This window comes from Salvelinus namaycush, chromosome 28, assembly GCF_016432855.1.
Source record: "Salvelinus namaycush isolate Seneca chromosome 28, SaNama_1.0, whole genome shotgun sequence".
In the NCBI taxonomy this organism is placed as follows: Eukaryota; Metazoa; Chordata; class Actinopteri; order Salmoniformes; family Salmonidae; genus Salvelinus; species Salvelinus namaycush.
This window is the reverse complement of record NC_052334.1, coordinates 28855113-29143470: the sequence shown is the minus strand read 5'-3', so window position 1 is coordinate 29143470 and position 288358 is coordinate 28855113. Positions and strand designations below refer to the sequence as shown.

General features: G+C 42.7%; 10 protein-coding genes, 1 long non-coding RNA gene and 1 pseudogene across 19 annotated transcripts in view; 7 read left to right on the top strand and 5 right to left on the bottom strand.

Annotated features, from left to right (window-relative positions):
- Window positions 1–9018: 9018 nt before the first annotated feature.
- On the bottom strand, window positions 9019–13057 carry LOC120023524 (protein L-Myc-1b-like). Its single transcript, XM_038967550.1, has 3 exons — window positions 12799–13057; window positions 10891–11532; window positions 9019–10436 (listed from the first exon to the last, which is right to left on the bottom strand). Exons 2-3 carry the CDS (start codon window positions 11489–11491, stop codon window positions 9880–9882), a joined length of 1158 nt encoding a protein of 385 aa, XP_038823478.1. The 5' UTR covers window positions 11492–11532; window positions 12799–13057; the 3' UTR covers window positions 9019–9879.
- Window positions 13058–66742: 53685 nt separating this feature from the next.
- LOC120023314 (sodium-dependent lysophosphatidylcholine symporter 1-B-like) lies at window positions 66743–89281 on the top strand. The gene is made up of 14 exons (XM_038967335.1): window positions 66743–66832; window positions 72868–72996; window positions 74331–74455; window positions 82967–83090; window positions 83398–83476; window positions 83579–83748; window positions 83850–83940; window positions 84224–84342; window positions 86069–86152; window positions 87897–87980; window positions 88076–88188; window positions 88336–88479; window positions 88757–88933; window positions 89236–89281. Exons 1-14 carry the CDS (start codon window positions 66743–66745, stop codon window positions 89279–89281), a joined length of 1575 nt encoding a protein of 524 aa, XP_038823263.1.
- Window positions 89282–109444: 20163 nt separating this feature from the next.
- On the bottom strand, window positions 109445–111194 carry LOC120023445 (CD276 antigen-like). Its single transcript, XM_038967466.1, has 4 exons — window positions 111028–111194; window positions 110530–110877; window positions 110066–110350; window positions 109445–109907 (listed from the first exon to the last, which is right to left on the bottom strand). The coding sequence occupies exons 1-4, from the start codon at window positions 111095–111097 to the stop codon at window positions 109654–109656; spliced, it is 957 nt and encodes a 318-aa protein (XP_038823394.1). The 5' UTR covers window positions 111098–111194; the 3' UTR covers window positions 109445–109653.
- A 13546-nt stretch (window positions 111195–124740) lies between these two features.
- LOC120023732 (uncharacterized protein KIAA1522 homolog) lies at window positions 124741–160254 on the bottom strand. 4 transcript variants are annotated; one of them, XM_038967806.1, is made up of 8 exons: window positions 159970–160254; window positions 143276–143534; window positions 130572–130712; window positions 130405–130448; window positions 130116–130266; window positions 129868–129969; window positions 126043–129701; window positions 124741–125944 (listed from the first exon to the last, which is right to left on the bottom strand). In XM_038967806.1, the coding sequence occupies exons 2-7, from the start codon at window positions 143508–143510 to the stop codon at window positions 126067–126069; spliced, it is 4308 nt and encodes a 1435-aa protein (XP_038823734.1). In that variant the 5' UTR covers window positions 143511–143534; window positions 159970–160254; the 3' UTR covers window positions 124741–125944; window positions 126043–126066. The 4 variants fall into 4 exon arrangements, with proteins under 4 accessions (XP_038823734.1, XP_038823731.1, XP_038823733.1 ...); XM_038967803.1 differs by having other exon boundaries at window positions 126081–129701; XM_038967805.1 differs by having other exon boundaries at window positions 126081–129701; window positions 130572–130709.
- On the top strand, window positions 158930–168427 carry LOC120023736. Of its 2 annotated transcripts, XR_005472733.1 has the most exons (4): window positions 158930–159040; window positions 163646–164169; window positions 164453–164701; window positions 166632–168427. It is a non-coding gene; the product is annotated as an uncharacterized LOC120023736 (long non-coding RNA). The 2 variants fall into 2 exon arrangements; XR_005472732.1 differs by lacking the exon at window positions 166632–168427 and having other exon boundaries at window positions 164453–164965.
- Window positions 164906–168710, bottom strand: LOC120023734 (histone-binding protein RBBP4). The gene is made up of 10 exons (XM_038967807.1): window positions 168577–168710; window positions 168018–168165; window positions 167447–167592; window positions 167130–167303; window positions 166917–167032; window positions 166656–166816; window positions 166409–166535; window positions 166233–166310; window positions 165869–166114; window positions 164906–165660 (listed from the first exon to the last, which is right to left on the bottom strand). Exons 1-10 carry the CDS (start codon window positions 168590–168592, stop codon window positions 165598–165600), a joined length of 1275 nt encoding a protein of 424 aa, XP_038823735.1. The 5' UTR covers window positions 168593–168710; the 3' UTR covers window positions 164906–165597.
- A 228-nt stretch (window positions 168711–168938) lies between these two features.
- Window positions 168939–173727, top strand: LOC120023735 (protein archease). Of its 3 annotated transcripts, XM_038967808.1 has the most exons (7): window positions 168952–169321; window positions 169694–169718; window positions 170249–170370; window positions 170606–170688; window positions 171074–171126; window positions 171412–171448; window positions 173304–173727. In XM_038967808.1, exons 1-7 carry the CDS (start codon window positions 169240–169242, stop codon window positions 173388–173390), a joined length of 489 nt encoding a protein of 162 aa, XP_038823736.1. In that variant the 5' UTR covers window positions 168952–169239; the 3' UTR covers window positions 173391–173727. The 3 variants fall into 3 exon arrangements, with proteins under 3 accessions (XP_038823737.1, XP_038823736.1, XP_038823738.1); XM_038967809.1 differs by lacking the exon at window positions 171074–171126 and having other exon boundaries at window positions 168939–169321; XM_038967810.1 differs by lacking the exons at window positions 168952–169321; window positions 169694–169718; window positions 171074–171126 and having other exon boundaries at window positions 170125–170370.
- A 10793-nt stretch (window positions 173728–184520) lies between these two features.
- LOC120023135 (KH domain-containing, RNA-binding, signal transduction-associated protein 1-like) lies at window positions 184521–194960 on the top strand. Of its 3 annotated transcripts, XM_038967119.1 has the most exons (11): window positions 184521–184873; window positions 189010–189137; window positions 189973–190089; window positions 190210–190356; window positions 190532–190674; window positions 190768–191041; window positions 191282–191358; window positions 191717–191775; window positions 191978–192148; window positions 193994–194056; window positions 194465–194960. In XM_038967119.1, exons 1-9 carry the CDS (start codon window positions 184741–184743, stop codon window positions 192082–192084), a joined length of 1185 nt encoding a protein of 394 aa, XP_038823047.1. In that variant the 5' UTR covers window positions 184521–184740; the 3' UTR covers window positions 192085–192148; window positions 193994–194056; window positions 194465–194960. The 3 variants fall into 3 exon arrangements, with proteins under 3 accessions (XP_038823047.1, XP_038823048.1, XP_038823046.1); XM_038967120.1 differs by having other exon boundaries at window positions 190535–190674; window positions 191978–194056; XM_038967118.1 differs by having other exon boundaries at window positions 191978–194056.
- A 4670-nt stretch (window positions 194961–199630) lies between these two features.
- Window positions 199631–219691, top strand: LOC120023313 (annotated as a pseudogene).
- Window positions 219692–220424: 733 nt separating this feature from the next.
- On the top strand, window positions 220425–226736 carry ccdc28b (coiled-coil domain containing 28B). The gene is made up of 6 exons (XM_038967574.1): window positions 220425–220597; window positions 222391–222691; window positions 222822–222991; window positions 223154–223308; window positions 224396–224418; window positions 224556–226736. Exons 2-6 carry the CDS (start codon window positions 222453–222455, stop codon window positions 224608–224610), a joined length of 642 nt encoding a protein of 213 aa, XP_038823502.1. The 5' UTR covers window positions 220425–220597; window positions 222391–222452; the 3' UTR covers window positions 224611–226736.
- Window positions 226737–228026: 1290 nt separating this feature from the next.
- LOC120023711 (TOG array regulator of axonemal microtubules protein 1-like) lies at window positions 228027–269179 on the bottom strand. Its single transcript, XM_038967776.1, has 22 exons — window positions 267497–269179; window positions 254702–254768; window positions 240830–240958; window positions 240499–240741; window positions 240106–240401; window positions 239328–239557; window positions 239051–239151; window positions 238790–238960; window positions 238592–238657; window positions 237433–237602; window positions 237100–237271; window positions 236726–236956; window positions 233666–233789; window positions 233341–233446; window positions 232824–233059; window positions 232483–232641; window positions 232250–232376; window positions 231542–231657; window positions 230950–231130; window positions 228873–229092; window positions 228674–228760; window positions 228027–228339 (listed from the first exon to the last, which is right to left on the bottom strand). Exons 1-22 carry the CDS (start codon window positions 268598–268600, stop codon window positions 228080–228082), a joined length of 4596 nt encoding a protein of 1531 aa, XP_038823704.1. The 5' UTR covers window positions 268601–269179; the 3' UTR covers window positions 228027–228079.
- Window positions 269180–282365: 13186 nt separating this feature from the next.
- The window catches only part of LOC120023470 (kelch-like protein 28), a 9179-nt gene continuing 3186 nt past the window's right edge, over window positions 282366–288358 (top strand). The window contains exons 1-6 of the mRNA XM_038967494.1: window positions 282366–282437; window positions 283974–284234; window positions 284351–284988; window positions 285159–285602; window positions 287317–287525; window positions 287625–288358. The exon at window positions 287625–288358 is cut by the window's right edge and continues 3186 nt beyond it. Of these exons, the coding sequence (XP_038823422.1) occupies window positions 283974–284234; window positions 284351–284988; window positions 285159–285602; window positions 287317–287525; window positions 287625–287788 (1716 nt within the window). The 5' untranslated portion in view covers window positions 282366–282437 and the 3' untranslated portion in view covers window positions 287789–288358. The remainder of the gene's footprint in view (window positions 282438–283973; window positions 284235–284350; window positions 284989–285158; window positions 285603–287316; window positions 287526–287624) is intronic.

The following is a 288358-nucleotide window of genomic DNA, read 5'->3' as shown; positions in this document are numbered from 1 at the left end:
AAATCCAAATAACTTCACAGATCTTCATTGTAAAGGGTTTAAACACTGTTTCCCATGCTTGTTCAATGAACCATAAACAATTAATGAACATGCACCTGTGGAACGATCGTTAAGACACTAACAGCTTATAGACGGTAGGCAATTAAGGTACAGTTATGAAAACTTAGGACACTAAAGAGGCCTTTCTACTGACTCTGAAAAACACCAAAAGAAAGATGCCCAGGGTCCTTGCTCATCTGCGTGAACGTGCCTTAGGCATACTGCAAGGAGGCATGAGGAATGCAGATGTGGCAAGGGCAATAAATTGCAATATGTGTACGTACTGTGAGACGCCTAAAACAGTGCTACAGGGAGACAGGACGGACAGCTGATCGTCCTCGCAGTGGCAGACCACGTGTAACAACACCTGCACAGGATCGGTACATCCGAACATCACACCTGCGGGACAGGTACAGGATGGCAACAACAACAACTGCCCGAGTTACACCAGGAACGCACAATCCCTCCATCAGTGCTCAGACTGAGAGATAGGCTGAGAGAGGCTGGACTGAGGGCTTATAGGCCTGTTTTAAGGCAGGTCCTCACCAGACATCACCAGCATCAACATCGCCTATGGGCACAAACCCACCGTCGCTGGACCAGACAGGACTGGCAAAAGGTGCTCTTCACTGACGAGTCGCAGTTTTGTCTCACCAGGGGTGATGGTCGGATTCCCGTTTATCGTCGAAGGAATGAGCATTACACTGAGGCCTGTACTCTGGAGCGGGATCGAGGTGGAGGGTCCGTCATGGTCTGGGGCGGTGTGTCACAGCATCATCAGACTGAGCTTGTTGTCATTGCAGGCAATCTCAACACTATGCGTTACAGGGAAGACATCCTCCTCCCTCATGTGGTACTCTTCTTGCAGGCTCATCCTGACATGACCCTCCAGCATGATAATGCCACCAGCCGTACTGCTCGTTCTGTGAGTGATTTTCTGCAAGACAGGAATGTCAGTGTTCTGCCATGGCCAGCGAAGAGCCCGGATCTCAATCCCATTGAGCACGTCTGGGACCTGTTGGATCAGAGGGTGAGGGCTAGGGCCATTCCCCCCGGAAAGGTCCAGGAACTTGCAGGTGCCTTGGTGGAAGAGTGGGGTAACATCTCACAGCAAGAACTGGCAAATCTGGTGCAGTCCATGAGGAGGAGATGCACTGCAGTACTTAATGCAGCTGGTGGCCACACCAGATACTGACAGTTACTTTTGATTTTGACCCCCCCTTTGTTCAGGGACACATTTAATTTCTGTTAGTTACATGTCTGTGGAACTTGTTCAGTTTATGTCTCAGTTGTTGAATCTTGTTATGTTCATACAAATTTTACACATGTTAAGTTTGCTGAAAATAAACGCAGTTGACAGTGAGTTGACAGTAAGAGCATCATGTACAAAGGTGCTTGTTTAAAAATCAAAACAGGTTTAAACTCTATTTTGCAAGTTTTGTTCCAATAAATGGTATGGGAGTACAAGGTTTCTTTCGGTTTCAAAATAAAAACCACAGCCCTAGAGATCAATCTTAGTATTCATAGTTCCCTCACACATGCACAAGAACACACTACACACCCTCTCACACATTCTGTATGCAACGTTGCCAGGGTGAGGGTAATAGACCAGCTGTCCAAGCTGAGGCCCCGTTCCCCCTCTTGTAGCCCTGATCAACCATTCAGCTCCATGGCTAGCCTACATCACAAGTTCTAAACCTACTCTCACGTCACTGCTAGGACAACCTACAGTAGACCTACTCCTCTGACACCTGCATGCTTCCAACAACACTACTGACTATCATATTGTGTTTACATTCATCTACATTTTTCCCAATACCACACCTTGCCCTTTGAATATGGAACTGGGATGAAATTTGATCCCTGTGGCCCTGTCTTGACTACAACTTTCTGGTAGCCCTCAGATTGGTTCAGAGTGGATCTGTGTTCTACCAGTCCCTGGCTAGGTAGTGGTACACTCGCTGTCCAGGTCTGGGGACCTTTTGACAGGATCTTTATTCTCAGCACTGTCTGGGCACAGATGGCTATGTTGTTAGGATTATCTCCAGATTAAACAAACAAGCTGAGAGGACAGGACTTCCACTTCATAGTATCAACTCCTTCCTAATATTGAGTTACACCCTCTTTTGTCCTTAGAACAGCCTTAATTTGTCAGGGCATGGAATCTACAAGGTGTAGAAAGTGTTCCACAGGTATGCTGGCCCATGTTGACTCCAATGCTTCCCACAGTTATATCAAGTTGGCTGGATGTCCTTTGGGTGGTGGACCAAGCATCAGCTGTCAGAGCAGCTTACCGATCACTGTACCTGTACACAGCCCATCTGTAAATAGCACACCCAACTACCTCATTCCCAAATTGTAATTATTTCACCTATATGGCCTATTTATTGCCTTACCTCCCTAATCTTACTACATTTGCACACACTGTACATAGATCTTTCTATTGTATTATTGACTGTACGTTTGTTTATCCCATGTGTAACTCTGTGTTGTTGTTTTTGTCGCACTGCTTTGCTTTATCTTGGCCAGGTCGCAGTATATACAGTATATACATCTGGGATGAGTAGTGCAAGATATGTAAACATCATTATTAAAGTGGCATTTTTGATACACACGGGAAACTGTTGAGCGTGAAAAAACATCAGTGTTGCAGTTCTTGACACACTTTAAACAAATCAAATATGACGACCAGGTCAATCCAGCTATGATCCCTTATTGATGTCACCTGTTAAATCCACAGCAGCATTGCAGTTCTTGACACACTCAAACTGGTGCACCTGGTACCTACTACATACCCCGTTCAAAGGCACTTCAATTTTTTGTCTATTCATCCTCTGAATGGCACACATACACAATCTCATGCCTCAAAGCTTAAAAATCATTATTTAACCTTTCTCCTCCCCTTCATCTAAACTGATTGAAGTGGATTAAACAGGTGACATCAATAAGGGATCATAGCTTTCACCTGGATTCACCTGGTCAGTCTATGTCATGGAAAGAGCAGGTGTCCTTAATGTTTTGTACACTCAATGTATATCAGAGAGGACTTGAGTAACAGAAATGTGGACCTGAGGGAAGGGCTGGAGATTAGGAAGAACCTGTTTGTGAGAGAAAGATAAAGGCACTGGAGACAGGGAGATGGTGTGTTTGTGTGTGTGTGTACCACTGCAGCCCCATGGCCTCATTAGGATCAGATGGACAGTGACTGCCAGGGGCCAGACAGAGTTCCAGTGACACAACCAGGATGGAATGTTGTTCAGTGGGCAGAGAGAGAGAGAAATGGAGGACTGCAATCAGGAAGTTTGTGTGTGTGTGTGTGTGTGTGTGCATGCGCATGTAAGTGCAGCCATGTAAAACAGGCACAATCTCCTCTCCTCTCTCCCTTGACTGCTATCTCAGTCACTTTAAAATAGAATAAGGGAAGGTTGTGTGCTGAAAATGTTTGATGTTGAGTAATACAGAAATGAAAGTAGGTTCACCCAGCGATATTCTCTGCATCCTGCAGCTGAAATTCTGCTATTGTTTAAGCTATTTTACTGGAAAGGAACTGCAAAAACACAAAGTCCCAGAAGACCTCCAGTCTTACACTCAAAGTTGTCAGGCCCTGACCGTAGAGAGCTTTTTATGTCTCTATTTTGGTTTGGTCAGGGTGTGATTTGGGTGGGCATTCTATGTTCCTTTTTCTATGTTTTGTATTTATTTGTTTTGGCCGGGTATGGTTCTCAATCAGGGACAGCTGACTATCGTTGTCTCTGATTGGGAACCATACTTAGGTGGCGTTTTTCCACATGGTTTTTGTGGGTAGTTGTTTTCTGTTTAGTGTTTTCTGCACCTGACAGGACTGTTTCGGTTTCGTTATTCACTTTGTTATTTTTGTTTCAGTGTTCAGTTCAATAAAAGTCATGAACACTTACGACGCTGCGCTTTGGTCCGATTCTTCCTCATCAGACGACGACACCCGTTACAAAAGTAGACATAACGGGTGTTAGTGACATAAAACACTTCACTGTGACGCTAAATATAAGGACTGGACATGCGGATAAATGAATGTCAGATAATTGAAAAGCCGATTTTTGCTGTGGTCTTGGGACTGATAGGGTTAAAGCCTAATACGTTACTGAAGTGTGTTGCAATTGTCACACCGGCTTTTCTGGCGCCAGAAGTGCTTTATATTATTTGCATTACACACAGAGGGTAGCGTGTAGAACTATATTGTATATCATATAGGATTGTCTACTTCCCCAGAAAGCTATCCTGCAGTGTAGCGTACACACACTAATCTGGCTCTTCTGAGGATGTCGGTGCTACTCTCTCTGAGCTGGGATACTTTTGACCCATTGACAAAATAGCAGACACTCAGAAAAGCTTCATACAGGTGACTCTGTTCTCCAACTGTCTCCTAACTGATCCCAGCCCACTGCCACAGCCCTGATCCTCCTATTGAGCACAATTATCAAATTAACCACAATTATCCACTTAACCACACATAGCCAATTAACCACAGCCATTCAATCAGCCATTTAGCATCGCCAAGTCAGCCCTCCACTCATAGATTCCCTATTGTATTGTATGTGTGCCGCTTTGCTGAACTCTATTCTTGATCTATAAAGGCAACGTCAGCACAAGGTCCATGCGTTTGTGTACACTGGAATGAATGAGTAGATGGTGCTGACTAACAGTGTAGTGTCAGGAGAGGTGAAGGAGAACCAATCTGTAATAGTGACATATGAGGGTCACGTATTTGAGACATAGAGAATAGAAGTCCAGGAGTGGAGTAATATGGTGTAATGAGGATACTTGCTTTTCACAAGATGTTGGTGGCACCTTAAATGGGGGGGGGGGTGGGGCTTGTGGTAATGACTGGAGCCGAATGAGTGAAATGGTATCAAATACATCCCATTCTTTCCATTCCGGCCATTATTATGAGCCGTCCTCACTTCCGCAGCTTCCTGGGGTGGAAATAGACAATAGAGAGTGTACTGAGGGGAGGACCTATAAATCAGGAGATAGTTCCCTGTCAGCTAGCCGACCAAATCGTAAATTCTCCTTCTGCCCCACCCTGATCAGACATACACACTGGGGTCTGACCACCACTAGAGCTCACATACACACTGGGGTCTGAACACCACTAGAGCTCACATACACACTGGGGTCTGACCACCACTAGAGCTCACATACACACTGGGGTCTGACCACCACTAGAGCTCACATACACACTGGGGTCTGACCACCACTAGAGCTCACATACACACTGGGGTCTGATCACCACTAGAGCTCACATACACACTGGGGTCTGACCACCACTAGAGCTCACATACACACTGGGGTCTGAACACCACTAGAGCTCACATACACACTGGGGTCTGAACACCACTAGAGCTCACATACACACTGGGGTCTGACCACCACTAGAGCTCACATACACACTGGGGTCTGACCACCACTAGAGCTCACATACACACTGGGGTCTGAACACCACTAGAGCTCACATACACACTGGGGTCTGACCACCACTAGAGCTCACATACACACTGGGGTCTGACCACCACTAGAGCTCACATACACACTGGGGTCTGACCACCACTAGAGCTCACATACACACTGGGGTCTGACCACCACTAGAGCTCACATACACACTGGGGTCTGACCACCACTAGAGCTCACATACACACTGGGGTCTGACCACCACTAGAGCTCACATACACACTGGGGTCTGACCACCACTAGAGCTCACATATACACTGGGGTCTGACCACCACTAGATCTCACATACACACTGGGGTCTGACCACCACTAGAGCTCACATACACACTGGGGTCTGACCACCACTAGAACTCACATACACACTGGGGTCTGACCACCACTAGAGCTCACATACACACTGGTCTGAACACCACTAGAGCTCACATACACACTGATTCAGGATACACGGGCCTCCATGACACACACATGATATGCCCAAACAGACATACAGTATCAATGCCTTCACACCAGACACACGCGAGTGAACTGACACACATGCAGTTGGTAATGATAAAAAGAGATGGGTTGTAATGGGGATGACCGTAAAACACAGATGTGTGAGAATGAAACACATATGAGTGTTAAAAACCCACACCTCCAGAACATCTGTGTGGAAGATCCACACATCCAGACATTTCTTAACAGACAGTGTTTCACATGCATTTTCCCTCGTTATCGTTACTACTGTCACTGGGAAGTGCAGTACCATTTGGAAACCGATTCCAGTGACTGTTAATAAAGACAAACACACTGTGGGCTGTGTAGTTTGCATATTAGTTGCTTGATACATAACCGAAATTGCATAACCACTAAAGCAACGCACAACTGTGTTGTCAGAAACAACAGTGTGGTTTCTGTAGTAAAATATATTGCTTTCCCATAAAGTTTTGTAAGGATGATATAAGGATGAATGAGAGTATCCAACGTGTATAGACGGCACTGTTTTCACACGCTTGCAGTGCATTTCTCTGGATATACAGCCGACTGAACAGAAAACACACAGAGCAGGTTGCTCCTATCTGATCCAAGACCATGCTATCTGATCTCAGGATGCTTTGACTTGAGAACTATACACCCACATTACCACACACAACCTGCTGCTGATCACTATCACCGCAGTATCTCATAGTTTACTGTTAAATGATTACCCTTTCTTATGGTAAAGCACTATAACCTGTACAATCCAAACATGTAAGCCAGTTATTCACACACCACAGGAAGAGACACAATCTACTACTGGCATGGTCACAGATCTGTGTGTGCTTTATTCTGTGGCATGACAATTATAGTCAGGAGAGTTGGCTAAAGACTCACAACCATATGAAATAGAGAATTGCAGCAGCTCTATGCAATGCATTTCTAACTGAAGTGCTCTCAAACATTCTAACTTGTTGAGCAAGCCTTTAGAGAAAACATCCACAGCTGAATGGGGACAGAGACAGGATGCCCCTAGGGCTCGGATAGGGCTCAGTGAATGCAGGTTAACTACCAACCGTCAACAGTGGGACAAAGGGATGTGAGGTGCGACGGTTAAGGCTGACTGGTCTATCAACTGATAATCAAATCATCTTAATTCTCTAAATTCAGACATTCACTGAGCTCCTGTTCAGACAGGTTACTGACCTCACCAATGGCAGCCTGGGGTACTTCTTTCTCAACACTATAGGGTCAATTATTGCTTCAGAATTCTTTATGTGGGCCATAGTTATAGGCTAAATCAAGAATCAAAGCAACCTGCACCAGTGCAGAAGACTGTTCCACCTCTTACGCTAACTAGATCTAGGTGATAATTGGCCTTGGATGCATAGTTAAGTGCTTCTCAAGCACACAAGAACAGTACCAGCTGTGTAGGATGGCACGCGACTGCTAGCTACACTTTATGGGTGGAAGAACAAAAGACCAGGTGCCAACTGGGTCTTCACAAAACATACAAAAGCTGATTGGCCTTAAAGGTCCAATGCAGCCATTTTCATCTCAATATCAAATATATTCTGGGTAACCATTAAGTACCTTACTGTGATTGTTATCAATTGAAATTGCCAAAAATAAAAACAAAAATAGCTTCATAGCAAAGAGCAATTTCTCAAGCAAGAATTATGCTAGGACGGTCTGGGAGTGGAAAACTAGATGTTATTGGCAGGGAGGTTTGGAACACTCTTTCTTATTGGTCAATTAACACATTTTCCACCTGGTGATGTCATCAGGCAGGTCAAAGCTCCATCCCACCAAAACAGGCTGAAATGTCAGGCAGTCTTTTCAAACAGCTCTTACACTAAAAGGGCATTCTCATCATTTTAACAGTATTATTCCAAACTCATAGTGTAGAAATATACACTGAGTGTACAAAACATTAGGAACACCTTCCTAACATTGAGTTGCACCCCCTTTTGTCCTCAGAAACCTCAATTCTACAGGGCATGGATCCCACAAAGTGGCGAAAGCCCATGTTGATGCCAATGCTTCGCACAGTTGTGTCAAGTTGGCTGGATGTTCTTAGGGTAGCGGCCCATTAATACACACGGGAAACTATTGCGCGTGAAAACTCCAGCCGCATTGCAGTTCTTGACATTCAAACCAGGTGCACCTGGTTGGTACTTACTACCATACCCTGTTCAAAGGCACTTTGTCTTGCCCAGTCACCCTCTGAGTGGCACACACACAATCCATGTCTCAAGACTTAAAAATCCTTCTTTAGCGTATCTCCTCCCCTTCATCTACACGGATTGACATTAATTTAACAAGTGACATCAATAAGGGACCATAGATGTCACCTGGATTGTCTATGTCATGGAAAGAGGTATTCCTAATGATTTGTACACTGTGTATAGACACATAGGAAAATCTAGTTTTTGACTGCACTGGGCCTTTAAACCTACAGATCAACTGCAAACTCCCCCTCAGACTACCTGCCTAAGAGAAGTGTAGAAATTAAGACAAAAAGGAAACTAAGAAATCAGGGAGAGCTCCTTTCTTGCACCAGCTTCTCTACTTGACCGTTCACAGCACCTCTCCCCTTTGCAGTCAATGTTCAAACCACTCTCCACCATGCATGCAGGGGAAGCGAGAGCAAGGGCTCTCAGTCACTACATGACTGCTTATAATAGGACGACTGAACCCAGCCCAGCGAAGCAGCTCACACACAGACCCTCTCTCCATACCCCAGGGAATGTTCTAAAGATACCGTGTGTGTGTGTGTAACCTAGTTGAAAGCACATCAGTTGCCCTGCATGCAGCAGCAACTGCAGAGGGGAGGATCCTCCGAGGTATCACACATTTCAAGGACACATCAATGACACACTCCCTCTAAATCTAGACCAAGCTTCTGCATGCTTCAATCTGGCAAGATCATGACAGTTAAGCATGGGACAAAGTAAAACAAATACTACCTTCAGAGTCCATACAACAAGCCTTTTGTAAAATCTTTATGCATTCATGATTTAGTACGTGTGTCATGCTGGTTCTCTTTTAATCAGTCTTGTTTAAAAAGTCATTTTAGCTAGGAAATAACATGCTAGTGAATTTAAGCAGTGTAACAATGCTGTTGCAATATAATCTGAAAGAACCATCAAAGAAACAAAATCACAATTCTTGGAATCTGGTATCAACATTTTATGCATCTGGTCATGTGTACACAAATTAAATTCAACCCAAGAGGAATAAGCAGTAAAAATAGCATCGCAAAGTGACATGTGTAATTATAAAGTATAGCAGTTCTACTTTTGTCATTTTAACAAAATAGAAGCTCTAAAGCCAGTTTTAGAGAATAGCAATATTCATGTCTCCTTAACAGAGCAATATGCTATTATTTACAGAACAATTTGTACATCAAAATAAATCAGTCATGAAAACAAAAAGATTAGTCCCTCCCAGTGTACACATTACAGTGTTTCATCAATAAACTTCAATCCAAGTGTGCATGGACTATTCATCACAGAAATAAACAGACAAGGCTATCAAGGAACTTAACTGACAAACAAGAAGAGACATGACATTTGGAAGTAAGTTTCATTCTGGTTTAATCACAGCATCACCTACCAATATCAACCAGGAACCAACACAACATGTTTCTGTCTCATCTAGTCCACTACCACCATGTCATCACTCAATGTGCAAACAGAGAAAACATAAATAAAAACAACGCCAGCCTCTCCCACCATGGGTTCACAGACTCTGAGATCCACATAGTTTTAAAAGAAGTCCATCGCATAAAGTTCAGTTTATTCATTTTTTTAACTTTGCTAATAGAGAATAGTCATTGGCTTCTGAGAATGAGGCAGTTTATTTGTTAAGAGTCTGTTGCATAGTTAGTTTCTATCCTCAGGAGCGTTTAAGGTCGGCTAGCCTCCGGAGGAGTTTCTGCTGGCGGGCTTTGAGGCGTTTCCTCTCCTGAGCCTGGTGCTTCTCTCTGCTGTGCAGCTGGAGCAGGTACTCTGTGGCCTGGGTCAGGATGGCCACCTTAGGGGCCTTGGCCGACTCCACCAGGCCCGGGATCACATCCCTCAGTGCCAAGAAGCGAGAGCGAAGGTCGTTCCGCCTCTTCCGCTCCAGGAAGTTGTGGTTCTTCCGGCGGTCAGTGTCCTCAGCGTCAGAGCTCTGGGGGCTGTCTGCAGAGGAAGCTGTGGGGGAGTCTGGCTGCTGGTGGTGGCTGGAGTCTGGACAGGACCATTTACTCTGTGGTTCCTCATCATCCTCAGGGTCGCTATCAGGGGAAGGGGCTGCGTAGTTGTGCTGCTGCTGGTGCACAGACATGTGGAAACGCTTTGGGCAGGGGTCAGCTCGGACAGTGATGGTCACAGGCTTACGGCTGCCCACCAGTCGGGCTCGGCTCTGCTTGCTCTCCACAGTCACCACGTCAATCACCGCATCGTCGTCGTCTGTTACATCAAAAGAAACAACCACACATCATTGCACATGCACAGAGGAATTAGCAATAGGCAATAGGAAATAGTTTCATATACGGTCTGACGCCATGTACCCTATCTCCGACCCCCACCACACTTCAATTGTCATGCTTTGCACACAGATTTTGGGGTATTTCTGTCCTGGAATTGCATGTGGTGGGTTTTAAAATTAGGCACCTGGGACCAAAGCATTTGCAGCACCTGTTTACAAATATTGACTGTGAAAAAAAGTGACATTCCTTTGAGAGTGAGAAACAGAGGTAATGGTTTGTGCTCGAGATACGGGCTTAAGTAAAGCTGAATACTTTGACTCAGCAAAATTCTACATCCAGCCTAGTGTGAGTTTCCCTAGCTGCCTCCACTTGACACATTGAGTGGGCAACATCTAGCAGAGGTGAATTGGTTTACTGCATGGTCAGTTTCTTACCAGAGGAATCGGAGCGAGACTCAGAGCCCGATGATGCCGGTTTCCTACAGCTGATGGTTGGGAAGGTGAGCACAGCCGCTGGGTCAACGCATTCTGTTGCCACAGTGCTGGGCAGTGGAGAGTCAGGTGGGGTCAGCGGGGTGCACTGTGCTTTGCTGGCACTCATAGTCACATTGTTCTGGGGTGCTGGTGGGGAGAGACGAGCCTGGGCTGCAGCTGACAGGCGCTCACTGACTTTCTCCAAGTGCTGACTGGCCGAGAAACTACTCCACATGCAGTCCTGGATAATAATGGAACTCATGTTCCCAAAAAGCTCTTCGGTGTCAGGTCCCTCGTACTCCTCGTCCTGGCCCAAGACCTTGGACAGCCAGCCGAACTTGTCTCCAGGGGTAAAGTACAAGGTACCACCGCTGATTGTCCTGTTAGGAGACATGGGAGGGGTGGGCAATAGTGCAAACTTTTTCCATATGTCCTCACTTGGTGCGGTTGACTTGTAGAAATCCTCCTCTTTGTCAAGGTCATCTAAGAAATAGTGCTGATAGCAGTCATACTCCATCTCCCAGCTGTCACAATGCGATGCTCTTGAGTTTATTCCAAGCATTGATAGTCACCGACTGATCTTTGAGAAAATCTTTACACGACCTGAAGAAACAATTCAGAAGTAGTGCATTAGTCCTATTCCTTAGAAAAGTAGTTTAACCCACATCTTTAATCTAGATAATCTTTGGATTCACAAGAGATAATCTTTACACAAGGATCATCAATTTCCCTTCCAAGACTGCCTTTATACATGGCTCTGCAATCATCAATAGGTGCTTAAACATTGCAACAGTGCATTCTAATCCATAGGCAAAATTACTACGGGGAAAGGGGGCATGCAATATTCAGAACCGGTCGTTGTCCCCGTCCAATAAATTATTTAAAAATGGTTTTTAATTATTAAAATGACCTGGTATGACGGATAGGTGAAAAATCTGCCGATGTGCTCTTAAGCAAGGAACTTATCCAGAGCGACTTACAGTAGCATTTAGGGTTAAGAGCATCTGCTAAATGACTCTAATGTAAAAGTAACTGTCTAGTGTTTCCAGATTCCTATGAAATATGACATAACTATGTTAAAAGCAGCTGTTTTGTGTTGTAATGGTGTGGGCGTATACAGGTCCTAACATATTCATACTAGTCCTCCTCAATGAGGAAATAGCAAGCATGTTTGAAATGGTCTGTTTGAGATACAAGTTTGTGTGGGGGTTTTTCTTCCAATTTATGCTTTGGCCACGAGTATAGAATGGACAACATTATTTGGATGTGTGTTAACAGAATACGAACTGAGATTCACTGAACAGTTACTTTAAAACGGAAACATGGGGGTTGTTGTTGAGGGGCCTTCCACTTAAGATAGGCGCAATAAATAATGTCAAACGCTGGGACCCCATCTACTGTTCACGATCTCCATCACAATTTCACCCATGTTCTAATCTTAGCCTGGTGCCGTCTACAAATGGGACTAAATTAATAATTGATTTCATCTTGTGGGTGCTTTGCAATGATAGACTGTCCAGGCATGGCAAGGTTATTAGCTACGTAGTTTTATGCACCGGTTTAACCTTCGACAATGCAAGCAATTGAGAAAAATGATATATATTTTTGTTAACTTCCTTACAGGTAATTGCATAATTGGCCATTGCGCATAGACGTCAAATGTTCTGTAGATGCGCTGCCGGGTGACACATTAATTGCTGAAAGCGCCGTCTCCGGCAGCCGTGCATTAAGACAAGACAAAACAAAGTAGCCTAGGCTACTTCACTAAAGTCGGCTATATTCGCCTTGTGTGGATGTTTCTTAGAGAAATAAAGTTCCATATTCTCTTCATTAGGCTAGGTAACTAGATTAGTTATCTAAAACACTCACCGGTTTATTTAGGATCCCAATCCGCAATTTCCGGCATGGGAGTCTACTTCGTATCAGTTGGTATGCTAGCTAGTAGTTGGAACTCCTCATCAGAGAAAATAAGTAAAACCGTAAAAGAGGTTACTCCCAACGAAATGTATGAAAACAAAGTTGAAGTTCGGTATTTCTTTCAGCAGGGTAGTGTAGAAAAAGTAGTGCAATTGATTCCGCCTACAGTCTGGTAAATATAAGCCACACAGACCGTTTTTTGCGCCAGTGTGAAGATGATAAAGTAGGGAGTAAATATCTGCAGCGCCTTATCCGAGTAAACCCCGAGGTTCATTAGCATACACGGGCACGCCCAGTTAAAGCTACACGCAAAGCCACTACAATTGATAGGTCTTTTAGAGATGCAAATCCATATGAATTGCATTTTCTGTGGTTTTGAGTATATGTAACCTCTATTGACGTATCCATAGAACAATTACAGAGTGGATGAGAAGATGCCTGCTTGTCGATCATGTAAATTATATTTAGGCTATACTGTACTGCAATGGTCATTAACTTGCTTTTGAAAAACATAAACATTTTCTTTGCATCCATAATTTAACCCTTTGAGTCATTGATGTGTTCTAAATCATATTGCAGAACAGCTTGGTTCAGTCCCAGATGGAGAGTTCTGAGTGAAGGGTGGTGTGTGTCTTTGCAGGGCAGATGTCCCCGTATGCCTCTTGCTTTAGTGATGCATATAATCTCTATGATCAATAACCAATATTGGTTATCCAGCAGTGAGGATGGGCATGTGCTAACCCTGATGCAAAACGTTGGTTACTTGGTCCTGCCCTCCACATCCCATCTGCCAGTGTGACACCAACCATCTACACCCTGCAGAGGCACAGAGAAGTTTTTGGTATAGTATAGAAGTGAAAAACCCACACTCACTGGAAGTCTTTACTTTAATTATTGATTTAATCTGATGAACAAAATGGTTGAATTAAAAAAAAAAAAAAAATCAATATCAATATACAATATGCCAGATAAAGGGGGCGTTCCGCTGATTGCCCAAAAATGGGTAGAAAAGTGATAAGCAAGCTTTTAATGTTGTGTTGATCACTCATTTTGCATTCTAAAAGACAAGTACCAGAGAACATTGGGCAGATCCATCACTTACACTGAATAGTTATGCACTATATGCAAGGACAATCCCTCTATTTGCAACACATTCACACCGTGGAGAATGTAAATGAGGGGGAATTGCAAATTAGTTCAGCTGACATGTCATCTCTTTGTGACTTGAGACTGTTAAAAAGTGGGTCCTTGAGACTAGAGAATGCACAGGAGTTTAGGAATACAAAAGAACCAAACAGAACACAACTAAAAACAACAGAAAGATACAACGAATGTTTAGAGTGGGGAGCTGAATTGTCTTTGAGTGTAATTAAAGTCAGTTTTCCTCTTTTCACCTTGAATTACTTTTTTTCTGTGTCGAAAGACTCAGTTCGTTTTATTGACACTGGTGCTGGCTCCACCAAGTCCTCACGCATTGGGCAAGTGAGACATATTGTTATGCTTTTATTGTTGATCTCTGGTAATGTGCGACCAACCCCTGGGCCGGTAGATACCAAGCAATCTCTACAGACTTCCTATGATTTTAAAAACAGAGCAGGTTTTGGCCTCTTGCATGTTAATGTCAGAAGTCTATTTCCAAAAATAGACATGATTAGAATATGGGCCAAAACGACAAATGGAGACGCAATAGTTTTATCGGAAACTTGGCTAAAGAAATCTGTGTCAAATAACTCGATTTCTATTGATGGGTACACGGTTTTTAGAACGGATCGGATGAGTAAAGGAGGGGTTGCAATTTATGTGAAATCCGAGTTTAACACCTCTGAAATTCTCTCGATTACCAAAGCCAAACATTTTGAATTGCTTGCGGTTAAAGTGAACGTATATAAGGACTCCCACATCACTGTAGTCGGCTGCTACAGACCGCCCTCGGCTTCGGGAGACGCGCTTAACTCTCTTTAGGATGTCCTGCACAAGCTACATAACTCCGAATTCATTATTTTAGGAGATTTGAACTGGGACATGCTTACATCTGCATCGGACTCTTTTAAAGAATTGTGTGACTCTGAATCTCGCTCGATTAATTAATGCGCCTACAAAACCGAATCGCAGAGCACCTAACAAATCAACGCTATTGGACATTATTCTTACGAATACCCCTCACATATACACATCGACTGGGATATTCTGTAATGATGTCAGTGTGTGCTGTGCTGTGTTTGAAATACAAAAATGACCAAAGCCAAACCCCCATAATATTGACAGAGTAAGTCTGATTCCCGATGTTGACACTGCCTGGGACTATTTTTATATGACATTTGTGCCGATTTGTGTTAAGCCTGCCCCTGTGAAGAAATATAGAATCAGTGGAAGAGACAATCCCTGGTTTCCAGATAACTTGGCAGAATTAATTAGAAAGAGAAATGTCTCTTGGGCTCAAGCTAGACATGCAAATGCTCCTGTTGACTGGGCCTCCTTCAGAGCGCTAAGAAACAAATGCACAGGATTGATCAGGAAGTCCAAATCAGATTACTATTTAAATGCAGTCACAGAGAACCTTAACAACCCTCCAAGTTCTGGAAGCTAATCCAATCAGTGTCAGGTTCTATTGTATCCTCTGGCCTTCCTGACCATTTAATGATGGATTCTAATGAAGTGAAGGATAAAGCCGATAGTGTAGGGTTTTTTAACACGCACTTAATATCTGCTGGTTCAGTTTTTGATAATGGTGGGGCCCAGGCCTCTAATGTAAGCTCTGTTACAGTCAACTATGATATAGGCCCTTATGTGAACCATTTTAACTTTGAGCCTGTTTCTTATGCTGAGGTCTATAATGGCACTAAAGGCCATAGACACTAAAAAGTCTGCAGGTCCAGACAACCTGGATCTCTACCTCTTAAAGATAGCAGCCGGTATTATCACTGAACCTGTGGCTCACATTTTCAACTTGAGTCTCTTGACCAATTCCATACCCAGCTATTGGAAATCAGCTTATGTCCTCCCACTGCTAAAGGGTGGATATCCCTCAGATGCTAATAACTATCGTCCTATCTCTAAACTCCCTATCCTGGCCAAAGTCTATGAATCCCTAGTGAACTCAGTTAAAAAACTTGTTAATTGAAAAGAACATACTGAGCGTGGTTCAGTCTGGCTTTAGATTGGGGCACAGCACCACAACTGCAGCCATGGCAGTGGCAAACAACATCATTAATGCACTTGATAAAAAGCCACATTGTGCTGCTCTGTTTGTGGATTTATCAAAGGCCTTTGATTCAGCTAACCATGAAATGTTGCTAGCTAGACTCAGAAACATTGGTCTCAGTGAAGGGGCAGTAAATTGGTTTAAGAACTATCTTTCTGACAGAACACAATATGTATATACTGACAATCACAAGTCTAGCTTTCTTGAGATGAATAGAGGTGTGCTCCAGGGTTCCATTTGAGCTCCTGTGTTGTTCTCAATTTTTATTAATGATTTGGGAAATGGGATGCAACCAGCAAAGTTACATCTATATGCAGATGATACAGTCATATATTCATGTGCTCCTCTGGTTCAGGCTGTTGAAGAGCTCAAGACTGCTTTTCAGTCACTGCAGGCCTCCCTTTATGGTCTCAAACTGGTCTTGAATGTACAAAAAACTAAATTCATGACCTTTACCAGCGCTAGAACTCTGTCAGAGAACGTTAGCATTGTCACATCTGGTGGCTTATCCATTGAAAAAGTGTCATCCTACAAATACCTAGGTATTTGGTTGGATGACAAGTTGTCCTTTAAAGTTCATGTGGATAATCTTGTGACAAAGCTTGAAATTGGGTTTTTATTTTCATAATAAGGCTTGCTTAATGCTTATGGCTAGAAAGAAGCTTGTTCAGGCCACTTTTCTCTCTGTAATTGATTATGGTGACTTGTTGTATATGCATGCAACCTCCTCTGTCTTACAGGGACTGGACTCTGTTTATCATGCATCTTTGCACATTCTTACAAATGCCAAGTTCCTCACCCACCATTGCACATTGTACCAAATGTTAGGTTGGACATCACTTTATATGCACAGAAAGATACATGTGTATGTGTTCATCTACCAAGCCCTTTTGGGTAAACTCCCTCTTTACCTCTGTAGTCTGGTCTCCTTCACCACAAGCAGTTACCATACCCGGTCTGCTAGTTGGTTGCTACTTAAAGTCCCCAGGGCATTCACAGTATTAGGCAAGACTGCCTTCTCTTCTTGTGCACCAGACGCATGGAATAATCTACAATCCATGCTTCATCTAGATATGTTAGTGCCACTGAATTAATTTAAAATATTGATGGGAGACTCTGTTACAGAGGAGTGTAAATGCTTTTTTAAGTCTGGATCATGTTGTTGTATTCTATTGTTGTATGTTTTAATTATGTAATGTATTTATTGTTGCTGCCTTCTTGGCCAGGTCTCCCTTGAAAAAGAGACTCTGGGTCTCAATGGGCTTTTCCTGGTTAAATAAAGGTTAAATAACAAATAAAATCTGTTTGGATTTCAGATTGAGATGCTCCTTACCACAGCAAAGAGATGATGGAAAGACGCAATACGTTTCCTCAAGATAACACTTCCGCCATGAATAATTAGGGGTTTTCTCATTTAGAAGTGAATGTTTAACACCTTCTGAAACATAATCATTTTTTGAAGGGATTATAAAGCCTTTTAAATCTTCTGGTAAAATAAGATGCAATGGCAGATGACTACTCTGAGCTTCTGTGACTTTGGTAGTAACAGACTGACCTGGTTCATCTAGCTACATTGGCACAATTAAAACACAACATTGATGAAGTAGAAAGACAAACAAATTGAATTTCAAACTGTGAGGTCGCCAGTCTGGTCTGGAGTGCAGTCAGTGAAGGGGAAATAAATGGTGAGTCGGACTCTAGCCTGTCACAGAGTTTGAGGTAAAGGTCGCCAACGTCTGCTGAGGAGACAAGACAAGGTCACCATCATAGAATACTGTCCCCTTCACTCCTCTACTCCTCCACCCCTACTCATCATATTGATCAGAGCGGACCTTGGCGTACTCCATCTTCTCCCTAATTTGATTTGATTTGAATAATTATATATCATTGTATTAGAGGGAGACCCCCACGGGCCCTGTCCGTATAGGACAAAGTAATGACATTGATTAGTGATGGACATCTGTTGTAACAGACAAGCCTTAGGTCAAACACACTTCTACCATGTGGTGTCACCACCAAGCCAGAGGGAACGACGTCCCAGGCGGGATCCTCAGGTCACAACACAGTGTGACTTCTGTCCACTCCTGCTGTCCAAATTAAAACCATGGGACCCTGAGTTTTTTCTATCAGGTCACGTGGTCCAGAAAAGTCCTGGCCCTACCTATGATATAGTCAGTCTTAGTCAGCTTGTGTCCCTGAATGTAACATAAGAGTTGGGTTGATGAATACGGGCTTGTGAATAAAGATGGGAGTTGTTATTTTTGTGTGTGGGAATTTCAACTTGAGTGATATAAAATGCATTAAAATCAGGCATGTAGTGAGGTGGCGACGGTAATCAAACAGCTCAGAAGGGACAGTTATGAAATCTACATGTAGAACTGATTGTGTGGACTAGCTCATCTCTTCTGCACTGCAGCCAGGACCTCAGTCTCACAGACCCCACTCAGACTCATCACACTGTGAATAGAGGACCACCCTCCAATCTGCTACTTCTGGAGAAATTCATTCCAACCACTAAGAACAAAAGCCTTTCGGATCAATACAGTTCCAATAGGAGGCTTTACTCCTCCTCTTTCTCCTCTTCTTTCATAAGGAATGAAAACTTTTAGTCTTTCCTCAGCAAGATTATTGTTTCCGTAACAACGCTTAACACTAACAATAGCCTCACGGGGGGAGCTCCCCAAGTCAGCTTCACTTCAAGTGGCTCCCATTGGCCCGTATTGTCAGAGTAGCATATGTGTGTGAAGAGGAGGCAGACATGGGGAGGGGGTGGGGGAAGGGACTCACTTTTGGAGAGAAGTCAAGCAGGGCACACTTGACACCTACACTCAGCCACCCATAAAAAGATGGAGGGCACAGTGACAGAGACATTAGAAGGCACTTCTGGAATTCAGGGCTTCTCAAAACATCCCTGCAAGTGTCCCTTTGTCCAGTACCCTTCCATTCCCCACAACCCCTTTAACCCCCTAGACCCTGACCCCTGAAGTTCTCCTCCCAATCTAATATATACCATCTAAAAAAGTGAAAGGTGTCTCTGCTTAGAGAAAGCGTTAAGCAGAGTAAAAATAATAAAACCTCACAGAAAACTGCTATTGCTCCCAAGGGAAGTATTGCACCATATTCTGCCAAACCTTCTCAGTACAGTATGATCATGACTAGCATGGTGCAACCATCTCTAGCATGGTATAATAAGGGTATGAATATAATGAATACTAAAATCTTGAGAATTTGATTGGAATCATCTGTTTGGATTGATTGATATACAACAATCTTTTATCTTTCTTTCTAAACTGATAACTCTTATCTGATCCTTGAGTTGTGTAAGTAGAGCACTACACTGATTACTCATAGAGTACTGCACAAAAACACAAACATCAGTTTACATTTCCACTAGCATTAAAAAAGAGCTGAATGCAGTGGTCATTCCAAAGTGTCTATAAAACAATTAGAAAAGTACCTTTGGAAAATATTGAACATTAGAGAGAGATTTTTAATTGAAGTCTCAGTCAGTCAGAAGTCATTGTTTCCAACCGACACCAAGTGATATGGTGCATGTTTTTACGGTAACACACATCATAGAAAAAAGTGTCACAAAGAAAAAGGTAGATGTATAAAGGAGACTGACTGAGAGTACATCAGTATAGATGTCTTCAACTTGGTGTCTGCATTGACTGAGTTTGACTGACATCTGGTGTTGATTATTGGTAAACACTTACTCAAGTAGGAAGAGAAAAAGACAGGCATAGCATCGATTCACATAGATTCGTGTACGTTTTTATTTCTCCATTATTTTCTCAGACATCGGTATATTGGATTGTGTGAAGTAAAACTGAAATGACTGCATAACTAACTGTCCAAGAGATGGCGACATTAAGCAATTTTCTTCACTGAGACTGGGAGGGTACAATCAGTGGGTACAATTGCCCCAAGCAATGTTTTTGTCTTAGGCCTATACTATATGTTAATTTGCATTAAAACCGACATACAGGTTAATCAGTAGCTTTGAACTCAGGATGCTACATTCATACAGTGTGTGACATTGACCTCATTTTCACAAACTAAGTCACAATACAACTTCATACTGTATTTTTTGCCTTATGTTGACAAACATAATGTTGCTTGTCAACACAAAGCCTATGATTTTGGAGCTCAACTAACACTTGCATACATGCTACTTCCTCCTCTTGTGATCATGTTATACTAGGAAACTCAAGCCATATGGAAAATGTGTGAGTGAGTGAGTGAGAATTTTACATTTACTGTACTTTTTGCCTCATTTGTTGATAATGAAATCTGAAAATATTCAGTAACATGATAAAACTATTCCTGCTAGATTTTATTTTTATTTTATTTATCCGTTATTTTACCAGGTAAGTTGACTGAGAACACATTCTCATTTGCAGCAACGACCTGGGGAATAGTTACAGGGGAGAGGAGGGGGATGAATGAGCCAATTGTAAACTGGGGATTATTAGGTGACCGTGATGGTTGAGGGCCAGATTGGGAATTTAGCCAGGACACCGGGGTTAACACCCCTACTCTTACGATAAGTGTCATGGGATCTTTAATGACCTCAGAGAGTCAGGACACCCATTTAACGTCCCATCCGAAAGACGGCACCCTACACAGAGCAGTGTCCCCAATCACTGCCCTGGGGCATTGGGATCTTTGTTTAGACCAGAGGAAAGAGTGCCTCCTACTGGCCCTCCAACACCACTTCCAGCAGCATCTGGTCTCCCATCCAGGGCCTGACCAGGACCAACCCTGCTTAGCTTCAGAAGCAAGCCAGCAGTGGTATGCAGGGTGGTATGCTGCTGGGTGGGGTATGTGCAACATAAGTCAAAACAATTACAAGGGTTTGAGTGAGAGGACAAACTGGTGTCTCCAAGTGTCCACACACCTCTCTAAAGTGTGCACACTGCACAGTTCCTAAGCAATTTCAATGTACTTTTATGACTCAAGAAGAGTCTTCAACTATAAGTTTTTTTTTTTTTTTTAAATCTCTTCTAGATGTGCTGTTGAGGAACTAGAGCAAGCACACTTGCATCCCCAACCCTGCAGCCCCGACATCACAAAATTACTGTTGTTGTTTACGCAATCCAAAAACGTTCCATCGCAATCTGGGTCATGATTTGTAAGCTTGTTCTATTGCCAACATGACTAACTAAGTAATAAAATACGATCTTACAGTGTTAGGCTTTCACAAGGCAATTCAGAGAAAAATATAGTAATTTTGGTGGGCATAAAAAAAGAGTCATGAGCGCATTCAAGATAGGCAGACACTATTTCTCCAATAGAAATCCCCGATCACACATGTAGGTGATGTCAGGGTGATGTTGGCTAGCTACAGATGTAGGATCTTAATCTTAGCCAGTTTGCTGAAAAATAATCCTGCAGCAACAGGAAATGTGAAATATTATGTGGTTTATAATTCATTTACTTTTTTGTAGGGGTTGATACATTTTTCGTTAGGGCAAATCAAGTCAGACATTTCACAGTGGAAATGACAAACTTTTGAAGCCTTTTTAAAACTCAAATACATTACAAGTTTGCGTTTCAAAATTCTGAGCAACAAAATATGTATCAAATTAAGATCCTACATCTGTAAACTCATGCGTAGAAACATCATAAGGTCTAAGGTAATCTGAACAATGTAGTGGAGCGGGTCGAGAGTTTCAAGTTCCTTGGTGTCCACATCAACAACAAACTATCATGGTCCAAACACACAAAGACAGTCGTGAAGAGGGCACGACAACACCTTTTCCTCTTCAGGAGAATGAAAAGATTTGGAATTGATCCCCATATCCACAAAAAGTTCTACTTTTGCACCATCAAGAGCATCCTGACCGGCTGCATCACCACCTGGTATGGCAACTGCTCGGCCTCCGACCGTAAGGCGCTATAGAGGGTAGTGCGTACGGCCCAGTACATCACTGGGGCCAAGCTTCCTGCCATCCAGGACCTATATACTAGGCAGTGTCAGAGGAAGGCCCAAAAAATTGTCAAAGCCTCCAGTCACCCAAGTCATAGACTGTTCTCTCTGCTACCGCACGGAAAGCGGTACCAGAGTGCCAAATCTAGGTCCAAAAGGCTCCTTAACAGCTTCTACCCCCAAGCCATAAGACTGTTGAACAATTAATCAAATGGCCACCCGGACTACATTGATCCCTCCCCTTGTTTTTACACTGCTGCCACTCACTATTTATTATCTATGCATAGTCACTTCACCCCTACCTACATGTACAAATTACCTCAACTAACCTGTACCCCCGCACACTGACATGGTACCGGTACCCCCTGTATATAGCCTTATTATTGTTATTTTATTGTATTACTTTTTATATTTCATTTTTTATATTTATTTAGTAAATATTTTCTTAACTCTATTTCTTGAACTGCATTGTTGGTTTTAATTGCACTATAACGGTGACAAACCGTCCCCACAAACTGTTAGGGCCTACATAAAGCTGTCCCAATAGCAGTCCCAACATCTTACCACCGCTACACCTGGCTATCAGCGGAGCTTTGTCTGGCAGCGAAACAGTTCATTCAGCTTCATTCAGCCTCATTTACTGCCTTTTAAAAAAACATAGCTGATATGGCTGACTTGCTTAAACAAATGTGGTTTCTAATTGAGATGGACAAACTATGGCATAAGAGGACGACAAGCAGATAAGAGGCAATCCGTAATTTCGATGAAGACATTAATGAGCGGGCTAGGACGGACGTAGTCTATAAACTATTTGTTTAGCACTTTTGAAATGTACAGTAACATAATTCAGAATATGTGCCGTTCTTACAGTGTTCTCCCTGTACACCAAGTCAGAACTGTAGGGGAAATTAAGAGGGGTAAATACACCAAATTATTAGGGTGAGGCACATAGGCTACTAACATCTTACTACACAGTATACACTTAGTATTACTTTCTTAGCTACTGTATACATATCTCCCTGGCATATTACATCATTAATGCAGCAGCATACAATATATTTATGGACTCACCTTGTTGTGCTGTGCTCACTTGAACAGGAAGATGGCGCGGCAGTCCATCGTGGGCAAATTTTGTCATCAAAGTCTGGCATTCACTGGATTTATGGTGCTTTCAAAACAACTGGAACTCGTAAAAAAACAGGGTCGAATCATGATGACCTCATTGATCTTCAGGTCGTAGCTCTAGAAAAAGGCCAGATTTACAATTCCGAGTTGGATGACCATTCAAAACGTATTTTCCCAGTCGCTGTTCATTTATTTCCGACTTCCCAGTTGTCAGTGAACTCACTGAAGTCAAGTTCCGGGTTAACAGTTGTTTTGAGCAAGGCACAAATCATGCTTCATTGACAGCATGGCCAATGTTGAATGTTTATTATTGTAAACTTGAAAAAGGGCCCCTTAATCCCAGATTTGGGACCTCACAGCCACTCCACTGATTAGCAGGCTAGTGATTGCTTTGCAATGCTTGTATTTAGCCACTGTCACTGATTCCTTCCAAACCACTCATTGTTGAATTTGCGATTTCCAACTTGTTGTGTAATATTTATGTCCAATGGCCGATGAGCTCAGTGTACCCACTGAGCTATCTAAAATTTCTCTTCATTATTTCTCTTCATATGACAAGGATTAAAAAGGATTTGCCAGTAGATTGTCGACTTGATTCGTGATGATGACTGCTAGCTAAGATTTTGAAAGTATGATGTTGACATGATCAGTCCAATCAAAGCTACTGTACATATAACGTGATTTGACGTCATTTTATCTGTGGTCAATGACCTTGAGCCTTCTTGGATGGGCACTTCTAATGTAACACTATGGCAGCACCCAAGGAGCTATAATTTTCTGTCCATACCCTTAGACTTGGCGGTGACGTAGTGTCCTCATGAGTGACAGAACACTGAGCCAATCACGGCGCAACGCTCCGTATTTTCTGCTGGCTTGCCCCACCACCACAGAAAGCACTGAGCTAGGCTGAAACACCTGCATTTTGGAGCGGCCTTACTCAAGAAAACTAAAACAAGACCATGTTTGTATACAGTCGTGGCCAAAAGTTTTGAGAATGACACAAATATTAATATCCACAAAGTTTGCTGCTTCAGTGTCTTTAGATATTTTTGTCAGATGTTACTATGGAATACTGAAGTATAATTACAAGCATTTCATAAGTGTCAAAGGCTTTATTGACAATTACATGAAGTTGATGCAAGGAGTCAATATTTGCAGTGTTGACCCTTCTTTTTCAAGACCTCTGCAATCCGCCCTGGCATGCTGTCAGTTAACTTCTGGGCCACATCCTGAATGATGGCAGCCCATTCTTGCATAATCAATGCTTGGAGTTTGTCAGAATTTGTGGGTTTTTGTTTGTCCACCCGCCTTTTGAGGATTGACCACAAGTTCTCAATGGGATTAAGGTCTGGGGAGTTTCCTGGCCATGGACCCAAAATATCAATGTTATTTTCTTCCCCGAGCCACTTAGTTATCACTTTTGCCTTATGGCAAGGTGCTCCATAATGCTGGAAAAGGCATTGTTCATCACCAAACTGTTCCTGGATGGTTGGGATAAGTTTCTCTCGGAGGATGTGTTGGTACCATTCTTTATTCATGGCTGTGTTCTGAGGCAAAATTGTGAGTGAGCCCACTTCCTTGACTGAGAAGCAACCCCACACATGAATGGTCTCAGGATGCTTTACTGTTGGCATGACACAGGACTAATGGTAGCGCTCACCTTGTCTTCTCCGGACAAGCTTTTTTCCCGGATGCCCCAAATAATCGGAAAGGGGATTCATCAGAGAAAATGACTTTACCCCAGTCCTCAGCAGTCCAAACCCTGTACCTTTTGCAGAATATCAGTCTGTCCCTGATGTTTTTCCTGGAGAGAAGTGGCTTCTTTGCTGCACTTCTTGACACCAGGCCATCCTCCAAAAGTCTTTGCCTCACTGTGCGTGCAAATGCACTCACACCTGCCTGCTGCCATTCCTGAGCAAGCTCTGTACTGGTGGTGCCCCGATCCCGCAGCTGAATCAACTTTAGGAGACGGTCCTGGCGGTTGCTGGACTTTCTTGGGCGCCCTGAAGCCTTCTTCACAACAATTGAACCGCTTTCCTTGAAGTTCTTGATGATCCGATAAATGGTTGATTTAGGTGCAATCTTACTGGCAGCAATATCCTTGCCTGTGCAAAGCAATGATGACGGCACGTGTTTCCTTGCAGGTAACCATGTTGACAGAGAAAGAACAATGATTCCAAGCACCACCCTCCTTTTGAAGCTTCCAGTCTGTTATTCGAACTCAATCAGCATGACAGAGTGATCTCCAGCATTGTCCTTGTCAACACTCACACCTGTGTTAACGAGAGAATCACTGACATGATGTCAGCTGGTCTTTTGTGACAGGGCTGAAATGCAGTGGAAATGTTTTTGGGGGATTCAGTTCAGTTGCATGGCAAAGAGGGACTTTGCAATTAATTGCAATTCATCTGATCACTCTTCATAACATTCTGGAGTATATGCAAATTGCCATCATACAAACTGAGGCAGCAGACTTTGTGACACAAATATTAATTTTCATTCTCAACTTTTGGCCACGACTGTACAGCTCAATGATAACTCAATGATATATATTTTTTTTTGACATTGTTTGCAAACTGATATGTATCACATATTAATGCCAAAATAACATGGAAGCCCCCCAAAAAACTTTAGTGTATATATATATATTTTTGTTTGTTGTTGCTCTAAATGTGGGGCTCTGCCCCACCTGCCCTGAATGACGGGTCGCCACTGAGTGTATCTTAAGGTTAAGGTTATAAATGAATGAACTGTCAAAATGTTGTTTAATTGTGGCCTGGGGTGGTTGAGCGGTTGGGGCCGCTGTCTTTAGCGCGCACATATAGACTGCACGAGTCCGGCCCACTAATAATTAGATCTACCAACTTGACTTGATTTAGTTACACATTTAAAATATGGACAGTCCTGCGATATTTTACCCCTGATCTTCATTAGAAATGACCATACCAGACTCTGTTGGATAAAATAAATAGGAAACAAATTAAATATTAACAATAGGCTAAACCAACATTAGTTTCCATTCATACAAAGTGTCGGGTAAATTCCCACGGTTGATTTAAACAAGGAAATACTTTATTTATATTGTACGGAATACTTGTCAAATAGATAACTTGTGCTTTTTAAAAATTATATTTAACTAGGCAAGTCAGTTAAGAACAAATCCTTATTTACAATGACGGCTTACCGGGGGGAACAGTGGGTCAACTGCCTTGTTCAGGGGGAGAACAACAGATCTTTTTCCTTGTCAGCGCAGGGATTTGATCCAGCAACCTTTCGGTTACTGGCCCATTGCTCTAGCCACTAGGCTACCTGCAGATGTCATACATATGTCATACACACCCTTAGTCTGTTAAAATAGGACTTAGTTGTTCCGATGAAAATACCAACCAGGAGTTGAATATATGTTGCAAGACTGGTTGCAAGCAGGACTAAGTCAGAGAGAAAGAGGTGAAGCGAGAGGGTACATGCTCACCAAAATCTGTCCAGAATAAGCCCAATGCAATTCTATAGGCTTAATATGCAGACCTAAGCTTGTCACCTGCCTTCCTGCCCTTGGGACAATAACTCCCATTGTTAGGGAGGAAACATGAGCATCTCGTCAATATATACAGATCTCTGACTAAAGTAACACTGACGTCATCTTTTAGGGAGTGGTAATGAGGTGACCAATAATAGTTGCAATTGAGATCAGCTGTGCGGGTGATGGTGTTGATGGTTGATGGTTTAGCGAAACATCAACTAGCGATAATCTAGTGAGCAATTATGTTTTTTTGGATGACCTGTTTGCGGTCTCGAAGATGGTGAAGGACAAATTGGGTAAAGTGGAATAGGTGACCAGGAGCGGTATGATGCTGATTTCGTATGTGCCAAAAGCGAAAAAGGAGAAAGCTCTATGGCTCAACAAATTGTCGACATATGATGTGGAAAGCGATGACTTACTTACAGAGTAGGGCACCGGTTAAAGGCAGACCCGGTGCCACGAATATTGTGCCCGTTCAGTTTTGTATCCCTATTTTGTCCCACAATATGCCCCCTCTGTCCTTTCCAACCGATTTATGCTTCATTCGTGCAACTCCCTTGCACGCATCATACGTACGTCATACACGTCAATTTGACCGTTAAGGTTTACTTTCAAAGTTACGTACTACGGAAAAAAAGTTTCAGCGCACAGCTGGATGGAATTTAGCTAATATTAACAGTTAAATAGGTAGCTGATAGCATGATGGATATTAGAAAGGGGCTTCGCCAGGGCACAATGGCAGCACCGGATCAAAGCGGTGGGGAGGGGGGAAAGCCTGCCACAGACGCCAAGGCCGCTGAGCCAACGCTAATCACCAAGGTCAAGGCCATCGAGCCCATCAGCAAAGGCACCTGAGCAAAGATCTTGCAGCCTGGTGACATAGGAGGCAACCAACCCAAGGAGGGGCTTACAGCCGCCAAGACCGAATATATACAGCAGTGATGAGTACCCAGCACAGGTTTGTCTGGGGAAATACCCATCCCCCCTTTACTGTGGGAGAAAACTGGCATTTTGTAGCGCGTGGTTCAAAGGCAGAGAGTGGCTGGAATATTCCTCCAAGGCAGTTACAGCTTTCTGCTATCCTTGTCGAAAATTTTAAATCGGCTCCAATGCTAACGCCGATAAGGCATTCACCCAAACTGGATTTAATAACTGGCGACATGCCATTGATAGGAACAAGGGCCTGGGGAGGCACGCATCAAGCAAAGAACATTTGAAATGCATGGTACTTTGGACAGAAAGACAAGCAAGGAATGCACAGGGAGCAGAGATTTCAACACTTGTGAATTCTGATTGCCAGAAATTGTATGTATTTGTCATCGATTGTGGACGTCGTGGAATTTCTTGCTGTCAACAAGCTTCCTCTCAGGGGAACTTTGGATGCAACGGATGCTGAGGTGGGCGGTGGACTATTCCTGGCGATGTTAGTGTCACGCCCTGGCCACAGAGGTTTTTATTCTCTATTTTGGTTAGGCCAGGGTGTGATTAGGGTGGGCATTCTATGTTTCTATTTCTTTGTTTTTGGCCGAGTGCGGTTCCCAATCAGAGGCAGCTGTCTATCGTTGTCTCTGATTGGGAATCATACTTAGGCAGCCTTTTCCCACCTGTGTTTTGTGGGTAGTTGTTTTCTGTTTTGTGTCTGCACCTGACAGATCTGTTTTACTTTGTTATTTTGTTTCAGTGTTCAGTTTGATTAAATATCATGAACACTTACCACGCTGCACCTTGGTTTCCTTCTACTTCATACGACGAGCGTTACAGTTAGATTATACGTTCAGGAAAGACAAGGAACTTGCTAGTGTCTTAAGCACAATTCCCCGCAATGCCACATGCACATCTCATGACATCCAGAACAAAATAATTGGGCTCATGAGTGAGGTAGTCACAGAGGAAATTGTGAAGAAAGTAGGTGATTCATGGTACACACTTAAAGTGGATGGGACTAAAGACCCAACCGGGTGAGAGAACATTTCAATTGTACTCCGTTGCATGGGCGAAAACAACCATATTTGTGAGCAGCTACTGTCAATGGCAACGAGTAAAGAATGTGATGCTTTATCGCTGACTAACTTGGTCCTGGCAGAGCTAACAAATGTTGGCTTTAGCACCGAGAAGGTTCTTAGTCAATGTTATGATGGGGCCAGTGTGATGTCTGGTAAACATGGGGGCATGCAAAAGGTAGTGCAGGACAAGCTGAATCGGGAAGTGCCGTATGTGCATTGCTTTAACCACCAGCTGCATTTAGTCATAGTGCACGCTACGTCCTCTGAGGGTGCATTGGACAATTTTTTTTAACGTGTGTAATTCCCTTTCCAAGTTTCTCAGGAAACAAACTGGCTGCGCAATATACGGGAGAGAAACTGAAACGGCTGCTTAAGCAGCGATGGACTGGTCATCTGGCCACAGTGAGTGTCGTTAAAAAATCTCTGGACAGCATCATCCACATGCTCAGAGAAATCGAGAGTACCCGCACCTACGGTACAGAGGTGTGACTCGAGGCAGTGGGCCTATTGAAAGCTGTTTCATTTCAGCGCAGCTGATTCAACTGGCATTTGAGAGGGATCTTACCAGCAAATTCCGTGGGGGACTGGAACGAGAGACTGCTGAGGAGGTTCAACACAGCATCAAGGTGGCTGCAACTCTTTTGAATCTGGGTAAGAACAGGCAGCCTGGCTGAGCTTGTTTTGTTAAGTTAGCTTTTGGAAATGCGTGGCAAATGCCAGAAATAGGCATAGACTAGTCTATAAGAGGTGCTTTGCATTACATTGATGAGGGTGGACAGACCTTGACCAATGGTTGAGTAACGTTGTAGCTGTACTGTTGCCATAAACAACTAATTGCTATGGAATACTAATTTCTCTGCTATCATACGCTGCGTAGTACGGCACTCTTGCGGGAAGACAGCTTGGTAGCTGCGTCCAGCTGCATTGTACTGATAATTCGTGATAGTGCATTGTACATTATTGTTTGCTTTCCGCGATTGGAAATGCATTGTATTGGCATGGGGAAGTATTATGGTAATTAATTAAATAGTTTTTTGAAGGAATAAATATGTAGTAGTTGAAGAGTCAGATAAAGCATGTTGTTGTAATTGTGATAGGAATTACGTTCCCGAGTTCCCAGAGTGCCCTGTGCAGATGGAGGTTGCACTAGCTAGGATCAGGGCCATCCAGCAGATCTCCTATGTGGAGGCAGTGAAAATAGCTGGAGGGAGTAGAGAGGAGATGGTAATGGATGCCCCACAGTCTGCAGTGAATTCCATGCAGGAGAAGGATCCCAACAAACTAATAGTGAAGAAGGTAGACTTTGTTGACTTTGTTGCATTTATAGCGCAAGTGATGAGTTGCACTCGTCAAACTAATAAAACATCTAAGAAGCTAGACATTGTCAAAGCAGCAAATAGATTTCTGGATCTCCAGGACTTTACAGTCAAAATGTTACGGTCACACCCTGATCTGTTGCACCTGTCTTTGTGCTTGTCTCCACCCCCCTCCAGGTGTCGCACATCTTCCCCATTTTCCCCTGTGTATTTATACCTGTGTTCTGTTTGTCTGTTGCCAGTTCGTTTTGTTTTGTGAAATCTACTAGCGTTTGTTCCCCTGCTCCTGTCTGTTCTTGCTTCTGTTTTCTAGTCCTTCCCGGTTTTGACCGTTCTGCCTGCCCTGACCCTGAGACTGCCTGCCGTTCTGGACCCTTTGCACCCTCTCTGGTTTGCTTAATATAATACTTTTATAAATTATTTATACTTTTACTTTTGATACTTAAGTATATTTGAAAGCAAATACTTTTACTCAAGTAGTATTTTACTGAGGGACTTTTGCTTGTGTCATTTTATTTTCCACCACTGTATATGACCCAGATTGTCACGACTCCCGCCGAAGTCGGTCCCTCTCCTTGTTCGGGCAGTGTTCGGCGGTCGACGTCACCGGTCTTCTAGCCATCGCCGCTCCACCTTTAATTTTCTATTTGTTTTGTATTCCCGCACACCTGGTTTACATCCCCTCATTACTCTACGTGTATATTATCCTCTGTTCCCCCAATGTCTGTGTGTGGTATTGTTTGTTTCGTTACGTGTGTGACGCTTCAGGCTGGTTTTGCGCCGGGGTTTGTTATAACCCGTGGTTTGGTTATTTGTAACATTTTGTGTAATTTGTGCGCTATCGCTTTTTCCTTTGGGCCGGAGTGTTGTGACGCTGTTGCGTCCGGCTGTTTTCCTCTGCCTGAATAAAGTGTGCCTGTTCACTCATCTCTGCTCTCCTGCACCTGACTTCCTTCGTCCAGTTGCGCACACTTTGACACAGATCTGTTGAGCAGGAGATCACCGATAAACATCATGGAGTAGTGACCAGATAAAGAGGAACTGCTACCAGACTGCTCAACCACGAAGACAACAGCTAAGCAATATTGGGTAACATAAGAAGTTGCACCCCTACCCTCGTCCTGACTTAAAGTACAATTGGTTGTTTGATCATGTGCAAAATGTGCTTGCAGTTGAGGCACCCAGTGGGTTGAATAAACTTGGCTTGAGCTTTTTCTAGTCATCCGTCTGAGTTTTACTCTGTTCAAAACCTAACAGTAGGTGTCGGCAGGATTCACCACTATTTACAGTCGAACTGGAGAGTCCGAATCAGTGGCCAGGAGCCAAAAACAAGGTACGCACAGTTCCTACACCTGTTACCACTCATTCTGACATCTTGTGGAGATGAGTCGTAGGCTGAATACAAATTGTAGGATAGAAAGCCTGAGTTTATTCAGTATTCCCATTGTGTTATGACCGGTTGTAGATCTATGGTGTAGGGCAGGTTCAGTTAGGACATGTCCTGAGTGGGGGTGTTCCCCTGCCAGATCCGTGGGTGATCCCACGGTGTTGGGTAGGTTCTGTGTGGGGGAGGTCCCCTGCAAGATCCTAATGTGGGGTGAAAGTCCCAGTGGGGTGAAAGCCACGGTGGCCGTGAGGCTGTAGAGTGTGGGAGTATATGGAGAAATGGACATATTTGTGTACTAGTACAGTAGGTTGCAGAGAGGTAGTTCATGTTGAAAGACTAAGGCAGGAAGTGAGCCTGGTGGAGAATAGGAGGTATATATCTGTGTTTAAAGATGAGACATTGTCAGTAAGTGGAAACGTGCATGGCGATAGGTTCTGGAGGAGGGCCCTCTCCATGGATGGAAAAGCAAAAGGATATTAGAATGTTGTTTGAAAGTGATTTGTGTGTATTAGCAGTAGCAACAAGGAAAGATATATTTTTTGTGCCCTATTGGGGCGAGTGTTAGAGGCCGATTGCAATAAAATAATGTGTTGTCAACAACAGTGATACTTGAGGCATGACACTGGTATAAGACATTAGATCTCCCATATTCTCCAGTAGTAAATTAGCAGACGCTTCAGCATCGTTCCCAGCACAAGGTATCAGGTTCCGTGACCAAATTTTTCGGCACCTATGCCGTAACTACTCTCCGGTGAATTAGGTAATAGTTAATAGAGTGTGTGTATTAGAGCCGTGGGTGAGAATCTTAACACCCTTAACACCATCAGGAGGCACAGAAATAACAACTATTTAAATGGCATCCCGGGTTCCCGACACTCCCATGAAAGTGGGACTAGAGAAAGAGAAATGTAACAAAGCCATAGAGGCACTAAAAGAGGGACATGCGCAATCTACCAATTTGTCTCGAATATGGGAAAAATGTAGCAAATTTTATAAAATTGGTCAGCACTTCCTTGCTGACGGAACATATCGATCTAATAAAGAACTCAGATGCTATTGTGAGATGGCACAGTGACAGAAGAACAATCACAAGCTCAATACACCAACGTTTTGATGTCAGCGTTCTATCAACAGAAAAGCAAGACCTGATAGAACTGAAATTAGAAGATGTACTCATCCTATACATCGATAGGATGGAAGACGTGTTGCGCACTAATCTGGCACTAGCAGATCATTTTGAGGAAAATGCGTGAGTTTGTACTTCCACTTTGATGGCAGGGTTGAACCCCACTGTCAAAACTGCTATTGCAGAGGTGGTGAACCAACACTCCACAATCTAATTCCGCTTACTGTGCAGCAGTGCGTGTTGTCGCTGCTCTCCATACCCCAAGCTGAGAGGTAAATCTGGCAGCAAAAGCATTTGGCGGCGAAAAGCCACCAAACCCTGTCACTAATGCGGTGCATTTGGCCATTGGGTGAGAGACTTTACGGTGGTGCCTGAACCCTCTGTGCCGACTCATTCCGACGACTGAAAAAGTACCACCCTTCCGGCTCCTGAGCCTGTGTAGGGATCAGATTGGACTTTGTGATTTTAAAAGAAGAAGTAGCGTGAATTGTGTTAGTGTTTTTTGTTTTTGGTAGTTAGTATGAATTTGTTCAACCAAAACATGTTTTGTTTTTGGGAATATTTTACTACCTCGTACAGTAGGTGGCAGAAATACACTTTGATTGTAGCCTGCCATTTTAAACCTCAAAGATGACTCTGAGGTAAATGCAGCATTTTCTTAGCTGACTAGTGAGCAACAGCAAACATGACTAGAGCAGCCGGAGTTGGGGGTAACGCATAGGGGTGTATGGCCTCTGTGCAGTGGCTCATATTGCCTAAATTGACCATAAGAAAAATAATTATGTTCATTGGAGTACAGGGACAGAATCAAAAGTTATGCAACTACTAACCATGCCATTTACAATGGGTCCAGTAACAGCACAGGGCTCATTATTTATGGTAGCTGGGGTAGAACCAATTTTGGGTTTGGATAATCTGTGCAAAATGCCAGGGGAATGGATTCTAAAAGGTAACTGTCACGCCCTGACCATAGTTTGCTTTGTATGTTTCTATGTTTTGTTTGGTCAGGGTGTGATCTGAGTGGGCATTCTATGTTGTATGTCTAGTTTGTCTATTTCTATGTGTTCGGCCTGATATGGTTCTCAATCAGGGGCAGGTGTTAGTCGTTGTCTCTGATTGGGAACCATATTTAGGTAGCCTGTTTTGTATTGTGGGTGATTGTCCCTGTTTCTGTGTCTTTGTGTATGTCACCATACGGGACTGTTGCGTTTTCGTTCGTTTGTCCGTTTATTGTTTTGTAAGTTTATTCAGTGTTCTTCGTTATTAAAAGTAACGATGTATTCATATCACGCTGCGCATTGGTCCTCCGATCCTTCTTACTACTCCTCAAATGAGGAGGACGACGAACGTGACAGTAACAAGTTGAAGTTGGCACGACCAAACACTCCTTGCACGCTCAAAGTCCCTGGGGGTTTGTAATTTCGTGAAACACTTTATTCCGTCTTATTCTGAAATAGCGTTACAGAATTGAAGAAAGGGAGGGATCCCCACAACAAAATAGAATGGTTAGAGAAACAATTGTGTTAAGCACCTACATTGGGGTAGAATTACCCTTTTCAATTTGTGTGCATGAATAGGATGGGCCTGTAGCACGGTAGTTACACAGAATCATAGAGGTAAAGCAAACCAGTCATGTACTGGAGTGAATCTTTAGTCTCAGGGCCTATTAGTACAAACAACTGAAATGGTTCTTCTGCATAACACCGCTTCGATTATTATGGGTCAAAGTAGTTCCACATGGAGTAGCGACTATCGGCAACTGTACAAAGCTCGTACGTTAGTAGTGCCTGCTGGACAAAAATGGGAGACGACATAGAAAGCGGTAGGGGGTAGTTCAACCGATACAGTACATTTTAATTAGGTGAACATTGGTATCTGGCTAATGTGTTTCATAATGTGGGCACATTACATATTAATAAAAAAAATAATAGGCATTAATGAGTGTGAAGCAAATAGTGACTATCCAAAGGGGATTGGTAATAAATATAAATATATATATAGTAAAACATTACAGATGAAACCTTCCAATAAGAAAGGAGTAAAGGGGAGACAGCGACCTCACTGTGAACAGAAGTGTCACGATCGTCATGGGAAGAAGTGGACCAAAGCGCAGCGTGGTACTTGTTCATTCTATTTATTTATTTAACGAACACCGACAACAACAAAACAAAATACGAACGTGACGTTCTGCAGGGCAAAATACCAACCAATGCAAAAATAAGAACCCACAAATGAAAGAGGGAAAAAGGACTGCTTAAGTATGATTCCCAATCAGAGACAACGATAGACAGCTGCCTCTGATTGGGAACCACACTCGGCCAAAAACAAAGAAATAGAAAACATAGAAATAAAGAAACTAGAATGCCCACCCTAGTCTAACCAAAATAGAGAATAAAAACCTCTCTATGGCCAGGGCGTGACAAGAAGTGATCATGTTTTTGTTTTTTCTGTCATTAAAACCTTTTTGGTTCACCTGGTAAGGTATTAGAGAGCTTTTTCATGTTGGGAAGAGTGGAAGTGAGTAAGAAAGTAAGATTTGTAGGACTGATTAAGATTTGGCATAGTGAGAACTAACAATGTTTATATTCTCTTCCATGAGAGGATGTGGTGTCTCTATCGCTCCTTTTGAAATGCTTCGTAAGGTTACTGCCTTAGGAGAGCAGTTAGTGAAATTTTGCCATTCCAAGTTGGTGCTCTGAATCCTGCGTCATTAATGCCCTTACTCAATGAGAGAGATCCTCATGTGTGACTCAGACCAAATCACTCCAAAACCGCGCTCCGATCTGCAAGAAACAAATCTACAAAGGAGTAAAGCAGCGATTCCCAAACTAGGGGTCGCGAACCCCATGTGTGAAAATGGGGTATATAATAATAGGTATATTTTAATATCGTCTTTGTATCTCAATCTTTGTAATGTGGTTAACCTTAAATCTAAATGAAAATTATTAAAATCTAAAAGATAAAAGTCAACCAGAGAGCGCCCTTAGATCATGGGAAAAGTCCGCACTTGAACATTCCACTTGAATCATTCCCACGGTGAATGGCTAGGCCTGCTATGCTATGGAACCACACACTATTGCAGAGACTTTGATATTACCAGCTACAATTGATATGGGGAAAGCAATGTGTGGGGAGGCAGAGGCACAGAAACTCACAGCAATACCTTTGTTAGATAACACTGTTCAACAAAGCATTTACGCTATTGCTAGCAATCAAGAGGAAACTCTGACTGAACTCAAACTCCCCAGCTTATGCTCTCCAAATGGACGTTAGCTGTGAGGGCTGAGATACCCATGCATTGACTTTTGTTCACTATACATGTAGGGGGATGCTATTCATGAGGACATATTGTTCTGTCTCACAATTCGCGAGCATAAAACACCACATGGGATGTTCACTGTGCTGTGTGGCTATACTGACAAAAGACAGATTCCATATGGGATCGAACGTTGGGCTTTTGCACAGATGGGGCTCCATCTATCACAGGATGGCAGGCAGACCAAAGGGAATAAATACCCTGCCGTCTCCCCCTGAGCATTAATGGCGCTTTTAAAACAACAGGGAGCTCGGAACTGGGACCTCTGAAAGCTCAGACTTCAGTGCATTCAAGACAACTGGGAACTGGGAAAGAAACAAGCTCCGACTGGGGAAAAATTGTTTTGAACGGTCATCCAACTTGGAATTCCAACTCGGAAACTCGGGCATCTTTCTAGAGCTCTAACTTGACCTCGTATTTCTCAGTTGAACGCAACATAAAACTCATGGTAGGCTACCATTCGCCAGCTCATATGTGTGAAGCTGGATTTACTACTCTCCTCTGCATTAAAATCAAATATTGATCCAGGTTGGATGTGATAGCTGAGATGAGGTGCACACTGTCGACCACACCCCCTGACTTCGAGAAGTTCAGGTGTGCTTGATGCATGTTGCGTCTATCTCATTGGTGGTTAGATAAGAGACGACATGTCACGCCCTGACCATAGAGAACCGAGGGCTTAGGTCAGAGCGTGACTGGGGGGGTTATCTAGTTGACAGATTTTTAGGTTAGTGGTTTGTGTGGTTCCCAATTAGAGGCAGCTGGTAATCATTGCCTCTAATTGGGGATCATATTTAGGTAGGCTTTTTCCCCACCTGCATTTGTGGGATATTGTTTGTGTTAATGTATTTGGGCACTACGTCCTCATGGTCTTTGTAAGTTTTGTTAGTTTCACTTAAATAAATGATGTGCAACTACACTCACCCTTGGTCCGCTCATTTCCAAGATCGTGACAGAATATCCCACCAACAAAGGACCAAGCAGGTTGAAAATGAGGTAAGGTAATTTTGGACTTGGGAGGACATGAGAGGACACGAGACCCTTCCTTGGCGGGAGTCGCCAAGGAGCATGGAAGGACAGCGACGACACCGGGGACCACGGCCACAGAAACGCCAAGATTTTCTTTGGGGGTGAGGGGGACATGTAGCTGGCGGTCAGGCAGCGGAGAGTGCCAGAGCCTGTTTGGGAGTCGGAGGAGGAATTTGATGAAAGATTCCGGAGAGAGGTGGTAGCGATGAGAATGCTGCCGTACAGGCGTGCTGAAGAGCGTGACACCAGTCTGGTGCCATCTGCACCAGTTTCACGCATCTGGCCTCCAGTGCGCCTTCCCAGTCCGGTACGTCCTGTGTTACCTTCCCGCACTCGCCCTGAAGTGTGTGTTACCAGTCTGGTGCCACCTGTGCCGGATCCACACATCAGGCCTCCAGTGCGTCTCCCCAGTCCGGTACGTCCTGTGCCTGCTCCCCGCACTCTCCCTGAAGTGCGTGTTACCAGTCCGGTACCACCTGTTCCGGCTCCACGCACTAGGCCGCCAGTGCGCCTCCCCAGTCCGGTACGTCCTGTGCCTGCTCCTCGCACTTGCCCTGAAGTGCGTGTAACCAGTCCGGTGCCACCTGTACCGGCTCCACGTACTAGGCATCCAGTGCGCATTCACAGTCCGGAACCTCCCGCGACGGTCCACGGTCCGGAACCTTCCGCGACGGTCCACGGTCCGGAACCTCCCGCGACGGTCCACGGTCCGGAACCTCCCGCGACGGTCCACGGTCCGGAACCTCCCGCGACGGTCCACGGTCCGGAACCTCCAGCGACGGACAACGGTCCGGAACCTCCAGCGACGGACAACGGTCCGGAACCTCCAGCGACGGTCAACGGTCCGGAACCTCCAGCGACGGTCCGGAGCTTCCAGGCAAGGCGTCCAGTCCTGTTCTAGGGCGGGAGTCTTCCTCTGCGCCGATGTCCAGTCCAGGCACGGCGTCCAGTCCCGCTCCATGGCAGGAGCCTTCCTCTGCGTCGATGTCCAGGCACGGCGTCCAGTCCCGCTCCATGGCAGGAGCCTTCCTCTGCGCCGGTGCACAGTCCAGGCACGGCGTCCAGTCCCGCTCCAAGGCAGGAGCCTTCCTCTGCGCCGGCGTCCAGTCCCGCTCCAAGGCCGGAGCCTTCCTCTGCGTCGGGGCCCAGTCCGGGCACGGCGTCCAGTCCAGCTCCAAGGCCGGAGCCTTCCTCTGCGCCGGTGCCCAGTCCGGGTGCGGCGTCCAACCCAGCTCCATGGCCGGGGTCCTCCTCTGCGCCGATGCCCAGTCACGACGTTCTACCCGGCTCCATGGCCGGACCCATGGTCTGGGCGGGGGCAAAGACCCGCACCGGAGCCGCCACTAGTCACCCTCCCTACCCTCCCCATTTGGTTTCAGGTTTTGCGTCTGCACTTTTGGGGCGGGAGGGGTGGTACTGTCCCGCCCTGACCATAGAGAGCCCTCGGTTCTCTATGGTGTTTAGGTCAGAGCGTGACTGGGTGGTTTGTGTGGTTCCCAATTAGAGGCAGCTGGCAATCATTGCCTCTAATTGGGCATCATATTTAGGTAGACTTTTTCCCCACCTGCATTTGTGGGATATTGTTTGTTTGTGTGTTTGGGCACTACGTCCTCGCGGTCTTTGTAAGTTTTGTTATTTTGTTTTGTTAGTTTCACTTATATAAATATGTGGAACTATACTCACGCTGCGCCTTGGTCCGCTCATTTCCAAGATCTTGACACGGCATGTCAGACTAATTTGCAATTGACTGTCCCACATTAAAAGTACGTGAGTTGAAGACAATCAGAAATACTGTTAGAATGTTTTTCAATTGACTGCTACAGCCCCAAATAAAAAATATACTTTGTAACACCAATTGAAAATGGGCATGAATTAATGTTGTCATACTGTCAAAAACTGACCCATGCATTGCAGTGTGTGTATTCAAAGGTGAACGCAGCACATGAGGAGCAGACCCCAGGAGATAACCGAGAACAAGTGCTGAGTTCGGCGAACCGAGTGTATATCAATATATACACTCGCACTGCTCTCCTCACAACGCCCGCAGCAGTGAGAAACACAGCCTCTCAGGTGGGTCCATACTTCTCATGTGAAAAGACATCCGGCAGACTAATGGGTGTGCTGGAGGAGACGAGACTGGAGAGAAGGAGTTATGTTCAGAAAGTGATGTCATAACAGCATCCACCTGTGTACTGATAACCGTATTCCTGGCACTAGCAGTTGTGACCTATGGGAACAATGATCATGACTTTAAATCAAGGCCAATACAATGGATAGGAGAGTGGACAACTGAAGAATCTGTAGGGGTGGTGAAGAATGCTATAGTAACATCCTGGAATTAAACCACTGAGCAAGTTAGGAATGTCTTGAAGTATGTAGCACAGGCAGTGTTAGTGGTAGCAGGAGTAACGTTGGCATTGCTAGTATATCACCTTCTGAAAGCTATGATACTGAAATGTGTATACAGTGCAGATTTGCCCCAAGATGAGGTAAAGCTGATTTTAAGGCTACAACATGTGTATCGTGTGGCCATGGAGGGAGATTGAGGGCGAGGTGATGTTTACACCTCCTGTAAACCTGCAGCCTGAGAGGGACGTCTGGGTACAAGGATGAGGTGTATAGAGCCTTTATTTTTGTGGACCCCAGTAGAAAGTATCCCGACGCTATAGAGTCAGGATAAGGGAGAGTGGGAATCGTCATGTTGTCAAACTTAGATTTTTTTTGTGGAGCTTAACGTCTTTAATAACAATTGCAATATTTTGTGTTCTCTCCTTCTTTCCAAGTCTGTTGCAATCACTCTCTCTTATCGACCTGGAGGAGGAAGAGAAAGTCAAAAGCTCCAGCTGAAATGTCATTATCAGTTGTGCAATAGGAGGGGTAGTGACAGACGGGGGAATTATTAAGAGTGTGATTATAATGTTGGGACCAGGGCCATATGCCTTGGGTAAGGATTGTATAGACAGAGACCCTAAGTTTTGAAGGTGTGAGTATTAGCCATGTTTTATTTTCTATATGCTTGTAATCGTTAAGGACTGGGACATTTATCAGGATAAAAAAAAGCGAAATGGAGCTAAGCAAAGGCAAAATCATAGAGAAAAATCTGGTTCAGTCTGCTTTCCAACACACTGGGATATGAATTCACATTTCAGCAGGACAATAACCTAAAACACAAGGCCAAATCTACACTGGAGTTGTTTACCAAGAATACAGTGAATGTTCCTGAGAGGTCGAGTTACAGTTTTGATTTAAATATTGTTGAAAATCTATGGCAAGACCTGAAAATGGTTGTCTATCAATGATCAACAACCAATGTGACAGAGCTTGACAAATTTTTTAAGTATAATGGGCAAATGTTGCACAATCCAGGTGTGAAAAATTTAGAGACTCACCCAGAAATACTTACAGCTGTAATTTAATCAATTTTTAATTCAGGTTGTAACAACTTGTGGAATAAGTCAATGATTAGCGATTATTGTTTTATTTCACTGTAGAGCCTCCAGCCCTGCTCAATATGCCTTAGACACCATTTAAATGGTGTCTCTAGAGACAATACCTCTCTCATCGTCACTCAATGCCTAGGTTTACCTCCACTGTATTCACATCCTACCATACCTTTGTCTGTACATTATGCCTTGAATCTTTTCTACCGCGCCCAGAAACCTGCTCCTTTTACTCTCTGTTCCGAATGTACTAGACGACCAGTTCTCATAGCCTTTAGCCATACCCTTATCCTACTCCTCCTCTGTTCTTCTGGTGATGTAGAGGTTAATCCAGGCCCTGGAGTGCCTAGCTCCACTCCCATTCACCAGGCGCTCTCATTTGTTGACTTCTCTAACTGTAAAAGCCTTGGTTTCATGCATGTTAACATCAGAATCCTCCTCCCTAAGTTTGTTTAATTCACTGCTTTAGCACACTCTGCCAACCCGGATGTCCTAGCTTTGTCTGGCTGTGTCTAGCTTTTTGCTGGCTTAGGAAGGCCAGCAAAAACCCTGAAATTTCCATTCCTAACTATATAACATTTTCCGACAAGATAGAACTGCCAAAGGGGGCGGAGTTGCAATCTACTGCAGAGATAGCCTGCAGAGTTCTGTCATACTAACCAGGTCTGTGCCCAAACAATTCGAGCTTCTACTTTTAAAAATCCACCTTTCCAGAAACAAGTCTCTCACCGTTGTCGCTTGCTATAGACCACCTTCTGCCCCCAGCTGTGCCCTGGACACCATATGTGAATTGACTGCCCCCCATCTATCTTCAGAGCTCGTGCTGTTAGGTGACCTAAACTGGGACATGCTTAACACCCCAGCCATCCTACAATCTAAGCTTGATGTATCCTGGAAGGATATTGACCTCATCCCATCAGTAGAGGATGCCTGGTTATTCTTTAAAAGTGCTTACCTTACCATCTTAAATAAGCATGCCCGATTCAAAAAATGTTGAACCAGGAACAGATATAGCCCTTGGTTCACTCTAGACCTGACTGCCCTTGACCAGCACAAAAATATCCTGTGGCGTACTGCATTAGCATCGAATAGCCCCGGCGATATGCAACTTTTCAGGGAAGTTAGGAACCAATATACACAGGCAGTTAGGAAAGCAAAGGCTAGCTTTTTCAAACAGAAATTTGCATCCTGTAGCACAAACTTCAAAAAGTTCTGGGACACTGTAAAGTTCATGGAGAATAAGAGCACCTCCTCCCAGCTGCCCACTGCACTGAGGCTAGGTGTTACGAATCCCTTTGGCACGGCAGTCTAGGGGGGATGGCAACGAGACCCGTAACATAACTCATGCAAATTATAACAGTGAAAACGTAACAGTGAGAACAAATAACCACAGACAACTTAAATCTACCGTCAAACACTCATGGTATATTTGGTAAACACACGGTAAAGGGGGGCAGGAAAAGGGGCTGAGCTGGACCCAAGGAAAGAAACAAATATCCAAAAACACCCCTAAGCTAGACTAGCCTACTTCAATACAGCTAACTAACTAACCAAAAATACAGTGGGCGGTCCGCCCAGTTCTAACTAGTGATCTTAGACAAAGTATTCCTACGGGTAGTGTATGCCCATGGGCTACTTGTCTTGGTACCCCCTTTTCCCACCATCAAACAAACAGTCAAACACCATTTAAAAAAAACAATACTCACAGGGTAACGGACAAAGTGACATGTAGTTGCTAAACCAAACAAGAGATCTACAGAGAGATGGCATGACAGAGATTGAGCTCCAGAGAAAACAACTGACAGGGTTTTTAAACCAAGGGAAGGGGAATGTGATAGGGTAAGAGAAAAGGAGTAGGTGTCTTCTGATTAGCGACTGATTGGTGACTGATTGGGGAATGATGATTGCCAACTGTGAGGGGAGAAGGAGAGAAAAGAAATACAAAATCTGGACCCCTACAAATCAGCCGGGCTAGACAATCTAGACCCTCTCATTCTAAAATTATCCGCCGAAATTTTTGCAACCCCTATTACTGGCCTGTTCAACCTCTCTTTCGTATTGTCTGAGATCCCTAAAGATTGGAAAGCTGCTGCGGTCATCCCCCTCTTCAAAGTGGGAGACACTCTAGACCCAAACTGCCACAAACCTATATCTATCCTACCCTGCCTTTCTAAGGTCTTTGAAAGCCAAGTTAAACAGATCACCGATCATTTCGAATCCCACCATACCTTCTCCGCTATGCAATCTGGTTTCCGAGCTGGTCATGGGTGCACCTCAGCCACGCTCAAGGTCCTAAATGATATCATAACCGCCATCGATAAGAGACAATACTGTGCAGCTGCATTCATCGACCTGGCCAAGGCTTTCGACTCTGTCAATCACCACATTCTTATCGGCAGACTCAACAGCCTTGCTTTCTCAAATGACTGCCTTGCCTGGTTCACCAACTACTTCTCAGACAGAGTTCAGTGTGTAAAATCGGAGGGCCTGTTGTCCGGACCTCTGGCAGTCTCTATGGGGGTGCCACAGGGTTCAATTCTCAGGCCGACTCTTTTCTCTGTATACATCAATGATGTCGCTCTTACTGCTGGTGATTCTCTGATCCACCTCCACGCAGACGACACCATTCTTTATTCTTCTGGCCCTTCTTTGGACACTGTGTTAACTAACCTCCAGACAAGCTTCAATGCCATATAACTCTTCTTCCGTGGCCTCCAGCTACTCTTAAATACAAGTAAAACTAAAGGCATGCTCTTCAACCGATTGCTGCCCGCACCTGTCCGCCCGTCCAGCATCACTACTCTGGACGGTTCTGACTTAGAATACGTGGACAACTACAAATACCTAGGTGTCTGGTTAGACTGTAAACTCTCCTTCCAGAATCACATTAAGCATCTCCAATCCATAATAAATCTAGAATCGGCTTCCTATTTCGCAACAAAGCATCCTTCACTCATGCTGCCAAACATACCCTCGTAAAACTGACTATCCTACCGATCCTCGACTTCGGCAATGTCATTTACAAAAATGCCTCCAACACTACTCAGACTGCATCCAATTTGCTATCACAGTGCCGTCCGTTTTGTCACCAAAGCCCCATATACCACCCACCACTGCGACCTGTATGCTCTCGTTGCCTGGCCCTCACTTCATATTCGGCGCCAAACCCACTGGCTCCAGGTCATCTATAAGTCTCTGCTAGGTAAAGCCCCACCTTATCTCAGCTCACTGGTCACAATAGCAGCACCCACCCGTAGCACGCGCTCCAGCAGGTATATTTCACTGGTCACCTCCTAAGCCAATTCCTCCTTTGGCCGCCTTTCCTTCCAGTTCTCTGCTGCCAATGACTGGAACAAATTGCTAAAATCACTGAAGCTGGAGACTCATATTTTCCTCACTAGCTTTAAGCACCAGCTGTCAGAGCAGCTCACAGATCACTGCACCTGTACATATACCATCTGTAAATAGCCCACCCATACTGTTATTTTTTATGATTTTTTTTTTCTTCTCCTTTGCAACCAAGTACAGTATCTCTAGTTGCACAATCATCTTTTGCAAATCTATCACTCCAGTGTTTAATTGCTAAATTGTAATTATTTCGCCACTATGGCCTATTTATTGCCTTACCTCGCTTATCTCACCTCATTTGCACACACTGTACATAGACTTTTTTTATTGTGTTATTGACTGTATGTTTGTTTATTCCGTGTGTAACTCTGTGTTGTTGTATGTGTTGCACTGCTTTGCTTTATCTTGGCCAGGTCGTAGTTGTAAATGAGAACTTGTTCTCAACTAGCCTACCTGGTTAAATAAAGGTGAAATGAAAGTAAATAAATGAGTATGAATACTTTCTGAAGGCAGTGTATTCTGCCTCATGGCACGCTGTGTTGAGTTTTGGTGCATGATATCTTTGGGGGGACTATTCTGTTTCAGCTAACCATCTCATTAGAAATTAGGTGTTTTTGGTGTAACGTTATAGGCCTACTATGCTATGGTATTATATTCAGTTCTGTAATATAAAATCTTAATTAATCATTATGTGATCTTGCAAGACATTGATTCAGCTTTCATCTAACTATACTAAACTAGAACCATTGTGAGAAGTGATAATCTTCTATTTGAAATAAGTAATGAGTATGACTATTAGGCGTAGGCAACAGATCTTGATGAGATGTAATTTTTAAGCGATTGGAGCATCCTTTGTGGTGCTGAAAAGACAGTGCCAGGATCGTGCAATGATGTTAAAGAAGTTGAACCAACTTGTGGTGCTGAAGGATAGCTCTGCCATTTGGCCAGTTCAGAAACAAACAACAATCATTTGCAGTAGGCCTATAGCCTAATAGGCCTACGACTACGTGATATAGCTATTTGTAGGCTATAGCCTAATGTAAATACAAATACATATAGCTTAATATCATTGTATTGTTTACGAGGAGATATTTATTGTGAGTAGGCATTTCATTATTTGGTGTATCTTACATGCTGTTTTAATAAACGTTTATTTGATTAGCTTGAACACATGGCTACAGTATACCCTATAACAGAATAAAAGCAAACAGAGGTGAGCTTATTTGCATAGATTAAACATGCTATCAATTCAATTGACCAAGTAGTCAACATAAATAATTTCTAAGTAGAATTGCAGGAAATTTGTTTTAAAACAGCCATAAAATCAAGCTTTTTGTGTGTTGTATTCATGCATCTTAATAAACTATAACCTAAATGCATTATTACCTCCAACTTGGCCCAATTCACATTTAAGTGCCCACCCTAACATACCAAGCATCTCAACCAGTAGACAATGTAGGCTAAAAATCCCAAGCAAGGCTACAGCATCTTCCAGAGCGGGTCAGGCTCTTTGGGCTTTGCGGTGGCCGCTGGTTTTGGTGTTCTCGGCAGAATGGTATTGCAGTTATCAAGTGGTCACATACCGTTCTGGATTCTACTGCACAAGTGGGGTTCCATGGAGTTTTATGAACATCGATGGCAGACACACAGTGAATTTAGATTTTGTTCCCAACGTTCTGATTGACCAAAGTGGTAAAGCCATCGACGGGCCTCTGCAGTACACACACACCTATAGTTCTTCATCTTGCCACCGCCAGAGAGAAGACAGGGAAGAAACTGCCATTTACCTACATCTAGGCTGCTATACATATTTATTTGCCATATCATTTTTCATGGAATTTTAGTGGTAATTAAATATAATTTATTTAGAAGTTATCAAAATACATTTTCCAGAAAAAGTGTAAAAAGTGAGGGAGCACCGCTACTCTGTGCTCCGGCAGCACTACACCCCTGCTCAAAACACCATTTCAACAGCAGAATTATATCTAAGAAATACTCATCTTTCATCAAGCTGTCCTCTCAAGAAAAAGCTTCAAACTGTAACCAGTGCCTGCAACCTGTTTCAGGTTATCAGTCAACCTACCAGGGTATTTACAAACAGCACAGGAATGAAATCAACATGTATTGATCACATCTTTACTAATGCTGCAGAAATGTGCTTGAAAGCATTATCCAAATCCACAGGATGTAGTGATCATAATATAGTAGCCATATCTAGGAAAGTTCCTAAGGCTGGACCTAATATAGTGTTTAAGAGATCATGCAAGAGGTTTCGGTAGTGATTCCTATGCACCCATTAAGACTAATGAAGAATTTAACAATTTTATGGCTGAGAAGGACGAGGCAAAGGGAATGACAAATAAGTCTGGCTGCACAGCTGATAGGCAAACATACTGTAAATTGAGAAATCCTGTGTCACGATCGTCAATGGGAGAGAGTGAGGACCAAAATGCAGCGTGTGGAAAGTACATCTTCTTTATTTAAGAAAGAAGACGAAAACGAAACAAACACTATGCAAACTAAACAAAAACAAAACAGACGACCGTGAAGCTATTCAAACATAAGTGCTGACACTAAACACTTAGACATAGACAATTACCCACAAATGCATGATGCCCATGGCTGCCTTAAATATGGCTCCCAATCAGAGACAAATGAAAGACATCTGTCTCTGATTGAGAACCACTCAGGCAACCATAGACATACCTAGAAACATTCACTCAACCATAGACATACCTAGAAACATTCACTCAACACAAACTCATACACTACACCCAACACCCCCTTTACCATATAACCACCCAAAACGACAAAACACAAACATTCCCCATGTCACACCCTGACCTAACTAAAATAATAAAGAAAACAAAGAATACTAAGGCCAGGGCGTGACAGTACCCCCCCCAAAAGGTGCGGACTCCGGCCGCAAAACCTGACACATAAAGGGAGGGTCCGGGGTGGGCCTTAATATGGCGGCGGCTCGGGTGCGGGACGTGGCCCCCACTCCACCATTGTCAATATCCGCTTCGGTGTCTCTGGTAGATCCTGGCTGACTGGCGGCTCTGGAAGATCCTGGCTGGCTGGCGACTCTGGCTGCTCATGGCTGGCTGGCGACTCTGGCTGCTCATGGCTGGCTGGCGACTCTGGCTGCTCATGGCTGGCTGGCGACTCTGGCTGCTCATGGCTGGCTGGCGACTCTGGCTGCTCATGGCTGGCTGGGGAGACGGATGGCTCAGATGGCGCTGGGGAGACGGATGGCTCAGATGGCGCTGGGGAGACGGATGGCTCAGATGGCGCTGGGCAGACGGATGGCTCTGGCCGGATGAGGCGCACTGTAGGCCTGGTGCGTGGTGCCGGAACTGGAGGCACCGGGCTAAGGACACGCACCTTCAGGCTAGTGCGGGGAGAAGGAACAGGGCATACTGGACCCTGGGGACGCACATTAGGCCTAGTGCGTGGTGCCGGAACTGGTGGTACCGGGCTGGGGACACGCATCTCAGGGCTAGTGCGGGGAGCAGCAACGGGATGCACAGGACTCTGGAGACGCACAGGAGGCTTGGTGCGTGGTGCCGGAATTGGTGGTACCGGGCTGGAGACACGCACCATAGGGCGAGTGCGTGGAGGAGGAACAGGGCTCTGGAGACACACTGGAAGCCTGTTGCGTGGTGTAGGCACTGGTGGAACTGGACTGGGGCGGGGAGGTGGCGCCGGAAATACCGGACCGTGCAGGCGTACTGGCTCCCTTGAGCACCGAGCCTGCCCAACCTTACCTGGTTGAATGCTCCCCGTCGCCCGACCAGTGCTGGGAGGTGGAATAACCCGCACCGGGCTATGTAGGCGAACCGGGGACACCATGCGTAAGGCTGGTGCCATGTATGCCGGCCCGAGGAGACGCACTGGAGACCAGACGCGTTGAGCCGGCTTCATGGCACCTGGCTCAATGCCCAATCTAGCCCTACCAGTGCGGGGAGGTGGAATAACCCGCACCGGGCTATGAACACGTACAGGAGACACCGTGCGCTCTACTGCGTAACACGGTGTTCGCCCGTACTCCCGCTCTCCACGGTTAGCCTGGGAAGTGGGCGCAGGTCTCCTACCTGCCCTCGGCCCACTACCTCTAAGCCCCCCCCCAAGAAATTTTTGGGGCTGACTCACAGGCTTCCTACCGCGTTGTCGTGCTGCCTCCATTCGCCGGTATCCCTCCTCGCACTGCGTCAGAGAATCCCAGGCGGTCTCCGGCACTCGCCCTGGGTCAATCGCCCACCTGTCGATCTCCTCCCACGTAGTGTAGTCCAGATTACGCTCCCATTGCCATTCCTCCTTGCGCTGCTCCTGTTGCCGCTTATCACGCTGCTTGATCCCGCATTGGTGGGTAATTCTGTCACGATCGTCAATGGGAGAGAGTGAGGACCAAAATGCAGCGTGTGGAAAGTACATCTTCTTTATTTAAGAAAGAAGACGAAAACGAAAGGAACACTATGCAAACTAAACAAAACAACAAAACAGACGACCGTGAAGCTATTCAAACATAAGTGCTGACACTAAACACTTAGACATAGACAATTACCCACAAATGCATGATGCCCATGGCTGCCTTAAATATGGCTCCCAATCAGAGACAAATGAAAGACATCTGTCTCTGATTGAGAACCACTCAGGCAACCATAGACATACCTAGACACATTCACTCAACCATAGACATACCTAGAAACATTAACTCAACCATAGACATACCTAGAAACATTCACTCAACACAAACTCATACACTACACCCAACACCCCCTTTACCATATAACCACCCAAAACGACAAAACACAAACATTCCCCACGTCACACCCTGACCTAACTAAAATAATAAAGAAAACAAAGAATACTAAGGCCAGGGCGTGACATCCTGTGACTAAACTAAACAAAAGGAAGAAACTGTATTATGAAACAAAGATAAATTATAGAAAGAATGATAGTAAAAAGTTTTGGAGCACCCTATATGACATTTTAGGCAAAAAGGCGAACTTAACTCCATCCTTCATTGAATCAGATGGCTCATTCATCACAAAACTCACTGATATTGCCAACTACCTCAATTATGTTTTAATTGGCAAGATTGGCAAACTTAGGCATGACATGCCAACAACAAATGTTGAACCTACACATCCATCCTTAACTGACCAAATGATGAAAGACAAGCAATGTAATTTTTACTTTCATAAAGTAAGTGTGGAAGAGGTGAAAAAATGATTGTTGTCTATGTAACGGATGTGAAATGGCTAGCTAAAGTTATACTGTTACATCTACCTGGTTCTGACAACTTGGATGGAACATTTCTGAGGATGATAGCGGATGGCCACTCCAATTTGCCATCTCCTCAATCTAAGCCTACAGGAAAGTGTGTTCCCTCAATCCTGGAGGGTGGCAAAAGTCAATCCACTACCCAAAACTAGTAAAGCACCATTTACTGGCTCAAACACCCAACCAATCAGCCTGTTTGACCAGATACAAGGATATTTCAAAGAAAACAAATGAACAACAGACTTTCAGCACACTTATAGGGAAAGGCACTCAACATGTACAGCACTTACACAAATGACTGATGATTGGCTGAAAGAAATTGATAATAAGAAGACTGTTCGAGCTGTTTTGTTAGACTTCAGTGCAGCTTTTGACATTATCGATCATAATCTGCTGCTGGAAAAAACGTATGTGTTATGGCTTTACAACCTCTGCTATATCATGGACCGAGAGCTATCTGTCTAACAGAACACAGAGGGAGTTTTTTATTGGAAGCCTCTCCAACATAATCCAGGTAAAGTCGGGCATTTCCAAGGGCAGCTGTCTAGGGCCCTTACTTTTTCAATCTTTACTAATGATCTGCCTCTGGCACTGAGTAAAGCCTGTGTGTCTATGTATGCTGATGACAACATTATACATGTCACAGTCAGTTTTAGAATGGGTAGCAAGTAATAAGCTAGTCCTAAATGTTTATAAAACGAAAAGCATTGTCTTTGGGACAAATCATTCACTAAACCCTAAACGTCAACTAAATCTTGTAAGGAATAACGTAGAAATTGAGCAGGTTGGGGATTGTAAACTGTCATGGTCAAAACATATTGATTCAACGGTAGCTAAGATGGGGAGAGGTATGTCTGTATTAAAGCACTGCTCTGCTTTCTTGACATCGCCATCAACTAAACAAGTCCTACAGGCCCTGTACTACTGCCCAGTCATATGGTCAAGTGCCACAAAGAAGGACATAGGCAAATTACAGTTGTCCCAGAACAAAGCAGCACGACTGGCCCCTTAAATGTACACAAAGAGCTAACATCAATGACATGCATGTCAATATCTCCTGGCTCAAAGTAGAGGAGAGATTGACTGCATTATTACTTGTCTTTGTGAGAGGTATTGACATGTTGAAAGCACAGATCTGTCTCTTCAAATGACTAGCACACAGCTCAGACACCCACGCATACCCCACAAGACATGCCACCAGGCTTCTCTTCACAGTCCCCAAGTCCAGGGCGACTCTGGAAAACGCACAGTACTACACAGAGCCATGACTGCATGGAACTCTAGTCCACATCAAGTAACTCATGCAAGCAGTAAAATCAGATTTAAAAAATGGATAAAACTACACCTTATGGAACAAGCGAACTGTGAAGAGACACAGACACACAGATGCATACGCACACACATCTGCCTTGGCTGCAGCTAATCGGGATTATTAATAAATAAAAAATACAATCCGACAGCGATGATATAATAATATACAGTGCATTCAGAAGAATAAAAAAATATATACTATATATAATGGAAAATAAAACACAAATATATCTTGATTAGATAAGTATTCAACCCCCTGAGTCAATAAATGTTTGAATCACCTTTGGCAGCGTTTACAGCTGTGAATCTTTTTGGGTAAGTCTCTAAGAGCTTTGCACACCTGGATTGTACAACATTTGCCCATTATTCTTTAAATAATTCTTGAAGCTCTGTAAGTTGGTTGTTGATCATTGCTAGACAGCCATTTTCAAGTCTTGCCAAAGATTTTCAAGCCGATTTAAGTCAAAACTGTACCTAGGTGTCAGGGTTGTGTGCAGAGAAGTAGCGGAGTCAAGCGCAGGACACAGGTGTTGAGCGAAACCACAGCGTTTACTCAAAAATAAGCAAAAATTCCACAACGGGAATATAACAAACACACACGTACTAACAACAACCACTAATGAAACAAACAATCACGGACAGAACAGAAATGAATGCCAGAGGGTTAAATAGGGAACATGATAGGGGAATTGAAACCAGGTATGTGTAATGCAGACAAAACAAAACGAAACTGAAAAATGGATCGGTGGTGACTAGAAAGCCGGTGACGTCGACCGCCGAACACCACCCGAACAAGGAGAAGGGCCGACTTCGGCGGAAGTCGTGACACTAGGCCACTCATTAACTTTCAATGTCATCTTACACTCCAGTGTATATTTGGCCTTGTTTTTTTTGGTCATTGTCCTGCTGAAAGGTTCATTTGTCTCCCAGTGTCTGTTGGAAAACAGACTGAATCAAGTTTTCCTCTAGAATTTTCCTTCTATTATGTTTCTTATTATCCCCCCAAAATTCCTAGTCCTTGCCGATAGCAAGCATACCCATAACATGATGCTGCCACCGCCATGCTTGAAAAAATATGAAGAGTGGTACTCAGGTATGTGTTGTGTTAGATTGGCCCCAAACATATCGCTTTGTATTCAGGACAAAAAGTTCATTTCTTTGCCACATTTTTTGCAGTATTACTTTAGTGCCTTATTGCAAACAAGATGCAGGTTTTGGAATATCTTTATTGTGTACAGGCTTCCTTCTTTTCACTCTGTAATTTATGTTAGTATTGTGGAGTAACTACAATGTTGTTGATCCATCCTCAGTTTTCTCCTATCACAGCCATTAAAAAGCCATTGGCCTCATGGTGAAATCCCTGAGCGGTTTCCTTCCTCTCTGGCAACTGAAATAGGAGGGTGCCTGTATCTTTGTAATGACAGGGTGTACTGATACACCATCCAAAGGGTAAATAATAACTTCACCATGCTCAAAGCGATATTCAATGTCTGCTTGTTTTACCCATCTACCAATAGGTGGCCTTCTTTGGGTACTATTGGAAAACCTCCCTGGTCTTTGTGGTTGAATCTGTGCTTGAAATTCACTGCTCGACTGCGGGACCTTACAGATAATTGTATGTGTGGGGTACAGAGATGGGGTAGTCATTTAAAAATCATGTTAAACACTATTATTGCACACAAAATTAGTCCATGCAACTTATTATGTGGCTTGATAAGCACATTTTTACTCCTGAACTTATGTAGACTTGCCATAACAACAGGGTTGAGTAATTACTCACTCAAGACATTGCAGCTTTTCATGTTTTTGTAAACATTTCTAAAAACATAATTCCACTTTGACATTATGTGGTATGTAGATCAGTGACACCAAATCTAAAATGTTATCAATTTTAAATTCAGACTGTAACACAGCAAACTGTGAAAAAGTCAAGTGGTGTGCATACTTTCTGAAGGCACTGTAAATCTATGTAACTGAAGGGATTTGGTCAAATGTAACGGAGCAAAAAGTAAGTCACTAACTCCAGAAATTACTTGAGTAAGAGTACAAGTACAGCCCACAGAGTTTTACTAGAAAAGTACTAGTTCCTCCAAAAATTCTAAGGGAAGTAGGCAAGATTCGAACAAGACGACAATGGCATATGTGTTTAATTTTTAACTGCTAGATCATATAGGCACTGAGCCAACCAATAATGTATTTGGTCTATTGCTTGCCTTGAATATATAATAAAACCATTGATCTAAAAAAAAACTAAACGAAAAATACATCTACCCCCTACAAATATGCAAATGTGTTATAATCCACCTAATAATTCACATGAGTAGCCTATATAAGCTACTTGAACTGATGCCCAATGGACCTGCAGTCTAAATTATTTTATAGCCTAAAAACATTGCTTTCAGCTGACCCCTGGTGGTGATTCTAAATATTCAATATTCATTAAAATCCTCCTGCTGCATGATTATTTTCCCCCATGAGACGAAATGGGTCAAATTCTGTAAATCTGCAACATCTGTAAATTCCAGACTCAGGAATAGAAAGCAAACTGAGTTCTACTGACCAGGCCCCTTCACTGAGTTCCTCTGGAGGCTGGGTTTGGTATTGACCAATGAGGACTGCCACAGTTCTACCAACACCTTTGAGGACCCTTTTCCAGCTGTCCCAGCTGGGCCCATTAATATTTTGTCTGTGCAACAGGCAATGGTCAAGGGACCAATAATAAAAAGTGTCACTCCACTTGTAGATAAGCAATGACCACATGTGGTGGTCTTCTTGACCTCATATAATGGTGTTTAAGACCTTTCAGTGCACTAGTTCTGCACAATCTACCAGGTCCATTTTTGCCACAGGCCTGAACAGCTAGTGTAAATCCTTCCTCAGTGGTCCTGAGAACACTGAAGTGGAACTACCTGAAGGTGGCACCTGCCACTCAGTCATATTGTTGTAGGTTCATATTTGATAAATATATTATATTATAAATACCTTACATGCGGACCGTAATAAGACTATGCAATTAGCCCATCAAATGAAATATCTTACTCCTTAAGATAGATAGAAATATACAAGCATTAGGCAATGAGTTGACATTGACTAGCAGGAATTGGTCTGAGAATTGTCTATATCAAAGGTAGATAATTAATTTACATTGTACAATGAATTGATTCACATACAAGGCATAAAGCTCAAGTTACAAGGCAATACTGACATCAACAAAGCATACTTATAGGCATTTAGATCCTAAAGTTAACTTACAAGACAAAGCATGAACAAAGAGATGCCTATTAGGCCAGAGGCCTAGAAGCCTAGGAAATGAGAATTGATCATACAACCTTCCTCCATGGACTGGATACAGGGTAAGAGAGAGAACAAAGCCATTTAATTCAATTTATAGCATCTGAAGGTGTAACCTTCTCAACCCAAAACCAACAACCATTGACCAATCAAACAATACCAAGTTTACAGTAACCTGACCAACAAGGCCTAATCTCCACAGGGTGTCACAGCATCTAAAGGCTTGTGTGGGGGATGAGACCAATGTAAATAATATAGAATTCCTAAGAGGACAATAAAACACTTTGCATAGAGTAATTCAGAGTTCACCCTGTACAAATACAATTTACCACAGAGATCATACATACATATAGTTAGCATCAGAGTTATTCTTAGTGAACAAGTTTCAGATATATACCAAACATGGATACTATAGCATTATTCTATAACACATGCAATAGTCAGTCCTCTGGATACTGTAACAGAGAGATACATTTTGGCCCCTCAGAGGGGGACGGGCTGACTAGTAGTCCATGGGTAGTCCATCCTTTGTGCTTTCCTTGTGTTCCTGAACCATTTGCCCTGCAACTCCAGGTGACAGAGAGCACATGAATTAAGGCCGAGCCTACAATACGAGACAAACGTATTGTATCCTTCCTATGACACATTCACTACTGAAGACTTGTAATGTATGTGTGAAGAGGGACATGCATATACGTGAAATCCTCTCAGCGTGTCAGTATCTCTCGTGTATTAACATAGGCTACAAAATTTATCCCATTAGCCAAGCTTAAACCCTTACTCAGTTAGGCCTTTGTTGTGTAAATAGAGAGGCTAAGCCTATGGGTGACTCATGATTCCTAATACCCATTTCAGACAGAAGATGTGGTATATTACCTGTAAAAAAACTACAGCAATGTTTATATGACCCCCTTTCAAACAGCCCCTTATTTACCACTTTCTTGCAGGTACTGTATAACCCTTTTATACATATGAGTGAGTAACAGGCAAATTGGGAGGGGTCGGGGGGGTGTTGGTAAACCATGGGGGCTGTTTGCATTTTCAAATGAGGGATGTTAAACAATGGAAGTCTTAATGAATTTACCTGCAAAAAAGCAGAGAACCACTTACACAGATCGATACCTGTGTTCTGGTTATAGGGTCTGTGAAAATGTAGGAATCCTGACTAGGTCTTTAGGTGGATTTTAATTTGCCATGTTTTTTTTTTTACCGTCTACCCCTTTCAGATATACCAGAAAGCAGACACACAGAAGCAGGCATGGTAAATCAGTGGGATTTCAGTCTGTGTGAATTTTTTACATTTTTAATTTAACTAGGCAAGTCAGTTAAGAACAAATTATTATTTACAATGACGGCCTACCCCGGCCAAACTTGGACGACGCTGGGCCAATTGTGCGCCCCCCTATGACACTCCCAATCACGGCCGGATGTGATGCAGCCTGGATTTGAACCAGGGACTGCAGTGACACCTCTTGCACTGAGATGAAGTGCCTTAGACTGCTGCGCCAATCAGGAGCCGATTGGAATATAAAATTAATTAAATAAATAAATGGGATTTTGGTCTGTGTGAAAGGGATATAAGAAAGACAAGGTGGCAGGTGAGATAATGTAGGTTGCTACACATCATGCTATCACATGATGTACCTTGGTTACACACCATATCACTGGCACAACTTTCACTGAGGATGGGGGTTTTATCATTGCAGTCTGATACAAAAAGCGGCTAAGGTGTGCTTTAGGACCATGCAGATGCCTCCAGAGTGGTCGGGTAGGCTATTTGGAGTGTTCCGCTGTATGGATTTAGGACTACGCTGACACCACAGAGCGGGCTGACAGACTGTGTGAAGTCAAAGCTTCTGGAAGACTGGCTGGACCAGTAAGGGAGAGTTGAGCATAGTTCAGTGTGTATGTGTTATGCTCTTTCACCGAGTTGTAAAAGCAAGCATAGCAGAATCTGGCTACTATTTAGGTGACTGATGTAGCTGGTAAGGTAACTGCTGTTTAACTTAACAGAAAATAACTAAACTAGTGTTTATTCAAAGTGCTGTGCTGGTATTGTAACTGACATGTAACGTTAGCTAATGTTTCATCCACTCTCGACTGAGGTGAATGAATAAGCTACGCTAGCTAGTAGCTACCACAGCCAGGTCAGCGCTAGCCTCTAGTTATCTGTCAGATAGCGCTATTAGGTGGCTATAATTACTATAATAATAATTACTAGCCTATAGTTAGGCTACTATGGTGAGCGAGCGTTGCGCATTTTCAATAAGCATTGATTATCCATTTATTTGTCTCTGCCTGCAAATCATCTACCTAAAAGGTAGTCAATATCCTATAGGCCAATGCAAAACATAGCAAGTGTCTCTGTCATCATTCTCTCTGCTTCCAGTTCAGTAGCCATACCTCCAAGATCAGTTGCGTGTGTGGTCTCAATTAACCCTTGTGTGGTTTTCATGTTTTTGTTATTCACCCAATGTTCGGGGGTCTGATGCTCCCACAACATTATTGGGTTTTTAAAACAATACAGCCAAAACCATTTACGTAAAAATACCAAATACTCACTTACAGTTGAAGTCGGAAGTTCACATACACCTTAGCCAAATACATTTAAACTCAGTAAACATCAGAGTAAAAATTCCCTTTCTTAGGTCAGTTAGGATCACCACTTTATTTTAAGAATGTGAAATGTCAGAATAATAGTAGAGAGAATGATTTATTTCCGCTTTTATTTCTTTCAACACATTCCCAGTGGGTCAGAAGTTTACATACACTCAATTAGTATTTGGTAGCATTGCCTTTAAATTGTTTAACTTGGGTCAAACATTTCGGGTAGCCTTCCACAAGCTTCCCACAATAAGTTGGGTGGGTGAATTTTGACCCATTCCTCCTGAGAGAGCTGGTGTAACTGACTCAGGTTTGTAGGCCTCCTTGTTCGCACACGCTTTTTCAGTTCTGCCCACAAATTTTCTATGGGATTGAGGTCAGGGCTTTGTGATGGCCACTCCAATACCTTGACTTTGTTGTCCTTAAGCCATTTTGCCACAACTTTGGAAGTATGCTTGGGGTCATTGTCCATTTGGAAGACCCATTTGCGAACAAGCTTTAACTTCCTGACTGATGTCTTGAGATGTTGCTTCAATATATCTACATACACTGCTCAAAAAAATAAAGGGAACACTTAAACAACACAATGTAACTCCAAGTCAATCACACTTCTGTGAAATCAAACTGTCCACTTAGGAAGCAACACTGATTGACAATAAATTTCACATGCTGTTGTGCAAATGGAATAGACAAAAGGTGGAAATTATAGGCAATTAGCAAGACACCCCCAAAAAAGGAGTGATTCTGCAGGTGGTGACCACAGACCACTTCTCAGTTCCTATGCTTCCTGGCTGATGTTTTGGTCACTTTTGAATGCTGGCGGTGCTCTCACTCTAGTGGTAGCATGAGACGGAGTCTACAACCCACACAAGTGGCTCAGGTAGTGCAGTTCATCCAGGATGGCACATCAATGCGAGCTGTGGCAAAAAGGTTTGCTGTGTCTGTCAGCGTAGTGTCCAGAGCATGGAGGCGCTACCAGGAGACAGGCCAGTACATCAGGAGACGTGGAGGAGGCCGTAGGAGGGCAACAACCCAGCAGCAGGACCGCTACCTCCGCCTTTGTGCAAGGAGGTGCACTGCCAGAGCCCTGCAAAATGACCTCCAGCAGGCCAAAAATGTGCATGTGTCAGCATATGGTCTCACAAGGGGTCTGAGGATCTCATCTCGGTACCTATTGGCAGTCAGGCTACCTCTGGCGAGCACATGGAGGGCTGTGCGGCCCCACAAAGAAATGCCACCCCACACCATGACTGACCCATCGCCAAACCGGTCATGCTGGAGGATGTTGCAGGCAGCAGAACGTTCTCCACGGCGTCTCCAGACTCTGTCACGCCTGTCACATGTGCTCATGTGCTCAGTGTGAACCTGCTTTCATCTGTGAAGAGCACAGGGCGCCAGTGGTGAATTTGCCAATCTTGGTGTTCTCTGGCAAATGCCAAACGTCCTGCACGGTGTTGGGCTGTAAGCACAACCCCCACCTGTGGACGTCGGGCCCTCATACCACCCTCATGGAGTCTGTTTCTGACCGTTTGAGCAGACACATGCACATTTGTGGCCTGCTGGAGGTCATTTTGCAGGGCGCTGGCAGTGCACCTCCTTGCACAAAGGCGGAGGTAGCGGTCCTGCTGCTGGGTTGTTGCCCTCCTACGGCCTCCTCCACGTCTCCTGATGTACTGGCCTGTCTCCTGGTAGCGCCTCCATGCTCTGGACACTACGCTGACAGACACAGCAAACCTTTTTGCCACAGCTCGCATTGATGTGCCATCCTGGATGAACTGCACTACCTGAGCCACTTGTGTGGGTTGTAGACTCCGTCTCATGCTACCACTAGAGTGAGAGCACCGCCAGCATTCAAAAGTGACCAAAACATCAGCCAGGAAGCATAGGAACTGAGAAGTGGTCTGTGGTCACCACCTGCAGAATCACTCCTTTTTTGGGGGTGTCTTGCTAATTGCCTATAATTTCCACCTTTTGTCTATTCCATTTGCACAACAGCATGTGAAATTTATTGTCAATCAGTGTTGCTTCCTAAGTGGACAGTTTGATTTCACAGAAGTGTGATTGACTTGGAGTTACATTGTGTTGTTTAAGTGTTCCCTTTATTTTTTTGAGCAGTGTATTTCTTTTCTGAGGTCTTGGCTGATTTCTTTTGATTTTCCCATGATGTCAAGCAAAGAGGCACTGAGTTTGAAGGTAGGCCTTGAAATACATCCACAGGTACACCTCCAATTTACTCAAATTATGTAAATTAGCCTAACAGAAGCTTCTAAAGCCATGACATAATTTTCTGGAATTTTCCAAGCTGTTTAAAGGCACAGTCAACTTAGTGTATGTAAACTTCTGACCCACTGGAATTGTGATACAGTGAATTATAAGTGAAATATTCTGTCTGTAAACAATTGTTAGAAAAATTACTTGTGTCAAAGTAGATGTCCTAACCGACTTGCCAAAACTATGGTTTGTTAACAAGAAATTTGTGGAGTGGTTGAAAAACTAGTTTTAATGACTCCAACCTAAGTGTATGTAAACTTCCGACTTCAACTGTAGATGTTGACTTATATCAATTACAAGCAATATAGACAGCATACATGGTTAATATTTGCCATTTACCTCTGCTAGATCACATTTATCAATAAAAGAGCTATTTGTTTTTTGAATAAAATGTGATTTCTGTAAACAAAAATCAATTATAATCAATACATGGGTGGAATAAATCATGTTTATCTTGAACAAATATAAATGAAACAAGGTTTATCACTGTTGATGTTTATTTAGGACAAATTTTATGGAATAATAAATGAGCCCAATTGAACACAAATTAAGGCTGGTCTACACACCACATGAGGAATAGAGTTTACTGTGTGTTGAAAATGTATTTCTTGCACTTGATGCATGTGTACTGTGTCTTCCTGTCCTTTTTAGGTCCACACACATCCTAGTGCTTCTTCTTGTTGCTACCAGCTGCAATCTAGAAATATGAAAACATTTAGTTCAGGAATTTTACTAACATCTCACTCACTCACATATATAATTACAGTAGGTCAAGGTAGGAGAGTCAGACACACACACATGCAACAACATCACTCACACTTACTTCCGGTATTGGAGTTGTTGGTTCTGTGGGTCGGGCGGATGGGGCACCAGCCTTCTCCTCCTGAATCCTCCTCACGATGGCTGCAGAAGCTTAGTTTGGTCCATCTCCTTCCATCGCTCTCCAAAAACACACTTTCCCTCCAAATTAGTGCAGTCCAGAATGATTTTCTGGATGGTGTCTGGGTTGAACAGTTCAAAAGAAGACTTTATGTCCTGCACATGAGTAACCGCCATCCTCGTTGGCCCTAGTTGCATCCTTATCACATTGGCAGCCATGCAGGGTGGCTCATTCCTTGGGCAAGAAGACCATTCAATTTCACAATTTTTTGACATCCATATTTCTCCTCCTGCAGGCTGCTGATGAGCTGGTTGCTGACGGGCTGGTCATGGGGCTGGCTGCTGGCGAGCTGGTCGAGGGTCAATCTCATCCTCTTCTTCCAACTCACTGTCAGACTCCGGATTGACAGAGACATGATCCTCATATTCCAAAAATGTTTCATCTCCCAAAGTGGAAGACGTTCCTTCCACACTAGCTTCTCTCTCTGCAAAAAGTATTTCTAAGGCCCTCTGAGCAGAGATTATTTTTGCCATACTGATTGATTGTGGTAAGGAGCCACACATTCAAAGCTATTTATTTGTTGTGTCCCTCCCCCAATTTACACCTGGCTGGAGTAGAGTGTGGGAAAATGAGAATCCACCGGTCTTATTTCAAAGTTTTGATGTATTCACTACTATTCTACAATGTAGAAAATAGTAACAATAAAGAAAAGCCATGAATGAGTAGGTGTGTCCAAACTTTTGACTGGTACTGTATATACTAGGCGTTGTCAGAGGAAGGCCCAAAAAATTTGTCAGACTCCGGTCACCCAAGTCATAGACTGTTCTCTCTGCTACCGCACGGCAAGCGGTACCAGAGCACCAAGTCTAGGTACAAAAGTCTCCTTAACAGCTTCTAACCCTAAGCCATAAGGTTTGTCACACCGATAAATCCACGATAATTGAGAATTTCAATAGGCATTTTTCTACGGCTGGCCATGCTTTCCACCTGGCTACCCCGGTCAACAGCCCTGCACTCCCCACAGCAACTCGCCCAAGCCTCCCCATTTCTCCTTCACCCAAATCCAGATTGCTGATGTTCTGACAGAACTGCTAAATCTGGACCCCTACAAATTAGCCGGGCTAGACAATCTGGACCCTCTCATTCTAAAATGATCTGCCTAAATTGTTGCAACCCCTATCACTAGCCTGTTCAACCTCTTTCGTATCGAGATTCCCAAAGATTGGAAAGCTGCCGCAGTCATCCCCCTCTTCAAAGGGGGAGACACTCTAGACCCAAACTGCTACAGACCTATATCTATCCTACCCTGCCTTTCTAAGGTCTTCGAAAGCCAAGTTAACAAACAGATTACCGACCATTTAGAATCCCACCGTACCTTCTCCGCTATGCAATTGTCACGGGTGTTGAATGAAGTGGACCAAGGTTCAGCGTGGTGAGCGTACATTTTCTTTTTATTAGAAACGACGCCGACAAAACAATAAACAATACAAAACAAACCGTGAAGCTTAAGGCTATGTGCCACAAACAAAGTCAACTTCCCACAAAGACAGGTGGGAAAAAGGGCTACCTAAGTATGGTTCTCAATCAAAGACAACAATAGACAGCTGTCCCTGATTGAGAACCCTACCTGGCCAAAACATAGAAATACAAATAATAGAACATAGAATACCCACCCCAAATCACTCTCTGACCAAACCAAATAGAGACATAAAAAGGATCTTTAAGGTCAGGGCGTTTCAGCAATCTGGTTTCCGAGCTGGTCATGGGTGCACCTCAAGGTCCTAGACAATATCATAACCGCCATCAATAAGAGACATTACTGTGCAACCGTATTCATCGACCTGGCCAAGGCTTTCGACTCTGTCAATCACCACATTCTTATTGGCAGACTCAACAGCCTTAGTTTCTCAAATGATTGCCTCGCCTGGTTCCCCAACTACTTCTCTGATCGAGTTCAGTGTGTCAAATCGGAGGGCCTGTTGTCCGGACCTCTGCCAGTCTCTATGGGGGTGCCACAGGGTTCAATTCTCGGGCCGACTCTCTTCTCCGTATACATCAATGATGTCGCTCTTACTGCTTGTGATTCTCTGATCCACCTCTACGCAGACGACACCATTCTGTATACTTCTGGCCCTTCTTTGGACACTGTGTTAACTAACCTCCAAATGAGTTACAATGCCATACAACTCTCCTTCCGTGGCCTCCAACTGCTCTTAAATGCAAGTAAAACTAAATGCATGCTCTTCAACCGATCACTACCCGCACCTGCCCGCCCGTCCAGCATCACTACTCTGGACGGTTCTGACTTAGAATACGTGGACAACTACAAATACCTAGGTGTCTGGTTAAACTGTAAACTCTCCTTCAAGACTCACATTAAGCATCTCCAATCCAAAATTAAATCTAGAATCGGCTTCCTATTTCGCAACAAAGCATCCTTCATTCATGCTGCCAAACATACCCTCGTAAAATTGACTATCCTACCGATCCTCGACTTCAGCGATGTCATTTATAAAATGGCTTCCAACACTCTACTCAACAAATTGGATGCAGTCTATCACAGTGCCATCCGTTTTGTCACCAAAGCCCCATATACTACCCACCACTGTGACCTGTACACTCTTGTTGGCTGGCCCTCGCATCATACTCGACGCCAAACCCACTGGCTCCAGGTCATCTACAAGTCTCTGCTAGGTAAAGCCCCACCTTATCTCAGCTCACTGGTCACCATAGCAGCACCCACCCGTAGCACGATCTCCAGCAGGTATATCTCACTGGTCACCCCCTAAGCCAATTCCTCCTTTGGCCGCCTTTCCTTCCAGTTCTCTTCTGCCAATGACTGTAACGAACTGCAAAAATCACTGAAGCTGGAGACTCATACCTCCCTCACTAGCTTTAAGCACCAGCTGTCAGAGCAGCTCACAGATCACTGCACCTGTACATAGCCCATCTGTAAACAGCCCATCCAACTACCTCATCCCCATACTGTATTCATTTATTTATCTTGCTCCTTTGCACCCCAGTATCTCTACTGGCACTTTCATCTTCTGCACATCTACCATTCCAGTGTTTAATTGCTATATTGCAATTTACTTTGCCACCATGGCCTATTTATTGCCTTACCTCCCTAATTTTACCTCATTTGCACTCACTGTACATAGACTTTTTTTCTTATTTTTTTTCTACTGTGTTATTGACTGTATGTTTTGTTTATTCCATGTGTAACTCTGTGTTGTTGTATGTGTCGAACTGCTATGCTTTATCTTGGCCAGGTCGCAGTTGTAAATGAGAACTTGTTCTCAACTAGCCTACAAATTATGTCGACTAGCCTGTACCCCTGCACATTGAATATTTTCACCCCAAAGTCGTCTGTCTGACTGCCCGCTCCCACCATCAGCATGAAAAATGCAGACTGGAGCATGGCCACGAGGGCCCACAATGATCTCTGTCGGGACCTGCAGGTCTCGCAGGCATCCCACAGGAATGCAGCCGTCTAGTGCAGTCTGTACATAACATTATGTTCATCATGGCTTAGCTGGATCAGATGGTGACAGGGGTCCCAGCAGGGTCAGACAGCCAGGGAAGACCAGTCTACGGAGCTCAGGTGAATTTTGCAGTATATTTACAATATCAGCGAATTATACAAGTCCCATCTTGAATTGTAGAACCATCAGTAGCAACAGGACAGCAGCTTAAGTTCAAAGTTACAGTCTGTGATCTGGGAAAAATGGTAATTTCAATTATTGAACCATTGATTATATTCTTGGATAATATAATTTGTAAATTTACACCAAGGTAATTCTTTGTCATGCCTCATTTTAGGAGAATCAGATGTTGACAGTGGTCTCAGCAGGGTCAGGCAGCCAGAGAGGGCCAGTCTGTGACAGATCTTTGGTGAATTTTTGCAGATACAACACTTTATTCTCTCTGTGCAGCAAACACTGGATAAGCCAGATGCTATTTTAAGGCAGTCTGACAAACCTCCAAAGTTGATTTCCAAACTGTATCACGGGTTGATAGAGGCTTTTCCCGATGAAACAAAATATATAAAACAAAAATGTGAGGAAGACCTGATATAAGCTATAGATGATGATGAATGGATACAGATATGTTTGAATGCCCAGTCATGAACGAGACAAAACCATTACTGCCTGAAGACTGAGGCTACCGAGAGCTAAATAAAGGGGGAGTAATCAAGTTGATAATGAGGTCCAGGTGCGCGTAAGGGAGGGACCTAACGGCATAGGCGGGGGTCCCCTCAATGTCCAGTGGAGGCGGAGGGCTTTCACGGGAGACGGCATCAGCCACGGGACCAGAAACCACCGGACTGAGGAGGGAAACATGAAAAGAGGGTGAGATCCGGTAGTTTGAGGGGAGTTGTAAATGGTATGTTACCGCGTTGACCCTCCATAGGACCTTGAAGGTCCCCACAAACCAGGGGCTCAGCTTCCGGCAGGGCAGTCAGAGCGGGAGGTTCCTGGTGGAGAGTCAGACGCAATTACCAGGATGGGACACGAGAGCCTCACTGTGGTGGTGGTCTGCCTGATCCTTCTGGCTTCGGTCTGGCTCAGGGTCCACAGGGCTAGAGTCGGCTGATATCCCAGGACACACTGGAAGGGAGTCAGCCCAGTGGAGGAGTGACGAAGTGAGTTCTGGGCATACTCTGCCCAGGGAAGGAACCGGGCCCACTACCCCTGCTGGTCCTGGCAGTGACTCCTAAGGAACCTCCCCAGCTCCTGGTTGTTCCTCACCACCTGCCCATTGGACTGAGGCCGGTACCCAGATGCGAGGCTGGCCGTGGCCTCTAGCTTCTCCATGAAGGCTCTGCAACGTGAATTGGGGGCCACGGTTGGAGACAATGTCATTCAGAAGGCCATAGTGCCGGAAGACCTGCTGGAACAGTGCCTCAGTGACCTGGAGAGCGGTAGGGAGACCAGAGAGAGGGATAAAACGGCAAGATTTAGAGAACCTGTCCACAACAACCATAATAGTGGTGAAACCATCAGACGGAGGCAGATCAGTAACGAAATCTATGCACAGATGGGACCAAGGCCGCTGAGGCACGGAAAGGGGAAGGAGTTTCCCTGCTGGAGCGTGCCGGGAAATTTGATTTGGGCACATACGGAGCAGGAGTTGACATAGTGGGCGACGTCCTGTGCCAAGAGGTGCCACCAGTACTTAGCGATGATGGTGATACCTGGTGCGGGTGCGGGTGATACCTGGGTGTCCAGCCGCGAAGGATGTGTGCGCCCAGGTCAACAGCCGGAAAAGGAGAGGAGAGCGTGTACAAGGTGATGTTCAGGGAGGAGGCGAGGGCCTGGTCGATTCAATTCCCCGTGGCACCAGAGTCCACTCGAGCAGTAAATACAAAACCTGAGGGACAGCCTGCCAGTGAAATGGAAACCAGGAAGGGTTTGGCAGGGTTTGGTGGAGAACGATGATGATGATGATGAAGTACTCATGCCTACCCTGGGAGACGGATGCTCACGGGGCCGGAGCAAAGTACAGAGAGATCCTTGATGAAAACCTGCTCCAGAGCGCACAGGGCCTCAGACTATGGGGAAGGTTCGTCTTCTAACAGGACAATGACCATTAGCACACAGCCAAGACAACACAGGAGTGGCTTCGGGACAAGTCTCTGAATGTCCTTGAGTGGCCCAGCCAGAGTCTGGACTTGAACCCGATCGAACATCTCTGGAGAGACCTGAAAATAGCTGTGCAGCGATGTTCCCCATCCAACCTGACAGAGCTTGAGAGGATCCGCAGAGAAGAATGGGAGAAACTCCCCAAATACAGGTGTGCCAAACTTGTAGCGTCATACCCAAGAAGACTCGAGGCTGTAATCGCTGCCAAAGGTGCTTCAACAAAGTACTGAGTAAAGGGTCTGAATACTTATGTAAATGTGATATTTAAGTTTTTTATTTTTAATATATTTGCAAAATTTCTAAAAAACTTTTTTGCTTTGTCATTATGGGGTATTGTGTGTAGATTGAGGGGGGGAAACAATTGAATCAATTTTAGAATAAGGCTGTAACCTGACAAAATGTGGAAAAAGTCAAGGGGTCTGAATACTTATTGAATGCATTGTACCTATTTAGGCAATCACTAGCTGCTGGGCTGCACAGTCCTGGGCCCAGGGCTCTGCCATCCTGTGGGTTGTCACTCTCGCCTTGGCCTAACACACCTAAAACCAATAAGGAGTGTTTCATTAAGATCCTAACGCTGAGTGGGGTGTGTTTGGTTGGGGCCCTGCAGAGTGGTGGACCCCTAGGGACAGGACTGGACGACCAAGCTATTTGTGTGCAAGTAAAAAGAGCTCTACAGTACTATTAGTCCTATGATATTAGTTATATGGAGGATTTGCTGTTTCTGTGTGTTAATGCATATTTGAGGTGTATGTGGGTTTTTTGTTTTTTGTTTTCCAATCCTTTTCCTTGGGAATTAAAAAAATGTAAGGTGTGAACTGGGAAGGAAATTGTGTTGGAAGAAAGTTGAGTTATTGACTAGGCTGGTGGGGGTCGGGGTTGCAGGTGGCTCGGGCTGGCTGGTCGGTCTGGCTGAAAGTTGATATAGAGGATGTCTTAATAAAGACAATCAAAAGTATTTGTATTTTTTCAAGCGTTGTTCATATGTTAGGCTATTGGTTAAAGGTGTAACACAATATTTATTATTGAATTACCTTTGATCTAGTTCAGTCTTATTAATCACTTAAACATGTTTAGTAATGATCTCTTACCTAGCTTGATGACTATGGCCATTTTTGCTGACTTTTTATTCTAAATAGAGATGGCATATTTGATTGTGTAAAAATACAGGAAGTTAGCTTTAGATGACCCCCAAAATTTGATTGAATCATAACATCAGTGAACTTCAGGTTGGAAAGTCATAGCTCTAGAAAGAGGCCTGAGTTCCCAACTTGGAATCCGGAGTTGGATGACCGTTCAAAATAAATTTTCCCATTCAGAGCACGTTCTTTTTACCTAGCTTGATGACTGTGGGAATTTTTGCTGACTTTTAGTTGCAAATAGAGACGACATATTTGATTGTGTAAAAATGTCAGAAATTTGCTTTAGATGGCACAAAAATTCTGGGGGAGGACCCTCCCACCCGCCAGGTCATGTCCCCCCCACACTTTTAAAACCCAAAGTGCACTATGTCATAATATAAAATTGATGCAGGCAAATATTTCTGCCTATATTGTTGGTATGTTATGTTTCCTTTACTGTAGGCTACCTTGCATCGAATTGCATTAGTCGCGTCAGCATATTAGTCAATTAAAGGGTTAACATGACGTCGGAGGCGTAGTATTTAAAAGCGTGGATGAATGAGTGGGGGAGGGCAGAGACGCGCTCTTCCCATCCATATCAAACCAAGGAGACCAGCCCCCCAAATTGAGTGTGTAATACACAGAGCTTTGAACCGTGGCTTACTCGTGCAGTTTCAATACTGAGTGAGGAGCAAAAAAAAATTAAAGGCTTTTGAAAGAAATTATCGATTTAAAACGATATGGTAAAAGGAGAGGGCGCGGAGCAATATTCCGCGTCAAATCTATTACCAAAAAAAACAAGAAGTCAAGATGGAATCAAAATTGCCAAGGTAAGTGCGAGGAATTCTATTAATTTATGGCCTAAAATTATCTTCACAATACTGTTATGTAGGCTATACGGATATCTGCAGGGTATTATTTTACTACCATATCCACATGGATAAATATGGGCTGTATTGTAGCTTAAATAGGCATTTTTATCATGGGTTTTTCAACGCACACAATCACAGAAATATTTTGACCGTGATATCAAGATAAAATTGAGGCCGGTTTGATTAGGCTATTAAGAAAGCCGCTGTAATTGGCAGTGAGGGCATGTGATGCTATTGTAATTGGGCTAGTTACTTACTGCAGTCACGTTTCAAACGTCAAATAGCCTTCACATGATAGGCATTTACAATGAGTGGCTTAGGTTACTGGTGCAATTGTGACTAAACCATAGCTGACATGGCACACTAATGCCTTCCAGTTTCGTTGATGGGGCTTGAATATCACCACGTTAGAGCAATCTGAGTGTAGGTCTTCAGAGAAAAAAAAACTTCACCGGTTTTAAAGGGACATGCATTCATTAAACCTGTATTTTAGCTATGATTAATTTTGTCTGAAGGATAATGTTGACCAGCTGACGTACTCAAACTCTCAAAAGAACACCTATTGGTGCTTTCACGACAATTGGGAACTCTGGGGAAAAAATTTGGTTGACTCATAACATCAGTGATCTTCAGTTTGGAAAGTCGGAGCTCTAGAACTAGGCCAGAGTTTCCGACTTGGAATTCGGACTTGGATGACCATTCAAAACACATTTTCACAATCAGAGCTAGATTTTTTTTCCCCCCGAGTTCCCAGTTGTCCTAAATGTGTCTATAATAAGAACCGAAGACAAATGTTTTACTGACGTTCACTGATATGACGTCAGTAATTGTCTCGATGGGCCGCGTTGAAAATAACTGGGAAATCGGAACTGGGAAATTTCTGACTTCAGTGCGTTCAAGACAACTGGGAACTCCGACGAAAACTAGCTGCGACCGGGAAAATTTGTTTTAACGGTCATCCAACTTCGAATTCCAAGTCGGGTCTCTGGCCTATTTCTAGAGCTCCGACCTCACACATCACTGATGTTATGATTCAACCTCTGAGTTCCCTGTTGTCTTGAAAGCACCATAATGCTGCGTTCAGGTGCTAGTAGCAACTAGGAAACGCAGACATTTCCAACTTGCTACTTGCATGTGCTGCGTTTAACCAGTTAGCAAGTTGGACATTTCTGAGTTTCCTAGTCCCAACTAGTGTTTGAACGCAGCATCTGTGATGTGCCGTCGCACTGGATTTCCTTGTAACAGGTTGATTAACCTCTAAAATGGTGTTGTGACACATTGCACCTCCCTGCCAGTCAGAATGGAAGGTAAATAGCCTTTGAGCTCATCGAGCAGCTGAGACTGGCATGGGACCGGAGATGAGGCTAAACTTTGACGTAGCAGCCAAAACATTACACACCGTTAATCAACCTGTTACAAGGAAAAGAGGTGTCTCTGATTGTCTGTGTCAATTTCAATTTAAGGGCGTTATTGGCATGGGAAACATGTTAACATTGCCAAAGCAAGTTAAGTAGGTAATAAACAATAAAAATGAAGAGTAAACATTACTCATAGAAGTTCAAAAGAATAAAGACATTTCGAATGTCATGTCTAAATACAGTGTTGTAACAATGTACAATGGTGTTTGTTCTTCACTGGTTGCCCTTGTGGCAACAGGTCACAAATCTTGCTGCTATGATGGCACACTGGTATTTCAACAAGTAGATATGGGAGTGTATCAAAATTGGGTTTGTTTTTGAATTTTATATTCTCTCAGAATTTATAAGCGCAACAATTTCAAATATTTTACTGAGTTACAGTTAATATAAGGAAATCAATGTAAATAAATTGGCTGATTTTAAGTAGGGGAATGGATCAGAAAACCAGTCACTATCTGGTGTGACCACCATTTGCCTCATGCAGTGTGACAAATTTCCTTCACAGAGTTGATCAGGCTGTTGATTGTGGAATGTTGTCTCACTCCTCTGCAATGGCTGTGCAAAGTTGCTGGATATTGGCGGGAACTGGTACTCAGTTGTACACATTGATCCAGAGCATCCTAAATATACGCAATGGGTGACATGTCTGGTGAGCGTGCAGGCCGTGGAAGAACTGGGACATTTTCAGCTACCAGGAATTGTATACAGATCTTTGTGATATGGGGCTGTTCATTATCATGCTGAAACATGAAGTGATGGCAGCGGATGAATGGCATGACAATGGGCCTCCAGCATATTTTTTCTTCCTTTATTTAACTAGACAAGTCAGTTAAGAAGAAGTTCTTATTTTCAATGATGGCCTAGGAACAGTGGGTTAACTGCCTTGTTCAGGGGTAGAACGACAGATTTTTACCTTGTCAGCTCTGGGATTCGATCTTGCAACCTTTTGGTTACTTGTCCAACGCTCTAACCACTAGGCTACCTGCCGCCCAGATGGCAGCCTATCGTCACTGTATCTCTATGCATTGAAATTGCCATAGATAAAATGTAATTCTGTTTGTTGTAGCTAATGCCTGTCCATACCATAACCCCACCGCCACCATGGGGCACTCTGTTCACAACATTGACATCAGCAAACTGCTCACCCACACAACGCCATACACGCTGTCTGCCATCTGCCAGGTACAGTTGAAATTGGGATTCAGCCGTGAAGGGCACACTTTTCCAGTGTGCCAGTGGCCATCAAAGGTGAGCATTTGCCCACTGAAGTCGGTTACAACACCGAACTACAGTCAGGTCAAGACCCTGGTGAGGACGACAAGCACGCAGATGAGCTTCTTTGAGACGTTTTCTGACACTTTGTGCAGAAATTCTTTGGTTGTGCAAACCCAGAGTTTCATCAGCTGTCCGGGTGGCTGGGCTCAGACGATCCCGCAGGTGAAGATGACTGATCTGGACGTCCTGGGCTGGCATGGTTACACGTGGTCTGCTGTTGTGAGGCCTGTTGGACCTACTGACATTCTCTAAAATGATGTTGGTAGAGAAACGAACATTCAATTCTCTGGGAAAAGCTCTGGTGTACATTCCTGTAGTCAGCATGCCAATTGCACACTCCCTCATAATGTGAGACATCTGTGGTGTTGTGTGACAACTGCACATTTTTAAAGTGGCCTTTTATTGTACCCAGCTTAATCAGCTTCTTGATATACCACACCTGTCAGGTGGATGGATTTACAGTATCTTGGCAAAGAAGTGCTTACTAACAGGAATGTAAACAAATTTGTGTACAAAAATGTGAGAAATTAGTTTGTTGCATTTGGAAGTACCTCTGCCAAATGCAGAGGTACTGCATTTATATTTTTGGAGTGTGTGTGCATAGATATCTATCTCATGACCAAGAGTGTGTGGACACTTGCTTATTGAACATCTCTTTCAAAAATAATGGGCATTAATATGGAGTTGGTCCCCAACTGCTATAACAGCCTCAACTCTTCTGGGAAGGCTTTCCACTACATGTTGGAACATTGCTGCAGGGACTTGCTTCCATTCAGCCTCGAACATTAGTGAGGTCGGGCCCTGATGTTGGGCGATTAGGCCTGGCTCGCAGTCAGCGTTCCAATTAATTCCAAAGGTGTTCGATGGGATTGAGGTTAGGGCTCTGTGCAGGCCAGTCAAGTACTTCCACACCGATCTCGACAAACCATTTCTGTATGGACCTTGCTTTGTGCATGGGGGCTGTGTCATACTGAAACAGGAAAGGGCCTTCCCAAAACTGTTGCCACAGTTGGAAGCAGAGAATTGTCTAGAATGTCATTGTATGCTGTAGCATTAAGTTTCCCCTTCACTGGAACTGAGGGGCTTAGCCCGAACTATGAAACACATCCCCAGGCCAGTATTCCTCCTCCACCAAACTTTACAGTTGGCACTATGCATTGGTGCAGGTAGCATTCTCCTGGCATCTGCCAAACCCAGACTGCCAGATGGGGAAGCGTGATTCATCACTCTAGAGAGCGCGTTTCTTCTGCTTCAATGGCGGCGAGCTTCACACCACTCCAGCTGATGCATGGTGATCTTAGGCTTGTAGAGCTGCTCGGCCATGGAAATCCATTTCACGAAGGTCCATACGAACAGTTATTGTGCTGATGTTCCTTCCAGAGGCAGTTTGGAACTCGGTAGTAAGTGTTTCAACTGAGGACAGACAATGTTTGTGCTACACGCTTCTGCGGTCCCATACTGTGAGATTGTGTGACCTACCACTTCGCCGTTGTTGCTCCTAGACGTTTCCGCTTCACAATAACAGCACTTACAGTTGACCGAGGCAGCTCTAGCAGGGCAGAAATTGCATGGCTGTGTTCTCGATATTATACACCTGTCAGCAAGGCATGTGGCTGAAATAGCCTTATCCACTATTTTGAAGGGGTGTCCACATAAACAAAAGTATGTTCCATACAAGTTGTCCTACACAGGATATCTTCAGGCTGCATTCCTGAAAGCAATGTGGGATGTAATTCCTGTTCTATGCGGGCATATTTCACCTGAGAAAGTACTATGAATAGGTCAGAGGTGCTTATAACAACACTGACAGGACAGTGTCAGAATAGATACTATTTACTATTGATTGGCTATTGGACTGGGTTCATTTACTCATTGACTCATTGGTAGGATGTTTTTGTGATTGGAAGGAGGAGCGTGTGTGCGCACCTGACTGTCTGCAGACTGCTGGGGCACTCAGGCCGCTAATGGAACGTCAGAATGCCTCATCACATAGCCAGAGCCAATCGCTGCCTCCGGCACCAAGCAGAGTTGTGCAGTGACCTCCCAGTCTCACACCACTTTCTAAACTCCTTGTGGCCCAGACTGCATAGTCAGAGGGATTTGGTGCTAATCTGATGTTAAAAATGGGGTGAGGAGGGTTGGCCAATGTTGGCCTCACAATGTTGTTTTAGGGAATTTCTATCTAAAAGGACCCATGAGGACCAACATGTGAAGCTCATAGGAGCATGTCAAATGGACATTGTGTTACTATTTTTATTATTATTATTATTGTAAAGCGGAAACGTCTAGGAGCATGTCAAATGAAAGTGAAGTCTATTTTTGAGAAATGAAGGCATTTACATTTTTCAACCATTTTCCATCCAAAACATTAGGACTAAGCAAAGGCTATGATTTCTGGTCAAACAGATGGAAAATGGGTCTTAGATGACATCTAGCAGGAAGTCTTAAGGTATTAGAAATACATCCAAACATAATGTTGACGTAAATACCCCTACCAACTAATATCAACACTTATATTTAGTTTTGGATGAATTGTTTGCATACTGTATGTTTAAGAAACGTTGCCTTGTGCCGTTACCAAAAACCCACATCCTTAAGGGAGGATGATGACAGTTCACAAAAGTAAAGGTAGACCTACCAGTTTTTACTGATCAAGTTTGTTCATTATTAAGTGATAAACCACAGTGTGGCTTCCCACCATGCATCAGTGCAATAAGACTAGTCTTAACCAGCTACAACGTATCATCAATAGGGCTGCTTCTATCATGACTGGGTATTCACGGAGGGAACACAGACTTCTTTTTTTTGTGCAAAAAGCTGGAATCAAACCACTGACGAACATGATCCATTACAACACACTAGTGACTGTTTCCAAGGTGAAACAGCACAAACTGCATGAATACATGTCAGACCTGTTCAGGTGGGAGTCTCCAACCAAGTATGAAGTGTGTGCTACTGTGTATGCTGTGATTTTAGCTGTGCTGTTGTATGTATGCTTCTGTGTATGGTGTGTTATGTGTTTTTATTGATCAAATGGGATCCAGGACTCCCTAGAAAGCTGTAGCAATTGTTAGTGGACTATCATGGCTAAATAAATGAAATGCCTCCCACATTTTGTCAGCTTTTAATACAAAGTCCGAGATGGATGTGGACATACAAAGAGCCCCGCATCACAACACAGCCAAATTGTGTATCAATAGCAACCTATTAAAATCCAGTGTTCTTCATTTCTGTATTTAGTGTATAACAAAACATTGTCCTATCGTCCTGCTATGTGAGTCTTCTCTCCCTATTCTCCAGCGGCGGGACGAAAGCGGCCGTCTGTCAGTGTGCAGTAAGCTGTGCTATGCCATTGGAGGGGCTCCCTATCAGATCACTGGCAGTGCTCTGGGCTTCTTCCTCCAGATCTACCTGCTGGATGTGGCCCAGGTGAGTGAGACGGGGGTTGAGCCAGAGGGCAACACCAGGGTGGGAGACATATTAGGCTTGGGTTAGAAGTCCCAAGCTAGGCATCTCTATCAGTGGTGTGAAGTACTTAAGTAAACATACTTTAAAGTACTACTTAAGTCATTTTTGGGGGGTATCTGTACTTTACTTTATTTATATTTTTGACTACTTTTACTTCACTACATTCCTTAAGAAAATATTCTACTTTTTACTCCATACATTTTCCTTGACACCCAAAACTACTCGTTACATTTTGAATGCTTAGCAGGATGGGAAAATAGTCAAATTCGCATTTGTCAAGAGAACATCCCTGGTCGTCCCTACTGCTTCTGATCTGGCTGACTCACTAAACGCACATGCTTTGTTTGTAAATGATGTCTGAATGTTGGAGTGTGCCCCTGGCTTTCCATAAATCAAATGGATGTCATCTGGTTTGCTTAATGTAAGTCATTTGAAATGATTTTTTACTTTTGATACTGAAGTATATTTTAAACCAAATACTTTTACTCAAGTAGTATTTTACTGGGTGACTTTTACTTGAGTCATTTTCTATTAAGGTATTTTTACTTTTACTCAAGTATGATAGTTGGGTACTTTTTCCACCACTGATCTCTATATAGGCACTGTAATAAATCCCCAAGACAAAGAGCACAGTACATCAGTGTTCCAGTCAGCTCCTAGGGCAGAACTGAAAATTATAGTTCACGTTCAGCATTTCGGTATCCATCTAATGAGCTTTGTACTGTATCAGTCCTTGTCTTGAAATTGTCATTTAAAGCATAACATAGAAAGTCAGTGTATATATTTTGTCATTTATTTTCTGAATACTGTCAAATTTCTGAGCTCACTGTCACTAAAAGGTAAAAGGGGAACTGATGGTTTTAAGGGGAAGGCCAAAGAGCTGGTTTCATTTTGCCAGCCTCTGGCATGACTCATCTAGTGAAGCAGTATAACTCTGACTCCCACTGCTTTGCTTTGTGTCTCAATTAGCAAGTGATAAACTGTGCACACTGAATACAACGCATTCAACCAGAGAGATAATGAGCTCCTTGGAATTGTCTTAAGCACCACAATGTTCCGATGGTAATGTTGTCAATGTGGCCACGCCATGTATCCCTGGCTGTTCTTACACAATCCTGGCAAATCTCCAAATATCCTCTTAGTCATTTTGTTGCTAAGATGCAAAAGATGGCTTATTTTTATTTCTGTGTCAATGGCCACTCTTCTGTGAGGAGAGGGGATGGCTGATGTCTGTGGTTGTAGTGGTCTGACAGACAATTAATTATTTCTCTCCCTTTAACTCCGTCTCTCCATAGCTGGACCCCTTCTATGCCTCTATCATTTTGTTTGTGGGCCGGGCCTGGGATGCAGTGACAGACCCAACTGTGGGCTTCCTGGTGAGCCGGAGCAGATGGACCCGGTGTGGCCGGATGATGCCCTGGTAGGTGTCTCCGCCTCGGTCACCCAGTGGACATCCTTACAGCAGGCAGGAATGAAAGAGGAAATGAAAACAAAAAGGGGACATAAACAAGAATAGGATATTGAATGGAGGAAGGGGGAGAGGAGATTCATTCAGAAATTAAAAGCATAACCTCTCATCACGCCTCGAGGGAGAACAGTAATTGAAATATAGGTGGTAATCGTGACAACGAAGCTGAAATTAAACAGATTGAATAGAGAGAACAAGCTGTCACTGATATGCATAACTTGTTCTCTATTCGACCTCAGTATCCACTGACACTTACTCTATCTGCAGTTGGGTACTGTCTGTCTTGGATTGTAGTAGCTTTTAACTTCTCCTCTGGGTGCAAACCAGGACAGACTGGAATGAGGCTAAATCTTATTTTAGTTAGTTTTAGAATACCCAGGTGCTTTCTTTTTTTTGTTCTGAGCTACCACTGTGAGGTTCCACGGAAAGCTCTGGGTGGTAAAAATGCTATGATTTTTGCCCCAGGTGCCCTAATCGAGACTGTTAAGCCAAGTGGTGGGTGGTATGTGTCAGGAATGGAAGAAAGCGATGAGTTCCCTCTCTAAAGTAATAGGAGTGCATTTTGGAGTGAGTAGAACCGCCCAGAATGGCTGTCACTAGTTGATGAAACCAGAGCTCCAGTGTCACACACTGATCATCTAAACACATGAGCATTGCATATAAGATTCGGCAATGCTACTGCTAAAGTAATCCTCGCGTCAAAAAACGCCATTGTTAACCGTTACTGTTTTGTTGCTATTGCTCTATCAAGGCAATAGTCTTTTTATTTGACATTTGGTTGTAGGAATTCCATAATGGGAGGTATTTAACATTGTGAGACTGTTTGTAAAGAGATGATCTCGATGGTGTTAGATCCTCTAACAGCATCCTACCCCTGCTACCTAGCACTTTGCAGCCTACTTTATATGTACCTGTGAAACTATATGACCCCATGTGGTCAAGAGAAACACTGATCCCTGACACCTCTCTGGCCTTTGGGTGCTGCGACTGTGACCCTGCACAGACCAAAGTTATTTAAACCAGAGGGAACATGGTGACCACTGCTATATAACACACTAATGTATATTTCCACATACTCCTCTACAAGAGGACGGAGTGAAATTGTGGTTAAAATGTATATTTGGCATTATACTGTGACTGTCCAGGAATTCTTGTTGACAGATGATTCATGATAAGGTAGCTGGATTCGCTTGATATCTTAGGACCCTGGGCGTGTAATGTAGGATTCCAGGTGGAGACAACTGGCTTCTCCCGCTCTGATTGGTCCAACCCTCAACACACCACTGGATTTAGGCCAATGGGGGGCCTGAAGTGTATGTGACTCCAGAATGGCAGTTGGGGAGGGAGCTTACCTAATTCAGAGAAGTTACCACAGGTCAAGTAGAGGGGAGATTCTTGGCTGCTTGTCAATGAGGTGGGTCATTGTTAGGTGGCAGTTTTCTGGCCTGTACAAACCACCACAAATCCCCAAGCATGTTATCTGCACCTTAGCACAGACTAGGCGATTTAGAGGTCTTCCCCACTATCAATAATGCATTTCTTAACTAAACCTTGACTAAAGCTCTTTAACCATCTGAATGCTCCAGCCTTTTTAATTGGCACTATATGTGGAAGAGGTTTTTCCCAGAATTGTATTCATTAGTCCTAAACTCTGTGGAATTCTAGAACCTCTTCCATGTATCCGCCTGCAAAAGGGTCATTGTTATAAAAGAGAGGGAACACAATGTTATCTTAATGGGCTCTGCTGATCAGTACTTTAATAGTTTCGCTTTTTAAGTATTATGATATTGATAAGACAATGTTGACAACTTGAACAAGCACATGAATGGTTCTCACAGGCAGATGATCCAGTCTGCAAAATAAAACCTTGAGCCTTTTCCTCTCTCGTCTTGCCCTACCCCCTGAGGTGGGTTGTGTATGTCTTTGCTTCAAGGTCATTGGTGTTGGGCTGCCGTCGTGCTCATGCTGGGAGCTTTGTGTATTAAACCGGAGTGACGGTTTAAAAAATGCAGACAATCAAGGAGAAATCTGACCTCCTATTTCGAGTCAGATCAGCCTATTGAGACTCATTAACCCCATTGTCAGCCCACATAGTCTAAGGAAGAAGATGGAGGGGGATTATCCAGTTCAGTTGGTGTGGGCTGCAGAGGATGGGCCATTCCCATTGACTCACCATTTTGTGAGTGGGGTCATCATGTCAGACAAACATGCATTTTCAGTTAATTTAGCTGATAGGCCCCCTGAGGACTGTAGGCACCATAATTGCATGTCAAGCATAGATTATGGATAGAAAGAAACATTACTTATTAGCAAGAGATTGTTATAAAGTATTAATGCAGTTGTAGTGATTAAAACACTTGGCAGATGAGCATGCAATGTTACAGCAACCACTGTTCTCAACTGTGGCTTTTGCGGAGACTAGTGAGAGGATGAGACAAATAGAACGCCCACTGCCCTGCAGGCATAGAAATGTCTTTGTTGATAAATATTTGTCTCCAGAATACCCTGCCAGCAATGCCCCTGACTTCTATTATTTTGAGTGGACTGGTCTGCTGGAAACCCAGTAGTGCTGGGGTCTCCAACCTTTTCTAGCATGGTAGCTACTTTCAGGTACGCACATTCTTCTCTTCTCTACCCTGCAACTCTTCCCTGGGTCTTTGGTATATAATGTGTTTTCTATCAATATACCTGGTAATCTAATGGTTAATAAAGAATTTTATGGGGCCTGTCATGCCAAATTATCTTTAGTATTTTTCGAATTTTGAGTTCTCTTCCTGTTTATTTTTTAATTATTTTTTTACTCTCAATATAACAATTATTCATAGAAAAACAGCGGAAAGGAATGTTCTGAGTCATGTCAATGCTGAAATCGCATCAGAAGACAATTGTTTGCGGTTTGGAAAAAAAATCACATTTAGATTTTTGGGTGTAATTCCCCTTTTTTATAATTGTAAATCTATCAAATAAAATTTTACTGGTCACAGACACGTGTTTAGCAGATGTTATTGTGGGTGTAGCTTCTAGCTCCAACAGTGCAGTAATATCTAACAGTTTCACAACATATACACGTAAATCTAAGTAAGGAATAGATTAAGAATATACACTGTAAGTCGAAAGTTTACATACACCTTAACCTGAGTTTAAAATGTATTTGGCTTTCATAATTCCTGACATTTAATCCTAGTAAAAATTCCCTGTCTTAGGTCAGTTAGGAACACCACTTTATTTTAAGAATGTGAAATGTCAGAATAATAGGAGAGAATGATTTATTTAAGCTTTTATTTATTTTGTCATTCCCAGTGGGTCAGAAGTTTACATGCACTCAATTTGTATTTGGTAGCATTGCCTTTAAATTGTTTAACTTGGGTCAAATGTTTCGGGTAGCCTTCCACAAGCTTCCCACAAGTTGGGTGAATTTTGGCCCATTCCAGCTGACAGAGCTGGTGTAACTGAGCCAGGTTTGTAGGCCTCCTTGCTCGCAAGCGCTTTTTCAGTTCTGCCCACAAATTTTCTATAGGATTGAGGTCAGGGCTTTGCGATGGCCACTTCAATTCCTTGACTTTGTTGTCCTTAAGCCACTTTGCCACAACTTTGGAAGTATGCTTGGGGTCATTGTCCATTTGGAAGACCCATTTGCGACCAAGCTTTAACTTCCTGACTGATGTCTTGAGATGTTGCTTCAATATATCTACATAATTTTCCTCCATGATTCCATCTATTTTGAAGTGCACCAGTCCCTCCTACAGCAAAGCACCTCCACAACATGATGCTGCCACCTCCGTGCTTCACAGTTGGGAAGCCTTGCAAGCCTCCCCCTTTATCCTCCAAACATAACGATGGTCATTATGGCCAAACCGTTCTATTTTTGTTTAATCAGACCAGAGGACATTTCTCTAAAGTAGGATATTTGTCCCCATGTGCAGTTGCAAACCGTAGTCTGGCTTTTTTATGGCGGTTTTGGAGCAGTGGCTTCTTCCTTGCTGAGTGGCCTTTCAGCTTATGTCGATATAGGACGTGCTTTTACACCTGTTTGGGGTTTTAGGCTGGGTTTCTGTACAGCACTTTGATATATCAGCTGATATAAGAAGGGCTATATAAATACATTTGATTTGTTTTACTGTGGATATAGATACTTTTGTACCTGTTTCCTCCAGTATCTTCACGGTCCTTTGCTGTTCTGGGATTGATTTGCACCAAAGTACGTTCATCTCTAGGAGACAGAGCGGTATGATGGCTGCGTGGTCCCATGGTGTTTATACTTGCATACTATTGTTTGTACAGATGAACGTGGTACCTTCAGGCATTTGGAAATTGCTCCCAAGGATGAACCAGACTTGTGGAGGTCTACATTTTTTTTGTCTGATTTTGCTTTTGATTTTCCCATGATGTCAAGCAAAGATGCACTGAGTTTGAAGGTAGGCCTTGAAATACATCCACAGGTACACCTCTAATTGACTCAAATAATGTCAATTAGCCTATCAGAAGCTTCTAAAGCCATGACATCCTTTTCAGGAATTTTCCAAGCTGTTTAAAGGCACAGTCAACTTAGTGTATGTAAACTTCTGACCCACTGGAATTGTGATACAGTGAAATAATCTGTCTGTAAACTATTGTTGGAAAATTACTTGTCATGCACAAAGTAGATGTCCTAACCGACTTGCCAAAACTATAGTTTGTTAACAAGAAATTTGTGGAGTGGTTGAAACACTTAGGTTGGAGTCATTAAAACTAGTTTATGTAAACTTCCGACTTCAACTGTGCATGTATGTAAGAGCTGCATTGGACTAAGAAACAGTGGCATATATTATAGAGTACAGTATATACATATGAGATGGGTGATGCAATATTTACACACAATTAAAGTGACTAAGATATTATAGAGTACAGTTTACACATGAGATGAGTAATGCAAGATACGGAGACATTATTAAAGTGGATAGTGTTCAATTCTTTAAAGTGGCCAGTGAGTCCTAATCTGTCTATAGGCAGCAGCCTCTGATGTGATGGAGATGGCTGTTTAACAGTCAGTGGTGTAGTATAAGAGTACAATACAGTATAGACATATGAAATGGGTGACGCAACATGTAAACACAATTTAGAAGTGACTAAGATGGGGTGGAGTGCAGTTTATACATATGAAATGAGTAATGCTAGATACAGAAACATTATTACAGTGGCCAGTGATTCCTAATCGGTCTATAGGCAATTGCCTCTGTGCTAGTGATGGTTGTTTAGCAGTCTGATGACCTTGAAATAGAAGCTGTTTTTCAGTCTCTCGGTCCCAGCTTTGATGTACTGACCTCGCCTTCTGGATGGTAGCGGGGTGAACAGGCAGTGGCTCGGGTGGTTGATGTCCTTGATCTTTTTTGGCCTTCCTGTGCTATAGGTGTTAAGGAGGCATTCTTCACCACACTGTCTGTGGGTGGACCATTTCAGTTTGTCAGTGACATGTACGCCGAGGAACTTGAAGCTTTCCACCTTCTCCACTGCGGTCCCATCGATGTGGATAAGGGGGTGCTCCCTCTGCTGTTTCCTGTAGTCCATGATCATCTGCTTAGTTTTGTTGACGTTGAGTGAGAGGTTATTTTCCTGGCACCACACCCCCAGAGCCCTCACCACCTCCCTGAAGTCTCATCGTTGTTGGTAATCAAGCCTACTACTGTTGTCTGCAAACTTGATGATTGAGTTGGAGGCGTGCTTGGCCACACAGTCATGGGTGAACAGGGAGGACAGGAGGGGGCTGAGCACGCACCCTTGTGGGGGCCCAGTGTTGAGGATCAGCGAAGAGGTGTTTCCTACCTTCACCACCTTAAGGTGACCCGTCAGGAAGACAAGGACCCAGTTGCACAGGGTGGGGTTCAGACCCAGGGCCTCGCGTTTGAAGATGAGCTTGTACTATGGTGTTGAATGCTGAGCTATAGTTAATGAACAGCATTCTTACATAGAATGGGACAGGGCAGTGTGGTGGTGATTGCATTCTCTGTGGCTCTATTGGGGTGGTAAGCAAATTGAAGTGGGTGGCAGGTAAGGTGGAGGTGATATGATCCTTGACTAGTCTCTCAAAGCACTTCATGAGGACAGAGCTGAGTGCTACGGGGCGATCGTAATTTAGTTCAATTACCTTTGCTTTCTTAGGTACAGGGACAATAGTGGCCATCTTGAAGTATGTCGGGACAACAGACTGGGATAGGGAGAGATTGAATATAGCTGTAAACGCCATCCAGCTGGTCTGCGCATGCTGTGAGGACACGGCTAGAGATATCATCTGGGCCGGCAGCCTTGCGAGGGTTAACACGCTTAAATGTCTTACTCACGGCCGCCACGGCGAAGTAGAGCCCACAGTCCTTGATAGCGGGCTGCCTCGGTGGCACTGTGTTATCCTCAAAGCGAGTGAAGGTGTTCAGTTTGTCCGGAAGCAAGATGTCGGTGTCTGCGACGTGGCTGGTTTTCCTTTTGTAATCCGTGATTGTCTGTAGACCCTGCCACATACGTCTCGTGTCTGAGCCGTTGAACCGGGACTCAACTTTGTCCTTATACCGACGTTTAGCCTGATTGCTTGCGGCGGGAATAACTACACTGTTTGTATTATTCCATATTCCCAGTCTTCTTGCCCTGGTTAAATGCGGTGGTTCGCGCCTTCAGTTTTGTGCAAATGCTCCCATCTATACACGGTTTCTGTTTGGGGTAGGTTTAAATAGTCATGGTGGGTGCAACATCTCCTATGCACTGCCTGATCAACTCATTCACTGTGTCAATATTATTTTCTGAAGCTACTCTGAACATATCCCAGTCCGCGTGATCAAAACGAGTGAGTAATGTGTCGGTTTAGCAATGAGGCCTACTGCTGCAGTACACGTCATGGCAGAGTTTGCAAAACAATTACCTAATTAATCATGATATAGTTCTGTCAGGGAAGCCAACTTTGCAGTTTACATTTAATTGAGAAGGTTTTTGGGGAAAGACCGTCTACCCACAAGATGCTGGGTATCATTAACATCGCTAATTGGCTACATACTGACTGATGGACAACTGTACGCACCAAACAGACAGAAGGGCAATATTGCTGGAAATTAATTGGCAGATATTGTTACATTTGGCTTTTTAAGCCAATAGTGGCTAACCAGGGGTGGGATAATGTCAATGTTGCTTTGATTGGATGGTAGCTGTGAGCTTTTATGTTTGAGATAGAATGCATGTACTTTCAGAATTGATTGTTGAGCTACTGGTCTACGTGTTGGAAGACCACTGCAGTAGTGGATCCTTTGTTCTCTATGGATGTTCTGCTTTTCTAGCTGGAGTGGATTGGTTTGCTGGTCAGGTGTATTGTGCCTGTGGGGTGAGGCGAGTAAGTATGGCGCCACCATAAGGACAGCCCACCACAGTCTCCCCGTCGGCAGGCATAGTGCAGAGAGAAGGGCCACATTGAGCCCATTCTGAGCCCCTTCTCCATACACAGCCCCAAACAGGGGATTAAGGGTTATAGATCTCAATGCAGAGAAAGAAAGAATAAAAAGGGGAATGTAAGAAAATTAGAAAACGACAGGGTTCAAGGGCTCCTGAGTGGCGCAGCAGTCTAACTCACTGCATCTCAGTGCTTGAGGCATCACTACAGACACCATGATTCGAATCCAGGTTGTATCACAACTGGCCGTTATTGGGAGTCCCATAGGGCGGCGCACAATTGGCCCAACGTTGTCCGGGTTTGGCCGGTGTAGGCCATCATTGTAAATAAGTATTTGTTCTTAACTGACTTGCCTAGTTTAAATAAAAAAAGTTAGATACTTTATATACTGAAAAAATATATCAATGTAACATGTAAATTGTTTGTTTCATGAGCTGAAATAAAAATAGAAAATTGCACAAAAAGCTTTTCTCTACAAATGTGTGCAGAAATGTGTTTACATCCCTGTTAATGAGCATTTCTCCTTTGCCAAGATAATCCATCCACCTGACAGGTGTTGCATATCAAGTGGTCTGAGGCACTGCATCTCAGTGCTAGAGGTGTCACTACAGACCCTGGTTCAATCCCGGGCTCTATCACAACTTGCATTGTTAAATAAAAATGCCTCCCAAGGACCACTCATGACTGCACCCCTGCCCACTCATGTGAAAGCCCTAGATTAGGGCCTAATGAATTTATTTCAATTGACTGATTTCCTTATGAGCTGTAACTCAGTGAAATTGTTGTTTCTAATATTTTTGTTCAGTGTTTATATCTCAACCCTATGCAGATGACAAGTTAGTGCCCAAAATCTGGTAGCACTACTGCCATCACTACTAGGTGCCACACTTAGCCTGGCAGGGACTCATGGAAATCATAATTGAGAGAACAAATATTTACTGCTTCAATACTGTAAACTCTTTTCTTTTTTAAATAGTATATCATATTTTCTCCAGTCACAGAGATGAAATAGACCTACTTAGACACCAAAACATTAAAATGCTCCTCTGTTTTCCTCACAGGATCCTCATCTCCACTCCCTTTGCAGTACTCGCGTACTTCCTGATCTGGTATGTCCCTCAAGTGGAGCAGTGGAAGGTCCTGTGGTATCTGATCTTCTACTGCCTATTCCAGTCTCTGCAGACGGTCAGTCTCCCCTGTACACACACTGTTAGTGAACAAATGTGTTATTAATAAGAAGGGGCACATGTTACAATACATTGCTCCTCAATCCCCATTGAACTGTGATATGGTTGTAATTAAACAATATATTTGTGTGTGTGGGGGGGGTAGATCTGCTTTAATTATGTGGGTTCTAGCAATATAATTGTTTGTCATTTCTAATCCCTTTTTTGTAATAGTTTACTCCAATCAGGGTAGGGAAAAAGTAATAGGCAACAATACTTCTACATACAGTTATTTTGTGCCAGGAATTGATTGTTTTTGTGTGCAGTGCTTCCATGTGCCATACTCAGCGCTCACCATGTTCATCAGCACGGACCAGAAAGAGAGAGACTCTGCCACGGCCTACCGTAAGTCATCCTGTACATCTTTGCAGTTATGTAGCATCTCATGTGATTGTAATATGATGTCTTCATTCTACTCGCTCTCTTCATCCCTTCTCTCTTGTTCAGGTATGACGGTGGAGGTGCTGGGCACGGTGGTTGGCACAGCGATCCAGGGGCAGATTGTGGGTGGGGCGATCGCACCCTGTCTCCCGGGTGACCTGGATGTCCTTGACAACAGTAACACCACACTGCTGGGGTCAGACGTCAACATCTCCCACATATCCCTGGATGACACGGTGAGAGGGGGACCCCAGGGATGACATGTTGTGTAACATTGTAATGGCAATGTTAGAAGTGTAATTTGACCCTAACCCTGCTCCTCCTGTCCCTCTAACAGAAACGAGCCTACCTCATCGCCTCAGCAGTCATCTGTGTCATGTACGTTCTCTGTGCAGCAGTCCTGTTCCTGGGCGTCAGAGAGCAGGAAGGTGTGAATTGATTAATGGAAATTGTTTACATAATTTTATTTACATTAATTACATCAAATATACTTTTCTCATATTTAGAGTACAACAGCTTTGTATGTTATCCTCAGAAAATCCTTTCCTTTTCCTCTCAACCCTAAAATGTTACAAGTAACTAGGAGAGGGCCACATTTTGGCAGTCAGTAAATGTCATAGACGAGGGATAAGCACATCGGATAAGTCTTCAGCTGATGTTTGGCACAGTGCATCTAATCAGTTTTAATCACCATCTTTGTTTTGGTCATAGAGTGTGGGCGTCTGAAGACAGAGCCCATGTCGTTCTTTGAGGGCATGAGGATGGTGATGGGATATGGGCCGTATGTCAAACTGGTCATGGGATTTCTCTTCACGTCGCTGGCCTTCATGGTGACTCATACTACTAGAATGGGATACAGTTGCACCAAAAATGATTTATGACAAGCTATAGGCTGTACCCCTGGTGTTTGGTTTGCTGTATGTACAGTTGAAGTCAGAAGTTTACATGCACCTTAGCCAAATACATTTAAACTCAGTTTTTCACAATTCCTGACATTAAATCTGAGTAAAAATTCCCTGTCTTAGGTCAGTTAGGATCTCCACTTTATTTAAAAAATGTGAAATGTCAGAATAATAGAGTGATTTATTGAAGCTTTTATTTCTTTCATCACATTCCCAATGGATCAGAAGTTTACATACACTCAATTAGTATTTGGTAGCATTGCTTTAAATTGTTTAACTTGGGTCAAATGTTTCAGGTAGCCTTCCACAAGCTTCCCACAATAAGTTGGGTGAATTTTGGCCAATTACTCCTGACAGAGCTGGTGTAACTGAGCCAGGTTTGTAGGTTTCCTTGCTCGCACACGCTTTTTCAGTTCTGCCCACAAATTTTATATGGAAGTAAGGTCAGGGTTTTGTGATGGCCACTCTAATTCCTTGACTTTGTTGTCCTTAAGCCATTTTGCCACAACTTTGGAAGTATGCTTGGGGTCATTGTCCATTTGGAAGACCCATTTGCGACCAAGCTTTAACTTCCTGACTGATGTCTTGAGATGTTGCTTTAATATATCCACCTAATTTTCCTGCCTCATGATGCCATCTATTTTGAAGTGCACCAGTCCCTCCTGCAGCAAAGCACCCCCACAACATGATGCTGCCACCCCCGTGCTTCACGGTTGGGATGGTGTTCTTCGGGCTTGCAAGCCTCCCCCTTTTTCCTCCAAACATAACAATGGTCTTTATGGCCATTTGTTTCATCAGACCAGAGGACATTTCTCTAAAAAGTAGGATCTTTGTCCCCATGTGCAGTTGCAAACCGTAGTCTGGCTTTTTTATGCCGATTTTGGAGCAGTGGCTTCTTCCTTGCTGAGCGGCCTTTCAGCTTATGTCGATATAGGACTCGTTTTACTGTGGATATAGATACTTTTGTACCTGTTTCCTCCAGCATCTTCACAAGGTCCTTTGCTGTTGTTCTGGGATTGATTTGCACTTTTCGCACCAAATTACATTCATCTCTCCTTCCTGAGCGGTATGACGGCTGCGTGGTCCCATGGTGTTTGTACTTGCGTACTATTGTTTGTACATATGAACGGCGTACCTTCAGGCTTTTGGAAATTGCTCCCAAGGATGAACCAGACTTCTGGAGGTCTACCATTTTCTTTCTGAGGTCTTGGCTGATTTGATTTTCCTATGATGTCAAGCAAAGAGGCACTGAGTTTGAAGGTAGGCCTTGAAATACATCCACAGGTACACCTCTAATTGACTCAAATAATGTAAATTAGCCTAACAGAAGCTTCTAAAGTCATGACATCATTTTCAGGAATTTTCCAAGCTGTTTAAAGGCACAGTCAACTTAGTGTATGTAAACTTCTGACCCACTGGAATTGTGATACAGTGAAATATTCTGTCTGTAAACAATTGTTGGAAAAATTACTTGTCAAAGTAGATGTCCTAACCGACTTGCCAAAACTATGGTTTGTTAACAAGAAATTTGTGGAGTGGTTGAAAAACGAGTGTTAATGACTCCAACCTAAGTGTATGTAAACTTCCGACATCAACAGTATATGACTTCCTGTATGTTCAGTGGTTGATGTGCATGTCATTGCTCTCCTTGTAGCTCCTGGAGGGGAACTTTGCCCTGTTCATCAGCTACACCATGGGCTTCAGAAATGACTTCCAGAACATTCTCCTGGTCATTATGGTGAGTCTAGGGATCCCTCCCACTAGAGGCGTAACACAAAGGCATCAGTGAATGTACATTAATTATATTAATGTATATTCTGTACATTAATTAAGACCTGTACATTCTGTGCTGACTGAAAGGTTGCCTTGTGGGGTGGCGTAACGTCTGTGGTTCCATGGTGTTTCCGTGACTGTTTGGGGGGGGGGGGGGGGGGGGGGGGGTCTCTGTCATAGCTGAATTAGTTAGGTAACATAGATAAATAAGATGTTTTATTTTATACTTGTCATTAGAATGTCTTCTTTTGGACTATACTGTTGGCAGTTGCATTTTCCTTTCTCCTCTAGGGAAAAGTCACTTGGGGCCCAGAGAGGGGAGGGGTCAGGCTTGTCTTTTACATGTCTGGTAATATGCAGAATATCAGAAAGGGAGAAGTCAGGTTTGAACATTGTCTTGCATATGTTAATATATCTGTGAAACCATGTGAAGGGCTCCACTATGTCTGTACTCCAGTCACTCCCTCATTTTCCCATTGGGGGGAGTAGTATGGCAGTGTCTGGAAACATTGTATTACCCCTCTAATGTTGAACTTATCTTTCATAGTATATGACCTAGAGGTTCACTCCCCTTAGTGAGCTTCTCCAGGAGTGGGGAGAAGAGGGGGTGTATTTGAGATGGAAGTATCTAGAATTGACAATTGATATATGCCATTGGATGAGGTAATGTTTTGGTACTAGGAAGTACCAAGAACGAGAAGTAGAAACTTGTCTAAGAGACCAAACTGAACGATAATTTATAGCTTATGCTATCTGGCTATGGGATACTCCTCTTTCAAGTAAAAGGCCCTTTGTGAAGTTCCTAAGATCTGTGGTTCGTTATGTAAGTTGAGAGGGGTGTATCTTGGCTATAAAAGATGCTAAGAATTGTTTTGTAAGCACTCTCAGAATTCATTTATAGACACTGAATTGATCTGAGAGTCAAAGGGCTATGGTGAAGCTCATATAATTAAAGATGGACTTTAAAATATAACTCTGACTTGTGTGTGGTTTGTAAACTCTCCTCATTTAGTAATACAGGAAATTACCACGACAGGTCCGAATGGAAAGGGCACATTTTTTGGGGGTGAGAGGTGGTTGTGGTCCCTGGGAACCTGTCACCCTCTCACACTCTATTAGAGAGAGCAGGGGTGAGAAAGGAGCACAGAGGGGATTTTGCTGCTCAGGCAATCTGTCAGCACTGCCATGGGAACGAACATGCTTTGGCATTTCCTTCCAATTTACCTTTCCCTCTTTTCTGCACCGTCGCTTCTCCCTCTGCCTGAGTAGGATGTAGACCTGCCCTGCACCGCCCTGGCCACTGGAGCAGGAAATGTGGGAGTTTAGAAAGGTCCTTAGTAGCCCGGTCACCAGATCTGTTTGTGATTTAGCCAACTCCTCCAACTGCCATACATGTAAGGCTGGTTTTGGTCAGCATAGTGTTAGATATTTCTAATACTGCTGAGTGCTCAGCCGCTAGCTAAACCTTGTGTGGTCATTTGACACATGGGTTGACCATACCTCTATAAGAGGTCAAGGGTCATAGACCCCCTGCAGGTTTAAATAAAGAGCCCTTTCACATTGTGTCCTTCTCACTTTATGTTTTAGCCTATTGGTCAGTCTGACCTTTTCTGTTCCCACATTGCCCTCAGTGCTTAGATGAGTATTTTTATGGAAATGGTTCAAAACGTTAAATATCTTAATGCTCTTCTTTGGTGTTTCATTTTTAGCTCTCTGGGACTTTGTCCATTCCATTCTGGCAATGGTTCCTGACCAGATTTGGGAAAAAGACTGCAGTCTACATTGGCATCATGGTAAGCAGTGTGTGTTGTGGCGCTTCATCTCAAAGCTGGTTTGTGTGTATGGGGTGCTCTCTTATGGCTTGTTTTATTCATGTCTCTCTCCGCAGTGGGCAGTGCCCTTCATGATCCTGATCGTCTGCATAGAGAGCAGTCTGATTGTGGCCTATGTGGTCTCTGTGGCAGCAGGAGTCAGTGTGGCTGCAGCTTTCCTCCTACCCTGGTAAGTAGCCTACTGTCTGAATGTACCTCTGTATACCCACAGCAACCTATAGATCTCTGTCATATCTCCAGTGTCTCTTTACGCATGTCCAGTCTATGGTGGGTCTTGCCTTTTTTGTATACATTCACGTCTTTCTCTGTTTCTCAGGTCAATGCTTCCAGATGTGGTGGATGATTTCAAAGTGAAGAATCCAGACTCTAGTGGCCACGAGGCCATTTTCTACTCCTTCTATGTCTTCTTCACCAAGTTTGCCTCAGGAATCTCCCTTGGCATCTCCACTCTCAGTCTCGAGTAAGTGGGTTTCGCTCTCTTGCTTGTATTGTACATGATAAACTGAGCATGCTGAGCTTAGTTTGAAATTAACTCTATTTTGCAGGACTCCTAACAGCTTAGTGAATCATTTTTTTTTTTTTTTACTTCCTAAATTCTACTGTAGAATAGCTGCATTTTCCTTGGGCCACCGGGCCACTCGTGTGGTGAACCATAACATAATCCTCACATTCATAATCAAGCCTAACTACCTTATGTCCGCTTTCTTTTCTTCTCTCTCCCTGTAAATTTTGTTCAGCTTTGCCGGCTATGTGACAAGAAGCTGCTCGCAACCTGATGCAGTGAATTTAACCCTGAAGGTGCTGGTCTCAGCTGCTCCTGTTGTTCTGATATTCCTAGGGCTGTTGATATTCAAGACCTACCCCATCGACGAGGAGAGGAGGCAAGGCAACAGGAAACTACTGCAGGAGATGCGGTGAGTTGGGCCAAACACCCACGATTAGGGCTGATTGGGGGTATCTAAGCCAGACATTCATTGTCATAGAACAGTGTTCATGCATGACCCAAGCAATTTTTTTCCTAAATTAAATGCTCTGGCGAACTAAATGATCTTGCAGGGGGACACTGAACTTAGTTCCTTTCTGGCATCTTTCTCTATACCTCAGCTAAATGCAAAGGACACGCTTTATGCATTAGCCTCTCTGCCATGAATAAGAACCATCTTGAACAAGCCAAGTCCTTTGTTTAACTCTTGGCTGTGTTCCTATTCTGAAACAGGGACAGCAATCAGGATTCCGATACAGAGCTTGGGAGCGTTGTGTAGGAGCCCTGGGAGAGGAGGGGGTCCAGCCGAAAGGCCACAACTGTCCCGCGTGTTTGCACTGGCAGGCTGGAGTGTTTTGGGTGTAATTGGAACTAACAGTAGAAAAACCAGACCACATTGTGGTTGCTTCCTACCTGATTCTACATGAATGGCCCTAGTCTCCAAAGGATTCAACAGGCTTAGAGACCCCTATTGGACATTCTGAGTCATCGCTCTCTCTGTGCCCTGTCTATTGCCTACTGTACTATGTATTTGTGGTATTGGTTTTTGTGTCTGTTTGTTTGCATAACAAACATTGGTTTGGGGGGCGGCATTTACCCTTCAAATCTATAATTTGAATGATGTTTGTCTACCTGAACCAAGTACTAGGTCAAAGGGTGGGAAGCCTTTCTCAGTAGAGGAAAAAAAGAAGACTTTCCATCCAGATAGGATGGTCCTCATAGAGGGAAGATTTCAGTCCTAATTTTTAGGGCATACCAGTAACTTGTTCTATCTAGACTGTGTTTATATGGTTACGTTTTAATGTAAATAATTGTCACTTATCTCGAGAGTAATACCTTTCTTTAGGGACGTGGAGAGCACAAAAACTGTTCCATTTCAGACAATCTCATCCATTCACTGGAATTATATTGGTGTCTTGTGGGGAAAAGGAACCTTGAAAAAGAAACTCTAACCTTAATGAACTCATTAACATTGCCAATGATGTCTGGATTTCAGACTTACTGTATCTAGGCTAGCTGAATTCCACATTATTACTGCCTTAACACATCTTGTACTTTGGAAACCTTGTAATTGCAATGAGATTTTCTGTATAACAGTTTTACTAAATTCTATTTGGTCAAAGTTGTTTCTCTCACACGGTGCCAAGAATTCCCTTTAAAAAAGGTTGACTTTGAGCAGAACAGTCCAACTTTGCCATTGGCATATTGACTGCAGGAATGTCCAACAGAGCTGTTGCCAGAATATTTACTGTTATTTTCTCTACTATATGCCACCTCCAATGTTATTAGAGAATTTGGCAATACATCCAACCGGCCTCACACCCGCAGACCACATCCCAGGATCTCAACATCCGGCTTCTTCACCTGCGGGATCGTCTGAGACCAGCCACCCAGACAGCTGATGAAACTGAGGTGTATTTCTGTCTGTAATAAAGCCCTTTAGTGGGGATTTTTTCTTCTTCTGATTGGCTGGGTCTGGCTCCCAAGTGGGTGGGCATAGGCCCACCCATGGCTGCACTCCTGCCCAGTCATGTGAAATCCATAGATTAGGGCCAAATTAATTTATAACAGTTGACTTATTTCCTTATATGAACTGTAACTCAGTAACAATTTTGCATGTTGCATTCATATTTTTGTTCAGTATAGTTTGTCAGCTAAGCTAGCCACTTGAGCTAGACTGGGAACTCTTAACACAAGGTCAAATCATGAAGTCAGTGATCTTCAGGTTGGAGCTCTAGAAAGAGGCCCGAGTTCCCGAGATGGAATTCTGAGTTGGATGACCACTCAAATCGATATTTTTTTTCCCAGTCAGCGCTTCTTTATTTTTCTTCCCCGTTTTGAATGCACTGAAGTTTGAGAATTGAGTTCATAGTTGTTTTGAACGCAATCTCCAGTATGTGATGACATTTCACAGGATTTGTTTTTGGACAGATGGGTAAGAAATGGCATCTCTAGCCAAATATCTTATAAAACATTTTTGTTTTTAAGCATTAATTGACCTGGTATCATGGTGCATTAATATACAGTTTTCTCCCAAAGTCAACCTTTAAAAAGTAGAACCTTTCTTGGAGAGTGGGAACGCTTTCTAACGAGTTTGAGTTAACGATCTCACTTCTAACTTGAAATGTTTGATGCCTTCAACTGTATGGAGAGATTTAGAGCCTAATAGCACAGCATTTTCACTAACTATTTATTGAAACTAGTTAAAGAAAGCACACGCATTACTAATTTAGCACATTTCATAATCTGTACACTCTTCTGTGAATATGGATGTGTGCATTTTTGTATAGACAAGTTTATTTGGGTGTGTGTGTATACAACATGCATGTGTGTTGTATGATAATCAGAATTATGTGACTTTTATTAGAAGGTAATGGGCTGATTTTGTATTTAAAAAGTCCTAACTTGTTTACCTATTTAGAAGTATTGTCAGTTGAGGCTGTGTCCTGATCTTGTGAATGTTGTGTGTAATGTGACAAACAATCCTTTTGATTGTATTTATTCTTGTATGAATCTTTGAGCAGACCCAAGCCAAGTTTTCTATTTATCAGCAGTGTTGGGAAATTAATCTGAAATATAGATCACTCTGCAGTCAGATGTTAACAATGTCATAACATAATCATTTTGCCTATTAAATATACAAACTATGCTTCAAGTGAGAATCCGGTAGGTCTGATTCAGAAAAAGAATGGAAATGATTGCCTACTTCACAAATACTTTTTTTTTTTTTAAGTCGTTTGTAGTTCCGGTAGTTGGATACATGGCAAAAAGTAATGAACTACTGAAAACACTACCAAGATCAAAGTTAGTTCAACTACTACCAAGCTACTGCAAAATGTAGTTACATTTCTAGTTGAATTGCATGTAGCGTACTACTCCCCAACACTGTTTATATGACATATCAAAACTCAGAACTCTAAAAACGATTTTTACTCTTGAATGTCTCAAGTACTGTAATATTTAACTTTGACAAATCCTAAACCGTGTCTATTTTATTTTTTCCTGACGAAATTATTCCGCTGCTCTATGTTCGCTGCATAGCTTACTTCATGATGAAGGCGCATTCAGTTCGCCTTACGCTTCGAACACACCGACTTCGTTATTGCGTTTCGATACACCAGAAGTACATTCATTTCCAATGGAACGCTGCATTTGCCTTGCAGCATTGCGTTGCAGAGGCAGTTGTAGTGCGTTCTGTGTGGTGCATACGTTCGATAAATCGAACGTATGCATCAAATTGTATGAGTGGATTTGACAGAAAGTAGCAAAATATGAATGTAGATTTTTTTTTTGCACACATTCAGTAAAAATTTGGGATTACATAAAAACAGTTTGATTGCATAATTTCTTTACATTTTTTATTTATTTATTTGCCAAGTATATTATTTATTCGATGACATCCTCAAATTAATTGTGAGAGCCTATAATATAATTTCCCTCAAATGCAGTTTTGGAGCGAAATGCAATAATAAATAGTCAAGATAGGCAGAGTAGGCTCTTTCAACAATGAGACCAACGTTGAGGAAGGTGGTCTTGATCGCGCTGTTGGGCCGGGACCAGCCCCGCCGAAAGCTAGCTAACGCTAACTAGCCACATCTAGCACAAGCTCACTACTAAACTGACCTGGCAATCCTACTATCGTGGACACTTGTCTCCAAGCAGCATTTTTTGTGTTTATGTCCCTGTAGCTGTCAGCAGTTGTGTCAAAAAGACACGGTTTTGAGGATACTGCGAAAATGATTCTCTCCTCCCTGTGTCCAACCGCATGCGACCATTTGCAAAAGGTACCTGCATCAGTATAGTTGCCTAGCTGCGCAAAATGTTATGCAGCAGTGATGCAATGACGCAGTCGGTGTGTTCGAAGCGTTAACGTTTGTTACGTTGCGGAACGGTTTGTACAGAACGACACGTTTCCCCAAAATATTCTTGTACGTTCTTGAACAGACTTTGAGGTAGTTATGCCACATTCAAAATAAAAATACAAGGTCAAATAATGACGTCGGTGATCTCCAGGTCGGAAAGTCAGAGCTCTAGAAAGAGCCCTGGAATTCCGAGTTGGATTATCGTTGAAGTCTCTTTTTTCCAGTCGGAGCTCGTTTTTTTTCAGAGTTCCCAGTAGTTTTGAACTCTCGGAAGTCGGAGATTCCCGAGTTCCCAGTTGTTTTGAACTCGGCATTTGCTCCGGTTTGGTGGGTGTGGCGAGGTGTGTCTTGAAATACGTCACTAATTGCTTCAAGGGCAGTGGCCACGCTGTCAGCGTTACCCCTCCCCATGTTTCAACTGGTCTTGTAAAAACGTTTGTGGTTATGTAAAAATGAAAGGTGTTGTTCAAAACAGTCATTAGCGAATGGATCATTTCAAACCAATCGGAGTATCAAAGCCAATGACACATTTTCAAAACGCCGCTTTGCCCAAGTGTGTTCTGATCCAACCCATCAGTTTCTGAGTTCAATCAGAACGGTTAGACTGAGTTTCAGAAATCGTCTGGGAGGTAGCCTACTCGGATCAAGTCTCATTGCGGAGAAGAAGCTAACGTCCGTGGGCGTGGCTTGTTGTTTGGTCGCAGCAAGGAGTTTGGGTAGCCAGGCGAATTTTCTTTGGCTAGTAAGTAGTCTACAATGTGGTAACATTAAGTACACTTTATTAAGGGCCTACTAGACCATTAGACCAGCCAGAATTCAGCGCGAACTGATTATGGCAAAATGGTATGAACTTTGAACCCTTACTTTAAGGGACTTATCCAATGTGCTCCTCTCTCAAGTAAAAATGGTGCTGTTTTGGTGTAGGCCTACATATTTGCGCATGCACATTTTTTTATGGCCCTAATAAATACTTAATTTAAACTGTAAAAATGTATTACCATTTAATGTGGCATGAACACAATCAATCATGATATTTTCTTTAGATTGTCAAACAAATCACTTCAAAAAGTTAATCCACTCTTTAATAAATCCAGCGTCCAAACTGGCACCATTTGATTATTGGAAATAGACATCTGTTAAAAAACAAAAAGTGTGCCATTGATTAGGCCTACATTAACTGATGCGTCTTGCTGACAAATGTTTTTAAAAATTGTAGCCTGAAAAATCGGGACACCTAAAATGGGTCTGAAACTGCAGGGAAAAACGGGATAGGCACACAAACATACACGTCAACTTAATAAACTATGCTACAATGTGTATTAACATGAACTTCAAATAGGCCTACCGGTAGCCAGTGATGTGTAAAAAAAAAAAAAAATAAGTGGGTAAACTCTGCCGGTGGCGGTGAAAAAAATGAATGCTCCATATACTTTCAATGCATTTACTTAAGCGTTTACTACTTGCGTAGTAGGCCTACACCACTGCGGGTAGCCTACCGTCTCAGCCAAAGCAATTTTAAACACATGAACACAGGCAAAATAGGTATCCTACATTGATTACATGATGAGTTGAATCAAAACATGTTTTACAACTTCATGAGTTGTCCATAATTCATGAGTTAATGCTTGGAGTCTTCACAGATCGTTTGACATGAAACACTACCTTTCCTTACATTAAGAATGACATTTATGACAATGTTATTTGTCATTATTAAGCCTTTAACAGTTGAGTTAGAACATTGACGTTCAGCCCTGTACGAATTATGGATCTCGGAAAATTCACTATGTGTTATTTATTCTTATTTTTAACCTTTATTTAACTAGGCAAATCAGTTAAGAATAAATTCTTATTTACAATGACGGCCTACCAAAAGGCAAAAGGCCTCCTGCGGGGCTGTGATTAAAACTGGGAAAAAAATATAGGACAAAACACACATCAGACAAGAGAGACACCACAACACTACATAAAGAGAGACCTAAGACAACAACATAGCATGGTAGCAACACATGACAACAACATGGTAGTGTCATGACGTTGACCTGTTGTATGAGGTTTATGTCCCCCATCAATACCTTTCCCATTTTTCTCTCCACCCTACAGAATGGACTCTTGGAAAGCCCTTTGTTAACATAGAGAGAGTATGCTAACATCAAAAGGTTGGGGAAAGGTACAATATTTCTGTAATCCAACCAGTTGAAGGTGTCCGTTGGTACTTAAAGAATATGATGTCAGATCAGTTGGTGTATGGGTCATTATATCTGAAGATAGGACGACATAAATTGTATTTTGGAAAGTCTACATATTCTAGTTATCAGATTCACATGGAATTGTTGTGCAATTTAAATGTTTAAATAAACTATTTGTAAAAAGATTAAATGTAATTTTAGCTTCTAAATGAGAGAATTGTTTTCATAAGTGAACTATGCTCACTCAGTGGCCACGCCCAAGTGAACTGACATTGGTTGAGAACTATGAAAAACGCCCTTCTCTCCCCCAATACAAAAGCCCGTTGACGGAAGGCAACCTTAGTTCACGACGACGTGAGGACTGGTGTCCATATACGTTTAAAAGGGCTCATTTCAACGTGGAGGTGACGATCAAGGATGAAGGATGAATTTCTACTAGACCAGCCAGAATTCAGCGCTAACTGATTATGGCAAAATGGTATGAACTTTGAACTCTTATTCACTAAAGAAGAAGTGATACATCCTAGAAGTCTAGTTATCAGCTGCAGCTGTAAATGTATGTAGCCTAGGAAAGGACAGACAATCTCCTATGAGAACGACAGGGTACTTCAACGTATCCTCTCTACAACACTACGACCAGAAATATTCTACAAAGGACAAGGGCAATCTCTGCTGGGCAAACCAATCTTCCATCTTCGACCCATCTATCGAAGCGCAGCTCAGTGTAAATATATATCTTGCATTTTCCTTTTCGGAATGGGCGGTTACTAGAATGCATAACATTCTGTATTTACGTTAGCATAGCTTCTCAAGGTCCGATAGAGACCTAATTCCATTTGTCCCTCAGTCTTCCCGCTCTTTCTTTCAAACCCAACCCCCTTTCTTTGTGTAACCAGCTGTCATATCGGTTTCGTCCGCTAGGGACTTTTACTTTTATGACATGATTAGTAATGGATGTATTATCCATCCTGTGTATATGTAATTATGTGTGATTATTTAGTAAATAAATAATTAAGCCAATTTTTGTATTGCTGATTCAACTTGTTAGCCAGGGTTCATGAAGATAACCAAGACTTTTACGACAGTCTAAAACTTTGCACATGCACTGCTACCATTTAGTGGGCAAAATCTAAATTGCGCCTAAGCTGGAATAATACATTTTGGCCTTTCTATTGCATTTCAAAGTTGATTGAACAAAAATAAATTTAAAAACTAGTTTTTTTCTTTGTCTTATCTTTTACCAGATCTAATGTGTTATTCTCCTACATTAACTTCACATTTCCACAAACTTCAAAGTGTTTCCTTTCAAATGGTATCACGAAGATGCATATCTTTGCTTCAGGTCCTGAGCTACAGGCAGTTAGATTTATGTATGTCATTTTAGGCGAAAATGGAAAAAAAGGTCCAATCCTTTTAAGGTTGCAGTGACACATCCATAACCTGAACGGAAACCAGATTGCATAACAGGGAGAATACTATGGACATCAAGAAAGCCAGTCAGTTGATTATTGACAAGTTTTTCCAACACTTTTGATAAACAGGGCAAAATAGAAATTGGCCTATAACAGTTAGGATCTCCCCTTTTAAATATACAACGCGTGTGGCTGCCTTCCAAGCAATAGGAACCTACCAAGAGAGGACAAACAGGTTAAAAAGGTCAGAGAAAGGCTTGGCGATGATAGAGGCAGCAACCTTAAAGAAGAAAGGGTCTAAACCATCTGACCCGTATGTTTTTTCGTGTGTTTTTTCCTTTAGCACCTCAGACTCAGTGACCGCCTGCAGGGAGAAACTTTGTAGCGGGGTAGGGGAAAAAGAGGGAGGAGTATCGCGGCTAGTCGCATTAGAAGGGGGGTGGGCGATGAGAAAATGTTGAACGTAACTATGCCTGTGTAAAATTTTATTATGTTTCACTGTGTAAACAGTTCTCATGGGCACATAAATCATGTATTATCGAATACTTCTAACCGAAAGTCAACTATAAGCCTGCTGTCATTAAGGTATTGTTGTTGGATGGATTGGAAGCGCGTTGCTGTCTAGCTGTAGGCTAGTTGTCTAGTTATGTTGTCGACCATCATCAGGCGATCTAGGAAGGAAAACAAATATATATAGAAAATATTAAAGCTAAATAAATGGTCTACTTCTTCTGACCATGGATGGCATGGAGAACACATGCCACCTGCAAGCACCTGAAAAAAAAGCATTTAGGGGAGCTAACGTATCATTCAGGGGAGCTGAGCCCCTCCCCTGGCTCCCGTAATTCGCACCATGTTCCCTAACTCCTAGCCTAGCGTTAGACACCTAGCTTGGAATTCGTAACATATTGTACATTTTGCAAATTTGTAACTTCATACGAATTGTAATTCGAAACATATCATATGAATTGGATCATGGACATCCACAAATTAACCTCTAATTCCTCCCAAACCCGGATCCGGGAGCACCCCCATCAGTAAAAAAGCTGACTAGCATAGCCTAGCATAGCGTCACAAGTAAATACTAGCATCTAAATATCATTAAATCACAAGTCCAAGACACCAGATGAAAGATACACATCTTGTGAATCCAGCCATCATTTCTGATTTTTAAAATGTTTTACAGGGAAGACACAATATGTAAATCTATTAGCTAACCACGTTAGCAAAAGACACCACTTTTCTTACTCCACCATTTTTTTACTGCATCAGTAGCTATCACAAATTCGACCAAATAAAGATATAAATAGCCACTAACCAAGAAACAACTTCATCAGATGACAGTCTGATAACATATTTATTGTATAGCATATGTTTTGTTAGAAAAATGTGCATATTTCAGGTATAAATCATAGTTTACCATTGCAGCCACCATCACAACTCTCACCAAAGCGACTAGAATAACTACAGAGACCATCGTGTATTACCTAATTACTCATCATAAAACATTTCTTAAAAATACACGGCGTACAGCAAATGAAAGACACAGATCTTGTGAATCCAGCCAATATTTCAGATTTTCTAAGTGTTTTACAGCGAAAACACAATATAGCGTTATATTAGCTTACCACAATAGCAAACATCACACCAGCATTGATTCAAGCCAAAAATAGCGATAACGTATAAACCACCAAAATATATTAATTTTTTCACTAACCTTCTCAGAATTCTTCAGGTGACAGTCCTATAACATCATATTACACAATGCATATAGAGTTTGTTCGAAAATGTGCATATTTAGCGGCACAAATCGTGGTTATACAATGTGATTAGTGGCCAAAACTTCAAGCAATCTGTCCGGCGCCATCTTGGAGAGGCACCTAATCTAATCGAAAACTATTCATAAACTTGACTAAAAAATACAGATTGGACAGCAAATGAAAGATAAATTAGTTCTTAATGCAATCGCTGTGTTATATTTTTAAAATTAACGTTACTGCGCAATACAGCGTGCGCTAAAGCGAGACCGCACCGAAATTCATGGCGGAATTATTATTTGACATTTGTCAACATAAATACGAATTAACAGCATAAAGACTGCTTACTATTTGCTGAGCTTCCATCAGAATCTTGGGCAAGGTGTCCTTTCTCCAGAACAATCGTCTTTTGGTTGAAAGATGTCCTCTTCTCCTGTCGAAATAGCCGCTAACGTTAGCTATGTGCCGGAAAGGTGTCCAACTCCTGATAGCGCGTCACAAAGAAATCCCAGAAAATCGCAATAAACTGATATAAACTGCTATAAGTCGGTTTAAATTAACTACCTTATGATGTCTTTAACAACTATAACGAATAAAAACATGACCGGAGATATAGAACTGCTAAAACGAAAGCTTTGCAGGAGGCCATTGTGATGTCCCTGCTGCGCCAGGCGCCCCGTTGAAAAGAACGGTACTTCCGTTCCACGGTCTTATATAGGGCCCCAGATTGCGCAATCCACTCCATTCAAATTCTCCCCGCTTACTGACATCTAGAGGAAGGCGTATGCAGTGCATGTAGCCCGATGGCTTACATGGGGACTTATAAACTGACCTCAGAACAGGGACCTCGATTTCTGAAATCTCACTCCCTGACAGGAAATGTGCTGCAGAATGAGTTCTGTTTCACTCAGAGAAATAATTCAAACGGTTTTAGAAACTAGAGAGTGTTTTCTATCCAATAGTAATAATAATATGCATATTGTACGAGCAAGAATTGAGTACGAGGCAGTTTAATTTGGGAACGAATTTTTACAAAGTCGAAATGGCGCCCCCCTAGTGTCAAGAGGTTTTAATACATACCATACGAAACATAACATATCATACTAAATGGAGAACCTCTGATATACGTATAGAATAATATGAAATGCTCTGAGACCAGGTTGGTATAAGACAAGTCAACATTTCAGACACGCCTATCTTCTCAGCTTAAATTTTCACTCCAGTCTCCTTTTCCCCTCATGTATCACCTGATTTACTTAACAAAAGATACATCTCAATGGGTGGTCCAGGTACCCTCATGACTTGGGGGGTGGGCCTTTCCTCTTTTGTTCTCTATTCCTCCTCTATTGTTCCCGCAAGCAAGGGGGTTCAACTGCTTGAATTGCCTTCTCCATGAACTTTGCACTTGTTTACATACAGTGCATTCGGAAAGTATTCAGACCCCTTGACTTTTTCCACATTTTGTTACGTTACAGCCTTATTCTAAAATTGATTAAATTGTCCACCCCCCATCAATCAACAAACAATACCCCATAATCACAAAGTTAAAAAAAGTTTTTCAAAATGTTTGCTTCTTTAGAATTAAAAAATATATATATTTTTAAAAAATATCACATTTACATGAGCATTCAGACCCTTTACTCAGTACTTTGTTGAAGCACCTTTGGCCGCGACTACAGCCTCAAGTCTTGACACACCTGTATTTGGGAGTTTCTCCCATTCTTCTCTGCAGATCCTCTCACGCTCTGTCAGGTTGGATGAGGAGCATCGCTGCACAGCTATTTTCAGGTCTCTCCAGAGATGTTCGATCGGGTTCAAGTCCGGGCTCTGACTGGTCCACTCAAGGACATTCAGAGACTTGTCCTGAAGCCACTCCTGTGTTTTTTGGGCTGTGTGCTAAGGGTCATTGTCCTGTTAGAAGGTGAACCTTCGCCCAGTCTGAGGTCCTGAGCGCTCTGGAGCAGGTTTTCATCAAGGATCTCTCTGTACTTTTCTCCGTTCATCTTTCCCTCAATCCTGACTAGTCTCCCACTCCCTGCCACTGAAAAACATCTCCACAGCATGATGCTGCCACCGCCATGCTTCACCGTAGGGATGGTGACAGGTTTCCTCCAGATGTGACGCATGGCATTCAGGCCAAATAGTTCAATCTTGGTTTCATCAGACCAGATAATCTTGTTTCTCATGGTCTGAGAGTCCTTTGGGTGCCTTTTGGCAAACTCCAAGCAGGCTGTCATGTGCCTTTTACTGAGGAGTGGCTTCCATCTGGCCACTCTACCATAAAGGCCTGATTGGTGGAAAGCTGTAGAGATGGTTGTCCTTCTGGAAGGTTCTCCCATCTCCACAGAGGAACTCTGTAACTCTGCCAGAGTAACCATTGGGTTCTTGGTCATCTCCCTGACCAAGGCCCTTCTCCCCCAATTGCTCAGTTTGGCCAGCTCTAGGAAGAGTCTTGGTGGTTCCAAACTTCTTCCATTTAAGAATGATGGAGGCCACTGTGTTCTTGGGGACCTTCAATGCTGCACACATTTTTTGGTACCCTTCCCTAGATCTGTGCCTTGACACAATCCTGTCTTGGAGCTCTACGGATAATGCCTTCGACCTCATGGCTTGGTTTTTGCTCTGACATGCACTGTCAACTGTGGGAACTCATAAAGACAGGTGTGTGCCTTTCCAAATCATGTCCAATCAATTGAATTTACCACAGGTGGACTCCAATCAAGTTGTAGACATATCTCATGGATGATCAATGGAAACAGGATGCACCTGAGCTCAATTTCGAGTCTCTTATCAAAGGGTCTGAATACTTACGTAAATAAGCTATTTCTTTTTTTCTTTTTACTAAATTTGCAAAAATCATTGTAACCTGTTTTGGGTTTTTCATGATGGGGTATTATGTGTAGATTTTTTTTTTTTTTTAATAAGGCTGTAACGTAACAAAAATGTGGAAAAATTGAAGGGGTCTGAATACTTTCTGAATGCACTGTATGTCTGATATAGCTAGCTAGTTTTTATTCTAGTGCAATGTCCATTAAATGTTACAACCACAACATCATGATCATGCATCTGCAGACCAGCAGAATCGGGGGCAAAATGTACTGTTCATTTATTGAGGACCAACAGCTTGTGTTGAATAGTTTATGAAAGGGGTTGAACTGACTGAATAAAGTCAATATCCTACACCCCTTTGCTATTCATAAACCAATCAAACAACGTAGTTATATGTCCATGGTATTGCATCAGGACACGTAAACTAAAGGTTTTCTTTGTATTTTCCTAGGATTCAAAGCCCATGTCGAGACTTGCAAGTGACCGCTAAAGTGACTCATCAGTGCAGCCTAGTGATGGGTTGTTCGCAAACGAACAGCTCTTTTTGAACGGATCGCATCGGTGAGAGAGGCTCTCTAATTTGCATACTGGTAGGCTACCACTGCTTTTTGGCTATTATCTGCATTCGATGAAGATGTTGAATCCTCACTGCAGGAACAATAGGTAGTGAAGAGTTGCCTCATTCTGGTCCAAAATATGATAAACAGATTAAAGGTTATAAAAGCTAATGTCATAATACCTATAAGATATTATTAAAGATGCAATTCCCTGCAATTCTATATTGTTTCTCAACAGGGAATAGATGTTTTCTTGACAAAACAGTAATATATCACTTTCCCTCAAAGTCCCACCCACAGTGACCGGTCTTAAACCCTACCAACTCTGACTCACAAATATCCTGCCCCCTTCCCTGACAATCCCACCTACAGTGATTGATTGAGAGGCCAAACTGTTAGAGATAATTCACTCAAATTACAAAATGACACATTGGTTTCCTTAGCTTAAGTGTCCACAGCAGCGGAACCAAATACCCTAATTTGAAGGACAATCATCATTGTGGCAATTCATATCTTTCAGAAAAACTGTAAATATGAATTGAATCTCAAGAGAAGACCGGTTTAATGTTAAAGGTTCTCTTACTTAGAAAATAGTCCTGATCATCTAGGCCTAGGTGATATCCAAAATTCACAGGCCGGAACTTCCTGGCTGACTACTTTTTCTATTTGGCTGGCTACTCATTGTACTGTGCTGTGCACTACTGTACTGTGCTGTCCAAACTTGTGAAACATAGACATCTATGATTGGTTCAGATTTGGTCCAGTCCGGAACGAATCTGAACCAATCATAGATCTCTATGTTTGGGCGAAATCAAGGCCGGTCTAGACCAGAACGTTGGTGGACGTTGAAATCAAGGCTGGACCGGACCAAATCTGATCCAATTATAGACGTCTGTGTTTGTCCTGTGGACGTTGAAATCAATGCCAGAGCCAACATGGACATCGGTGTCGGACGGTGCTCACTGGGAATACACCTTTCCCAAAAAGGACACAATAAGTAAATTATTATTATTCATGACCTGAGTGCAAACCTGTTAAAGGAATTTTATTCCTATATGTTCATCAACCAATTCAATTAAAACATTCTGTCCATTCCTAAGAATTTGTAAGATACTTATTTGCATAAAATGGACAGAAACCAGTCTCAAAATCAATCTATCAATAGCGTTTATTCTCGAGAGTACTGATCATAGTACAATTTACATCAGGTTATATAATAAAACTGACGTCATAGGTTTTAAAATGTCCTTCCTCCTCTCAGATACAATGGCAATATAGTTCACAAGCCTTCCCACATTGTCTGCCACCTGTTAAACAATCTACTACTAGCCCAAGGTCTCTCCCCTCCCTGGGTAGAGACAGAATGTCCTGTAAGGAACACAGCATTCCAGCCGGTCTGACGATAGCTCCATTCGTTTCTAACAAGGAACAGAAAGTCCTTGTTCTAATTCTTGACTAAAACTACACACATTATATTCAGTATTATGATTATAATAAGATTCATACATCCATACAGTAACATAGTAGTATTCTGTTTAGTTATAGTTCTAAGTTAAATGTATACATCATTTAGTAATTATTCATAAAAATCCCATAACAAAACTCCTTCTGTTCTGATCCACAGCTGCATGCTGGAGAGCCAAAATAACCCTGGTGGCTCTGTTTCTCACCCCCAGAACTGATTGCGCCCTCCGGTTCTCCCTCAGCGCCTTCCAGTTTACCTCTAACCCAGACACACCGGTGAGCATGGGAGACTTATAATCTATCATTGAATTTCAATCACTCTCTGGACTTTTCTGTTGCATCTATGCAATACACAGTGTTCTTTATTGTAAAGAATAAAGCAAATTGCAGCCTTTGACCAATAAAATAATTGACACGAATTGGTCAATTTCTTGTATCAAAGGTAATCTTTTCATCTCCTCTTGGTCTTCCTTCACTGTATGTGACATCAGGGGACCCCAGCCCCATGCACAACTCATGCACCTACCGAGCGAACAGGTATGCTGACGCAAGGTAAATGTTGCACTCTAGGAAATGTACAGTCTGCCCTTTACATCCGTACACACCTTTCATGCACTAACACTTGCATTTTCTTACTATCACTGACTTTGGTGATGGCTGCTTTATTGGCGGGACGTTTTACTTACTATGACTGTGAGATGTGGTTGTCATACCTATAAACCTTAAGATGAATGCACTAACTGTAAGTCGCTCTGGGTGAGTGTCTGCTAAATTACGAAAATGTAAATGTAAGTCTCTGACTCCCCTTCTGTATGTGGAGATCTCTCATGGAAGAGGATTCCATATGTGACTGCTGTGACTCTGTCACGTGTGCTCCCTCTCCGGCCTCTAGGTCACCAGGCTGCTCTTTAGGGCGCACACCTGTCACCAGCATTACGCTCATAATGACACTCACCTGGACTCCAACACCTCCTTGATTACCTGCCCTTTATATGTCACTCCCTTTGGTTTCTTCCTCAGTCGTCATTGTTGCTGTTTCATGTCGGTGCGCTGTTTGTTTTTGTTGTTGTGTTCGTTTATTTATTAAATGTATTCACTCCCTGAACTTGCTTCCCGACTCTCAGCGTACATCATTACAGACTCCAAATGTGTGACGTCCAAACCCAAAAGAGCTATGATGGATGGTGAGTGACTGTCAACCTAACAACCCATAATCACACTACCTCTGTTTGGTTTGGGTAAACAGCACTGACATCTCCCTTGTGCTCAAATAGGCCATGGGACTAAGTGATTTGTCGTGAGTAGTGATGATAAGTCCTCCAGTGGTGATAACACTTCTAACCCTGTTTATTTCCATATTGTCACGATCGTCGTATAGAGGAGAAGAGGAGGACCAAGGTGCAGCCTGGTAAGTGTTCATTATTTTAATTAAAATATGAAACACTTGACAAAACAACAAAAACGATAAACGAACAGTCCTGTAAGGTGAACACACAAAACAGAAAACAACCACCCACAAACACAGGTGGGAACAGGCTACCTAAGTATGATTCTCAATCAGAGACAACGATAGACAGCTGCCTCTGATTGAGAACCATACCAGGCCAAACACACAGAAATACAAAACAAGGACAACATAGAACACCAGACACTAGAATGCCCACCCAAATTCACACCCTGACCAACCAAAATAGAGACATAAAAAGGACCTCTACGGTCAGGGCGTGACAGTACCCCCCCCCCCCCCCCCCCCAAAGGTGCGGACTCCAACCGCAAAAAACCTGAGCCTATAGGGGAGGGTCTGGGTGGGCATTTCACCGCGGTGGCGGCTCTGGTGCGGGACGTGGACCCCGCTCCACCTTAGTCTTGGCCCACTTAGGTGGCACCTCTGGAGTGGGGACCCTTACCGCCGACCCCGGACCGGGGACCCTCGCAGCGGGAGACTCTGGCTGCTCCGGACAGGAGGGAGACTCTGGCTGCTCCGGACAGGAGGGAGACTCTGGCTGCTCCGGACAGGAGGGAGACTCTGGCTGCTCCGGACAGGAGGGAGACTCTGGCTGCTCCGGACAGGAGGGAGACTCTGGCTGCTCCGGACAGGAGGGCGTCGCTGGAGGCCCCGGACTAGAGGGCGTCGCTGGAGGCCCCGGACTAGAGGGCGTCGCTGGAGGCCCCGGACTAGAGGGCGTCGCTGGAGGCTCAGGACTAGAGGGCGACGCTGGAGGCTCCGGACTAGAAGGCGTTGCTAGAGGCTCCGGACTGACCTCCTTCGTTGGAGGCCTCATGCCATGGATCCTCACTGGAGGCTTTGTGCCATGGATCATCACAGGAGGCTTCGTGCCATGGATCATCACTGGAGGCTTCGTGCCATGGATCATCACTGGAGGCTTCTTGCCATGGATCATCACTGGAGGCTTCTTGCCATGGATCATCACTGGAGGCTTCGTGCCATGGATCATCACTGGAGGCTTCATGCCATGGATCACCACTGGAGGCTTCGGGCCATGGATCATCACTGGAGGCTTCGTGCCATGGATCATCACTGGAGGCTTCGTGCCATGGATCATCACTGGAGGCTTCGTGCCATGGATCATCACTGAAGGCTTCTTGCCATGGATCATCACTGGAATGGAGAGACACACAGGAGGCCTGGCTCTGGGAGAAGGCACAGGACTCACCAGGCTGGGGAGACATGCAGGAGGGTTAGATTTTAGCACAGGCACAGGACTCACCAGGCTGGGGAGACATGCAGGAGGCCTTGTCCTTGGCCGAGGCACCGGATGCACTGGACCGTGGAGGCGCACTGGTGGTCTCGAGCGCAGAGCCTGCACAACCCGTCCTGGCTGTATGGTGAATTTGGCCCTGCACGTGCGGGACGCAGGCACAGGACGCACTGGGCTATGCAGACGCACTGGAGACACAGTGTGCAGAGCTGGCGCAGGATAACCCGGGCCGAGGAGATGCACTAGAGACCTGGAGAGCAGGGCTGGCACACTCCTTCCTGGCTTGATGCCCACTCTCGCCCGGCAGATGCGAGGAGCTGCGATGTAACATACTGGGCTATGAACACGTACTGGAGACACCGTGCGCTGAACCGCATAACACGGTGCCTGACCAGTACGACGCTCACCACGGTAAGCACGGGGAGTTAGCTCAGGTCTCCTACCTGACTCCGCCAATCTCCCCGTGCGCCCCCCCCCCAAAAAACATTTCTGGCTGCCTCTCGGGTTTCTTTGCCAACCTTGTTCCCTCATACCGCCGGTTCCTTTCTCCTGCTGCCTCCGCTCTCCTGGCTGCCTCCACCTGTTCCCATGGAAGGCGATCCCTTCCAGCTAGGATCTCCTCCCATGTCCATTCCTCCTTTTTACCACGCTGCTTGGTCCGTTGTTGGTGGGTGGTTCTGTCACGATCGTCGTATAGAGGAGAAGAGGAGGACCAAGGTGCAGCGTGGTAAGTGTTCATTATTTTAATTAAAATATGAAACACTTGACAAAACAACAAAAACGATAAACGAACAGTCCTGTAAGGTGAACACACAAAACAGAAAACAACCACCCACAAACACAGGTGGGAACAGGCTACCTAAGTATGATTCTCAATCAGAGACAACGATAGACAGCTGCCTCTGATTGAGAACCATACCAGGCCAAACACACAGAAATACAAAACAAGGACAACATAGAACACCAGACATAGAATGCTCACCCAAACTCACGCCCTGACCAACCAAAATAGAGACATAAAAAGGATCTCTACGGTCAGGGCGTGACACATATCCTTTAGGGTTTGACAGCATATGGCTTCTGCTGCTCTCAGATCAGCTATCCACACCAAAGGGTGGTTTCCTACCAGTCAGTCCCTCACTGGTCAATGATGATGATGAAGATGTTGTCTGGTTTGACATCAAAATGGATGAGTTTGACAACCCAAAGGATATAATGGAACCTTTGATGTGGAGAAGTATTGTGATAAGGAAGAGCTGCGCTACACTCGTTCCACGGAAAATGAACAACATTTAGAGGAGGATGAAGCCGTGCCCTTAGAGGGTGAGGAGTCAGACGTGGTTCAGATGGTATTTAGAAAGGGGAAGATATGAGGGATTTAGAGTTGATAAGGGGAGAAGGTCAGGGTTTAGAGCTGAGGAGGGGGCAGAGTTTAAAGAGAGAGGGAGGGATCAGTGTTGATAGAGGAGGAGGGCTCTAGTGCGAGGGAATGAAGAGTCCTGATCCCTGGGATCAGGGATGGGGAAGAAGTCTGTATCACAGGAAGAGGTGCTTTCACAGTCCATGAAGGAATAGGGATTTTGGGTGGGCGAGGAGCAGCTACTGGATAAGGGGAAGGAACGAAGAGCGGAGTCTGTGGGGAGATCGTGGCTTATGCGTGGCCAAACACGACTCCAACACCATCATTAAGTTTGCTGACGACACAACAGTGGTAGGCCTGATCACCGGCAACGATGAGACCCCTATAGGGAGGTGGTCAGAGAACTGGCAGTGTGGTGCCAGGACAACAACCTCTCCCTCAATGTGAGCAAGACAAAGGAGCTTATCATGGACTACAGGAAAAGGCGGGCCGAACAGGCCCCCATTAACATCGATTGGGCTGTAGTGGTCGGGTCCAAACAAAATATCATGGTCCAAACACACCAAGACAGTCGTGAAGAGGGCACAACAAAACATTTTCCCCCTCAGGAGACTGAAAAGATTTGGCATTGGTTCCCATATCCTCAAAAAGTTCTACAGCTGCACCATCAAGAGCATCCTGCCCAATTGCATCACTGCCTGGTATTGCAACTGCTCGGTATCTGACCGTAAGGCGCTACAGAGGGTAGTGCGTACGGCCCAGTACATCACTGGGGCCAAGCTTCCTGACATCCAGGACCTATATAATAGGCGGTGTCAGAGGAAAGCTCATAAAATTGTCGGAGACTCCAGTCACCCAAGTCATAAACTGGTTTCTCTGCTACCGCACGGCTCCTTAACAGCTTCTACCCCCAAGCCATAAGACTGCTGAACAGTTAATCAAATGGCCACTGGACTATTTACATTGACCCCACCCCATTTGTTTTGTACACTGCTGCTATTCGCTGTTTATTATCTATGCATAGTCACTTCACCCCTACCTACATGTACAAATTAACAAAATAACCTGTACCCCCGCACACTGACTCGGTACCCCCTGTATATAGCCTCATTATTGTTATTTTATTGTTACTTTCCATTATTTTTTACTTTAGTTTATTTGGTAAATATTTTCTTAACTCTTCTTGAACTGCACTGTCAGTTAAGGGCTTGTAAGAAAGCATTTCACGGTAAGGTCTACACTTGTTGCATTCGGTGCATGCGACAAATAACGTTTGATTTGATTATGATGAACTGGTAGAGACCGGGATTGTCGGTGGAATAGACTTGCCTGGGTTTGGCGTTTCAAGTGGCGGTAGAGTCAGTGAGAGACCATACAGTGGTTCATTCAACACCATAGACTTCTATACCACTGTACACCTGACTCATTTGAAGTAAAAACAAAATTTAAATAAAGTCAATACAACTCCTCTTAAATTTTTAAGATAAATGGATTTGGTTAGGACATTTCCCTGATAAATAATACTTTCTGAACTAACATCTATGAAAGAAGCAAAGTATGTTTAGCTAAACTTACAACAGTAATTTCCTTGTCCTTGGAATGTTGATAAGGTAACTAACTGCCTCTACAGTCATCAATAGATACCATTATTTTCCCAGTCAGACAATTGGCCTCAATATTTGCTTGTACATCCTGACTAGCTTAATGTGTGTTAAAGTGCAACATTGTTTCAACCACAACACTTATGATGGGATAACAAACCACGTGTAGATTAAGTGGTCTCCACAATATCCCCACTAAGTGCTTCATAAGTGCCATAATAAAATGACTATGTGTGTACTATACAGGTACAGTAGGCTATGCATAACCGTTGTCACATTCCATTAACATGACATGAAGAGACGGTTGGTCTGAAATGTGAGTGAGTCATACAGGGGCTTCCGAGTGGCGAAGCGGTGTAAGGCACTGCATCTCAGTGCTAGAGGCGTCACTACAGACCCTGGTTCAATTCCAGGCTGTATCACAACTGGCTGTGATTGGGAGTCCCATAGGGCACAATTGGCCCAGCGTCGTCTGGGTTAGGGTTTGGCCAAGGTAGGCCGTCATTGTAAAGAAGAATTTGTTCTTAACTGACTTGCTTAGTTAAATAAAGGTTAAGTAAAATACAAACACTGTACCTTTTAACTGGATATATTGTACATCTATTCACTATAAGAATTCAGTTTTAACAACCTTGACTGCGTCTTTAACAACCTTTACTGAGACGCAGTAAAGGTTGTGATGCACTTAATCCATACATTTAAATAAATATGTATTATTCAGCTTTTTGTCTCTTTCTCTGAATAAATAAATTGGCAAACATGTCTGTGTTTGAAAAGAAACTATGTAGCACCCACATTTACATGGTAAACTATAAAGTACTATGGCAGTAACTCCTTGGAAAGATACTACGGGCTGTATTGCAAACACTGGCAAGAATCATATTGACGCCATAGATCCATTCATTATATATTCCTACATGTCTTGTCTTTTTCTCCGTTATAAAGTACATTAAAAGGCATTTGTAATGACTGATGAGCCTGATGGTGTTTGGTAGACAGGTGATGGTTTCTGTGATGGCCATGGCATGTTTTTCTCAGTGCTGGCATTAATAGTACAAACAACAGCAGTACAAATATCACTATAGGAACAAGAATTGTCCATCTCTTCTTGTTGTCTCCAGAAATTCTGCCTTTTTCCACTGACGACCTCTCATTTGCTGTGAAGAGAAATTTAGGACATTGTGATTATACTGTATGTCTAAACAACTGAACTCTATTTTTCTCTCTTGCTCGCTCGCGCTCTCTCTCCTCTCTCTCTCGTTCAGTAAAGAGGCAATGTCAAGTGTTTTTCAAATCCAGGATATTGTCTATGTACCTGAGTGAAGTGTGATCTCTCTCCTGATCTCCTGTCCCAGGTCCTTGTTCTTTAAGACGAAGGTGATGGTCTCGTTGACTTGTCCCTGTAGATTTAGTGTACTGGACACAGTGTATAGTCCCTGTGTGTCCTCTGAGATGTTTGTGACTGTGTTATTGGTGACATCATCACCGCTGTCATCCAGCCAATGCACTGAGGGTCGCGGGTACCCTCCCTGTGAGGTCAAGAGTAGCTCCACATCTCTTGGAGATGCTGTGAACTTCAGGTGTGGCTCAGGGTAGTATGCTGAAATAAGAGGCAATGGACACAGTTTAATGGCATGAAAGAATATACAAGTATCTCAGTAAGCATTATACAGTACATCACAAGGAACCCTAATTAGTGTGTCAAATTACTCATTTTCGAGTACATCAGTAAATTCTCAGTCCACAAAGCAGAAACCCATGTTTAATATGATATCACACCTGCTAATTTCAGGGCAAAGGTTTTTGTCTCACTGCCCAGCTGTGTGCTCACAGAACAGGTATAGTCTCCTTTGTCCCCTAGGTTGGTACGGTCCAGCCTGAGAGAGGCATTACCCCTCTCCATCTCAGAGTGGTACAGGCTGGTTCTGTTGGTATAGTGACTGCTCTGTCTGTCCAGTTGGTCCTGTCCGTGGTAGAAACTGTGTATCACCTCCAGTTCTCTCTGCCATGTAATCACACTGTTGTCCAGGTCCCAGGCCTTTCCCACAGGGAAGCTGCAGTCTAGGACCACATACTGCCCCACGATGGCAAGTTGAGGCTCACGAGGAACACTGATCTCAAATTCAACTATAGACAGAGGGACACAGACAATCTTACTACCCCATCTAAGAGATGGCATGATTACAGTGACCCTTTCTATTAGATACATTACTCATTACATTAAAGTAGTTAGTCACCATTGACCGTAAAAGAAGGTGTACCATGGAAGTGTCTTACCAGAATAGGATGCCTTGATGATGAGGAGAGAAACAAAACATCTTTGAGCGATCCAGGATTTCCAGCTCATGACAGGGTTCACTGTATTTAACCAGTATAAAATTCAAGTCCTTCAATGAATCGGCAGCAGTCCAGGCACTGGTGTCTTACAAAGTGTCTTGAAGAATGAATGAACACAGATCTACGCCATCTACTGTACTTTTCTTATTTTTCTCACACCTTGACTGCACCCTCTAACAGGTTCCATGACGCTCCATTACATTCCTTAAAAGGTAGTGTTTCCTGTATGACTTCTCTTCTCAGTTTTTGCTGTAAATCAAGATCCAACCCCATTATATTTTGATCATAAAAAATAATTTAGTTTATAGCCCCCAACAGAGACGCATCCATTATTGTAAAAACATTTAAGAATTCTCTGTTGTGCATACTTCAACATACAGTTGATGTCGGAAGTTTACATTCACTTAGGTTGGCGTCATTAAAACAAATTTTTCAACCACTATTCATGTCGGAACAGGTTTCTTTCCTTTGAACTAGACACACACACCCTCCCAGTTTTGTTGGCAGCTTAGTAACCATGACAAATAAACATTTGGCCTTGCAACTCAACATAGATGAGCTTTGTACCACTAAATACCCAGGAGACAAATGCAATATGAACAGCATATAGGCTACAGTTGAAGTCGGAAGTTTACATACATTTAGGTTGGCGTCATTAAAACTCATTTTTCAACCACTCCACAAATTTCTACTTAACAAACTGTAGTTTTGGCAAGTCGGTTAGGACATCTACTTTGTGCATGACACAAGTAATTTTTCCAGCAATTGATTACAGACAGATTATTTTACTTATAATTCACTGTATCACAAATCCAGTGGGTCAGAAGTTTACATACACTAAGTTGACTGTGCCTTTAAACAGCTTGGAAAATTACAGAAAATTATGTCATGGCTTTTGAAGCTTCTGATAGGCTAATTGACATTATTTGAGTCAATTGGAGGTGTACCTGTGGATGTATTTCAGGGCTTACCTTCAAACTCAGTGCCTCTTTGCTTGACATCATGGGAAAATCAAAAGAAATCAGCCAAGACCTCAGAAAAATAATTGTAGACCTCCACAAGTCTGTTTCATCCTTGGGAGCAATTTCCAAACGCCTGAAGGTACCATGTCCCATGGTATAAACACCATGGGACCACGCAGCCATCATACCGCTCAGGAAGGAGACGCGTTCTGTCTCCTAGAGATGAACGTACTTTGGTGCAAAAGGTGCAAATCAATCCCAGAACAACAGCAAAGGACCTTGTGAAGATGCTGGAGGAAACAGGTACAAAAGTATCTATATCCACAGTAAAACAAGTCCTATATCGACATAGCCTGAAAGGCCGCTCAGCAAGGAAGAAGCCACTGCTCCAAAACCGCCATAAAAAATCCAGATTACGGTTTGAAACTGCACATGTGGACAAAGATCCTACTTTTTGGAGAAACGTCCTCTGGTCTGATGAAACAAAAAAAGAACTGTTTGGCCATAATGACCATCGTTATGTTTGGAGGAAAAAGGGGGAGGCTTGCAAGCCGAAGAACACCATCCCAACCGTGAAGCACGGGGGTGGCAGCATCATGTTGTGGGGGTGCTTTGCTACAGGAGGGTGTATGGTGCACTTCACAAAATAGATGGCATCATGAGGGAGGAAAATTATGTGGATATATTGAAGCAACATCTCAAGACATCAGTCAGGAAGTTAAAGCTTGGTCGCAAATAGGTCTTCCAAATGGACAATGACCCCAAGCATACTTCCAAAGTTGTGGCAAAATGGCTTAAGGACAACAAAGTCAAGGAATTGGAGTGACCATCACAAAGCCCTGACATCAATCCTATAGAAAATTTGTGGGCAGAACTGAAAAAGCGTGTGCGAGCAAGGAGGCCTACAAACCTGACTCAGTTACACCAGCTCTGTCAGGAGGAATGGGCCAAAATTCACCCAACTTATTATGGGAAGCTTGTGGAAGGCTACCCGAAACATTTGATCCAAGTTAAAACAATTTAAAAGCAATGCTACCAAATACTAATTGAGTGTATGTAAACTTCTGACCCACTGGGAATGTCATGGAATAAATAAAAGCTGAAATAAATCATTCTCTCTACAATTATTATGACATTTCACATTCTTAAAATATAGTGGTGATCCTAACTGACCTAAGACAGGGAATTTTTACTAGGATTAAATGTCAGGAATTGTGAAAAACTGAGTTTAAATGTATTTGGCTAAGTTGTATGTAAACTTCTGACTTCAACTGTATATGAATTTACATCCAACTAAGAGCAAGTGGACAAATGACAGCTTGGACTGACAAAACATGTTTGACATTAAGCATACTGACATATACAGTGGGGCAAAAAAGTATTTAGTCAGCCACCAATTGTGCAAGTTCTCCCACTTAAAAAGATGAGAGAGGCCTGTAATTTTCATCATAGGTACACTTCAACTATGACAGACAAAATGAGAAAAAAATCCAGAAAATCACATTGTAGGATTTTTTATGAATTTATTTGCAAATTATGGTGGAAAATAAGTATTTGGTCAATAACAAACGTTTATCTCAATACTTTGTTATATACCCTTTGTTGGCAATGACAGAGGTCAAACGTTTTCTGTAAGTCTTCACAAGGTTTTCACACACTGTTGCTGGTATTTTGGCCCATTCCTCCATGCAGATCTCCTCTAGAGCAGTGATGTTTTGGGACTGTTGCTGGGCAACACGGACTTTCAACTCCCTCCAAAGATTTTCTATGGGTTGAGATCTGGAGACTGGCTAGGCCACTCCAGGACCTTGAAATGCTTCTTACAAAGCCACTCCTTCGTTGCCCGGGCGGTGTGTTTGGGATCATTGTCATGCTGAAAGACCCAGCCACGTTTCATATTCAATGCCCTTGCTGATGGAAGGAGGTTTTCACTCAAAATCTCACGATACATGGCCCCATTCATTCTTTCCTTTACACGGATCAGTCGTCCTGGTCCCTTTGCAGAAAAACAGCCCCAAAGCATGATGTTTCCACCCCCATGCTTCACAGTAGGTATGGTGTTCTTTGGATGCAACTCAGCATTCTTTGTCCTCCAAACACGACGAGTTGAGTTTTTACCAAAAAGTTCTATTTTGGTTTCATCTGACCATATGACATTCTCCCAATCTTCTTCTGGATCATCCAAATGCTCTCTAGCAAACTTCAGACGGGCCTGGACATGTACTGGCTTAAGCAGGGGGACACGTCTGGCACTGCAGGATTTGAGTACCTGGCGGCGTAGTGTGTTACTGATGGTAGGCTTTGTTACTTTGGTCCCAGCTCTCTGCAGGTCATTCACTAGGTCCCCCCGTGTGGTTCTGGGATTTTTGCTCACCGTTCTTGTGATCATTTTGACCCCACGGGGTGAGATCTTGCGTGGAGCCCCAGATCGAGGGAGATTATCAGTGATCTTGTATGTCTTCCATTTCCTAATAATTGCTCCCACAGTTGATTTCTTCAAACCAAGCTGCTTACCTATTGCAGATTCAGTCTTCCCAGCCTGGTGCAGGTCTACAATTTTGTTTCTGGTGTCCTTTGACAGCTCTTTGGTCTTGGCCATAGTGGAGTTTGGAGTGTGACTGTTTGAGGTTGTGGACAGGTGTCTTTTATACTGATAACAAGTTCAAACAGGTGCCATTAATACAGGTAACGAGTGGAGGACAGAGGAGCCTCTTAAAGAAGAAGTTACAGGTCTGTGAGAGCCAGAAATCTTGCTTGTTTGCAGGTGACCAAATACTTATTTTCCACCATAATTTGCAAATAAATTCATTAAAAATCCTACAATGGGATTTTCTGGATTTTTTTTCTCATTTTGTCTGTCATAGTTGAAGTGTACCTATGATGAAAATTACAGGCCTCTCTCCTCTTTTTAAGTGGGAGAACTTGCACAATTGGTGGCTGACTAAATACTATTTTGCCCCACTGTACCATTGTCAAACTCAATTTCATATTCTGCTTTAGTTATGTTGAGTCAACACATAGATGTGTCAAAGATGGACTCAGAACACATACAACTTTGTTTAAAAAAAAACATGACTGTATTATCACCTGTGACACCAGCACATGACAAAATCATGTGAACCAAGACATGCTGAAAATATATTACAATTCTGGGTAAAACCTTGAAGCAGGAGTTTTTGGTTGATACTGTAGGACCCTTTCAGCTTTCAAAAAGACCCCTTGCTCAGTAAAATAACATTTACCGTCGATTCCATGGGATTTTTTCGCTCTTTTTTTATCTAAAAATTACAGTTAACAGTGAATGAGTTGAGTCCACTCCTTAGCAAACAACTTCCCACCATCAGTAATCAGATACAACTGGATAAAATGTGCACCCATGGCAACACATTTAGATAAGAATGTGAACAGACTAGCTAGCCTGGTTCCAGATCTGTTTGTTCTCTTCCCAATGCCATTGGTTTCGTTGTCAAGCCAATCACCATCCTCTATTCTTCATTGTTTTGTTTGAAACAAACAATAAAAGAATACAGCAGTTACTCATACTGTAGGAAAAATATTGCAGACAGTGTAAAATTATATAAAGCCAATAAATCCATGAATTAATCAATTCATAAATGTGTTCCCTTTTTCTGCTTTATGAAGTGCAGTAAATGTTTTTTGTTTGAAAGGCGATATTTTTTTGTGATGGTCCAAAATATGTTTCCTCCGTGGTAAGAGGACATCAGCAGGTCCAGCAGCCATCACAGCAATCCTTATGGTCAGTGCAACTACAATATTATAGCAGTTTCAACAAACTTCTAGGCCTACTTACAAGAGACAGAGCTAATCTGAGATGCAACTAATCCACAAAATTAGGGATTTGTTATACGAATAAATTACTATTTATTTTACATTTACAGTGCATACGGAAAGTGATGCAAAGATGGTTGTCCTTCTGGAAGGTTCTGCCATATCCACAGAGGAACTCTGGAGCTCTGTCAGAGTGACCATTGGGTTCTTGGTCACCTCCCTGACCAAGGCCCTTCTCCCCCGATTGCTCAGTTTGGCTGGTCGGACAGCTCTAGGAAGAGTCTTGGTGGTTCTAAACTTCTTCCTTTTAAGTATGATGGAGGCCACTGTGTTCTTGGGGACCTTCAATGCTGCACACATTTTTTTGGTACCCTTTCCCAAATCTGTGCATCGAACACAATCCTGTCTCGGAGCTCTACGGACAATTCCTTCGACCCCGTGGCTTGGTTTTTGCCCAAACATGCACTGTCAACTGTGGGACCTTATATTTAAAAAGAATAATTTATACTTTTATTTAACTAGGCAAGACAGTTAAAAACACATTCTTATTTACAATGACGGCCTTCCAGGTGGGTTAACTGCCTTGTTCATGGGCATAACGACAGATTTTTACCTTGTCAGCTCAGGGATTCAATCCATCAACCTTTTGGTTACTGGCCCAATGCTCTAACCACTAGGCTATCTGCCACCCCACATATAGACAGGTGTGTGACCGGATTGTCAAGGCACAGATCTGGGAAAGGGTACCAAACAATTTCTGCAGCATTAAAGTTCCCCAAGAACACAGTGGCCTCCATCATTCTTAAATGGAAGAAGTTTGGAACCACCAAACCTCCTTGAGTGGCCCAGCCAGAGCCCGGAATTGAACCCGTTCGAACATCTCTAGAGAGACCTGAAACTAGCTGTGCAGCTACGCTCGCCATCCAACCTGACAGAGCTTGAGAGGATCTGCAGAGAAGAATGGGAGAAACTCCCCAAATATAGGCGTTCCAAACTTGTAGCGTCATACCCATGAAGACTAGAGGCTCTAATCGCTGCCAAAGGTGCTTTAACATAGTCCTGAGTAAAGGGTCTGAATACTTATGTAAATGTGATATTTCAGTCTTTTATTTTTAATACATTTGCAAAAATGTCTACTAAAAACCTGCTTTTGCTTTGTCATTGTGGGGTATTGTGTGTAGATTGATGAGGGGAGGAAAACTATTAAATCAATTTTAGAATAAGGCCATAACGTAACAAAATGAGAAAAAAGTCAAGGGGTCTGAATACTTTCCGAATGCACTGTATATATACAGTACCAGTCAAAAGTTTGGACACACCTACTCATTCAAGGGTTTTTCTTTATTTTCACTATTTTCTACATTGTCGAATAATAGTGAAGACATCAAAACTATGAAATGACACATATGGAGTCATGTAGTAACCAAAAAAGTGTTAAACAAATCAAAATATATATTTTATATTTGAGATTCTTCCGACTAGCCACCCTTTGCCTTGATGACAGCTTTGCACACACTTGCCATTCTCTAAACCAGCTTCATGAGGTAGTCACCTGGAATGCAATTAAATTAACAGGTGTGCCTTGTTAAAAGTTAATTTGCGGAATTTCTTTCCTTCTTAATGCATTTGAGCCAATCAGTTGTGTTGTGACAAGGTAGGGGTGGTATACAGAAGATAGCCCTATTTGGTAAAAGACCAAGTTCATATTATGGAAAGAACAGCTCAAATAAGCAAAGAGAAATGACAGTCCATCATTACTTTAAGACATGAAGGTCAGTCAATCAGGAACATTTCAAGAACTTTGAAAGTTTCTTCAAGTGCCGTCGCAAAAAACATAAAGAGCTATGATGAAACTGGCTCTCATGAGGACCGCCACACGAAAGGAAGACCCAGAGTTACCTCTGCTGCAGAGAATAAGTTCATTAGAGTTACCAGCCTCAGAATAAGCAGCCCAAATAAATGCTTCACAGAGTTCAAGTAACAGACACATATCAACATCAACTGTTCAGAGGAGACTGTGTGAATCAGGCCTTCATGGTCGAATTGCTGCAAACAATCCACTACTAAAGTACACCAATAATAAGAAGAGACTGGCTTGGGCCAAGAAACACAAGCAATGGACATTAGGCCGCTGGAAATCTGTGCAAATGTGAGATTTTTGGTTCCAACCGCTGTGTCTTCGTGAGACGCAGAGTAGGTGAACGAATGCTCTCTGCATGTGTGGTTCCCACCGTGAAGCATGGAGGAGGAGGTGTGATGGTGCTTTGCTGGTGACAGTGTCTGTGATTTATTTAGAATTCAAGGCACACTTAACCAGCATGGCTACCACAGCATTCTGCAGCGATACGCCATCCCATCTGCTTTGCGCTTAGTGGGACTATCATTTGTTTTTCAACAGGACAATGACCCAAAACACACCTCCTGTGTAGGGGCTATTTGACCAAGAAGGAGAGTGATGGAATGGTGCATCAGATGACCTGGCCTTCATAATCACCCGACCTCAACCCAATTGAGATGGTTTGGGATGAGTTGGACCGGAAAACAAAATTGTATTTAAAAAGTGAATGCAACTCTCTTAATTTCTTTAACACCAGTAATGTATTGTGTTGAATTTGCCTCAATGTGTGTCAGTTTTGATTTTCATATGTGGAACAGTTCCATTTCAATAATAACGTTTTAGTTTTATTTGTATCATTTGTAGTAAAATGTTTATGATTAACCATGTGACAATGGTTTCACGTGGTTAATCATAAACATTTTACTACAAATGACACAAATATCGAAGTTAAAATTTAACTAATGTGAAAGCACTAGCCTCTGCCATACGGACACATTGATACACTGTGATCATTGGCTAAACGGCCTAAATGAGCGCATGGAACTCAGAGATGGTCAATGCAGCTGTTGGCCTAAAACATGTATTGTCAAATAAGTAAAAATAGCCTACATGAAGCCGACAAATAAAAACACAGTAGGAAATATACTGATTAAAATTCTGGTTATTTCAATCACATTCATCTCTCTACTCAGCCTGTCTTCCTCCCTTTTGATCTGTCTTGACTTGAGTTATCGCTAGCAAAATTGCAACATTGTATCAACTAGCCTATTCCGGGCCAAAAGTTTCCTGCGCCAGTGAGCTCCGGACAGACCGCTGTTTTTGCGCAAGGGAAAGAAATGTATTTTATGACCTTTCACTGTATATATGGGATAATCAGATGATTATATTTTGCTCTTTCACACCGAGGCTTGGTGATTATCAAGGTGAGATTGTTGGAAATATTTTTTAAAGAGGCCTACTGTGAGCAACTATTAGGCTATCATTACCAATGGATGTAATTTTAAAAAACGGACTTCGTTGACAATGTGTGAGGTGAAGAAAAAATTACTGAGAAGTTCAGCGTATTAGTTGTGGACGTGGTGACTAAGACCATAATAAATAAAATGTTCCTAGATTTGCGCGTAGCAGGCCAAGTCGGCTACTTCTTTCTATGTGTGCGCGCTCCATCAACATTAACAAGACAGAGAAACCAAACCCATGCTCATTGCACACACTCCAAACAAAATAAATGAAACATTTACAACTTGTAAATTATGGTTATGAAAGAAACCAAAACTAATTAATGGTTAAAATACATTTACTACTGGTGACTTAATGGGGAATTGATACAAATGAAACAATCAAAGAGCAAACAATTCACATGAAACAATTAATTCAGGGGGCCGAGTGGCGCAGCGGTCTAAGGCACTGTTTCGCAGTGCTACAGGTGTCAATATAGACCCAGTTTTGGTCCCGGGCTGTATCACAACCAGCCGCGATCAGGAGTCCCATAGGGCGTCGCACAATTTTCCCAGCGTCGTTAGGGGAGCGTTTGGCCGGGGTAGACCGTCATTGTAAATAAGAATTTGTTCTTAACTTACTTGTCTAGTTAAATTAAATAACAATGCGCAATAATTGTCGGGAGAAAGTTTAGTGGATTCTGGAGAGCTGAGCGCATGCATTCTGGAGAGAGATGCGCCTATAAACTATCTTTCGCCTCACATCTTCTTGTCTCAACATTTTAAATTAGACTCGAGACACATTATCTTCACACATATTTCAGATGCTTTTCACTGACAGCCGCAACTCAATAATCACCTAGGTCTGGTGTGTGTTGCTCGCGCACGTTAGGCTACGTTATATGAACTAACTTCTAGCTTGTTAGTCGCCCATCTCGCCCCGTTACAATGGGCTGTTTTCTGATCAAGAGAAGAGTTCGGGTAGAAATTGAAAATCCAGATCCTGTCTCCGAGGGGGCCAAAGAAGAAGAGGGAGATAAGAAAAAGGAGTCGGAGAGAGAAACTCGTGAGCCACGACGTGAGGGGTGAACACCAGAGCAGTTCGTCAGCCACCGTTAGCTGCACTGTTAGCACAGCCACCGCCCCCTCCGATTTAAGCCAGTCACCTGTTGAAGCCAGTCACCTTCTTCGGCGTTTTCCAGCCACAAAAGTTAGACAGCAGGATCGCTACTTCAATCATAGATGTATGAGGATTACAAATGGCTGAAATATTATATTTCAAAGGAGCATGCTTTCTGCTTTGCATGCCGCCACTTTCAACGTCAGGAAACCATGGTGGAGAGAAAGCGACATTTGCCCACGATGGCAACCAGAACTGGAAGAAGGCGACAGGTTCGTACAAGACACACAATGCTAGTGTGGAGCATAAATATACAATGACAGCGTGGAATGAGTGGACTATTCAGAAAGTGTCTGGCTCAACAATATGCAATGCTCTAAGTGATGAACATTCGAAAATAGTCCGAGACAACAGAGAGTATATGAGAGCAGTTGTGGAGTCATTGCGTTACACTGCATACCAGGGAGTTTCACAGAGAGGAGACATAGAAAACGACATGGCTGTCAACCAGGGAAACTTCCTTGACCTTTTACAGGTCATAGGCAAATTCGACAAAACAGTTGCACAGAAAATATCAGATAATCCTAGAAATGCTAAGTACACGCATCATGATATACAGAATGAAATACTAGACATTATGGCAAATAAGATTAGGGATCAGATAAGTGGTGAAATACAAGATGCTAAGCTATTTGCATTGATGGTAGATGAGAGTAAGGACCTCAGGAATTTCTTTAGATCCCGAGTCGCTTTTCGCTACGATCAAAGAGACTCTTAGTACATGTAACATTGATCACACTGCGCCGTCATGTCCGGCGTTCACAACGCGGCCCAGGAGAAATTCAGAGAAGAGGTCCCTCAGGCAATCTACATTCATTGCCACGCACACCGTCTCAATCTTGTTTTGGTGGACTGTGTCAGAAACGTGAAGCCAGCGGGGTTTTTTGTTGTCACACGTATCTGTCACACTGCCAGTAACCTCCGCGTCATGTGAGCGCAGTTTTTCCTACATGCGGCGTGTAAAAACCTACCAGAGAAACAGAATGGCAAACCCTCCACTCAGCAACCTTGCCTGCCTGTCCATACACGCAGAAAGAACCAAGGCCCTGGATGTCCAGAAAATTATAGGCTCATTTGCACTGAACCACAACAACAGACGCATCGTCCTTCTATAAAACAACACTTGGTGAGTAACTGATTCATTTATTATAAATATGCCATAGGATAAATTATTATGTGGTATTAAGTTGGGTAATTTTGTATATTGTGCGCCTGTCGTAGCCTCATCTATTATTCTAAATTTGCAACTGAAAGGCCTTTTATTTATTGACAGAGCGCGCCTGTCCGGTGGCGGGAACATGATTCAATTGCGCTGATCTGGATGGAACAAGAAGACGCATGCGTATTGTCGGCCTACATGTATTTTTGCAATAGAAATATAATCACTAAGATTGTGATAGCCAGTTAGTTTTACAAGTGTGTGCACAGTTAATAGGCGTAGGCTAAATGCATTGCACTTCTCGTTGTGGCTGCGCTTTGGATATTATTAATTTCATTTTGGACGTTATGATAGCCATTTCATCCGAAACATTATTACCAATGCACAGTTGTCTGATTATGCATATGGAATAAATGCACTTCTTGTTGTTGTCGCATTTTGGATGTATTGTGTTGTTATTGCTAAAAGACTTGAGAATGAGGATGAGCTGAAGTCTTTCACCTTTGCACGTGAAAGACGTTTTTGTCATTGCCTTGTGGTCACTTGTATTATGCTTATAGCTATTTTGTTGAATATTCTTTGGCCAAATTCAATTAAAAACTACATTTATATCGAATGTGCTGTGTGCCATATCTGCTTTTATTGAAAAAACGAGAACTTCCTTATAACTCTGAAATGAAAATCAACTATTTTCTTAGCACCCCCAAGTATTGGTCAAGCCAATTGTTTGACCCATTACCCAGGTGACAAAAACATTTGAAATTCCAATATAAATAATGTATTATATAAACTCAAAATAATATCAATACTAAAATATACATTGTATACATACAGTGATCTCCAAAAGCATTGGGACAGTAACCAAGTTTCCATCCAACCATTTCTTGCAGACGAAGCATTAAAAAAGTAATGACCGGGCTGATGGAAACAGGATATACCGGTACAATTTTATAAATGCCGACAGACAATTTGGTTGTTCCACATAGTGGAATCTTTTTTTGCGAGTAAAATTAATTATGCGAGAAATGTCAGTGGAAACTCCTTTATGCACAAATGTTGATATAATTACCATTATATCGAAGTAAACTTGGAGCCACGTGATAATACACTATTTATACAAAAGTATGTGGACACCTCTTCAAATTAGTGGATTCGGCTATACACATTCTTGTTGTTGTTTTGGCTCTGTACTTCAAGTCTTGCCATATATTTTCGGGTAGATTTAAGTCAACACTGTAACTCGGCCACTCAGGAACATTCACTGTCTTCTTGGTAAGCAACTCCCGTGTAGATTTGACCTTGTGTTTTAGGTTATTGTCCAGCTGAAATGTGAATTCATCTCCCAGTGTCTGGTGGAAAGCAGACTGAACCAGGTTTTCCTCTAGGATTTTCCCTGTGCTTAGCTCCATTCCGTTTCTTTTTTATCCTGAAAAACTCTCCAGTCCTTAAGAGATTACAAGCACCCATAACCCATAACATGATGCAGCCAACCCTATGCTTGAAAATATTAAGAGTGCTACTCAGTAATTTGTTGTATTGGATTTGTCCCAAACATAACACTTTGTATTCAGGACAAAAAGTGAATTGCTTTGCCACATTTTTTGTAGTATTACTTTAGTACCTTGTAGCAAAAAGGATGCATGTTTTTGAATATTTGTATTTTGTACAGGCGTCCTTATTTTCACTCTGTCAATTAAGCTAGTATTGTGGAGTAACTACAATGTTGTTGATTCATCCTCAGCATTCTCCTATCACAGCCATTCAACTCTGTAACTGTTTTAAAGTCACCATTGGCCTCATGGGGAAATCCCTGAGTGGTTTCCTTCCTCTCCAGCAACTGAGTTCAGAAGGACACCTGTATCTTTATAATGACTGGGTGTATTGATACACTATCCAAAGTCTAATTACTAACTTCACCATGCTCAAAGGGATATTCAATGTCTGCTTTTTAAAATGTTTACCAATAGCTGCCCTTCTTTGTGAGACATTGGAAAACCTTTGTCTTTGTAGTTGAATCTGTGTTTGAAGTTCACTGCTCGACTGAGGGATCTTACAGATAATTGTATGTGTGGGTTACAGAGATGAAGTAGTCATAAAAAAAACATGACAAACACTATATCACACAGAGGGAGTCCATGAAACCTACTATGTGACTTTGTAAGCACATTTTCACTCCTGAACTTATTTAGGCTTGCCATAACAAAGGCATTGAATACTTATTGATTCAAGACATTTCAGCTTTTCATTTTTATTAATTTAACATTTCAAAAAACATAATTCCACCTTGACATTATAGGGTATTGTGTGCAGCCCAGTGACAAAATCCAATAATCCATTTTAAATTGAGGCTATAACACAACAAAATGTTGAAAAAGTCAAGGGGTGTGAATACTTTCTGAAGGGTCTTTATGTATTAAAATAGTCAAAAGTTTAATATTTGGTCCCATATTCCTAGCACGCAATGATTACGTCAAGCTTGTGACTCTACAAACTTGGATGCATTTGCTGTTTCTTTTGTTTGCGTTTCAGATAATTTTGTGCCCAATAGAAATTAATGGTAAATAATGTAGTGTGTCATTTTGGAGTCACTTTTATTGTAAATAAGAATAGAATGTTTCTAAAGACTTCTACATTAATGTGGATGCTACCATAATTACAGATAGTCCTGAATGAATCGTGAATAATGATGATTGAGAAAGTTAGATGCACAAATATCATACCCCCAAGACCAAGGGAGGTTAGCATTTTTGGGGGGGTATGATATTTATGCCTCCAACTTTCTCACTCATTATTCATTCAGGATTATCTGTAATCATGGTAGCATCCACATTTGGTCCCCTAAAATGGGGGGACTATCTACAAGAAGTGCTGTAATTCCTAAATGGTTCACCTGATATGGATTTAAATACCCTCAAATTAAAGCTGACAGTCTTTACATAGTCATGGTATCATTTCAAATCCAAAGTGCTGGAGTACAGAGCCAAAACAACAATGTCACTGTTCCAATACTTTTGGAGCTCACTGTATTCAGTCAAAATCTATTTTATATAGTCTTAGTTTGGACTGTAATTCAACATACAGATATGTCTAAGATGGATACTGAAAACCCAGACGTGTGTGAACATTGGAGGTTTCAAGACATCCTGATAAGACGCAAAAGGTGGAAACCTGGAGTTTGTGTGTGTTGCATAAACGGAATCTAGAGAAGCCTAATTGACTCACAAAACATTGATGCAAGATTTCTCAAAAGGTTTCAGAAACAAGGTAGAAATAATGAAATGGCTGAATGAATTCATTGTGAAGAAATTCATTTATTCTGTTACCTTGAAATAAATGAAACTATACATAATCATGTCAGATTACTTTTCTACAATCATTGAAATCACTGAATAATATGTACTTTCAAAGCAGATGTTTCATTGTTGAGCAATATCCCAATTTCTGTACAAATTAGTAACATAAATGCAATGTATAATGTAGCTCCCATCTGGTTGAAAGGAAATGTATCAACATTTGCAGGATATAACTAAAAGCAAGACAAAGATTTGCCCCAATAGTCTTTTTAAATGACCAGTTACGTTCATAAACTGTGCTTCAGATGAAATCTGTGAGATTTGATTTACACGCAGGGTGAGATTCCTGTAAAAGTCTGTGTACATTCATACCAACAAAAGAAAAACAAAACATGACCATGAAAATTGGGATTCTCATCATGAATATGATTCTCATTCTAGAACTAGTGGCATCACCCAGCGCTGATGATAGCATTTTAGTAGCTAAGGAGATAAGGAAATATGACGACATCAGGAAAGATTGCCACATATTGACATAGAAAACATAAAATAACATCACATTTCCCACAAAATCTAAATGGGAAGATGTCTACAGGACAAATAATTTAGGTAAATTATTTTATTACAACAAACATGGATGAAATAAGAACTCAACACATTCTAATAGTGCATTATCTTATAACGATATGAATATATCAAAAATCCAACATTGTGGTATATAATCCAGACAAGTGTTTGCCGTAGCTGTGACATTCCATAGTTGACACTAGAGGGCAACCTCTAGACCAGCATGCACTGTGACTGACTGACTGTCCATTATTAAATCAGACCAGTAAGAAGTCCCTCTGCCAAAGAAAAATGCTCCAAAATACAACAAGAGTATTAGAAAAATTAAAGACCAACACCATTTTAACATACACTCAAACGATTTCAAACTCAAAGAGCTCTTATGTGAGAGGGTTACATTTAGTTATGTCCAGTTGCCCTGTCTTCAGAAGGCTCTGTATGCGTCATCCGCTCACTTCTTTTTTTTATCCATCTCTCTCCCTCTTGCATATTGTGCTTGACATATGGTGTCTTCTCAATGTACAGATAAAAGTCAATGTCTTTGTGAATGATTAATCCTTGCTTAGTGGCAGTGTTGCTCATGTGGAGGATAATGGTGGCACTGCTGTCCCGCTTGGAGCCTCTGGAACACCTTTGACAGGAGAGAAAGATCAGTCAGATCAGATCATCAAGCAGGCAAATGGACAATAGCTGTAACAAATTAGGCAAGTATGGTTGTGTCACAATCACCTTAACCTCAGTGCTGTCTGCTGGCTATGCTTCCTGACCTGCAGTTTGCACATGCTCAGTCTCCACACTGGGCTCTGTCTCTTTGACCTTAGACTTGGGTTTCCTTGACACAGGTGGAGGCACCTTGACCACCACCTTCTGTGTGTCTGTGGACTTGGCTGGAATAGACACAGATGAAAGCTCAGCTATCAGGTTCTTTGTGAGATTGGCCTGGGCCTCAGGGGATGAGGGGGTCTCTATGACAATCTTCTTTGTGCTCTTGGCAAAGATGAAACTGGCAGTGGAGGAGGGAGACTTGAGACTTGTTGGAGAGTGCAGACTGAGACGAGAGGGAGGCCCCTCTTTACTTCTGGATGCTGTCCTCAAGCGGATGGCCTCCTGCATCCTCATGGAGGGGGTGATGGCTGAGGCAGGAGGTGACTTCCTCGTAGGAGAGGTGACAGTGGATGACTTTAAGGGTAAATTAAGTATGCTGGGCTGGGGCTTGGCTGGGGCTTCAGCTAAGGCTGTGGCTACCTCTAGGGCCTCAGCTGGGACTGTGGCTGCAGCTGCCTCTGGGGTTGTGGCTGGGGTTGTGGCTCCCTCTGGAGCTGAGGCTGTGGCTGCCTCCGGGGCTGAGGCTGCCTCTGGGGATGTGGCAGCCTCTGGGGATGTGGCAGCCTCTGGGGATGTGGCAGCCTCTGGGTCTGCCTGTGGGGTTGCCTCTGTGGCTGGGGCTGTGGCTGCCACGGGGGCTGCAGCAGGCTCTGAGTCTGCCTGTGGGGTTGCCTCTGTGGCTGGGGCTGCCTGTGGGGGTTGGGCTATGGGAGATTGTGAGATAACAGTCGTAGTTGGGGATGTGACAGTGGGAGGGGGAGATGTCATGAAGAGAGACCTTCGAATAGGCTTCTGGGGAGCCTCACCATTACTGGGTTTTTTGGCCCTCAAAGTGACCCCTGTACAGTCCTGTCCCTGGTCCTTTTCCTGATCCTGGTCACCATTATTGGCAGACCTCAGCTTGACCGTCTGCAGAAGGGTGGGGGTGACCACGGGAGTGGAGCCCTCCTCTGTGGGAGTGGGAGAGTAAGAGCTCTTGCTGAGGGACTTCTCTTGGTTCTGTCTCTCTGTGGTCACTGGACTGTGCTGCTGTATGTTTTCCAGTGGAGGTGGGGGTGGAATACTTTGGGGAGGTGGAGGGATGTAGGAGGGAGGACCAAACTTTGCTTTTGGTGGAGGTGGGGCTTCTTGGGGAGGTGGAGGTGGGATACCCTGGGGTGGAGGTGGGATTCCCTGTAGTACAGATGAAACAGGGGGCACATGTTCTGTCATAACTACCCTTGGTGGTGGGTGAATGGGCAGGTCAAGCTCATTGCCAAGGGTGGCTAAGTCCATGGGAGAAGGGGGAGGGGGCCAGGAGGATTCCCCAGTGGTGGAGACTAGTGGCGGCTCTGGAGCAGGCATAGAGTCTGAGGGGGCCACAGGTGGGGTCTGTTTGGAAGGGGGAAGGGGAGGATAGTGTGCTGGGGGAGGAGACGGAGATGGGGAGATGTGTGCTAGAGCAGGGCTTACCATAGACGTGTCCATTTTAGGTTGGAATTCAGTCTTTTTGGCTGCAGCAGGAATAGTAGTCTGTATTTCTGTCTTTACTTTTCCTAGGCCCTTTCCTGGAGCTACTGCGGCGTTCACCGATTTTCCATTTACCAAATGACTTGTCTGGACCTTCTCTAGTTTACCTATCAACTGATTTACAATGACCCTCTCTGGTTCAACCACCAACTGACTTCCCTGCACCTTCTCTTCAACTCCCAACTGACTTCCTTGGACCCTCTCTTCAACCTTCTGTGCTACTTCACTCTCCTGACCCTTTCCTGACTCAAACGTACGTGCTGCTGGATTACTAGTCTCCACAACGGAAGACTGTACCCTTTCCTGGTCTGCTGGACCTGTCTGCTCTTTAGCTTGAGGCTCAGTGACCCTCTCCAACACACCTCCTGCCTTCTGCTCTGGTGCTGCCTCCTCATTTCTCCTCTCAGGTGACACGTTCTTAACATAACCCTCTCTTGATGTGGAAGGAGACTGCCTCTGCTGTCGTCGATCCTTTGGGTTCTTTCGCACCACTGTATCCGTGTTGTTGGGGGCCGGGGGACCTAGCAGCAGTTCAAAGGTGCACTTGTTGTGTGCCCATACCTCCGGGGGAGGAGGAGAGGGGGCAGACACCTTGGGTGGGGGCGGGATGTTGAACGGCTCTCTGAGTGACATGACTGAAGGTGAGGGAGTTACAGTGTCGACTGGCTCAGGCGTCTTGCTGCTGTCAGAGGCCTGGGGCTGAATGACAAGTGATGGGGCTGAAGCTGCCAGCGATGGTGCCATTGGGAAGATGATTGCTCGGATGCCTCTTTTTTTCCCTGGAGATGGGTTATGGGTCTGTTTGGAAAGGAGGGTGGGCGTGCCACCGTGGCTGGAGTAGCCGCTGGAGGGAGAGACATTCTTCAGGCCATTTTCCTGGGGGGTCTGTTTCTGGGGAGAGGAGCCTGTGGAGCCTGGCTGCTCGTTCCTCACCTTCTCCCTGGCTGCCTGCTGTGGGGTGTTGAAGGGGCTGGCTGTCACAGAGCCTGAAGACTCATCCAGAGAGCTGGTGTCTGCTGTGTAGCCAGGGCTACTGTTGTTACTTTCCCCAGCACCGACAGCTTTAACCTCCCCGCCCTGGAATGGGCTGCTTTGGGGAGGGGCAGTAACCATGTTGTCAATCAGGTCTCGCGAGTGCCTCTTCATGTTGTTCTTGTGTAGGGAGTAGGAGCGGCTGGGTGGGGCCGGTGCCCTCTTGGACTTCATCACAGACATGCTCCGGGCGAAGGGCCCCTCCTGTTTGCCATCATCCCCTCTAGCTTTCCCTTTGCCGTTGGTGGCGGAGGTCCTGGAGGCCTTACTGACAGAGGAGTGGATACTCTTGCTGTCCAGGGACGTCTCCCTGGATGAACCCTCCCCACCCCCCCCCTGTGAGCCCCCCTGTCTGGTGGTGCTGTTGGAGGAGATGGTGGAAGAGTCGGACACCAGGGTCTCAGAGGACTCAGAGTGGCTCCATCCAGAGCTGTCCGAGAAGTGTGGTGGGTTGTAGCGGGAGGCAGAGGACATGGTAGAGGCATGGGAGGAGGCGCGGGAGGAGGCTCTGGAGGAGGCACGGGAGGAGGCGCGGGAGGAGGCAGGGCTGGCCAGCAGCAGGCTGCTCTTACTGACAGTACGAACGCTGCTCCGACTACGGTTCCGGGTGATCTCCACCACGTCTATGGAGGGTAGCAACACAGCGTTGGGGATGATCTTAGACATGTAGGTGGCCTGGGGGGACATGGACATGACGGGGCCGGGGTGCAGCTGAAGCAGGCTAGAGGTTGTGGTCATCCAGGGGACAGCCAGGGACTTGGGCCGATTCAGGTCGGACAGCTGAGGGCCCATGTGCTGGAGGAGAGCCAGGTCGTCCCTGTGTCCGGCCCGGGAGGGGACCTTCTGGATCTGGTCCTCACAGACAGGTTGCAGGCCTTCTACGGACTGGAGGTACATCCTCACCCCCTCCTGGGAACCAGCCAGTTGAGGCCCATCGATGGTGGGGAAGTCCAGACTCTCACCGTTAGGGAGCCCACCCTCATCTATAATCTGACGACCTGCCCATGAGGCTCTGTCCAACCCTTAAGTGAGGAACAGGACAAATCAGGATAGGTTCATATACAGCTACACAAGCCAATAGAAAAGTATGTGCTTGTATTAAGCGTGCAATTATCCACAGGCATCTTCACAATGGCCTATATTAACACATTTCAATCCACTTAAAGCATAAATAATGGAGTAGCATACCCAGTTCCCTCTGGACATGATGTGGTATCCCCATAACTGTGGTTCTCCTGTGTCTCCTCCTGGCCTTGGCCTTTTCTGGCTTCAGGGGCCTGAAGGTTGATGCTGGGGAAGGAGACAAAAAGCAGGAGAGAAATATTAGGTCAAAATGACCAACAACAGGCACTTTCAATCAAACAATCACTGGTTGGACAAGGTGTTATAGTGGTTCCAGTATGAATCATTCTCTGGTTATGGTCATGTCAGGTTACCTTGGCGGGTCAGTCCTGACCGTGAGGACCGTGTGGAGACAGTGGAGCGTGTTGAGACCTGTGACGCTGTGTCTGGTATGGTGCTGTCTGACAGATAGCCTCTCCTCTCACTGTCACTCTCAGTGTCGTCTGGCAGCCGGGTCACTGTCGACTATAGGAATCCCAGAAAGTTCAACAGTAAACCATTAGTATACGCTTAATTAAAGCAGGTTTGGTGTGAACTTGTAACAGGATAATGTTTAGTGATTTGATGTAGCACCGTGATTGAAATGTAGAATGGGAAACTTACTGTGACGCTCTGGTCATCCTGGTAATCCACCCAATTATTGGTTTCTGAAATATAGGTAAACATTTTTCAAAAAAAGTGGCCACAGTAAATTTACTTAATTAATCTAATCAGGGGTAGGTGATGGAGTAAGTGTCAGTATTTGGCGGGATTTGCAGGGTGTTTAGTACCTTCCTGCTGCTGCAGTTTGAGTCCCTCTAGGGCCTCAGTGTGCAGGTCCTCCAGGTACTTAGGCCGGCTGCCTTCGATGAACACATTCTCCTGGAAGTGTGGAGGGACGCGAGTACCATCATCCTCATGCTTTGGGACTGCTGGGAGGAGAGAGAATGTGAGTGGATATGCATACATACTGTGTATGTCTATGCATGCATTTTCATTACAGCATGTGTAAATAAATGCACAATATCAATGACAAAACTACATTGTATCAAAATAATTGAATATTAATTATATCCACAAAGGTTGAATGTGAACTGATGTCTCTACTTATCAATCCTGTTCCAAAACAATCTTTATATAACTCACTATACAATGGCTGCTATGTGCAATAAAGACGATGCAATAACCCAAAAGAATGGGTAATTGTCCTCAACATTTAAATGGTATTCATCAACTACATTAGCCACAAGTCCCAGCAGGCTTCATTGAGATAATCAGCCAGTATATTCCCCAAACATTCCTACCTTCATATAATAATTCAGAGAAGCAGTGTCATAGGGTTATCGTGAGAACAGTAGTAGTACCCATTCCAGAACAGCAGTCCTGACATCTAGGATCAGTGAGATAATGTTAAGAGTGCAGGGCAGCTGTGGCCGTGTGGTAAGCCGTCATCTTTAGTTAAACAAAGCTGCTTTAAAATGTAGCCACGTCCTGTACATGCTCTGTTGGGCTAGGAGGACCATGCTGGAATTAGTCCTGTCAACCATGTGCTCTCAATGATCGCTGCTATACACATCACCATCTCTTTATTTCTCTGGAAATATACCATTGACCACATTTACCATATCCTCCTAATAATAACAAGTTCACACAAACTGTCAATTCAGTCAGAATGATTGATGAATTAAGTGTTTTGCAGAAACAGTGACAGTACCCCAGCAAAGTAAGGAAATACAAGCTCTCAGTGATAGACATTCACCAAAATAACATCATAAGAAGAGATCAAATAGAATGGTCCATTAGGGCTTGCAATGCCTCTGTATCACACCAATAGCTAACAGTTAACACATTTCATGACTACAGGTATGAACTAGTCACTTTACAGTCTTACTCATATCAATTGAACCAGTTAACCACCCTTCCCTTATCCCCTAGAAAGGACCTAGAAAGGTTTTGTGGCCAACACTAGCTTGGTCATAAAACTTCAAGAAGGGAATTCAAGGTATGTATCATAAATGAAAACACTGAGAATATCCTGGACTAAGCCCATTGCTTTAGCCTATACTGTAACTCACCTTTCCTCTTGAAAAGCAAAGGCACTGCCAGACAGTAAACATTCTGAGTCAAAAGCACCACCATAGCTTCTGAGATACCATGGTAATATAATCCCCAAAAATGTATAAAAACAGATCTTATCCTTCAAAAAGTAAACAGGAGTTCAAAACTATCCCAGTGAGTTTTGGTTTTTCAAGAGTTTAATTTTGTTTTAGGGTAGATCATCCGATACAGACAAAATAATTCAGTGGATCCAGATAGAAGAGATCTCCCTTGTTGTTGTTATTACCACCCAGATCTAGTGGTTCCATCACTAGACAATGCAAACTCTGACACTAATCCCAGAAAGCTAATTGTACCCATCCCTTGAATAAGCACCCCCTTCCTCATGTCCCTGAGCGACTGATCCCCACTGCTCTCTGTTTGTGGACATGCTGACCCTGGATTGGTCAGAGCGTGGTTATGACACTGACCATGCTGGGATCAGACACATTCGCTCAAACACACAAAGGGAAATAGTGGTTAGACAGTCTAAGCTCTCATCTGCTTGAAGCAACCATTTAATCAAACTGACTAGCTACTGTGCCATTTCTGACAACTAATGTGGTTTAACTGAGAGGAGATCTATAGGAATCCTTGAAGAACAAGTTCCTCATGAAGTCTGATTCTCACCACACACATTCCCCACAAGGTGGAGTAAAGGAGCTAGACAGTATGAAGGTTTCAGTATTCAAACAAGATAGATCCTGTTGGGAGAGAATGTTCTTAACACTTATGTCTGTTACACAATATAATAATGTGTATCATGTTCCCCAATTACTTTTATCTACCAACACAGTCAATGGGCTCTCACTGGACTAAAATAATCAACTGAATACATAATTCCCTGTGATTTACTGCTGATACAAATGTTGTGGAGGCTAATATCTCATACTACTTTACATCCCTTTAGCAAATCTACAATTGACATTCCTTATTCGCATAAAGGGTATGTCTGAAAATGTGTTTTACTGTGATGCACAAACCTCAATTTGCACCTGGGAAAGTGGTATATTTACTTCCTGATGCAGTAAGCAAACATTTCCATGTTATTGTCATGCTCAGTAGCTATAACTCTTTACATCAGTGCTACAGGTATCTCACCAGGATGGATGGTACTTTCTTACGAAATATGACTCACGTGGGCCATTTTATTTAACATGACATTCTCTTATCTATGAATGACAGAGGTGAGACCTTTGTAGATAGGGACAAACAGGTACAGGAGGAGAAAATAGGAAATGTAGGTGCAGACAAAATAACAAATAGATTTAAAGATGAATACAACAGTCAGAGATAGTCAATAGTAGGGGGGGGGGGGGGGGGGGGGGTGGGGTCATGTCATCTGTACTTATTTGAGCCTATTATAATTATGTTCATATTAATAACAGGAGTTGAAAGTCCGCGTTGCCCAGCAACAGCCCCAAAACATCACTGCTCTAGAGGAGATCTGCATGGAGGAATGGGCCAAAATACCAGCAACAGTGTGTGAAAACCTTGTGAAGACTTACAGAAAACGTTTGGCCTCTGTCATTGCCAACAAAGGGTATATAACAAAGTATTGAGATAAACTTTTGTTATTGACCAAATACTTATTTTCCACCATAATTTGCAAATAAATTCATTAAAAATCCTACAATGTGATTTTCTGGATTTTTTTTTCTCATTTTGTCTGTCATAGTTATAGTGTACCTATGATGAAAAGTACAGGCCTCTCATCTTTTTAAGTGGGAGAACTTGCACAATTGGTGGCTGACTAAATAGTTTTTTGCCCCACTGTATGTATGTGTTGTAGGACTATAGCAGGGGTACTCCAGTTCTCCATGGTCCAGTCACACAAATGTCCTAAGTGGCAAAGGTCCAGATGGATATTGTCATTTATCTGCGTAGTAACAAACCTCACAACCGCAAACTGTTAAAACCCTTCTTCAGCCAAGTAGACACGGGTGGGGTGTGCCCGGGCCCACCAGCTAGGGAGCCAGGCCCACACAATCAGATTAAGCAATAACAAAAAAATGACATTTGTATTTTTATCTTAAACACCCTCAGAGCAAGCAGTGCACTGGAATGACATTGACATTCAGATGAACTGGAATGAAATTCACTCAAGGGATGGGTGGCCAAAAATAACTAACTGAAAGCCACACCCCCAATAAGCCACAAATATGACCACACTGAGGATATGTCACTCTGCTTCTACGGCTACACAGTGCATTCGGAAAGTATTCAGACCACTTTACTTTTTCCACATTTTGTTACAGCCTTATTATAAAATGGATTAAATTATCAATCTACACACAATACCCCATAATGACAAAGTAAAAATAGGTAACAACCTCGAGTCTTCTTGGGTATGACACTACAAGCTTGACACACCTGTATTTGGGGCGTTTCTCCCATTCTTCTCTGCAGATCCACTCAAGCTCTGTCAGGTTGTATGGGGAGAGTCGATGCACAGCAATTTTCAGGTCTCTCCGGAGATGTTCGATCGGGTTCAAGTCAGGGCTCTGGCTGGGCCAGTCAAGGACACTCCTGCGTTGTCTTGGCTGTGTGCTAAGGGTCGTTGTCCTGTTGGAAGGTGAACCTTCGCCCAAGTCTGAGGTCCTGAGTGCTCTGGAGCAGGTTTTCATCAAGGATCTCTGTACTTTGCTCCGTTCATCTTTCCCTCGATCCTGACTAGTCTCCCAGTTCCTGCCGCTGAAAAACATCCAAGGCATGATGCTGCCACCACCATGCTTCACAGTAGGGATGGTGTCAGGTTTCCTCCAGGTGTGATGCTTGGCATTCAGGCCAAAGAGTTCAATATTGGTTTCATCAGATCAGAGAATCCTATTTCTCATGGTCTGAGAGTCTTTAGATGCCTTTTGGCAAACTCCAAGCGGGCTGTCATGCGTCTTTTACTGAAGAGTGGCATCCGTCTGGCCACTCTACCATAAAGGCCTGATTGGTGGAGTGCTGCAGAGATGGTTGTCCTTCTGGAAGGACTGCTCATCTCCACATAGGAACTCTGTCAGAGTGACCATCCGGTTCTTGGTCACCTCCCTGACCAAGGCCCTTCTCCCAGGATTTCTCAGTTTGGCCGGGTGGCCAGCTCTAGGAGGAGTCTTGGTGGTTCTAAACTTCTTCCATTTAAGAATGATGGAGGCCACTGTGTTCTTGGGAACCATCAATGCTGCAGAAATGTTTTGTTACCCTTCTCCAGATCTGTGCCTTGACACAATCGTTTCTCTGAGCTCTACGGACAATTACTTCGACCTCATGGCTTGGTTTCTGCTCTGACATGCACTGTCAACTATGGGACCTTATATAGACAGGTGTGTGTCTTTCCAAATCATGTCCAATCAATTGAATTTACCACAGGTGGACTCCAAGTTGTAGACATATCTCATGGATGATCAATGGAAACAGGATGCACCGAGTCTCATAGCAAAGGGTCTGAATAGTTATGTAAATAAGGTATATTTTATTTTGTAAAAATATCTAAAAACCTGTTTTTGCTTTGTCATTATGGGGTATTGTGGGTAGATGGATTAAATATTTTGTTTGGAAAAAGTGAAGGGGTCTGAATACTTTCCGAATGCACTGTATAGTGTACTTACAAATGTCTGTCCTGCCTCGTTCCAGTCCATTTCACCTTCAGACACTACAGATCAGAACAATCCCTCAGATTTAAACATGTCTGTACACGCACATGCACAGCATACACATTAAACTTCACTCAAACGCATGTGACCCGCGCACGTATACACACACAGACAGAATTAGCAGCCAAGCACAGTAAACATGTAATAATCACAGTAATTACACCAATTAAGGCCAGAAGTCATGTGTACAGAGTACTTCCCTGTGGTTCTCGAATTAAAAACACTTAAAAAGGTCAGGAGTGACAGAACTTTCTGTATCCCACTTTCCTGCCAGGCAGCACCACAGCAAGGGCTTAGCTAGTGATAAGCTCTGGATAAAATCCCATTAAAAAGAATGGAGGAGAATGAAAGAGAATGTGAAACATGCAGAGTCAGACCTGCTAGGGCACGCACACTTCAGGAAGGCACATCTCTGGTAGGCCCCTACTGACAGGCAGGTCACACTACATTAGGAGCTTAAAATCTACATTACTAGACCAGCAGGGAGAATTTTCCAGGCAGTAGACACTATGCCCTCAAGGACAAGTGTTAGGCTTCCATGATTTCTAGATATCCTATGGCAAGCTGTTCTGTAAAGAACGTATGGTTTTTGGAGAACTCTTCATATTAGCTATATTAAAAAAGCATCATTTTTTCTGTATTGAAGGTCTATGGATGTTATTACGTACAGTATATTACCTGTTCGTTTGGAAAATGGTGTGGAGCTCTAGTCTGGGAGCATATAAGACCAGCAAAAACTGATTTGAGACCACTGCTCCACCATGCACAACGCCTGCAGAAGGCAGTAAGCTCAGTACGGTACCATGGGCGTAGCAGTATAAGCACAGTGGGTGTGCTAGGTGGTTTCCACTGGGCAGGTCTCGCTCTGTGTGCACATGGTGCTTATCACTACCTCAGTCTTTGAGAGGGCATGAAAAGAACATGACGTTCTGGGAGGGGAAAACTATTACCAGTTTAACCACCTTGACTTTAAGCTACCATTTTGTCAAAGCGGAACTGACATGATCAAAAGCTGCATGATTCCATTCATCTAGCATGCCATGAAGTCATGTATAAAGATACTGTCATCCAAAAAGATACAATACTCATTTATCACTCAACTTCTGTCATGCATTCATCATCAACAACTTTTGTGGGCTGGCAAAGTTTCAAATGGTTTTCCTGCCATGACAATAGTCTGGAGGGTGTGAGTAGCCGGTGTAACATAATGCATCTGTGTTACATTACAATAAATTCTATATTATTTAATGAATAATAACAGTTGCTGAACGCTATGAGGCTTGACCAGGTAATGATTAGACTAAGCATTAGACTTTTACAAAGAGTGAAATGAGTGATGGAATCCAACACATCATATAAATAGGACTAGAGGACATGCATGCTGGCACTTTATTTTAAAAAATCAGGATGTGCTGATTAATATTCCCAATTATTCTAATTGAAAATGTTATTACATGCTATGGTCATACAACTTTTTCCCATTCATCTGTATTGTTAATTACTTGGCATAGTAGGCAGGAAGCAAAATCCTACAAGCGACAGGGTGTGCTTGAGCTGTTGCACATAAAATAATGGACATCTCTAGCTCAATGTCCAACGGAGTGTTTCAGCCCCTGTCATTAAGAGCCAAGGCATACATTGCCCCTGTACATGACCTTGGAGAGGTGACGTTGGGAAGTGTCATGGTGACTGCTTTCAGACAGACTGGTGTTACATTCAGGTATTTCACACACAGTGGTAAGGCAGAGGTCCTTGCCTTCCCATAAGACCAAAGCAGGAAAGACAAGCACATACACCACAGCAAGTTCTGTTAAACTCCTGCAGCAGCCAGGGGCAATGTAACAATGCAGAGGAGGGCGGTGTGTTTGATTCCCACCATAAGCTGAGGAAAGAGAAACAGTATCCAGGCTCTAAAACCGGTTCTCCTGCTCTCCCCAGCCTTTGTGCTCATCCAAGGCTCAGAGGTTTATTCATGCTGTACAGAGTCACCCACACCCATGCATACACACCGTCACATTATGAAACTATGTCATGCCAAACTCAGTGTATAAACGCAGCTAATCAACTGTATGTAAGATAACATTGAAAGTCATGCTGAAATACTGTACAGCACTCCTCCTGTGCTTCTGTATGACTACAATATTGCAGTACATCGGCCAGGTGTGGCAAAATCGTGCAAACTTTAGAAAGACTAGAAAGACAAAAATCGCTGTGATAACTTTTGATAAACCCGTACAAAGAGCGACCATTCTCTGGGCTCAGAGGAGTTGTGTGTCTAGAGCTGAGGAATGCATGGAATCGCCGGGTGAGAGTATAACGTCTACAGATCAAGAATCCAGGTGCCAGGTGAACAGTAGAACCATATCACTCTGGCATCACTCCCCCTCTCCTTATACCCCTATCAGTCAGCTTAGTGTGAACCTGTTGAAAGAGTTCAGCTGTAGAGAGCACAAGATATGAGCGACAACAGCAGCATTAGGCCAGCTAACAGCCTGGCTTTACTAGGTGGCTTACAGGATCAACTGGGCCAAGAGCAATGCAGGCAAATAACACATGGTAGAAGCACTGAGGCCCATGCAGGTGAAGTGTGCAGTACCCACAGGTAAATCACGCATGTACAGCAAACACACAAAGGGTCAGAAGCCTATGGGATTGTGTGTCCCAGGACCGTGTGAGGCATTGTCCGGGTCATCACAGGAGGCTGTGTCAACACATTTACTGGGCCAGTGGGTTACCCCACATCACAATGGAGGGTCCAGGAGCACACTTATCTCTGCTAGCTACTATGTACTCAAACATGATGTCTGAGACAAACTCTATGGTCCATGTTTACCAATACATTCCCACCAAGAGGAAAGGTGGGGTGAACATACTATTTTAAGGGAGTTGCACTGGAAGAAAGATTTACAAATCACATCCTCAATTTTTCACCAAATGTTCTGAACAAGAGGCCATATGCCCATCACACCCTAACAATGCTAAACAAACCACTATAGATCCCCTCTCATTCCCCATTACATGGAGTATATTGTTTCAGGACACACATCAGCTGTCTGTTAGACTGAGGTTTATAATAGTAACATTGCTTGGATACAACAACACACAATCCCCAGCCAGACACGTTTTGATCTCTGATGGAAACCCATTTAATCTCATTCCTAGGAGGGTGAGGAGGGAGGGATCTATGTGAGGGAGGGCTGGGTCATAATAAGAAACAGAACCACTTGGTTCTACTTACTGTAAGTGTTCTGGCTGGGGTTTTAATTAACTGGGTGCATGCCAACACCAGCCCAGGCAATAGGCCCCATCCTCTTTGGTATGACTGTGAATCACCTCCAGAATAAGCTGCCATTCATTTTAATTAATATGGCTTATCTGGAGGAATTTAACCTTCTGTGGGAATACTGTGAGCTTTTCCGGGAGCATTTCAGTATCTGATGCCTGGCACAATACTTCTAGATGCTATCTTGTAAATTGTTACTTGCTTTCTTATTTGAGCAAGTCATGCTGTTGGTAAAAGCAAGCTGCCTTTTGGAGTTACTTGCCAGGGCAAACACAGAACATGCCACGTGTTCATCGCTGAGGGCTTACTTGCGTAATAACATCTGGACTATAAATTACATAGAAAAAGAAAGACTTTGTTATTTTGATAGTATCTGTTACCTGAAGGGACGCTTTACCTGAGGCCTACCTCTTCATTACTGCTGCATCTGTGAGTAATCCACTCAAGACAGGTAGCACAACAGCAATATCCCACCGTTTGAAACAGCGCCCCTGCTCAGGCCACACAACATGTCAGGTCAAATTTGAAATTTCCCTTTTCAATCTCCTTCAACAGATAGGTAAACATGTAACATTTCCAGGTATTACAGCTGTACACCACTGGATGGCAGAAGTCCATTCATTTCGTAGCCCCACTTGTTGGTAACACACAAATGAGAACACTAAACTTGCTCAACTGGGTAAAACGAGATTTGAGGGGGAAACCTGAGGAAAATCTTCCATGGGAGGCCTGTGCCCTGCTGTGCACAATGTGGGGAGATATCCTGTGCTGACCTTGGCAGGGGAGAAATACCTTCTCTCCCACTCAGTTTACATTCTATCACAGAGCTCTTAATTAACAGCCCACCACTAACATGATGAATAGGCACTAGGATTTAATGGCAGGAACCCGGTTACCGAGATATACCGGATTTTCCCGGGATAAATAACTGCGAAAAACCGGTAAATTATAATAAATTATGTGAACAGCATGGCGTGAAATGGAACTGTTAAATTATATGCAATGTCTAGATGTTGCTTCTCTACTGCCTCTGCATGATGAATCAACGCTCAGGGTGGGGACAGACAGCCCATCTCAGTATGGAGCGCAGTTCACAATGCATGTTTGACCTATCATCTCATAGCAACTTTTTTTTATTGTGACAGGTAGGCTAACATTTGCTGCAGCATAGCCGATGCTAGAGTAATATAAAGACCGAATGCGCGTCTAATTTAGCAATCTCCTTCTGGCTTTGTGTGACCTTGTTTTTTAATTGTAAAGATTATTTTATTTGTAATTGCAGCTGCAGAGTTTTAAAACAGCCTATCACTCAAATATCGTTGCTTTAAAAACAGTGCGCGCGCGAGCACTCTCTCGCAGTCTCTCGCAGTCTCTCCCTCTCCAACAACTCCATTCAAATTGCATCCAAAATAAATAATCCTGTTCTAGATTGAGAGATAGCGCTATCTATCTATATCCTAGCCTACCTCTTTCAGGTAATAAATTCAATGCAGTATTCGCCTTATATTTAGCTAATTATGATGAGTTACGCATAATAAGCTTCTAAATTATAGCATCTGTGTCTTGCTCAATACGCAAGTACCTGTAGCACCGTTAAAAACGCTCATTAACTCTTGGAGTCCAAATGCAGGAAAAACTAGATTAGAATAGCTTGCTGGACATTTTTATTTTAGCATTTCTTATACCAATAGACTATTCGAATAGGGACGCAAGCTCTTATTTGCTGAATGTTAAATACACAAGCCAATAGTTTGAAAGAAGAGCGAACGCGGGCAATGGCGGTAGGCTATAGCAGTTATTTATTCAGACCAATAACCATTCAATCTTTGTGAAGAGAAGTGAAAGCCTTCTGCATCTAATTGTAGTCCTATTTTATTCAAGGATGCCATTAGAATGATTAAGATAAGGACAACGAAACTTTTTTAATTTAACTGTTGAAAGCGAGGAAGGAATGAAGCAACAAGAGAGACAGAAAGGGGAAGTAAATTAGGCTAATAACATTAGGGGAAACATTATGAAAAGGTAAATATGCGTCACCTTACTATACTACAAATAGGACATATTAGATATAAAAATTACAATCAAATTCGCTAGCCTATACACATGTGCTTCACCAGAATACTTTATCATGCTCGTAATTCCAGTCCATACAGTGATACAGTTCACACTCAAAAATATTAGCCAACTGGAGCTAGTTTCATTTATTTACCCAAGAGAGCATATAGCTAGTTACATCTATTGGCATTTATGTTTTTCTCTCATGCGTAAAATGTGCAGTAGCCTATATCATACTGTATATGTATTGGATAACGACACAATCATCTGGGCTTTTTTGGGCTTGTGCTCATTACATGCCGTTAATCTAGGGCTCATAAAACGTATTTAATATATGGCTCATCAGGCTCAGTTGCATCAGGTTAGAATTTGATCATGCTAATCAAAGCTCTAATCAAATCCAGACATTTATATGCTTTATAATGCTTTTGAATGACACTTCCGGTTTTGGCGGGAAATACCGGGTTACCCGGGAGAAAAGTGATTTATTCTCGTGATGGAACATTTGTAAAAAAAATAAAAAATAAAATAAAAATCGGGAAAATATTCACCCCTAATATGCACACCATCTAAGAGCCTGTGTGTGTGTGTGCGTGCACTCGCTAGGGCTCATGATTCTATTTGTATTGCTATTCAATACTGCGATTATATTTCGATTTAACGTTCGATTAAATAGAAATCCTTTCTATTTCCGACGCAGATCGCACTGCAAGTCCTGCCTCTCCCATCTCCTCATTGGTTTATAGGAGCAGGTACCCATGTGCCATCTCCTCATTGGTTATACCCACGTGGGTGATTGAAAGACGAACTGTTTTGCCGGTAGTCGTGGTAATACTATGAAAGTTTGGATGCGATCACCATATAAGTTCAAAGATGAAAAAGCCTGGAAGGAGGAGAGATGACTAGACACGATTCGGTTGGCCATTTTATGTGTGGAGTAGAGGACCTTGTGCTTTTCAGGTAAAATAACAACAATGTTTATATCCCAGGACAAACTAGCTAGCAACAGCAAGCTAGCTAAATAGGACAAATTATCTAGCAAGCTAACTAGCTAAATTGCCATACGTTTTTAATGCTTTTCGACCTGTCCCCAAATTAATGTCATTGGTTCAGAGTTTGTTTTGATATTTTAACCTGCGTGTCGTGATCGCTTTTGGTGTAGGGGGACAAAATAAATGTATGCACGATAGCGCAGCCGGTTTGGTTTCCGTGTAACGCTACCTACAGTAGCAACAAAAATAAATACTTTTACAAATTGATAGCCTACTTGGAGTCATATTAATATATCATCCCAAAATAATACTGTGATATGTAACTATAGATTTTTACCCCATCACTAGTGTGCGTACCCGTGTGTGTATTTATGTTCATGCGTGAGTGTTTTGATTGTGAGAGTCAGTGTGGTCGTAGGGCCCACTGGAAATCCACAAACACCTTTCCACTTCAACTAGCAGCTCTGCGTTTCCAGCTGTGTGACTGCAGGGAGGGTGGGTTCACTCTAGTCTTTGGAGCAATTAGCTGAAACAGCACTAGAACTTGTTTGTGTGGTGCTGCTTGCATCATTTAGATTGTAGGTGTGATTTTCAAAACATTACCTATAGCGGAATTTGAAAGTGAAACATGACTTAAAAACGTGGCAATACCACAGGATACAGTACACTGAGAAAACATTGAAGGACTGACATTATTCAACATTCTCTCATTTAAATGTACATGCACAAGCTCCAACATGCATTGCTGAATAAGACTATGCCTGAGTAGGATATTCAGCCAGCTGCAGGTATTGTGTATTAGTTTATGTCTTAAATGGGGTACGTTTCTGTATGTTTAAACATGCATTTATGGTCTAAACGTGTGTAAGTTTACGCATGTCTTAATGTGTACATTTCTGTATGTTTTAACCTGTGTGTGCGTGCCATATTTCATCCCCTCTGGGAGTCTACTTCCTTGTTTTACAGTATGGAATCGCGACCTGTGTGTAACCTGAACACTGAGTGCTGGAGGGTGGTTGGGTAACACAGAACAGGACCGATGGAGATTTGTTCACGGCATTCAATGGCTGGGGGAGGTCAAAGGGCAGCTGGTGAGTCAGAGACTGTTCAAACAGTCCTCCAGAGAGCAAACATGCCTTGGAGCGCAAGACCAGGATATTGAACTGTTTCTGAACACCAAACTCCACTGTGGGATGTGCACTTTCTAGAGACTAGACTATAGTTATGTAGCCTACTTGAAATGATACCAATAAACAAAAAACATTTATAGCCACATCCTCAAATACTGTTGAGAGAGAGAAACAGAGAGAGAGAGAGAGAGCGCGCAATAAACATAGTGATTGACTATGTTTAACATTGTATAGCAATCAAAGTGGAGAGTGAGATTTACATGGCAATAATCTCTTGGGTTCCCTGGTTGATCTTACCATGGTTGTGGCCCTGTGTCAAGGTCTTGCCCGTCATCGGCCGGCCTGGATTAAAGTCCTGGCTCTGTCCATTGGCATTGACGTCCTTCTTCTTCTTCCCTTTGAGCCAGCCGAATGCCCGGCCCAGGGAGCCCCGACGTTTCTTCCTTCGGCCCCCTTTGGTGAGCCTCTCATGGGCAAATACCTCCGCCAGGTCCTGGGGGATCAGGTCCCCCACAGATTCACGGCTAGACATCCCACCTCACACTGGACTTACTCCCTAAGAGAGAGAGAAAAGGAGATGGAGAAAAGAGGAGTCAATTTGACAAACACCACCATATTAATGTAACACAATACTAGCAATTCCACTCATTGAGGAAAAACCTTTGTATAAATACTTCACCATTGTCTATTCCAATTGCACACAAGCATTGCACCATTGGTTTCAATTTACTTCAACACATTTGATCATGCCCTGTTAGGGTGTGGGGAAGCTCAGAGCCCAGCCCACTCAACCCCCTCCTATCCTGCCTCTCAACCAAACTTCACTGCCTCTGCAAAGAACTGGCACCGCCCTCTTCATTCCTGAACATGTAGTCATAATTCAGTGCCCCACCCAAAGCCACACAAACATACCCACAGACACTAAACAAACATATACACATGCACACCCACGTATACTCCAGCACAATACCAGAACTGACAGCATCCATCTCCAAAACTAGCTCACTTTTTCTCGCTCTGTTATGGTCTCTCTTTGGCTTTCTCTCAACAACACCGATACAATGAGCTCATCCACCCCCTCTTCCTTCCTGTCAAACTTCTTTCCTCTAAGGCAGGTTTCACAACCTTGCTCCTGGTGACCCATTGTGTTGGGTTCACTCCAGCTGAGGATTTTTTTTGACACTCATCGCCATACAAGCTATGATTTGGGAAGCATGCATTAGAGAATCTCTCCCAACCCTTGGGCTTTATCGTATGTGATGATGGTTTGGAGGCGGCAAAGGAGTTCACTATAACCGATTGGCGGCTAGGATTGGGGACTCCAGCCAAGTTACATGCAAAGCACATCAGCCAAATCTCAATTATTCAGATAGAATGTGTGCTTGAGACATGAAACCAACACATAAGTCCCCAAAATCACTTGGCAAGATGTCCCTGTACTGACATCCATCCCTAATAGCAAAATGTCCAGGAGCCTTTAGGCCTCTAATCCCTCTAAGATGGGTCTCAAAATGATCAGAAAATGGTCTTTTCTCTAACAGCACTCCGTTATAAAGTATTGAGGATCTGGAATGAGAAGTGGTGTACTGTAATTAAGGCCCTGGTTTGGCTATATCACACTAAATGATTGTAGGCAGATGCAGGCTGCCAGACGCCCCTCACACTGGTCAGAAATGAACCGTTAATCACTCCAATTTCCTGGAGGAACGTCAGCATTCAACCACTGGAACCTCCAACTGCTCTTAAATGGAGGAATATGGGTAAACATCTCATCCCCACCCACCCAGACAGTGACCATCACTGAACTAACACCACAGACAATACTGCTCATGCTCGGCTCTGCCATCCCAAGCAGGGAATTTCACAAGCAATGTCAAGAGACATATACAAGTTCATATCACATGATTGTCTAATCGGAAATGAGGGGACTTTCCCATGGATGTTCTGTGAAAGAATCAAGATAATAGCTGGAGGAGCTCATGAGTAAATGTTTCTCATAAGAAAACATTACAAAGAGAATACATGAGACTCAGAAGCCATACTTTGAGTTGCAGTGAAAGGCCAACAGGCCAGTAAAGTGGGTATCCTTTAGTGAAAAGTCCCAGCCCCTTTCATCCATCTGCAGTGAGCCCTGTGTTTCTCTCCATGCAAATCACAGTCATTTAGGGATGAGTGACATCCGTTAATCTAAGCAGTGGCTACATTTGACAATGTGCAGATGCAGTGAAGAGATGGGATGGCTGTTGAACACTTGGGGTCCGATATCTCCTGGGAGACGCAAAGCAACCTGGGATACAGTGGAGGACCACCCATCTGACTCAGTTCAGTCTTGTCAGAAGGAACTGACCTGATAACAAACCAATGTCTTTCTGTTTCTCAAAATGATCTACACACATTGCACAAGATGAAGTTAGGTCTGACAAAGGCTCATGCCAATGATGCGTGGTTTGACTCATATCCGCAGGGCTGGCAGGTTGAAAAGAGAAAACAATGCATTAAAAACAATGCTTAATTCTTATCTATAGGCTACATTGAGGTGTTTCATTATTTTTACATGGCATTAGTGCGTAGCCTAAGCTTTAGGGCCCAACTGTAGCGCGCCAAACACACACAAATTACCAAATGCATTTGGGAACTTGGGCAGAAAAAGTTAACGTCAATCCACTGAGGCAAAAAGGACAATGTTGGAGAAAAGCTGCAAAATAGAGGGTTGAAAATAAATAGAAGCGAGAGCCAGGACAGTAGTCTAATGTTGGGAAAGATTTGGTGAAGTGGTAAGAGATGATAGCCAGCACTGTTATGTTATGTGTGATTGTGAGGTGCTATAGAAATTAGACAGTCACAAGACAGAGACTTTAAAATGGCACGTCAAGTGAACTGTATTGTTCAGATGGGTTAAATGGAGTAGTAGCCTAACTGAAATCTGGACACTGACTCTAGGTCTATAACCTCTCAGATAGCCTAATATGAACTCCTGCAGAATGAACCATTTCTTACCATAAAATTACACACCAAAAATGTACATTTTGACTCAGGAACAGAAGTGGAGAAATATTTCTTTCTTTCAGCATCTTGAGAGAATGAATGAGTGGTTAGGATCGTCTGTAAAGGTGCCATCTTTATCAGCATCATAAAATCTGATATTTTTATATGGTTGACATACTATGCGTCGAAGCCGAACTGAGATCTTATAAAAAATAAATCATGTTGGGTTGTTTTAACAGCTTTTAATTTCTTTAAAAGGGATATTTCATTTCTTAGTGTTTACTTTTAGTGTTGAAGCATCATCCAGACAGTTGTTTTGGTCAAAGTTCCATTCCTGAGATGTGTGTCGTCTGGCTTAGTTGCTTGCATGAGCCAAATAGTGGTAGAGGTGAGACTCACCCAAAAACGTGCTTCAAAATGACTCCAAATAAAATTCTACAGACGATTACGTTTTCTGGGGACCTGTAGACAAATGTGATATAGGACTAACTATTTCAGCAGATGTACGTTGCCAGTGTTGTTCCGCTTGCACGAGCAACAAGTATGACGCTCCAGAGTTGACATGTCATGTCTCGCTTGTCAACAGCGGATAAAGAAAACAAGCAGCATTGCACTAGCTATGACAGGGATAAGGATGCAGCTGGCCTAGATGTCCCTAGCTATGACAGGGATAAGGATACAGCTGGCCTAGATGTCCCTAGCTATGACAGGGATAAGGATACAGCTGGCCTAGATGTCCCTAGCTATGACAGGGATAAGGATACAGCTGGCCTAGATGTCCCTAGCTATGACAGGGATAAGGATACAGCTGGCCTAGATGTCCCTAGCTATGACAGGGATAAGGATACAGCTGGCCTAGATGTCCCTAGCTATGACAGGGATAAGGATACAGCTGGCCTAGATGTCCCTAGCTATGACAGGGATAAGGATACAGCTGGCCTAGATGTCCCTAGCTATGACAGGGATAAGGATACAGCTGGCCTAGATGTCCCTAGCTATGACAGGGATAAGGATACAGCTGGCCTAGATGTCCCTAGCTATGACAGGGATAAGGATAGCCAAGATGTCCCTAGCTATGACAGGGATAAGGATAGCCAAGATGTCGAAGAAGCTACATTATGGAGTTGGATTGCTAAAGTAGTAGTGTATAACATGTTTATATGTTCTTTAACTTATTCAAAAGTGTATTTTTCTATTAGTTGTATGTGTTGACTTTCATAACCTTTATATTACTAATGTATTGTCATAAACACATACCTGCACAGTGTGTCTTTATTTGGGGAAAAAAAGTCTCATGTTCAAAAAAAGCTTGTTTTTATGTTGAAGAACAAGTAACTTTGTTGTCCACATACACATAGCCAGTTATACACCTTGTATTTACATGGTTATAGCCATGTTGTGTAATAACATGTAATGACACCAAGTTCAGTCTTTATACATTCTTCAGAATCAAGTGGTTCAGAGAAGCAGGTGTGCGTCCTCAGACTCCTTGAATCCAACGTATACTCCTGAAGGTAAAGGATACTTTCTACAGATGGCCTCAATGACGCATGACGAGTAATACTGGCTGTTACCTTTTCCAAGCTACTCCCTTGAGTGCCCATTCCATCACAATGCGAAACAAGACAATATTGACTATGGAACAGGGGAAACAAGGGATCATTATATGAAACAGATAATACATTAAAATTGATATGTAATCATTGCTGGTTTGGTACAGCTGGACATGGTCGCTATTTTAATTTGATCCTAGGGACATGGAAAAACATTTCAATTACTCCTGGGTTGATAAGGGCTAGGAGATCTGCATGATCTGTCACACAGACTGTTGTGCTGTGATTGACATCAGTGTCTTCGGTTGGCAATATCAAGTCCAATCGGAACAGCACAGACATTCAATTTCGGTCAACTTTGGCTTGAATTGAGTCTGAGTCTGGCCACTGCCACTGTATGGCTCATGCAAGCAACTAAATCAGCCAAAGAAATCTCAGGAATGGAACTCTGACCATAACTGTCTGGAAATTATGTCTAAAATGCAAAAAAAAAAGGAAATATCTTTAAACCGGTCAAATCTTTCACGTTTTGTTATTGCATTTTCTCCCTGGTCCCTAAACGTCTTTGCTGGGCGAGAGAAGCAGATATGAAAGAGGAAAGAGAAACTTTAGCGATGTCAACTAGATTGAAGTGTAACAGTTTAACTTTATGGCGTCCCCTCGCCCCGAACCGGGCGTGAACCAGGGACCCTCTGCACACATCAACAACAGTCACCCACGAAGCGTCGTTACCCATCGCTCCACAAAGGCCGCGGCCCTTGCAGAGCAAGGGGAACCACTACTTCAAGGTCTCAAAGCGAGTGACGTAACCGATTGAAACACTATTAGCGCGCACCACCGCTAACTAGCTAGCCATTTCACATCCGTTACAGAAGCATTCTATTGATTTATGACATTCTGGTGAGCAAGAGTTTGTCTTCTACGGCAGTGGTTCGCAAACTTTTTATAGTTCCATACCTCTTCAGACATTCAACCTCCAGCTGCGTACCCCCTCTAGCACCAGGGTCAGCGCACTCAAATGTTGTTTTTTGCATCATTGTAAACCTGCCACACACACACACACTATACATTTATTTAACATAAGAATGAGTGTGAGTATGTCACTTCCCACAAGCCGGGTTGTGACAAATAGCTCTTATAGGACCAAGGCACAAATAATAATCAATAATTTAGCTCTTTATTTAACCATCTTACATATAAAACCTTATTTGTTAATCGAAAATTGTGAATAACTCACCACTGGTTAATGAGAAGGGTGTGCTTAAAAGTATGCGCCTAACTCTGCAATGTTGGGTTGTATTGGAGAGAGGCTCAGTTGTAGATCATTTTCCACAGTCTGTGCCTGTATTTATTTTTCATGCTAGTGAGGGCTGAGAATCCACTCTCACATAGGTAAGTGATTACAAAGGGCATCAGTGTTAACAGCACGATTTTCCAAGGCAGGATGCTCTGAGCGCAGCCCAATCCAGAAATCTGGCAGTGGCTTCTGATTAAATTCAATTTCGATGAGGCTCTCTTGTTCAGATATCGATGAGTGGAGGCAGGGCATGAAAGGGATAACATATCCAGTTGTATGTGCCATCCGTTTCGGGAAAGTACCTGCGTAAATATGCACCCAACTCACTCGTGCTTCGCTATATCACATTTGACATTGTCTATAAGCTTGAGTTCATTTGCACACAAAAAAGAAAAAATCATACCATGATGGAAAGACCCGTGTGTAGTCCTTGTTAATACAGAGAAGAGCTCAAACTTCTTAAATCATGCCTCAATTTTGTCCCGCACATTGAATATACAGTGGGGAGAACAAGTATTTGATACACTGCCGGTTTTGCATGTTTTCCTACTTACAAAGCATGTAGAGGTGAAAGTGGTTCTTTCACTGTAGTGTCCAACAGGTCTTTCAAGCATTCTCTTGGCAGCAAGAGCCTCTCGGTGGATGCTGCAAGGTACCCAAGTGGCGTCAGGAGCAACTGCTTGCACATGCGTTACCACTCCACTATGTCTCCCTGTCATGGTATCTGTACTGATGGCGCAGAAGCCAACACATCTTGACCACCAAAGTCCATTTGATGTCACAAAGCTGTTCAGTACTTTAAAAAGATCCTCTCCTGTTGTCCTTGTTTCCAGAAGAGGATGTCTTCCTTAAATTGACCCCCCATAAACGTAACGGACATATACCAGGAGCTGTGCCAGGCCCGCCACATCTGTTGACTCATCCAGCTGTAACGCATAGAATTCACTGGCTTGTATGCGAAGCAGTAATTGTTGCCATGTCACTGATGCATCGTGAAACAGTGTTGTTTGATGAAGACATTGTATAGTTTTTTGGGGTCTTTTCCCCCAGCCATAACCGCAGCAGCAGGAAGAATTAAGTCCTCCACAATAGTATGGGGCTTGCCTGTCCTAGCCACTCGGTAGCTCACCATACAAGACGCTTCTAGCCCCTTCTTATTAATGGTATTTGTTGCTTTTATACAAGTCTTACTACTCAAAAGTAATCTTAATTCTAGCACAGAAAACTTGTGGCTTATTTTTCAAATTGGCATGTTTTGTTTAAGAGTGAAGGCTTAATCAAGTTGTGAGAGTACTTTTGCACATATAACACACTGTGGCTGAGGAAAGGCACTACTCCCAATATAAGTGAACCCCAAATCAATGTAGTTCATCATATTTGCCCCTCTTCGATGGTCCAACGTCCCTGTCTGTTGTTCGGTCCAACGTCCCCGTCTGTTGTTCGGTCCAACGTCCCCGTCTGTTGTTCGGTCCAACGTCCCCGTCTGTTGTTCGGTCCAACGTCCCCGTCTGTTGTTCGGTCCAACGTCCCCGTCTGTTGTTCGGTCCAACGTCCCCGTCTGTTGTTCGGTCCAACGTCCCCGTCTGTTGTTCGGTCCAACGTCCCCGTCTGTTGTTCGGTCCAACGTCCCCGTCTGTTGTTCGGTCCAACGTCCCCGTCTGTTGTTCGGTCCAACGTCCCCGTCTGTTGTTCGGTCCAACGTCCCCGTCTGTTGTTCGGTCCAACGTCCCCGTCTGTTGTTCGGTCCAACGTCCCCGTCTGTTGTTCGGTCCAACGTCCCTGTCTGTTGTTCGGTCCAACGTCCCTGTCTGTTGTTCGGTCCAACGTCCCTGTCTGTTGTTCGGTCCAACGTCCCTGTCTGTTGTTCGGTGCTTTCCCGGGTAAGGGGGCAGTAGCTCTTCGGCTGCATCAGATTCACAACTGTCAGTGTCCATGCTAGCTGGGCTAACATCAAATGTAGAATTACTGATGTTAGCATTGGATGTGCTTGTGGAAGCAGAACAACTTGTCGTCGACAGGTGCAGTACAGATTCCATATGTTATTTCATCGTTTTGATGTCTTCACTATTATTCTACAATGTAGAAAATAGTCAAAAGAAAAGAAAAACCCTTGAATGAGTAGGTGTGTCCACACTTTTGACTGGTACTGTGGTTGGACGGTTGCGGACAGGTTCTTAGCAATTGCGGGCGGGTGCAGGTGAACAAACAGCTGACCCGCGCATCACTAGCTTATGCATTTATAAGTAAGAAGTCTAAACCACATTCACATTTGCACATAAGAGATCATTAATGACAACATTGTATATCGTTCCAGTGGATCTAATCACAATGCTGTTGCTGTGCAGTCATGACCAATCCGTAGATAAATACATGTTTGCCTAAGTATACAACAGAGCACTTAGGACTATTGTGAACACTTTAGTCGGGACGTTACCATAGAGACCATCTTTCTCACACACAAATTAAGAGAATCAGGACACACAAACTCTGTCACACAAAGTTGCCCCTGCCAAAATTACACAGTTGCTTCATTGGCACTGTAATTATAGTAATCCAAACCACACAGCTCAATGGTGGCTGGGTGTTGACGCAAACGATACACACATAATAATACGCACAAAAAGAGGGTTAAGGACAAAAATCACATGTTCCTTGAGACTAAGGTATAAACATTGATTAATACGTGGCTATTGATTTACCTGCATCCACACACACACACACACACACACACACGAGCAATCATTAGACTCCCCTGTGGTTTTCCAGCCCAGCCCAATCCTGCTGGAGCAGGCCTGTGCTCTGACATGCTGTTTACTTTTCCCTCACAATAGATGTGGTGCTTTCACATTGGCCAGGAGAAACGTCTATTGAACAGTCCTACACAGCACAACAGCAGCAAAATAGCTCATCAGTAACTACAAGACAGTGTATAGGATAGAATGTTGTGTTTGCCTCCCTTCTTTGAGAACTGAACGGCTTGTGATTGTAAATCCTGGAGCAGTGAGGGCCCCGACAGTTTGCACTACCGTATGTCATCGACCCACATCAATTCCATGGGATCTGTAGGTCTCCAGTTTTATGAGGAAGCCTGAGGAGTGAAGCAGTGAAAAGCTGCTTTGCCTGAAGCAACCATCAGACCCATACACCACTATGTATGTAAACCTGCAGTGCAGCTCATCCCGAGTATCCCAATCCAGCTATTGAAGGGTGTATATTTCCTGGTTCAAATGTAACACAGCAAAGACGGACCAGTTTGTGCGACTTTGGTTTGGTTAACCAGACCTGCTATGGCAGACATATACAGACCAGTGTAATGCAACAGCACAACCCATACAGTGCCTTCAGAAAGTATTCACTCTTTTTCCACATTTTGTTGCGTTACAGCCGGAATTTAAAATTGATTAAAATTAAGATTGTGTGTAGGCCCGTGACAAACAATACCCCATAACGTCAAAGGGGAATGAAAAGCTGAAATGTCTTGAGTCAATAGGTATTCCACCCCTTTGTCATGGCAAGCCTAAATACATTCAGGAGTAAAATAGTAATAAGTCACACAATAAGTTGCAGGCCTCACTGTGTGCAATAATAGTATTTAACATGATTTTCTAATTACCATCTCATCTCTGTACCCCACACATACAGATAATTGTAACGTCGAGCAGGGAGCAGTGAATTTCAAAGATTCAACCACAAAGACCAGGGAGGTTTTCCAATGCCTCGCAAAGAAGGGCACCTATTGGTAAAAAAAAGCAGACATTGAATATCCCTTTGAGCATGGTGAAGTTATTAATTACACTTTGGATGGTGTATCAATACACCCAGTCATTACAAAGATACAGGTGTCCTAACTCAGTTGCTGGAGAGGAAGGAAACCACTCAGGGATTTCCCCATGAGGCTAATGGTGACTTTAAAACAGTTACAGTTTAATGGCTGTGATAGGAGAAAGCGGAGGATGGATTGCAACATTGTAGTTACTCCACAACACTAATCTAATTGACAGTGAAAAGAAGGTTGTCTAGCGATGATCAACAACCAATTGACAGCACTTGAAGAATTCTGAAAATAGGCAAATGTTGCACAATCCTGGTGTGGAAAGCTCTTGTGAATCTTTCTGGGTAAGTCTACAACTGTAAATCGATGCGAAAGGTGTTTCTAACATGTATTGACTCATGGAGTTGAATACTTATCTATTCAAGATATATTAGCGGCTTATTTTAATGATTGTATTTATTTTTAACAAATGTTAGAATTTTTATTCCACTTTCACATTAGAGTATTTTGTGTAGATCGTTGACAAAAAAATAACAATTAAATGTTTATCCCACTTTGTAACAACAAAATACTGTAAAAGTCAAGGGGCGTGAATACTTTCTGAAGTATTGTGTAAGTGAGGGTTGGAATAAGTTTACACTACAGGAGTTGTTGCAAAAGTGACTCAGAGTGAAGAAGTAGACCAGGCTGGTACATGTGCCCGTGGGGACAAGTCAAAAAGGGTGTGGCAGTGAAACAGACACCTTTGTTTAAAGAGTGAGTATAGCTTGGTTTAAGCAGGAGCACATTCACCTTTATATAGGAGTCTGGGCTCCAGGAGTTAAAGTGGCAGCGCAGAGTTTAAGATCTAGTCAGACTCAGTACAGCATCCCCTCCAACCCAACGGCTCCCCAGGGTAGTATAAGCTACAGTTTTGAATAGAGTAACACTTTGTGAAATAATGTGACATGCTGCTATAATAATTGAGTGTTAATATTTTACTAGTGTGAAAGTGGCTTTACTGTTCTTTCATGAATCAGGGTGTGCCTTTATTCTGTAGCCGTTATCAAACAAAGGAGAGTAGCAGCACTCAAATAAAGGGCATTCTACAGAGAGGCAGTCGATTAGAACACCATACACATTCTAAACCAGAGACGTGCATGCATTCATTATGTATGTCGGTTGCTGTAGGTGAGGCACCACTATAGGGGAACACTGGAATAACCCAATGAATTCCATTTCCTAAGAAGGATAGTCACACGAAGCAATAACAGCAGGTGAAGGTTTCTAAAACATTTTGCTATGTTGTGCACATGGCTCTGGGCAGTTCCTGGTCTTCCCATTTACCTTTTGTGCAAAACAGTAGAAAAAGAGGAAACATTGAAATACATCCGATAAGACACAAATGGCCTTCAAAAGAGAGAGGCTGAATGCCAGGATTTCAAGAATACTGTATAGAGCTACGCATTTTTCTTGAGGAAATCCCTTACGTATGTTTTGTTGTTGCTATTAAAGGATGTGTGGATCAGGATAGTGATAAAAATGCAACAACAATACATGCCAATGAAGTGTGAGATAAAGTCCGTCGACAGTGAATCAGGGTCATTGTTATTTTATTAGTACTTTTTTTGGTGCCCATCCTTTTGTCCTTTTTGGAGGACAAAAGTAACTTTGCTTTACATTTTTGTTACATATGGGCAATTACATTTACATTTAAGTCATTTAGCAGACGCTCTTATCCAGAGCGACTTACAAGTTGGTGCATTCACCTTATGATATCCAGTGGAACAACCACTTTACAATAGTGCATCTAACTCTTTTATCAATTCTCAATTCCACGGTAGACTCAGATTTTTCACTTACAATGTATGCCAAACAAAAACCATTGATTTCAAAGTTTAACAAACCATACAACTATGTACAAGGAAGACTTAATTTACACAGAACATTTTACAAAAAACACATTGACTGGAAGAACTGTGCAGATGCAAAGGTTGGTAAAATTTCCCAACGTTTTCCAAAAAAACTCATGGTGTCTGCAGAAAGAATAGTGTTATTGAACTACAGTAAGTTAAGTGGATTTACTCCCAGTAACAAAATAGCGGAAACACAATTTCATCATGGGTCCCTTATCTGTGCTACGCAGAAATGCATAGTTATGGATATGAATGTCATTCTCTTCATGGGGATGTATCCTGAATAGGTACACAAATGTAGAAATAAGCAATATCCTCCTATGCATATTTGGGTATTATTCTACACACTGGCTAGTATTTTAATGAGCTCTTCCCCCAAACCAGACCAAATTTGGTTGGTCCGGACCAAATCTGAACTAATCATAGACGTCTATGTTTCACAAATTTGGACATCAGAGTACAGCACAGTAGAGTTCAGTACATTATAGTGTACTCAACTCGTGTGCTCTACTGTTTACTATACTGAACTCTACTTTTCTTTACTCTACTGTATTGTTCAAACTTGTGAACCCAACAGTAGTTTGTGACTACTATGACTTAACTCTTTAGCCAATTCAATTGCAGAAATTCTGTTACCGATTTTTTTGGAAAATCCATTACCGATCTGGTAACAGAATTAAAAGTTTTAAGCACTTAATCTGGTGACCACCATTTGCCTAATGCAGCAGGACACATCTCCTTCACATAGAGTTGATCAGGCTGTTGATTGTGGCCTGTGGAATGTTGTCCCACTCTTCAATGGCTGTGCGAAGTTGCTGTCGTACACGTCGATCCAGAGCATCCCAAACGTGCTCAATGGGTGACATGTCTGGTGTGTATGCAGGCCATGGAAGAACTGGGACATTTTTAGCCTCCAGGAATTGTGTACAGATCCTTGCAACATGGGGCCGTACATTATCATGCTGAAACATGAGGGGATGGCGGCGAATGAATTGCAAGACAATAGGCCTCAGGATCTTGTCACAGTATCTCTGCACATTGAAATTGCCATAGATAAAATGATTGTGTTATTGTGTTAGTTGTCTGTAGCTTATGCCTGCCCATACCATAACCCCACTGCCACCATGGGGCACTATGTTCACATCAGCAAACCGCACGCCCATACGATGCCATACACGCTGTCTGCCATCTGCCCGGTACAGTTGAAACTGGGATTTATCTGTGAAGAGCACACTTCTCCAGTGTGCCAGTATCGAACATTTGCCCACTGAAGTCAGTTACAACACCGAACTGCAGTCAGGTCAAGACCCTAGTGAAGATGACGAGCATGCAGAGAAGCATCCCTGTGACAGTTTCTGCAGAAACTCTTCGGTTGTGCAAACCTACAGTTTCATCAGCTGTCTGGGTGGCTGGTCTTAGAAGATCCCGCAGATGAAGAAGCCAGATGTGGAGGTCCACGGCTGGCGTGGTTACACGTGATCTGCGGTTGTGAGGCCAGTTGGACGTACTGCCAAATTCTCTAAAATGAAGTTGGTGGCTTATGGTAGAGAAATAAACATTCAATTATCTGGCAACAGCTCTGGTGGACATTCCTGCGGTCAGCATGACAATTGCATGCTCAAGTAAAACTTGAGCCTTCTGTGGCATTGTGTTGTGTGACAAAACTGCACATTTCAGAGTGGCCTTTTATTGTCCTCAGCACAAGGTGCACCTGTGTATATGATCAAGCTGTTTTATCAGCTTATTGATATGCCACACCTGTCAGATGGATGGATTATCTTGGCAAATGAGAAATGCTCACTAACAGGGATGTAAACAAATTTGTGAACACAATTTGAGAGAAAAGCTTTTTTGTGTATATGGAAAATGTCAGGGATCTTTTATTTCAGCTCATGAAATGAACACTACATGTTGCGTTTATATTTTTGTTCAGTATACATAGTGTTTTCAGTAATAACTATTACCGATCATGAGGTTTTTAATCCCACCCCTCTGCTACTCTTATTCAGGGTCATTGTTGCTGTAAGGGGGAATATGTGGAGCCGAGCACAAATTTGTTCAAGTCTGAGTGCTTTTGGGACACGCAGCAGCTTGTCTAAGAGCAGCAGCTTGTCTAAGAGTAGAGGCTGCATTCCTGAGAGATTGATAATTGCTGAGGAACTCCCCTTTCCAAATCTCCTTCAGCCTCTCTCTCTTCCTCTTGTTCTCCTTTCTCACAACTGGGCACTTGAATCTGCCCGTTTCTAGACCTCCTCAGTGTTGCTGTGGGCCTAAGCCTGAACCTCTGTATTTTTGGAAGAAAACCAGGGGAGAATAAGTAGACAGTAGTGACAGTGGCTACTGGGAAAAAACACAGCTGTGGCTTAAAATACATCCTCTCCTGCCACTGGCATCTCTGAAGCCTCTGTTCTCGCCAGTTAAAACAAGCCCTCTGTGCCCTGACCACAATAACACGCACACACAGAGAGCATGCTGAGAGGACTAGGAAACCATATAGTGGAAACTAGATGGGACATGCAGAAATACAGGAGAACAGTCTAATCCAGCAGTGGAAAGATGCAAATGTTCTCTATGTAAATGTTTTTTTTTTTTTTTACATTTCAGAAGGCTTAAATGGGCAACTAAAAGAAAGTATGTCCCATTTGGCAAATACTACTGGAACACAGTCCCCCAGCTTATACTTATGCACCGTCAAGGACAGTCAGACTGAGAACATGAGACACACACATTGAGGGCCAATGAGTTAACTCATTGGATTTCTCATTAATATTGATAAAAGGTTCAATGATGACAGATGAGTAACTCAGCCAATCCCACTGATTAAACCTATTGTCTGCCACTCAGTCTACTCACAGAAGGCTCCTCACTACACTGCAGACATGAGTCACTGCTGATTCCACTACACTCACGAGACTGTCGCCCATTCCAGACTGTGATGAGAACGTCTACAGCCCATCATAATAGCGGGATGTTCTCTTTCCACTGCTGCAAACTCCCAACACTGACTACAGTCTAGAGACTGGTCTATTCTTCCTCTTAGCACCCTCGGTCTGTCATGCCCTCACCCCTCTCTTACTAGTGTCCTGAGTTTTTCATGGTCAAGTTCCAACTTGGGGGGAAAGTCAGGGCCCTAGGTGTGCAGAGGCTTGTGGCCAGGTCAGAAGGAAGCACCACCAGTAAAGGACAAACCCTTCCTAAACAAAAGTATCTTGTCTCTACTACAGTTCAGACTGTTCAGTAGAGGTCAGGGTGAACTCATTAGGGGCAGATGTTAGATGGGGGGGGGGGGGTTGTGTGAAATGGTCAGGAAAGAGACTATATGCCAATGTTCATTAGCAGACTACACTGGTAATTACTGCTAATTATCAGGTTGTAGTTGTCCATAATAACATTAATAAGAAAGAACAAGCAAATGACATTATGTGACGACATCTAGCACGACTGATCAATCTGGCCAATTTGTCTCCAAAAGGACTCTTTATCCATGGAAAGACACCAATACATTTCCCAACTGATCTGCAGTCAAAACAATGTTATGCTTTAAGCTTCCAGTTCAAAGTCTATGGACAGGCAATGTACAGTATGTCAACAGAGGGAGACCCTGGGGAACTGAGAATGTCAGGTTATCTTCACTCAAGATAAAGGATATAGGAAATAAATTAGACTGCCATGTGGCCATTTACTGGGAGAGCTCGTACCAACCAACATCACCAGTGCCATAAGATTGTCAGTGTCCATGAGTACTACTCAGATAATTAATAGAAAAACTCTGATTTAGCCTTTCATTGTGAAGACCTCCTTAGTAAAACTTGTTTAGGATTATGTCTTTCTACCCGTTTGTTTAACTGTTCCTGGATCACCAAAGGCCAAGCTATACAAATCTCCACCACCTCTGACCCTGCATCCCACTTCTGACATTCATTTTGGGCTCCCGAGTGGCACAGCGATCTAAGGCACTGCATCTCAGTGCTAGAGGCGTGACTACAGACCCTGGTTCGATTCCAGGCTGTATCACAACCGGCCGTGACTGGAAGTCCCATCGGTCGGCGCACAATTGGCCCAGCGTTGTCCGGGTTAGGCCGTCATTGTAAATAAGAATTTGTTCTTAACCGACTTGCCTAGTTAAATAAAGGTTAAATAAAATAAATAAAAAATGCCCATGGTTGGCTGTACCTTAGCCAAGTACCTCAACTCCTCCACTGAGTTGAGCGAAGACTGGAGTTTTTTTTTAAATGAACCTCAGACTCCATTGAGTTGCTATGCATCGATACTTGAAACAAATTCTAAAACCCTTACTGTGTACCTGTTTGTCCTCTGTTGTTGCATGCCTTTCTTTGCTTGAATCAAAACTTTATAATAAAATGTTAATCAAATACACCCACCGACTGTTTCCTTGTTGAGATTCAATTTGCGCATTCGTACTGAGTTGCCATTTTAGAGCAACAGCAATAGAGCAACAGCAATGAGAAAACAGTCGGTGGTTGTATGAGAAACGTTTAATTAAAAAGCATGGATTTCAGAAAACACAGAAAGGCATGCAACAACAGAAGACAAACATAGGTACACAGTAAGGGTTTAAGATTATTATTATTATTTATTTTTTTAAGTATTGACTCAGTGACTAGGATTCTTTTGTGTTTAGCCTGAAGACCTAGCATTGAATTGCATTGGATTCAATGTCGGAAATAAATTAACGTTTGGATCGTTTTAAGTTTCCTCTCGCGACCTCCACAAGACAAAATGTTGAATAAAAATAGATTTACCGGTTGTTCGTGCGGTTGGTCCTTTTGCAGGTAGGAATGTGAAACAATATATCCACCTTACTTTACCGGTTGTTCGTGCGGTTGGTCCTTTTGCAGGTAGGAATGTGAGACAACATTCACAGCGCATTCAGATTTCTGTATTTTTATCTTGTGCTAGAAATTTGAATGCACTATCAGTGCTTTGAAAAATGGATGTAATTATACTTTCCTGTGCATATATTGTCTCACATTCCTACCAGCAAAGGGACCAACCACGCAGACAACCGGTAAAGTAAGTTAAAATATAATTGTATTCAACATTCTGGCTTGTAGAGGTCATAAGAGTAAACTTTCCTCATGCAAACGCTCAATTATGCCTGACGTAGAATTCAAATGTATTCAACGTCTGGTCTTTAGGCTAGTCTGCGCTCTAGCTGTACTGTACCACCAACCGCCAATCATAGCACATTTCAAAAAGCCTAACACACATTCTAAAAGGTTGATACCTCAATGAGACCTTATGTTTCCTCACTATTTAATAATAAAGTTATTCTGTGATGAAAGTTATGAATTTACAAGTTGAATAATTGTCAGAACTCTTTAAAAAAAAAAATCAAGACTGAGATAAAACACCAAGTTACATTCCTTTGCTCATTATCACACACAAGCGAAATTCAGCAGTGTTACACACACTTTGTGACCATAAAATATGAGAAACATAAAGAATTCAAAAGGAATTCGTTTTACCTTTTGAAAAAAAGTTTTAGGTCCCGATTTGATAGATACGTCTTCTTTATCTGCTTTCCATTCGAAGCGTTTCCACTGCGTTCCTCTCAAGTTTATTTTCAGAACCTGGACTGAAAATCCAGGTAAACCATATCCGCAAAGTGTGCCACAGGAGGAGACTAGTGATATTTTGCTGAGACGCTACAATAATTGTTTTGTACAGCAATCGGTTTTGCACACGGACGCTCCAATTGTTTCCAACAAATGACAAAATGCTTGCGTTTGTGCTGTCCTACCTATGGCTGTAGTGCGCGCACAGGTGAGGACATGAAAGGAATTACCGATGATGTTGAGGACGGCCGCCTGGTGGCGGGGAAAATATCCCTCATATAACGTGTTATCGTTCTCTTTTCTTCTTCTCTATTATTGCCCACCGACAAAAGTTTATTAAAGATTGCATTATCACTTGTTGGTGTGTAGATACGACTTTTAGATTGGCATGATAACAGATACTTCTGACACATGAATATAGTGTAACTTCTTATTTTGACAGCTATCAGAGTGATTAAGGTTAGATTTATTTTCATCAGATAATTGAATTATTTAGCATAGGTGCCATACATTAAGTTATCTAATCTCATTATCACCAAAACAGCATATACAAGGACCAGATAAATCAGCACAAATAGGCTTCTCTTCAATCTAATGTGTGGTAATGATCATACAACTGGGACAGCATTTTGTCCCATTGGTGCATGATTCTTTATACTGATCTACATGGAGGCCATGAGATCAAGATTATCTTACTTAATTATAAATGACAGACCTTAAAAAGCCTAAATATTCTGTAACAGCTCTGCACAGGCTTGCCTAGATACGTGTCAGCAATGGCATCAACAATGTCTAGGCCTCTCTCACTCACTCTCTCTCTGACACCGTGAGTGACCTCAGTTTACCATGTGGGGGGTGAGAAAGTCTACCTTGGGGGAAGGATAGTATTTCTCCCCTCCCTCGCAGCTTATTTATAAACACAAACAGAATCTCTGTTTATCTGGAGACAGAAAGAGCCACACAGAAGGTGGTCTAAGAGGAAACAGTCTGACTATTTACCTGCTGGGATAAACATTTCTCTGGATCGTTGTCTTGAAAGTTAGTGACAATGTGAATTGTTTCATATGGGTGAGTTTGTTGGTCTGTGTTTTGCCTGGGCAATGTCTCAATGCCCTTTCATATAACATTTCTGGGATCTTTTATTTCAGCTCATAAAAATGTGACCAACACTTTACATGTTGCGTTTATATTTTTGTTATTTCATAGTTTTGATGTCTTCACTATTATTCTACAATGTAGAAAATAGTAAAAATAAAGAAAAACCCTTGAATGAGTAGGTGTGTCCAAACTTTTGACTAGTACTGTATATACACATATGTTCTATATGTGTATATATATATTTACATATATATGTATATGTATATTTATATTGTTTTTTACAGTGGCAAGAAAAAGTATGTGAACCCTTTGGAAATAACTGGATTTCTGCATAAATTGATCATACAATTTGATCTGATCTTCATCTAGGTCACAACAATAGACAAACACAGTCTGCTTAAACTAATAACACACAAACAGTTATACGTTTTTATGTCTTTATTGAGCACACTGTGTAAACATTCACAGTACAGGGTGGAAAAAGTATGTGAACCCTTGGATTTAATAACTGGTTGACCCTCCTTTGGCAGCAATAACCTCAACCAAATGTTTTCTGTAGTTGCGGATCAGACCTGCACAACGGTCAGGAGGAATTTTGGACCATTCCTCTTTACAAAACTGTTTCAGTTCAGCAATATTCTTGGGATGTCTGGTGTGAACTGCTGTCTTGAGGCCATGCTACAGCATCTCAAATCGGGTTGAGGTCAGAACTCTGACTGGGCCACTTCAGAAGGTGTATTTTCTTCTGTTGAAGCCATTCTGTTGTTGATTTACTTCTGTGTTTTGGGTCGTTGTCCTGTTGCATCACCCAACTTCTGTTGAGCTTCAATTGGCGAACAGATAGCCTAACATTCTCCTGCAAAATGTCTTTATAAACTTGGGAATTCATTTTTCCATCGATAATAGCAAGCTGTCCAGGCCCTGAGGCATCAAAGCAGCCCCAAACCATGATGCTCCCTCCACCATACTTTACAGTTGGGATGAGGTTTTGATGTTGGTGTGCTGTGCCTTTTTTCTCCACGCAGTATTGTGTGTTTCTTCCAAACAACTCAACTGTAGTTACACTGTGAATGTTTAAATTATGTATTCAATATAGACAAGAAAAATACAATAATGTGTGTGTTACTAGTTTAAGCACACTATGTTTGTCTATTTTTGTGACTTAGATCAAATTTGATGACTAATTTATGCAGAAATCCAGGTAATTCCAAAGGGTTCACATACCTTTTCTTGCCACTGTAGTTGAAGGTGCCAGTGACACTTTTATAACCTTTGTGCATACACTGAGTGTACAAAACATTAGGATCAACTTCCAAATATTGAGTTGCACCCCCCTTTGACCTCATAACAGCCTCAATTTGTTGGGGCATGGACTCTACAAGGTGTCGAAAGCATTCTACAGGGATGCTGGCCCATGTGGACTCCAATACTTCCCACAGTTGTGTACAGTTGGCTGGATGTCCTTTGGGTGGACCATTCTTGATACACACGGGAAATTGTTCAGTGTGAAAAACCCAGCAGCGTTGCCGTTCTTGACACACTCAAACCGGTGCACCTGGCACCTACTACCATACCCCGTTCAAAGAAACTTAAATCTTTTGTCTTGCCCATTCACACTCTGAATGGCACACATACACAATACATATCTCAATTGTCTCAAGGCTTAAAAATCATTATTTAACCTGTATTCTCTCCTTAATCTACACATTGAAGTGGATTTTAACAGGTGACATCAAGAAGGGATACTAGCTTTCACCTGGATTCCCCTGGTCAGTCTATGTCATGGAAAGAGCAAGTGTTCCTAACGTTTTACACTCAGTGTATATTGTTATTTTTTGAGTGCGGTTTTCATATAAGCCCTCTTGGGTTTCAAACCTCACCTGCACACCTTTTTACTTTGTTTTTGTCTGCACTGTTTGTCGTTCACTTTACAAATAACTTTAAAGATAAAACCGATGTTCAGAATAGCTTTATCTGACAAATATGCTAAGCGAATTAAAGATGATTTTAGGAGATGTTTTCATGTCCAATTTGGAATTACACATGGGTAAAATTCTGACATGCAGCTGCCTGTACACTTCATGTATATTACAGTGTCTGAGAATGTCACTGTCTATGCCATATCATATCAAGATCAGATAGAGGTAAGAATAGACCGACTTGGATATCAGGAGCACAGACGCGTACTGTAGAAGTGATAAGAGAAGAATATACAGTATGTCTAGACAGAAGCTCATAGGATGGTGGAATCACAAAAACAGATCTTTAATGTTGACTGGATCCTTGTGCTTTTCTCACTCTATTCTTGTGCAATTTCATAGATTAAGCTTGGCTTTGAAAGAGCTCTGATTCCCATGAATCATAAGTCTTGCTATTTCACTGTGGATCCCATGACTTATCAGTCTGGATGATCTGTGAGTGCAACACAAACTCTCTCTTACCCTTTCCTCTTCTTCCTATCCTTGTCTACTTCCACTTCTTTTGACAGGTGATGGAGATACCAATGACGGATCTACAGAGAGGGAGGGAAGTTGAGTCTAGAGAGGACTTGCACTCTGAAGAGGAGCATATGTAGGAGGCACATTCTGTGGAGAGCAGCCTAACGGCAGCACTAACCCACTCTGAGAGAAGCATGCACAGTGCCGGATATATGGTTCAAGCGCGCATCATTGAGGTGGAACATACCTTTGTCCAGCTGGAGGGTAGCATGGACAGTATGAGGCTGCTCTTTGAGGAGTGCATAGAGGTGGGCCGTCTGGAAAGTCGGGGGGATGAATTGGTATGGGAGCTATTGCACCTGGAGCAACCTATGCTGCAGGCTACGGAGGCTCTGAGGGGACAGTTGTTAGAGGCACATAGAGTAGAGTCCTTACCAGCATCCAGTTGGAGTATATTCATCTGCAGATAGAGGTGGGACAGGTGAAGAGTAAGCTATTTGTCACAGCCAGACTGTATTCAGAGCCAGCTAACACTGACTGCACAACAGTATGATGGCCCAGTACAGTCACACAGGTAAAGTGGAGTGGAAACCCCACAACATTATTGCATGTAAGCTGTTGTGAGAATGCAGTTTATGTACCTTAAGTAAAGGGTTACAGTATGATGGGTGTTGACATTTTCTCAGCATTTTCCTGTGATTTCTTTTGTCATCCCTTTGATGTGAAGTTTCATTGTGTTGACATGTGTTATGTTGATGGGTGCTACCACAGATTTGTTATTGCGGTTAACGGCTGCCTGTCATTGAGTTAATCACTGTTATGAGTGGAAACTCGCTTTTCTTTTTTTCTGCCCCCAGGAGGAGCTCCAGGCCCATGTCCAGTCTCACAGAGGTAGCCCAGCTTATGGAGACCCGGCACAACCAGCTGAACACCCTGAAGGATTGGGCGACGCCATCCCATCACTGGGCCGTGAACGACTTCACTCACTGCCAACAAGCCTCACTGTGCCTGCAGCGGCAGCATGAGGAATCTAGAAGGCTGGTATGAGCCGTGCCCGCTAGCCCTGCTCCGGAGGAGGCAGGGAAGGATACCCTGAGCCAGTAAAGGTATAGTGTAACTGGTCTAATTTCTTCTCATCAGGAGACTATGCAGAAGCTGAAGCTTCATTTTTAGAAAAAGGCATAACAGACAATTGGAAGAATTGAAGGGACTTTTGACCCTTAGGAATGAAGGTTTATCAAATTAATATTTTTAGACTGTACTACTTACAATTGCCTGTATAGATAGGCTGACATGTACAATTAACATTCCTGGGAGTCTCAAGGTGATTTTATTACATGGGCTGTATTGAAGTAAGCAAGACATTTGCTGAAGGGGAATCATAACTTTTCCATGGAAGTACAGGACAGTTGACAAAACAGCTGGAATATCCACAACCCCTCCAGACCGAACTTGTATTGTTTGCAAGTGTCCTTGATTGTGCATTTAGCCAATAATGTCAGTGATTGGTTTACTTAAACTGCTCTTAATACATTAACATTGCCATTATGACAGTTGGCCTTGGCTGTGAGATCAGCATGTCTTAACTGTAAACTGCACTGTGCATGGAAGGTCTACTGTAAAAACAATGTTTATTATGAATACACATACACACCAAAAAGAAATCCGATGCAGATGTGGCATACAAAGCAAGACAGGGATACTAGTCATACAAAGGTGATTGGGGAAACCTACAATACAGCTGTCAAGGGAATGAAATGAAAATCTATGTAATTTCTTATGAAATTAAACTGTATAAATGTTACTAACACAATGAGCATCATTTGTTTCCCCCCTACATTTGTTTCCCCCTACAAAAATGCAAAACAACCCACTCTTACGCACCGTGTATTTTTTCAGAGACATTTAAACATTGTGTTCTATTTTTTTTTTTAAAGAAAAGAAAAAAAGTGATTGGAGGATGTGATCAATGGAGGGTTGTTGTGTGACTAAACAGTTTCACTCATGCCTGGACCTCAGTGTCTGCTGCTCCCTCTGGGTCCTCGTCATTGTAGATGTTCTCAGCCTGGAAAATGGAAAGACATTCTTAGTACTCCTACTAATAAAATAAAAATTATTCTACATATTATAGTAAGATGGTAATACTAGTAGTACTAAGATGGTAATGCTTCTGCCATCCCTGCAAACCTGTTACTTAGGCCTCATGAAATAAATAAACTATTCTCTATAGCCTCCCACTGTTTGACAGAGCACAGTCTGCCCTAAGGTCTTACCATCTGCCAAACTTCCATGATGTTGTCCTCAGACACCGAACAGATGACCCAGGGCTCGTTGGGGTTCCACGAGAAGTCGGAGATCTTAGCTGTGTGACCACCGTGAATGAACAGCAGTTCAGGTGGACCATCCTCAGCATCCTCTGGCGACTGCTCCTCTCCGATTTTACTGAGGTCCCACACGTTGAGTCGCCTGTCTGTGCCACTGGAGGCCAAGATGGTTTCATTATGAGGAGACCACTGGACCTGAAGGGAGGAAAGGAGCAGAAATATTTGACACAAGTTAGTCATAGATGGTTCAACACACAGCTTGTGCAAAACAGACTTCATAGGGAATAATTGTCTACTTCATGACTTAACATACCTGAAAGATCTCATCTTTGTGAGACTCAAATGAATGCAGCTTCAGTTTCAGGTTCCTCAGGTCCCAAAGAGCAACCGTCTTAAAAGGGAGAAACCGTTAAATCCACACTACTGCTTCAATAACTACAATATGAAAGAATCTTGTAAGAATTGAGAGCAGTAAGAGATCCAGCCCACCTTGTCTGCTGAGCCTGAGGCCAGGATGAACTCGCTGTAAGGGTTGAAGGACAGACAGTTGACCTCTGCAGTGTGGGCGTCCACAGCATGGCTAGGTTTCGACGTATTGTTTGATCGCGTGTCCCAACTGCACAGTAAACACAGTAACCAACAGTGTTATTGTTCAATGAGCAAGACCAAACAATGCTGTTGCTCATTCAAAGGTCGTTTTTTGTTGTTGTAGGGGAGTTAACTCATGGAGCCTTACATCATGAGTTTCTGGTCGTCAGCTACAGATCCAAAGAGGGACTCGTGCAGTAGATGCCAAGAAACGTCCTCCACAACAGCTGTGTGTCCAGTGAAGATGGTCTTAGCGTCCACAACCTTCCCCTCCTTAGGAACTGCACTGATGTCCCACATACAGATCGTCTGCAGACAGATGGGAAACAAGGTGAGAAAAGAAAAGACATGGAGGGAGGAAGGAAGAGTGTTCAAGCACTTGCTCTGGGTCAAGTGACAAGTCACTCACATGGTCATCAGAAGCGCTGAGAAGACAGCCACTCAGGTTGGGGTTCCAGGAGAGACCGTAACCCTCCTTCTGGTGTCCCCTCAAACGCAGATCTGGGGTGCACTCTCCAGATGGATCTGTAGTACACAGGTAAACACGTTATTACCAAACATTTTTAAAACAGGACTTGGACTTCCTGGCCATACACTTTAAATGTGCAGTAAGCAGACCCACCTGGTTTGGAGGGATGTTTGGTGTAGTCAAAGACAAGCACATCACTGGTTGGGGTTTTGGTGGCGATGATGCAGGGGTTCTGGGGCATGTGGCGGGCTCTGTTCACCTCTCCCTCATGGTTTATCTTGATTTCAATCTCTATCTTACCACTGACTGAGCCAAAGCCTCCAAACTCTGAAGGGAGCGAGAGAGTCAGATCAGTGAGCTACAGCAAAAAGGACTAATGTATATTACCAACAGTAAAATATTTTGAATGAACCAAAGCCTTAAAACATTTACACAGAAAGGTTGTAATTGTATCAAAAACATTCTCTCACCGCCTTTCTCACTATCATAGTGAGAAGCATCAAACTGCGCGTCGTCATTGGGCAGTTGCACGCTGGCAATGACCAGGTGATTCTGTTCATCTGATGTGTGTGTGCCAAGAACCAGCCTGTGTACACTGAAATCCTTCCCCTCAGGTCTAAAAATATAGAAAAAAGGTGTTCCAAAACAGATACATGTAAACAGTTTCCTTTTTTTATGTAATAGGGGGCATTAGAAACTTAACATGGTCTACACAAGGATATCTTCGCAACACATATGGAGGCCAAAAACAATCCTCCTAAAGACACCTTAGCACTCTCAGTAATCTAGCAAAGGCAGTTTTGTGATCAGCACCAGTATCTGGTATTCATGGGAACTATAGCTAGTTATGTATTCCTATATTGAGATGCACAGATAGTTGCAGCATTCAAGACACCTGGGAAAAATAGTTTTGAATGGTCATCCAACTCAGGAATTCTGGCATATTCCTAGAGCTCTGACTTTCCTCCCTGAAGATCACTCATATGTTCACCTCGTTTTTTCAAGTTCCCAGTTGTCTTGAAAGTACCAAATGAACCTTACCTGGTGACATCAGGCAGCCACTGTGCTGTGAGGCTGGGCCACTCCAGGGCGTGGGTCATCACCAGGTCATAGAGGAAGGGCGTGTTCTTCTTCCATATCTTGTACTCCTCATTTATCACCCTCTCCTCCACAGCATCATCAAACGCTGCTGTAAAACAGAATGAAAGTCAATCGAGACAGATTTAAATGTAACTCAAACTAGCAGCAACCCATTCAAAGGAAATATAGTTGTGATTGAGGGCACCCTATTAACATTGAGAAAGTGTTAGCTAGCTAGTTAATAGTTACGCCCATTGAGTAGGGTTTTCCCGATGTTAGCAAACGTACTGACAAATTGAGCGAAAGTTAGCTAACTCATTACACTCCCCCAAACAGGTTGTGTCTCTGACATTAAACGCTTTGCTTTTGAATACATTTACCTTGGTTGCTAACTAGCTAGCTAGGTACTTTTCTTTGTATACAATTATAAATTCATTATCTTCACGATTAATACGCCGGGAGCCCCCGTCCTTCCTGGCCTACCTTGGTAGCTAGCTAATTCACTTTAGCATGAAATTACCTTCTTTATCAGCCATGGCGTTGATAATATTACACAAGTAGCTTTGTTTTCAGAAATAGCGCTTCGCGGAGAACAAGCACGCAGCCGGGCTACCTTGGCGGGAACGCTATAGAGGTTAAATAGCCAATCACCGTCAACTAAACCGGAAGATGTCGTATATGTATTTGTCAAAGAAAAGGCTCCGACAGGATTCCGGGTTACCAAAAATGTTTCCACTAGATAGCACAGCTACAAAGTGGCTATATAGTAAACATTAATGAAAACCAAAATTCGCTTTTTGGTCTTAGTTTAAGTCTCGGGTTAGCAAGCGTGGTTAATGTTATTGGTTAGGTTTAAAATCAAATCTTAATAAGATAAATTGTTTTAAAAAGGGGGGGAGGGGGTATGGCTCCGTGGCTGTGGTAACTAGTGACGACACAGCAAAAAACTATATTTTTACCCCGCATTATTTCATTTCGGGGATCTTTATTATCCACCCGCACAGTAGGTGGCGGAATACACATATAATTGTTGCGAACGCCATTATATCAAAGAAGTAGAAGGAGAGCAATCTTTGGTACCTGATTGGTCACTACACTGACAATACTTCCTGAAACAATACATGTTGCAACAGCAAGTATACGTTTCAGTAGTTTAGGGTTCAAATCAACTAAAGAAATCACAATGGATGATCGTGAGCTTGATCTCACCGAGTCACAGAAAGCTACCAAGTCGAAATACCCGGCGATCAACAAGAAGTATGAGTGTGAGTTGCGAACTTGTGTAGCTAATCTGTTATGAACATGCTTGATAACAAGCTATACTTACATTTTTAGCTAGTTAGCTTGCTTTGGTCTGATTTGAGATTGTTCACCAGGTAGTACATGAATGGGTTTCTGTTGAAATGTTCAGTGGAAGAGTATCTTTAGTGGAGGAGAGAGCTCTACCATCAGAAATTGCTTCATTGACACATTTATATTGTAGCCAGGCCTAGTAGATTAATACCCTCACATATTGGATTGAATATTTACCTATTGGATTGAATGTTTACCTATAGCCCACTCTACTTTATTGTAGTAACATGAGTTGAATAATTGATCTATCCATCTATTCATCTTGTAATTTGGTTTCTCTCTAGATTTGGACCACACTGCTGATGTACAGTAAGTGGACTGACTACCCATGAACCACAGCAACTGCTGCTCCTACCCTTAACTGTGGTGGTTACACCTTTATTGTGAAATCCCCAAAGCCTACCTGTTAATGCAGAGCAGCGATCTGTGACTTGACCGTACGGAGTGGCTTCCAACTTGACACACACTGGTTGAATCAACGTTGTTTTCACGTCATTTCAATTCAATTACATTGAACCAATGTGGAATAGACGTTGAATTGACGTCTGTGCCAGTGTAACGGATGTGAAATGGCTAGCTAGTTAGCGGTGGTGCGCGCTAATAGCCTTTCAATCGGTGACGTCACTTGCTCTGAGACCTTGAAGTAGTGGTTCCCCTTGCTCTGCAAGGGCCGCGGCTTTTGTGGAGCGATGGGTAACGATGCTTCGTGGGTGACTGTTGTTGATGTGTGCAGAGGGTCCCTGGTTCGCGCCCGGGGCGAGGGGACGGACTAAAGTTAAACTGTTACACCCAGTGGGTTTGTCTTGCATCTGTGTCATAACTCTTATGTATGTTCCTAGGCTCCACTCTTGGGGAGACTCGCTGGAGGAGGCCTTTGAGCAGTGTGCCATGGCAATGTTTGGGTATATGACAGATACAGAGACGGTGGAGCCCATTGACACAGTAGAAGTGGAGTCAGAAGGTGAGATGGAATAACAGACTGAAAACAGGCATAATACTCATAGGGACAGAACATGTCTGGAGTACATTATGGGGGACCAGTACGGGGGGGGAATATATGCACTCACTAATGTAAGTCACTCTGGATAATAGTGTCTGCTAAATGACAAATGTAATGTAAATATGTTTCATATGGGTCAATATTTTACTTACCATTGCATTGAATACTTTCTTATGTCTGTTTGTTTCCTGACCAGGTGATGACATGGAATCTCTTCTCTTCCACTTCCTAGACGACTGGTTATTCAAATTCAGTGCAGATCTTTTCTTCATTCCCAGAGTAAGGGCCTTCAACGTATTAATTCCAGTGAGGCTACATGGAGCTCGCTCTCTCTCTCCTACCCCCGATCAATAGATGTATAGATTTCTTGGTGCCTGTATGTATAATTGTATGATGTCAAAGGAGCATGCACAGAATTGCATTGCAAAAAAAAAAATGGGTTTGAAACCTGATTACAACTGGAAGATAACATATCATTACATTTACCAGAAGTGTTTATTTATCTTGTATCCCTTACAACACAGTTCATTACCAAAGCGCTATTGTTTGCTTCAAATAGCTCATGCTTCAAATGTAATAAGCTTTCAAAAAGACATGGCAACTACCAATTTCATTTAGCAGTTACAATAATAAGGTATTGCCTAACTTAATGTATGTCTTCTAGGAGGTTAAAGTTTTGCACATTGACAGGATGCACTTCAAAATCCGCTCCATTGGGTAAGTTGATCTTAAGTTACACGTCAGGATTTAGTTTTTGCTCACTAGGTGGTGCTAATTTATACTCGCATGTGATTGATCATTGACTTTTGAGCCATGTACATTACTCCTAGATGAAACAGTCTGAGGGGATTTGGTGGGTTGGTTTTAGTTGGAACATTCTACCCCTGAGAAAGACAAGGGTTGCATGTTATCATTACTTCCTCCCCGAGTTCCTATGCCTGGAGTTCTGGTTCGTTCTCAGCTTCCCTCCATGCCTCACATTGTTTTCCTCTGCTATTGTAGGTGGGGAGAAGAGTTCAACTTGGTCAAGCATCCACAGGTGAGCAAACTGACCACAAAGAGGTCTGCTGTCTGACTCCCTCCTGGCCATAAGGCATCATTACTGTTTATGACCTGATGAAGATTGTTTATCCAACAGTGGTTGTGATACAGTGGGGCAAAAAAGTATTTAGTCAGCCACCAATTGTGCAAGTTCTCCCACTGAAAAAGATGAGAGAGGCCTGTAATTTTCATCATAGGTACACTTCAACTATGACAGACAAAATGAGAAAAAGAAATCCAGAAAATCACATTGTAGGATTTTTAATGAATTTATTTGCAAATGATGGTGGAAAATAAGTATTTGGTCAATAACAAAAGTATATCTCAATACTTTGTTATATACCCTTTGTTGGCAATGACAGAGGTCAAACGTTTTCTGTAAGTCTTCACAAGGTTTTCACACACTGTTGCTGGTATTTTGGCCCATTCCTCCATGCAGATCTCCTCTAGAGCAGTGATGTTTTGGGGCTGTTGCTGGGCAACACGGACTTTCAACTCCCTCCAAAGATTTTCTATGGGGTTGAGATCTGGAGACTGGCTAGGCCACTCCAGGACCTTGAAATGCTTCTTACGAAGCCACTCCTTCGTTGCCCGGGCGGTGTGTTTGGGATCATTGTCATGCTGAAAGACCCAGCCACGTTTCATCTTCAATGTCCTTGCTGATGGAAGGAGGTTTTCACTCAAAATCTCACGATACATGGCCCCATTCATTCTGTCCTTTACACGGATCAGTCGTCCTGGTCCCTTTGCAGAAAAACAGCCCCAAAGCATGATGTTTCCACCCCCATGCTTCACAGTAGGTATGGTGTTCTTTGGATGCAACTCAGCATTCTTTGTCCTCCAAACACGACGAGTTGAGTTTTTACCAAAAAGTTCTATTTTGGTTTCATCTGACCATATGACATTCTCCCAATCTTCTTCTGGATCATCCAAATGCTCTCTAGCAAACTTCAGACGGGCCTGGACATGTACTGGCTTAAGCAGGGGTACACGTCTGGCACTGCAGGATTTGAGTCCCTGGCTGCGTAGTGTGTTACTGATGGTAGGCTTTGTTACTTTGGTCCCAGCTCTCTGCAGGTCATTCACTAGGTCCCCCCGTGTGGTTCTGGGATTTTTGCTCACCGTTCTTGTGATCATTTTGACCCCACGGGGTGAGATTTTGCATGGAGCCCCAGATCGAGGGAGATTATCAGTGGTCTTGTATGTCTTCCATTTCCTAATAATTGCTCCCACAGTTGATTTCTTCAAACCAAGCTGCTTACCTATTGCAGATTCAGTCTTCCCAGCCTGGTGCAGGTCTACAATTTTGTTTCTGGTGTCCTTTGACAGCTCTTTGGTCTTGGCCATAGTGGAGTTTGGAGTGTGACTGTTTGAGGTTGTGGACAGGTGTCTTTTATACTGATAACAAGTTCAAACAGGTGCCATTAATACAGGTAACGAGTGGAGGACAGAGGAGCCTCTTAAAGAAGAAGTTACAGGTCTGTGAGAGCCAGAAATCTTGCTTGTTTGTAGGTGACCAAATACTTATTTTCCACCATAATTTGCAAATAAATTCATTAAAAATCCTACAATGTGATTTTCTGGATTTTTTTTTCTCATTTTGTCTGTCATAGTTGAAGTGTACCTATGATGAAAATTACAGGCCTCTCTCATCTTTTTAAGTGGGAGAACTTGCACAATTGGTGGCTGACTAAATACTTTTTTGCCCCACTGTATGTATTCTGTTACTGAAATATTATACTACATACATGATTAGTAAGCATAGACTGTTTTCATTGATTCAGGAGTTATCTGATTACAATAGTTTGTATTTTTGAAAGTGTCACTAAACTATGTGTATATTGTCCCTAAAGGGGACAGAAGTGAAGGCCATCACTTACTCAGCCATGCAGATCCATGACATCGACAAGCCCGAGATCTTTGCCATCATTGACATCTGAGGATACTACTACTGAGAAACGGTCCCAGAAGGGAACAGGACAATAGAAACAAACCTATATGTGCCTGTGTGATTGATTTAGGGCAACAGCATAGGCTTTGAAAATTTACATTTGATTTAGGGCAACAGCATAGGCTTTAAAACTGGATGAGTGAAGTGTAATATTTCCCTGAATTTTAATTGTTTACAGACAGATATCCAGAGAGCAGCAAACATCAGCAGCAGCAGAGTAACTGCTCAAGATACACTACATGACCAAAAGTATGTGGACACCTGCCCGTCAAACATCTCATTCCAAAAATAACGGGCATTAATATGGAGTTGGTCCCCCCTTTGTTGCTATAACAGCCTCCACTCTTCTGGGAAGGTGGCAGAATCCCTGAGCCAACTAGATGAAAAGTATGTCCTTGTGCCCTTGAGCAAGGCATTTAACCCTAGCTGCCCCTGTCAGTCGCTCTGGATAAAGTGTCTGCTAAATGACAAACATTTAAAGGCTTTCCACTAGATGTTGGAACATTGCTTCGGGTACTTGCTTCCATTCAGCCACAAGACCGTTAGTGAGGTCGGGTACTGATGTTGGGCGATTAGGCCTGACTCGCAAGTCGGCGTTCCAATTCATTCCAAAGGTGTTTGATGGGTTTGTGGTCAGGGCTCTGCAGGCCAATCAAGTTCTTCCACACTGATCTTGACAAACCATTTCTGTATGGACCTTGCTTTGTGCACAGGTGCATTGTCATGCTAAAACAGGAAAGGGCCTTCCCCAAATTGTTACCACAAAGTTGGAAGCACAGAATCGTCTAGAATGTATGCTGCAGCGTTAAGACTTCCCTTCACTGGAACTAAGTGCCCAGCCTGAACCATTATTCCTCCTCCACCAAACTATAGAACAGTGTGTTCTATATCGAGGCAGGTAGCGTTCTCCTGGCATCCGCCCAACCCAGATTCGTCTGTCGGACTGCCAGTTGGTGAAGCGTCACTCCAGATAATGCGTTTCCAATGGCGGCGAGCTTTACACAACTCCAGCCGACGCTTGGCATTGTGAATGGTGATCTTAGGCATGTGTGCGGCTACTTGGCCACGGAAACTAATTTCAGGAAGCTCCCGACGAACAGTTCTTGTGCTGACATTGCTTCCAGAGGCAGTTTGGAACTCGGTAGTGAGTGTTGCAACCGAGGACAGACGATTTTTACGCGCTTCAACACTCGGCGGTCCCGTTCTGTGAGCTTGTGTGGCCTACCACTGCTAGACGTATCCACCTCACAATAACAGCATTTACAGTTGACCGTGGCAGCTATAGCAGGGCAGAAATTTGTCGAACTGACTTGTTGGAAAAGGTGGCATCCTATGAAGGTGCCATGTTGAAAGTCACTGAGCTCTTTATTAAGGCCATTCTACTGCCAATGTTTGTCTATGGAGATTGCATGGCTGTGTGCTCGATTTTTATACACCTGTCAGCAACGGGTGTGGCTGAAATAGCCGAATCCACTAATTTGAAGGGGTGTCCACATACTTTTCTATATATAGTGTAAGTCATCTGGCTCTTCTCGTAAGTGCTCTGAGCGGTATTGATTGAGGAATGCCAATAATTAAGAATTTTATTGTTATTTTTAAGGATCACAAATGAATCCAAAAAGTATCAAGAGACAGAATCATCTAAAAAATCTGTTACGAAGATGGCACAATAATGAATGTACTTTTAGGGATTTTAAATGATTTTTTGTTGAGAGACCGTGCAGGGGCATTGACAGTTTTTTTTGTCATATGTACTGTATTTGTACAGCTAGATATTTATTTAAGCATTTCAGGTGCCACACCTCTCTGATTAAAAATACATCAAACAATCCAGGCTGGGATCCACCCCATCACAGACAAATGCAGTGCTTCGGCCAAGATGTTTCATACCGATTGAATCAAACACACTATTGCTTTTTCTGGAGAGTAAAGATACCTGAGTGAACATGTTCATTTTTGGTTTATATATTTTTTATATTGAAATGGTGACTTTCAGGATTATTGTAGAATATACACTACCGTTCAAAGTTTGGGGTCACTTAGAAATGTCCTTGTTTTTGAAAGAAAGGCACATTTTTGGTCCATTAAAATAACATAAAATTTATCAGAAATAAAGTGTAGACATTGTTAGTGTTGTAAATGACTATTGTAGCTGCAAACGGCTGATTAAAAAAAAAAAAAAAAAATGGAATGTATACATAGACGTACATAGGCCCATTATCAGCAACCATCACTCCTGTGTTCCAATGGCACGTTGTGTTAGCTAATCCAAGTTTATCATTTTAAAAGGCTAATTGATCATTAGAAAACCATTTTGCAATTATGTTAGCACAGCTGAAAACTGTTGTCCTGATTTAAAGAAGCAATAAAACTGGTCTTCTTTAGACTAGTTGAGTGTCTGGAGCATCAGCATTTGTGGGTTTGAGTACAGGCTCAAAATGTCCAGAAACAAAGAACTTTCTTCTGAAGCGCATCAGTCTATTCTTTATCTGAGAAATGAAAGCTATTCCTTGCGAGAAATTGCCAAGAAACGGAAGATCTTGTACAACGCTGTGTACTACTCCCTTCACAGAACAGCGCAAACGGGCTCTAAACAGAATAGAAAAGGGAGTGGGTGGCCCTGGTGCACAACTGAGCAAGAGGACAAGTACATTAGAGTGTCTAGTTTGAGATACAGACGCCTCGCAAGTACTCAACTGGCAGCTTCATTAAATAGTACCTGCAAAACACCAGTCTCAACGTCAAGAGTGAAGAGGCGACTCCGGGAAGCTGGCCTCCTAGGCAGAGTTGCAAAGAAAAAGCCATATCTCAGACTGGCAAATAAAACCTTAAGATGGGCAAAGGAACAGACACTGGACAGAGGAACTCTGCCTAGAAGGCCAGCATCCTGGAGTCGCCTCTTCACTGTTGAAGTTGAGACTGGTGTTTTGCCACCCCACATTCCTGCACTACAAATGCTGACCCAGTACATCCTGTCCTTGGATCTTTTGAACCATCTGTGTAAATGGCCACAAAATCCTGATGCACAGTATCCAGATGTCTCTTAAACAGATCAGATGGATCAACACCTCCCTATCTCTCTGTAGTCTCTCCAACACTTCTAGATCAACTACTGGAGTCAGGAGTAGCCATGGTGGATTTACAGGAATAGCTACTGTTGGACTAAACTCCCTTCCATACAGTCACATCTCCTTCGTCTGGGTATTACCCACCCACCCAAAGCTTGTGTTCTGTCTTCGCTCATGTTCCCAGCATGCCTGTAAAATCCCCACTCCTTCCCCGTCATACAGCGCATCACATTTAGCACCTTCTAACACTTTCCCACCACTCTCTCAATGTGTTCTGCCCAGGTCAGTCTAGTGTCACCTTCTCCAAGTTTCTCCCATATAACCTCAAGCATACCTCATCTTCCTCCTGGTAAAGATTAATGCCCACCGCTCTACTTCATCAATTGCTTCCTGTACCTTCCTGACTATGTAAGGCACATTTCTTCCCCTCTTCCAAGGCCCCATCATCTGCAAATAATGACCTCCCAATATCCGTCTGTACCTGAGAGTAAACATCATTGATCATGATTGAGAACAACAGAGGACTAATCACGCTCCTCTAAGGTGAACCATAATCCACCAGGTAGCTGCCTGATAGAGACTTCCCCACCCTCACCTGGATAGACCTTCCCAACAGGAAATCCTTTATCCAGTTGTTCGTTCTTCCTCCTACCCCCATAATATCAAGCTTGATTAACAACCCCTCCTTTCACATCCTATCATACGCCTTCTCCAAATAATCAAAAAAGTATCCTTGTTCACCTGAGTCTTCCTGACCTCTGCTTCTAAGCAGAGTACTGGGTCCGTAGTTCCTCTACCCTTCATGAACCCACTGATGTGGAAATACCAGCGCCCTGCTCTCCAGGAAGAAAGTTAGACTCTCCGTAATCATGCATTCCATAATCTTACAGACATGTGATGCTAAAGCTATTGGCCGATAGCTTGTTGGCCTCGTTGGGTCTTTCCCTGGCTTCCGGATTGGTACCACTACTGCCTCCTTCCAGCTGCCTGGTAGTTTCCCCTCCTCCCACACTCTGTTGTACAACACCAATACCTTATCCAGTGCTTTATCTCTAAAATGGGCTAACATAGCATAGCACACCTCATCTTTCCCAGGTTAAGTTAATCCAGCCTTACCTATTGCCGTTTTCACCTCTACCATGAAATGGTGCATTTAATGCATCATTTACATCCTGCCTCCTATCCAGCACTCCGGGATGCTCTTCTCTCATTCTCTCTCTCCCCCAACTCTGACAAATTTGCTGAGCTATGCACTTTGGCCATCGTCTCTGCCTTCTCATCTGTTACTGCCACATTCTTCCCCCTCGTCAACACTGGATAATCGCACTCCCTTCTGACCCCGCTCATCCTCTTAATCATCCCCCACACTTCTCCCACAGGTGTTGCCCTTCCAATAGTATCACAGAACCGATGCCAACATGACCTCTTTGCCTGAGTTCTCCTCACCAGGGCCTGGGCCTGCTTATACTGAATCAGATGTTGGAAGTTATACGTCCTTTTCAGTATTCTAAATGCCCTGTCCCTACTCCTCACCACTGCCCCACACTCCTCTGTCCATCATGGGACTGCTTTCCTCCTCCTTCCTGAACTCTTAGGTACAGCCTCAGTAGCTGCCCCCACTAACACTGTTCTCACCCAGTTATTCATACTATCCACATCCCCTCTCATATCCACCCGAGCCATCACCTGCTCACTCAGCTCCTGAAACTGATCCCAGGACTACTCGGACATGAGCGATGTGATCCTCCAAGGTAGCCGAGTAGACCAGGATGTCGTCGATATACACGACCACCTGGCGTTCGAGCATGCCCCGGAACGCCTCGTTAACGAATGCCTTGACCACTGACGAAGCATTGGCTAAGCCAAATTGCATCACCAAAAACTCATATTGACCAGACATCGTGCTAAAAGCTGTCTTCCATTCATCCCCCTCCCGGATGCAGATGAGATTGTATGCACTCCGCAGGTCCAATTCGGTAAAGAACCGGGCACCGTGGAGCTGTTCGATGGCTGCCGGCATCAACGGGAGAGGGTAACTGTACTTGGTAATTTCATTGAGTCCTCTGTAATCAATTCATGGGCCTAACCCTCCATCATTCTTGGCCACGAAGAAGAAACCTGCTGACGCAGGACGTGCGGATGAAACCTTGTTGGAGCGCCTCATGAATGTAATCTTCCATGGCCTGGGTTTCAGCCACCAACAGAGGGTAGATGCGTCTGCGCGGGGGAGCAGAGCCTGCAAGCAGGTCGATGGCACAGTCCCAGGGGCGATGAGGAGGGAGACAGGTGGCGTGTGTTATGGAAAATACCTCCCACAGGTCCTGGTTTACCTCCGGGATGTTGGGCTGAAGGGCAACCACAGGACTTTCAACCGACATGGAACCACAGGGGATGGGGAAGCAGGTCCTCCGGCATTCGGGTAAAGAGTCTGATTTTCATCCTTGACCATGAGATGGTGGGGTTGTGGCATTGAAGCCAAGGAGGATCTTGTGAGCTGGTGATGTTCTCCTGATGGATGGACACCACAGTGAGGGTGAGTGGTTTGGTGATGTGTGTGATGGTCTCGGAACCTAATGGCCGATTTATCGAGGGCTTGAACCGGCAAAGGAGAGGATATGAGGTGATGTTGAGAGAGAAGGCAAGGGTCTGGTCAATAAAGTTTCCTGCGGCACCGGAATCCACTAATGCTGTAGAAACAGTACATGAGGGACAGTCAACTAGTGTGATCGCCACCATTTTGCAACATTTACTTGGAGCCAACTCTGCAAATAGCCCTGCTGGGTGATTTGAAAAGTCATAGTCAATCCATCAATAATATAATAATACTCTTAGAAAAATTGTTTCTTTAATTTACAATCTGTAGAGACTATGAGAAAGGTTCAGAAACATCACAGCACAGTAGAAAAATATGTCAGCTAGAAATTAAAACTGGATGGCCTTCAGAGATAGATGGGAGGGGTTGAGGGTAGCTGAAGACTGGGACTAAAAACAAACAAAAGATAACTAATGTAAAATATGCTATCTGTGAAATGTACTGTATGTAGTATGTACAGTTGAAGTCGGAAGTTTACATACACCTTAGACAAATACATTTAAACTCAGTTTCACAATTCCTGACTTTTAATCCTAGTAAAAATTCCCTGTCTTAGGTCAGTTAGGATCACCACTTTATTTTAACAATGTGAAATGTCATAATAAAAGTAGAGTGATTTATTTCAACTTTTATTACATTCCCAGTGGGTCAGAAGTTTACATACACTCAATTAGTATTTGGTAGCATTGTCTTTAAATTGTTTAACTTGGGTCAAACATTTTGGGTAGCCATCCACAAGCTTCCCACAATAAGTTGGGTGAATTTTGGCCCATTCCTCCTGACAGAGCTGGTGTAACTGAGTCAGGTTTGTAGGCCTCCTTGCTCACACATGCTTTTTCAGTTCTTCCCACAAATTTTCTATGGGATTGAGGTCAGGGCTTTGTGATGGCCACTCCAATACCTTGACATTGTTGTCCTTAAGCCATTTTGCCACAACTTTGGAAGTATGCTTGGGGTCAGTGTCCATTTGGAAGACCCATTTGCGACCAAGCTTTAACTTCCTGACTTATGTCTTGAGATGTTGCTTCAATCTATCCACAATTTTCCTCCCTCATGATGCCATCTATTTTGTGAAGTTCACCAGTCCCTCCTGCAGCAAAGCACCCCCACAACATGATGCTGCCACCCCCTTGCTTCACGGTTGGGATGGTGTTCTTCGACTTGCAAGCCTCCCCCTTTTTCCTCCAAACATAACAATGGTCATTATGGCCAAACAGTTCTATTTTTGTTTCAGCAGACCAGAGGACACCAAAAAGTGCAATCTTTGTCCCCATGTGCAGTTGCAAACCGTAGTCTGCCTTTTTTATGGCTGTTTTGGAGCAGTGTCTTCTTCCTTGCTGAGCGGCCTTTCAGGTTATGTCAATATAGGACTCGTTTTACTGTGGATATGGATACTTTGTACCTGTTTCCTCCAGCATCTTCACAAGGTCCTTTGCTGTTGTTCTGGGATTGATTTGCACTTTTCCACCAAAGTACATTCATCTCTAGGAGACAGAACGCATCTCCATCCTGAGCGGTATGACGGCTGCGTGGTCCAATGATGTTTATACTTCCCATGATGTCAAGCAAAGAGGTAGTGAGTTTGAGGGTAGGCCTTGAAATACATCCACAGGTACACCTCCAATTAACTCAAATGATGTCAATTAGCCTATCAGAAGCTTCTAAAGCCATGACATCACTTTCTGGAATTTTCCTAGCTGTTTAAAGGCACAGTCAACTTAGTGTATGTAAACTTCTGAACCACTGGAATTGTGATAAAGTAAATTATAAGTGAAATTATCTGTCTGTAAACAATTGTTGGAAAAATTACTTGTGTCATGCACAAAGTAGATGTCCTAGCCAACTTGCCAAAACTATAGTTTGTTAACAAGAAATTTGTGGAGTGGTTGAAAAATGAGTTTTAATGACTCCAGCCTATGTGTATGTAAACTTCCGACTTCAACTGTATAAGCTGGAAGTAGAAGCCTAAGTATTGTTCTCCATTAGTTTACTCCAATTAGGGAGAGGGTTGGTAGGGTTAGAGGAAAATAATAAAGAAGGAAAATACACTACATGACCAAAAGGATGTGGACACCTGCTTGTCAAACATCTCATTCAAAAATCATGGGCATTAATATGGAGTTGGTCCCCCATTTGCAGCTATAACAGCCTCCACCCTAACCCCTCTATTTGAAGGCGTGTCAATATACTTTGGTATATATAATAATTGCACAATGCCCACTTGTTGTCTCTTAAATACATTGTTACAGTAACTAGCTATACTGTTGGTTACAGTAACTAGCTATAAAATTTGAGCCATATTAGCATTGACATGAAATCACTCAAAACACCTTAAAACAAGGCATGGTATCAAGAACAAGATGAAACTAGCTGAAATTAGTCTGCTTCTTGCCATGTGGGGAAGCGAAGGTCGAGTCATGCGTCCTCCGAAACATGACCCGCCAAACCAAACTTCCTTAAAGCCACCGGCTTAACCTGGAAATCAGCCACACCAATGTGTCGGAGGAAACACAGTTCAACTGATGACCGAGGTCAGCCTGCAAGCACCCGGCCCGCCACAAGGAGTCATTAGAGCGTGATGAGTCAAGTAGTCTCCACGGCCAAAGCCTCCCCAAACCCGGACGACTCTGGGCCAATTGTGTGCCGCCCTATGGGACTCCCGATCATGGCCGGTTGTGACACAGCCCGGGTTCGATGCCGGGTCTGTAGTGACACCTCTAGCACTGTAATGCAGTGCCTTAGACCACTGCACCACTCGGGAGGACACGATCACACAATTTAATGTGCATCCCGCCACCTTCAATGCGGGATGGAAACAGGAACCCCCCCCAAAAAACTGAACTACCTAAAAATGACCAAAAAATGAATAAATCAAACAACTTTTCTGTTAAAAATAAAGAAATAAAACAGATCTGATCCCTACACAGGCTCAAGGGGAACTTTGGAGGGCTGGTCTTCCGGCGTCAGTACCCCTTCTTGCAAGTCTTTCAATGTAAAATCCTTGAGTCCCAAAACGTTTCTGCTGCAGCCACAATGTCTAGTTTCTTCAACTTCTTTGAGACTTGTGCTGTACAGTATATAACTGTGGCAATGAACGCAACAAAATCCACCTTTTTAACACACATTGTATCTTTTGTCTAGCAGCAAACATTTACTACAGGCTGTGGTGTATCCACTACCATCTCTTCACGAGCATCACTTGTTTTCTCAATTCTTTTAATCGCCTCCACATAGGAGATTCAATTGACCCCTCTAACTGTTGCCACCTCAATTTCCTTCACTCTTTCAGGGCACTCCAGGAACTCAGAATCATGATCTCCACCACAATTGCAACACCGTTATCCTTCTACACACCTTTCTTCAGTATACTCTGTTTGTCTGCACACACTTGAAACATGGCCAAATCCTTTACAATTCTTACACTGCAGTGGTTTGGGGATGAAAGCTCTTACGGCGTATCTTACATAACCAAGCTTCACATGCTTAGGTATTTGCTACTTATTCAACCTGAACATTCATCGTCACCCCTGAGATGACTCCTTTGACGGGTGCTCTACTCCGAATTTCAAAACACAAAACTTCTGTTGTCCGGATTATTTTGAGGCCCACTGCAATCTTCCTCTGTTCTTCAGAAATACAATTAATTAAAATAAGACCACTCCTGCTCACTCTGACAGACTCCACTTTTCCAAGCGCATACTTCACCCTTTTCGACACCTCAAACAGGTTTCCCACATATGCATCCTTACTCAACAAACACATCTCAACTATCCTTTAAACATGTATCCACCACTCCAATTTTAGACTATTTCCTTTTAATTCCAGTTTTTTATATTACTGTTGTCCATTCAGAACATTCTTCTTCACCAAATTTACTCGACACGCTCCTTAATTCGAACTCAGCATCCACTTCCGCCATCTTCCACTCCACTCTCCCGACTAAGTTTTGTTGTGGACTAAGTTTTGTTGAGTTTACCCTTTGCCAAAGTTTTAAAAATAGCATTGTTTAGAAGGAGTGCAAGGGCAAATTGAGTTATTGCACATGCACACTTAACAGAGAGAGTCGCCTTCTCTAACGGAAATATGCAAATAATGCTAGAATGCACCAATAGGACCTCGCTAGCTTGTGCTTGGCTCAGCCCTCCTCCTTGATCGTTCTGCCCACTATGATTCATTTGTTCCCATTGGAAAGGACAGGCTTTCTTGTTCTTCTATGGTATGTATATGGTTTATAACAGAACATTTGTCTTCACAAAATTTGCTCGACGCGCTGCTTGATTCAAACTAGGCATCCACTTCCGCCATCTTCCCACCAAGACCCATCTGCTGGTCTTCAGTCCTCTACTCCACCTTCATGCCAACGACAGGCTTTGGTTTATCTTGGTTATAGTTATAAAAATATTTCAGATGATACTGCTTCGTGTAAAAGCGATAAGACTACCCTACGTATTTATTGGAGAGTGACACTAAAACTTTGAAATTGTCTCTATACTACAGCATTTTGGATTTGAGATCAAATGTTTTATATTAGGTGACAATACAACATATATATCTGTTTAACTGTTTAGAAATTAAAGTGCTTTATGTATATAGCTAGTCCCCCCATTTGAATGTGTCATAAGTATTTGGACAAATTCCATAATAGTGTATTACATTTAGTCAAATGTTTAGTATTTGGTCCTATATTCTTAGCACGCTATGACTACATAAAGCTTGTGACTCTACACACTTGTTGGATGCATTTTCTGTTTGTTTCGGATTATTGTGCCCAATAGAAATACATGGTAAATAATGTATCATGTAATTTTGGAATCACTTTTATTGTAAATGAGAATATGTCTGTGAACACTTGTACATTAATGTGGATGCTACCATGATTACAGATAATCATGAATTAATTGTGAATAATGATGAGTGAGAAAGTTACAGATGCACAGAGATCATGCCCCCAAAACATGCTAACCTCTCACCATTGTCACTAACAGGGGAGGTCACCATTTTTGGGGGGGTATGACATTATGCCTCTGCAACGTTCATGATTCGATTCGTTCATGATTATCCGTAATCATGGTAGCATCCACATGAATGTACAAGTGCTCAGAAACAATAAAAGTGACTCCAAAATGATAAAATGACTGCCTAAAGATAGAAGATCTTGTGATCCTAATTCAGTTTTGGGTTGGGTGAAAGACAAGACAAAATAAAACTATTGAGGATGCACTTAGCCTTCGGCATATAGTTGCTCAGTTAGGCATCAGCTAATAAACAGATTTTTTTCTTTACAGACAAACCACAAATTAGGGAACAATCAACAACAAAGGGACATTTTCAAGAAGACCTCAATCTGGGACAAAATGAAAAGGTGTATGTTGTTGTCAGTTCAAAAACACTGTCTCTTTAAATCCTCAAAGCAGCCTCGTTTCCGATGCATAAAGGCTGTGACGTATTTTCCTTAATTTTTTTGCACGAGAAGAACGTCGTCCATTCTACAAACCGTTTTAACCCGCTCTCTTTTAGCGGTAAAATACGGATAACGTGTAGCTAGTTACTGGAGAATATTACTTTCGAAAACATAGCTGAGAATATCAAGCTGGTCAACTTTATAAAGTAGGTTGTTTTGGGACGCTCCCGACCGACTGGAAACCAAGTAAACGAAAACGTTACAGAACGTGAGCCACATGAGTTCTGACGCTAAGCCCGAGCCTAAAAAAGCCAAAATGGAGAATGAAAGCAAGTATCTCCCTGAGCTTTTGGCAGAAAAAGACAGTCTGGATTCTTCATTCACACATGCAATGAAACTTATATCTACAGGTAATATTTTATTCAAATATTTTGATTGGAGTGCACGTTTGTAGTGACTCCTTGAACTAGTTTGCTAGGTAACGCGTTAACTAGCTGGTGTAACTAAAAAATATGACGATGGCTAGGCTAACGTAGGTAGCTAGCAGGTTACTTAACCGTTCTGATTGTAACGCTGTTAACACTTCTGTGGTTTCTACAATAAACTGTTGACCTAAACGATACGCTATTTGTTATAGATTCGATACAATTGGTTTTGCTAAACCCACAACATATAGCCTAGTTAATTTGAGTTACGTTGTAAAAATGTAGGCCTTGTTGGACAACAATGGTTGCGGCTGGAAGAACGGCCTGTTAGCACGAGGCTCGAATGGAGAAGAGGCATGGCACCGAGTAGGATCCGTGTACGGAATCTAGGTATCTAGTTAGGTAACGAGGCTGTTATAACCTAGTACTTTTCCGACGTGGAAATTAATGCATATGGAACGCTGCTGCCCAATTTAGTTTTTTCTTTCAAATGGAGTTCCATTCAGTAGTTAGGTTCCATCCAATTGGCTACAGATTTTCGAGAATATTCAAAAATTCGCATAAACAATGCCTGTTTCCATCAAATGTAACGTTACTTGTTGCGAATAAAGTTATGTGCGTGGATGTAGTGGACATAAAATAATTTCTGCGGTTAAATTCCCATGCACCGAATATAATATCCAAGGTAAATGTGTTATCTTATTTTCAACTCTGTTTGGTTTTGTCACTAGAAAATGTAGCGTTATAAAGCAAATGTGCCCACTTATCATGGCACGTGTGCTCTAGCCAACAGCTCCCAGGTATAGCCTACATGATGAGATTATGGACAAAAGAGCGAGATTTGTCAAAAGGCAGCCAAACAAGAATCAATCATTGTGTCGCTGGAATAAGACACTCGATATTTATTGGAAAGTAACATCAAGCTCATCACCGTGCTCTTTCACCACCCTGTTCAATTCATAATGACTTTTTAAATCTGTAGCCTCATAAACTGCACGCGTTCCCAAATCGTATTGGGAGGACCTCACAACATCATTGCCTGACTCCAAATTCACTTTGATATGATGGTTATTATATAAATATTTACACATAGTGGCGTTTGCACCGCAATTATTCGCACAATTTTACTGACACAAAGATCCCACTGTCTAGCATGTTTTAACATTTGGGAACTTTACTGACAAATGTGTTTCCATCAGGGCTTTCATGACATGTACTTTGCTTGCATAAAATGGTTGGATGGAACGTTTTTTTTATAGTCAAATAACAGGTTTTATCGTCAGAACCTGTTATCTGACGATCAAGTTTGCTTGCTGCGTTTATCTTAACAGTAGCTAGTTTTATGAACTAGGGCTGCTTATTTGTTTGTGCTGTAAAAATGTGTAGTTGGATGATTCCTCACTAAACAAGCATAAAAATAGTTTTTTCCTAAATGTAATCCATAGAATGTACCCTTTGGAGGAAGGATTTGACATTTGTATCTAAAAGCGTAATTGTAAATAATTCATCAGGTGGCTTATTTATGCCATTTTGGCCTTATGGAACATGAACAAGGCCTTGATATGTAGGTGCTACAAAGCAAAAATGTGGTGTCATATAAAGCATTACAGCTTGCTCTGTAATCTGAGTAATATATTTTTCATTAACAATTTCTTAACATTAATTTATTTATTGACAAGTATAAACATCAATATTGAGGAATTTATATATATATATACTCTATGGGCATATTAAAGTTCCCGAAATTGGCATAGTAGGTAACCAATCAGAGCCCTCCGTTTACTTGTATCCTGCAATTTTTTTAGAACCCTGTTTTGTGATTAATCACACACTTTATTTTATATCCATCAAAACTACATTGAATCTCAGTTAATGTTTATTCACGCAAGTCACTTAGATTTCTACTAATAAACATTTCCCACATTTTACAGCTGGATTCCTGAATTTATTTTGCGAGTACCTTCATATGAATTTTCACTTTTGAAATTGGTAGTAGACGGCAGCTAGCTTGCACATCTGTGGGCCCACATTTTTTGGGATGTCTGCTACAAAGTTACTGTGCAATGGCAATGCTGTAGGCAGGACATTGTTACAATATGTTGGAACCTCTGCCAGAAACCTCAAGGCTGCTATAATGGCAGTCAGAAGCTGAGCATTGTCCGCGATGTCCGGTTGGCATGCCTTTTATAGTATAACTAGATGGTTTCTGTAGTTAAGTGTCAGACCAGGTTATAAACGGTTTCATCCTGCTGCAGGGCCAGTTAACCTCTCTGGCATCGTTTGGGTCGCTAGCGTCCCACCTCGCCAACAGCAAGTAAAATTGCATGGCGCCAAATTCAAAACAACAGGAATCTCATAATTAAAATTCCTCAAACATACAAGTATCTTATAACATTTTAAAGGTTATCTTGTTAATCCCACCAGTGTCCGATTTCAAAATGGCTTTACAGTGAAAGCACCACAACCGATTGTTAGGTCACCGCCAAATCACAGAAAAACACAGCCATTTTTCCAGCCAAAGAGTGAAGTCACAAAAAGCAGAAATATAGATAATATGAATCACTAACCTTTGATCTTCATCAGATGACACTCATAGGACTTCATGTTACACAATACATGTATGTTTTGTTCGATAAAGTTCATATTTATATCCGAAAACCTCAGTTTACATTGGCGCCATGTTCAGAAATGCCTCCAAAACATCTGGAGAAATTGCAGAGAGCCACATCAAATAACAGAAATACTCATCATAAACTTTGATGAAAGATGCATGTTTTACATAGAATTAAAGATAAACTTGTTCTTAATGCAACCGCTGTCAGATTTCAAAAAAGCTTTACGGCAAAAGCACAATATTCAATAATCTGAGTACAGCGTTCAACCACAAAAGCAAGCCATACAGTTACCCGCCAAATTGTGGAGTCAACAAAGGTCAGAAATAGCATTATAAATCTTCACTTACCTTTGCTGATCTTCGTCGGAATGCACTCCCAGGACTCCCACTTCCACAAGAAATGTTTGTTTTGTTCGATTACGTCCATATTTGTCAAAATACCTTCGTTTTGTTAGCGCGTTTAGTTCACTATTCCAAAGGCACAATGCGGGAGCGCAAAATCCAGACAAAGTCAAGAGTTCCATTACAGTTTGTAGAAACATGTCAAACGATGTTTTCAATCAATCCTTAGGGTCTTTTTATAATAAATCTTCAATAATATTCCAACCGGACAATAGCATATTCATTACAGAGGAAAAAGAAGGAACGGCGCACCCGCGCAGTAAACAACTCCATTGGGCTCAGCCTAATCCACTTGTTGAAACAACTCTTATTCGACCCCCTTCCACAATAGAAGCCTCAAACAACTTTCTAAAGACTGTTGACATCTGCTGGAAGCCTTGGGAAGTGCAATCTGGTCCCATAGACACAGCATGTTGGATAGGCAATCACTTAAATGAAACCTCAGATTTCCCACTTCCTGGTTGGATTTCTCAGGTTTTCGCCTGCCATGAGTTTTGTTATACTCACAGACATTATTTTAATATTTTTGGAAACTTTAGAATGTTTTCTATCCAAATCTACTACTTATATGCATATCATAGCTTCTGGGCCTGGGTAACAAGCAGTTTACTCTGGGCACCGTATTCATCCAAGCTACTCAATACTGCCCACGTTCCCAAAAAAGTTAACAGCTTGCCTTTCCCCCAAAGCCAATTTTTCCCTAGACAGTTCACCATTGCCAGTCTGTTTCAAACTGAGCAGGGACATGCATTAAGATGAGTTTAGAATCTGTTTTGTGGCCAAATTTGTATTCTAGTCTGATCAGCTACTTTTTGACAATGATGTGAACTGTGGTGTGACCCACCCACTACATTTTTTTGTGGGGAAATGAGGGAGCTAGTGTCATTGGATGACTTGTATTTTATCTTACTACTCCAGGATTTTCTCTAGTAGTAGGCCTATGTATTGATGTAGCTATAATCATTCTACACTTTGATTTGACCAAGTTCTGCTAATTACTTGTAAATTATCAACATTTCATGTAGCTCTTGCACTGTTTATGATCAGTCTTTGTGAATGATAGTGATGTTAGTCAAACTAAAAAGCCATGTTTTCCTTTCTGTAGAGATAGAAAGGATTCAGAAAGGAGAGACAAAGAAAGAGACAGAAAGAGAAACTTACCTGGACCTGTTTACCACAAAGAACATCAAGGTCAAGGAACGTGTGCTCATTCCCGTCAAACAGTACCCAAGGGTGAGTAAAGTTTTCTCTTGTACAATAGAAACCTTCAGTTTGTGCCGTTGCTTTTCACATGCGATTACATTTACTTGGGGGGTCATATTTACTATGCTCAAAGCTTATGTTACAGTGGAACACCCTACTGCATGTCTGGCTCTCCTTCACTGTCAAGGGACACAACTTGCACCTCTCAGGGTTATCAGTGACCTCAAACTTAAATGGATATGACTGCATATAGTGCAGTTATTTTAATAGGAGAATTATGGGAGTGAAGTCATGGCATGTCACAGTGCTCCTTCTGCTGTGCTGTTAGACCCCCAGTGGTGTCTACAAAATGGCCCACTTAAACAGGCATAAATAGGACAGCTGGTTCACTCCTCTTCAATTATGTGTGCCGAAACTGCTTTCTCATATCTACTGCTATTAAACATGGACTAACTTCCCTCTGTCTTTTGGGCAGGCTCTCGCGCTGTCTCTTCGTGTCTGGCGGTCTGTTCGATATCCCCTCTCAGTCTTTTCCTGCATGAATACGTGTGTTTGGAGAAACCAAATTGCCCTAGCTGTCACGCTAGAGTGCCGGAGTGATTAATTAATCTGTAAATGTTACCTACTCTGGCCAGGTTACCTCCCTGCTGCAGCAGACTGACTGGCTGGCTCTGACATGCTTGTCTGTAATGTAGTCTATTGCCGCTCTCCCTTAGACGTGAAGGCAGCATGCTATAGATTCGAGGCATTGATACAGTATCTTCCGCAGCATATTACCTTCATATATGTTTCAATATCCCTGAATACAACAATCTCTGCACCAAGAACACAGAGTCTATTAGTGAACCCTTTTTTATTTCCACAGTTCAACTTTGTTGGTAAGATTTTGGGACCCCAGGGGAACACAATCAAGCGACTCCAGGAGGAAACTGGAGCAAAGATCTCAGTGTTGGGCAAAGGTTCCATGAGGGACAAGGTGAAGGTAAGAATGGAGGGTGGAGTTGATAGGGTACATGTGGAGCCGAGTCCCTTTGTAACAAGCAGCAGTGTTTGGATGTGTAATGTGCAGAATTCATTGATTTTTTTTAACGTTGAATTTCAGGAGGAAGAGCTGAGAAAGGGTGGTGAGCCCAAATATGCTCATCTGGGCATGGAACTGCATGTCTTCATAGAGGTGTTCGCGCCTATACCTGAGGCATACCTGCGCATGGCTCACGCCATGGACGAGGTGAAGAAGTTCCTCATCCCTGTAAGTATCCCAGGGAGCATCCTGCTTCAACCAAAGCTATTTCAAGTTGTGATATATGGGCCTAGCTATTCGCTCTATGGTAACTTGGCAATGGTCCAAGATTTTCCATGCTACTGCCGTGTTATAATATCTGACATGTCATTTTAATGTAGCTACTCTCTTTACTCTTTATAAGCAGGACACCATGGATGGTATATGCCAGGATCAGTTCATGGAGATTGGCTACCTGAATGGTGGTCAAGATTCACAATCCAGGGGACGAGGGGGCCCTCCAGGCAGGGGCAGGGGAGCACCCCCACCCAACTCAGTAGGGGCCAGGTAGGACTCGTGGTGCCTGACAACCCCTTACCTTTCAAGACCAAAAGCCTTCACAATCATACAAAGTTTAATTACTGTTTTTTTCTTCATCAGGGGGCGAGGAATGCCACCTCGTGGAGGAGCCCCTCGTGGAGGCACCCAACGTGGTGGAGCTTCCCGAGGAGGACCTCCCAGGGGTGGGTCGTCCAGAGGGGCTCCAGCTGGTCGGGGTGGACCCCCCTCTACACCTGCTAGAGGAGGCACAACTCCCCGTTCCAGACCACCCACCCCAGGGACACCAAGGATGCTCCCGTCCCCAGCCCACTCCCACCAGCAGCACCAGCACCAACATGCACAACCACCCAAGGCTGAGGCCTACAATGAATATGTAAGTCAAACCACTCAATTGTAAAGTCATTGGGTTGTATACCTACTTTCTTTCAAAACTGAATAGCTGTCAATTTAATATTTTATTGTCTATTCATGGGTGACAGGTCACTTCATTCATGGGTTTAAGCCCCATCTAGTCCACTTGACTGTTTTATTCTGACATGCTAGTAGCATTCTGTTTTACATGTACCTCGTCATTCTGTGCTAATAGTGGCGTGTGTTGTCTTCATTTCCCCAGCCCGCTTATGAAGAAAGCTACGCTGAGCCTGCATATGAAGGTTATGACAACTATTACAGTCAACAACCTCCACAAGCGTAAGTCTTTCTCATAATATAATGGTTAAAACAATGAAATGGCCAATTCTCAGTAGAAGATTGTAACAGCAGACTTTTTTCGCCCCCGCATTTTGCGTTTGAATTGTCATAGGAAATATTAAGGTCAAGATGGTTAGGCTGGATTCCAGCAGCCAACCCAGTCACTCTGGTTCAGAGGTGATGGGTTAAATGCGGAAGACATGTTTCGGTTGAATGCTTAATATGCATTATTGTAATTAAGCTGATATATTGTGCCATGTTTTCAAGTGAATGCTGAATCAGACATTTTACCCTCACAATATTCAATGTAGTATCAGTCTGTCTCAAAAAGCAATTTGACATACTCTTCTCTTCTCAGGGACACAGAGTACTATGACTACGGACATGGAGAGGCTCAGGAGGCTTATGAACCCTATGGTAAGATGGCAGTAAATTAATGGTGGGCAAAGTACTTATTTTTTAATACATTTTCAAATAATGAAACTGACATAGTTGGTCCAACCTGGTCCTGTGTCCATGTGTTGTACTCTATGTTGTGAAGGATTTGACCGCTGCTCTTTTTGTCACACTGCATGTATCCAAACATTGACCTATGCTTGATGTTTTTTTTCTTCTGTAGCCCAGGATGATTGGGAGGGTTCCTGGTCCTCCACTGGAGGCAAAGCCCCTCCAGCGAGGCAGGATAAGAGGGGGGCCTACAGAGAGCATCCATACGGGAGATACTGAACAGCCTCCGGTAGAGGGTTGCCATGGCAACTGTCGCCCATTGTAACTCACTTAACTCTCCAAAGTAATTTCCCTAAATGTTTTCTTTTAAATTTTCTGTAGTTTTTTGTTTTTTAATGATTTGAGAGCAGGACAACTGGATGTATCGAGTAGGCGTAGCAAGCGAATGCAAGGATTTGGATAATACGTTTTCATTCAATGTTTGTTTCCACTGCATCATTGACAGTTTTAAGATCTAATTTAATGGTTACTTAGAGAAACGTGATACCTTGTATAGTGTTAAATGTTATTTTTGAAGGTTTGTTTCAGTTTCTGTCTTGAAATGATTTGTGGCAGTTGCAGACTCATTTAGGCTGCATTTCTAAAGTATTTTTAGCTAAAACTTGATTAATGACGTCAATGTAACATCGGCAACTAGACTAAGAATATATGGGGAAGAACCAAAATAATTTTGTAGACGAATCATTTTTGTAGAAACTAACATTCCCTATAGAGGCATAGATTTCAATGTTATTTTTCTTTTCTTAGTGTTTTGAAATCTAGCCTTATTAGACACTGAGACAGTCTGTCCTAAAATATCTCCTTTAAGTATTTTCAATTCGACTTGGTAGTAAGTACATTCTACTTTAGATAACTTTTGCTTGGCTTACTTTGGTCTACGTCTTATTGGGCTGACTTTGATAGAAATGCTGATAAATTGCTCACTTTGAGTGGTCCTACAAGAATTTGGACATGGTCCTCACATGGTCTTCATGTAAGGGAAAACTGCAGTCATCTCAATATTATATGCATACACTTAAGACAATTTTGTATATTGCTTTCCAAAGTTGTGCCGTCTCCAAAATGCATAGTGCTACGTACGTGTGTACTCTTGCCTAAATAGGATACTAAATATATCCAAAAAATGTTTTTCTGCAGTGCGTTGTATCAATAAAGCCTAATTTGTTTTTGTTTTTTTATCAAACTAAACCTGGTATTTTGCTTTTGTTGTATAGTAATGCCTTCCACTTCTAATAAAACTGATTCTCGTTTTGAGGATTTTCACAAAACTCCTAAACAATCACCAGATTATTGTATGTACATAGGAGACAAAAGCAACCAAAAAGAACATCTGCTTTACTTTGATAAAGAGCACGTCCTCTTCATCTCTGTATTAAAAAGGATCTAGAAGAGACTCGTTATGTCACCTAAAATAAAGATGGTTTAAGGTAATGTATTTCCAAATACTTCGCTTGAGAAGGATATAGTGCTTAGACTTGTATTATTTGAAATCAATCGTTACAACGGCACATTTCCTCAAGCTTCCCAATGAGCCATGTATTTTTAGTCCTTTGAAATAACTGATTTTCAACAGTATTTACAATCAAGCTTGCAGGGATCTTACTTGACTTTGATGCAAAGTCATGCTGGCTGGTTTTATTAAAGAAAAATATCGCAGTGCAGAGGAGAGGATGCTAAAAGCCAAAAGATCACGTCAAGAAGGTAAAACTAACCCCAACTGTCATTTGTTAGATATTTTTTGTCTTATGCTCAAAATGCTAGAACCTGCTAGTCAACCCAAACCAGTTGTCCAAAACTGCGTGACTGAAAAATATGTCTCAAATAAAATAGCTGTACAAAATGATTGTAATGCAACTCTTGCTAAAATTGAAAACGCAGTTTATGGTCCAATCATTTAAAATGCCTTCTGCCTTTTTTTATTTTGTATTGTTTTAGAATACTGTTAAAATGTTCAGCATTTGTAGCAATCTTTAAGTCATGGTTACAAAAAATAAATTGACCACCTCAGCTTGAGTTGCATGACTTTTGCAGTGAAATATTAGTTTTGCATGAATGATTGTCCAACTTTTACTACATGTAGTTGTCAACAGCACTTGCACATGGGTCTCATTTGTATTTCCGTCCCCAGGTATTCCGAGTTAGTCCCTCTGGGTTTGAGAAAGGCATTGGACTTGAGCTGAATGTCCTCATGGTAAGTATTGTCTTCAGCAATATGTAATTTAAAAATGCTCAAGCTGCTACAGTATTTGTTTTTACTATTAGTAAAATAAAGAACTGATGAAATCAAGAATGACCCAAGTCTGCCAACTGAGTATTCCTCAGATTCTGCGTGTGCTTGTTGAATTTGGCCAGAATGTGCTTAGTCCCCTTCACAACCAACTGCAAGGTTTTTGAATCGACCCTCGGGCTGACTTTTGTCCGGCTCTAGTAGAAAATCAAACCAGGGTTGTGATTTAGTACTTTCTGATAGACTGGAGGAAATGTTGGGTTTTTCCCAATGATATTTGATCAAGGTTTACCTCAATCTGTCAATTTGAGAAGTGCTCTGTTTTCATGGCTTATGACAGCGTGACTGAATTAAAAAATATATTTTCAACAGGTATAATCCTGTGAAAGGCCTTGACTGCACTGATGATTTAAGGCTCCTGGCAGTCTGTTTTGTTGGTGATTGAAATGTCTGGACTGCCAAGGTTTCTTTCACTCGAGATTCAACTGTTTGTTAGAAATGAGGATAAAAGAATGAGCTCGTTCCATCACTTCGGGATAATGGCACTCCCTGGAATACAGTCGATTGTTTCTAGAGAAATCAACATTAGGCCTACAGTGCATTCAACTTGAGTTTGGATGAATTCATGGTCTGGTTCCCAACAAAGCAGCTTGGAGAATGCTCCTAGAGTACAGTACGAGGAACTGAGTTGGCGTATCTTCCTTTGGCTCCTGATAGATTTCTGTGACTTGTTAATTTTTACCTCCTGTTTTACATTTTTAAATATGACATTTTGTGTAATTGTAAAATTGTAGTTGCCACAGGAAGTTCTTGGATGTTTTCTGTACAGACTTAATTTTATATCTAAAATAAATCCCAATATCCTGACTATGCTGTTTCTTAATTGTGTTGGTAAGGGTGTTTTGAGGCTCATAAAAGGTCAATTCTTCAGCTACCTTCAATATTATATTTAAATATAGCCTTGGTTACTGTATATATGGACAAAGATCTCTTATCATGGGCCTAATCTCTTCCCTTACTAAATAAACACCATATCTCTGGGTACCATGTGTCTAATGGCAGTGTTGTGAGTGGTTGATCTGCTCGGGTTTCTCGCCCTCTTATTTTCTGTCCACTGTGGGGAAGCTGGGTAGTGATGTCTGGCCCTATTCTGTAAGGAGTATGGTGATTATCAATATTCTGTCTAAGGGGAGAAGGATAAAGGAATGCCATTTTAAGACACTAGTTTACTGGAGCAGCGACCCTTTAGTTGGGACTAACGGGTAGCAACAAGTGAATGCTCAATGGAGCATCTAGTGAAGGTGTTGGACTCAATGAAGCAATTTAGTCGAGTAGTGGTGGAAAAAGTACCACGAGTCACCCAGTAAAGTACTACTTAAGTAAAAGTATTTTGGTTTTAAATCTACGTAAGTATCAAGTAAAACCACAAATCATTTTACATTCCTTATTAAGAAAATCGGATGCCATTTTATTTGTTTAATTTCTGAAAGCCAGGGGCACAGTCCAACACTCAGACAAATACGTGTTGTGTGTTTAGTGAGTCCGCCAGATCACAGGTAGATGGGATGACCAGGGATGTTCTTTTGACATGCGCATGAATTGGACCCTTTTCCTATCCTGCTAAGCATTCAAAATGTAGTGTACTTTTGGGTGATGGAAAATAAATGGAGTAAAAAGTACCTTTTCTTCAGGAATGTGGTCAAGTTAAAGTTGTCAAAAATATAAATGGTAAAGTAGATACCCCCCCAAAAAATTACTTAAGTAAAAATACTTTAAAGTACTACTTCCGTACTTTGAACCACTGCAGTCGAGACAGGTTGCTGAGACAATGCTCTTAGCAGCTGGAAAAAACAGAGGAGGTCGCTAGACTAAAAACCGCAGCAAATCAGTGCGTAGTAATTACAATTTTGGAAATCTGTGCCAAAGTATTCTCACAAGATTTGTGATCATATACAAATGTAGGCAATATTTGGAAGTTTTTGTCATGTTATACATGTTTGGGCTTCTTGCAGTCAATTTGCAGTCAAATTATTTGTAATTATTTTCCGGCCCCCTGACCATCCACTCAAGGGAAAAAATTGGCCCGCGACTAATTGATGATCCCTGCGCTAGAATTTATAAGATTGAGCCAGGTGCTGTGGTCTGTTTTGCATATCAGATGATGTGAGAGTGATCTGATTTAAAATCTGTCAACATTATCAGAATATATGCACTAACAGATGGTTCATCCATTGTTGGCAGGCAGGCAGTATGATATCTGACACTGAGAAAAGCTCCTGTTGTCATTGGGCTGAGCAGTCCCTCAGGGGGCTGAGCCGGAGGGCACTTCAGCAGGATGGAAATAAACAGTGGGTACTCATCTGTGACCTTTGAAAGGAATTAAAATATGTACATATAATTTAATCTTAGGCCAACCTCCCTCCAAATGCATATATACTGTTCTGTCTCCAAGGTTGTCATCAATTCTCAAATTGTACTTTTACCCCTGTGACATCAGAAACTACAAGCAATGCACAATGCCATTGTCAGATTGGATCGAGGCATTATCAGTTATTTGATTTCCTGAGGGTCATGGTCAGAAACAAAATGTTGCTGTTCCCACTGATGGCACACCTTTTTTTCAATATCAATATGTGCCCCGTGTGAGAACTGCAGGCAGTTAACTCATTACCATCCTTATTAACTGAAGAGTATTGCAAGTGCATGGTGAGATGCAGATTATTTGGGTTCAAATTGAAAACCTGAAAATAGTTAGAAATGGCTCTATGGGACATGCTGATTAGATTTGAGTAGATATTTCAAGCTTAAAGTTGAGGATTTATCTGTGGATTCAGAAGATTCATCATTCACATTATGCACTTTTATGTAAACCTTATCCATTACCATAGAGATAAATTAAGAAAACTGGTATGTATCCAATCCCCAGACCAACTAAATGCTGGAAAAGAATGACGACATAGCTATTCAAATAGTGGTTTATAGATGTCAAAGAACTGGACAGGTGAAAATAAATTCCCAGGAGCTATCCACCACATTGCATTCACCTGTCCTGTCCTACCAGTGATTATTGAGAGGATGCAGGAACGCTTGAACATCTATAGGTTGATGAGAGTGAGATGCAGGTCTATGCAAAAGTACAGTCAATGAATTTATGCATTGAACAATGTATACTAGGCCTACTTATGTTGATCTGATCATAACAGCAAAGCATGTCAAGTTTATGGACTGAATGAATATCCTGTGGTACAAATTACAAAAACACAACCAGTTATATAGTTCCATCAACGGGGCTGTAGTGGAGCGGGTTGAGAATTTCAAATTCCTTGGTGTCCACATCAACGATCTATCATGGTCTAAACACACCAAGACAGTCGTGAAGTGGGCACGACAAAACCTTTTCCCCCTCAGGAGACTGAAAAGATTTGGCATAGGTCCCCAGATCCTCAGAAAGTTCTGCTGCTGCACCATCGAGAGCATCCTGACCGGTTGCATCACTGCCTGGTATGGCAACTGCTCGACATCTGACCGTAAGGTGCTACAGAGGGTAGTGCGTACGGCCCAGTACATCACTGGGGCCAAGCTTCCTGCAATCCAGGCCCTATATAATAGGCAGTGTCAGAGACTCGTCACCCAAGTCATAGCCTGCTTTCTCTGCTACCGCACGGCAAGCGGTACCAGAGCGCCAAGTTTAGGACCAAAAGGCTCCTTAACAGCTTCTACCCCAAGCCATAAGACTGCTTAACAATTAATCAAATGGCCACCCGGACTATTTACATTGCCCCCCCCGCCAATTGTTTTGTATAGGTCTGCTACTCGCTGTTTATCTATGCATAGTCACTTCATCTATACCTACATGTACAAATTACCTCTAACCTATATCCCCGCACACTGACTTGGTACCGGTACCCTCTGTGTTAGTTTGTATTATTTTTTTAATTTAGTTTATTTGGTAAATATTTTCTTAACTCTTTTTGAACTGCACTGTTGGATAAGGGCTTGTAAGTAAGCATTTCACGGTAAGGTCAACGCTTGTTGTAATCGGCGCATGTGACAAAGTTTGATTTGATATTTGATTTGAGAAAATATGTTGAAATTGAAAGATAAGCTTTTATATCATATTATGGTAAAATTGTTAACTCGTGCATCTCCAAATAAAAATGATCAGGATGTGATATGTAAATACAGTATTACCACAGAACGACGAGAGATAATTCACTGGATTTATAAATATGAAGCATCCGCTTGGCGTTTCCACTTCACTACCAAATTTGGTAGTGGAGAGGAAGCCCAGCGGCCGGCCAGTGGGAGAAGATGGGAAAAATATGGATTTTGGCCTACATTCTGCACATATTCTCATTGATGAAACATTTGCTCTCAATACAGTTTTCTATTCCCAAAGATGTAATCTGTTATGAACAGAGTGGACTATTTTGTAGATTTTACACTTTGCCAGAGTAAAAAAATTAATAATATCTGTTTAATAGGAGCACAAAGGCGAATTGAGTTATTGCACAAGTGTACTTCACATAGTAGCCGTTTCCTACCGGAAATATGCAGATGTCTGCTAGAACGAGCCAATAGGACCTCGCTACCTCGTGCTTGGCTCTGCCCACCTCTTTGCTTGTTCTACCCACCATGATGCATCTGTTCCCATTGGAAACGGCAGGCTGTGGTCTATTTTGGTTTAGTTAAACACATCTTTGGTATTGCATGATGTCTCTTTAAAGAAACACTCCCCTCCCAGATGTCATGATGTCCTCATCCACGTCACGTCCCCATGCTATCACACATCTGTAGTACCTCAACACAATGATCAACTTCATTTATTATAATGGGGGATGTGCATTTTTCTCAACAAATGCTCAGAAAGTTTGTGTTGTGTAACCTGTTTATATGTTAGGCCGCAGTCTTTGGTATATTGTCGAGCATGCATTTTTACTGTCCTGCCGGAAAGACTGGTTTGGCGGAAAGACACATTTTTATCTCGTGCACGTTACGATAAGATGCATGGTACTTGTGTAATATATGTATGGCTTGTCGCTTCATTGATGAAACTCGGTTTTGTATGTCAGCTCCCGGAAAATGTGTTGGTCTCGCCTCATGAGTAAATGTGGTTTCTCCTTTGCCTGACAGGTGTAGCATATCAAGAAACTGATTAAACAGCATGATCATTACACAGGTGGACCTTGTGCTGAGGCATGGGTTAGCAGATATTTCTAGACTTGCAGTATGTTTGTTCAAATTGTACTCAGGCCAGTTATTATCAAGTCGGGTGGATAAATAGCAAATCACTCTTTCATGATCTATCAATGTTTTGCTTAATATGCCTTATAAACACAATCTTTGATTTGAGTATTGTAAATGCAAAATAACCTTTATGGTTGAAATGTAAAGTGCCCAATCTTAATTGACTACTGTCCATGACATCACCAGGCTGCAGTATATCATAGCATTGCTAGATGACCATATTACTTTTGAGCGGTGATGCCTATAGAAATAAGAAAATTAATCAACTTTTCTAATCATCAGGGTGATTTCCTACAGTTTGATCAGTTTAAAGAAAGAGTAGCGCTCAGACACACAAACATACAAGACGAAGAGAAACGTGGGGGTGTCTGCGGCGATGGCAGGCGGACGGAGAGGGGTCAACCGCACTGCTTACTGCAGGTCTCCAATAAACAGTGAGCCAGGCTCGGTCAGCAATGGCAACCACTCTACCAGCTCCCCAGTCACAGGGGTTTGCTCTCGGACAAGGTGAGAGGACATTGGGATCGTATGGGTTGACTGTGTACTACATAGAACACTTTGACATGTTGTAAGAGTGTTTCTTTATTCCTTGATTATAGACAGCTGTTTTTTTTGCATAGAGTGTAGGCCCATACCACAGTCTTGCTGTTATGGAGGGTGAGAATAGTAATAAGCTATAGTCTTTAGATATCAACCTGTAGTGACACAAAGTCATCTTTTGATTTGAAAGCCCTGTGTGTTGTACCGTTAGGAATGGCTCGGGTACGAGCCTATCCAGTCCCCCGTTGGCAGCCCAGACCGTGGTTTTTATGAAGCACTGTAAGATCCCAGAGTTATCCATGGACACAAATGTTCTGTTCGAGCTGCACTTGTTCTTCTGCCACCTTATCGCCCTCTTTGTCCACTATGTCAAGATCTACAAGACTGTGTGGTGGTACCCCCACTCACACCCTCCCTCACACACACCTCGCTGGTGAGTCCACCATCTCACTGACTGATGATGTTCTATGATTTTGGTGCTGTTGTCTGTCTAATTTGGCTTTTAGGGTACATGGCTGACTTTGGGAGATGTTTGGTTTGTTTGATTGTGTGTGTGTGGTGACTTCATTACCATTGTAGGGTCAGCGATAGCTTAGGTTGGAGACTGTATGGTAGATGCACATCACTCACTCTAGTTAACGACCACAGACTCCGACATAAAGAGTAAGAAACTAAAGGTACTTTATTCCACAGGTTTCCAGTATGTACAGCAGTGGTCACCAACCTTTTCTGAGTCAAGATTACTTTCCCAGTCAAAAAGCAAGCTGAGATCTACCTCTCAGAATAAAAAATGAAAAAAGTAACATTAACCTACAAAACTGTTCTGTAGGAATGATGGTTGTGCAGTATGCCTAATACATTGTGACAGCATATTGGCTATGTCTGGCTTGCCAGTATTGTTCTTCTCAGACCATATTTTATTTCAAAACTCAAAGCTTTGATAAAATAGATTTTTTTGTTTATTGTAGCACTTGCGAGGGACAGCTGAGCATAATTTGCCTTTTTATTTTACTGGTATGGTGGTCATGGTGCTTTCAAGTTTCGGTCTTGGATGACCGTTCAAAGATATTCTTCCCAGTTGGATCTACTTTTCTTTGGCGTTCCCAGTAGTCTTGAACGCACTGAAGTCGTAGATTTCCGAGTTCCCAGTTTTCAACACGACATTAGTCTCAGCGGCGGGAGGGAGAGGGCAGCAGAGGGTCCTCCTCTTATCCTCTACTCTCTCCTTCCTTTCCTCCGGTGAGACTGACGAGAGAGAGGGGACACCATCTTCCACCTGATTGGCAAAACTCGAGTCGCACCGCATCTGCCTCATGCACAAATCCATGTTGTGCCTATGACCAGAGAAAGTGAAATATTTCTCAATATTGAAAGACATGACGAGCAGCTAATAATAATACAAATGTAGGATATTGACACACTTTGCTACTCATTCATTATAGTGGAAGTAGGGAGAAGCACGTTTTGTAATAGTGTTGAATAAAAACTTGCATGAACTCAATCACTCAGCTCTGCTGTATTCCTTGACAGTCTCACTCTGGTCATGGTTTTAAAACTCACGTAGGCTAGTATAAAATTTCCTGTGGTCGTGGAAGCTGTAGGCACGGTGATTTGAGCAATCCGATTGGCCAGCGCAGTAGGCGCACTCTATTTAGCCACAGACCTACCGGTCTGCCGGGTAGGCGGAGTTTGTCCTTTCAGACAAATTAAATGGTTCAGAATTGGAACACTTTGCCTACCCGCTTCGCAGGGCTTCTGAATCAAGTGTACCTACCGCCAACAGCGCAACACGAAAAAAAAGAGTGCAAGCAATTTTTTATCGTTGGCTTTTCTACAAACATTTTGGAAATAGACGAGGAATGTTTTGAAGATTGATCAGTCGATCGTGATCAACTGGTTGGTGACCACTGGATAGATATACATGCATACACACAGTACTAGTAAAAAGTTTGGACAAACCTACTCATTCAAGGGTTTTTCTTTATTTTTACTATTTTCTACATTGTAGAATAATAGTGTAGACATAAGCTATGAAATAACACATATGGAATCATGTAGTAACCAAAAAAGTGTTAATATCCTCCTTTCCTGGTCCGTGAGTTTTGGTGGACGGCCCTCTCTCTTGGCAGGTTTGTTGTGGTGCCATATTCTTTCAATTTTTTAAAATAATGGATTTAAATGGTGCTCCGTGGGGATGTTAAGGGCTTGTAAGTAAGCTTTTCACTAAGGTCTACACCTGTTGTATTTGGCGCATGTGACAAAATTTGATTTGATATCCTGGTTAAGAATGAAACGACTGAACAACGAAAGAGCACAGCAGGTAAGTGAAAGAAATAGGTTTTCATTATGTCTTACAGGTAATGGGGACATACCTAAATACCAACAAAATAACTTTTTGGTCAGTGTGTGTGTGTCAACTATGTAACTATACTAGAATGCTCAGAAGGCCGCTAAAATTAGAAATATCAGGATCGGGTTTTTTGGCAAGGAAAATATTGGATATCAGTATCAGCCAAAAATGTCATATCGGTGCATCCCTAGTATTAAGTGTGTATGTTTATCCTGTGTTATCATTTAGCTAGCTAGTAAATACATAATTAAACCAATGTGTAGTACTGAATCATAAGTACGGCTGGGTTTTTTGCAGATGCAGGAGGTTACGACTGTTCAGAATGATGATATGATACGAGGTTATGATAAATACATTAACTGTTTTGTGGATGAGATAGGTAAAGACCTTTAGAGTTTAATTCGGGAGATGGTAACTCTTTAAACAACCGCTCTCGTGGTGCCCCAAAATTTAAGTAAAGTTACGACATCACTCTTGACAGAGCTCCAGAGTTCCCCTTTGGAGATGGGAGGACCTTCCAGAAAGACAACCATCTCTGCAGCACTCCACCAAAGAGGATTTCATGGTAGAGAGGCCAGACGGATGCCACTCCTCAGGGGAAAACACACAACAGCCAGCTTGGAGTCTGCCAAAAGGCACCTAAAGGACTCTCAGACCATGAGAAACAAGATTCTCTGGTCTGATGAAAGCAAGATTGAACTCTTTGGCCTGAATGCCAAATGTCACATCTGGAGGAAACCTGCCACCATCCCTAAGGAGAAGCATGGTGGTGGCAGCATAATTCTGTGAGGATGTTTTTCAGTAGCAGGGACTGGGAGAGTAGTCAAGATCGTGGGAAAAATGAACGCCGCAAAGTACAGAGAGATTGATGAAAACCTGCTTCAGCTCGCTCAGGACCTCAGACTGGGGGGCCGAAATGTCACCTTCGAACAGGACAATGACCCTAAGCACACAACCAAGACAACGCAGGAGGGGCTTTGGGACAATTCTCAATGTCCTTGAGTGGCCCAGCCAGAGGCCGGACTTGAACCCGATCGAACATCTCTGGAGGGACCTGAAAATAGCTGTGCAGCGACGCTCCCCATCCAACCTGACAGCTCGAGAGAATCTACAGAGAAGAATGGGAAAAACTCACCAAATAGATGTGTGCCAAGCTTTATGGGTCAAATCCAAGAAGACTTGAGGATGTAATCATTGCCAAAGGTGCTTCAACAAAGTACTGAGTAAAGGATCTAAATGCTTATGTGATATCATTTAATTTTTTATATACACTGCTCAAAATAATAAAGGGAACCCTAAAATAACACATCCTAGATCTGAATGAATGAAATATTCTTATTAAATACTTTTTTCTTTACATAGTTGAATGTGCTGACAACAAAATCACACAAAAATTATCAATGGAAATCAAATTTATCAACCCACGGAGGTCTGGATTTGGAGTCACACTCAAAATTAAAGTGGAAAACCACACTACAGGCTGATCCAACTTTGATGTAATGTTCTTAAAACAAGTCAAAATGAGGCTCAGTAGTGTGTGTGGCCTCCACGTGCCTGTATGACCTCCCTACAACGCATGGGCATGCTCCTGATGAGGTGGCGGATGGTCTCCTGAGGGATCTCCTCCCAGACCTGGACTAAAGCATCTGCCAACTCCTGGACTGTCTGTGGTGCAACATGGCGTTGGTGGATGGAGCGAGACATGATGTCCCAGATGTGCTCAATTGGATTCAGGTCTGGGGAACGGGCGGGCCAGTCCATAGCATCAATGCCTTCCTCTTGCAGGAACTGCTGACACACTCCAGCCACATGAGGTCTAGCATTGTCTTGCATTAGGAGGAACCCAGGGCCAACCGCACCAGCATATGGTCTCACAAGGGGTCTGAGGATCTCATCTCGGTACCTAATGGCAGTCAGGCTACCTCTGGCGAGCACATGGAGGGCTGTGCGGCCCCCAAAGAAATGCCACCCCACACCATGACTGACCCACCGCCAAACCGGTCATGCTGGAGGATGTTGCAGGCAGCAGAACGTTCTCCACGGCGTCTCCAGACTCTGTCACGTCTGTCACACGTGCTCAGTGTGAACCTGCTTTCATCTGTGAAGAGCACAGGGCGCCAGTGGCGAATTTGCCAATCTTGGTGTTCTCTGGCAAATGCCAAACGTCCTGCACGGTGTTGGGCTGTAAGCACAACCCCCACCTGTGGACGTCGGGCCCTCATACCACCCTCATGGAGTCTGTTTCTAACTGTTTGAGCAGACACATGCACATTTGTGGCCTGCTGGAGGTCATTTTGCAGGGCTCTGGCAGTGCTCCTCCTGCTCCTCCTTGCACAAAGGTGGAGGTAGCGGTCCTGCTGCTGTGTTGTTGCCCTCCTACGGCCTCCTCCACGTCTCCTGATGTACTGGCCTGTCTCCTGGTAGCGCCTCCATGCTCTGGACACTACGCTGACAGACACAGCAAACCTTCTTGCCACAGCTCGCATTGATGTGCCATCCTGGATGAGCTGCACTACCTGAGCCACTTGTGTGGGTTGTAGACTCCGTCTCATGCTACCACTAGAGTGAAAGCACCGCCAGCATTCAAAAGTGACCAAAACATCAGCCAGGAAGCATAGGAACTGAGAAGTGGTCTGTGGTCACCACCTGCAGAACCACTCCTTTATTGGGGGTGTCTTGCTAATTGCCTATAATTTCTACCTGTTGTCTATTCCATTTGCACAACAGCATGTGAAATTTATTGTCAATCAGTGTTGCTTCCTAAGTGGACAGTTTGATTTCACAGAAGTGTGATTGACTTGGAGTTACATTGTGTTGTTTAAGTGTTCCCTTTTTTGAGCAGCGTATATAAATTAGCAAACATTTATAAAAAAAAAAATATATATATATATATATATATATAAAAAAATTTTTTTACTTTAATATGGGGTATTGTGTGTAGATTGATGAGGGAAAAAAAGATTTAATCAATTTCAGAATACGGCTGTAACGTAGCAAAAAGTCAAAGGGTCTGAATACTTTCTGAATGCACTAATATATTATATATTGCTGTGGTTGCCATGCTGGTTAAGTAGGTGTGTCCAAACCTTTGACTGGTACTGTGTGTGTGTGTGTATTTTATATATATATATATATATATATATATATATATATAAACTCAGCAAAAAAAGAAATGTCCCTTTTTCAGGACCCTGTCTTTCAAAGATAATTCGTAAAAATCCAAATAACGTCACAGATCTTCATTGTAAAGGGTTTAAACACTGTTTCCCATGCTTGTTCAATGAACCATAAACAATTAATGAACATGCACCTGTGGAACGGTCATTAAGACACTAACAGCTTATAGACGGTAGGCAATTAAGGTACAGTTATGAAAACTTATGACACTAAAGAGGCCTTTCTACTGACTCTGAAAAACACCAAAAGAAAGATGCCCAGGGTCCCTGCTCATCTGTGTGAACGTGCCTTAGACAAGCTGGAAGGAGGCATGAGGACTGCAGATGTGGCCAGGGAAATAAATTGCAATGTCCGTACTGTGAGACGCCTAACACAGTGCTACAGGGAGACAGGACGGACAGCTGATCATCCTCACAGTGGCAGACCACGTGTAACACCTGCACAGGATCGGTACATCACACCTGCGGGACAAGTACAGGATGGCAACAACTGCCCGAGTTACCCCAGGAACACACAATCCCTCCATCAGTGCTCAGACTGTCCACAGTAGTCTGAGAGAGGCTGGACTGAGGGCTTGTAGGCCTGTTGTAAGGCAGGTCCTCACAAGACATCACCGGCAACAACGTTGCTTATGGGCACAAACCCACCGTCGCTAGACCAGACTGGATTGGCAAAAAGTGCTCTTCACTGATGAGTCGTGGTTTTGTCTTACCAGGGGTGATGGTCGGATTCGCGTTTATCGTTGAAGGAATGAGCGTTACACCGAGGCCTGTACTCTGGAGCGGGATCGATTTTGAGGTGGAGTGTCCGTCATGGTCTGGGGCGGTGTGTCACAGCATCATCGGACTGAGCTTGTTGTTATTGCAGGCAATCTCAATGCTGAGCGTTACAGGGAAGACATCCTCCTCCCTCATGTGGTACCCTTCCTGCAGGCTCATCCTGACATGACCCTCCAGCATGACAATGCCACCAGCCATACTGCTCGTTCTGTGCATGATTTCCTGCAAGACAGGAAAGTCAGTGTTCTGCCATGGCAAGCGAAGAGCCCGGATCTCAATCCCATTGAGCACGTCTGGGAACTGTTGGATCGGAGGGTGAGGGCTAGGGCCATTCCACCCAGAAATGTCCAGGAACTTGCAGGTGCCTTGGTGGAAGAGTGGGGTAACATCTCACAGCAAGAACTGGCAAATATGGTGCAGTCCATGAGGAGATGCACTGCAGTACTTAATGCAGCTGGTGGCCACACCAGATACTGACTGTTACTTTTGATTTTGACCCCCCCTTTGTTCAGGGACCCATTATTCCATTTTTGTTTGTCACATGCCTGTGGAACTTGTTCAGTTTATGTCTGTTGTTGAATCTTGTTATGTTCATACAAATATTTACACGTTAAGTTTGCTGAATATAAAAGCAATTGACAGTGAGAGGACGTTTCTTTTTTTGCTGAGTTTACACACACATGCACACACACGCAACCAGTCAAAAGTTTGGACACACCTACTTAACCAGCATGGCTACCACAGCAATACGCCATCCCATCTGGTATGTGCTTAGTGGGACCATCATTTGTTTTTCAACAGGACAATGACCCAACACACCTCCAATTGAGATGGTTTGGGATGAGTTGGACCGCAAAGTGAAGAAAAAGCAGCCAACTAGTGCTCAGCATGTGTGCGAACTCCTTCAAGACTGTTGGAAAAGCATTCCAGGTAAAGCTGGTTGAGAGTATGCCAAGAGTGTACAAAGCTGTCAAGGCAAAGGGTAGCTACTTTGAAGAATCTCAAATATAAAATACATATTTTGATTGGTTTAACCTTTCTAGCGCAGGCGTTCCACTAGCGGAACCCCTCGACAACATTCCGCTGAAAAGGCAGCGTGGGAAATTCAAAAATATTTGTCCAATACATACAAAGTCCAATACATTAAATGAAAGATAAACATCTTGTTAATCTACCCCATCGTGTCCGATTTCAAAAAGGCTTTACAGCGAAAGCACAACATGATTATGTTAGTTCAGAGCCAAGTAAAAAAAACAGCCATTTTCCAGCCAAAGATAGGAGTCACAAAAAGCAGAAATATAGATCAAATTAATCACTAACCTTTGATGATCTTCAGATGACACTCATAGGACATCATATTACACAATACATGTGTGTTTTGTTTGATAATGTGCATATTTATATCCAAAAATCTCAGTTTACATTGGTGCGTTACGTGCAGTAATGTTTTGATTCCAAAACATCCGGTGATCTTGCAGATAGCCACAGAAATCCCAGAAATACTCATAATAATAAACATAGATAAAAGATGTGTTATTCACAGAATTAAAGATAGACTTCTCCTTAATGCAACCGCTGTGTCAGATTTCAAAAAAACTTTACGGAAAAAGCATAATCTGAGTACGGCGCTCAGAGCCCAATCCAGCCAAAGAAATTTCCGCAATGTTGGAGTCAACAGAAGTTAGAAATAACATGATAAATATTCACTTACCTTTGATGGTCTTCGTCAGAATGCACTCCCAGGAATCCCAGTTCGACAATAAATGACTGATTTGTTCCATAAAGTCCATAATTTATGTCCAAATAGCCACTAGTTGTTAGCGTGTTCAGCACAGTAATCCATCTTCATGAGCACTAGGTCCAGACAAAAACTCGAAAAGTTCCGTTATAGGTCGTAGAAACATATCAAACGATGTATGGAATCAATCTTTAGGATGTTTTTAACATAAATCATTAATGTTCCAACCGGAGAATTCCATTGTCTTTAGAAAAGCACTGGAATGAGAGCTAACTCTGTCGGGAGCACGCGTCACGAGCCTGAGACACTGCCAGACCACTGACTCATTCAGCTCCCATTCCCCCCTCCTTTATAGCCTGAAACAAGTTGCTAAAGACGGTTGACATCTAGTGGAAGCCTTAAGAAGTGCAACTTAACCCCATAGACACTGTGTATTCGGTAGGCCAAGCTTTGAAAAACTACAAACCTCAGATTTCCCACTTCCTGGTTGGATTTCTCAGGTTTTCGCCTGCCATATGAGTTATTTTATACTCACAGACATCATTCAAACAGTTTTAGAAACTTCAGAGTGTTTTTTATCCAATACTACTAATAATATGCATATATTAGCATCTGGTACAGAGTAGCAGGCAGTTTACTCTGGGCACGCATTTCATGCAAAAGTGAAAATGCTGCCCCCTATCCCAAACAGGTTAAGCCGTACACTCCACAGAGCTGGGCTTTACGGAAGAGTGGCCAGAAAAAAATAAGGAAACATGTTTGATGTTTGCCAAAAGGCATGTGGGAGACTCCCCAAACATATGGAAGAAGGTACTCTGGTCAGATGAAACTAGCATTGAGCTTTTTGGCCATCAAGGAAAAAGCTGTCTGGCGCAAACCCAACACCTCTCATCACCCCGAGAAGACCATCCCTACAGTGAAGCATTGTGGTGGCAGCATCATGCTGTGGGACTGGGAAACTGGTCAGAATTGAAGTAATGATAGATGCCGCTAAATACGGGGAAATTCTTGAGGGAAACCTATTTGTCTTCCAGAGACTTGAAACTGGGACGGAGTTTCACCTTCCAGCAGGACAATGACCCAATGCATACTGCTAAAGCAACACTCGAGTGGTTTAAGGGGAAACATTTAAATGTCTTGGGATGGCCTAGTCGAAGCCCAGACCTCAATCCAATTGAGAATCTGTGGTATGACGTAAAGATTGCTGTACACCAGCGGAACCCATCCAACTTAAAGCTGGAGCAGTTCTGCCTTGAAGAATGGGCAAAGATCCCAGTGGCTAGATGTGCCAAGCTTATAGAGACATACCCTAAGAGACTTGCAGCTATAATTGCTGCAAAAGGTGGCTCTACAAAGTATTGACTTTGGGGGGGGTGAATAGTTATGCACACAAGTTCTCTTTTCTTTTTTGTCATATTTCTTGTTTGTTTCACAATAAAAAAAAATATTTTGCATCTTCAAAGTTGTTGGCATGTTGTGTAAATCAAATGATACCACCCCCCAAAAATCTATTTTAATTCCAGGTTGTAAGGTAACAAAATAGGTAAAATGTGAAGGGGGGGTGAATACTTTCGCAAGCCACTGTACATCTGTTGATTGCTCTCGATAAAGGCTATTTTCTGGCAACCCTTCTAAATAGCCTATTGGCATGGAGGTAGTATCTAATTGTAGATTTAGATACTTGGTGACCCAAGTTCTGTAATTCAGGGGTTCTCAAAGTGGGGTCCACGGAGGTACTGCAGGGGGTCTGCTGCCAGTTCTCAAAATATTTGTATAACATTTTTCTGATGCGTATTTCTAACAGATTCAAAGAATTTAGGCCAAGCATTCTGTGGAATAAGTGTAGAGGTTGCAATACAATGTAATATTATGAATATACAATTTATGTTCTTAACCCTGGCCAACATGGGCCTGGGAGGCACAGAGGGATATTAGTATCCACAGTGCTCCACCAATTATCCAATTTTCAACTTAATACTCGTATTCCCCAAATGTATCAATTTTTTTTTTTTTACATAAATGCACTGTAATTTAAAGCTATAATCCTTAGTTGCTACATCTATTTTTGGTATGGAATACCATGATATACCCATTGATTCTTGTAGAATACAACTTATAAATGCCTCAGGAGCTTAGTTAAACTGTTGTACTCCATCACAACCCAAAATATAAGCTTGTTTTGCTTCAATATTTGTAAACAATGTAAATGTAAAACACTGTACAGCCTCAACTTTGTTAACTATACATTTTGATTTCATGGATGGTCAGTCCTTGAAACCATTGCTCTGTCTATGAATTTGAGTGGTAACATTTCTCCAGTCCCATTCCTCAGCTTTTTGCCAAAGAGGCATGTAGAATAATATGAAATTAGCTTGAAAACTGCTACATTTTCTCTCCGATGCCAAGAGGTGGGCCTTTAAAACGTTCCTTCTCAGGGACCGAGACTTGGTTCGTCCGACCATGCACTGCCGAAGTCACAGTAAAACTCGTTGTTTGCTATTTTAATTTCACTCAAGTTATTAGTGGGTCCCTAATGAATATGCTATCACAAAAGAGGTCCCCGGACCCAAACAGTTGGAGAACCCCTGCTGTAATTCTTCAACTGTGGCCCTTGGATTTTTCTTGGCTGCCTGAACCATCTTCCTCACAGTTCGTGGGGACAAGATACACATGGGTCCTCTACCATGCAAGTTTACCACTGTTCCAGTGGTTTTAAACGTATTAATTATTGGCCTAATAGTGGTAAAATGAAATTTGGGGTCCCATTGCTTGATTAATGAAGGTCAACAACCTTTTCTCTTTTCATTTGAGTTATTTGCATTTATCCATAGGGATGTAAAGGTGTGGACATGAATTTGTTGACTTGAGACTCGACTTGATATAAAATGACTTGAAGCCTCAAGACTCGGGACTCGACTTTGACTTCAAATTATCTGGCCAGCTTTTGTAATGTTTCATCACTCATTTTGTGTCAGAGTCTCTGTGGATTACTCTCCACGCAGCCAGAGCCAGTATCGCACATGCAAAAAACAGATTGGAAAGTGAAACGCACACTTGGACCTCTGATTGAACCAGCAGACTGTCAACCAACACAGGTCGGGTGAGCTAGCGCAGTGAGGAGGTTTTGTGGGGTCGCGAGTGTGAAACTGAATGTGGATCAAATAAAATAAATACCAGTCAGTATTGGTCACACAAAGACGGACGCACATATCCAGATTAGTGACCAGAAAGTGCTTGTTTAAATGTATCCGGTTTTGCCTGGCAAAAACAGAGTAGCTTACCTACATTAATATTATAGCCTACATATAAAATACAGTTTAGCAATCTGCTACAGATTTTATTTGTCAGAACAATAAGCTACCTGGTGATTTTCATTGATCATTTTCATATTTCAGATAGGCTTAGTTTGGGTGGGTTCTAATTCTATACAGTGCCTTAAAGTATTCATACCCCTTGACTTTTTCCACATTTTGTTGTGTTACAGCCTGAATTTAAAATGTATTAAATTGAGAGAAATTGGCCTAGTCTAATTATGTTTTTAGAAATGTCTTAAGTCAATACGTATATTCAACCCCATTTGTTATGGCAAGCCTAAATAAGTTCAGGAGTACACCTTTTCTTATCAGGTCACATAAGTTGCACTCTGTGTGCAATAATAGTGTTTAAACATGATTTTTGAATGACTAACTCATTTCTGTACCCCACACATACAATTATATGTAATGTCGAGCAGTGCATTTCAAACACAGATTCAACCACAAAAACCAGGGTGGTTTTCCAATGCCTCGCAAAGAAGGGCACCTATTGGTAGATGGGTAAAAAAAATGCAGACATTTAATATCCCTTTTGAGTATGGTAAAGTTATTAATTACACTTTGGATGGTGTATCAATACACCCTGTCATTACAAAGATACAGGTGTCCTTCCTGATTCCGGTGCCAGAGAGAAAGGAAACCGCACAGGGATTTCATGAGGCAAATGGTGACTTTAAAACAGTTACTTAATGACGGTTATAGGAGAGAACCGAGGATGGATCAACATAGTTAGTTACTCCACAATAACCTAAATGACAGGGTGAAAAGGAAGCCTGTACAAAAAATAATACAAGACATGCATCCTGTTTGCAGTAAATCACTAAAGTAAAACTGCTAGAAATGTGGCAAAGAAATTCACTTTTTGTCCTTAATACATAGTGTTATGTTTGGGGCAAATCCAACACCAACACATAACTGAGTACCACTCTTCATATTTTCAAGCATTGTGGTGGCAGCATCATGTTATGGGTATGCTTGTCATTGGCAAGGATTAGGAAGTTTTTTTAGGGTAAAAAGAAATAGAGCTAAGCGTAAACAAAATCCTAGAGGAAAACCTGGTTCAGTCTGCTTTATAGCAGACACTGGGAGACAAATTCACCTTTCAGCAGGACAATAATCTAAAACAAGGCCAAATTATTTATTTATATACATACATACATACATACATACTTAGTTGAAGGTGGAAGTTAACATACATAGTTGAAGTCGGAAGTTTACGTACACCTTTGCCAAATACGTTTAAACTCAGTTTTTCACAATTTCTGACATTTAATCCTAGTAAAAAATTCCCTGTCTTAGGTCAGTTAGGATCACCACTTTTATTTTAAGAATGTGAAATGTCAGAATAATAGTAGAGTGATTTCAGCTTTTATTTCTTTCATCACATTCCCAGTGAGTCAGAAGTTTACATGCACTCAATTAGTATTTGGTAGCATTGCCTTTAAATTGTTTAACTTGGGTCAAACGTTTCGGGTAGCCTTCCACAAGCTTCCCACAATAAGTTGGGTGAATTTTGGCCCATTACTCCTGACAGAGCTGGTGTAACTGAGTCAGGTTTGTAGGCCTCCTTGCTCGCACATGCTTTTTCAGTTCTTCCCACAAATTTTCTATAGGATTGATGTCAGTGCTTTGTGATGGCCACTCCAATACCTTGACTTTGTTGTCCTTAAGCCATTTTGCCACAACTTTGGAAGTATGCTTGGGGTCATTGTCCATTTGGAAGACCCATTTGCGACCAAGCTTTAACTTCCTGACTGATGTCTTGAGATGTTGCTTCAATATATCCACATAATTTTCCTCCCTCATGATGCCATCTATTTTGTGAAGTGCACCATACACCCTCCTGTAGCAAAGCACCCCCACAACATGATGCTGCCACCCCCGTGCTTCACGGTTGGGATGGTGTTCTTCGGCTTGCACGCCTCCCCCTTTCTCCTCCAAATATAACGGTGGTCATTATGGCTGAACAGTTCTATTTTTGTTTCATCAGACCAGAGGATATTTCTCCAAAAAGTACGATCTTTGTCCCCATGTGCAGTTGCAAACCGTAGTCTGCCTTTTTTATGGCTGTTTTGGAGCAGTGACTTCTTCCTTGCTGAGCGGCCTTTCAGGTTATGTCGATATAGGACTCGTTTTACAGTGGATATATATACTTTTGTACCTGTGTCCTCCAGCATCTTCACAAGGTCCTTTGCTGTTGTTCTGGGATTGATTTGTACCGAAGTAAGTTCATCTCTAGGAGACAGAACGCATCTCCTTCCTGAGCGGTATGACGGCTCCGTGGTCCCATGGTGTTTATACTTGTGTACTATTGTTTGTACAGATGAACGTGGTACCTTCAGGAGTTTGAAAATTGTTCCCAAGGATGAACCAGGCTTGTGGAGGTCTACAATTTTTTTTCTGAAGTCTTGGCTGATTTCTTTTGATTTACCCATGATGTCAAGCAAAGAGGTAGTGCGTTTGAGGGTAGGCCTTGAAATACATCCACAGGTACACCTCCAATTAACTCAAATGATGTCAATTAGCCTATCAGATGCTTATAAAGCCATAACCTAATTTTCTGGAATTTTCCAAGCTGTTTAAAGGCAGTCAACTTAGTGTATGTAAACTTCTGACCCACTGGAATTGTGATACAGTGAACGTGCCCGGGGGTCGCAGGCTTTGAACTCCTGCTTTTTGTGGGGTCGCAGGTCAAAAAGTTTGAGAACCACTGATTGGGTGAGCAGATTGTTGATTTTGCTGTAAACTACAGCTAGGATCAGGTGCAGTACAAATGTCAAATTGTAGGGAGAGAGTATTGCCATAAATAAATATGCAGCTCCAAAAAAAGTTGGTACTCAAGAATATTAACTGTTTACTTTGCAAGCTCACCATCAATGGGGCATCAAGCAACAATTTCTAGCATAGGCCTACTGGTATTTTTGGTATGATTTACTAATGAAGCATTCATTTGTAATTTTGTTATATTTTATTATTACATAATCGAAATGTGTTGTAATCAAAATAATGAAAGTGCTTTCTGGTAGCCTCAATAAATAGACAAAGATTTGTAGTTGAACAAGTCATTGCATGTATAGATGTTTTTTTACTTGACTTGAAGTTCCTCGGTGTCCACATCATTAAGGACCTATCATGGTCCAAACACACCAACACAGTCGTGAAGAGGGTAAGACAGCGCCTCTTCCCCCTAAGGAGGCTGAAAAGATTTGTCATGGCCCGTCAAAAAGTTCTACAGCTGCACCTTTTGAGAGCATCTGGCTGCATCACTGCTTGCTATGGCAACTAATTGGCATCAGACCACATGGCAGTGTCGTAACGTTGGATTGACTAATGTGACGACTGCTGTTCATCGAATTAAATTAATCAGGTAATTATTAACTCAGTAACCTGGGGCACCATGGGAAAGTTTGGCATTATTGAGTTTCTATTTCCCAAATTATCAGAATATCAATTTTACAACTGTCGCTAATTAATTTCCTCTACAGTCTCGTTCTGAACGTCGCATAATCCGGGAATCTGCACAAACCTGAGTCCCACTAAATAAATCCATACCACACCAATTGAGTTGATTTATTTATTTACTAACAAGCTAAAATGATAATATAAAATACACATACACACAGAATAGGCTATTGATTAGAACTTAGTACAATGAAACAGGTCCCTAGTGGGCCAGCACAATATGACACGTGTTACACAAAATGGAGAGTGCATGAGAGAAAAGCACACTTGGGTACATTTGTAAACTATGCTTAGTTTAACCCTAACCTTGCCTCGAACTGCCGCTGTTATGGGTCAGAATATAATGATGTAATTACGTGTCAAAGGTCTCCGATGGGGTGTCTTTTCGTGGACCGGGTTCGCCTTCTCCTCTGACGGCACTTCTTCGGTTACCGGGTATAACTCTGATTGTCCTCACGATGTCAGTGTCCTTTCTCTTAGTGGTCTGTTTCCTCGCCCTTGTTCTGAAATGGAAGTCTTCTGAGCACAGCTAATCATCCATATAGGTTGTTCCAGCGTGGGAATGAAAGCAGTGTAAACACACGATTTTTTGGAGAGAATAACCGGGTGGTCCTGCTTGAATTCACCCTCTTAGACACAGCTACTCATCCGTAGCATAGATTGACAAAGGCTCCTTTGTCTTCTTCAACCTTGTTTTGGGGTTACAACTAATCGAACCTTGGCTGCAGCTCGTGGTCACCTAGTCATGATGTTAATTCTTAACTCGCATGTTTTATACCCTGCGGTCAGAAATAGGCGTTTCCACCTTTTTAGGGCAAGTTCTCTGGGCTTAACTAGTTAAGAGGCAAGGTCTGGATTTTACTCAGATCCAATTTAGACAACTAACTTTACAGTTCATCTTTACACAAACATTCTCTTTGATCTGGACATTTTCCACACAACGTACCATATGCAAACATCAGGTAAATATTGTGAAAACTCTTCAAGTTGCAATGTTTTTGTTAAATTTGTCATTTAACTTTTTAATAACAACAAAAATGACATTCATTTTCATATTCCATCTATCGTCATTACTACCATTTTGGCTGACAACATATTGTCCCAAAGTACATTTATTGCATGTTACTGTTCTGAGGTAGGTTCTCCATAGGCCTATCATACATTCCATTCCTCCGTACTGAGCGGACAAAGGGATTTTGTCTGCTGCCTTAAGATTTACAATGGGCGTGAGGTATCATAAACCCCACCTCCATACCTCTCGATCTCTCCCCCTGGCGGGTGTGAGAGACGTCTGTAGGAGTGTGGTCCACGATAACCTGCCCCGAACAGGCCAGTCATTACAGCGGGTAGTGCATACGTCCCAGTACATCACAGGGACCGAGATCCCTGCCATCCAGTACCTTTATACCAGGTGGTGTCAAGAGGTAGGCCCTAAAAATTGTCAAAGACTCCAGCCACCTAAAGTCATAGTCTCTTCTTTCTGATACTACACATCAAGCGGTACGGGAGCGCCATGTCTGGGACCAAAAGGTTCCTGAATAGCTTTTACTCCCAAGTCATTAGACTGCTGGACAGTTAATCAAATGGCACTGGTTCTCTTGCATTGGCTCTATGCACACTCACTGGACTCTACCCACACACTCACACATACTAAACTGACACTACAAAACACACACACACACACTACATAAGCTCACACACACACGCATGCATATTGACGCCACACACACACTCATAGACACAAATTCACATTCTTCACATACGCTGCTGCTACTCTGTCTATCCAGATTGTCACTTTTACCCTTACCCACATGTACATATTACCTCAACTACCTCGTACCCCTGCACATTGACTCGGTACCGGTGCTCCTTGTATATAGCCTCGTTATTATTGTTTTATTGTGTTACTATTTTTAATTTGCTCATTTTTCTTACTTTTTAACTGCATTGTTTTTAAAGGGCTCGTTAGTAAGCATTTCACGGAAAAGTCTTCACGTGTTGTATTCGGCGCGTGTGACAAATACATTTTGACTTGAGACTTGACTTGAAAAATAACTTGTGACTCAGCTTGAATTGAACTCGACCCGTTTGACTTGGGACTCGACTTGAGACTCGGACCTTGTGACTTGAGATTCGAACCTTGTGACTTGAGACTTGCTTGTGCTTCGAATAATAGTGACTTGGTCCAACCTCTAGTGATGTATGACAGATGCATTTTACATGCTTGTTACGTTATTTAAACCCCAGTGAAACAGGATGCCATGGAAGGCCACAATACAATTCCATAAGCTAAGATGAAATTTTATTTCTAAGAGTCAATTTTGTATGACTTGTTAAACAAAATGTCTATTCTCTGAGCAATTGTATTAGTTGTTAAATTATATATTTTTTAAAATTCCTCATACATTGTAACTCAATATTTGTTTGATTTATTTTAGACAGTCATTTTTGCTCATTTTTATTGAGGGTGCCATTCATTTTAGAGGCGACTGTACATTACTTATTCACTGCCCAACAACACTCACTAGTATCAACCTTCACTAGGGATCAGAGCCCTTGTCAAGTTCAACGACTCTGAACACCTCCAGTGTCTCAGAGTAACGTGATGCTCTCCATACAGTCGGTCATCAGTGTCGATTAGGATTCAAATGATCTGAATAGACTAAAAGATAGCCATGTCAGTTTGGAATACATTGTAACCTGAAAGTTCTGCAATCCTCTTTTTCCACAGGTTCGGGATGTACATTCCCTTTTTCCGGTTTAACTGCTACTTCTGCCGGGTGGGGCCACTCTCACCCATCACTCACATTGGGTCGAAGGAGCTGGGCAGCGTGGGGAGCGGGCGTGACTACATAACGGCTCTGAAGGAGACGTGGAAGCAGCACACCAGCCAGCTGTACGGGCTCCAGGCCATGCCCACACACGCCTGCTGCCTCTCCCCAGACCTCATCCGCAAAGAGGTGGAGTACCTGAAGATGGACTTCAACTGGAGGATGAAGGAGGTGCTGGTCAGCTCCATGCTCAGTGCCTACTACGTGGCCTTCATACCTGCATGGTTTGTTAAGGTGAGTAACTAATAACTGACTTCCCAGCCTTATGTTATGTGTTGTGACGTGCTAACGACTGAGATTTGAGAAAGGAGGGTCTACCGTCAGATCTCCCTTTTTTGTTTTTGCACCGTAGTGCAGCATTGTTATATATCGGCAATTAGGTTTGTCAACATAAGCAAGAATAGATACATTGCTTGATGCCTGCAGTTGCAATGCGTCCCTGAGGGCGCTGTGTTGTCTGTCAGTACCTCAGTCATCCTCATGAGGCACCTGCTGCCCCCACGCTACTGTGACCTGCTCCATAAGGCCGCAGCACATGTAAGTACTACTAGTGAGGAGGCATCACGGCCTGAGGAGCACTGATGATATCACTGAGGGTTTGGGAGGGACTAGAACTCTGTAATTACTTTAGTAATAACATTGTATTAATATTGTTGTTACTCATAAGCATCCGCTTAGGGCCCCGCAGCCCCCAGGGGCCTCCCAACCAAAAAAGACAACAAATTGGGAAATCAGTCGGTTTGAATGTACTGTTAGTATAGTAGAAAAAAACACATGTCATTTCAAAATTTTGGAGTGCATCAGCAGTTGTCATCTTTTTAGGTCAGTCACTCAATTAGCCCATTTCATCTAACATGTTATATATTTCTAGGTAAGTTAGTCTAGCCAGCAATCTAACCCTTGTAGTTATCATGGCAGAATCAGGGGCCCTGACCTCGAAGGGGCCCCATTTGATTTTGTTATTCACTCAGATATCATATGAACATGGCAAAAGTCATGGCAAAATGTGTAGAATAGCAGGAAATTAGCCTTAAAAACTGCTAAATGTTTTCTCCATCCCTTGGCAAAATGACTTGAACTGCAGGAAATTAGCTTTACAACTGCAACATTTTCTCTACGCTGCCAAGGGGGCCACTAAAATGTTTTGCCCACGAGGGGCAGGGGCCCCCCAACCACTCTCGCTTAGGGCCCCCAAAAAGCTAGAAACGGCCCTGTTGTTACTTGTTGTATATTCAGGGGCAACATGCACCTGAATACAGTAGGGGGCAAATACAGGAATTCATTTGAATGAGATGATTAAGTCTGGAAAGAACGTTTGTTCATCCTCACTATGTTAATCCGTCCAATCGTAGTCACAGGGAGAGTGGACCAGCGAATCAGGTCTTTAATTTTGCCAATGAGGGGAGTGTAGTTTTCTTTAAACAGAATCTTAAGGGCTGAGGTAAAATGTATTCCCAGATATTTGCATCCATCTGGCTTCCAAGAGAAAGGACAGACTAAACTCTGCTCATCTGATAGCTGGCTATTTAATTAACAGACGAGCGTTAGATTTACAAAGTTTTGCTTTGTATCTATTTGAACCAACATTCTCTCTTTTCTTCCTACAGATGGACGGAAGAGTACATGTGGCCCCAGGGTGTCCTGGTCAAACACAATAAAAATGTTTACAAGGCCATAGGGCACTACAATGTGGCTGTCCCCTCAGACGTCTCCCACTATCGCTTTTATGTGAGTAACACCAACTGCAAGACTGTTCTTGTTTGCGCCTCAGGCAGCCAGAGCTAAAGGGCTTATTGTACTTCCAGACATTGTTTGTTCAATAACAACATGCCTCCTCTTTTTTGTCTATTTTTATCCTTTAGTTTTTCTTCAACAAGCGCTTACGAATATTGAACATCCTCATCATCTTGGAAGGTGCGATGATATTCTACCAGCTCTACTCGTTGATATGCTCAGAAAAGTGGCATCAGACGATATCCTTGGCTTTAATTCTCTTCAGCAACTACTACGCCTTCTTCAAGCTTCTCAGAGACAGAATAGTCTTAGGCAAGGCATACTCATACTTCAATAGCTCACCCGACCAGAAGTTAAGTTAAAGACTTAAGTTATTGTTGGTCATTTGTCTTGGAACAAGAAAACACGCACGAGAGTTTTATTTTTCTACAACTGTATTTTGTGTCACTGTTTTTGTTCTGAGCTGCCATAATAAAAAATAAACATATTTTTGTATTCCTTTTAAAGATTCTGCCCATGATTCTTTGTGGTTGAACTATTGTGTTGACCACGCTGTCTGTCTTCTTTTTCCCACTAGAGGGCTCTATACCACTCCTACAACTCTAACTTCTTTTCACCAACAATGTCAATATAATTCCTTTTTCAATATGGATATTACATAGAGTATTAAAATATAATCAAATAATGATTATTAACATTAAAAATGTGTCAATATCACAGCTAGATTGTTTCTCATTATTTACAAATGTGCCTATTCGCAGAAGACATGGCTCTCTAAAGCTGCTAATAACTTGTGAAAAATAAAACATTTTACTAGGGGCCTAAACCCACTCCAGGCTGGTGGCATTGTTCTGAAGTATTGGTATTTTTACAATGCTATCTTTCAAAAGAATCTTCTATACAACCCTTTTTTCTTGGCAAGCAGGTCCACCTGACAGAGCCGCATTGAATGCACTGCAGCATCTTTCAACAACGTGCTCATGGGACCTAAATTATCTGGCTTGCACTCTCCATCCATGAGCATGACCACTCAGACTTGTTGTGATGGGACAATTATAGTGCATGTTCCTGCTCATTGGATCATATCCCAGTGGAAGAAATGTTGTGTCTGGCCCTTTAAGTGCAGGATAAAGACGTATAGTTTGGTGGTGAGTGAGCTCCATTGCCGCGTCTGGGATTTTATTTAGCGTTTTCTATGTGGCTGTTGTCCACTACTCATGTATTATTTTTCAATTAATCAACCGTTATGAAGATGTGTATGAGATGATAAACATTCTTCAGGGGAAAGTGACGCGGTGTTCGTTTGACAGATTTTTCGTGCGTAATACACTCGGTAAGTGATCTATTGTCTTCTGATAGACGCATTTGTTCATGTCATTTACATGGTTTACTGCAAATACGACATTGTTATGTTTTATATAATGCACTCATTTTTTCTTGTAGTTTACATTATTGCGAGTGAATTTGTTTATTGCACAGCTTAGTGGTGGATCAAGTTGACTGTGTGGTTAGTGGCCATCTTTGGACCACAGTAGTCCACTGATTTAAGTTCAGATGAGGATGGCTATAGCCTATTCTGTATCCCTTTTTTATTATTCAGTGTATGAAATAATAATGAGTTAACCATTATAATACAACAACCGGATATGAGATGTTCTACTATTTGGGCTAGGCTATAAAAAGAAGAACCGTGCGCATCAACGTCCTAGAATAAACACGTCTCTGGTCCTGGTCATTATCTCTTGCCCATTCAGCCATCGGTTAAAAACCTTTTATTAAATTAAATATATTTTAATACATTTAAAGCAATATGTTTGTGGGATGCACACATATATTCATCTGATTTCTTGAAGTTAAAAATAGTATTGGTAGCAGTGAAATTTAGGTCTACAAGATCTCACTAATCACTCCCAAGTAATATGAAGTTGTGAACATAACTTCTGTCATTTTTGCCAATATGATTGATTGACGTGTTTTCAGCTACATCAGTTGAAAGACTTGTTTGCAATATGTTGTCAGACCAATTACAAGGACATGATGCATTCTAAAAATAACTCAGTGGAACTGTTTCACACAGGCCTATTATACAAGGACAGACGTTCTAAAATGAATCCTCGTCATTTGATGTTTTTCCCCATAAGCCTGTAGTATTACCTGGATGTGTGACTTTGTTCACCTTGAACATTTACAAAGCTAGTCAAAATTATGAATATTTGAGAATATTAGGTTGGGTACATTCACCCTGGCAGCCATCCAGCCATGAATCCTCATGCAGTGAACCCCTTTGTTGTTTGCCAGAGGATCTTGTGTCATTAATAAGAGGCTGCTTCAACGGGTGTATCTTGGTAGTATTCAAGATACAGCAAGTATCTTGGTTTACTAATTTCCATTTGAAATTAGAGAATTACATCAATTTGACTTTATTATATATTTTTTTATGCATTTTTCTCCTCAATTTCATGCTGTCCAATTGGTAGTTATAGTCTTGTTTCATGGCTGCAACACCCGTAAGGACTCGGGAGAGGCAAAGGTCGAGAGCCATGCGTCCTCCGAAACACAACCCAACCAAGCCGCACTGCTTCTTGACACAATGCCCACTTAACCCGAAGCACCAATGCACTGGAAGAAACACCGTACACCTGGAAACCGTGTCAGCGTGCACTGTGCCCGGCCCGCCACAGGAGTCACTATTGCACGATGGGACAGGGACAGCCCTACCGGCAAAACCCTCCCCTAACCCGGACGACGCTGGGCACCGCCCCATGGGTCTCCAAGTCAAGGCCGGCTGCGACAGAGCCTGGACTCGAACCCAGAATCTCTAGTGGCACAGCTAGCACTGCGATGCAGTGCCTTAGACCACTGCGCCACTCAGGAGGCCATCAATTTGACATTTAGCAGGTCTACCAAGTAAAATGTCTGTTGTTGGGTGGTGGTTCACTCTTTCCCTTTGGCGTCTTAGTCATGATTTTACATGTTCCTAGCTTACAACCAATGGAGAAACTGTTATGCATTATACTTAACATGCATTTCCTTAGCTAAGACCCTGTTTATCCTCCAAGCCCTCTCCAGTCCTGTCAGGGAGTGGAAGTGCTAGTGCCTGACTTCCTACCGTTATTGTTGTTACAGGACGTCCTGAAGCTCAGGCAGGGTCCACTCATCTTACCCAGAGGACTTCACACTAACAAGCCATGGAGGACAAGCGTAAGAAGCGGAGCCCCAAGGTGTCTCTACCCCAGCCCCCCCCTCCCCCGGTCAACCCCCGTAAGCTCTCAGTCCTCCCCTCCAGCAAGAGTGCCACCTTCTCCCTTGGCCTCCCCCAACCCCCCTCCCCCAAAAACAGAGGCAAGTTCAAGAGGTCCATTGGGGCAGTAGGACAGTCCAAAGATGTGCTCAGTGTGGTCGTAGCAGCTCCACCAAAGACCACAAGGTTTGTAACAGTCACAATGTCTACTTTAATGAGTCAAATGAGTTGGATTGACAAAATGTATTTTGGAGGATGGATTAATGTAAAGGTTCTGTTTACTGTTATTTCCTGTTGTCTGGTCTGTCTTCGCCAGGCCTCACAAGGAGAAGGCCAGGGCTCCCCAGCCAGCAGGGCCCAGTAAGATGGCCCAGTCCTCCCCGCTGCAGCACTCCTTCCTCACGGATGTGTCTGATGTGAGAGAGATGGAGGGAGGCCTCCTCAACCTGCTCAATGACTTCCACTCCGGAAAACTACAGGCTTTTGGTAAGATGATTATGGACCACCCAGTGAATACTGAGACACAGTTACGCAGTGGAAATGCAGCCATTTGTTTGACATTGTGCCATAGTACCATGGTCACGTAGGAAGTTATGTCCCTTCGACAGATATGTAAAGGTGTGAATGACGCTTGCTGTGTCCTCTCAGGAAAGGTTTGCTCCTTTGAGCAGCTGGAGCATGTGCGTGAAATGCAGGAGAAGCTTGCACGGCTACACTTCAGTCTGGACAGCCATGTGGAGGAGCTGTCAGAGGACAAGAGGAAGTGTGCCTCTGACCACAACCTGGAGCACCTGCTCTGCAATGTAAGCACCTAACTTAACACTCTCTACAGTACTCAATGAATGATTTACTCACACTGTAGTACACAGCTCTCCACATTTATGTCCTTACCCAGAACATAATCCATCGGGCAAAAACTGGTTGAATCAACATTGTTTACACATCATTTCAACAACAAAAATGTGATGACGTTGAATCAACGTGGAAACTGATTGGATTTGGGGGGAAAAGTAATTAACGCAAGGGAATTTCATCTATTTTTCAACAAACGTTTAACCTAAAACCAATGACGTGACATGTTCTGTTGATTTCACAATGAATTCACGTTATTTGAAAACTCAATCAAATGTACATCAAAACTAGACGTTGAACTGAAGTCTGTGCCCAGTGGGTAGGGTCATATTGAGCCACACTGTAGTCAAGTGCAATGGTTATTTACATGCTGTTTTTAAATACGCAGAATATGGTTATTCCCATACATTGTTTACATCCTAAGCAGATGCTCTTGAGTCATATTTTCCCTCCAGCACACTGCTGTCTTTTGGACAACATCTAGTCCAAAGATGTGCTAATTAATAATGCATGCTTTTCACATACTATCCAGGTACACAGTAGTTGGCTGTGGAGAGGCAGCAAACATTGAGAACGACAGACCAGAGACAATTTGACCTTCGGCCCAAAATGTCAAATGTGTCTATTGTTAGTTTGATTTCTAGCATCCACTGCTGTGGTGTGGTATTTGTGCTGGGGGGGATTGCTGTGGTATGTGTGAGGGTAGTGTGGAAGCCCTTCAGTTCATTAGAGATATGGGTGCCAAGAATACTCTGTAGCCATAGCAGCAGAGCATAATGTAGCAGCAAAACAGATGGGCTGTGAAATTACATTTTCACTGTGTAGATTAGCTAGAAGAATTTAATTTAATAATTTGGGTTTATTTAGGGCTTACTAACAGTGATACAATGATTGATGTGGTGAAATGATGTTCAGTATTGATCTAACATTCTGTAGGCTATTGTTGTGTAAGTTTATGCTTCCATCTAATGAATTTTGACTCCGATTACCTCAACGTGGGACTACATAATCTGATCATGTTCTTCATTTCCCCTTCAGCTGGAGGAACTCAGCAGCTCAATGTATCCTTTTCTAAAAGTTGTCTCATAATCTCTGGGATTCAGCTGTCTCACCTGGGAAAACACTGGCTTTGAAACAACTATATTTAGCTTAAATCCTTAATGTGTCTGTGTTGGATCCTTAATGTACCTGTGTCCAGACAAAAACTACACCTGGCTGAAAACCAGGATCTGCCCAAGACGTCTGGACCTTGACGAGGGAGATCAGGATGACAGATTGCTCATCTTCCCACGACGACGAGGAAAGGTTGCCATGATATTGATCCAACTGCCTTAGCACCAAAACTGGGCCATATAAAGCCCCTGGTTAGATCATGATTTGTATATGATTCATTCAATCAGGTGTCAACTGTCAAGCACATCAACTGTGATCTAGTGATAAATACTCCACATTCATAGCACAAGTTCTGCTTATTTTAGTTATTGCACTGTGCTTTAGCCTACATCTTTTGTCAAGGAATATTCCGAAAGTTAAAGAATAGCCTTTGAACTTATACTTGTATAGAGTGCAGCGGCAGGGTACGCTAATGAATCCTGTTGTTATGTGTGTGTGTGGTGTGTGTGTGAACATCTGTAAAGGAGACAAGATATCCACCATCTTTATCCAACTCCCTGTTTCAGAGGCACACATACTTTAAAATATAAAGGAGAACATTTGCTGTAAAGTTAGGCATTGATATTGATATTGTGCATTTTCTCATTCATTGTCATATGATCATGTCTTTACTGAAATTAAGGACATCATTATATATCTTTGATTGCTAAATATATGTACACAGCCATATAATCAACTGTAGCAAAAACAACATGTTAGCCCATGTTGTCAGTCACTGTGGGTCAGCTCAGCACCTTGGGATGTTCGCCCTGATTTTAATACCTTCTAGCAAAACATTTATTATGATTAGGAGGGACACACTGGATGTGGTGGTTAGAAATACAATGTTTATAAATCTTTTATGCTTCATAAAGCAGAAGAGAGTACTTGAACAGTGTGAGATATAAATTGTATATTTTGGTGAAATTTAAATATGTGAGCTAATGTCTAAAATTGATTACTACAGTCTGAAAATGTCATTGTAGTTTCTCAAACTGGACATTTTCTCAAAGCTATGTCAAGAAATTGTTCAACCAAGATATGAAACTTGCTGGCTCTGCATTGGCACTGAGCTGCCTTAGCTTAGAATATTCAGGCATTTGAGGCTCAGCAGTAGCAGCAGCAACCCTCCAAAGCACAAGCCAGCCCAACCAGCCACTGCAATGCTGTAAAACGGATGGACAAACATTTAGGCCATGGCTATTTACCCTTATCCACGAATGGTAGATGTAAAATGAAATTGTGGGTGTGAGCATCTGATGCATGTGTATGAAGAGAACATGTTGTAGAAACATGCATAAAACACACACACTGCAAGATACTACATTCAAAGAACATTATGCAGTATGTCTCGGGTTGAGTCCAAAGAGTGTTGTACTAGTCAGGTCATTTTGGGACTTAATTTTTGCAAAGTAGCTTTTAGTAACTCTTCATGTTAGAAACCAATAACCATCATTTTCACAAGGCAGCTGCTCTCCATTTGCTGTGATTTTCATACAAGTTGCTAAACTCTAAACCAAACTAGTATGCCTAGATCATATACTCATTTCTAAGATGATTAATGTGTCATTGGTTTTAAAAGTTCAGCATGTAGTGTGTATGGGATCAGAAAGTAACTTTCTTTGGTCCATTAGAAGTGTAAGATACGACACCTTTGTTTTACTTCACCTTGCCAAGCCTACCTCTTTTTCCAATATGGCCTGGACCTGAGTCCTATAAGAACTGTAGCTTCTGACTACTAGGACCCTGTTACATATCTGTCAATGAGAACTACCTTCTCAAGGAACTTGACATTTTATACAATCTTGTCTTTTGCTTTGCTATTAAGGCCCTGTGTTTTGCGCAATTTTGTCATATGACCAGGGGTGTATTCATTACAGAAATAGTTTACGGTTTAAGAACCAAACGGAATAAAACGGGGAGGGACCTATCTGTCTAATAGAAACTCTTGTTTGCATTTTCCGTTTGGAGTAAACGGTTTTGTTGCAAAACGAATCGACGTAATTATTACAAGATTTAACAAAAGGTCCCATTTTCTTTTTATGTCAGATGGTCCAGCACCATCCTTAGACAATTGCTCACATTTTTGGTGTGGTGCTCATTTCTGGAAAATGCTTAAAATAAAGGTTAAAATCTAGGTCATGTGACATGAAAGCCCAAAACACAGGGCCCTAACTTTGTCATTTAACCCCTGCAAAACTAATTGTATTTATTTACTTGTAAATAAAAGCAAATCAGTGACAGTGGTCTTGTTTTAACTGACTCAGATGCTCAGTCTTGCATGTAGTGATTGAAATAGATCCTTACCTTACAGCGCCATCTTCCTCAAGGTTGTTAAAGACCAGGCACACACATTATCCTCTTTTTCCCTTTGGGGGACACGAGGCAACAAGGCCAACCACACTGACACATTACAATGATGGTATAAGCAGGCAAGTGGTTTTCCTCGCAATGAAGTTGTTCTCACTAATTTTCAGACATAAGAATTAAACCAACTGGAGCACTTAGTTTACAGAAATAAACACTTTATTTATATATCAATCTCGGTCTTTCCTCTCATTAATAAACAAGTTCAATATAATTTAAACAGAATAGTGAAAGGCTACTTCAAGACTGGCATTATACTGACACAGAATCACAGACCTGGGCTTCACTGTCTCTGTATCAATCGTTAGTTTAAAGCTAAATGGTTTCAACGTTATACCCACCCAGTATTGTTGGTTTATACCCAAAGTTGATTTAGGCATCAGTGTACATATATAATCTTTAAGAAAATTATAATTTTTTTGATTCCCTGTCGGTACATTTTGGTCATAAAACAACAAAAAATAAGACATGTCACAACAGCACTTCAACAAATTGTCACAATAGGACTTACAAACTGCAACATTGTACAGCATACAAATTAGGCTAATACTGTGCAATCACACATTTGAGCTAAACAAAAGTAATTTGTAATCATTAATCTTCACTGACAAATCTTTAAAACAACTGCATAAGACATCTTAGAAATATCACATATTACATTTAATGAAACAGCAAAAATATACATATTTCGGTCCCGTTTCCTTTTTGTGCATTTCAATGGTACATTCTTCGTAATGTTGTCTCAGATTTGCGTACAATAAGATTCATAAACAGCGACAATCATATTACGATACATCCAATGCAATATACATGACAACAACTATAATGACAGTGAGCGACTTCTTCAAAGTGCAAAGAGAGCAGGTTGTTGAGAATAAGACCTGATGCTAACAGCTGAAGCCTGTCTGCCTGTCTGCGCTCCTTTATTGAAGAATACCCTAACTTGCTGAGAAGAGAGTTGATTTAAGGGCTCTCATCTTAAAGGACATTCTATACTCTGTAACGTAAAAAAAGTGCAGGCACTATTAGAAATGCAGAACATCTCTGTCTTCAAGTAAGGTCAGTGTTTCTGTTCTTCTGTCTAGGGGGGGGTTTGGTTGTGTTTCTGTTCTTCTGTCTAGGGGGGGGTTTGGTTGTGTTTCTGTTCTTCTGTCTAGGGGGGGGTTTGGTTGTGTTTTGAAGGTTGTGATTTCTGAGGGGCCCTCAGGGGGAGGGGAGGGTCCTCAGGAACTCGTTGAGGCCCTTGTGGACATTGGCATGCTGGGAGGCGGCGTACTCTGCCAGCCCAGGCCCCATGTGGGTGTAAAGGGCTTGGCACAGGTTGGCAGTGGCCCCCCGCACGCTGCCGCCCCGGCCGTGGACGGTGCCACTGTGGCTGGATGTGCCCAGGAGGTGCCACAGCAGGGGTAACACCTTCTGTTCCACCACCTGAGGCTTACGAGGATATAGCTCTGTCACCAGATCTGAAAGACAGGCCAGAAGAGGACGGGAAGAGGAGGGGGGAGGAAGGAAGGGAAGTGGGGGGGAGGAGGATGGGAGAAAACACGTAACAAGGAGCTTATGAAATGCTGAGAGCATATGGCACTGACACATCTGTTTCTCCCTCCTTGTAAGAGGCTAAAGACTCCTTGGAGGGCAGGCAGAAAGACAGTTGCCATTGCACTGTTGCTTAGCAGCTGTTGTAAACTCAGATCCTAATCCAAACGTTAAAAATCCAACGAAGTTTACAAAGTATCATCTACATAACCTAGGTTGCTAAGGGGATTTATCTCAAGCAAATTGTTTCAGTGAAAATACCTGCAACCTTCTCTATGAGATCCACTTTAGCCTTGCCACTCAGGAACTGGGCCTTGGTGCAGAAAGGCTGGAGGAGGAGGGTTTTATCTGTGAACAAAGTAAAGGACAAGTCAGAGCTGGTCATCCTCTCAGCTACGTTCCAGCCTCGCATGGAACCTCAAACTAGATGATGTGATCTCAAACATCATCAGACACCTACCAAGGTTTTGGATGAGTGCATGGATGGCTCCAATGGCAGCGCTGTAGATTGCGTTGTTCTTGGAGTTGAGGTGATTGTCCACGATGGCCGGTACCAGGATGTAGACTACCTGGGCCAGGTTATCCTTCATCACAGTGATGATCTTCTGCAGAGACTCCAGAGCGAACAAGTTGACTTTACTGTTGGACTCCTGCAGTCTGGCCTTAAAGGCATCAAACACCTGGGAGAGAAGCATTACTATAGATTCAATTATGACCTACTTACATGGGTCCTCTTATCTAGGGGCATTTGCATGGTTTATATTTGGTCAATAAAAGTTATAGCTAGTATTCTTTGTGATAGTCAGAGGACTTCGGCAAATGGCAGCTTAGGGTATATAATAGTGAGCGCTGGTTGATTCATAACCTGCAGTCTCTGCAGTTATATCCGCGAGGCGGGCGGATTTAGGGTCATGGAATATTGTGTGGATGAAAGGTGGGTGGCGGACGGGTTGAATAAAGAGAAACAGGGCTCAAAATGAACGCTTGCCCTCAAAAAAATTGTTGGACAAGAAGAATATAGATTTCAATTGTCTGAATGGACATGAAAAAAGTCATGATCCTTGTCATATTAGTAACCCATGCTAGTTGGTGCATCTTTAGAGCTCCCCTCTTTCTTAATTCTAACGGATATTTTTATCTCGGAAAAGATGAAACCACTAGCTCGTGCAGTGCGCTATTGAGAATGATGTTTTCCCGTTAATTGCATTTTGGAACATTTGAGCCATCTGCGCATTGTTTTTATTTTTTATTTTATTTTATTTACTTTTAATCCCTTTTTCGTGGTATCCAATAGGTAGTTACAGTCTTGTCTCATCGCTACAACTCCCGTACGGACTTGGGAGAGGCGAAGGTCGAGAGCCATACGTCCTCCGAAACAGGACCCAACCAAGCCGCACTGCTTCTTGACACAATGCCTGCCTAACCCAGAAGCCAGCCACTCCAATGTGTCGGAGTAAACACCGTACACCTGGCGACCGTGTCAGCGTGCATGCACCTAGCCCGGCACAGGAGTCGCTAGAGCGCGATGGGACAATGCCGGCCAAACCCTCCCCAAACCTAGACGACGCTGGGACAATTATGCGCTGCCCCATGGGCCTCCCAGGTCACGGCCGGCTGCGAAAGAGCCTGGACTCGAACCAGGATCTCTAGTGGCACAGCTAGCAACTGCGATGCAGTGCCTTAGGGCCTCCAGAGTGGTGCAGTGGTCTATGTGCGCATTGTTGAGCTAAACGGTCTGATCTGTAGCATCAGCCTCATTGCTTAAAAAAAAAAAGTGTGCAGCGGTTGCATGAATTTTGAATCTGTTGTCCCAGAGTTTGTTTTAAACCATATCCATATTTATTATCCCAGCGATGACGGGACGCACTTAGTTTCGCTCCCAGGAGGGAATTATTTTATAAAAACATAAAAAGTATTTGGTTGTAATTGGAGAGCCAGGAGAGCCTTCAAGGGGCAATGTTGTATTTTGAGACAGGCTTCAATATGCAAAGTCAATAGCCAGTGTGTATCCTACATTTTGGTCTGATTCTCTGTGGTAAAATAAATAGTCATGCATTTTATTTTGTAAAGTGGCATCCTTGCATCATACGATGATGTAAAAATGATGTTACAGAACCTTTTTTCTTCTGGACAAGTAAAAAAAAAAATCTGTCCTAGGACATGTGGCTAAAAAAGTTCATGTCAAGCCCTGCCTTAAAAAAAACTTCAAATGTAGCTATAATTGTTGTGCAATTTATATCTACAGGCTACTTTGAGATTTTTCTTTAATTATTTTAGTCTATCTGGTATTAGTGCGTAAGCCTAAGCTTTAGGGCCTAACTGTAAGCTCCACGTCTATGACTCTGACTGTGGCCTACAGCGCATTTTCTATATTAGCGGGTTTGGTGCGGGCCTCAGATTTTCCCATTATCACATGTAGTTGGGCGGTTGCGGATGGGTTATTAGCAATTGCTGGCAAACAAACATCTAACCCGCGAACCACTAGTATATATTATAAGGCTAAAGAAATCTGGTTTTGTTCAGATGACGTCAGTTACCGGAAAGATGCTGCCGATAACTATGTTGGGGTTATGCTCGCAGTCCACCACTAGCTGGTTGATGCCTTTGATGCGCTCTCTGAAGTCCTTTGAACCCAGCAGGGCTGTGAGCTGCTTGATGTACTCCGTCTTGTCTGCAATGCTGTGAGCTTGAGGTCTGCCGCTGTACAGCCCAGACTCCCTGCAGATACACAAACAATAGGTAAGTCATGGAGAGGAGTTCGTACTGACACATGAACACACTGTACATACAGTACCAGTCAAAAGTTTAGACACACCTACTCATTCAAGGGTTTTTTATTTACATTGTAGAATAATTGTGAAGACATCAAAAATATGAAATAAACACAAATGGAATCATGTAGTAACCAGAAAAGTGTTAAACAAATCAAAATATATTAAGAAAACCCTTGAATGAGTAGGTGTGTCCAAACTTTTGACTGGTACTGTACATTGACAAAACTATGCTAATGCATGGACAAACAGCAAAGCTAGCCATGGCTTTAACCATAACAGTTCAGTATACTAGGGGTGTAAACTTGATGAGACAGACGTGCAACACATTTCAGTTATTGTTGTTGTGTTTGCCCACCTGTTGACCACTTTGAGGGGTTCCCTGCTGAGAGATGAGGCCCTAACTGTGCCACTGCCAGGGAGGGAACGCCGGCCCCTGGCTGACGGGGTGTCCTGGGGCATCTCTCCCAGGCCCTTCAGACCACATTAACATACATGTAACTCATGGATCACACACATGTAACCACTGCTTCCTTAAAGGCCTAGTGCAGTCAAAAACGTGATTTTCCTGTGTTTTATATACAGTATATTTCCACACTATAAGGTTGGAATAATACTGTGAAATTGTGAAAATTATGATAACGCCCTTTTTGTGTAAGAGCTGTTCGAAAAAACTGCCTGAAATGTCAGCCTGTTTTGGTGGGATGGAGTTCTGGCCTGGTAGTAAATTAGTGAAAAGACCAACAAGAAAAAGAGTTCTAGACCTCTCTAGCTAGTTTTCATTTTCCCACTCAGACCACTCCCAGACAGTCCTAGCAAAATTCTGGCTTGAGAAATTGCTCTTTGCTAAGAAGCTATTTGTTTATTTTTTACCATTTTAATTGAAAACAATCACAGTAATTGTTCACCAGAAATGATTTCATATTGAGATAAGAATGGCTGCATTGGACCATAAAGTAAACGTGCCTTGTCTTAAAATGCAAGCTCCCAGCAGGGGGAGACAGAAATCGACAGGAATGACTCATAACGGTCACACACACCTTCTCAGTTAGACGGTGTTCTGTACCTTAGTCTTCAGAATGAAGACAGTGTCTCTGATGGGAGCCAGGTCTTTGGCAGGGATATATTTCTCCAACATCTTATCAAAATCAGGGTGTGATGACAGAAACAGCAGCATCCGGCGTCCCTGGTACCTGAGAAGAACAGCCTCAAACAATGCCACTTATTCTATTGATAACAGACACACGTACTAGCATTAAAACAGACATACATTGGTTTTAAACAAAATTCCCTCCCTACCTAGCTTCCTGGGAGGAGTCTTGTGACAGCTTGATGACGGCAGGTAGGATTCGGTCGGTGAGGTCTTTCCCTCCAGATAGGAGGCGGGCAGCGCCAATGTTCTCCATCAGGTTGACCATGTGATGACCTGCGCACTTCCTCACCACTGAGTTCAGGTGACTGTTCACAAGAGACAATATCAGGGATGTGATCAGCACCACAGAAAATAAAGCCTAATGGCCCAATTTAATGATAATATACAAGCATGATAAGATTCAATATCTTCAAGCAAAGCATGTATTTCAAGTACTGGTGCTGAACTGCTGAGTGTGCTAGTTGGTGACAGTGAGTGTCTGTCTGACCTGAGGCCGCTGGTGAGCAGGGCGTTGAGGCTGCGGGTGGGGGTGCAATGTTGCACCATGCTGTCCAGCGCTGCGTCCACATCCTGCCTGATGAAGGCATTGGACTCCCCAGCCTTCTGCAGCAGAGCCTTGGCAGTGGCCTCCAGCTCCTGGTCCATCCCCTTCTGCAGTGCGGTGTACAGCTCACCCATCGCCCCAACAGCAACACGGGACACACCCGACCGAAGGTTCCTCACCTGGGGAGCAATACACTCGGATGATGATGATATTGAATCAGCTAGATAATTTTTTCTTCAGCCATCTCACCAAGGGCTTGAACGGTCACATTTCCTCATCAGGACGTAGGAAAAATCAGTCATCAAACGGCTAGAGTCTACAAGGACCACCCTGTACTGAATTGATTGAGGCTGAGATTATGATTAGAAGGAAGAAAATAGATTGGATGAGGCTCCCCAGGAAAATGGACTGGACATGAACATTTATTTAAGACTAAAAGAATGAGGAGTCATGGTCGTACCTCTTGGATGAGTGCGAGACAGACGTCATGCAGCCTGTTCCGCAGTACGTCTGAATGGTACTGCGTCAGACCACGGAGAGAGGTCAGGCCCTCAATCTTCTTCTCCCTTCATTAACACATTTAGAAATAGAAATTGAGTAAATCCAATCCATTGCTAATATGCATCCAAAAATGATAAATGGACATTTGACGTTGGGTCTGACTAGACAATGTCTATGTATAGCATGGGGTTAAACACTGGCGCTGAGGTTCAGTTGGACCCCAGGAGGTTTAGCGGTTGCTAAAACGTCAGCGAATAGGGATCCAAATGAAGAATAAAGCTCACCAGTCGTCTGAGTTGAGGAGTTTGAAGCTCTGTGTCAGTGTTAGCTCAGGTTTAGAGAACGGCTGTGGTTCAGGCTGCTCTGTCAGGTCACTCTTCTGGCTGGGAGTGCCTGGGGACAACTCATCTGGAGGACACAACCGCATAATTAAATACAACACAATTATAATGGACTTTTCCACATGTTACAGCCTTATTCTATAATGGATTAAATAGTCCCCCCCTCCATTAATCTACACACAACAGCACATAATGAAAAACAGGCAACATTTTTTTTTTTTTTTACTGAATATCACATTTACATAAGTATTCAGACCCTTTACTCAGTACTTTGTTGAAGAATCTTTTGCAGCAATTACAGCCTCGAGTCTTCTTGGGTATGACGCTACAAGCTTGGCGCACCTGTATTTGGGGAGTTTCTCCCATTCTTCTCTGCAGATCCTCTCAAGCTCTGTCAGGTTGGATGGGGAGTGTTGCTGCACAACTATTTTCAGGTCAATCCAGAGATGTTCGATCAGGTTTAAGTCCGGGCTCTGGTTGGGCCACTCCAGGACATTCAGAGACTTGTCCCGAAGCCACTCCTGCGTTGTCTTGGCTGTGTGCTTAGGGTCGTTGTCCTGTTGGAAGGTGAACCTTCATCCCAGTCTGAGGTCCTAAGCACTCTGGAGCAGGTTTTCATCAAGGATCTCTCTGTACTTTGCTCCGTTCATCTTTCCCCTCGATCCTGACTAGTCTCCCTGCCGCTGAAAAACATCCCCACAGCATGATGCTGCCACCACCACGCTTCACCGTAGGGATGGAGCAAGGTTTCCTTCAGATATGACGCTTGGCATTCAGGCCAAAGAGTTCCATCTTGGTTTCATCAGACCAGAGAATCTTGTTTCTCATGGTCTGAGTCCTTTAGGTACCTTTTGGTAAACTCCAAGCAGGCTGTCATGTGACTTTTACTGAGGAGTGGCTTCCGTCTGGCCACACTACCATAAAGGCCTGATTGGTGGAGTGCTGCAGAGATGGTTCTCCAATCTCCACAGAGGAACTCTTTCAGAGTGACCATCGGATTCTTGGTCACCTCCCTGACCAAGGCCTTTCTTCCCCAATTGCTCAGTTTGACCGGGCGGCCAGCTCTAGGAAGAGTCTTGGTGGTTCCAAACTTCTTCCATTTAAGAATGATAGAGGCCACTGTCTTCTTGGGAACCTTCAATGCTGCAGAACTGTATTGGTACCCTTCCCCAAATCTGTGCCTCGACACAATCCAGTCTTGGAGCTCTAAAGACAATTCCTTCGACCTCATGGCTTGATTTTTGACATGCAGGTAAACATCTCAAGGATGATCAATGGAAACAGGATGCACCTGAGCTCAATTTCGAGTCTCATAGCAAAGGGTCTGAATACTTATGTAAATAAGGTATCTGTTTTTTATTTTCCAAAAACCTGTTTTTGCTTTGTCATTATGGGGTATTGTGTGCAGATTGATGAGGGGGAAAAACTATTTAATCCATGTTAGAATAAGGCTGTAACGTAACAAAATGTGGAAAAAGTCAAGGGATCTGAATACTTTTCAAATGCACTGTAAATCCTTTTATTTAACTAGGCAAGTCAGTTAAGAACAAATTCTTATTTACAATGATGGCCTACCCCAGTCAAACCCTCCCCTAACCCGTAAGACGCTGGGACAATTGTGCCCCACCGTATGGGACTCCCGATCACAGCCGGTTGTGATACAGCCCGGGATCGAACCAGGGTCTGTAGTGACGCCTTAGACCGCTGCGCTACTCAAAAGCAATATCTACAGTGCCTTCAGAAAGTATTCACACCCCTTGACTTATTCCACACTTTTGTTGTGTTACAGCCTGAATTCAAAATTGATTAAATTGAATTATACACTTAATACCCCATAATGACAAAGTGAAAACATGTTTTTAGCAATGTTTGCACATTTATTGAAAATTAAATACAGAAATATCTAATTTGCAGAAGTATTCACACTTCGAGTGAATACTTTGTAGAAGCACCATTGGCAGCGATTACAGCTTTGTCTTATTGGTTAAGTCTCTAAGAGCTTTTGATACTTGGATTGTACAATATTTGCACATTATTCTTTAAAACATTCTTCAAGCTCTGTCAAGTTGGTTGTTGATCATTGTCATGTTCATTCAATGTCATCTTGGTAAGCAACTCCAGTGTATATTTGGCCTTGTGTTTTAGGTTATTGTCCTGCTGAAAGGTGAATTTGTCTCCCAGTGTCTGTTGAAAAGCAGACAACCAGGTTTTCCTGTAGGATTTTGCCTGTGCTTAGCTCTATTCCGTTTCTTTTTATCCTAAAAAAACTCCCTTGTCCCTGCCGATGACAAGCATACCCATAACATGATGCAGTCACCACCATAATTGAAAATGTGAAGAGTGGTACTCAGTGATGTGTTGGATTTGCCCCAAACATAATGCTTCAGGACATACAGTAAAGTACATTTCTTTGCCACAGTTTTTGCTGTTTTTTTAGGGCCTTATTGCAAACAGGAACAACATATTTAGGCTTGCCATAACAAAGGGGTTGAATACTTATTGACCAAAGACATTTCAGCTTTTCATTTTTAATTAACTAACTTCTAAAAACACAATTCCACTTTGACATTATAGGGTATTGTGTGCAGACAACACACAGCTGAGTGTTACATTACACCTCTATTGTTACATTACAGTTATATCAGTCACTGGCTAAATGAAGCAGCGTGCGTGGCAGGAGACGTATTAATAGAAGCTGTGAAAACAAAGCTTTGCACTCCATTATCTAAGAGAACATCTAATTTACTGTTGCCAAGCTCAGCTACTGTTGGAGCTGTGATGGGCTAATTAGTAGTGCACTAAACCTCTTTAGAGTGACATATGATGTGTTGACTGATTCATCTACCCACCATGTTAAAAAGTACCATTAAGTTGCTCAAATGAATGAGACGTCACAGAACATACAGTTCTGTATTTAATGCTATGATGAAAAACAGTGTGGCGCCACCTTATAACTGCAAAGAGGTAGAGATTATATGATGACTGCCAGACTGTTCTGCTGACCTGAGCTGTGTGAGAGGGATGGCCGTGTATTGCTGAAACTGGGAGCCCTCCTCAGGCGGGCCAGGGTGCTCCTGGGGTTGGGAGGGACCGTGGGGGGGCTAGGCTGGTGGGGGGGGCTGAAACATTTAATAGGGCTCTGGGGTCCCTGGGGGCTGGCAGGGCTGGTGGGACACTTGTCTGGTAGAGAGTCAGCCTTGGAGGATGTCACTATGCTACCGTTCAGATGCAAGTCTGTTAGGCGAAGAACAAACACTGTAGAGATGAACCACAAGCACATGACAAAATTTTGCAACATTACAAAAGCCAGTGTATCAAGAGAAATCCTGTACTAGGTTTATGAAAAGTATTGGAGGGTTAAGGAAAATACATTGGACCTTTGGAAATGGCTGCTGTATCCTCTGTAGCCAAGTCATTTTGCCCCTGTCTGAGGCGCAGGCGCATCCTGTCAGCTTTTTGACGATCTCCCAGGGCAGGCTGGCCCTCCTGCTGCGCCAATCCTTGCTGCCTCATCTTGTTCCGCGCAAACCTAGACGTTCTCACCTTTTCCTGCACACAAACACACAACACTCCAGCCAAATACATGTCACAGGTGTAACTGACTGATAGCAGTGGTAGAGGGATATTTTCTCTCAATCTGTAATACCAAATGGGAAATGTAGTCTCAGAGGTTGTTGGTGGTGTATGTACAGTATGGTGGATCTGCTCACCCTGGCCTCCTCTGCGTCTGGGCTGTCGTCAGGGTCCAGGTGGTGGCTGAGGACAGCATGGCTGTAGATGCCAGTTGGAGGGTCACTGTGCAGCCTGGTCATACAGTCGCCCTGCTCCATCGACATGGCAACGCCTGGACGGCTGGACAGAATCACCAAGCCAAACACTCCTGCAGAGGGGGGAAGTGAGGAAGATTCAAGAGCGCTCAAGCTCATGTTTTCATTGAAACCGTTATTCAGCAAAGTTCCATATGACTACATGGAACTCTATTCGACATCAAGTAACTCACGCAAGCAGTAAAATCTCATTTAAAAAACTAAAATACACCTTATGGAACAGTGAAGAGACACACACACAGGCACAGACACACACATATGATAACATATGCACTATACACACACGTACACATGGATTTTGTGTTGTAGTAGAGTAGTGGACTGAGGGCACACACTTAATGTGTTGTGAAATCTGAAATGTAATATAGTGTTTTTAATTGCATGTAACTGCCTTAATATGTCTGGACCCCATAAAGAGTCGCTGTTGCCTTGGTACTACCTAATGGGGATCCATAATAAATACAAAGTTGAAACCTTGAGCAGTACAATGTATTTACATAGCTACAGAATACTGTAAGCAGTGATGACTTCCAAAATATGATGCACTCTCTCCTCTGCAAGTCTTTCCATCTGTTACTGTGCCAAAGCTAAGTGTATTGCCAACTACAAGAGTTAATCCAAACAATTATTTGACTTGGCCCGAATACTGTGTGGCCCCCAGACAGGGCCTTGCATGTCAGCAATCAAGTGTTCAAGATCTATAACTTTCAAAATATAGAAATACAGCCAGTATGATCCATTTTGCATCATATTCTACATTTTAGAAATTTTATATGATGCAAAATGCATCATACCGGCTGTATTTCTGTATTTTGAAAGTTATATATCTTTAAAACTTGATTGCTGATATGGAAAACATTTTGGGACTATATCAACAATGGACTAATGAAGCAAATACCAAAATGTGTTTTTTGGGTGGAGGATTCCTTTAAACACAGCCCTGAGCCAGAACACCATGACCTAAGAACACAGTATTGGACATCATGGACATCTGAACAACGGCAAAGAGTCGTAAAATAAATGGAGACCGTTAAGGACTGACCTCTGCCAACCACACCTTCAGGCATGTCAGTGAGTGGGGAGTTCCTGTTGCTGTAGATCTGGGACCCTGAGGAACAGAGAAGCATATCATCTTTATTTTTAAACAAGTCACTGAAACATGAAAAACATATAGAAAAATACCCATCATTTAAAGAGAGTAATATGCCTCAATGGAGCAGACCTCCTTGCAGTGACTGACCTTTGGCAGACCTCAAGGCTTCGACTGGCTCCCGGAGGGCTGGTCTAGTTGGGGGTGGAGAGTATTCTCTAGTCCGGTCCTCTTCCTCAGGTTCCATAGGTCCGTTCGAGTATGGGACTCTTTGACCAATCACACTTACTTCAGGTATGATTTTATCTCGGAGTGGAAAGCCTAGTGAAGAAAACACACAAACACACTATTACAGCAACAGAAACAACACTAATCAGAGAGATCCTTTTATACGTCAAATCCTCACTGTACCTTGAAGGGCACTGACGTCCATGGAGACAGAAGACCTCAGCTTAGCAGAAGGCAGTCTAGCAATGTGAGGCTTTGCTGAAGAGGATGCAGAATTCCCAGGGCTGCTGACAGAGGTCAGAGGTGATTCACCAGAAGGGACATCATATCTATCAGACCTTGGTGTGTGTCTACTTGAAGGCGTGAATATCATAGCTTGACCCCTTTGCCCCCCATTATTCTTGAAATTGGATATCATTTGGTTCAACTTAGAGCCTGCTTAGAATCTAGTGGAATGTACCTGATTTTGGCACTGTTGAGGGTAGAGATTGGGGGTGAGTAGATGCTGGAGAGGCCGCTCTTGCTAGCTGGGCTGGTGACAGTGGGGGAGGTTTGAGAGGGGGGGTCCAGAGCCAGCTCCAGTTTCATGGCTGAGTCAGGGCTATCTGGGTCAGGGTCTGAGCCACTCAGACTCACCTTGGCCTTCTTCTTAGCTGCACTGCAGCGCAGGGAGCGCAGAGAGTTCAGCATCTGTAAACAACAACACGTTAGCTCATCAGTAACCTGAGAGCAAGGTGAGAGTGTGCTGTGAATACAGATACTATTTTATGCATGGGTGTATATCCATGACAACTTAGATATCAAGTCTTTTTACCCAGCACTAACATTACCACACAGATACTTAGTCCCAAATATGACCCATTTCACCACCGCTACACTAATAAAGGGAAAACATGATCCACATTCCATCTTCCAGCACTGAGGTATCCAGAGTTATGGGTACAGCTATGAATAAATCTCTGATGGCAAGATGGCAGTTTTCAGACAGTGTCCTAGCTACATTCAGCTGGAGACTTCACTAAGTGGTTAGAGCATTGGACTACTAACCGAAAGGTTGCAAGATCGAATCCCCGAGCCGACAAGGTAAAAATCTGTCATTCTGCCCCTGAACAAGGCAGTTAACCCACTGTTCCTAGGCCGTCATTGAAAATAAGAATTTGTTCTTAACTGATTTGCCTAGTTAAATAAAGGTAAAATAAAATAAAAAGCAGAGCCGTGTGTAAAACAGTGATCCTAACCTCCTGCCGGTCCAGGTTGTCCTCTTCCTGCTCCTGGTCTTGGTCCTGCAGGCTGAGGTGATCCAGATCCAGGTTCCTCTCAGACAGGTGGTCCTGCAGGCTGGATGGAGCTGGAGGATTGAACCGCTGGCCATTCTGAGACTGGCCCCGCTCTGGCAGGGGAAGGCCTGGAGACCGGGAAACAGGCAACACGGTCCGCGTCCCACTCAGAGCCTGCCGGAAAGACGAGGCAGACGAGGAGCTCACCAGAGAGGCACGAAGAGGCCGTGGAGAACACCTGCTGGATGAGAAGTCACCTGTGGGGACAAAGAGAGCACTCAACAACATGCCTCAACTAAATAACATGATGACCAGGATCTACCCAATAATATGCAGTAGATACCAGACCCATACTTGATATGTCTTTCCAGGAGCTGGGGTCTAGTCTGTGGGGGCTGCTCTCTCTCTTGTTGGGCCAGGTGTTGGACATAGACAGCGAGGAGTCAGCGTGGCGGCGGGACAGTGTTGGGGTCAGCTTGCCCCCGGGGAGTGTAGCCAGAGGGTAGGAGGGCAGTAGAAAGGTGCCCTGGGCCGAGGGGAGGGAGAACGTGCGCTCAACGCCGGGGGTCCCGGGGAGGAGACGGGCCTTGTGTACCACTGCAACACAAAGATCCTTCAGTTACCTTTCAATGAAACTGGGTTCTGTAGAAGGCACTTAGGCTGAGCAGAGTAAAGACTTCCTCACCTCCCTCTGTGTCAGAGAAGTTGGTCGATTTGAAGATGTCAGGGTCCAAGTCAAGGCTCCCACTCCTTCTCAATCGTCCCGGGGATTCCCTCCTTCTAGAGGACAGGGGCTTATTGGGCTCTGCAGAACCTGGAGGACAACGAATCAGCTATTACTGTACCTCATAACCATGATCTATTCTCTATCAATACAGTATGATGACTTATTGTTGGTGGCTTCAGCAAATCATGTTAAGCTTCAAAGTGATATGGTCAATTGAGTCCTCTTCATTGAGGGTAAGCTAAAGCTGAGGTCAGGCTAACCTGTGAGCCCAGTGACTGGCAGGGGAATGTAAACTGATCCAAGTTTGTTTCATTTGATAAATGATTCAGTCTAGGTTTAATACCTTTGGCTAAGTCAGAGCTTAGTTAAATCATGTATTGACAAACCAATTCTTTCAGTAACGATGGAAAACAGCTTTCATGAGAGAGCAACAGAAGGACGGGGGAGATTTTTTAGAGACTATTTGTTCATACTGGGTGGTAAAAGTTTCTGGCATGTTCTGCAGCCTCCAGAAAAAAAAGAGTCAAGTCCAGTCTTGCCTGTGAGCACAGACTGCTCTTTTAAATATTCGCTACATAGCGGTTCGCACACACTCCCACCACAAAACACTCCCACCACAATTCAGCATAGAATCTAGCAGTTTTTGTATTCCACTGCATGCTGTAAAAGCAAAAAACAGAGGAAAAATAAATACAAATCATAATTATTTAACATTTTTGTAGGCTACTTTAGCAAAGTCTTGTACAATATTTTGGTACATGGACTCAATTCAAATTCCCAATGCACCTGATACAATTGTAGTCTTCACTTAGAGGATTACATTCTGCATTGTGTCAAGATTACGTATGTGTACCGGTAGTCAAGGCAGTGGAGGTGGGGATAAGCTATATCAGAGCAGTACTTATTATGTCCAAATCAACCAATCATGCATTCCATACCCCAAAAGTGGCTTGTATCACAGGTTCCCTCACTGTAAGGTATCTTGATAAAAGTTGCACACCAAGATACTAGCAATTTAATACCTAATATCGCTAGCATCCCTGCTTGTTCATGACACAGTATCTGCTGTATTATCTCAGTTGGCTTCCCCACCTAGTCTGGTCCTTTCCTTCCTTTGAGAGCTTTTCTCCTGACCACTCTTCCAGAGTGGGCCAAGTCAACAGTGGGCTAGTTGACTGCAATGGGAAGGAAGCCTCTGACAGGTTGGTGGACGTGACCACAAACCAACTGTGACTGCAAAGTGGAGGAACTTCAATAAATCATTGTAGCCAACTCTATTGCTTTCATCCACTTTACTGGCCTTCCTCCCTCACAATTAATACCTCATATATTCTCCTTTGTCTACAGAGAACAGAAAATGTATGTATTTGATCGCATTGGGTCCATACTCGCGAACATTAGAAAATGTTTAATTTTAACCAGGACCTCGGTCTGAAAATGCGCGTCAGCCTGTTACAACAGTCGACGTAGTTGCATGTGATTGAACTCTACATTGTAGCTGATCCCATCATATAGCATAGGGCTAACGTGTGCCAGGTTAACCTCACCAGCTGACAGTGATTATTCCCTGTAATAAATTCTGCACCAGCCCATCAAAGATTTTAGACATTATATCCACCAACCAATTGCATTTCTTAAAGGTCCAATGCAGCTGTTTGTATCTCAATAATACACTGAACAAAAATGAAATGCAATATGCAACAATTTCAAAGATTTTACTGAGTTACAGTTCATATAAGAAATTCAGTCCATTGAAATAAATTCATTAGGCCTTAATCTATGGATTTCACATGACTGGGAATACAGATATGCATCTGTTGGTCACAGATACCTTAAAAAAAAATTTTAAAAGTAGGATCAGTCAGTATCTGGTGTGACCACCATTTGCCTCATGCAGCGCGACACATCTCCTTCGCGTAGAGTTGATCAGGATGTTGATTGTGGCCTGAGGAATGTTGTCCCACTCCTCTTCAATGGCTGTGCAAAGTTGCTGGATATTGGTGGAAACTGGAACACTGTCGTACACATCGATCCAGAGCATCCCAAACATGCTCAATGGGTGACATGTCTGGTTGGTATGCAGGCAATGGAATTGTGTGCAGATCCTTGCAACATGAGGCTGTGCATTATCATGCTGAAACATGAGGTGATGGCGGCGGACGAATTGCAAGACAATGGGCCTCAGGATCTCATTACAGTATCTCTGTGCATTCAAACTGGCATCGATAAAATGCAATTGTGTTCATTGTCCATAGCTTATCCCTGCCCATATCATAACCCCACCGCCACCATGATTTGATTTGATGGGGCACTCTGTTCACAACATTGACATCAGCAAACAACTCGCCCACATCTGCCAGTACAGTTGAAACTGGGATTCATTCAACAGCACACTTCTCCAGCGTGCCAGTGGCCATTGAAGGAGAGCATTTCCCCACTGAAGTCGGTTACGATGCCTAACTGCAGTCAGGTCAAGACCCTGGTGAGGACAAAGAGCACGCAAATGAGCTTACGTGAGACGTGGTCTGACAGTTTGTGCATAAATTCTTCGGTTGTACGGCTGCCTGGTCTCAGACGATCCCGCAGGTGGAGAAGCCGGATGTGGAGGTCCTGGGCTGGCGTGGATACACCAGGTCTGCGGTTGTGGGGCCGGTTGGAATCTAAAACGACGTTGCAGGCGGCTTATGGTTGAGAAATTCACATTTCATTCTCTGGCAATAGTTCTGGTGGACGTTCCTGTAGTCAGCAAGCATGCCAATTGCATGCTCTCTCAAAACTTGAGCCATCTAGGCCTCCAGAGTGGCGCAGTGGTCTAAGGCACTGCATTGCCACTAGAGATCCTGGTTCGAGTCCAGGCTCTGTCGCAGCCGGCCGCGACCGGAAGACCCATGGGGCGGCGCACAATTGGCCCAGCATCGTTAAGGGAGAGTTTGGCCGGCAGGGAAGTTCTTGTCCCAATGAGGACTAGACTTCTGTGGCGGGCCGGGTGCAATGCATGCTAACACGGTCGCCAGGTGTATGGTGTTTCCTCCGACACATTGGTGTGGCTGGCTTCCGGGTAAAGCGGTTGTTGTGTCAAGAAGCAGAGCGGCTTGGCTGGGCTGTGTTTCAGAGGACGCACTGTTCGCCTCTCCGAGTCTGTATGGGAGTTGCAGCGATGGGACAAGACCAACTACCAATTGGATACAACGAAATTGGGGAGAAAAAGGGGTAAAAAAAAGTATTTAAAAAAAAAACTTGACACATCTGTGGCATCGTGCTGTGTGACAAAACTGCACATTTTAGAGTGGCCTTTTATTGTCCCCAGCACAAGGTGCACCTGTGTAATGATCATGCCGTTTACTCAGCTTCTTCATATGCCACACCTGTCAGGTGGATGGATTATCTTGGCAAAGGAGAAATGCTCACTAACAGGGATGTAAACAAATTTGTGCACAAAATTTGGGAGAAATACGCTTTTTGTGAGTATGGAACATTTCGGGGATCTTTTATTTTAGCTCATGAAACATGGGACCAACACTTTACATGTTGCATTTATATTTTTGTTCAGTGTAAATCATTTCTGGGTAACAATTTAGTTCGTACCTTACTCTGTTTTCCATCAAAATTGTAAAAAATAAACAAAAATAGGTTCTTAGCAAAGAGCAAATTCTCAGGCAATCATTTTCTAGGACTGGCAGAGTGGTCTGAGTGGGGAGGGGAAAACTGAAAACGAGCTGTTATTGGCAGAGAAGTTTGGAACTCTTTCTTATTGGTCTATTAACTAATTTACCACATGGTATGTCACCAGGCAGGCCAAAACTCCACCCCACCAACTCTAACTGTTATTTCCCAGTTCATGATTCCAAGATGGGAGTAACATTGCATGTCCTGTCTACGTCCGTGTTTGGTGTTTTCCCTGTGCGGTTTTGCTTTGTTGATCTAGTCTATATCTGTGTCTTATTTACAACTGTTGTTTTGAGCCTACCCTTTGAAGCCCAGCTTTACATCTAGGCTATATCAATATGTAAATGTTTTATCCAGGCCCTGGAGATGGGGGTGTGTGCTAGTGGGTCTGGGCAGGTGTCATGTAGTTGATGTTTGCATGGTGTTGTCATTTGTATGTTCTGAATTGTTTATAAAAGATCAAATTAAATAAAAAATAATAATAACATGCAAAGATTTACAAACAATCTAGCTCTCCGCCCGTCTTCCCTACCTTGGCTCACTTGCCGGCCTGCAGTAGATCTGCTCCTATGGGTCCGAGTTTCCCTGTTTTCTCCTGACTGATCACCGGTGACTCTCGTGGATTCTTTGCTGCTTCTCCGCTGAGCCCTCGCCTATCCAGGCCTTCGGTGTCCTGGTGTCTCCTCCACTCTTCCTTTGCCAATGACAAACTCTGTTGAGTTGCTGAATCTCCTCCTTCCAGCTCACCTGGGCGTCGGTGCTTCTACACTGATTCTACGCCGACAAGTGCCACAGATCCCCGGTGTCTCCCAGAGCTTTCCCCGCTGACTCGCCGCGGCCCAGCTGTACTGTTCTTCTATGTTTCTCAGAATGTCTCCTCGTTGATACACCGGAGCGCTATGAGCCTTTCTCAACCCTGAGCCCCAGGCTTGGATCCCTTCGCAGCGGGGCTACATCTCATACCCACCATCTACAGCTGATCACTAGGAGTGCTCGCAATGCGCATCGGTGCCCGTATTTGGAGCGGTGGCATTTTACTCTCTCTGCAATGAGGTGTCATTTATGGCTTTTCCTCTTGTTTTAATGTAACGTCTGTTAATGCCACATTGCATCCCGTCCCGCTCCTCGGGCCAGTCCCACTCACTCCCCCGGGCGAAACATCGATGCGTCTCCCCTCCTCATCTAGGGATGTTATTTCATTCATGGTTACTCTAGGGACTGTCTGTTTGGGATATTCTCTATGTTACCCCGATGTCTGTTTGTCTGCTAATGAAACAGTTTGGCCAAACGCTTTCCATTAAGCCTATCATGAATTTCCTCTCATGCGCACGGCAGCCTGAGAGCGCCGATAACAGTCATGGCCTTACCATATTACTGTTGATGGTTTCTGGTAATGTACGACTTCTGTAACCGCAAAAGCCTCGGATTTATGCATATGAACTAGAGGTCGACCGATTAATCGGAATGGGCCGATTTCAAGTTTTCATAACAATCGGAAATTGGTATTTTTGGGCGCCGATTTGCCATTATTATAATAATTTTTTTACACCTTTATTTAATCTTTATTTAACTAGGCAAGTCAGTTAAGAACACATTCTTATTTTCAATGGCGGCCTAGGAACGTTCTGCCTCAGATTTTTAACCTTGTCAGCTCGGGGGATTCAATCTTGTAACCTTACAGTTAACTACTCCAATGCTCTAACACCTGATTACATTGCACTCCACGAGGAGCCTGCCTGTTGGCGAATGCAGTAAGCTAAGGTAAGTTGCTAGCTAGCATTAAACTTATCTTATAAAAAACAATCAATCAATGACTGTCATTGCTCCAATGTGTACTTAACCATAAACATCAATGCCTTTCTTAAAATCAATACACAAGTATATATTTTTAAACCTGCATATTTAGCTAAAAGAAATCCAGGTTAGCAGGCAATATTAACCAGGTGAAATTGTGTCATTTCTCTTGCGTTCATTGCACGCAGAGTCAGGGTATATGCGACAGTTTGGGCCGCCTGGCTCTTTGCGAACTAATTTGCCAGAATTCTACGTAATTATGACAACATTGAAGGTTGTGCAATGTAACAGGAATATTTAGACTCATGGATGCCACCCGTTAGATAAAATACGGAACGGAATAAACGTTTTGTTTTCGAGGTGATAGTTTCTGGATTAGTCAAAGGTATATGGTTTAGAGAGAAATAGTCGACGCGTTATAATTCCTGTAATAACTTGCGGCTGAATTTGAAAGGGGTTCCTTCGTTATTTTACCGTTCATGTCTTCCATAGAGAATGTCTTGATCTACTTCAAATAAGGTCTGTGTTTCGTGCAGGCTTAAACCGCCTCAACGTTTTGATACCCGTGTAAATCTCACTAGGATAAGGTAACGTTTGTCAACATATTTTCATAAATCCACTCTACAAAAAAATGTATCTTCGCTTATATTTAGCCAATATTGATCAGAGTTACCTTGTCCTATGGATATCTACACAGTTATAAAATTGGCACGGTGATGTAAGCCTACACGAAACACAGACCTTATTTTAAGTGAATCTAAAAATATCCTATGGAATAAATGAAGGAACCGCTTTTCAGATTTTGCTAAAAGGTGTCATGGGAATTATGACTCGCACTTTGGTTGTCAATTCTTACCATGCCCATTATTAAAATAGGATTTCCTGCATATAGAAATTAAAGTTTTTGTTTTCAACATTCATCACCGGTAACTTAAACTCTATTTTTATTCAAACAGTTGAGAGTATTTGTCTCCTAAGTAGACTCTTCAGTATCATTGTCACTTCAGAGCTGTGTGCGTGTGTGTATTTATGTATTATATTAAGTTAAAATAAAAGTGTTCATTGTTCATTCAGTATTGTTGCAATTGTCATTATTACAAAAATGTGTGTGTGTGTGTATGATATATATATATATATAAAAAATAAAAATAAAAAATAAAAAAAATCGGCCGATTAATCGTTATCGGCTTTTTTTGTCCTCCAATAATCGGTATCGGTATTGAAAAATCATAATCGGTCGACCTCTAATATGAACATCCGGAGTCTCCTCCCCAAACCTGATGAGCTGAAAACATTAGTGCACACGACCACCCCTAACGTTCTGGCCATCTCCAAATCACGGCTCAGGAAATCTGTTACAATCCAGGCTATAATATCTTCTGCCAGGACAGGTCCTCCAAGGGAGGAGGGGTTGCCATCTATTGTAAGGAGAGTCTGCAGGGCTCTGTCATTCTATATAAGTCTGTGCCCAAACAGTTTGAGCTGCTGCTGTTAAACATCAAACTCTCAAAGTACCTTTCACTCACTGTTGCTGTCTGTTCAAATCAAATTGTATTGGTCGCATATACATATTTAGCAGATGTTATTGCGGGTGTAGCGAAATGCTTGTAAAAAATCTAAATGGTCATTCTTCCAAATTTCAACGATTTAATAGTACCTGAATGCTCACTCAAACCTTTTGCACAACGTGAAGCCAATAAGACGATTGAGATATTGAGTCTGTTATCTCGAACCATCTCTGTGACAAGGTGCCACTGCTGGGATCTCTCCCCTACGGATCTTTAAGCACATAGCCTATACTTTTGTTGCGACTTTGTGGCTACAGTTCAGAAGCCCAAGTAGGCTACTCTATTATAGAACAGTTTCAACTGTTCTGCCTGTGGCTATGGAACCCTGACCTGTTCACCGGACGTGCTACCTGTCCCAGACCTGCTGTTTTCAACTCTCTAGAGACAGCAGGAGCGGTAGAGATACTCTGAATGATCGGCTATGAAAAGCCAACTGACATTTACTCCTGAGGTGCTGACTTGTTGCACCCTTGACAACCACTGTGATTATTTATATTTGACCCTGCTGGTCATCTATGAACATTTGAACATCTTGGCCATGTTCTGTTATAATCTCCACCCGGCACAGCCAGAAGAGGACTGGCCACCCCTGATAGCCTGGTTCCTCTCTAGGTTTCTTCCTAGGTTCCTGCATTTGAGGGAGTTTTTCCTAGCCACCGTGCTTCTACACCTGCATTGTTTGCTGTTTGGGGTTTTAGGCTGGGTTTCTGTACAGCACTTTGAGATATCAGCTGATGTAAGAAGGGCTTTATAAATACATTTGATTAAATTTGATTTGATATACCAAAAAAAGGGATATGGCCGGTGTTTCCCCACTATAAACAAATGTCTGCCACTGTCTGACACTGACAGCTGGGTGTTTCAGTATCTGAGAGAATGAAAACGAGGAGATTAGTAGATTGACTTCCCTGATGAGGCAATCTGGGAGTAAACCCATTGTAGAGAGGGGTTCTCCCAAGCAACATAGAACGAGAAAATGCTTTGGATTATCACTGTCATCAAGGAGCAGGATCCCTGTAATATGAGATGATTGTCTTCTCCAACCACTCACATCTGTTATCTAGCCTACATGGTCTCATAGCAACCAAGGTGGATAAACTCCCCTTTTCTGTCTAATGTGGATCATGCAATAGATGTTCATCAAACCTTCTATCGACATACAGTAGGCCGACATTTTCCAAAACTGACCTCAACTTGAAATTCATGAGAATACAGCTCTGAGATGACAAACTCACAAATTGCAATGCCACAGTAGTGACGGGGGGAAAATAATAGTTACATATCGCAATATTATATCGATATTTGACTCCAAGTATCAAGCATCCAAGATTTGTAGAATAATAATAATAAATAAATAAATATAATCTGTACCTGCGCCAAAACGGCTGTATGTTTCATTCTATAGCTTGTTCTCCTTCTTCTTTTCAAATAGTGAACCAATATGTTTTTAGCATTTATTTTTTTATGTAGTTGAAAGAACAAAACAGTACAGATTTTTTAAAGATGTAAAAACTGAGCAGGTGAGGTTGGAAACCCAAAAGGGCTACAAATATAAGTGCAAAAAAAGGTTACACCAGTTAAACAGAGCATACTAATTATAAATGTACATGTTATACTCAGTACGCAAGAAACAACATGTTTGATTATGTGTATGTGTGAGTAAGAGAGTTAAGCTACATGATAGAGAATTGACAATGTGAGGTGCAGCAGTGGGGAGGGTGAAGTTTATCGCTGTGTGTTGTATGCATGGATTTGGGAATTAACCTGGAAGAATCTATTGAAGGGATTAGGTAGGCTGTCTGGGAGGTATGTGTATTTGTAGATGAAGGTGCATTGTTTCTTGTATATTAATGTTGTAGATAGACAATATAGTGAGTTCCTTAAACAGATTCTTGCGTGATAAAATCAGCAAAAATAACAGGAAGTATGGTAGCAGACACAGCAGCAAGGACATGGATATAGATTAGGAATAACAAAGGTCCAAGCATCGAACCCAGTGCTTGTGTTCCTAGCTCCAACAGTGCAGTAGTATCTAACAATTCACAACAATACACACAAATCTAAAAAATAAAATAATGGAATTAAGGAATATATAAATTAGGACGAACAATGTCGGAGTGGCATTGAGTAGAATACAGTATATACACATCAAATGAGTAAAACAGAATGTAAACATTATTAAAGTGACCAGTGTTCCATTATTAAAGTTACCAGTGATTCCATGTCTATGTACATAGGGTAGCAGCCTCTAAGGTGCAGGGTTGAGTAACCGTGTGGTAGCCGGTTAGTGACAGTGACTAAGTTCAGGGCAGGGTACTGGGTGGAGGCCGGCTAGTGACAGCAATTTAGAAGTCTGTTCCCGCCCGTGCTCGGACTGCTCTAAGTGAACTGATTGCCCGTTATACCTCCTCAGAGTTTGTGTTATTAGGTGACCTCCCAACTCTGTACAACTCCAGCTGTATGCTTTAAACCTCCCCCAGATTGTACAGGCTACCACCAGATACAAGCCCAAGTCTACAGATAATGGCACACTCATAGATGTTATTCTCACTGATATGGCTGCTAAGTACACCTCTGCAGTTTTCTGCCAAGGCCATAGTGACTACTGTTGTATTGTCCACAACGGTACCAATGTTAAACGCCCCCTCTCTGATTATTGTCAAACATCTGTTAAAGCACTTTAATGGGCAGGCCTTGATACATGACCTGGCATCTGTACACAGGCCCAGAACTGACCTTATCCCTTGTGTTGAGGACACTTGGTGCCATTTTAAACCTCTTTCCTCACAGTCCTTAATAAATATGCTCCTCTTAAGAAGTTTTGAACCAAAAATTGCTACAGCTTCTGGTTTAGCGCTGAACTGTCTGAGCTGATCCAGTGAAAACACCTGCTCTGGCATAAAGCAAAGACCTCCACGGACCCTTCTGACTCGCAACTCTTTAGGGAAGCAAGGAACAAGAGCACTCAATCAATCAGATATGCAAAAGCAGGTTATTACAAAAAAAATTGTTGCCTGTGGTTCTGACCCTAAGAAGTTCTAGAACACTGAAAACCATGGAAAATGACAATTTTACCTCTCAGCTGCCTCCTGCACTCAATTTTGAGAACAATATCACCTCTGATAAAGTCAGAAGGGTTGAGAGTTTCAACAAGCACTTTGGCAGGGTTGGTCACACATTTTAACCATGCCTGCTGCGAGCCATGCTTCCCCCAGTAGAGTTCTCCCTCAGAGCACCCCCCGTTTCTCCTTCCAGCCAGTACAGAAGAACGAGGTCCTAAAGGAGTTGAGTAATCTGGACCCTAATAAAATTAGCTGGGCTCAATGATCTGGACCCCTTCTTTCTGAAGCATCATCTGAGCCCCCATCACTTGCCTCTTCAACCTCACCTTGCAAACATCTGAAGTCCCACAGAATTGGAAAGCTGCTACCGTCATACCACTCTTCAAAGGGGGCAACAAGCTAGACCCCAACTGTTACAGACCAATCTCCATCTTGCATTGCCTTTCTAGAGTTTTTGAAAGTCCGGTCAACAAACAGTTAACCCGCCACCTTGAGTCCCACAGTGTTCTTTCTTCAATGCAGTCTGGCTTCAGAACTGTCCGTGGGTGTACCTCTGCAACACTGAAGGTTCTAAACAACATATCTGCTTTTGACAACAAGCAGTATTGTGCGTCTGCTTTTATTGATCTGGCTAAAGCCTTTGATTTTGTTAACCACTGTATCCTGCTCAATAGACTCATCGACCTAGGGTTCTCAGAGAACCGTCTAGCCTCGTTTGAAAACGATTTTTTGGTCCGTGTACAATGTGTGAATTCTAAAGGCCTTACAGTCCAAACCACTGGTTGTATCTATGGGAGCTCAACAAGGATCGAATCTTGGGCCGACCTTATCCCTGAGTAGATTAACAATGTTGCGCATGCTGCTGGTGACTCCCCCATCCACCTTTATGTCGATGACACTATCTTGTACACAACTGGCCCCTCCTTGAACACTGTGCTGACCAACCTACAACATAGCTTTAACAACATCCAGCATGCCTTCTCTGACCTTTACCTACTCCTCAATACCAAAAAAAACTAAATGTATGCTCTTCAACCGGAACCTACCTTAACGTGCCTGTCCTCCTAACAATTTCACTCTGAATGGGTCAGAGCTAGAGTATGTTGACACCTATAAATATCTTGGTATACGGCTGGACTGCTCACTCTCATTCCATACCCACATCCCCCAACTGCAGCCTAAAGTTAAATCCAGAATTGGTTTCCTGTACCCCAACAAAACATCCTTCACCCACTCTGCCAAACACACCCTTGTAAAAATGACCATAATGTCAATCCTGGACTATTGAGACGTAGTTTTACAGGCTTGCCTCCAAAACCTCCTTCAATAAACTAAACGTAATTTACCAAACTGCCATCTGCTTTGATACCAGTGCCCCTTTCAACACTCATTACTGTGACCTTTACACCCTGGTCAACTGGCCCTCATTACATACACAACGGCAGACCCACTGGTACCACCCCTTTAGCTCACTCCTCATCCTCTCCACTACCAATAGCAACTTTCGCTCTGGTAGATACACTATATATTCAAAAATATGTGGACACCCCTTCAAATTAGTGGATTTGGTAATTTCAGCCATACCCATTGCTGACAGGTGTATAAAATCGAGCACACAGCCATGCAATCTCTATAGACAAACATTGTCAGTAGAATGGCCTTACTGAAGAGCTGAGTGACTCAACGTGGCATCGTCATAGGATGCCAACTTTCCAACAAGTAAGTTGGTCAAATTTCTGCCCTGCTAGAGCTGCCCCGGTCAACTGTAAGTGCGCTTATTGTGAAGTGGAAATGTCTAGGAACAACAACGGCTCAGTCACGAAGTGGTAGGCCACACAAGCTCACAGAACGGGACCGCCAAGTGCTGAAGAGCGTAAAAATTGTCTGTCCTCAGTTGCAAAACTCACTACCGGGTTCCAAACTGCCTCTGGAAGCAACGTCAGCAGAATAACTGTTCATCAGGAGCTTCATGAAATGGGTTTCCATGGCCGAGACATCACACAAGTCTAAGATCACCATGCACAATGCCAAGCGTCGGCTGGAGTGGTGTAAAGCTTTTGGTGAATCACTCTTCACCATCTGGCAGTCCAACGGACACATCTGGGTTTGGCGGATGCCATGAGAATGCTACCTGCCCGAATGCATAGTGCCAAAAGTAAAGTTTGGTGGAGGAGAAATAATGGTCTGGGGCTGTTTTTCATGGTTTGGGCTAGGCCCCTTAGTTCCAGTGAAGGGAAATCTTAACGCTACAGCATACAATGACATTCTAGACGATTCTGTGCTTCCAACTTTGTGGTAATAGTTTGGGGAAGGCCCTTTCCTGTTTCAGCATGGCAATGTCCCCATGCACAAAGCGAAGTCCATACGGAAATGGTTTGTTAAAATGCGCTGAATTAATTGAGGAACATGACAACTCTCTGAATTTCTGAACAATTCACAATAATGTCACTGGCGATCAAAGATATTTACTCTATCATTACTAAATATCAGTGTCATTTGCACATGCAGCCAAGCCGACAAGGTGGCGCAACGACCCTCTTATTTGAGGAGAACCCTGGCAGTGACCATATCTTGGTTTTAAATACTTTGAATGGGTACTTCCGGTTTTTCAAGCATTTCCCGGGACCCTGGGATAAATACTAATTATTCCCGCTATTGAAACTTGAAAGATTTTTGGGAAAATATTCATCCCTAGCCTGCATGTATATGGAAGAGAAGGGTTAGCACAGGGCTAAATCTGACAGATTATCTGATGGGAACACACATTTTCCCCCTACTTGCATTGACTTTGCTGATAGCTATGTTATTAAGGAAAAATGTACTTACTATGACTGAAATATGTGCTTGTCCCTCCTAGCTATCTTAAGATGAATGCAATAACTCTAAGTCGCTCTGAATAAGAGTCTGCTAAATTACTGAAATGTAAATGTGGGAACAGCTAACACATAGTTGCACGTGATCAAACCCTATGGCAGGAATTTTTATTGGCACATTTTGAGGTCCAGGTTAAAGAAACATTTTCTAATGTTTGCAAGTTCGGCCCCATTGCTTTCCTAATGAGAACCAGATCAAGGTTTAGTAATAACCAAATGCATTATCAACAGCTCCTTCTCAAAGCCAGCCTCCACGGCTCATATTAAGTGTCTACTTATTGAACGCCTACAAATGGCATTGACACTAAACAGCAGGAACATGAAGAGGAGTGACTGACTCCTACATCAACCATGTTGAGAGAATTCACCACCCCCTCACATCAAGGACACCTCCATACATTATCACCATACATTACATAACTCTCTACCTATGCATTCTTGGAGAGAAATCCCTTTTCACACCGGTTTGAGATAGAGAGGACAGTCGTTAGGATTTGAAGGGTCAATTATATTCAAGCATGCTAATGTCCATATTAGGCTTTCTTGGTGCTTGTCTTGCATACACACTCTCTTTTCAACAATAACAGCAAAATATAGGAAATGAATCCATGGTATTCTTCAATCATGAATGATTCTTGTTGTGTGTATGGCACTCTTCTGCCAGGGGGCCTAGCAAATCCATCATGTCAGTGCTCTGAGTGACGTGAAATAGCGTGGCACCGTGACTCGGCGTGATAATCCAATTCAAAGCTGGTTTAATCTAGAGCCAGGCTAACTTCGGCACTGACAGCAACTCAACTCAACTGCACCTCGTCAGCTTGTGTGGTAGCTCATGATGCATGCAAGAGACAGAAAATGGGCACTTACCAAAACTGGGGACATATGTCTCCGGGCTCAGCTTCCGGGAGAGGGACAAGCAGTCTTCACTGATGACCTGAGGAGATGGAATCAGGGGATAACTATGGTGACAATTATGTCACTGAACCACAAAACTGGGTAAAGTTCACATGTCAAACATAAACGACTATTTGAAAACAGAGAGCCTACCATGGATCAACTGTAATTTCATCCATTGGTATCAACAAAGGGATGTTGCAGCGATTAGGTCAGTTTGTATAAACCCAAACTTCAATGGCGTCTGTCCTACTTCAATGATGTGTACTACTCTCATTAAACTTTTACTATAAAAGGTGTAGCCGGGCCTCCCGAGTGGCACAGCAGTCTAAGGCACTGCATTGCAGTACTTGAGGTGTCACTAAAGCCCTGGGTTCGATCCCAGACTACGTCACAGCCGGCCGTAACCAGGAGACCCATGAAGTGGCGCACAACTGGCCCAGACTCGTCCAAGTTAGGGGTGGGTTTGACCGGCTGGGATTTCCTTGTTCCATCGCGCTCTAGTGACTCCTTGTGGCGGGCCGGGAGCCTGCAAGCAGATCTCGGTCGCCAGTTGTACAGTGTTTCCTCCAACACATTGGTGCGGCTGGCTTCCGGGTTAGGCGAGCAGTGTGTCAAGAAGCAGTGCGGCTTGGCAGGGTCATGTTTCGCCTCTCCTGAGTCTGTAGGGGAGTTGCAGCGATGGGACAAGGCTGTAACTTCCAATTGGATATCACGAAATTGGAGAGAAAAGGGTGTAAAAAATTTAATAAAAAGTGTAGCCATGGGACATTTTCAAGCCTCACAGTAAAATTGATCTCTGAGGTTAAGTTTTCACCTCACTGCTCACCAAAGCTTCCCTCAGACAGGGTGTTAAGATCCATCTCACATTAAAGGCAACTCACATTGTCGTTAGATTTAACCACTGGGATCTTAATCAACACTAGGGCAGTAAGGCTGCGTTTAGACAGGCAGCCTAATTCTGATCTTCTTTTCACTAATTGGTCTTTTGATCAATCCAAAAAATCTGATGTGAAAAGATCAGGACCCAGAGTCCCAAAAGCATCTTAAGGCTAAGTTCATCATTAGAACCTTCGTAGGAGCATTGTTAAATCTCTGAGTTGCTTCCCAAAACCATCGTTACTAAAGTTGCACTTTTAGACAATTGTTATTGACCAACTGCCTCAGAACAGCTAAGTGGGTCAATAGATGCTTTTTTGCCTACTTTATACACAGAAGATCTCCACCTAATATAGAATCAAGGTGGTAATTTGTCTGTCTGTGACTGCAGATCACTTCAGAACAAAGTTGCCAATGTCTTTGCAATTGTTACAAACAGCAGATCCACAGATGATGCAATCTCTATCGCACTCCACACTGCTCTCTCCCACCTGGACAGGAGGAATACCTATGTGAGAATGTTGTTCATCGACTACAACTCAACGTTTTAACACCATTGTGCCCTCCAAGCTCATCACCAAGCTAGGGACCCTAGGACTGAACACCTCCCTCTGCAACTGGATCCTGAAAAGATTTGGCATGGGCCCTCGGATCCTCAAAAAGTGATACAACTGCACCATTGAGAGCATCTTGACTGGCTGCATCACCTCTTGGTATAGCAACTGCTTGGCATCCGACCGCAAGTTACTAGAGGGTAGTGTATACGTCCCAGGAGACAGACCAAGCTCTATGCCATCCAGGACCTTTATACCAGGCCGTGTGAGAGGAAGACCCTAAAAATGGTCAAATACTCCAGCCACCCAAGTCATACACTGTTCTCTCTGCTACCACACGATAAGTACCGATGCACCACGTCAGGAACCAACAGGACCCTGAACAGCTTTTACCCCCAAGCCATAAGACTGTTAATAGTTAGTTAAATGGTTAACCAACAGCTACCCGGACTAACTCTTTTGACTCATTACATACGCTGCTGTTACTGTTAATCTATCTTGCTTCCTAGTCACTTTATCCCTACCTATATGTACATATCTACCTCAATTACCTCGTACCCCTGCACATCGACTCTGTATTGGTACTCAGTGTATATAGCCATGTGATCGTTACTCATTCTGTATTTATTCCCCGTGTTAATATTTTTATTTTATTTATCTTTTTTATTCTCTGCATTGTTGCGAAGAGCCCATAAGTAAGCATTTCACTGTTAGTCAACACCTGTTGTTTACGAAGCATGTGACAAATAACATTTTATTTTATTTGATGACGTACCAAATGTGTCATTTTGTGCAGTATTATTGGGTAAGAATAGACTAAGCCTCCTCAATATTTGCAGCCACAGGTTATAATACAGCTCGAGCGGCTGATCCGTCGTCAGTATTGTAAAATAATTCTGATATTAAGGTAATATTTGAATGGATGAAACTGATCCGAGAGCAGCGCTGCCTTTCTTTCGGTATTGACACACGCTACAAATGACGCGAACGTTCTCTCTACGTGGTGCTTTGGGAAACGCATGTGACACTGTCGGCTGTTATAGGAACGATGTATCGTCAAAACACTGTAAAGCTTAAGTTCCATCGCTATCGGAAAACCGGGCCCCGATGTGATTGAGCAGAAGACCAATTGGTGGGGAAAAGATCAGAATTGGGCTGCATGTGTGAACGCAGCCGAAGTGGTTGATATTCCAGTCGCATCGGGTCCTACGATATCTTCACATGCATTGCCAATTAAGTGTCAAGCCCCCTCTGAATACATGTGTGTTGTGTCGCAAAGATGTTGCTGGGAGACGGGGACTACTATAAACATAAGGTTTCACTGGAAGGCTCTGAAATGAATATGGTGCACAGAGCAAACTTCAAAAAGCCTCTTTGAACAAGTAGTTTTCAACTATTGTGATCAACTCATCAAATGTTATTGGTCGCATACACATATTTAGCAGATGTTATTACGGGTGTAGCGAAATGCTTGCAAAAAATCAAATGGTCATTCTTCCAAATTTCAACGATTTAATAGTATCTGAATGCTCACTCAAAAGTCTGTGTTTCTCGAACCGTCGCTGTGACAAGGTGCCACTGCTGGGATCTCTCCCCTACGGATCTTTATCTAAGCGCATAGCCTATACTTTTGTTGCGACTTTGTGGCTACAGTTCAGAAGCACAAGTAGGCTAATCTATTATACCAAAAAAAGGGATATGGCCGGTGTTTCCCCACTATAAACAAACGTCTGCCACTGTCTGACACTGACAGCTGGGTGTTTCAGTATCTGAGAGAATGAAAACGAGGAGATTAGTAGATTGACTTCCCTGATGAGGCAATCTGGGAGTAAACCCATTGTAGAGAGGGGTTCTCCCAAGCAACATAGAACGAGAAAATGCTTTGGATTATCACTGTCATCAAGGAGCAGGATCCCTGTAATATGAGATGATTGTCTTCTCCAACCACTCACATCTGTTATCTAGCCTACATGGTCTCATAGCAACCAAGGTGGATAAACTCACCTTTTCTGTCTAATGTGGATCATGCAATAGATGTTCATCAAACCTTCTATCGACATACAGTAGGCCGACATTTTCCAAAACTGACCTCAACTTGAAATTCATGAGAATACAGCTCTGAGATGACAAACTCACAAATTGCAATGCCACAGTAGTGATGGGGGGGAGAAATAAGTTACATATCGCAATATTCTTTTTGGATGATATTATATTGATATTTGACTCCAAGTACCGATTTGTAGAATAATAATACATATCTAAAAATCATCTGTACCTGCACCAAAACGGCTGTATTTTTCATTCTATAGCTTGTTATCTTTTCAAATAGTGAAGCAAAATGTTTTCAGCATTTATTTTTTAATTAATTGTTTTAATGTAGATGACAGTACAAAACAGTACAGATTAAAAAAAAAATGTAAAAACTGAGCAGGTGAGGTTGGAAACCCAAAAGGGCTACAAATAAGTACATAAAAAAGTTGCATCAGTTAAATAGAGCATACTAATTATAAATGTACATGATATACTCAGTATACAGTTGAAGTCGGAAGTTTACATACACCTTAGCCAAATACATTTAAACTCAGTTTCACAACTCCTGACATTTAATCCTGGTAAACATTCCCTGTCTTAGGTCAGTTAGGATCATCACTTTGTTTTAAGAATGTGAAATGTCAGAATAATAGTAGAGAGAATGATTTATTTCAGCTTTTATTTCTTTCATCACATTCCCAGTGGGTCAGAAGTTTACATACACTCAATTGGTATTTGGTAGCATTGCATTTAAATTGTTTAACTTGGGTCAAACGTTTCGGGTAGCCTTCCACAAGCTTCCCACAATAAGTTGGGTGAATTTTGACCCATTCCTCCTGACAGAGCTGGTATAACTGAGTCAGGTTTGTAGGCCTCCTTGCTCGCACACGCTTTTTCAGTTCTGCACACAAATTTTCTATGGGATTGAGGTCAGGGCTTTGTGATGGCCACTCCAATACCTTGACTTTGTTGTCCTTAAGCCATATTGCCACAACTTCCGAAGTATGCTTGGGGTCATTGTCCATTTGGAAGACCTATTTGTGACCAAGCTTTAACTTCCTGACTGATGTCTTGAGATGTTGCTTCAATATAGGCGCATAATTTCCCTTCATCATGATGCCATCTTTTGTGGAGTGCACCAGTCCCTCATGCAGCAAAGCACCCCCACAACATGATGCTGCCACCCCCGTGCTTCACGGTTGGGATGGTGTTCTTCAGCTTGCAAGCCTCCCCCTTTTTCCTCCAAACATAACGATGGTCATTGTGGCCAAACAGTTCTATTTTTGTTTCATCAGACCAGAAGCCATTTCTCCAAAAAGTACGATCTTTGTCCCCATGTGCAGTTGCAAACCGTAGTCTGGCTTTTTTATGGTGGTTTTGGAGCAGTGGCTTCTTCCTTGCTGAGTGGCCTTTCGATATAGTCGATATAGGACTCGTTTTACTGTGGATATAGATTCTTTTGTACCCGTTTCCTCCAGCATCTTCACAAGGTCCTTTGCTGTTGTTCTGGGATTGATTTGCACTTTTCGCACCAAAGTACGTTCAGCTCTAGGAGACAGAAGGCCTATAACCTTCCTGAGCGGTATGACGGCTGCGTGGTCCCATGCTGTTTATACATGTGTACTATTGTTTGTACAGATGAGCGTGGTACCTTCAGATGTTTGGAAATTGCTTCCAAGGATGAACCAGACTTGTGGAGGTCTACCATTTTTTTCTGAGGTCTTGGCTGATTTCTTTTGATTTTCCCATGATGTCAAGCAAAGAGGCACTGAGCCCTTGAAATTAGAGGTTGACCGATTATGATTTTTCAACGCCGATACCGATACCGATTATTGGAGGGACAAAAAAAGTAATAAATGACAATGACAATTACAACAATACTGAATGAACACTTATTTTAACTTAATATAGTACATCAATAAAATCAATTTAGCCTCAAATAAATAATGAAACATGTTCAATTTGGTTTAAATAATGCAAAAACAAAGTGTTGGAGAAGAAAGTAAAAGTGCAGTATGTGCCATGTAAGAAAGCTAACGTTTAAGTTCCTTGCTCAGAACATGAAAACATATGAAAGCTGGTGGTTCCTTTTAACACGAGTCTTCAATATTCCCAGGTAAGAAGTTTTAGGTTGTAGTTATTATAGGAATTATAGGACTTTGACTATTGGATGTTCTTATAGGCACTTTAGTATTGCTAGTGTAACAGTATAGCTTCCGTCCCTCTCCTCGCTCCTACCTGGGCTCAAACCAGGAACACATCGACAACAGCCACCCTCGAAGCAGCGTTACCCATGCAGAGCTAGGGGAACAACTACTCCAAGTGTCAGAGCGAGTGACGTTTGAAACGCTATTAGCGCGCACCCCGCTAACTAGCTAGCCATTTCACATCGGTTACACCAGCCTAATCTCGGGAGTTGATAGGCTTGAAGTCATAAACACCGCAATGCTTGAAGCATTGTGAAGAGCTGCTGGCAAACGCACGAAAGTGCTGTTTGAATGAATGCTTACGAGCATGCTGGTGCCTACCATCGCTCAGTCAGACTGCTCTATCAAATCATAGACTTAATTATAACATAATAACACACAGAAATACGAGCCTTTGGTCATTAAAATGGTCGAATCCGGAAACTATCATTTCGAAAACAAAACGTTTATTCTTTCAGTGAAATACGGAACCGCTCCGTATTTTATCTAACGGATGGCATCCCTAAGTCTAAATGTTGCTGTTACATAACCTTCAATGTTATGTCATAATTATGTACAATTCTGGCAAATTAATTACGGCCTTTGTTAGGAATAAATGGACTTCACACAGTTCGCAATGAGCCAGGCGGCCCAAACTGCTGCATACACCCCGACTCTGCTTGCACGGAACGCAAGAGAAGTGACAATTTCCCTAGTTATAAGAAATTCATGTTAGCAGGCAATATTAACTAAATATGCAGGTTTAAAAATATATACTTGTGTATTGATTTTAAAGAAAGGCATTGATGTTTATGGTTAGGTACATTGGTGCAACGACAGTGCTTTTTTCGCAAATGCGCTTGTTAAATCATTACCCGTTTGTCAAAGTAGGCTGTGATTCAATGAGAAATGAACAGGCACTGCACCGCACCGCATGTTCCTAAGGCTTCCACTAGATGTCAACCGTCTTTAGAACGTGGTTTCAGGCTTCTCATGTGAAGGGGGGCCGGATGGGAGCTGTTTGAGTAAGGGGTCTGCCTACAGCCTCGTTCTCAGTCATGCGCTTTCACTTGAGAGTTAGCTCTCGTTCCATTGCTTCTCTATAGACAATGGAATTCTCCGGTTGGAACATTATTGAACTTTTATGATAAAAACATCCTAAAGATTGATTCTATACTTAGTTTGACAAGTTTCTTCGACCTGTAATATAACTTTTTGAACGTTTTGTCCAAATGGACCAGATCGCGCTTTTGGATTTGTTTACCAAACTCCCTAACAAAAGAAGCTATTGGACATAAATGGACATAAATGATGGACATTATCAAACAAAACAAGCATTTATTGTGGAACTGCGATTCCTGGGAGTGCATTCTGATGAAGATCATCAAAGGTAAGTGAATATTTATATATGAATAATGTTGACTCCCCAACATGGCGGATATTTCTCTGGCTGGTTTGGGCTCTGAGTGCCATTCTCAGATTATGCTTTTTCCGTAAAGTTTTTTTGAAATCTGACACAGCGGTTGCATTAAGGAGAAGTGTATCTAAAGTTCCATGCATAACACTTGAATTTTCATCAACATTTATAATGAGTATTTCTGTGAATTCATGTGGCTCTCTGCAAAATCATAGCATGTTTTTGAACTACTCAACATAACACACCAATGTAAAATGAGATTTTTGGATATAAATATGCACTTTATCGAACAAAACATACATGTATTGTGTAACATGAAGTACTATGAGTGTCATCTGATGAAGATCATCAAAGGTTAGTGATTAATTGTATCTCTATTTGTGCTTTTTGTGACTCCTCTCTTTGGCGGGAAAAATGGCTGGGTTTTTCTGTGACTTGGTGGTGACCTAACATAATCGTTTGTGGAGCTTTCGCTGTAAAGTATTTTTGAAATCAGACACTGTGGCTGGATTAACGAGAAGTGTATCTTTAAAATGGTGCCTCATACTTGTATGTTTGAGAAATTTGACTTATGAGATTTCTGTTGATTTGTATTTGGCGCCCTGCTATTTCCTTGGCTGTTGGCGAAAGGCACAGTCAACTTGGTGTATGTAAACTTCTGACCCACTGGAATTGTGATACAGTGAAATAAATGAAATAATCTGTCTGTAAACAATTGTTGGAAAAATTACTTGTGTCATGCACAAAGTAGATGTCCTAACCGACTTGCCAAAACTATAGTTTGTTCACAAGAAATTTGTGGAGTGGTTGAAAAACGAGTTTTAATGACTCCAACCTAAGTGTATGTAAACTTCCGACTTCAACTGTACAAGAAAACACATGTTTAATTATGTGTGTGTGTGTGTGTGTGTGTGTGTGTGTGTGTGTGTGTGTGTGTGTGTGTGTGTGTGTGTGTGTGTGTAAGAGAGTTAAGCTACATGAAGGAGACTACTGCGTAGTTTGATTTATCAGTCTGACCCCTTTTCTACGCTTTAAGTTATTGATGGATAATGATATTTTGGCAATGTGAATATAAGAATTCCAGAGTATGGAACCTTTGTATCTGATAGAGAATTGACAATGTGAGGTGCAGCAGTGGGGAGGGTGAAGTTTATCGCTGTGTGTTGTATGCATGGATTTGGGAATTAACCTGGAAGAATCTATTGAAGGGATTAGGTAGGCTGTCTGGGAGGTATGTGTATTTGTAGATGAAGGTGCATTGTTTCTTGTATATTAATGTTGTAGATAGACAATATAGTGAGTTTCTTAAAACAGATGGGCAGATGGAGCCAAGCCGTTAGAGGCGGCTAGTCTTGCCAATTTCTTCTGTGTGATGAGTCATTTGTGTAGGTAGAAAGCATATGTACTGGCCCAGACAATATTGCAGTAAATGAGATATGGGTAAATTAAGCTATAGTATAGTGTTAGGAAGCAAGCCTGAACCAAACCACTAATCTTTCTGATGATACCAACGGACTTCACGACTTTGCTGCAGACAAAGTGAATATGATCTTTACAGGACAACTTTTCATCAACAAGAACACCTAGGAATCTAGAGGATGAAACCTGGTCCATTTCATTCCCACCAATTGAAATTCTGGCTCGTTTTTTAAACAATATTTCATATTCTTACCAGTAAATACAATGAAGTTTGATTTTTTTAAGCATTTAAAGATAGTTTATCTGGAACCATTCATAAAATGTGCCATGCTGGATAAGATACGTGAATTGAAATTCTTGCGTGATAAAATGAAGTTGGTATCATCAGTAACAATAACGGGAAGTACGGTAGCAGACACAGCAGCAAGGACATGGATATAGATTAGGAATAACAAAGGTCCAAGGATCGAACCCTGTGGAACACCACATGATATCTTGGCCCTGGTAGATGCACAAGCAATTGCATATACAAATTGTTCTCTATCATAAACATAATTATATATCCATTTATATGTATAATCGTGAAAACTGTAATAATGCAATTTAGCGAGTCATATTTCATAATCAACTGTGTTGAACGCTTTGGATAAATCTAGAAAGATACCAAGAGCGTATTAATTGTTGTTCAGGGCTATAAAGATTTTGAGCACAAGTTGTAAAAGAGCCATATCTGTGGAGTAGTTTTTACAAAAACTCAAGCTGAAGCAGAGAAGGGAAATGTCCCTTAACCCAATGAGTCCCACCGTAACGCTGGCATGTTTTGGACTTCTAATCGGATTTGTCTATTTCTTCTGCATTCGTAGATACCAACTATTAGTATGTGTGATTAATGGGGGCTGCGCTAGAGTGGTGTTTGTGAGACAAGGGCGGATCTGGAAGGGGCCCGGGATCGGGTCATTTTACAAAAACTTATGTAGAGTCCGAATGGTTTGAGCTACAAACTTTTCAAGTTATCTATAAAAATCTGACACTCGTGAACATGCACATGTAAGATGTTTTGCTATATGATGCTGACAAGCTACACTAGAAATCCCAGAACAAAATGTCCAAAAAACTGTAATAAGCTCACAGTTGCTGTCACAAACTCCAAACAGTTATCCTGGGTTATTTACAAATACCATCAGTATGATTTTCCAATACCGTCTTTTAATTTTTATACATTTGAATATTAGTACTTTTTAAATAAATACCTGCTGTCAACTTGTGCACTAGGTAATAGATAAAGCAGATCGCGTTCCTAATTTTGCCTGTTAGATAATTTTTTCATTATGAAGCTACCGGTACTAGTTTCCCGAAAAGCTGTTTGAGCCAGTCACGTGTGTTTGTTTACAAAAAAGAACAACGTGGAAAATGGGAGCTTCTTGAGATGAGTCACTCCTGTAGTGCAAATTAAGTGAGGTGATCAAGTTACACTTGTATGGAATTCACTACTGTTTGCCAGCTATATATCTTATAACTATTAAGTTAACTATCTAAGATGTGCCAAATAAATTCTCTCTAGCTGGGTTTTGGTTGCTAATGTTAGCTAAGTGGCTAACGTTAGCTTGCAGGATCAAGCTTCTTGGTAACAGCAGCAGAGATAATCCCCTCCTGGATTAAGATCCCTGCTGTCTAATGTTTGTTTTGTGCGTGTTGCAAACTGCGTTTTGAGATGCTTGCATAACTTTATGAGCTGGATTGTCTGTCTTAGTAGTAAATGTTTGCATGCGCTCGTTAGCATTTACCAAGCATGCACTATGAGGATTCCTTAGTACTTCTTATTATTCTGGTAAGTGGCATTTTTTGGGGCATTTTTTTCTCGTTTGAAAAATAAATTGTGCCCCTTGTGTGCACTACCGGTAATAACGTATATATCCCGAGATGGCACGGTATGAAGGTATGGAAATCTAGATACCGGCCAACCCTACACTGTACAGTACAGCACTAGAGTAGAATATTATGTACTGTATTATACATATATACTTTACTGTACTCTACTGTGGTGTCCAAACTTATGAAACATAGAGGTCTATGATTGTTTCAGATTTGGTCTGGTTCGGACCAACTAAATGTGGTATTGTTTGGGGGCGGAGATCATTACAATAATAGCCAGTGCGTAGTATACTCAAATATGCAAAAGAAGGACATTGCATATTTTGTACCTTTGTGTACCTATTAGGATACAACACCATGAAGAGAATGATATATCAAGAATTATAATTTTCTGTATGGTACAGATCAGGGAGCAATGATGTAATTCCATTACCGGATGTAAATCCACTTCACCTACTGTAGTTCAATATCCCATATATATATATTTTTTTTAACTCAAGGTGTTATGTTATAGCTGACATGTGAGAATGCTGTTCATTAACTACAGTTCAGCATTCAACACCATAGTCCCCTCCAAGCTCGTCACCAAGTTTAGGACCCTGGGACTGAACACCTCACTCTGCAACTGGATCCTGGACTTCCTGACGGGCCAAACCCAGGTGGTGAAGGTCGGCAACATCACCTCCGCCATTATGACCCTTAACACAGGGGCCCCACAGGGGTGTGTGCTTACTCCCCTCCTGTACTCCCTGTTCACCCACAACTGTGTGGCCCGCACAACTCTAACACCATCATCAAGTTTGCTCACGACACAACGGTGGTAGGCCTGATCACAGATGACGATGAGACAACCTACAGGGAGGTCAGTGACTTAACAGTGTGGTGCCGGAACAACAGCCTCTCCCTCAATGTCAGTAAGGCCAAAAGCTGATCGTGGACTAAAGGAAACGGGGGAGGGGGGCTTCATCACTGGGGCTGAGCTCCCTGCCATCCAGGACCTCGATATCAGGCGGTGTGAAAATAAAGGCCAGAAAAATCATTAAAGACTCCAGCCACCCAAGCCATAGACTGTTCTCTGGTTCCGCACGGTAAGCGGTACCGGTGCATCATGTCTGACACCAAAAGGCTCTTGAACTGCTTCTATCCCCAAGCCATAAGTCTGCTAAATAACTAACTAAATAGCTAACACAAAGGCTACACTGACTGAGTTGACCCTTGTATTTTATTTTTGCACTGGCTCTATGCACCCTCTTAGGGCCCTACACACTCATGCACACTGACACTCCAACACACACAAACACTCACATCATCATTTGCTCACACACACATAATTTGCACATCTGTTTTTTTGCATTGGATGCGTCCCACTCCACCCCATCAGCCAATGTCACACTTTTGCATCTGCGGTGAAAGGTGACAGAGCAAGAGTGGTGTTTGTCAGACCATGAGACATCCCGAAAATTGGTCTTCTCACAAAATCGTCTGTAGCGTAAAGGGTTAATGTAGCTATAAGCTAGGTGTTGATAGCAAATGGCTGACTCATGCAGTTCTAACATAACGTCAGCAGGCTGGTAGGGCTAATGTTAGCAGGCCAATAGGGCTTATGTTAACAGGCTAGTAGGGCTAACGTTAGCAGGCTAGTTGGCTAGCAACCTTGCAAGTTGATTTGTAACAATAGATTTATAAAGTATTAACTTGTAAAATTGGCTGAAAATTTTATTGAAACCAGTAGTCATGAGTGCAAACGATTTGGTTTAATTTGAGGTTATACATTTTAAAGTTATTTCTGTTGGAGTTAACCTTTAAGGAATAGGCTGGCTTGCCGGGGCCTCCATCTTACATCACACCCCAGAAAAACATTTTCTGACATGACTTCGGCATTCTTATCGGTTTTATGTAACAACTTGAAAAATTAGGTGCAACTTTGCATTGGGACTTTGGATGAGAATACCAATGCAAATCCATATGTTACATGTGGTTAAGTGTATGCTACCTTCCATTTAAAGTGACAAATTGGAGTCAAAACATAATTCCTCTACGTGGAATTGCCCAAATCAGCCATCAAACAAATAGTTATGGATACAACTCCATATAGTCCCAACACAAGCCTACTAGTCAATATCTAGTATACTGTGTGTTATTGTTTCAGTGAACTTTCAGGTTCCTGCAAACTAATATTTGACAGATTTTCACTTTGGGTGGTCACAAACCTCATTCTATTTGCACCTTATTCCATGTAATTATGGTGCCACTATGGAAATAAGATTATTTTACCTATAGCCTAGAGAGAGCATGTCTTGATATTTATTTTTCTCAAATGACACTTTGCTACATAAAAAAAGCTAGATGATAGACAAGTGTCATCAGCAGACTTTTGCTTGATGTACCCTTGGCGTCAACTATGACCAACCTGATCAGAGGATTGGCTGGATGTTGGCTGGATGTTCACTGTGGAAGGGAGGCTTGACCTCTCCCAGGGAAGCTTGTTCTTCCCTTTGCCTGCACTGACAATTCTCCTCTGCAGTGGAAGGTCATCAATGAGGGAGCCCAAGCTTCCATAACCATGATACAGCCTGTCAGAGTCTGGTTCCGTCCTGATGCTCTTGGCACTGCTGATCCGCCCACCATTGAGCACCCACTCCAGGTCAGCTCCTGACCCAAACTGTGGTGACCGTCGTTGTCCTGATTTAGGGATTAGAAGGGCGTATTCTACCATCCCATCTGAGGACAGTCTGGGAAGTATGTGCCTGGCTCTTCTTGCTTGAACAGCTGCCATAAGACCCTCCACATCCCCATTGAGCTCCACTCTGTCTACAGCCTTCATTAGGGGCTGTTTTTTCCCTGTGTCAAGGCAATGGTCAAAAACAGCAAATAGTTCTAGGGCTGCATGGCGGACCTTCTTCTTGCTGTCCGCCAAGTATGGTGCAACTTCAAAGCAGAGGCTGGGGATATTGAAGTCCTTCTTGGGGTGGGTGAGCATAGCTGCTGTGATGATGTTGATGACATCCTCTCTGACCCTGGAGTTCTTGTGTCTCAGGTGTCCAATGACAAGGTCCAACACTTTCTGTGGCCCTACAATTCTAGTCAACTGCCTGAACACATTCATGTACTCATTCCTGGTGACAGCACGGTTGTCTCCAAGGGTTTTCAGAGCCACACATACTATCTGTTTGAAATATTTGTCTATATTGTAATCCAATTTCTGGATGAGTAGGTTTATCACCTGTAAAGTGCCATACAAGACTTTGAAGTTGGTGTCATCTAGAAGTCTGTGGAGAAAATATATAAACTCCACAATACTGTCCGAGGGGACTGGCTTCAAGTCCAATCCAAAGAGGATTTTTTTCAGCTCTTCCACACCATTTGTTCGATTTTGGTAGTTTTTTAGGTCTAGGAGCTGTTCATGTAACTCCTGGGGTATCAATCCAAAAATCATAACTGATGGTCCTTTTGATGTGGTCAAAGGGAAGAATCTAATGATGCAATCACATTTCTGTGAGGACAATATTGCCATTTTCTTTGACTCATCTTGTCTTGGTGGTTCGATTTGACATTTGCAGTTTCTTATGAATAACGGTTCATTGTGCTAGTCTACGAGACAACTGGAACGTGAACGGTGAAAGCAACGTTGAGTGAAAATAAAAACACTTGTAGCTTGCTGTGCGTTCCCCTACATAGCCATGACGAAAAAAGGCACCGTGGAATGTTGTATTTGAAAGCCCATGTTGTATTTCAGCTAACTTAGCTAACTAGCTGCATAACTAGGAAGCAATCATTCAATGTCCAGAAATAGCGTGTCAGGGCGACGTCGCTGCCAGTACCTCTTCAGATGTATGATTTCCATAAAATCCAATATCATCGCTAGCTTTTAGCTAACGTACGACTTTGAATTGCGGCTTAGTAGAAGAAACCTGGCGGCTAGCTGGCGAAGTTAGAAAACAGACTAAAATGCAGACTTCGCATTCTGAATTTGACGTCCGGCATACAAAATAGTTGCACACATCTCCATGATCTCTTCGGTTAAATGTATGTAACAGTATGAGATTATATGTTGACTGTTTGTAAACTAGCTAGCTGCAATGTAGAGACATTCATCGCCGTAGCCCACACACATAGAACCATCAAAATGGCGAATACAACATGACACAAACGGATCGCTTCCATGGTGACGCGAGGTGTTGGATTTATGCTGCCTTAGTGACAACTCGGAATTTATGAATACACAAGTCTTCAGATCCAATTATACAATTAACCCTAGAATACAGTCTATTTGCTAATTAAATGCTTTGAACCCACTAGTAGGCCAAACTGACACTCCCCAGAAGAAGCAGTCCTCCATAGAATGAATGGAATTCTAAGGTATTTCAATTCAATGTTTCAAGGACTACATTACATGTATTTCAGTTGTTTTTTGTTGTAGCGGGGACATTAACATTAGAACTTTTTTTAAATGATTTAAAAATGATTTGTCATACATTTTTATGTTTAGCTCACATAATATAATTTAAAAGTATGCATTAATATATGCATTTCTATATCTTCCCCAAAAAATTTTTACAGTGGGGGAGTGCCAAGATGTAGACGCAGTGGATTCAGAATCTCCAGCATCCACAGCATCTTCCACCTGCCAATACCACTTGCTGGGCCCTGCCTGGAGAGGAAGCCATGCTATCAGGAACAGTATTATTTTTGTAGAGACACTCTGGTTATGCCCATGTTTGACAATTATTTCTTTAACTAGGCAAGTCAGTTAAGAACAAATTCTTATTTACAATGACGGCTTATCCCAGGCCAATTGTGCGCCGCCCTATGGGACTATAGTGATGGCTCTTGCACTGAGATGTAGTGCCTTAGACCGCTGTGCCACTCCGGAGACGAATAAAAGATTTGTGAAATGATCGACTTGGAAACTCATAGAAAGATAAAAAGTTTGAGCGTCCCACTTGGAAAGTAGCAGAATCAACCAATAGGAACTTAGGAAGCTCTATGAAAAAAAAAAAAAAAAACATGCGCAACTTTTAACTTGGGGTTCCGAGTTGTCATAAACTCTGCATTAACCTGAGCATTGGGATATGGAGTTATATATTTAGGTTGAGAACATAGAGAATGATAGATGACTCATTGTATCTATCCCATTTGTCCATACACGGAAGTGACGTTTAACGAAAATCACGTAAGTGGGGTATGGAAGCAATTTGTCACCTTTGAAAGCAGTTAATCCATGCCTGATTTCAAGAAATAACGAAACACGCACATATAGTACCAGTCAAAAGTTTGGACACAGCTCCTCATTCAAGGGTTTTTGTTTATTTTCACTATTTTCTACATTGTAGAATAATAGAGAAGACATCAAAACGATGAAATAACATATAGAATCATGTAGTTAGCAAATGTTAAACAAATCAACATATATTTTATATACTTCTAAGTAGCCAACCATTGCCTTGATGACAGCTTTGCACACTCTTGGCATTCTCTCAGCCAGCTTCACCTGGAATGCTTTTCCAACAGTCTTGAAGGAGTTCCCACATATGCTGAGCACGTGTCTGCTTTTCCTTCACTCTGCGGTCCAACTCATCCCAAACCATCTCAATTGTGGAGGCCAGGTCATCTGATGCAGCACTCCATCACTCTCCTTCTTGGTCAAGCAGCCCTTACATGGCCTGGAGGTGTGTTGGACCATTGTCCTGTTGAAAAACAAATGAGAGTCCCACCAGATGGGATGGCGTATCACTGCAGAATGCTGTGGTAGCCATACTGGTTAAGTGTACATTGAATTCTAAATAAATCACTGACAGTGTCACCAGCAAAGCACCCCCACACCTCCTCCTCGCTTGACAGTGGGAACCACACATGCGGAGAACATCCTTTCACCTACTCTGCGTCTCACAAAGACATGGTGGTTGAAACCAAAAATCTCAAATTTTGACTCTTCAGACAAAATTACAGATTTCCACCAGTCTAATGTCCATTGCTTGTGTTTCTTGGCCCAAGCAAGTCTCTTCTTATTGGTGTCCTTTAGTAGTGGCTTCTTTGCAGCAATTCGACCATGAAGGCCTGATTCACACAGTCCCCTCTGAACAGTTGATGTTGAGATGTGCCTGTTGCTTGAACTCTGTGAAGCATTTATTTGGGATGCAATTTCTGAGGCTGGTAACTCTAATGAACTTATCCTCTGCAGCAGAGGTAACTCTGGGTCTTCCTTTCCTGTGGCGGTCCTCATGAGAACCAGTTTCATCATAGCGCTTGATGGTTTTTGCAACTGCACTTGAAGAAACTGTCAAAGTTCTTGAAATGTTCCAGATTGACTGACCTTCATGTCTTAAAGTAATGATAGACTGCCATTTCTCTTTGCTTATTTGCGCTGTTTTTGCCATCTTCTGTATACCAACCCTACCTTGTCACAACACAACTGATTGGCTTAAGAAGGAAAGAAATTCCACAAATTAACTTTTAACAAGGCACACCTGCTAATTGAAATGCATTCCAGGTGACTACCTCATGAGGCTGATTGAGAGAAAGCCAAGAGTGTGCAAAGCTGTCATCAAGAGAAAGGTTGGCTACTTTGAAGAATCTAAAATCTTAAATATTGTTTAACACTTTATTTGTTATTTGTTATTTCATAGTTTTGATGTCTTCATATAGCTTTCGTCCAAATGTAAATTATATATATTATAGTCATCAGTCAACAATATTACACTCAGAAGTTACTTCAACTTCAACCAGTAAAAGCTAGTGATGGCTAGCTATGCTACTTTTTATCCTAGTCTGTCTTAATGAGTGTTAGCATGCTAATAGCACACCCTGCACAACTTTATTAAAACATTTTAGGGGTACGCAAGTTGATAACCATATCAAGTATGTTGTATTGGACATTTCAAACAACATTCCCAGCTAATGAGAAAACAGTCATTAACTTAAGAGAATTAACTAAATTTAACAAGGTTACCTTGGGGCTAATTAAATGGGTGCCAAAAAAACAAACTTGTGTTAAAAAATGAAAATCAATTAATCCACTATCATTAACACAATGGAAAAATCAAATGATTTATTATTTAATTATTGAGATAGCATGGGTGACCGAAAAAACAAATTGGTACAATTTAAGGCCATGTGGCAAACAATAATGCAGGCAATAGGAATGTACAGTTGAAGTCGGTAGTTTGCATACACTTAGGTTGGAGTCAAACTCGTTTTTCAACCACTCCACAAATTTCTTGTGAACAAACTATAGTTTTGGCAAGTCGGTTAGGACATCTACTTTGTGGATGACACAATACATTTTTCCAACAATTGTTTACAGACAAACTATTTCACTTATAATTCACTGTATCACAATTCCAGTGGGTCAGAAGTTTACATACACTAAGTTGACTGTGCCTTTAAACAGCTTGGAAAATTCCAGAAAAAGATGTCATGGCTTTAGAAGCTTCTGATAGGCTAATTGACATAATTTGAGTCAATTGGAGGTGTACCTGTGGATGTATTTCAAGGCCTACCTTCAAACTCAGTGCCTCTTTGCTTGACATCATGGGAAAATCAAAATAAATTAGCCAAGACCTCAGAAAAAAATGGTAGATCTCCACTTTCCTTCTTTGGACACTGTGTTAACAACCCTCCAGACGAGCTTCAATGCCATACAACTCTCCTTCCGTGGCCTCCAACTGCTCTTAAATACAAGTAAAACTAAATGCATGCTATTCAACCGATCGCTGCCTGCACCTGCCCAACCGCCCAGCATCAATACTCTGGACAGTTCTGACTTAGAATATGTGTACAACTACAAATACCTAGGTGTCTGGTTAGACTGTAAACTCTCCTTCCAGACTCACATCAAACATCTCCAATCAAAAGTTAAATCTAGAATTGGCTTCCTATTTCGCAACAAAGCCTCCTTCACTCATGCTGCCAAACATACCCTCGTAAAATTGACCATCCTACCGATCCTCGACTTCGGCGATGTCATTTACAAAATAGCCTCCAATACCCTACTCAATAAATTGGATGCAGTCTATCACAGTGCCATCCGTTTTGTCACCAAAGCCCCATATACTACCCACCACTGCGACCTGTACGCTCTCATTGGCTGGCCGTCGCTTCATACTCGTCGCCAAACCCTCTGGCTCCAGGTCATCTACAAGACCCTGCTAGGTAAAGTCCCCCCTTATCTCAGCTCTCTGGTCCCCATAGCAGCACCCACCTGTAGCACGCGCTCCAGCAGGTATATCTCTCTGGTCACCCCCAAAACCAATTCCTTCTTTGGCCGCCTCTCCTTCCAGTTCTCTGCTGCCAATGACTGGAACGAACTACAAAAATCTCTGAAACTGGAAACACTTATCTCCCTCACTAGCTTTAAGCACCAGCTGTCAGAGCAGCTCACAGATTACTGCAACTGTACATAGCCCATCTATAATTTAGCCCAAACAACTACCTCTTCCCCTACTGTATTTATTTATTTTGCTCCTTTGCACCCCATTATTTCTATTTCTACTTTGCACATTCTTCCACTGCAAATCTACCATTCCAGTGTTTTACTTGCTATATTGTATTTACTTCGCCACCATGGCCTTTATTTGCCTTTACCTCCCTTATCTCACCTCATTTGCTCACATTGTATATAGACTTATTTTTCTACTGTATTATTGACTGTATGTTTGTTTTACTCCATGTGTAACTCTGTGTTGTTGTATGTGTCAAACTGCTTTGCTTTATCTTGGCCAGGTCGCACTTGTAAATGAGAACTTGTTCTCAACTTGCCTACCTAGTTAAATAAAGGTGATATATATATATATATATATTTTAAAAATATATATAATTTTCAAAAAAAGTCTGGTTCATCCTTGGGAGCAATTTCCAAACGCCTGAAAGTACCACGTTCATTTGTACAAACAATAGTACACAAGTATTAACACCATGGGACCACACAGCCGTCATACAGCTCAGGAAGGAGAGGCATTCTCTCTCCTAGAGATGAATGTACTTTGGTGCGAAAAGTGCAAATCAATCCCAGAACAACAGCAAAGGACCTTGTGAAGATGCTGGAGGAAACAGGTACAAAATCATCAATATCCACAGTAAAACGAGTCCTATATCGACATAACCTGAAAGGCCACTCGGCAAGGAAGAAGCCACTGCTCCAAAACCACCATAAAAAAGCCAGACTATGGTTTGCAACTGCACATGGGGACAAAGATCGTACTTTTTAAAGAAATGTCCTCTGGTCTGATGAAACATAAATAGAACTGTTTGGCCATAATGACCATCATTATGTTTGGAGGAAAAATGGGGATGCTTGCAAGCTGAAGAACACCATCCCAACCGTGAAGCACTGGGGTGGCAGCATCATGTTGTGGGGGTGCTTTGCTGCAGGAGGGACTGGTGCACTTCAAAATAGATGGCATCATGATGAAGGGAAATTATGCGCCTATATTGAAGCGACATCTCAAGACTTCAGTCAGGAAGTTAAAGCTTGGTCGCAAATGGGTCTTCCAAATGGGCAATGACCCCAAGCATACTTTCAAAGTTGTGGCAAAATGGCTTAAGGACAACAAAGTCAAGGTATTGGAGTGGCCATCACAAAGCCCTGACCTCAATCCCATAGAAAATGTGTGGGCAGAACTGAAAAAGCATGTGCGAGCAAGGAGGCTTACAAACCTGACTCAGTTACACCAGTTCTGTCAGGAGGAATGGGCTAAAATTCACCCAACTTATTATGGGAAGCTTGTGGAAGGCTACCCGAAACATTTGACCCAAGTTAAACAATTTCAAGGCAATGCTACCAAATACTAATTGAGTGTATGTAAACTTCTGACCCACTGGGAATGTGATGAAAGAAATAAAAGCTGAAATAAATCATTCGCTCTATTATTCTGACATTTCACATTCTTAAAATAAGGTGGTGATCCTAAGACAGGGAATTTTTACTAGGATTAAATGTCAGGAATTGTGAAACATTTAAACTCAGTTTATTTGGCTAAGGTGTATGTAAACTTCCGACTTCAACTGTAGGTGTGAGCATGGAGTACTTTTACATTATGGGGTATTGTGTGTAGATGGGTGAGAAAAAAAAGCTTTTGAATACATTTAGAGTTCAGGCTGTAACAAAGTGTGGAATAAGTCAAGGGGTATAAATACATTCTGTTGGCACTGTATGTAGTTGTTGGTGTGCGTCTGTATGTTGTATATGTATGTTTGTTTTTGGTGTAAAAAATAAAATATAAATGGTGCCAATGGCAAATTTACCACAGGAAGCTAGGCTGGTGTTACAAATCCCTTTGGCCCGACAGTCTAGGGGGGATGGTAATGGGACCCGTAACATAACTCATGCAAATTATAGTAGTGACAAAGTAAGAGTGTAAACGAAATAACCACGACAACTAAGATCTACCGTCAAACACTCAGTTTATTTATAAACACACAGTAATGGGGGGAGCAGGAAAAGGGGCTGAGCTGGACACAAGGAATGAAACAATAATAATCCAAAAACACCCCTAAGCTAGACTAGCCTATTTCAACAACCACTAACTAACTAACCAATAAATACAGGGGGTGGTCCACCCAGTTCTAACTAGTGTTTTCAACAACGTTTACCTACGGGTAGTGTATGCCCAAGGGCGACTTGTCTGGTTACCCCCTTTTCCCACCATCAAACAAACACCATAACAATACTCACGGGTGGGGACAAAGTGACATGTAGATTCAAAACAAACACACGCTCTACAGACAGAAGGCATTGACAGAGAGATTGAGCTACTGAGAAAACAACTGACAGGGTTTTTAAACCAAGGGAAAGGAACTGTGATTGGGTAAGGGAAAAGGAGCAGGTGTCTTCTGATTAGCGAATGATTGATGACTGATTGGGGAATGATGATTGTCCCCTGTGAGTAGGGGAGAAGGAGAGAAAAGAAATACACACAGGATACACACAGAATACTTGTAGCCGTAACAGCTGGCGTAGGCTACGGATTAGCCTTGAATATTTTGGTTAGTAGATATTGTCAAACCGCTCAATCCACTAGTTTATTAGTGACTCATCACACTGACATTACAGCTGTATCTAATGTTTGTTTGTTTTGGTCAGCCATCAACTGGATGAGTCACCATTCAGTTTGGTGGAAATTATCCAACCATTATGTAGGTTGGTGGAAATTTTCCAACCATTATGTAGTGTGGTGGAAATCCCCATCGACTGAGGATGAGAGGTCTCCATTATGTAGATGTGTAAAAATGACATTGATAAATGTAGTTTATTATTATTCAATCTGACTCCAGTATTATGTGAACGCTATTGGCCCATAATCGTAATCAGTGGGTATAGCCAAGGTTTGCGAGCCTTGCGTCACCACTCGGAATACTATAAAATGCTAGAGTCTATATTTACCGTTATGCAATTATTAAGTGGCTGGGGAACAAGGAGTTAATATCTTGCAATCTATGTCTTAGCATTAAATTAAATAGGTCCCGTGTGGCTCAGTTGGTAGAGCATGGCGCTTGCAACGCCAGGGTTGTGGGTTCATTTCCCACGGGGGGACCAGGGTTCAATTCCCACGGGGGGACCAGGATGAATATGTATGAACTTTCCAATTTGTAAGTCGCTCTGGATAAGAGCGTCTGCTAAATGACTTAAATGTAAATGTAAATTATTGACTTAACTCAGAGATGCACAATTAGAGACCGAGCATATATGCTATGTATATTGTGAATAATATTTACCATTAGACATTATATCAAATAATAATTCAAGGAATATTACTCAAATGTGAGGACTACGGTTCATATCCATTTAAAAGTAATCAGATGTATTACAGTTACGCAATAATAATACAATTAACAAATGGTACATACCAAATATCTTCACAATAAAAATAATACAAAATATCCTAATTCTTAACAGCATAGAAAATTCATCACTATGACATACAAAATTACGTCAGGAGATCGGTTTACCAATGACTCCATGATTTAGGTTTAAGCCCAGCTTTTTTTCTTCCAAGAGCGTCTAATTAATATAACCTTGCATGACCCAAAACATTAAAACAAAATGCATAAAACTTCACCAGCATTCTCTACAGGTATTCCCAAACTGCCATCGGGGGTACGCCAACTAAAAATGTGATTCACATTAAAAAGAAAAGTGTTTTTTATATTTAAAAAAAAACATTTATCAAACAGTCCATTTATATTTTCCAACGGGGCTATACATTTGGGTGAGGTAGCCTCGTTTCACTGCCAAAAATAAAATTAAACTCTAGTGTTCAGCTAAATAACAATAAAATGTAAAATACAGGTAGCCTAGTCAAATAATGAACATCCAATCACATTTACCGTCAAAAGGAGGAGACCAAGGCGCAGCGTGGTATGCGTACATTCTTCTTTATTACAAGAATGAACACTGAACAAAACGTGAAGCTATACAAAATGAGTGCTGACAGGCAACTACAGATAGACAAGAACCCACAAATACCCAAGGGAAAATGGCTACCTAAATATGATCCCCAATCAGAGACAACGATAAACAGCTGCCTCTGATTGGGAACCATATCAGGCCACCATGGACATATATATACCTAGACCTACAACAACCCCTAGATATACAAAACCCCTAGACAAGACAAACTAGCATACCCACCCTAGTCACACCCTGACCTAACCAAAATAATAAAGAAAACATAGATAACTAAGGTCAGGGCGTGACACTAACGGTCCATATGAGGGAGACATAGTGGAGTGGTAACGCGCTTGCAAGCAGTTGCTCCCGACGTCACTTGGGTACACTGCAGCATCCACCGAGAGGCTTTTGATGCCTAGAGAATGCCTGAAGAGCTTGAAAGACGTTTTGGACACTACAGTGAAAACGGTTAACTTTGTTAATGGGCAGCGACCATGTAATGCTTATTCTTATGTTTAATAAATGTATCGTATAGCTTGTGTGTGGCAATTTGAGAGTGCGTTGACCCTGGTGCTAGAGGGAGTACGCAGCTGGAGGTGGAATGTTTGAAGGGGTACAGGACTATAAAAAGTTTGGGAACCACTGCTCTAATCTAATAATCACACCTCAACACTGTATGATAAGAGCACACCCGTGTCGCTCCTCTTTGAACTATCCGCCATCCGACGAACAGAATAATACAGTTTCCCTGTAACAATAAACCCATACAGGACGTACAGTTCAATGAAACATATCAAAATTCATAGCTCTTTATAAACTATTGAAACAATCCAAATATGATAATTTAATTCACACTGTAAGGTTCATTTCATCAATTCAAGTTTCATTAGTCGTCACACCTCTCCTGGCGTGACTTCCGTGAGAATGTCTCTTCATCGAAATTGAAACAGATACGGTGTGTTTGATCCCTGTGATAGCCCACAGATGGTCTGCCATCCAAATAATGTGCTCCCAAGCCAGCCAGTTGCTGGTTGCGATTATCACCTTCTCTGATTCTTCCACTACAAGAGGGTTGACTCGAACAACTCTGATGGCAGGAGTTGGAGTCATTCACCACTAGATTTACTGCCACCTGCAGTTATGGAACGTTTGCTCATGATTATAACTCATTGGCTGATCCCTCCTGATGACCTGGATGGAAATATGTGATCAATCCTTAATCCATAGGAAGTCCTACGCAATGGTGCTGCCCATGCTAAAACAGGGCATGGTGAGAATCCTAATTTTTTAACTATCAGTGTACAGTGATATCTTTGTATTTCACACTACATGAACAAATAGCCAAGTGTATTAAACACATAATATATATAAAAAGATGTACACTGATCTTTCAACAATTTATATACTCTAGCTTGACACCTTGATAAGCTAATTTCCTGACTATGGCTCACCACTAATTATACAGGGCGACTTCAACCTCCCGTCGCCTGACTTGGATTAATTTCTTTCCACCTCTTTCTTTCCTTTCCTCTTTTGACCTCACCCTTTCCCAGTCCCCTCCCACTCAAGGCAGGCAATGCACTTGACCTCATCTTTACTAGAGGCTGTTTGTCTACTAATCTTGCTGCAATCTTACTGCGATCACTACTTTGTTTCCTTTTCTCTACCTCTCTCCTTCAATGCTACCCACCCAGCCCCTACCCAGATGGTCAGGTGTCGTCACAATCTTCACTCTCTCTCTCCCACTACTCTCTCCTCTTCTATCCTATAATCTATACCTTCTGCTTTAATTCTTCCTCCTGTCTCTGTCTCTTCTACCCTACTCTCCTCCCTTTCCACATCCTTTGACTCTTACTGTCCCCTCCCCACCTGCTCTGTGGCTGAGTGACACTGCATGCTCACAGAACAGGGCTGCAGGCAGCTGAGCAAAAATGGAGACAAAATTCAACTTCCGGAGGATCTATAATCCATCCACTCCCTCCTCTCTGCCTTCTCTTCCTCTGTGTCCACTGCTAAAGCTGCTTTCTATCAATCTACATTTCAAACTTCTGGTCCAACCCTGGTAAACTCTTTTTACCCATCCCTACTCCCTCTTTGTGGCTGACTTTGTCAACCACTTTGAGAAAAATAATTCCGATGAAATTCTGTGGCTAGTGATGTCCAGCTGCCTGACAACCTGCCCTCTTGACCTCCTCCCTTCTCCAAACCATCTCTGGAGATCTTCTCCCATTCCTCACTTACCTCATCAACTCATCCCTGACCACTGGCTCCATTCCTTCTGACTTCAAGATGGCCAGAGTTGTTCCACTCTTCAAGAAACCAACACTCGACCCCTCTGACATCAAACTACAGACCAGTATCCCTTTCTTTTCTTTCCAAAACACTTGAGCGTGCTGTCTTTGACCAACTCTCTTGTTATCTCTCTCAGAATGATCTTCTTGAGCCTAACCAGTCAGGTTTCAAGATGGCTCACTCAACTGAGACCACACTCTTCTGTGTCATGGAGGCTCTCCGCTCTGCCTAAGCTGACGCTCTCTTCTCTGTTCTCATCTTCCTAGATCTATCCTCTGCCTTCGACACCGTGAACCATCGGGATCTTCCTCTCCACCCTTTCAGGGCTGGGCGTCTCAGGCTCTGTACACTCCTGGATTTCATCCTACCTGCCAGGTTGCTCCTACCAGGTGACATGGAGAGGATCTGTGTCTGCACTACATGCTGTCACTACTGGTGTCACCCAGGGCTCAGTTCTAGGCCCTCTCCTCTTTTCTTTATACACCAAATCACTTGACTGTCATATTCTCACATGGTCTCTCCTATTATTGCTATTTGGATGATGTTAAACTGATTTTCTGCTTCCCCCTTCTGACACCCAGGTGGCGACACGCATCCCTGTGTGCCTGGCAGACATCTTGGCTTGGATGTTGGCTCACCACCTCAAGCTCAACCTCAACTAGACAGAGCTTCTCTTCCTCCCGGGAAGGCCTGCCCGCTCCAAGACCTCTCCATCACGGTTGACAACTCCATGATGTCCCCCTCCCAGAGTGCAAAGAACCTTGGTGTGACCCTGTCGTTCTCTGCAAACATCAAAGCAGTGACTCGCTCTTGCAGGTTCATGCTCTACAAAATTCATTGAGTACGACCTTTCCTCACACAGGAAGCGGGCAGGTCCTAATCAAGGCACTTGTATTCCTTCGTCTGGACTACTGTAACTCTTTGTTGGCTGGGTTCCGCACTTGTGCCATGAAACCCCTGCAACTTATCCAGAACACCGCAGCCGGCCTAGTGTTCAAACTGAGTTTAAATGATTTTGGCTAAGGTGTATGTAAACTTCCGACTTCAACTGTAAGTATTCAGACCCTCTACTCAGTACATTGTTGAAGCACCTATGGCAGCGATTACAGCCTTGGTTATTCTTGGGTATGACGCTACAAACATGGCACATCTCTATTTGTGGAGTTTCTCCCATTCTTCTCTGTAGATCCTCTCAAGCTCTGTCAGGTTGGATGGGGAGCTTGCTGCACAGGTATTTTCAGGTTACTGAGGAGTGGCTTCTGTCTGGCCCCTCTACCATAAAGGCCTGATTGGTGGAGTGCTGCAGAGATGGTTGTCCTTCTAGAAGGTTCTCCCACAGAGGAACTCTGGAGCTTTGTCAGAGTGACCATCGGGTTCTTGGTCACCACCCTGACCAAGGCCCTTCTCCCCCGATTGCTCAGTTTGGCCTGGCAGCGAGCTCTAGGAAGAGACTTGGTGGTTCCAAACTTCTTCCATTTAAGCATGATGTAAGCCACTGTGTTCTTGGGGACCTTCAATGCTGGAGAAATGTCTGGTAACCTTCTCCAGATCTGTGCCTCGACACAATCCTGTCTCGGAGCTCTACGGACAATTCCTTCGACCTCATGGCTTGTTTTTTGCTCTGACATGCACTGTCAATTGTGGGACCTTATATAGACAGGTGTATGCCTTTCCAAATCATGTTCAATCAATTTTGTTTACCACAGGTAAATTTGCTAATATTTCTAAAAACCTTTTTTTGCTTTGTCATTAAGGGGGATTGTGTGTAGATTGATGATGATATTTTATTTATTTAATCCATTTTAGAATAAGGCTGTAACGTGGGTTCCCGAGTGGTGTGGTGGTCTAAGGCACTGCATCTCAGTGCTAGAGGTGTCACTACAGACCCTGGTTCGATTCCACGTTGTATCACAACCGTCCGTGATTGGGAGTCCCATAGGTTGGCGCACAATTGGCTCAGCGTCGTCTGGGTTAGGGTTTGGCCAGGGTAGGCCGTCTTTGTAAATAAGAATTTGTTCTTAACTGAATTGCCTGGTTAAGTTAAAAAAAGAATATATTGTAATGAAACAGGCACAGGATCGTTACAATATATATATGGAAAAAGTCAAGGGGTCTGAATACTTTCCGATGGCACTGTATATCATAACTGTTCTTATTCAAATAGGTTTATAAATGACTAATTTGTGATATCGTAGCCCCTCTAAGGACTATGTTGATACTCATATATTGATTTACTGGGCACCTCTGCTGGACAACAGAGAGAGTGCAACTTCTACCATAAAGCTACTGTACATTTGTCAATTTAGCGAATTGACAAGTATTACACTATTTCATCATACCAAATTAAAATTGGGATTTTTTAATGTTGATATTTGTATTTTATTTTCATGACTCCTAGTTGGTTATTGCCTTCTTTCCGTTCTATCTCTCCCCTAACTTGTATGATGTACTATGGTTGTGTATAAAAACAGATTATCAATGGCAATGTGTGCAAAATAGCTACAAAATATACCATTCCTTTAGAAGTACCCTGCTAGCTCCCAAAAGTTACGCAGCATAAAGTGTTTGGCTTTTGTTTTGCTGACAGACGCTGGGGTTCCTGCGGTTCCTGGATTTAACTCTGCTGCTGCAATAAAACAGATCTTGTCCGCTCATCTGACGCTCAACACAGGTTTGTCTCCCTTGCATAGTGTTGTAAATTTTTTGAAGATATTTAGCTAGTAGCTATCACACGTTACAATAGATAACACTCAACAAGCTGGAGATCAATGTTTAGCTTGCTTAGTACTGTTTTTATTTTAGCAGCAACAGTGTACTGGCTTCGTGGTAATGCATTGGAAATAACACCCTTGTTGCTAGCTAAAATTAATTGTAATTTCTCACACGATGCCTCAAACCCCTCGTACATCCGATAGCTTGGTTATTGCAGGTTACGCATTATTACTAGCTATGTTATAAAATACATGCAATATTCATCAGCTAGTCTGAAAAATCAGAACAGTAATTTTGTGGCTTGCAAGGCTGTTGCTATTTATGCTAAATGGGCCGACGTCGCGAAGGCAGCTACTGATACTATCCATATTAGCTAGCCAAACTAGTAGGGTTCATTATACACATCTTTGCTAGTAGCTAAGCAGATAACGTTAGCCTTGAGAAATGTAATGTTTATATTTTACATTGGTATTCATTACAGGTCATCGACAAGTTTTGAAAGGATTGGAGCACCGATATTTGGCAAATAGATGCTGTTGTTGTGCTAAACTGTTAGCAAGCTTGCTCGCTCAGTTTAGTTATAGCAGATGAAATGGCGAAGGTATAGCTAAACAATGGTACACTAGCTAGCTTGCTGACATCTGACAGCTAGCTAACGGAGCCTTGCGGTTTTGAGGCGTCGCTCAAGCTTGGTCGAAATATGCTTTGAAGATGCAAAGCTACTAGCATAGCCAAAGATACTACAGTAGCTAGATAGCAATGTTTGAAAGGTTTAAGAACTCTGCCATAGCTACATCTTACATTTTAATATTATTTAGTAACTGGGGTTATTATTAACTAGTTGGCCAGATAACTAACGTTAGCTAGCTAGATGAAACTTGCTCAACGCTTGAGCTTTAAGTGAGCTAAACGGTATGCATTAAATGGTGAAAGAACACGTCTTTACTAAAGGATTATCAAGGCAAACTGAATTCTTGTTGATATACATATTTTTCACCGTTTTGTAAAAAAAAAAGAAAAGAAAAAAAGGCCGCTTAGATTTTCAGTTGCAGTGTCATCTTTCATCAGGCCATTTTTTTAATGCCATTCCCTACTCATCAGATCTAGCTAATTCGCATACCTGATATGATACGATGAAACTTGTAGACACACACTCAGATATATTGTATGCTGTGCACTGCCACTGCATATTGTATGTTGTACTTAACTATAGCATAAATCATATTGGCATGACTTAGGTGGCTCACTTGTTTACCTTGCTAGATACTGCAAGTCGATTCAGTCCTTCCCTTAGATTTGACCTGGAGAGGGAATTGTTGTCTTGAGTTTCCTCCTCCACTTGTCTATAGTTCTGTATTTTGGTTTCATGAAATTGATGCTGTTATCAGGCTGTCCTGCAACTTTACATGGAGATTATGCTGCAACAATGTCTATTTAAACTGTACTTGTCCCTTACATTTGACAGCATGGTAATGTTGTGCGTTTTTTCTCAAAGATGGACCAGCAGGCCCAGTCCTATATGCTTGCCAGTCTGACGCGGCCCCACTCTGAGCAGCTGTTGCAAGGCCTCCAGCTGTTGCGGCAGGACCATGAGCTGTGCGACATTGTGCTGCGCGTGGGTGAATGCAAGATCCATGCCCACAAAGTGGTGCTGGCGAGCATCAGCCCCTACTTCAAGGCCATGTTCACGGGCAACCTGTCAGAGAAGGAGACCTCCGAGGTGGAGTTCCAGTGCATTGACGAGGCTGCGCTACAGGTAATGCTCGTTTAAGCTCACTGTCATCATTTGGAAGATTTCACTGTGTTTCCTAAAAGCACACTTTGTCTGGCTCTTTAATAGCATGATTGTGTTTTTTATTTCTCCTCTTGTAGGCAATCGTTGAGTATGCCTACACTGGCACGGTATTCATCTCACAGGAAAGAGTGGAGTCCCTACTGCCAGCTGCTAACCTGCTCCAGGTCAAGCTGGTGCTGAAGGAGTGCTGCTCCTTCTTAGAGAGTCAGCTAGATGCTGGGAACTGTATAGGCATCTCACGCTTCGCTGAGACCTATGGCTGCCATGATCTCTGCCTGGCTGCCACTAAATTCATCTGTCAGAATTTTGAAGAGGTGTGCCAGACAGAGGAGTTTTTTGAGCTGACACGGGCAGAATTGGATGAAATAGTGTCAAATGACTGTCTGAAGGTGGTAACGGAAGAGACTGTGTTCTACGCCCTGGAGTCGTGGATCAAGTACGATGTGACTGAGCGGCAGAAGCACCTAGCTCAGCTACTGCACTGCGTCCGCTTGCCTTTCCTCAGCGTTAAGTTCCTCACCCGCCTCTACGAGGCCAACCACCTTATCCGGGATGATCACGCCTGCAAGCACCTCCTCAACGAGGCCCTCAAATACCATTTCATGCCTGAGCACCGGCTCTCCTACCAGACGGTGTTGTCCACAAGGCCACGCTGTGCTGCCAAAGTGCTCCTTGCTGTGGGAGGCAAGGCTGGACTCTTTGCCACCCTCGAGAGGTAATGCTGAGCCCCAAACAGAATCATTAAAAACTGTTTGTCAACCCCCCCCCCCCCCATTTAAAAAAAAAAAAAGTTTTTTTAAAATTATAAATATGTAGATTCTTAATTTTGTTTCATGTGAATTAGAAAGAAATTGAATAAATGTAACTTATTTCTTTCTCTCGTAGCATGGAAATGTACTTCCCTCAAACGGATTCATGGATTGGGCTTGCCCCTCTTAGTGTGCCCCGCTATGAGTTTGGAGTGGCAGTGTTGGACCAGAAGGTGTATGTGGTGGGTGGCATCGCCACACACATGCGACAGGGCATTAGCTACCGGAGACATGAGAGCACAGTGGAGAGCTGGGACCCTGACAGCAACACGTGGTCCACAGTGGAGCGCATGGCAGAGTGTCGCAGCACCCTGGGGGTGGTGGTCTTGGCTGGGGAGCTCTATGCCCTTGGGGGCTATGATGGCCAGTACTACCTACAGTCTGTAGAAAAATATGTCCCCAAAGTGAAGGAGTGGCAGCCTGTGGCACCTATGACCAAGTCACGCAGCTGCTTTGCCACGGCTGTGCTGGATGGCATGGTCTATGCCATTGGTGGCTATGGCCCCGCCCATATGAACAGGTACGTTTTCACTTCATCTAGTCTAGTCAATAGAAAGTGGTGGTATTATGGATTTTCACAGGCTTTGTTTATGAGGTTCCAATAGGCTTTTGAAATACTAGGTCTACTTCAAAACCTGCCGTCAACCTTTTTGTTCCTACACATGACAGTTTTCACATCAGAAAGGTTATTTATGGTAGACCCCACAACCTTTGAATGCTTTGATTCATCCATTCAAAGAGTTTCAGCCCCCTGCTCTGTTACTAGCCTGCAGTGCAACCCATATTCTGTAAAATCAAGATTTGTTGTCTTCTACTCAGATGGTTATACAGTGCCCTCTGTAATTATTGGGACAGTGAAGCATTTTTTCTTCTTTTGGCTCTATACTTTAAAAGATGGGATTTGAAATCAAGCAATGACATGTTGAAGTGCAGACTGTCAGCTTTTTAATTTGTTGGGATTTTCACCTTTTAGAAATTACAGCACTTTGTGTAGATAGCCCCCCTCCCATTTTAGGGGAGCAAAAGTATTGGGACAAATTCACTTGTGTATTAAAAAGGTTAGTATTTGGTCCCATATTTATAACACGCAATGACTACGTCAAGTCTGTGATGCTGCATTTGTTTATTTTGGTTGTTTCAGATTATTTTGTGCCCAATAGAAATTAATGGTAAATAATGTACTGTCATTTTGTAGTCACTTTTATTGTGAATAAAATATGTTTCTAAACACTTCTATATGAATGTGGATGCTACCATGACTACAGATAATCCTGAATGAATCATGAATAATGATGAGTGACAAAGTTAGATGCAGAAATATCATACTACCATATTCTATTCTTATTTACAATAAAAGTGACTCCAAAATGACACACTATATTATTTACCATTAATATCTATTGGCCACAAAATAATCTGAAACACAACCAAAAAACCAGCAAATGCATCCAACAAATTTGTAGAGTCACACGCTTGATGTAGTCATTGTGTGCTATGAATATGGGATCAAATACTTAACTTTTTACTACTTTAATACACAAGTGTCCCAATACTTTTGCTCCCCTAATATAGGGGGACTGTGTACAAAAAGTGCTGTAATTTCTAAATGGTTCACCGATATGGATGAAAATACCCTCAAATGAAAGCTGACAGTCTGCACTTTAACCTCGTAGTCATTGTTTGATTTCAAATCCCAACTTTTAAAGCATAGAACCAAAAGAAGGAATGTCCCAATAATTACAGCGGGCACTGTAGTTGCTTTCATAGAATAAGTGCTGCCTTGCTGGTTAGACCTCTGTTGTCGACTAGAGGGATGTGTTGTTACAGTTTCCTTGACTCCCCAAACCCCTCAGGAGAATGTGTTTGGACAGGGAAGCTGTGGGGACTTAGTTGTTCAAAGGTAATTCCCAAATTGACAGTTTTCCGACAACGTTGTCGAGGGTTTCATCGCTTTGATATTGCCAGAAAAATATAGGACTAGAATAGATGGCCTCATTAAATGGGGCTGCATTGGTTTGTGATGACAATGGCACAGCTATATAATGTCTAAGAGCAAGAGTGAATTGTATTGGCTTTGATACAGGAAAAAGTGAGTCAGTCATTTATGATGGCTATAATTCCTGCTACTGTACTCACCTGTTTAAAAAGACAGCAGTGATATTGTCAATGCACAGTATCACTATAACTGTGCCACTTGAAGGACAGTGTTTAATTTATTAACTCTGTCTCTCTAGTGTGGAGCGGTACGACCCCAGCAAGGATGCCTGGGAAATGGTAGCCCCCATGGCAGACAAACGGATCAATTTTGCCGTTGGTGTCATGCTAGGGTTCATATTTGTGGTTGGGGGACACAACGGGGTATCACATCTGTCCAGCATTGAGCGGTATGACCCACACCAGAACCAGTGGACAGCCTGTCGGCCCATGAATGAACCACGCACAGGTGAGCTGGGAAATTACTACAAGGTTTATGTTGATGCTGGGAAGTTGACCATTCATATTGCATGGCCAGGAATAACCATTTATAATATTTATCTTCCAGGGGTTGGCTCCGCGATCGTGGACAACTATCTCTATGTGGTGGGGGGTCACTCGGGATCATCCTACCTGAACACTGTCCAGCGATACGACCCCATCACAGACAGCTGGCTGGACTCAAGCGGCATGATGTACTGCCGCTGTAACTTTGGCATGACTGCTCTTTGACCCATGGCACCCCTGGGTAGGACTCCTTAAGAAGAGAGAGAGAGATGAGCCCGGCTGGCACCAGGGAACCACAGATGGCCAGAGTGAAAGGGTCTTGGTGGAGGAGAGGAGCAGATCACCATGTATCTTGTCACAGAGAAGAGATGATTGCTGCTGGACCACAATGACAACTTTTCACAGGACTGTGGGTGAAAACTGTCACTTTTTTTAGACTTTTTTTGTGTTCATTTGTTTTTTTTCTGCTATGAGCAGAACATGTTCCAGTTTTTTTTTCTTTTCTAGATCTTTAAAGTATGTGTGTGGCGCAGAGTGTCTGTATGCTTGTGAGTAGACGCATGATTGTTCTTCTGTGTCTGTGTGCAGGACTAAAGCTCAGGCAAGGTGATCGGCTCACAGTTTGAAATGTCTGCATCTAAATCAGTGCTTCACAAAGAGAGATCTGAATATTTATATTCACTTAAAGGGCTGCCTTTTTTTTCTCTGTAAATAATTTAAATTAAAAGAAATGTATAGATATTAATATCCTCTAGTGCATTGCCTGTAAATGTTTTTTTGCACTGGGTTACTAGT

Excerpts from the sequence above, each read along its gene's own strand:
- LOC120023524 (XM_038967550.1), bottom strand. The coding sequence starts at position 11,491 with ATGCTTGGAATAAACTCAAGAGCATCGCATTGTGACAGCTGGGAGATG. Across the intron at positions 10,437-10,890 it reads GTCTCGCTCCGATTCCTCTG|ACGACGACGATGCGGTGATT; the intron begins GTAAGAAACTGA and ends TTGATGTAACAG.
- LOC120023314 (XM_038967335.1), top strand. The coding sequence starts at position 66,743 with ATGGTAAAAGGAGAGGGCGCGGAGCAATATTCCGCGTCAAATCTATTA. Across the intron at positions 66,833-72,867 it reads ATGGAATCAAAATTGCCAAG|CGGCGGGACGAAAGCGGCCG; the intron begins GTAAGTGCGAGG and ends CCTATTCTCCAG. Across the intron at positions 88,480-88,756 it reads ATCTCCACTCTCAGTCTCGA|CTTTGCCGGCTATGTGACAA; the intron begins GTAAGTGGGTTT and ends AATTTTGTTCAG.
- LOC120023445 (XM_038967466.1), bottom strand. The coding sequence starts at position 111,097 with ATGAGCTGGAAATCCTGGATCGCTCAAAGATGTTTTGTTTCTCTCCTC. Across the intron at positions 110,878-111,027 it reads CATCAAGGCATCCTATTCTG|TTGAATTTGAGATCAGTGTT; the intron begins GTAAGACACTTC and ends CTCTGTCTATAG. Across the intron at positions 110,351-110,529 it reads CTTTGCCCTGAAATTAGCAG|CATACTACCCTGAGCCACAC; the intron begins GTGTGATATCAT and ends CTCTTATTTCAG.
- LOC120023732 (XM_038967803.1), bottom strand. The coding sequence starts at position 143,510 with ATGTCTAGCCGTGAATCTGTGGGGGACCTGATCCCCCAGGACCTGGCG. Across the intron at positions 130,267-130,404 it reads AGGATGACCAGAGCGTCACA|TCGACAGTGACCCGGCTGCC; the intron begins GTAAGTTTCCCA and ends GGATTCCTATAG. Across the intron at positions 125,945-126,080 it reads TGAGCATGTGCAAACTGCAG|GTGTTCCAGAGGCTCCAAGC; the intron begins GTCAGGAAGCAT and ends CTCCTGTCAAAG.
- LOC120023734 (XM_038967807.1), bottom strand. Across the intron at positions 167,033-167,129 it reads CAAACATCCCTCCAAACCAG|ATCCATCTGGAGAGTGCACC; the intron begins GTGGGTCTGCTT and ends TGTGTACTACAG. Across the intron at positions 166,817-166,916 it reads TCAGCGCTTCTGATGACCAT|ACGATCTGTATGTGGGACAT; the intron begins GTGAGTGACTTG and ends ATCTGTCTGCAG.
- LOC120023735 (XM_038967808.1), top strand. The coding sequence starts at position 169,240 with ATGGATGATCGTGAGCTTGATCTCACCGAGTCACAGAAAGCTACCAAG. Across the intron at positions 169,322-169,693 it reads GATCAACAAGAAGTATGAGT|ATTTGGACCACACTGCTGAT; the intron begins GTGAGTTGCGAA and ends GTTTCTCTCTAG. Across the intron at positions 170,689-171,073 it reads ATCTTTTCTTCATTCCCAGA|GAGGTTAAAGTTTTGCACAT; the intron begins GTAAGGGCCTTC and ends TATGTCTTCTAG.
- LOC120023135 (XM_038967119.1), top strand. The coding sequence starts at position 184,741 with ATGAGTTCTGACGCTAAGCCCGAGCCTAAAAAAGCCAAAATGGAGAAT. Across the intron at positions 190,090-190,209 it reads CCATGAGGGACAAGGTGAAG|GAGGAAGAGCTGAGAAAGGG; the intron begins GTAAGAATGGAG and ends GTTGAATTTCAG. Across the intron at positions 190,675-190,767 it reads CCCAACTCAGTAGGGGCCAG|GGGGCGAGGAATGCCACCTC; the intron begins GTAGGACTCGTG and ends TTTCTTCATCAG.
- ccdc28b (XM_038967574.1), top strand. The coding sequence starts at position 222,453 with ATGGAGGACAAGCGTAAGAAGCGGAGCCCCAAGGTGTCTCTACCCCAG. Across the intron at positions 222,992-223,153 it reads CGGAAAACTACAGGCTTTTG|GAAAGGTTTGCTCCTTTGAG; the intron begins GTAAGATGATTA and ends GTGTCCTCTCAG. Across the intron at positions 224,419-224,555 it reads GAGGAACTCAGCAGCTCAAT|ACAAAAACTACACCTGGCTG; the intron begins GTATCCTTTTCT and ends ACCTGTGTCCAG.
- LOC120023711 (XM_038967776.1), bottom strand. The coding sequence starts at position 268,600 with ATGGCAATATTGTCCTCACAGAAATGTGATTGCATCATTAGATTCTTC. Across the intron at positions 240,959-254,701 it reads GACATATGTCCCCAGTTTTG|GTTCTGCAGAGCCCAATAAG; the intron begins GTAAGTGCCCAT and ends GTTGTCCTCCAG. Across the intron at positions 228,340-228,673 it reads TCTCATAGAGAAGGTTGCAG|ATCTGGTGACAGAGCTATAT; the intron begins GTATTTTCACTG and ends CCTGTCTTTCAG.